The sequence below is a fragment of the Martes martes genome (genome assembly GCF_963455335.1).
Source record: "Martes martes genome assembly, chromosome: 14".
NCBI lineage: Eukaryota > Metazoa > Chordata > Mammalia > Carnivora > Mustelidae > Martes > Martes martes.
This window is the reverse complement of record NC_137902.1, coordinates 34,506,997-34,716,804: the sequence shown is the minus strand read 5'-3', so window position 1 is coordinate 34,716,804 and position 209,808 is coordinate 34,506,997. Positions and strand designations below refer to the sequence as shown.

The following is a 209,808-nucleotide window of genomic DNA, read 5'->3' as shown; positions in this document are numbered from 1 at the left end:
ATAAATACACATATCTATATGCACAGACATACCTATCCTGCATCCTGAAAGGTGCTTGGTATTGGCACTAAAATCATGTAGTTATACTGGGCAGCAATAATAATTGGGCATGAAGCTGATTAGTGTTAGAAAAGTGAGCTCAGGGGCGCCTGGGTGGCTCAGTGGTTTAAGCCGCTGCCTTCGGCTCGGGTCATGATCTCGGGGTCCTGGGATCGAGTCCCGCATCGGGCTCTCTGCTCGGCAGGAGCCTGCTTCCCTCTCTCATTCTCTCTGCCTGCCTCTCTGCCTACTTGTGATCGCTCTCTCTCTGTCAAATAAATAAAATCTTTAAAAAAAAAAAAAAAAAAAAAAAAAAAAAAAAAAAAAAAAAAGAAAAGTGAGCTCATTGGTGAGGGTGGGTATATGTATATAGATATGCATGTATGTGTATGTATATAATTTTATAAATTTCACACATAAATTAATATGTGCCTGTGTGCATATATATGTATGGGATATATTTGTATATACATGTACAGGTAATAAACATCCCCAGGGTTTGTGGCTGGCCATACACATAGGCATCGGTTTAAAAACCATCAGACCTCAGCTGTAAAGTAACAACTTTTTTGTTTAAAATCATTAAAGTTATACTGTTCTGCAGCATTTAGACATGGACATTTGTCACATTTCAGTAGCTTTGACAACCATACTGTAACATTAAACCTAGCATTCCACAGAGAATAAAAAGTAAGATTGAAACTGTAAAACATACGCAACTGTGTGTTATTTGTAGGAAATACCGCTAGAAAAAGCAAAAGCCTAAAATTATTGTTCAGATATAAGGGTTCTAAAAAAGCTTAACACCTTTTTTTCTTACTAAGTAGTTATTTCTTCACCGTTTAGTATTTATATTCAGATTGTAGAAGACCAAAAGGAAACTCTTATCTAGAATATCCATCGTAATATCACTGGGTAGTTGAACGGGTATACCTGAGTTAAATCTTTATTTGCCATTTACATAAGCCAGCTAATTAACATAGCTCATAATAACTGATGTTTTCTAAGAATATGTAGGTGACAATATATAATAAAATAGGAAGGGGAGAAGAATTCACAAAAGTTAAAGGTCTTTTTCCAATTTGAAAGGTCAGATATTTAGGTAGTTTAAATTCTCAGAGAGTAAAATATTTCTAGTAGCAAGCATAGACAGGAAAATGGTTGCCTCTCAATGGAAAAAGACGGGTTGGAGGTCAGGGGAAGACTTAGTGTGACTATAACATTAAAAAAATAACCTTTTGAATTGTATAAAATTAAATCACTCATTCCAGCTTTCCAAATTAAACAGGTAAGAACTAAGTGTTCTCAGTTAATTGACCCATTTAGAGTCACAGCAGTATAGCTTAGGAATAAAGGATACATGGGGAAAACTGAACTGAGCAGTATATGATATAGTTAATTCTATGGATGTGATAAGGATATGGTAGTTAACTTGTTTAAAAAGCGTCATGTGGGATACAAAACAAGCATCAGAAAATGTTGATAATATTTTTAGCTGAGTAATGGGTTCATGGATAGTACTACATGTACTAGTTCCCTTGTAGGTGTTTATTTTTTACTTTTTGAAATTTTGAAATTTTCCAAAATAATCAGTCATCAGTAGTATTTCCTTCCTATAGGAAAATCTTAAATTTTTTAGCATTGAAGAAACATTAAAATTTAGGGTTCTGGGTATAATTTTTGTTACATATATATCCACAAACATGTCTCCAAAACGTATTCTAGTCTCAACAAGAGATTATTATAACGGTAACAAGGGTAAAAGTCTCTGATGTGGGGACCAATTGAACAAGTATGGTATAGCCTTATTCCTTCTGGGTGGTTATATAAGCTTATTCAAAAGTAAACACTTTTAATAACACTTTATCAACTATATAAAATAGAGGCAAAAGTGGGGTAACTGTAAGAGTGTAATAGAAATTAGAAATATTTAATCCCAATACAATCTTGTACCTCCTGATTAAAGGTAGATCTCAGTTTCTCAGAATACATACTGGCTCTGGTGGAATCTAAAGTGAAATTGATTGCAGAAACATCTATTATCAAATATCAGAGTACTCGTGAATCTATAAAGCAAAAACTTGAGTTTTGCCACTTAACAGAAAATGTTTGCTGTTCACACAAATCAGTGTCAGTCATCTCTAAGGTGACAAAAATTGCCTCCTACTTCAAGACAGAATTCCTGCCAGTGTGTGGTAGATTGCCTCAAACGAGTGAAGTTCTATTGAAGAATGTAGGGGCTGAGATCCTATGTAGGGACAAGAAACTTGATTTCAGGCTTTAGCAGAAAATGGAGCTATAACTTGATTCCCTTTATAAAGCCTCATAGAGCTCATGTATTCAAATGGGACTTGCATAAATTGTCCATCAGCCCGGAAACAGTCTATGAGAAATCAGAGTTGTAGGCTTGTACCACGGGTGAATTTATGGGTTTATGCTAAGTGTTTACTGTAGGAACCACAAATCAAGAAAACAATTCTGGGACCCTAGCAGAAGCAAATACAAAATTGCCCATAGGGACAGTTTCAGATTAAGGTCCTGTTAGACTACTATGGGGGCAAAGATTCTAAGATTAAGCTTACACAGACAGTCTAAGAAAAGTCAGTAGATGCAAATAGGAGATTTAGTTAACTACAAATAGAATAATCTGAACAACCATAAAGTAATATGATCAAGATAATTATTAAAAAAGGCAAATTTCAGAAAGATCCATAAATGAATACTAGAATTGAAAATTTGGTAATTATCAATACAGATTTGACACAACAGGAGAAACTTTGAATTGCAAGATTGATCTTATAACATCACCTACAATGGGATATAGAGATGAATTAATAGAAACTATGAAAGAGCTGGCAAAAATCCTGGAAGATGGAATGAAAGCCTATTATACTAAATAGGGTCCAGAAGGAAAGGGAGATTATGGGACAACAGACAAGAAGTCACCTTTGACCTACATCGGTGTCTTGCACATCCCTGCATCCAGCCCATCAGCCGGTTGTACCATCTCTAGATCTACGATAAATTTTAAAATCTGTTCACCTTTCTCCATTACTGCTTCTAAGATTCCCATCATCTCAACTCTCTTGAACTGCTCTTTCCTAGCTAGTCTTCCCTGCTTGCCAAATCCTCCAGTAGCTTCCTCTAACACTCACACTGAATGTGAACTCCTTATCACGGTCTACAGGGCTTACAGGTTCTGGCCCCTGCCTCTCTGATTTTCTCTAAATCATATGCCTCCATATTTACCCCACTCAAGTCAATCTGTCCTCCTGCCTGTACCTCAACATAAACCAGATGTGTTTCCATATTGGTTGGGTTCTTGCACAACAGTTGTGTGATGGGAAGATATAGAAGACTAAAAAGGGAGGAAATCTGGGAGAGAAGAAGGATTAGGAAATCAGGAATTGTCTTTTGGTTATTAAATTTGGGATTTCTGTTACATACAAGGTAGAAATGATGAGCAGTCTAGATTATAGCAGGTTATAGGAATTTAGAGCTCAAAAGGTCAAGACTAGAAATGAATTTGGAAGATAATATTTGAAGGTGTGGGACTGAAAAAGATCCGGGGAGTTATTTACATAATGAAATACTATACAGCAGGGAAAAATCAATGTGTAAGAAAACGTGGATAAATTTCTAAAATGAGGGTGAATGATAAAATGTATAGTTTGCATCCATTTATATAAAGACAAAGAACAGGTAAAAATGAAACACTGGGAAAATACAAAACACCTATAAGGTTACCTCACATTTGAAAAATAGAAAATTAAATGGCAGTCATCTGCATATCATTTTTTCATCATTTTCTACTCTGTGCCAAACAATGGGAGAAGCTCAAAGACCACTGAGCAGGGAGGATACAAAGGTCAACAGGTGGTACAGTACATTAATTTCAAAAATAGTACCCTTCAAGGCAAATGGTATTACTTGTAATAAAAGAGTATCTCATACTGATGTGATCCAGTTAACCTGTTAAAACAACTCCAGATTGATACACACCTCAAAATCCAAGGTGCAGAAATGGACAAAACTACAAAAAAGAAATGGACAACTCAAAGATCACGGTGAGAGATCTTAACACACCTCCTTCAGTAGAACAAGCAGACCAGGGGGAAAAAAACAGCAGGATATAGATTATTTTAATATAATTAACAAACGTGACTTAATGGACATATGTAAAGAGAGATACCCAACAACTACAGAATACATTCTTTGGAAGCTTCTGTGGAATATTTGCCAAACTGACCATACGCAGAACCATAATGCAAGTCCTGGCAAATTTCAGGAAATAATTATGTTGTGTCTGCTTCTTCCAAGAGAGTGTAGTATTGGCATAAGGATAGATCAAAGATATACTTAAGGTCCTACCCAGTGCAGTAAGGCTATAAAAAAAAAAAAGTGATCATTATATATAGATTATATAAAATTCCAGAGAATCTACCAAAAAAAAAACCCCACTAGAAGTAAAGGAGTTTAGCAAGTTCGCAGGATACAAGATCAATATACGAAAAGCTGTATGTTTATATACTAGCAATAAAAAATTGGAAATTGAAAATTTTAAACACATTTTATATAATAGCACCAAATCCCATGAAATAGGTATAAGTCTTATAAAGTCTGTTAAAAAAAAAAAAAAAAGCTGCTGAAAACTACAAAGTGCTGATGAAAGAAACCAAAAAGACCTCGAAAAATGCAATGGCTTGAAAACTCAGTATTAAGTTTTCAGTTTTTCTCCCAGACTAAACTATAGACACAAAGCAGTTCCAATCAAAATTCCATCAGGGTATTTTGTAGAAGTCAATAAACAGATTCTTTTTTTTTTTTTTCCCTTAAAGATTTATTTGACAGAGAGAGGGTGCACAAGCAGGGGGAGTGGGAGAGGGAGAGGCAGGCTCCCTATTGAGCAGGGAGCCCAGTGTGGGACTCGATCCCAGGACCCTGAGATCATGACCCGAGCCGAAGGCAGATGCTTAACCAACTGAGCCACCCAGGTGCCCCAATAAACAGATTCTAAAATTCATATGGAAAGGCAAAAGAACCAGAGTAATAAAAAAACAACTAAGAAAAGCAATAGTTGGAAGACTCATATATATATAATAGTTGTTAGATTTTAAAGTGTATAAACAGGATAGTAATCAAGAATGTAGTATTGGCATCAAAGATAGATCGATGGGACAGAATTGATTACCTACAAATATACTCACACTTTATATAGTCAATTGATTTTTCTATAAATGTGCCAGGGCAATAATAAAATAGAGAAAGGATAATCTTTTCAAAATGTGGGTATTCATGCTTAAAAAAAGAAACCTCAACAACCCCAGACATACCTTATACCTCATGCAAGATTTAATTCAGAATTAATCATGGATGTGCATGATAAAGCTGAGTTTTGGAAGAAACAATTTCTGTAATGTTGCATTGGGCAAAAGATTTCTTAGGCTACCAAAAACATCCATAGAGAAAAAAATATGTCATGCTTTTTAAGAAAAATAAAGCTTCCACTATCTGAAAGATACTTTAGAAAGAATGAAGAGCCAGGGAGAAAATACTTCCAAATCACATCTGATAAAAGGCTTGTATCCTGAATATATCAAGAATATTATAATGAACTCCCAAACCTCAGTAAGTAAACAACCCAAGGTTTTTGTTGTTGTTTTTAAGTAACCTCTGAACCCAGCATGGGGCTCAAACTCACAATCCCAGGATCAAGAGTTGCATGCTCTTCTGACTGAGCCAGCCAGGTGCTCCTTAAACAACCCAGTTTAAAAACAAAGATTTGAACAGGCACATCACCAAAGAAGATCTCGGGAAGCCAAATAAGCAGGTGAAAAGATGTGCCAGTGTAGTGGTATATCACCACCATTACATACCTATGAGAATAATTCAAAAATGTAAAAACTGACAATATAAACTGTTAACAAAGATGCAGAGCAGCTGGAACTCTCATACACTGCTATGTGGTGTGCAAAATGATACAGCCACTTTGTAACAGTCTGGCAGTTTCTTATCAAGTTCAACATACACTTGGCAGATGTACCACCAATCCCATTCTTCGGAATTTACCCAAGTGTAATAAAAACATATGTTCATATAAAAACTTGTACACAGATGTTTATAACAACATTACTTATAAAAGATGTAAAGAATACAAAAAACCCAAATACTCATTAACTGACAGATAAACAGAATATGGTATATTCTTACAATGGAGTATTTGGCCACAAAAATTAATAACGTACCAATTCATGCTACAACATTGATGAACCTTGAAAACATGCTAAGTGAAAGAAGTCACGGAAGACCACATATTTCACGATTCCATTCAGATGAAACATCCATAACAGAAATCTATAGAGATGAAAACTAATGATTGCTTAAGGCTGGGAGTGTGGTATAGGGTGGTATAGGGTATAAGTGGGTGATAGGTGATTTGAGGTGATGAAAATGGTCTAAAATTGGCTGTAGTGATGGTTGCATATGTCTGAAGACATAGAACCCAGTGAATTACACACTTGAACATGGGTGAATTGTATAGTATGTGACTTATATCTCAGTAATTGTCATTTAAAAAGTTTCTAGGGAAACCCAAAGGCAAGACGAAGACAAAAACAAGACATAGATGAACTTGAAGCCTGCAACATCCACAATTACAGCAAACATTAAGCAGAACCTAACGCAGATAAAGTCTTACACTAAAGGCCCACTGACCATTCATGTCCAACTTCCAACAAAAATTTACAAAACATGCTAAGGCAAGAAAGACACGAAATGAAGAGACAAAGCAAGCAACACTACTAGACACCTATAGCAAAGATTTTGGAATTACCAGAAATTCAGAATAACTGAGTAACATGCAATGAGCTTTAATGGAACATGCAAACAACATGCAAGAATAGATGAGTAATGACCAAGAAACTGAAACCTGAGACAGAATTAAAAGTAAATGCTAAAAATCAAAGCACTGTAACAAATGAAAATACCTAAATACCTTTGATGGGCTCATCAACAGACTTGACACTGAGTCAGGTGAACTTGAAGATACGTCAAAAGAAACTTCACAAACTGAAATGCAGAAAGGGGAAAAAAAGAATGAAAAAGATGGGACGTCTGGGTGGCTCAGTTGGTTAAGCATCTGCCTTTGGCTCGGGTCATGATCCCAGGGTTCTGGGACACAGTTCCACATTAGGCTCCCCGCTCACTGTGGAACCTGCTTCTCCCTCTATCTGCTGTTACCCCCTGCTTATGCTCTCTCTCTCTGACAAATAAAAATAAAATCTTTTTTTTTTAATTGTGTTATGTTAGTCACCATAGAGTACATCATTAGTTTTTGAGGTAGTGTTACATGCTTCACTGGATATAACACCCAGTGCTCCATGCAATCCGTGTCCTCCTTAATATCCATCACCAGGCTCACCCATTCTCCCACCCCCTCCCTTCTAAAACTCTCCTGTTTGTTTCCCAGAGTCCACAGTCTCTCATGGTTTGTCTTTCACTCCGCTCTTTTCCCCCCTTCATTTTTCCCTTCTAATGTCCTCCATGCTATTCCTTATGTCTTTAAAAAAGAAAAAGACAATATCCAAGAACCGAGGGACAATTACAAACAGTGTACCATATGCATAATGGAATATCAAAAGAGAAGCAAAAGAAATATTTTAGAGTAATAATGACTGAGAGGGTTTTTAAATTAGTGTCAGGAAGCTCAGAGAACAGCAAGCAGAATAAATACCCAAATATACACCTAGGCATATCATATTTAAAGCAAAAAGTCAAAGACAACAAATTTTGAAAGAAGTCAGAGGAGGAAAACTCCTTACCTATAAAGGAGCGATGATAAAGATTTACCAGACTTTTCTTCACAAACCAGGCAAACAAGAAAAGAGTGGAGTGCAATCTTCAGTGGTGAAAGTAAAAACCCCACCAACCTACAAGTCTGTGTAGAGCAAATTATCCTTTAAAAATAAAGGAGAGAGGGGGCGCCTGGGTGGCTCAGTGGGTTGAAGCCTCTGCCTTCAGCTTGGGTCATGATCCCGGCATCCCAGGATCAAGCCCCGCATCGGGCTCTCTGCTCAGCGGAGAGAGCCTGCTTCCTCCTCTCTGCCTACCTGCCTCTTTGCCTACTTGTGATCTCTGTCAAATAAATAAAATCTTAAAAAAAAAAAAAAAAAGAAGGAGGGGGGGGCCCCTGGGTGGCTCAGTGGGTTAAAGCCTCTGCCTTCAGCTCGGGTCATGATCCCAGGGTCCTGGGATTGAGTCCCACATGGGGCTCTCTGCTCAGCAGGGAGCCTGCTTCCCCTCCTCTCTCTCTGCCTACTTGTGATCTCTGTCAAATAAATAAATAAAATCTAAAAAAAAAATAAAAATAAAAAAATAAAAATGAAGGAGAGGGACGCCTGGGTAGCTCAGTCGGTTAAGCCTCCACCTTCGGCTCAGGTCAGGATCCCAGTGTTCTGGGATTGAGTCCTGCATCAGGCTCCTTGCTCAGCAGGGAGCCTCTTCTCCCTCTGACTGCTCTGCCTGCCACTCCCCTGCTTGTGCTCTGACAAAATCTTAAAAAAAAAAAAAATGGAGAAATAAAGATCTTCTCAGACAAAAACAGGGAACTTGTCACCAGCAGACCTGCCTTGGAGTGTTGAAAGAAATTCTTCAGGGAGAAGGAAAATGGTAAAAGTCAGAAACTCTGATCTACATAAAGGGAAAACATGAAAGGGAATAAATGAAGATAAAATAACACCTTAACTTTTTTTGTGGTTAACTGATCTAATAGAAAACTGTTCAAAATAATACTAATAATACAAAAACCAATTCAAAGGGCTATATGTTCCCCCATGTTTACTGCGGCATTATTTACAACAGCCAAACTATAGAAGCAGCCCAAGTGTCCATCAACAGATGAATGGATAAAGAAGATGTGGTACAGACCAATAATGAAATATTACCTTTAAAAAGGAAGGAAATTCTGACATAGGTTACAACATGGATGAATCTTTGAGGATATTATGCTAACTGAAATAAGCTAGCCATAAAAAGACAAATACACTTTATGATTCCATTTAAATGAAGTATCTAGAGTAGTTAGAGTAAGTAAATTCATAGAAACAAAAAGAATGATAGTTGCCAGGGCCTGAGGAGGAGGAAGTAGGGAGTTGTTTTTTAATGGGTATAGAGTTTCAGTTTTGCAGGATTGAAAGAAGTTGTGGAGATGCATTGCACAACAATACATATACTTAACACTATTGAACTGTATACTTAGAAATGGTTAAGATCGTAAATTTTGTGTTATGTGGCTTTAACAATTAAAAATTCAAAATTTTTTAAAGTAAAAAGATGAAGGGATGTCTACGTGGTTCAGTTGGTTGAGCGTCCAACTCTTGGTTTCAGTTCAGGTCATGATCTCATGGGTCATGAGATCCCCACATTGGGGCTCCACGCTCAAGGGGGAGTCTGCTTGAAGACTCTCTCCCCCTGCCCTCACCCCACTTGTACTCTTTTTCTCTAAAATAATATTTTTTAAAAAGTAAGAGATGAAGATATACCATGCTAACGTAGATCAAAAGAAAGCTGCAGGGTAGTGAGAGGTGGGGCTGGAGCAGGGATGCAGAGGTGGGAAGGCTGGACTCCTGGGTCTGAGGAAGGAAGGGACAGGGAAACAGGACTCCTGGGCTGAATGAGGAGCAAATTTGGAATTCACTCTCAGGCTTAGATGGTATAAGACCTGGAGACTTGGGTTCTTGACAGGGAGTAAGGAGCATCTTTCAACTGACATGATTGTAAACATTTTTTTCAAGGATAAAGAATGAAGTTTCTAGGGTACCTGAGTGGCTCACATGGTTAAGCGTCTGCTTTTAGCTCCAATCATGATCTCAGGGTCCTGGGATCCGGCCCCGCATCCAGCTCCCTGCTCAGCTTCTCCCTCTCCCTCTGCCTTTCCTCACCACTCACCACTCCTGCTCTCTGACAAATGAATCAATAAAATCTTAAAAAAAAAAAAAAAAGACACTTCTCTACTCCAAAGCCACTCACCAGAATCACCACTGTCAACAACAACAAAAGAAAGCTGCATAATTATATTAATTTTAGACAAAGCAGATCTAACAAGGAAAATTATCAGAGATAAAAAGGGGCATTACATAATGATAAAAGGATCAGTTCTCCAAGAAGACATAACAGTTCCTAAGATGTATATGCCTAACAACATAGCATCCAAGTATGCGAGGCAAAAACTGATGGAACTGCAGGAGAAACAGACAAATCCACTATCATACTTGGAGGCATCAGTATATCTTTAGTGGTAACTGACAGATCCAGCCCGCAAAAAGGATATAGTGGTGGGGCGTCTGGCTGGTTCAGTCAGTAGAGCGTGTGATTCTTGATCTTGGGTTTTCCAATGTTGGGTGTAGAGATTACTTAAAAATAAAATCTTTAAAGAAAAAAAAAAAAAGGATACAGAAGAACAGAACAGGAATGCCTGCCTGGGTGGCTCAGTCGTTAAGCATCTGCCCTCGGCTCAGGTCATCCCGGGGTCCTGAGATTGAGCCCCACATCAGGCTCTTTCTGCTCAATGGGAAGCCTGCTTCTCCCTCTGCCCCTCCCTGTGCTTGAGTTCCCGCTCTCACTGTGCCTCTGTCAAATAAATAAAATCTTTAAAAAAAAAAAAATAGAAGAACAGAATACCCAACAGCAGAATATACATAATTCTCAAGCTGACATGGAACACTGACCAAGATAGGCCACATCTGGGCCATCAATCACTCCTCAATAAACTCAAAAGAACAGAAATCATTCAAAGTATGCTCTCAGACCACAGATTAAACTGGAAATTAAATATGCATTAAAATGCTGAAAAATCCCAAAATATTTGGAGATTAACAACACATTGACTGATGGAAAGGGAGGGAGAGGGGCAGAGGAAGAGGAAAAGAGAATCCGAAGCAGGCTACATGCCCAGCACAGAGCCTGATGTGGGGCTGGATCCTACAAGCTGGGATCATGATCTGAGCCAAAATCGAGTCAGATGCTCAATTGACTGAGCCACCCAGGTGCCCTGAGATGTTTGTTTAAGTAATTTCTATACCAAATGGGACTCAAATTCATGACCCCGAGATTCAGGGTCACATGCTGTACTTGACAGAGCCAGCAAGGCACCCCAAAGAACACAATTTTAAATAACGTGGGTCAAAGAAGAAATCCCAAGAAAAATTAAAATAATATTTTGAATTAAATGAAAATATAACATCAATTTGTGGGATAAAATGAAAATCACATAGAGGGGAAATATATAGCATTGAATGTGTACATCACAAATGAAGAAAGATTTCAAATCAAAACCTAAGCTTCCACTTCAGTGAACTATAGAAAAAAAGAGTAATATTAAAAAAAGAAAGAAGAGGGGCGCCTGGGTGGCTCAGTGGGTTAAGCCTCTGCCTTCGGCTCAGGTCATGATCCCAGGGTCCTGGGATCGAGCCCCGCATCGGGCTTTCTGCTCAGCGGGGAGCCTGCTTTCTCCTCTCTCTCTGCCTGCTTCTCTGCCTACTTGTAGTCTCTGTCTGTCAAATAAATAAATAAATAAATCTTTAAAAAAGAAAAAGAATAAGAATAAGAATAAGAATATAAACCTAATGCAAGCAGAAAAATAAAAGTTTGAGTAAAAAAATCAATGACATTGGAAACAGGAAACTGATAGAGAAAAAAAAAATCAATGAAACCAAAAATGTTGGTCTTCAAAAAGATCAATAAAATTGTTAAACCTCTGTCTAGCTAGAAAAAAAAGAAAAAATAGAAAATAATTATACTATTAGAACTGAAGGGGAAACAGTAGAGGCCACCACTACTGAGCCCATGGACATTAAAAGGATAATAAAGGATTGTGTACAACTCTTTCCCCACAGATTTGATAATTTACATGAAACAGATCAATTCTTTGAAAAGTATAATCCACCAAAACTCACACAAGGAGAAATACATACTCTAAATAGCCACATACATATTAAAGAAATTGAATCAATCATTAATAATTTTCCAAAATAGAAAGCACCAGACCCAGATGGTTTCACTCATGAATTCTACCAAGCACTGAAGAAAAAAATAATACTGATTCTCTACAATGTCTTTTAGAAAATAAAAGCAGAATGAACACATCCCAACTCATTCTATACGGAGAGCATTATGCTCATAGCAGACCAGATGAAGATATTACAAGAAAGGAGGGGTACCTGGGTGGCTCAGTTAAGCCTCCAACTTTTTTTTTTTTTTTAAGATTTTATTTATTTGACAGAGATCACAAGCAGGCAGAGAGGCAGGCAGAGAGAGAGGAAGGGAAGCAGGCTCCCCGCTGAGCAGAAAGCCCAACGCGGGGGCTTGATCCCAGGACCCCGAGATCATGACCCGAGATCATGACCCGAGCCGAAGGCAGAGGCCTCAACCCACTGAGCCACCCAGGCGCCCCAAGCCTCCAACTCTTGATTTTGGCTTCATGATCTCAGGGTCATGAGATCGAGTCCCAAGATAAAGGCCCACATGGGGCTCAGCCCAGAGTCTGCTTATTCCTCTCTCTCTGCTCCTTCCCCGCCCCCACCCCATCTCTCTCTAATAAAATCTTTAAAAAAGATATTACAAGAAAGGAAAACTACAGATCAATATCTCTCATGAACACAGATGCAAAAATCCTCAAAATATTAGCAAATTGAATCTATCAATGTGTGTGTGTGTGTGTGTATATATATATATATATATATATATATATATATAAAATTATACACTATGACCAAGTTTATTGCAGGCATAAAAGGCTGATTCAGCATTCAAAAATCAATTAATATAATCCATTATGTCAATAAGCAAAAAAAGAAAAATCATATGACTAATAGATGTACACAAACATCTGACAAATCCCAACACCCATTCATTATAAAAACTAGCAAACTAGGAATAGAGGGGGAATTTCAACTTGATAAAGAACAGCTACAAAAACCCTACAGCTAACATCATACTTAACACTAATGAACTAGATGTTTTTCCCCTAAAACTGGAAACAAAGCAAGGATATCTCGTCTCTCACCACTCTTTCCTATTCAGTGTTATACTGGAAGTCTAGCTAATACAGTAAGAAAAGCACATAAAGACCCATGGATTAGGAAGGAAGATAAATGGTCTTCATTAGCGGATGACATAGGGTTGTCTGTAGACACTCCCAAAGACTCAGACAAAAAACTCTCCTGGAGATGATTATAGCAGGGTTGTATATACCAGCAGTAGCACCCCCAAAATGAAATGCTTAGGGATACATCTAAACAGTAGGTGTAGGGGCACCTGGGTGGCTCAGTCAGTTGGGCGTCTGCCTTCAGCACTGGTCACGATCTCAGGGTTGTACGGCTGAGCCCCTTGTTGGGCTCCATGCTCAGTGCAGAGCCGGCTTGGGATTGTTTCTCTTCCCCCTGCCCTTGCACACATGTGTGCACGCACATGCACTTCTCTGTAAAATAAATCTTTTAAAAATATAGGCATCTGATAAAAAGTCTAATGAGAAAATGGGCAAAAAGATTTCACTGAAGAGAAAATGGAGATGACAAATATGCATGTGCACATGAAGAGATAGATGTTCAACATTGTTAGCCACTAGGGAAATGCAAATTAAAACCACAGTGGTTTTACTGCACACCTAACAGAATGGCTGAACTAAAAAGTAGTGATAAAACCAAATGCTAGAGAAGATGCAGATTAACTGGATCACTTACACATGTTGGTCGATACGTAAAAAAGTACACCCCTCTAAAAAACAGTTTGGTAGTTTCCTTAAAAACTAAACATGAGGGGTGCCTGGGTGGCTCAGTCGGTTAAGCATCTGCCTTCAGCTTGGGTCATGACCTTGGGGTCCTGGGATGGAGCCCCACATCAGGCTCTCTGCTCAGTGGGGAGCCTGCTTCTCCCTCTGCCTCTCCCCTAATGCTATCAAATAAATAAAATTATAAAAAAAAGATACGAAAGGTCCTTCCTTTAAAAAAATAAATTAAAAAAAAAACACTAAACACAAAACTGCCATATTACCTTGTAATTGTACTCCTGGATTATCCCAGAGAAGCTGAACACATGTTCACATAAAAACCTGTACACGAGGGGCACCTGGGTGGCTCAGTGGGTTAAAGCCTCTGCCTTCAGCTCAGGTCATGATCCCAGGGTCTTGGGATCGAGCCTCACATCGGGCTCTCCGCTCAGCCGGGAGCCTGCTTCTCCCTCTGCCTGCCTCTCTGCCTACTTGTGATCTCTGTCAAATAAATAAAATAAAATCTTTAAAAAAAAACCCACAAAGAAACCCCTGTACACGAATGTTAGTAGCCTCTTCATTTGTAATAGCCCCCAAAGCTAGAGACAATCCAGATGTTCAACAAGTAAATGGTTAGGCAAGTTATAGTACATCCATACCATGCAATAGTACTTGGCAATCAAAAGGAACCAACTATTGATACATACAACAACCAAGATGAATCTGTAGAGAATCATGCTGATTGAAAAAAGCCAACAAGGTTATGTATTGTATGTTTCCATTTACATACCATTCCTGAAATACAGCCCTAGAGCTAGAGAACAGGTTAGTCATTGCCAGGGATTAAGGGGGAGTGGGAAAAGTGGGTGCCACATGAGTGCTATTCCTTGCGGTAATGGAAATGTTCTTTGTAGCAATGTCAAGATTCTGGTTGTGATATTTAATGTAGTTTTGCGAGACGTTAGGGGGAAACTGGGCAAAGGGTACACGGGATCTCTGCCATTTCTTCACTCTTAGAATCTGTATCTGAAGCTACAAGTATTTCAAAATAAGGTTTGAAGGTTAAAAAAAAAAATCAGTCAAACTGGAAAAAAAAATCAACTATTTGGAAGTAGGGCCAATAGATCTTGGACGTTAAGGCTTTTTATAAGGCAGCTAGCACATGCACTGTGAAAGTAACCGGCTTTCAATGTTTCATGCTCAACCATCAAGTACAGAGATTCATGGATGGGTGTTTGTTTTTTTATACTTCTCTACATCTCCCCACAAACTGACTGAATCAAATCAAATCAAACTCTCCCAGATGTTGGTAGGTTTAAGGAAGGGCAGAAAAGAGCCTGGAGAGGAGAAGGGGGAGACTGGGAGCAGGGAAATTGAGGTTGGGGGATTGGGAAAGCAGGCCAGTCCAGAGGGGCAGCTGGTAGAAATGATCAGTGGAAATCATATCTAGTTATTCAGGAGTATCAAAGTGGATTATAGGGAGGTTGCCTGCAAAGAATTCCATGTTGTCCACACATCAGCTTTTACCTTTCACAGTCTTTTTTTTTTTTTTTTAAAGACTTTATTTGACAGAGAGTGAGAGACACAAGCAGGCAGAACAGCAGAGGGAGAGGGAGAAGCAGGCTCCCTACTGAGCAGGGAGCCCGATGTGGGGCTCAATCCCAGGACCCTGGGATCATGACCTGAGCCGAAGGCAATCGCTTAACTAACTGAGCCACCCAGGCGTCCCCACAGAGCCATTTTTTTAAAAAAACATTCCACTGAACACAAAAGTGCACAGCTTGCAACATACAGCTCCGTGTATTCAACACCCAGATGAAGAAAGTCAACAGCACCCCAAAAGTCGCCATCATGCCCCCCTTTCAGTAACTCCTGCACCCATTTATATGGATGGAGTCCTGTGTTACGTACCTCTTTGTGTCTGGCTTACTTGGATCAACGTTAAGTTTGTGAGATCCTTCTGTAATGTTGCACACACTTGTGGGTCTTCCTTCTCCCACGGTCATACAGGATTCCATTTGTGGATCTACCGTAACTTCCATTCTAATGTTGCAGGACATGTGGACAGCTTCCAGTCTGCGGCTGAGTAATGCTATGATCATTTTTGTACATGTCTTTGGGAGCATGCCACATAGTTCTGTTGGGTGTATGAATGAAAAAACCCGAATCATAGGATATTTACACATTGAGCCCTTGTGAAACAGGTTTCTAGAATGGCTGTGCCACTGTCCATTTCTACCAGGATTTATCTAGAGCCTTCCTAACACTTGGTATTTTCATTTTTATTCATTCTTATGGGTATGGATTGGAATTATGTTTTGTTTTTTAAAAGACTTATTTCAAGGTGGGGGAAGGGCAGATGGAGAGGGAGAGAGCATCTTAAGCAGACTCCCTGCTGAGCAAGGATCCTGACTCCAGGCTCCATCTCCTAACCCTGAAATCACAACCTGAGCTGAAACCAAGAGTCAGACCCTTAATGGACTGTACCCCCAGGTGCCCCAGTTGTGTTTTGGTTTTAATGATGAGTAATGAAACTGAGCAACAGGGTTCCGTCTTTGAAAGGGGAGGCCACGCACCCAAGACAGCTTCTCATACAGGGACCAAACCCCAAGAGCTTGTCCTCCATTTACCAGTCTCATGGGTTTGGGCGGCACTGAAGGTGACAAGCTGGAAGGTTTCCAATATACTTAACAATTCAGCTCAAGCCATCTTCTTATTATTATTGAGGTATAAGTGACATACTGTACTGGTTTCAGGTGTGCAACACAGCGATTCAACGTTGGTCTGTATTGTCACAGGGTCACCATAGTGAGTCTCTTTACCCTCTGTCCCCTTAGGAAGTCAAGGCAATATTCCTGACTACATTCCCCGGGCTGTATGTGACTTCCTCACGACTTATTTCATAGCTGCAAGTTTGTCCTTTTTTTTTTTTTAAAGATTTTATTTATTTATTTGACAGAGATCACAAGTAGGCAGAGAGGCAGGCAGAGAGGCAGGCAGAGAGACAGGAGGGGAAGCAGGCTCGCCGCCGAGCAGAGAGCCCGACGCGGGGCTCGATCTCAGGACCCTGTGATCATGACCCGAGCCGAAAGCAGAGGCTTCAACCCACTGAGCCACCCAGGCGCCCCCAAGTTTGTCCTTTTTAATCCCCTTCAGCCATTTCGTGTAACCCCCGCCCCCACTTCCGTCCAGTAACCACCAATCGGTCCTCCCTATCCGGGAGTCTGGGTTTTGTTTTGCTCCGTTTTTTAGATTCCACATGTAAGTGAAATTACAGTTCACACCAACTAAACCAAAGATTTGACCAGTAACAACGAAGAAGAAAATGACAAGCCTTGGGCTGCCCCTTGCGGGGCCAGAAGGAAATGCTGAGGTTGAGTGGGGGCGCCCGCGGGCACAAGCCGAGTCCTCTTTCCGGAACCCAACAAAGCCCAAAGGCAGACCATGTACCACTAGATCGCGGCACGGATAAAGGCTAACTTTCAGTTATCGATGCTAGTGAGAGCTTCGTTCCAGCCGTTCATCTGTGGGGACCCCCTTGGGCTCCCCTGAGTTGATGGGGAGAGGATTTCCAACTGAAGGCGCTGGAGATTCAGGAGATGCCGAAAGCAGCTCGGTCGGAGCCTCCCTTCTGCGACTGAGGCAGAAACTCCCGGAGCAGGGCTGCGGGCTCCGGCCGCGGGGAGCGCACTCGCACCCGCATAAACCAACTTCACCAACCTGTTCACGTCTTCTCCTGAAAACCCACTGTCTCTCCTAAAGAAACCATTTGAAGCTCTGTTCTCCCCCCTCACTTTCTCCCATGAGGTTGGGTACTAAACCCCACCCTGAACTCACGCACAGGGATTATCTGGTGCACGGAATTCTCATCCACACGCAGGAGACTAAGCTCTGCCTCCCCTCCTACTAATCTGTCTTTTGCCCGTTAATTCGAAGGCTCCTCATCACTGCACCTGAAAGGGTGGAAGAAAGGGTTTTCTCAGCAGCCCCGCGAACAGCAGTGGGACCCATCAGCCGGGCACCCTCCCCCACCTCCCCGCGCACGAACCTGTTGCGCACAGCCGGTCCACTTAAACTGGGATGTTGAAAGGGCCGGAGGGACCCATGTCTGTGACGAGGGTCTGGCGAGAAGGCTCCCGAGCCCCATTTCAAAGCCTAGTGTTCGTCCGCGTTTGCGGGTGAGGAGTCCCCGGCCTCGGCGGCGGTCAGGCCTGTCCCCTGTACCGCACATCTGCTCCGCGGGGTTCCTATGGAGCAAGGGGGCTGCTTGGGGCGCCCGCAGACCGCGGCGCGCACCAGGCCGGGCCTCTCGACCTCTGCCCCTGGAGGGGGCAGGCTCCTGCTCCCAGAGGCGCCAATCACTCCCCCACGCCCCCTCCACGCCCACAGTTAGGACAGCACAACGCTTTTTGCCAGGGACAAACGGGGGTCCAAGTCAGCCCAGCATTCTGAAAGTAGGATTCCATTTGGGGCTTAGCGATCTATTTTTAGATAAAGCCGAAGTAAAAGGAACTTGAACCTGAATATCCCTCCGCGCATTTTGGAGGGGGCTGCACGAGGGGTCCAGAGCTCCAAACATCACGCGCCGCCCGACGCCTGGGCTCCGACTCCGGCCTCTCGCATAGGCGCCGGGCTCTGCGGCGGCGCAGCCCGGCCACCCGAGCCGCCCCTCCCAACGCAGGGGGTGCGGCGTTCCCGCCGGGGTCAGCTTACCTGCGGGCTGGGCGAGGGGCGAACGGGGGCCACCTCGGGGGCGGGGCGGCCGTGAGTCCCGGATCCGGGCACGGGCTGCAGGTCGGGGTCCGGGGCAGAAGCTCGGGGGTGGGAGCAGGCCTGCGGGAGCCCGCGACGACGGAGCGTGTGCGCAACCGGGCGCCCCTAGGCCGCGGCCGGAGCGGGGCCCCAGGGAGCCTGTGGCCGCCCCTGGTCGCCCCCATCCCCTCCCGGAGCCGAGCACCCTGTACCGCTCTGTCTGCCCCCGCGAGGGTGGGGCGGCGGGCGGGTCGCGGCTGGGCTCCCCGAGGGCCCGAGCGCTGCGCCGCCGCGGGTCCCCACCAGTCCCCGACGCCCACGCAAGGCCCTGGCACTTGGTGGGCGGCCCGGGAGCTTAAAAACACCCGCGCGTGACCCCACCCAAACCCGTGAAACCATTCTCGGGCGTGGGCCGCCCGCACCTGTAGTTCATAAAAGCTCTCCATGGGATTCTTTAGTGCAGCGACCAGTGATCCATTTTCTAAAAGGATTAAACTCAGTGCCCACGAGAGAGCATCTAGCGCGTCCAAAGTCCATACGGGATTTTTAAGACCCATTTTCTGAAATGATCAGAGAGAGTCTAGGGTAAAAAGTAAAACGAAAGGGGCATACTTACATTTTCATTGACTTTCTTGGTTTTGATTTGGAAAATTGGTTTCAAGTGCTGGCATAAAAACCTAACTGCCCCACTAAAAACCTTGCATTGAATACATGTGCATTGTGTCAACAAATGCCTTCCTTTTTCAAATATACCTGTGCTTCTTTGTTTTTAAAGTTTGTATTTATGTATTTAAGAGCGAGAGACAAAGATAGCGAGAGAGAGGAGAGGGAGAAGCAGACTCCCCGCTGAGTAAGGAACCCCATGCGGGACTTGATCATACGACTCTTGAGATCAGGACCCCAGCTGAAAACAGACTGGTAATCAGCTGAGCCACCCAGGCATCCCTATACTTGTGCTTTAAAAAAAAAAAAAAAAGTGTCAGAGAAAAGGTGAATTTTGCTGTATTTAATCTGCCGTCATGTGTCCCCCCGACCCTCCAAAAAGGCGAATCAAGCAAATCTGAACGTGCAAATGTTCCCAGATGCAATCCATATACTCCGAGCTATTCCTTAGCAAATGCAAAGGATGACAAGTGTCAGTACTTCATACAACTATATTTAATAAGTTGTTATTACAGAAAAAAAGGAAGTCCAAACTACAAAGTTTAAGCAGTTGTAAGCAATAGCTGCATTGAGCTCCATGGGTAGTCACAGTACTGCAGTTCCATACAAGCAATATTAGTCCAAGCCCCAGAGGCGGAAGCTGAGTCAGGGTTACTAGCAAAAACAATCTAAGAGAACAGGTAATAAAAGATACAATACATTTAAAATTAGTTGTTAGTTGAAAAACAAATACAGAGATCTTAGCTGTGAACACTCTAAAAGTTATGTCCATTATTTTGACAGCAAAAATACAAATACCTAATACTTTATACCCCAACAGAACTATATCCAGAAAAGAAAGAGAGAAGTTTTCCTGTATTAGCACCCGAGTTTTCTACTTGTTGCCATTAACTTGCGTCATACAAATTTAAACATCCCCAAATCCCATATCCACTTCTTGACCCATTTTGGGGTATAAAGTCAACAGCGTTAATTATAAAATACTCTGTGGTAAAATGGAACACTATTGCAGCTGAGATAGAGAAGTTTGGTTATTATTAAAAAAAAAACAGAAAATGTTAGCTGACATACCATACAAACTGGTGAAAAAGCAACAATCCATACAAATAAGCCAGTTTTAACAAAAAGATACTTTTTTTTCACTAATCTGTGACTAATCTTTCACTCAAACCTTGCAAGTAGAGATGTCACAATACTCAAATATTTAGGTAGGAGCTTTACCCAGTTAAATGCCATTTTGTTGCTAATATAATAGATAAAATGAAAACTAGCAGTTACTTGCTAATTGCATAAATGCAGTACACTCTGCATTAGCCCATGCCTCACTAACAAGCTATAAAACACAAGAAATAGGCAGAAATCTAAGCATAATCTTTATACCACTAAGCAAGAATTTTCCAATTTCTTTTCTTCTGTTCCTAATCACTTATTTGTAGTTAATGTAAAATTCCAACCAGTAGTACCCAATTTGAGTTAAAATTTTACATCACGACTTGATCTAATCTATATATTATTTACAAAACTGAATACATAGAGCATACCCAAGAGCCAACTCTGGACACATGTTTCTCCACGTTACTGATAACCTCGCCTCCGCGACCACGGAGCTGGAAGGGGGCCATCAAGGACGAGGAGAAACACACTATCCATCTAGAGCAAGTCATTGAATGTTCTGTTTACGCAACACCAGTTCTGCAGTCCTAGGTACTTTGTTTTCATTTTAGGTGCCATTACAGGGACGCGCTGCCCTAACGGCACAGCTTCAAGGTGAGGTGGGTGTTGGAAAAGAAGCAGGAGGGAGGACAGATCATGCTCGGAATGGCCAGATGTTGCCACAAGGAGGGACAAACAAGGGGCACCATAACGGGGGTGGAGGAAGACGAAGTCTGAGACTGTCCATATACAGTGGTGACGTCTGAGCGTGCTTCCTCGGCCGCCACCCACGCCGGACGGGAGGAAAGACAGGAGGGACACTGCAATCCAAGTAACTACACAGAAGGTGGCGCCCCCTGGCAGCGTCCTTCTGCTCTCGGCCGTCACCACTGTAAATGCTTGGGGAAGATGTGGCCTGGGCGAAAGACACCGTCTCACACATGGACAGCAGTTGGTGGCAGATTCTCTCTCTCTCTCTCTCTCTCTCTCTCTCTCGCGCACGCACGCACACACGCACATAATGACAAGTTAGAGGGGGAAAAACAATGAATCATTCTGTTGACCTAGCCGGGTTTTCCACCTGGTGGTATTTCGGTGGGGATGACTCCATTATCAGGGCCCCAGATTTGGCTGCACCTGGTGTTGTATAAATCCACTGTGACATCCCTAGAGAACTGTACTGTGACATCCCTAGTCTTACACTAAACCACTGTAATAAAGGAAAAGGCTTGTCAAAATCTCACATGTTCTGCTCATTCTGTCATTTTATTACCCAATTATCCATTACATTTTCCAATCACTTTACATAACCAACCATGTTCATCGTTGTCACACTATTGTAAACCACATCAGCAAGTTAATACATAAAGCTTTGCATTTCAAAAAACTAGACACTTTAGTAACAATATTACAAAGGTTTTAGCTTCAAAAATAACTGAAAATGAAAAAAATAAACTTTTAAAGAATTAGCATCATAAAATTAATTTATTCCAAGTAAAAATACAAAATAATATTATGACATTGACCAGATATGAAAGTCCCTCCCAGAAACAACTCTATTAATGATTGAGAAAGCACTCCTTAAAGAAAATACGAAATAAAATGAAAAATATGTAAATATGTTTAATTTTTTTTCTTAGCAAAAAATCTTTCTAAAAATAACAATGAAAATTTGTCTCAGTACAAAGGCTACATTACTATTGAAAAAATACCAGCATGAAGAAAAGGTACATATTTGACAGTAGAAAAATGATTTCAGTGAATCACAATGTCTAAAGTTTGCAATGAAAATAAATCTGCAATAAAGATTTATGCCTTTTTTCTTTTCTTTTTTTTTCTATTTTTTATACAAACAGTACAAACAGTATTGCACATAACAACAAATAGTCGAGGTTAGGTTTTAGCCTTCAAAAAATCGACTAGTTCAAGTGTCACATCAAGGAAAGGCCACAACAGGACCTGTGATACCCAGGGGCTTCCCAGTCAAGTTGCAGGTCAGAACACCTCTTGTGTTTTAAAAAATAATTTTTTTTGAAGGACCCTCTCTTTTAATATAACATTAACAACTTGGGGGCACATTTATTTACAAAACAAAAGGGAACATGTTATAATTTAATAAACTAAAAAAGTTCTCTTTAAAAAAATACAAACAGAAGAACTCTTTCACAATCCTGGTCAGTCGTGCACAATCAACACTTGATTATAAATATACAAATGAAGGGAAAGTAGTTTCCACCATCTATCCACAACTTTCAGCACCAAAGGGAGTTTATTCTTTATTCTTTGTAACCTATTCTTCGCGACCATGGTTTTCACCTCCACATCAGCTTCCCGCTGTACAAGCTTCCAGCTTTTTTTTTTTTTTTAAATCTCAGTGTTGTTTTAGTACATGAAAGAGGGGTGCTTCTTCAAAAAGTTTTGCTTCTTTCACATAATTAGGTAGATTTCTGTAGGTTAGATATGATCTTTAATATTATAGTTATAAAGCTCTAACTTCTTCATTTTCAAAAAACACAAATAAGCATGAAAAAAATAAAGTTACCCATCTGTTAAATCATTTTTTCTTGCAGAATTAAATTAATATATATTTTTCTGAATAAACTTACTTAGAAAATATCATTTTCTTTCCTATATTTCAAAATTGAGGTATTGCAAAAGATCATGTCAGTCAGAAAGCATGCCTTTTTCCTTAAAAACAAACAAACAAAAAAATCTTCAGCCAACTTTTGAAAACTGTCTAGAATACAAAAAGTAGTAGTGCATAACAAAATTTCTTGTACAGATGAAAAAAACCACAAACATAGAAAAAAAAAACAAACAGAAAACCACAGCTGGGCTGGAAAAAAGCAATTATTACCAAAAAGCCCAGAGGTAACCTCAAAGGGGGGGATTCTAATAAGCATTTTTAATCCAGTAAAAAACTATGTTGTTTTTTCCTTTTTGAAAAAAAAAAACTATAGTTTGAGAGCTGGCAATTGCAACTAAACACTGGAGAAACAAAACAAAACAAAACAAAAACAAGCAGTCTTATTAACTTAAGAGACAGGACAAGGACATCACAGCACATAAAACACAGCGACTTAAATCTATTCTGCAGTGTCATATCCAGTCAGATTGTCCCCAGAATTCCACAACATAGGAAGAAGATTAAAAAAAAAAAAAAGATTTACATAGTCTCACAATCATTGTGTGTGTTTATATATTACTATCTGCAGCCCAAGAGTGAATGCTAAAAAAATGTCCACGGTAGTTCTAGCAGGTCTTAGTTCTATTCAAGCTTTACAGGATAAATCCAGGGAATTAAGTAGTTAAATTTCTCACCCAGACAACCAGCCCTGCCCAGGCCATCTTGTTTTGGATAGACATTTCTTTAGCATCACCGCCACGCAACTTTCTTAAAATGTGCCTAGTTTGTCAATCTGACAACTTATCTCTATATACTGTATATATTCCTAGTGTTTGTAAGCTAAGATGAGCTCTTTGGTTTTCTGGACAAGGTCTGAAGCTATGTAAAATGGTGCAAGCACTAGGAGATTGTAGCTAAGAGCTCATGTGTTAGTTAATAATATACCAGTTATGAACTGTCAAGTTCGTTAATGTCTGACACAGAGGCTTTAAACAGTTAAGTTTGATCACAGTTAGACATAATCACTTTACTATATAAAATAAATTGCACAATATATAACAGAGCACCGCAAAGTACTTCATCTACCATCCACAAATTTGCTTTAAGAATATCCTACACCTAGGTTTTATATTGGTTGTAATATAGGTCATTCTGTTAGGGGCTCTTCCTAATGTCAGAAGCATTCCATTTATTGAGGCATGCCTTCCTCCAGTCAATTACCAATTCTTTGAGTGAAAAAAACTCTTTTAAAAAAATCAGTATTTTATAGCTTATATAGATTCTTAATTTGTGCATTGTGGGAAGGTTTTATACTAGACATTGGATATAAAATTTATTGCATGCAGCAACCTGATTAAGTAAACATGCAGTCAGAAATAGTGACCTTCCGTTGAAGCTTTCTGTAGTCTATTCTGATCTCCTTTCGGCAGCTGATTCTATCCCTAAATCACAAACGTGTGTTGTTGGGTTTCTTTAAATTGATACCTTAGCCTGAAGAGAGTATTATGGTATTAATAATACCATCTTAATAGCAGCAAAAGCTATTGCAGCATAAATTTACATAACACTAAAAGATCTAACCAAAATCCTCAGCAAAACAAAAATCAAACATGAAGGGAAAATAAAGATTCAGCTTATGAGGTATCCTTACATGTCAAAATAGAAAACTAAAGGCCTATTTTCATTAAGGGTTACCCTTACTCTAAATGACCCCAACTAATGATTGCTGAACTGTTGTGAAGTTTTTGCTACATCTGCCACCTACTCACGAGTATTACCTTTGGTAAGTCTTCTCCTAGGGGCAACTCTCTAAGTTTCTGAAAATAAGTGCATGCTCCAGTTCAAAAACAATCGGAACAACAACAACAACAACAACACAACAACAACAACAAACAAAAAAAATCACAGACATCAACCTGATGGCCGCTGATGAGAATGGCAGTCTACAAGTGACAAATCAGGTGTAAGAAATTAAGGTACCAAGCAGACGAAGGTGTGAATCAAAGTGCAAATCAGTACCGTTATACACTCTGCAATTTTGCATTATACTGGACACTGAGTTCAGTAATATGACTGTAAATAATAGTAATAATAAAAAGACCCATTTCTTCTTTAAAAATCGAGAACGAATGCACAGATTTCCAGAACACTGTAAGCCCTGAGGCAGTGCCCTCTCTTTTTCCCTCCTTGTTATCTACTCCAGTACTTGTGGCTGGGTCTGCCCTGGGCTCAGCTCCAGCGGAACGGGACGTGCCGAGGGCGGTCGCCTCCCTCCTTCACCAGCGGTTTGTGGAACTCCCGCCCGGCGCGGGAATGTATGCTCGCCCAGCAGTATTCACAGTAATACTGCAGACACGTGACGTTGGCACAGAAGAACGGGGCAAACTTCCCACCACAGCGCGTGCCCTGGCACTCATCACACATCTGATCGTCCAGCACGTATGGCTTCACTTCCACCTGGACCCAGAGAGGAAAGACAGGAAAACATGTTTAGCAAAGCTTCCTCACGTTTCTTCCCTTGAGGCCTTACAGTAGAGTTTAAGGACGGCTGTCGGGCAGAGAGAAGAGTGAGTCAAAGCGCCGATCAGGGCTTTGGAACCGCTCCATTTACAGGTGGTGCGATCACAGGCAAATTCTTAACCTCCCTCTGTGCTTCTGTTCCCTCTGTGGGTCTGTAAAGTGCGTATAATTTACACACAGACATGCACACATATTTGCCTATCTGTAAAATGGGTACAACAACGTCCAGCTCCAAGGCTGCTGGGGAGGATTAAGAGAGGCAGTGCGTGTAGAAGGACCTGAGCGGAATCCCGAAGGCCAGGCAGCCCCTGGCCGGGTGGGGTGAGAGAGCGTGGGTCAGGGAGAGGAGGCAGCTGGGACAAAGCCCGCAAGCAGGCAAAAGCAGGGTGTGTAGGTGGGGAATGGTGTGGCGCGAGCCAGGCCCGAGGGGAAGAGTCACGCTGGCTGGCCAGACAGGCTGAGATGTGACACCACGGTGAGGCTCTGGGCCTCCGAGTTTCAGTGACAAGGCTTCCAAAAGTCTATTATCCAAAAGTCTATTATCTATTATTCCAAAAGTCTATATTAAAAGTATATTATTACTGGGATAATAATAATAATAATAACTGGGATAATAATAATAAATGCTTAGCTACTAATAATAATTGAGACTTTATTTTTTGGACTTTATTGCCTTAATCTCCCCCTATAACTGGAAGCTTCACAGAGGAGAGCTTTTCCTCACAGCCCTTCAGGGGGGGGATTTCATAACTGAAACAAAGCAAAGCTGTGCATGTGGAAACCAAAAGCAAGGAAGAACAGAATTACCAGAGTTTTCCCCTTGTCCCCTTCCTAGAACTCAGAAAAGGGACATTATTCATGTTTTCATCTTGAATGTTGGAAATTAGCGAGATGGTGGCAAGTCTGTGATCGGGTCCCTTCCCATGCAGCCCTCCAGAGCCATTCTGGGGAAAAGCAACCATTGTGGCTAGAGAGACAAGGACCCGGGGCTTTCTGATAGGCCCTAACTCCTGGCGATTCAGGCTGCTTCTGGGTGCAGCCAGGAGGGTCTAGCCGGGCATGAGGCAGGGTACAGGAGAGGGGCAGCAGGGTGGACAGCTCATGGGGAGCAGGAAAGGGGGTCTACCTAGGATCAGACACTCAACTTTTCCTGGCTCTCCTCTCCTTTGGAAGGCCCCCCTGCTGGCCTCCTCCGGAGTTCTGTCTCTAGCCATGACTCCAATCTATAGGACCATCGGCTAGCTGGGTACTCTGACTTGGAAGACCCGCCCGAGAAGACCTGCATCAGCTCTTGGTTACCCCGGGGGTAAAGGTCTTCACTCTGGCTCTAGTTCCCTTCTTCCAATTTCCTCCTCCTCAACCTGCGGCTTCAAAAAAAAAAAAAATCTCTTGCATCGATCTCTGCATCATAACTAGAACTGTTGTGGCTCTGGGGTCACCTGCCTGGGTTGAGATCTAGGCCATGTTAGGAGCCGTGCAACCTTAGGCAAGTTTCTCTCAGGCAAGGCCACTCTGAGCCTGTGTCCTCATCTGTGCACTAGGGGAGAAAAGAATTCACACTTGACAGGATTCCTAGGAGGATTAAATGAGTTAAAGAACAGAAAGCCTTGGAACAGGCTTGGCACAGCCTAAGCACGAAGCATGATTCAGATTCCGGCCGCGTCCCCTCCAGTCCAGACCGTCCCAGCTCGACCCGGGTGTGTTCAACACCGACAGCCTCCGCGCTGGCTACCAAGCTCCAAGACTTCCCCGGCTCATTCTCCCATGAACATGCTGACATTTCAACTCATCTACTTCTATGGTGTTCCTGGTCACAAGCCATTCCGATACTCCGCAAGCCCAGCTGCCCCAGTGACAGGGTGCTCCCCGTCTCCCGTGACTCCGACACCAGCCACAGGCTGCACCATCCGCCCCAGGCTGCCCGGAGGGGCCCCCGTTCACACTACACGGCCCCCACCTTTGCTTACACTTTCTTCCCACTTCCAATGCTCAGCCCACTCCGTTTTATGTACTCAATGAGGCCAGGTCTTTCCTTTCTTTTTAACATAAAATTAACAATTTTAAAGTGACCATTCAGTGCCATTTAATACATTCACTGCGCTAGACAGCCACGACCTCTATCTGGTCCCTGAACATTTTCATCCCCCAAAGGAGGCCCTGTGCCTACTAAGCAATTATCCCCCCTTCCCAACCCCTGTTAATGGCCAGCCCGCCTTCTCTCCCTCCGGATTTAGCTGTTCTAGATATTCCATATGAATGCCATCACATAGTATGTGACCTTTTGTGTCTGATTTCTTTCACTTATCATCATCATATGCTGTTCAATCCATGCTGTGGCCTGCAGCAGTATTTCATTCTTTTTCATGACTGAATAATATTCTTGTGTGTGTGTGTGTGTGAGAGAGAGAGAGAGAGAGACAGAGAGACAGAGAGAAACAGACAGACAGACACACACATTTTATCTATCCACTGATTCACTGATGGATACTGGGTGGTTTCCACCTTTCAGCCACTGTGAATGATGCTGTTATGAACATGTATGTACATATATTTGTTTGAATACCAGTTTTCAATTCTTTTGAGTATATACCTAGGAGAAAAACTTCTGGGCATATGGCAATTCTGTGTTTAACTTTTTGAGGAACTGCCAAATTATTTTCCATAGAGGCTGTATACCATTTTACACTCTCACCAGCAAATTGGCAGAGTTCCAATGTCCCTACACACTCATCAAAACTTGTTGTTTTCTATTTTGTGACCTGCCATCCTAGCAGGTGTGAAGAGGTATTTCACTGTGGCTTGATTTGCATTTCTCTACGGACTAATGACACTGAGCATTTTTCATGGGCTTGCTGGCCACATGTAGATCTTCTTTGGAAAAAGGTCTATTCAGTATGAATGTATTAAGTGCTCTGGATTGTTCACTTTAAAATCGTTAATTTTTTTTTTAAAGATTTTATTTATTTATTTGACAGACAGATCACAAGTAGGCAGAGAGGCAGGCAGAGAGAGATGGGAGGAAGCAGGCTCCCTGTTGAGCAGAGAGCCGGATGTGGGGCTCGATCCCAGGACGCTGGGATCATGACCTGAGCCAAAGGCAGAGGCTTTAACCCACTGAGCCACCCAGGCGCCCCCTAAAATGGTTAATTTTTTATGACTTTAACTTCAATTAAAAAAATTTAAGCTCTTAAAAAAACTAGAAGGGGGGAAAACTCACATAACCATATTCTATGATAGTATCATTTTTTATACCTAAACGTAAGTAATTTTCTTAAAAAAATACCAAAAAGTCGCTCTGTGCTAAACTTGAATCTCCTTCATTGCTCTTTTCATATTTGTATTATTTTAAAAATGGTTATTGCCGTTCTTGAAGTGAGCAATCCCCTGCCCATCTTTAAATTGTCTTTTTGTTGTTGACTTGTAAAAGTTCTTTATATATGCTAGATACTAGACTTCCATCAGACATATGATTTGCAAATATTTTCTAAACTGTTTTATTTTGTTGACAAGGTCTTTTGATGTACCAAAGTTTCATTCTGACGAAGTCCAAATTATCTATTTATTCTTTTGTTGCTCCTTTTGATGTCATATCTAAGAATCCACTACCAACCCAAGATCATAAAGATTTACCAGTTTTCTTCTAAGAGTTTTCTGGTTTTAGCTCCTGTATTTAGGTTGATTTTTAATTAGTGTTGTATATAGTGTGAGGCAGGGGTCCAATGTCATTCTTTTGCACGTGGATACTGAGTTACCCCAGTACCATTTATTGAAGAGAACTCTTCTTTACCCATTAAATGGCAGCCTTGTAAAAAATCAGTAACAGGCCTAGCCTTCCTTAACTATTTCAGTCTCACAGGGATCTCTTCCATCCTCCTTTGAGCTTAATACTCCATGGTGCTCCTCTGGCATTTCCTCTCTATAGTCCTTCCTTGTCAGCATCTCTCCTGAGCGTCAAGTGACTTGATGATATCCTGGTCCAGAGAAGAAGGTGGTCTTCAGAGACTGTGGCTCCTGGGGAAATGGAGCTACTGGCTTATGAGAATGTATCAACTTGGCCTGACCTCCTTGCATCCGAAGCCAAGAAAGTCAAAATGGCGGGATGACCCCCCTCTGCCCTGAAGTTGAAGGAGCGCTGGCAGACCCAGGGCCTTCAGGGAACAGTTTTCCCACCCCCAGTCCGCCGAAGACCACTTTGATTCTGCCACCAGGCAGATGCCTACACTCAGGGGACTCCAGCAACCAGATCAGAGCCTCAATGAGCCTAGATCAGAGAGGTAACTGGTCTGAACAACCAGAATTCACATTCAGTGAAAGAAAGCTGCTGGAGGAGAAAGACAAGAGCCATTTATCATACATACAAATATCAAAAGAGCATGTAAGGAAATTCAAGTCTAGCACAAAGAAGACACTCTGGTAATATAATTTTTAAAAAGGTTACTTTTGTTCAGGTATAAAAAAAGGTATTGTGGTTATATGGGTTTTTCTTTCCTCTTTTTTTTTAAATTTAAAAAAATTAATTTTTTAAAAAAGATTTTATTTATTTATTTGAGAGAATGCTGGCAGGAACAGGGGAAGGGGGTGCAGAAGCAGACTCCCTGCTGAGCAGGGAGCCCAATGTGGTGCTTGATCCCAGGACCCTGGGATCAAGACCTGAGCCAAAGGCAGATGCTTAACTGACTGAGCCACCCAGGCGTCCCTTAGATTAATTTTTTTAATTGAGGTTAAGTCATAAAAAATTAACCATTTTATTTACTTTTATAAAGATTTGAGAGGTAGAGACAGAGAGAGACAGAGGGGAGGGGCAGAGGGAGAGAAATCCTCAAGCAGACTTCCTGCCAAGTACAGGGCCCAACAGGGGGCTCGACCTCACAACACTGAGATCATAACCTGAGCCAAAATCAAGAGTCAGACGCCTAACCAACGGAGCCATCCAGGCACCCCTGAGATGTTGTACTTGACTATCCAGGTTAATTCTGTTTTTCCCAATACACAGACATGCAGCTATTAAAATAAAATGGACTTCTCTGTTATCAATAAACTACAACGCACAGAGACACTAATTTACGGGGATCATATTACCGATCTCCACTTCCATTATTAAAGTCAAAATAGAACAGAGTGCTATGCAAAGCCAGTCATATCATAGAACAGACATTCTGTTTTAAAGAAATTTGCAGGTACAGGAGATGAAGACTTTCCAGAGAGACACCTGGATTCATCCCACACACCTAAAAGCGATGACCATGCCCAAGGCTGCTGTCAAACACGTGGAACTTACTGATGAACTGTGATAACCATTAAGGATAAGGAGGACTGATGTGGATAAGCAGCTGTAAGCTGGATAAAGGGAATGATATATTTAGAATGATATAAACAAAGAGAAAGCCATACCTAAACTGTTCTCAATGCTGACACTGTTTTGCATCTAACAAGCTAGAGAGAATATTCTGTCTTCAGTTTTTTTGATATCAGTCAACAAAATGACCTTCCAGTGTAAAAAAGCAATGACCGAAGAGCTCTTGGTGGCAGAGGGGAGATACCTAGGGAGAACATGAACCATTCCCAGATCCAGGATTCCCTCTCCTTAGGCCTGAAAGGTTGTAGAAAAGAGGAGGGGCGCATTCGTCAAGGTTAAAGCTCAGTTTGAATGATGTGCTAACTGTCCTCTTAAGGACAGCTAAAGAATGGGCCCTGCTGCAGTCTGCCCCATGGTGACAGGAACCACTGAATGAAGTCTGCCAGATACCCAGCCACCCCAAGCAGGTAAGGCATGCTCACAGGGGACTGGAAGTTGAGTAGAAGCAAAGATTTTAGATAATGGAGTCAGAGCGGACAAACTGGAGAAAGAGGCCAGGAGGTAATAATTTAATAGGGATAAACGAAGAGGCTTGCTCAGAAGCCAGGTAGGCCATTTCTTATCATCTGCAACAACACGCTTCCTGGAAAAAACATTTTATTTGGTGCACTAAAGCTTTTAAACATGATGTGCTCCTAATCTCCTTGGCATGTGTCACAGAGAACATCTATCCATGCCTAAAAACCACAGCAATCTCATTAGCATTCCCACTGAACACGGTGTCTTTACAGTTGCTAAAGCAGGCTCTCTACCAGCAGGAAATACAAAGATTGTTTAGACATAAATTTTTAGTTTTTCAATGGACCATGAACTGGAATCCTGCTGTTTAGAAAGCAGATGACAGATGCCTAAGGCAATTAAAGCAGCGATGCGAAAATGGCTTTTCCTTAGCAACAAAGTTATCCACAACCTTCCAGATATAGCAAATTCACAGTTATTTAATTTTAGAAGCAATCTGGGGGTAGATTAAAAAAAATACAGGAAATGGTTTGAATTTTCTTTTTACCTTTCAAAGGATGGGGCTTACTATTTTTCATATTCTCGAGTGTGAGGGCAAGAAAGGTTTTAAAGTTGTCCTTGTGCCTTTCCCACAGTTCAGAGCGTGCTTGTGTGTGCTTATGTTGACACCTTTGCCATATGTTTCTGGAGTGTGGAGAGAGCTGTGAGCGCTCTGCTGCGTGAAACAAAGAAGGGCCAGCTGACAGTAGCCCACGCGATCCATGGATTCACCCCTAGTCTAGTTTTCTTCCACGCTGCTTGGCAATGGGGCGGGGGATGAGGATCTGAACCAGCTCCAAACCACGTTCTAGCAGAAGAGTGTACCGTGTGGAGAACGAAGGGTAAGAAAATCATTACCAATCTGTAAACGCACGACTGCCATGGCGTCACCACCCTCCCAGAACGCAGAAGGGCAGAGCACCCTGGCTCTGTCTGCTCACTGGCTGTCGCGGTCTTGCAGGCCTCAGTTTTCCCTACCCCATGAGAGGTGTGCACCAGCTCTTCCAAGTGAGAATCGGCACTCACCAACAAACCGCTAACTGACTAGTACTCTCGGACTTCTGGGGTTAAAGAACTTGAATGTCCTACTGAGATAACTACTTAGGGAAATGGGAGCGAGCCTTTTCCCATTAGTATTCTCAAACAAACAGCCTCTATGCTCAAATACAAGCAGGAAAGAACAACATTTAATTATTCTAAAGAGTCTTCATATTAAGAATTATCCCAATTCCAAGAGAAGGACATAAAAAGAGATAACGGACAGGAGAGAGAGATCAAGGGTCAAGACTAGGAAGGAGAGACAAGACAAAAAGGTTCCACCCTCTTCAGAGAAGAGGGACAGCTTTCTTTAGATGACCCAACTCCATTTAAAAAACTATTTCTAGCCAAAGGCTCTGAGATCCCCAGAGCTTCAAAATAAGCCCAGGAAGGATTCGTTCTGACGACATCTGAACTCACTTCTAGGTGCTGCTTCCTCTCAAAGGGTCCAATCAAACATAGCTCTGACTACAGCTGGGAAGTTTTCAAGCCATATCCAGCAGGGCCAAGAGCAGCAGCAGAAGAAAGGCTGGGCTGTTGGAGCCCTGGGCTAAGGCTGGCGGCAGAACTAGGCTGAGAACAGCCCATCAGGACCTGCACATCACTTGCTATTGAGTCATCATATATATTCCAGCTGGGGCTGAGGACAAAGCGTAGTATCATTAGCATTTCTGTTCATATGGTTACTGGGTCATATTAATCTCTAAGCAGGCTAAAAATATAAAGCCTTTGATAGTCTGTAGCTAAAATTCAGGCCCAACATGTTTCTAGGGAAGAGAGAAAAAAAGATTAAATATGCGAAGTACTTGAAGTGCTTGCAAAGAAAGGTGCAATGGATAACATCTCATTAAATAAAAAATGGGTTATTCTGAAGTATGCTATTCAAAGCAAATATTATGCGCTACAGCTTAGCTTTCACAATGTTCCTTAAATAAAAGTATCAGAAAGCCCCACATTAGCTAACTGAAAGGCAGTCTCTCTGGTCCTCTGTGTTCAGCTAAAACAAAACAGTCAAGGGAACGTTATTTGTCAATGGTATATTGATATCAAAAGTACCGATTTCCCCTCTTATATAGAGACTTGTATGTTAAGAGAGACACTAGATAATCTCAAGTAATCAAAAGACAAAGGACTCTAATTGCTAAAGGGAATTCTTGAGCACACCTTCAGTGTCCCACCACCAGCACAGCCGTGCCGTTGTTCTTCCCCTGCCTCACCCCAGTTCTCTGGAGACAGAAAATAGATGCCCAGCAACCCCACTTCTGGCTATTTATTCAAAACAACTGCAATCAGGACCATGTCCACTGTAGCGTTATTCACAACAGCCAAGATGTGGCAGCAACCTGAGTGTCCACAGACCAATGAACGATAAAGAAAATGGGCTCTATCAGGGCACCTGGGTGGCTCAGTGAAGCTGAAGTCTCTGCCTTCAGCTCGGGTCATGACCTCAAAGTCCTGGGATCGAGCCCTGCATTGGGATCTCTGCTCAGCGGGGAGCCTGCTTCTCCTTCTCTCTCTGCCTGCCTCTCTGCCTACTTGTGATCTCTCTCTCTCTCTCAAATAAATAAATAAATCTTAAAAAAAAAGAAAAAAAGAAAAAGAAAATGGCTCTATCAACATACAATGGGATATCATTCAGTCTTAGGAAAGGAGGTCCTGACATGCGTAACAACATGGATGAACCTTCAGGACATTATGCAAAATGCAGTAAGTCAAACGCAGAAGGACGAATGCTGCAGGAATCCATTTGTGTTTCTAGGTAGTTGTGACATAAGCATCTTCGCCCCAAGGATTTTTGCTAAAAAGTTTTTTATTGAGTAACTAATTGGCCATGAGGTAATTTCATTGTAAAAAATAAAATCATGAGACACTAAAGAGGAACATTCATTAAGAAGGACATAAGGAAACATGAAAGTGGTAACAAAATTAAAATGACTTTATTATGAAATACAAAATATTTGAATACATTCAAAATGTATAGTGTAAATATGGGGCAATACTGCATAAGTAACTGATTTTATTTTGTGGATTATACCTAAGCACTTGTCTTCAAAGACTTTTGCTCAGAGTATTAAATCTTTTTTTCTTTTTGCTTGTTAACTCATCTCATTTGGCATCATGCTTTTTCTTTTTTTCCACTGAAATTCTTTCCTTCATTAGGAAAGGCTATCAGTTTCCAAATATTAGGATGCATATTTGTGAGTGAGCATCGCATTGCTTTGTGAAAGCCTGGCATATTGTCACATGTCCACTGACAAACGTCCCAAAGTTCTATGGGAAATGTGAGTTCAAAACTGTGTCACTGTGCAGACCATTAGGAGGGCTAAGATCTATATAACATAAAAACGGGAGTACTTCCTCAATGGAGAAGTGAAACCCAACGTTCAACCAACTGATGAAACCAAACTGTCAAACCGAACTGCCAACCAGCTATTTTTTTTTATCTTTTAGGGCAAAATTGCCTTATGGCCAATTAGTTATGTGGTGAAAATGCTTGTGGCAAAAATAACTACGGCAAAGATGCTTATAGAGGAAAAACTGGACATGTCCATTTATATGACAGATCTAAAGTAGTAAATGCATAGAAAGCAGGAAGTTGAATGTTGGTTGCCAGGGCTGGGAACAGGGGAAAGTAGGGAGCTGCTGTTCAAAGGGTATCAGCTTTCAGTTATGCAAGATGAAAACCTTTCAGAGATTTGCTGTAGAACATTGTGCTTATAGTTAACAATGCTCTACTGTACACTTAGAAACTATTAAGAGGGTGGATCTCACGTGCCTTTTCACCACAATAAGAAAAAAAAAAAGAAAATATATGATGGGTAGGACACACTTGGGGAAAGGGGATTAAGGAAAGGAAAAACAATCACTACTTATTAAAAAGAGAACTACCCATAAGCCAGTAATTACATACTAGGTATTTACCCGGGGGATACAAAAATACAGATTCAAAGGGGTAAATGTACCCCGATGATTATAGCAGCACCAAACTACGGAATGAGCCCAAATGTCCACCAACTGATGAATGGATAAAGAAAATGTGACATATATACACAAAGGAGTATTATTCGGCCATCAAAAAGAATGAAATCTTGCCATTTGCAGTGATGTTGATGGAACTACAGGGTATTACACTAAGTGAAATAAGTCAGTCAGAGAAAGGCAAATACCATATGACTTGACTCATATGTGGAATTTAAGAAACAAAACAGACGAATATATGGGAAGGGGGAAAAGAAAAAAAGGAGAGAAGGAAACAAGCCATAAGAGACTCTAAACAACAGGGGACAAACTGAGAGTTGCTGGAGGGGAGGATGGGAGATGGGCTTAATTGGTGATGGGGATTAAGGAGGGCACTTGTGATAAGCACCGGGTGTTGTATCTAAGTGATGAATCACTAAATTCTACTCCTGAAACCACTATTGCACTAATGTTAACTAACTAGAATTTAAGTAAAAATTTGAAACAACAAAACCCCAAACCACCACTACACACCTATTAAATTTCTGAATTTGAGCATGAAGAAGCAGCTGAAAACATAGTATCTTTCTCAAGTGGGTTCCCTAAAACATTATTCCCAAGAGATAATAAATTTCAGAAGAGTTCCATGATCAAAAAATTTGTGAAAAACTGCATATTGTTTCCTTCTTGCATTTTCACAATGAAGATTGGTACATAAAAGATTCTAAGAAGTCCTAGAAGAAACTTACCTATTTAACATTCTTCAAGATAGCATTTCCAAACTCACTTGACTTAGAAAAAGACTTTAAAAAAATAAAATAGATATTAAAATCAAAAGGGGCTCATATTTTACAGAGAACCATTTAGGAAATCGTGATTTAGGGGAACTAATTTTAGGGACAGATTTTGAGGCAGGCCAGACTACTGAGAGCTCCTTCTCCTGTTTCAAAAACTGAGATAACCAACCAATGTTACTCCTGTCTTGCCTGACATATTTAACCCCTTTTATCATGTGAAATTCTTTTTTAAAAAAATATTTTATTTATTCATTTGACAGAGAGAAATCACAAGTAGGCAGAGAGGCAGGCAGAGAGAGAGTGGGAAGCAGGCTCCCCGCTGAGCAGAGAGCCTGATGTGGGGCTTGATCCCAGGACCCTGAGATCATGACCCAAGCCAAAGGCAGAGGCTCAACCTACTGAGCCACCCAGGCACCCCTATCATGTGAAATTCTAATTAGATTGTCTAATGAATATCTTCCAGAAGAGTTCAAATATTAGTCAAGCTTTCATATAAATCAAGTATCTCAGTATCACTGTATACTAACAGAGCACTTTAAGTTTTTAAAATTGCTTTCATTAACACACACACACACACACACACACACACATACCCCTATCCTTCCTTCAAGTTATACACTAAGTGGTTTAGTGAGGACTAAACTCCAGATTGGCTTATTCTAGCCTATTATCCTTTCTAGTAGTAAAAAGGTCTCTGTGGGCTGAGTTGGCAGACTTTAACCAATGTCTTTTGCATGATTCATTTCAAGTTACAAACACCTAACTTAACCAATTTCAAGGAAGGGACACCAGGTGGCTCAGCTGGTCAAGTGGCCAACTCTTAATTTCAGCTTAGGTCATGATCGGGGCAGAGCCCCACACTGGGCTCCACACTCAGCATAGAGTCAGCTTGAGATTCTCTCTCTCTTTCCTCTCCCTCTGCCTCTCACTCATGCTCTCTCACTACAATAAATTAATAAATCTTCAAAAAAAAATTTCTAGGAGACAACATGGCCAAGTCGTGCTAAACAATAGCTGTGTGTGGTGGGAGCCCCTCAGATTTTTATTTTTATGTTATTTATTTGTTTATTTTTATTTATTTTTAAAAAGATTTTATTTATTTTTCTGATAGAGAGAGGGAGAGCGCACAAGTAGGCAGAGCAGCAGGCAAAGGGAGAGGGGGAAGCAGGATCTCTGCTGAGCAGGGAGCCCCAGGCAGGGCTCCATCCCAGAATCCTGGGATCATGACCTGAGCCAAAGGTAGATGCTTAGCAGACTGAGCCACCCAGGCACCTGCCCCTCAGATTTTTATAAAGAAATTGTTCCTGTTAATCAAATATGCTTTTGTTAGACTAAAGGAGATTCAACTGATTCTACCCTTATAAATATTCTCTGGGCCACACAGAGTAGACAAAAAGGTAGAAAACGGCCATGTAAAAAGATTACCTCTTTTCTAATGATCTCATTTTTCACACTACAAAAATCTTTCATATGTGAGTGATCTAGCCTTGAGTTATAAAGAAATTTATATTTGAAAGCTCTGAATTTAGCAGAGCTTTCACGTCCTAAGTGTTCATTTGGCATCACTTCTAAAAATACCATTAAAACAGACAGAATGAGTACAGGTGCCCTCTTTTGCCCTTATTGTACTTAAATACTTTAAACTGTTCCAGTTTTTCACAGAAATGCTGTTCATGGATTATAAGCAAAATTTAATCCTAACCTATTCAACTTTAGGTTCAAAATCTTTTCATTATTAGAGAAAAGATAATGCTAAAAATACTTCTTTCTGGACAGGACTTTTTCTTTCTTCAATCCTTTGCCTGGAAAATGCATTTAGGTGTTTACCTCCATAAAAGGGACTTGCCTCTATGTATGTCTTGACTAACATCCAACCAGCATGTTGGCAGATTAGCAGCTGTGTTAACTCTGTGTGTGTGTGTGTGTGTGTGTGTGTGTATGTGTGTGTGAACTTCAACTATTCCATTGTCTCTGTATTAAAGATCCTTGGTGGGGGACGCCTGGGTGGCTCAGTGGGTTAAAGTCTCTGCCTTCAGCTCAAGTCATGATCTCAGGGTCCTGGGATCAAGCCCCGCATGGGGCTCTCTGCTCAGCAGGGAGCCTGCTTCCCCTTCTCTCTCTCTGCCTGCCTCTCTGCCTACTTGTGATCTCTGTCAAATAAATAAATAAAATCTTTAAAAAAAAAATTCCTTAGTGGAACTAAGTAGGTGCTTTAAAAGAAAAAAAAAAAAAGAAGAGAGAGAGTCAACAATTAGCCTTGAATACATTATTAGGCAACCACACACTTTAAATCAGCCAGGCTCAGCAGTAAAGCAAATCAACATCAGCACAGCCAAAGTGCTTCTCCATCTGTCATTGTTTATCAGCACCATAAACTGTAAGACAGCCTGGTCTTCTTACTACTATTGGAAAATAAAATCAATGAAATCAAGCCTCTAAAAGGTGGTAAATTGTCCAAAGTCACATTACTGGGAGAAGAGCTAGGAGTGTTGACTCAGGTCTCGAACAGAACACTTTTTCACTATCACCATGTTCTCCGCATGGTAAGTACAGGAGTGGGCCTGGAGTGTACCCCTTCTAAGATACTGATGGCCATACTCCAGAAATGCCCCACTCTATTAGTGTTCTAGGGAACCTGTTAACCAGGAAAGTGAATCACATGCTCATGTGTGCCAAAGGCAGAAGATCAATGGGGAAACTCACTCATTTATTCATCTAAACACAAATAATTAATGTGTGTCCACTGTGTGTCAAGTATTAAGTGTACAGTAGCTAATGAGAAAGACGCCAAGAACTGCTGTGCTGGGCATCACACAACCTTAATATTGTCAACACAGGGACAAATTACCAACTGGCTAATAACTGGTGAATATTAACCATAACATATGCATAATGTAACCTTTAAAGTATTTATTTTAAGATGCTAATAATGTTTCCTTGGAAGCAAAAACAAGCATAAATTATATTTGCGTCATTTAAAACATTTTTAATTTTTTTTATTTTCCCCACCCCTTGTGTCATTTGTAATAATAATGTTCCATAACAAGAGTCATTATAGCAACTTAAAATGCCAGACTTTTCAATCAAATGCTATAATCCAGTGGCATTGCACTGGTTCACACTCACTTGTAAAAGGTTTCATATGAAGACAACATGAAAGTGAAAATCAAAAGCAAAACAACTGCAGAAGGGCACAGAAAATTTTCCAGTTCATTTTGCTAATGTTAAAAATGACCTATAAACATATCAGAAACTCCTGATAACAAATCCCAGATGTGCTCTGCTCTGTGCAGAATATGTTCACCTGGGAAGTTATGTGAACTACTGAAACATGTATAAAACCCAAAAAAGGACCTATAATCTAACTCAAGACGTTCTGAATCCAAGGTCTGTGGAAAAAGGACTTCATGGAAGAAGTGGGCTAAAGAGACATTCGTCCCTGGGTGAGCCCAAGGTTCTGGGAAGGAGTCCTGTGAGCAGAGGCAACTCTGCCCTTAACTGACAGGTTTCTTCACAGTCTCCAAAGCTCTGCTAGATTCTCATTTGCTACAAAATAAAGGAGGTTGGACGACTTCCTGTCTAAGGTTAGTAAATCCAGCTTCAATGTCAAAAATACTCTAAATTTCTTTATTACATCAGTGTTTTGTTTTGTTTTTTTAAAGATTTACTTATTTGAGAGAGTGAGAGAGAGCGTGCACATGTGTGCGAGTGAGCGAGCAGGGGGATGGGCAGAAGAAGAGGATCTCAAGCAGACTCCCCCACTGAGCGTGGAGCCCATTCCCATGACCCTGAGGTCATGACCTGAGCCCACATCAGGGAGCCGCCCAGGGGCCCCACACAAGTGAGTGTTCTTAATGAAGTAGAAAAGGAAAGCTGTGCAAAGTTTTGGCGGGCAGCTGGATTGGCCAAAGGTTGCTATCTAAGGGGTTCCATCTGAGCTACCTCTCAGTGAACACTCATTCAATAACTCACTCATTTATTCATCTGAAAACAAATAATTACTGTGTCCACTACGTGTCAAGTATTAAGTATACAGCAGCTAACATGAAAGACAGTCATTGCTCTCATAGATTGTATAGTCTAACAGAGTAGATGGACATTAAATGAAGCAATATTTCATTACAGAGGTATCTAAAGCCACAAAGGAATGGTAGATGGTATTATGACAATGATTTATGATGGAGATGTAAGCTCCATGAAGAAAGGATTCCTAAAAATACTATAATTAAGCTGAGACCCAAAGGAAAAGTAGGTATTAGGCAGGCAGAAGAAACAGTATGTATAATGACCCTGAAAAAGAGAGAAAAAGGCCAGTTATGATTGGCTCAAGAGGAAGAAGAGAGAACTAAGGCAAAAGACGTGTGCAGTGTAGTGAAGGGGAATGGAGGTAGTATTAATTAAGGATTCTGACCTTTATCCTAATGGCAGTGGAAGATAACCGAAAGGTTTAAAGGAGGACATTATGATTTTAAAAGGTCACTCCGGTTTTATGTAAAGAATGTACTGGAGATTGGCTAAGCTGAACTGGGGAGACCAGTGGGGAGCCTCCTCTAGATATGCAAGTGAGAGATGAGAGTGACTCACTCCAGTATCCCCGAGAGCCTTCTGTGGTCGCTTCTGGTCCTTGTTCTCCCATACATCATCCTGATCTATTCCGCACATTTACTGAGCACCCCCTGTGAGCCAAGCAGTCCCATTCAGACCTCTGGGCACATGCGGCGGAGTCAAGATCCTGGCAGTTCTGTAAGGAAGTACCATCAGAAGCCGGTTCCACCTCTGGGAGTCCTGCGGTTGCTAGCCAGACCGCGGCAAGAAGTTTGAGGTGTGGATTCATCAGACGACTCCAACAAGTCACATAGTCTTGGCGGACTCTAATTACACATAGAGCATGGGTCAGAAGATTTACATTCATAAAGCCAAAAAGTCTCTGAGGTGGTGAGACAAAATCAAACCCACAAAGGTTGTATTTTCTCTGTAGACCACTCCATCTAAAAACTTAGCCGAAGAGCAGCAAGAACAACATAATAAATACAGAAACATTTAAGTTCGCAAAAGAGAGGTCTTTTTTGAGAAAAGCTGGTTGGATACAAAAGATGTGAAGGAAATACACCAGTTAAATTCTTCTTCATGCACCCCCCCCCACCCAGTTTACCTAGGAAAGCTGCAACCTGAGAGCACAGCCTGCAAACAGTCCGAGAACTTCCAGGGTTCCTGGCATTGCTGCTGTGCCAGGGACCCTCTCCCACTCTCCATATGGAGCAAAAATGAAAGGGCTAAAGGGCTAAGAGCAAGCAAGTGGCCCGTAAAATGCTATCTGTAGCGTCTGTCTTGTTTTAGTTCACTGATTGCACTGTATCTGTATTCATAATGATGCAGACAACAAAGGAAGTTCCTCTGACTGGAAAGGTAAGAAAGGTTGATGCTATTTAAAATAGTCAAGGTTTAAAGGCAACTGTAGGCTAACATAAGAAAGAGAATATGACCGTAGCATCTTGGAATTTGCAATAGTAAGGGAAAGGGATTATGGGCATAGGAAGGTATCTGCTCCTGACTTTTAGGACAGCAAGTTCCAAAACCTTAGCTATGAGACTATTGCTAAAAACTTAAAGGGGTTATTCAGGAAAGAAGGTTGTGCCTCATGAGAAATTCTCTGTAGACAATCAAGAACAGAGCGCCCAAGAGATAGAGCATTACCTATGGAAATACTGATGTGCTTCTATATAATGGGGGCTCTCTGGAAAGCTCAAACTTAACGTTTTAGGAGAAAGAGAAATAAAAACAGAACTGGGGATGAACTTTAAAAAGCATCTAAGAAGGGTTCAGTTAACAGAGGCTCAAAATGCCAGAGTCAAAAAAATCAAGTATTGTTGGCTACATTCAAATTAAGAAAAAAAGCAAGAGGACAGAGTAACAATTTGGGGAAAGGGAGGGTAATGTTCACAGAGGAACAGTGAAAGGGGAGCCTACCTCAGGATGGAAGCTGGCTTGTATCTCTCATAATGAAGAAAATGGTCTCCATATTAGGCAGGGCAAACAAAGAGCATGGGAGGCAGAGGACAGGAGGGGCTGTGCCACTTTGAATGATTTCTAATTCTCTCCCTTAGACGATTCTCAACTCTGGCCACTGCAGAATGGACAGGTCCCTTCTAGACACCAGGCGGATGGAGGTGGCCTTCTTGTGACTGTGGCAACAGTCCCACTATACATACGTACAGTGTGTTATGTTGTATATATTGCTTCCTCTTCCGGGTTTCCCACTGGGCTATTACTACTGCCTTCATTATACACTGAAGCTCAGCATTTAAGTGACCTACCCAAAGTCACACACCCCACAGGGGACAGGACCAGATGTAGATCCAGGTATGTGACCCCGTGCTCTTTTCACTAACCAGGTTGTCTGTTCACTACATCTTCAGAGAGCAATTGATAAAATTCAAGCTATGTAATATTAACAACATCAGTATTAACTGTGTTTGTAGCAAAATGAATACTGTTAACCATCAAGTGTTAGGTACTAAACATCTATCCAAAGGTCATACAGTTCTGGCTGTTCAATGCTCAAATCTCATTTATTCTTCAGACCATCCCCCGGAGGGAGTTACTGATGAGGACCTGAGGCTCCTGGCATTAATTAACTTACTTGGGGTCACCAGTGACTAGTGCAGCAGAGATTTAAAAGTACTGAAATCTATTCTAGCTCGAAACTCCATACTCTTTCCACTACAACTGGCTGCTACTCTAAATGTTTATCAAGGACTTCTCTACAAGAGGGAAGGTACAGTTAACCCAAATGCAGTAGGCAGAAATAGTCACTGGCTTTCTTGAGTCCTCAGAAGTCTGATGTTCCAAATACATTTTCATAAGCATGGCCTATGATCGTGCTCACTACCTCTCTCTATTCTACCCAGGTCCAAGTCTTGTGGGAAGAAACACTAAGGGCCTGAGTATAGCAGGGGAAGGTGCAGGGGTGGGCAACAAAACAAATAGCATCTGAATTTATTGTGATTTTAAAAGGTGCTCAAAGATTGCCATATTCCCTGGGGCAAATGTACTTCCCTCCATTAAGGAATAAGCCAGGAGGTTGTTAGCCTGTGGGCAAAGGAAAGACAGAAGCATGGGGAAATGGAGCTTTCTCTATAGTCCCTAGTACGACCCCATCCAATCACTAGTTCTGGCTGCAGAGAGGAACAAAGAAGGCACACAGAAGAGAATCCAAGGCTCTACAGGTTAAGGTTATGACTCACCATGACCAGTGGTGAGTGCCATAGCCGTCTAAATGTTTGGTGTCTAAAAATCTGGTGTCTTAGCCTCACAAAAGTGCATGCACAAGGAAGTCCACCCAGCATCAGCAGCAGTAAAGAAAATCCTCCAAGTATAATCATTTGCCAATTCAACAAGGGTTAATTGAGCACCTACTACTCCAGCTACACATCAAGCAATGGGTAAGCAAGCACTGGGAATGAAGCAGAGAATGAGACAGACACCGTGCCTGTCTCTGCGGAGTTTACAGTCTGTGGGGGGGCGGGTGGTTTACTGCTACGAAAGGGGAAGGTCAGGACACTGTGGGTACTTGAAAACTAGGAATGGAGCTGAATCTTTATCATACCTCTCCATTAATTCAAAGAGTATTTCAAAATTCTGAAAAAGAATTGTTGTTCATTTTGATTAAAAAACAAACAAACCACCACTACTTATTTTTAAAGAGCCCAGTAATGTAGCAACTGTTTATTTTAGGCACTGGCTTTTGAAATTTGATCAGATTTATGTCTTAATAAAAATATAACTTGCTGAATATTTAAAAATCTACCAACTGAAACTTTCACCTTCTAAGTGTTGAGATCAGTGGGCTCCAGGAATTCAGGAGGAACAAGAAAAATGACCCCCCCACCCAACCCCGCCTTTCCTTAACCCTTGACTCTCCCGCCAAAAGGATGTATGCCCAGGTCATGTCTCCATAGGTAACCCGATACCTATGCAGGAAACAGATAAAAGACCCCCAACTCCCTCCCAGTGTGACTTCCCCCACTCCCCTTTCCAGAGTCGAGGAACCTTACCTGAGGGTGCCCACCTCCTCCCGGAGCAACTTTCCTGGCTCCCCTTCTCCGGAGCCCTGAAACTTCACTGGAGAGTGCCTTTAATAAATCTTGCCTTGCACCTACCTTGCCTGGTCTTGTGTTTACCTCGCCTGCGAAACTTTACACTAAGAAGCTTGAGTCAGCTACCCAAAATTAGTCAAAGTTGACCACAGAGAGTAGAGATTAAATGTCATAATAGAACATATTTGGGGTGCCTGGCCAGTTAAGCATCCCACTCTTCGTTTTGGCTCAGATTGTGATCTCAGGGTCCTGAGACCGAGCCCTGTGTCAGGCTCTGCACTCAGCGCAGAGCCTGCTTAAGACTCTCTCTCCCTCACTCTCTCTCTTAAATAAATCTTAAAAAAAAAAAAAAAACACAATAACATATTCCTTACTTTATTTATTCTAGTCTAACATATGCCCCAAGAACATCCTTTGCTGGAAGTGTTAACAGCCACTGTACGACTGCAAAGGGAGGTGTTCAATACCTGATCTGTTCTCCTACTTGTTCTATTAATCCATTAACATAGGTCTCAGATTATTTCCTCCTACCACCTTCTATTTCCCCAAACTTCCAAAGAGTGGCAGAGCTGGGATTTCAGGGATTTAGACCTATGTCTGTTCACAAAACCAACTGAGCACACCAGCTCCCTACATTCTGCCATGTGTCCCCACTTTAGATCAGAAGGAGCAAATCAGGATACCTCTAGTGGCCCGGCAGGTAAGACCGTGAAGCAGGAGTGCAGGTAAGGCATATGCGTATGTGTTATGAACAGGATTACAGGGACCTGGAGGACTATAGGGAATTGGAGGGGACTGAAAGAGATAGCAGTTATCTGGCTCCAATGTGTGATCTTGCAATTTTAAGAGAAATCAGAATTTCAAAATTTTATGTATACTCCCTGAACATTAACATTTAGTGTGAGTCCAAAGTGAACTTGTTTTAAGAGCACCACATGGGTCAAACAGGTCACTAGCTGGCAACCTTTGTTAATGCACTGTTGGCATCACCCTTTAAACAGCACCAGTTGGGTATGCTAAATTCTGCACGGTTATTTTCATAAGTGTAACATCACCCTGGGGATGGGTGAGGCAGAAGGTTCGTTAACGCCTGGCATACTGTGGGTACTCTCTTTTTCAGGCAGCCTAGAGGGACTCATGGACTGATACCATGTAAGGTAAAGCTGCTCACTTATGATCACGAGGTGCTTTTCTCCCCAGGGGCCCAGAAAATAAACTTCGTTTCTTTCCCACAGCAGTTATGCCCCGAGCGGTCGCTTACCCGTTTGTCAATGTCATTGTGTTGGAGCTGCACAAAGCGTGCGCTGATGGCTGCGATGTAGCTCTGCTGATTGGAGAACGCCACACGGCCAGCACCTTTGGGGTACTTCAGCTCCGGGTCCGTGTCGATGCCGGCATAGCAGACACCACCATACAGACGGTCCATGATCATTGCCAGTTCAACTGCAAGAAAATAAACACAATTTGGTATAAATGTTTAGAAGGTACTTTTGCCCAGGAGAAGGAAGAACTATTTAAAGATCATGCAGTATAATTAAGAAAAGAAAAACCCATGTTAGGTATCATGAGGGATGTCCACATCCGTCTTACAACTCAAGGAAGGAAGCGCCTCATATTTTAAAATAAAATGAAAAAAAATTAAGAATTTACATAAGACACACACAAATTTACATAATCAGAACTTCAACAACAGTATAAAAGGAATGATCTATCGGCAATCCTACTGTTCTAATTTCTGTTTAGTCCACTGGAGTGGGCCCTGGGTAGGCAAAGCATTTCAAACAATGCACTAACAATTATAAACAGCCCTATTTACTGACCTCTAAGACTGAAAGCAATTATTAAAGTCATACTGCTATATTAAGATTAAGCTATAGAAAGAATTAATTGCTCATTTTAACTGGAGGCAACAAATTTATAACCTTAAGATAAATCTCTACAATGAAAAAAAAATACTATACTTATTTTTTAGTATATTCTATTCCAACTGAGAAATCTCCACACTAGCCTCTCACACTGAATTCTAAATAATAATAATAATAATAATGATGATGATGATAATAGTAGCAATGAACATTTATTGAGCACTTAAAACAATGTACCAGGAAGTATGAAGGCAGTAAAAATACACCCATCCTGTACTCTGCTAAAAATCCAGAGGTCTGGTCTAAACTCCTTGCCACATTTTTTCTAAATAAACCTTTATATTGGTATATTTACAAAACACCTATACAGAAGGCATTTGGAAATTGGACCATTCCAAAGGTCTGATATCCTAGAATTATCCTCACCAATGGTGTCAAGGAGAGACAGGTAGCAATTACTTACCTGGATCCAAACTGCCTGAAGGTAATTGTTTACTTGATACTGGATGTCACTTCCTCCACGTATGACCATTTCTTTCAGGCTACTCATATGACTTAAGTCCAGAAGACTTAGCCTTAGCCCTGGGGAATGACCCAAGAACCTACTTCCCTCAAACACCTACATGTGATATTTAGAAAGGAGAAGACAGGGTAGGTGGATGATGACCTGGGTTGTAGCCAGTGTGCAAAGACTGTCACATCACACAACAGACCTCCAAGGGAATCAGTATTTGGGGAGAAGGAAAGCAGCCCAAGCTGGTGGGGTAGGGGAGGAACTTTGTACCAGACACAGAGTTGAAGGGCTGAATGGTAAAAGAACCCCACCAGATTTCTTTCTTTCTTTCTTTTTTAAGATTTTATTCATTTACTTGACAGAGATCACAAGTAGGCAGAGAGGCAGGCAGAGAGAGACAGAGAAGAGGAAGCAGGCTCCCTGCTGAGCAGAGAGACCGATGTGGGGCTTGATCCCAGGATCCTGAGATCATGACCTGAGCCGAAGGCAGAACCTTTAACCCACTGTGCCACCCAGGCACACCCCCCTCCACCAGATTTCTATGAACAGAACGAAAGCCAAGCATTACTGGTTTCTGTAGTATGAAGCTGCTGAGCCGGTAAGAAAAGCTTTGTTGCTAACAGAAAGGATGTCTTTCTACTTAACTTCTCCAAAATTTCTCTCCATACCAGACTGCCTAATATTGGTGATTATTTTCTAAGTGCCTGTTTTTAAGAAGATTGATCTGCAACCAACAGGTTCTGGAATTTTCAGAAAATAATAAGTTAGCAATATCTAGGCCCTAGAATAGGTACTACTGAAGACAGAACAGCAGAAAGCCATCCCAATTATTCCATTATGATCAGAATTTCCGAGTCATATCAACCAAAGAGCATTGCTGATTACAGCCCAAGTGGACTCTGACTGCAGTCTTAGGGCAGGATCCAGGAATCACATTCATTCAAATTATGCAATAAGAATCATGCACATACTCTGGGTATCAGAGTTCAGTGGGTCCTCATACTTTAGCCCAACAACCTCTGATGGCTTGAGGACTTCTTCACATGGCTAATAGTATTCCAGTGACAGAGACCAAGACATTGAAAGTAGAAATAATTAAATTCAGTCATTAATGAATTCCTGTTGTTGGTCAATGGACTTATTAAAACAAGCAACCTCAGGAACTGGAAATTAAACCCCAATTTTCCAAAGACCAAGCTTCTCATGGAATGGCATAAGAGAGTAAACACTCCATCAGCCTGGTGAACAGCCAGGAGAAGAATGCTGGCAAGGGGCTAACTGGCACTTGTCTTCCACCCTTAGAAAGGACTCAGGAATGCATCCGATTTAGAAAGAACATTTACCACCTGTAAGCTTGAAGCTCCAGCTAAGGAAAGTTACTATAACCACAGGTTCTTCTACAGCATAGTGGTCTCCAAAGGAATTTTAGGGATCCTGGGCTGTCAGAGAAGGTGCCCTCCAGAGCACAAACATTCTATTACTTCATGAATCTAGCTGCTAGAAAATCATCTTCACATGCCAAAGATGAGGTCATGACTGATGTTGCTGGCAGTTAAGTACTTTCGATAGGAAGCAAACCCTCACTCACATAAGCTAATTATAAACAAATCATTTCCACTTATAACCTTATATACCATCATTTTCTTGGCCACCAAAAAGTCTGCAGACATTTGAGTGAATGAAATCTCACTCATGTGAAGAGCAATTTGTTGGGAAGCTAGAAGAAACTGAGGTGACTGAAGAGTTGTTTTGGGAAAGAGTATGAAGATTTCCCATCTCTCTTTCTACCCTAATCCATGTTTTAACTACAGAGGGTCTAACACTATGATCACCCTTGAAGAAAAGTAAATAACAGTCAAACAACTGCTGCTTATATTTGGTCCTTTACTCAATCAGCAAATCTTCACTAAAAGCACACTTCCTGCAGGCTAACCTCATGCTGGGCTCTAACACCAGAGTGGTGTTATTTAAGTACTAAACAGAGTTTCTAATTATTGAGAAAAGTTGCCATGCTTGGTAAAAACAGCCTTAAAAAGAGAGAGAGAGAGACTAATTTAATTCATCCACAACATGGGTGACTAACAGAAACACAGAACAAGCCTTCCTTAAATCCTAAAAATTTCTAATCTGGAACACTTTTGTATATAGAACATAAAAATTCACCTCTAGATGTCAAAATGTACAACTAGTTTTAGAGACTAGGTTTTAAAGGATTCTTTAAAGTGAATATCACCACTTAATACAGTAGATACCCATATGGATACCCTTCCTCTGACGTGGGTGAAGCTAAGCCATGAGTAGGGCTTACCCACTTTGACTATCTGGGAGGAGAAGAGAAAAACAGAAGAAAGGCAGTAAGGATCTGGCAAAAATCAACTAAAACCTTCATGGATTTATCTAAATCTTGTGATCTCAACCTTCCTCATGAAATGTGAGCCTTTGATCAAGGACATGTCTTATTCAGAAAATATAGTCAAACTGCCTACCAAGCCTCTGACAGTGAATCCTCATTCTAAACCATCCTCTGAAGAAGGAGGGACAGCATAGCTCCCAGGAGCAGGGCATATGGGTGGAGGCTGGGATTCAGACAGATGGAAGTGACAGTAGGCATAGCCAGCGTCCATGTGGAGGCTAGGAATTTTCAGACTACTTTTTATTTTTTCCTTACTATTCGGACAGTATTCTGGTCACCACAGGGGTGGGAATGAGCAGGTCTGGTAGCCATATCCAGTGGCATTTTATACTCTGGATGAGATGCTCTGTGCTCTTCAGACAACTCAAGTCTTCTCATGAAAGGTAACAGCAACACTACTATGACTCTAACCTACATATTGGCCCTTGTGATGAGCTTTACTGTGCCACAGCTGGAGAGGGAAACAGAACACTGCAGTTGTGTGTAGCATCTAGAAATCTATAAATTCCTCTGGGTTGTGGGGACTATGCCTCTGAAATTGAATCTAAACCCCAATTATGGTTCCTTGGATTTGCTTCTGAATCTTCACAGAGAACTGAAAGGGACTTTAGTTCACTAGAGAGAAAATCATGATGACGCTTATATCCTACCCTACACCGGGATCCTGTTCCTATCATTTAATTATATTTCAAAGCCAGCCACAGGCAGCGTCTAAGTCTGAGACACTATGAGAACCAAATGGGGTACAGGAGGAATGAGAAGTCTCCAGGGAAATATCAACACATTCAGGTTTCCAGATTCTAAACTATGAATCTAGAAACCACATTTTCTTCCCTTTGGAGATAAGAACAAAGCAGACGGGAAAGAGGTATAAGGCACCTCAGGTGGATGAAGAGGTCTGGACTTCAGAAAGAAAGGACAATTCAACTACAAGCTAGACTGTCTAGGTTTTCCACAATTGCTGCATTGGTTCACAGGGCAGTTCAGACATCTTAAGTGGAGGAAATGTGCTCATAAGCTTCCACTCTGCCTCAAATGTCGGGAAGTTAAGAATACTTTCAAATAAGTTGTATGAAAAACCAACTACATCAGAGAGATTGAGTGTTGAACTTGATTAAATCAGACTGGTACCAAGTTGACTGTTAAAAATGTTACTGAGACAACATTTCAGATCTCAGCTTGATGAAGAAGCTTTGCTCTGTGCAAAGAACATCCATACTTGAAGTCTGGAAATCGGAGTTTAAATCTTGGCATTTTTACTTATTGTGGCCTTGGCTAATCAGCCCCTTGGAACTCTGCTTCCTTATCACTAAAGTGAAAAGTCTACCACTTACAAACTCACAAGGTTATCAGGGCAGTTAAACATACATGAGAGCTCTGAACACAAAGCTCAGCAGAGACTGGTACTCAAATGTTTAGTTTTGCCCAGGGGGTGCTTTTCTCGCTACTCATAAATCTTTGCTTAATATTAACTTGGCCTGGTTTCTGCTCCATAAGCACCAATTTGTCCCAGTCTTACTTCAACTTTATGCTAATGTTACTCAACCTGCCAAGGACATGGCAAAGTTTGACATCAGTTGTGGGTGAGCATTAGCTTTTCAGGGGGAGAAAGAACACAAGCATGTACTAGCATTAGAAAATCCTTAACCATGGGGCGCCTGGGTGGCTCACTGGGTTAAGCCTCTGCCTTCCGCCCAGGTCATGATCTCAGGGTCCTGGGATGGAGCCCCGCTCTGCTCAGCAGGGAGCCTGCCTTCCCCTCTCTCTCTGCCAGCTGCTCTGCCTACTTGTGATCTCTCTCTCTGTCAAATAAATAAATAAAATCTTAAAAAAAAAAGAAAAGAAAATCCTTAACCCTAAAGGAAATCCAGTCAATCAAGTCAGTGTTCCAATTCTGGAGTTTATCTGGGACAACTTATACTGAACTTGGACTTGGTGAAAGAAAAAACTTCTACTACTGGGAAACCTGGTATGATTTCTGCCTGCTACTGCTTCACAGAACAACAGAAAAAAGGATATGGTTACAATATTCCTATTTCCTAAATCACAAATCGGGATGTGGTTCCTAATACATATGAACTACCAGAATGTTTATACAGAATGTCTGAAATAAGTGCCCTTAGAAAAATTTAGAATGTTCTCTAAATGTATGCATACATCACTAAGTATTTACCTCAAAAGCATTTTTTAAAAGATTTTTATTTATTTATTTGACAGACAGAGATCACAAGTAGGCAGAGAGGCAGGCAGAGAGAGAGAGAGAGGGGGAAGCAGGCTCCCCGCTGAGCAGAGAGCCCGATGTGGGGCTCAATCCCAGGACCCCAGGATCATGATCTGAGCCGAAGGCAGAGGCTTTAACCCACTGAGCCACCCAGGCGCCCCATACCTCAAAAGTTTTTTTTATTGTTTTGTTTTCCTCCCAGAAAAGCCATCCTCATAATAGTCAGTGGGGGGGAGGCAGAGAAGGAAATTTCAGTATTCATCGCAGAATATTAGTAGGAGAAAAACAGACAGGAAAGACTTATCAGAGCAATGGGAAAGGCAGGAGACCCAAAGATGATGAGCAAATGTAGGCTCCAGGGACTCAGCTGAGCAATCTCTCAAGATTGATCTGTTCTGCAGGACCTGGTTAGATAAACTGTCAGAAGAAAGTCATGAAGTGGAAGAACAGCTCACATGTCCCTAATGAGAAAGGAAGTCTGAGGGTTTCCCAGGCATGATTAAAGTTGGAAGTAGATGGGTTCCAAAGCTTGATCACTGAGGCAGTCTTCAGATTAGATATCTAAGCCTCTTGGGGTTAGAGTCTAAGCTGGGGTCAGAACACTCATGTTTATAAACTATAATCATCAAGCCTGGCACTCGTTTCCTCTCAGAGCAAAGAGATGCATTTTAGAGAGGTCCTTATGCCACAGGGAAATACACTAGGGCTATTCCTGTATTGAGATTCAGAAGACGTTGTTTGCATTATTGAATGAAGGGTGGCGACATGCTGTTGTACTTTCAGGTGGTAGTAAGTAGAGAACCAGGCAAACTACCCCTTTCCTGGTACTGACTCTGAAGAACACATAAACTTTAGCCACATGATGGCATGGTGAGTCTACCTATAGCCTTTTCTAGGATGGGGGTGGGAAGAGGTGAGGAGTGGAAGGAGAACAAGACCTGAAAAACACAGACAGACTCAAGGCAAACCACCCATGACTTGTCAGTGTCACTGAGGAGCAATGGAAGGGAGGGGACAAGAGACGATAGGAATGTGTATTTAACCTAGAGCAACCAACAATCAGGCAATCTAACGTTGGACAAACATCTAAATTTTCCATTGATATTTTCCCATTTTCAAGTTAATTTTTTTAGGCCTATGATTTTTTTTTTTTCCCAACCTGTATTTTAAAAAGGCAGGCTTGTCAAAAAGACTGGAAGGACCAACTTAAATTTAGTCAGGGCAATACTGCTTAAAACAGCTTGCCTTGTTTCTTTAGAATGGTTTGTGTGTTTCTGTTTGGTAAGGACTATATTTAGAATAATTTATTAGTGATAACAGTTCCTATCTAACAATGGGAAGATATCAAAGAGAAAAAGCCTCACAAGATTCAAAGGAATAATTCTTGAGTGATAACATTTTAAGTCACTGTAACATGTTAAAGGATAATTTTTGGCCTATGGTGAGGTGAAAATCAATCTGGACACCTAAAAGTCTCACCTGTTGAGTACTATTCAACCATGTCTAGTCTAGGGTCACCCTACATACAGTGCCTGAGATAGTTTTAAGACTTTTCAGAATTCCACGACCACAATACCATCCAGAATTAATAAAAAATGCCCTCAAGTATTTAAAAACCAAATCTGAGAATCACTGTGTTGAAGAATATAATTTAGTATCCAATTACTTCTGAGTTAGCAGTCTATTAATACATTTCTGGTTCTCTTCTGAAACCTCTGATTCTGTAGATGATGACCTGTTCAACGCGACAGTGTGATGTTCATTCAGTTTGGCATGGACATATACTGGCTCCGTGCCAGTAACAAGGGGATGCTCAATAAATGTTTATTGTTCAGGTCAACTGCATTGTATTCAACTCAAGACTGCCTAGCAGAGTCAAAATGAATTCTTTTAAAAATAGTCTTCTATTCCAAGGCACACATCAGTCCACAAAGTTCAGTGTGTTGCAAAGAAACCCAGTTCTGTGCACATGGATAAAAGCTGCAGACGTTAATTCTTTTTGTTTAGATTACATGGATTCCAATCTGGAAGGCTTGGAGAGGGAGTAAAATGCTGAGATGCTAATATAGATTGCTTAGCCATCTAGAAACTAGCTACACTTATGGGAGGTGTTGGCATGGGGGAACACTCTCACTAGACCAAGGGAATATAGATTACAACCCACACAAGTGTAAAACAAAACCATTTTAAAACAAAAAGCTTTAGTTTAACTTTAAAAAAAAAAAAAAAGGAGAGAGAGAGAGAACTTTGAGACTTATAAAAGGTATACTATCTAGGTAGGGAACACAAAATCCCATTTCTGACTAGACAACTAAATTTAATTCTTGCCTAACCCTAGGATTTGGAGCATCTTGTGAAGAATAGTAAAAAGGGTGAATAATAAAAAAGGGAATTTAGTTTCTAAACTTTTGTGTCTGTGACTTAAAAACAGACATAAAAAGTTAAAGCCAGTTCTGTTATTTTTATAACTGTGGGACTTTTTCTTTCAGAATTTTTTTTTCAGATCCCCAACTAGAAAAAATGGAGAGGGACCAGAATATGAAAACTAATTTGTACTTGTAGTTCACTGCAAAAAAAGAATAACTAGAATGCAGCAATAAATGTCCATTCTTTTAGAATACATATGTAATTAAAAGACTATCAAAGGGGATTCTTCTCCCTCTCTCCTCCAAAACGTAACACCAGTTAGAAAAAGACAGAATATTCCATGCCCCCACCCACATTTTTTTTTTCCAAACACAAGCAGTTTAGAAACAAAGGGCTACATTTGCCCTCATCTCATGATGCTGTTCACGTTTGTGTTAGCCCTTCCTAGACTCTATTCTGACAGCAGATAAAAGGGAGGCATCTCTGCCGCTTGGTTTTCTTCCTCTGGGCACAGTTCTCCATTAGAGTGAGAACAAGACCTAAAGATATTTGACTTTCTGAAAAACTGTAAAATTACAAACTTCATAATCACAATTAATATGTTTTAAAGTCCTTCAAAATGGAAACATGAATATAACTTTAGATAGGCCTACAGTTATCTTTCAGGAGTGTGCTTAAGTTGAGATCTGAATAAATACATTAGAAAAGCTGATGAACATTCAGAACTAGAAGTCATCAAAGTCAAAGACAAATAGCTGTAATTCTTTTTTTATAATTCTTGTATAATTCTTTTTTTCACTACTTCATCTTAATGGTCTCTGCTTTTTCTTTTCTTTTCTTTTTTAGTTAGAACGAAGTCGGCCTGCTTACGAATAACAGAGAAAACATTTCACTTTTGCAACTACAGGGCAATAGTGACCTTATTTTTTCATCTTACTTTTGAAAAATAAACTCAATTATTTTAAGCACTTTAAAAACTTCATTCTTACAAATAATTTTATTCTATTCTCCTGGTAGAACACTGTTCCGCAACTGATTAGATTTATATTTGGATTTAAATATTGAAGTCATCGGCTCAGCATCACTTCAAATGCCCCAGTCAGTTAGGATTCTGCCCAGTTTCAGCCCACAATTATTTTGTCATTTAAGCAACTTAAAAAAGAAAACAAACAAACAAACCAGGGAAGCTTTTAGAAAGTCGTAATAAAGATGCTCGAACATAAGTCATTTTTCAAAGTGCATTAAAAAAGGGGGGGATCTGTTTCACTTGGGAAGAGTTCAGTTTGCTTCCCAGCAACACAATTCCTAAGCAGTGGTTTGGCTTGTCACTGAGGGGTACACAGCTGCGCTGGACAGCTTTCTGATGGGGTGACTTCTTTCTCTGTCACACATAACAATGCTGACTAGCATGAAAATGCACACTGCCAAATGTATTGTTATTATTTTTAAAATATGTGGTTGAGAACACTAAATAGAATTCATCCTTTCAAAATAACAGTTTAATGAAATTGACTATCATACCATAGGAAAATAAAGCATTTGGGGAGAAAACGTTTAATCCTGAAAGAGTTAGCTCAGTGAAACTTCTTTTTGGACATTGTGTATAGCTGAGCAGAAACCTAGAAAATATTAAAGACTAAATACAAAGGGGATTTTGTTGTTGGTGGTTTTGTTTGTTGTGGTGTTACTATTTCCACTCACCAGCTCGAAGGGGTCGTGGAACTCCCCCAACAAAGATAGTTTTTCTGGGGTCCAAAGGCTGAGAACCATCCATTACAAAGTCACTGTCACTTAGGTTCCATGGTCGAATTTGCACCTGAAAAAAAGTCGTTTACTTGGTCCTTACTTCATTTCCATCAACCCCAAATGAGAATAAGGTGACTAAAGACAAACCCGCTGATTTGTGCATTTTACACATACATAACCCAAACAAAATCCAGTTATTAATTTATGTTATCTGCATTAGGTGCCTTTCACCAGAACTCAGGGGATCTACTTATAGGTACTCTACTCAGCACTCTAACACATATACCATGAAACCTTCAGAAACCACCTGTGGTTTTGAAAAAAGGCAGACTTTTAGAGACAGACTTGGGGTTTTGAATCGGATCCATTTTAACACATGATAGACTGTTTATAACCTGTCATAGTTCAGCACTTAGCTTTTTAAGAGCTCACCTAAAGAAAGGGAACAGGAATATGAGGAATATGTTCTAAAAATTATCTGTAGGTCTGGCTTTTAATTTTTTATCAACCCCTAAAATTGAAACATTCATCTTTCAGAAATATGGTTTAACACAGATCAACACTCATCGGGTTAGCATGGAATTACCAGCAATATCAAATACTGAAGCACACAGCGTTATCTATTTTTGATTTATCTGATTTTCTTAAACCAGTTTGGTTAAATAAAGGTGAGCCTAGAAATTGAAGTTATTTTTCAAAGAGTAGAAAAAGAAATCTAATGGACATACTTCTTTCTACTTGGTACTATCTCTTCACTGGTACTCTGACTTCCTGCCTACAAAAAACAAGGTATTTCATCAGAATTGTAACCTTAAAACATATTCCTTCCACTCCTTAACTCAATCATCAAAGAATAACTTAAAACAAAACCACACACACAAAAAAACCCTCCCATAACAAAAGGAGAGCTTCAGTACTGCCTGAGAATCAACCAGTTACTCAGCCAGAGAAGTGCTCGAGAAATGAGCTAGGTAGAAGCAGAGAACCAATGTCTATCTTTAGGGAACACACCTCTCCTTTCCCAGTCTCTCTGATAGGATAGGAAACATAACAGCTGAGTTTTCATTTCCTTAGTATCAACACAATTTTTCATTTTCCCCATGGCTCAACTGTCAACACTTAATGCAAAAAAACACATAAGATGATTTCTTATGTGGCTTGACTTGTATCTAGAAGTACTCTCATTTGAAAGGTAGTACATCTGTCAATTACAGTTTCAAACCACCTTGAATCAACTCGAGAACTGGCATTGCTCAGTTAGAAACAGTCCACAGATTCCTTATGATTGCTAAGTTCACCCCCTCCCCAACTTTTTGCCATTTATGACACTGTTGCCTTCACTAGTTTGTGAGAAGCAGTAAAATCTCCATTTCTTCCGTAGACCCTGAAAACATGGACCTGTTTTCAGTTCTGCTAACGTTTAAGCATTTGCTTCACCTTTATCATGTGGAAAAAAAAATAATCCTTGTTCTTCTCTTGAAACATTTCATCTATTTGACCAAATTACTGTTCCCTTGACATGTATCACACAGGCAGATTCACGAATACCATAAAGCACCACTTTTAAATTCCTTCATGAGGGCCCACTACTAATTTTTAATTAAAAACATAATTTCTTCATAATGTAAGAACAAAGATTCTAATGTCCCCACTAACAAAAACGTAGGACATATCTTCTTCTACACAGAGCCCTCTCTTCTTCCAGCCTCATCCTTGATAAATTTAAGGCAGTTTCAGGACCTGATAAGACAATTCCAATCATTTAGTGATGACTGAATTTAATTGTGGGTCACTTTGTTTCACAAATGAAAACAATTCCCTTGTAGTATCCATGGCGTTCTGGTTTCATTTAATCAGAAGTACAGAAAATGCAGCCTTCTAGAATAGCTGTAGGTTACTGCTGCTCAGAAAAACTCCCCAGAAGATCGCAAACCTTCCCACTGAGAGCTTTCATTACTGCCTCTTCTCCCGCCCACCCTTGCTTCGTTACATCACACACAACCCATTCCCTTAGCTATTCTTGTATTATAGATTAGGTAAAAATACAGGAAGAAGACTCAAGAGACAGTAATGATTAAACCCTATTCACAGAACCTGCATTTCCCAGCTGCCACAAGAAAAATAGCTCCCCAAAGCTCCCACCACCACAGAATCAGAGAAATGTCAACATAGGCCAACATCAGCACATTCTACATGCTAAGCAAAAAGTAATATTGTGGTACTGTTTGCACTGGGAAGTTCCATTCACACTCTGTTTTCCCTCTGAAATATAAGCTTGCTCTCACATAAGGCATGTTCTCCACCTTCTAAGTTTATTCTCAGCCCTCAGGGCCTGATACCCATATTTTATCTTTCTGACTTACACTTTGAATATATTTTCTGGTCCTCACTTATATATGTAGGTATTTCTCTACCTTTTAAATACCATGCTTTCTAAACTGACTCAAATAGACTGTAGAAAGGGGCAGAATACAAATAAAAGAACAGCTTTTTGATTATCTTCATTTATTTAATAATTATTTTTGAGACTGGATGAAATTAGAGCTCTGTTCTAATTCAATATAAACTTCCCCCAGCAAAACAGCCTTTACATATATAGGCATCACTGAGTGTACGTGTGAAACAAGCTTCCAGTACGTTGTCAAATAAGCTATACTCTGGGCGGTAGAGCCTCAACATCCTGAGGCCTGGGAGTTTAGGACTTCATCAGACAGGGTGGAAATTCCCTTACATGAGCCTGACAGTGATTCCAACACTCCTTCCTGGAGAAACCTGACCACATTTGCTTAAAAAGGTCACTCTAGAAAGAGGCATGGCCCATTGGCCTTCAGCCATGCCATGTCCTCATAGTATGGGTTACGCAAAACCAAATGTCCACAGCGATGGACAGGTAGCACAAACTTAACAGCCACCAGAACAGTTAGTCGTTAGGCCGGCAAAGACACCCGGGAGTAAAACGTTCCTTTTAAAGGAAGCACACTTCTCAGCTCCAGCAAGTAATTATTGTTTGGGAATGTGTTGCCAGATTTTTCCATTTTTGAAAAGTAGCTAGAAATTCAGATTTTTATGTGGAACTTCAAGGTTTTAATTTTATGCTGAGAAAGAATTCAAATGTTAAAGCCACTGTTCAGCTAAACCAAACTAACTGCAGACCAGATCTATCTTGTGGGCCTCAGACTTGTGATCTCTGACTGAAAGGTTTACTTTCTAGTAAACCTCACAGCTCCCAATGGAATGTTGTCTTCCATAAGCACTCATGAGAGAAAAAACAAAAATGGTTTTTCCTTGGTTTCTTTTTTAAGCGTGTATTCCTACGGAAGCTGTGGTGAGGATCATGAAACCTACTCTTTGGCTGGATTACTTGCTTCTTAATTCTTAAGAATAATCTGAATTAATATCTGAATTAATAATCTTCCTTGCATAATTGCTTATCTCCAAAGGCAAATCTTTTTAAGGATAAAGACAAAATCCAAACGTAAAGGTGGTGCTATTAATATATCAATTTATGCCATAGAATGTCTCTAACAGACTTCAAGAAGCCTAAAAGAATGTAACATTAATCATATCAACAGTTAGTACTGAAAGCACTCATTTTCCTATTCCAGGATTCCCAATGTATGTTCTGTGAACAGCAGGGCTGTAGGGTTGTTCTGCCAGACATGCAGTGTTTAGGAAAAGTTACAGGTTCTCTTCCTTCTTGGAGTTTCATGGCACCTATTGGTGTATATTAATCAAAGGCCCTTGGTGGGGTTATGGACATTGGGGAGGGTATGTGCTATGGTGAGTGCTGTGAAGTGCATAAACCCGGCGATTCACAAACCTGTACCCCTGGGGCTAATAATACATTGTATGTTTATAAAAAAAATTAAAAAATTTAAAAAAGAAAAAGAAACACATGTCAGAATAAAAAAAAAAAAAGGCCCTAAGAAGTTCTACAGGAAAGAAATCTGTTCAAATATTTTTTAATCCAGCATTTCCAAAATTTTTCTCATAACAACTACTAATATCCATATTTTGGTAATACTGCCCTATTATATCTTACTCTTAGTATGTAACAAAATATGGCATAACAAGGCTGAACCAACTAAACAAAATGTAGAAACTTCACTCCAATCACAGCTTTTTCTCACCTATTTCCTGCTATTGCTCTAAAAGGGTTGTTCTTCTAGAAATTTACTTTAAGTGGTTAAGAGCATAGTAAATATAAATAATAGTTCAAAAAATTGAAAGCTTTCTGACTAAACTGCACAAAAGAGATGTTTGGCTATTTTGATACCAATAAAGAATAAAATATTTAATTACAGTCCCATGTAAAAACCGAAGCATCAGTCTATGTAAAACTAAAAGTCATTCATAGGGATAAGAGCAGGCCAAGTATTAGGAAAAAAAAAATTTAAGAAATAGAGTGTGGGTCACTTGTTTTGACAAGAAGCTATAAGATCATTTTTTAGAAATTAATTTCATCAAAAATTTGCAAAAGCCTCTAAGTAAAAATTCAATATAAAATACATTTTTATTGTATCTTTAATAACTGGGTAAGAGAAAACACATAGCTTTAGTAAGAACAGTTTTTTAACATAAACCTTAGGGGTTTAAGTCTTCACACATGACCAAGCCACCCTACGGCCCTAGAATTCTCTGTTTAGACCACTATTTAGAATTTAGACATTTATCTACAAGTAAATAACAGTATCTTGAGCTCATTTTGAACATCTCACCTATATTTCATCCTTGTCTGATCATCTCTTTAGGTTACAAACATCCAACACAGGAACGTCCTACTGCTTAGCGCACTCCTTTTCATCTCTTCATCTCAAGACCACACCACAAAGCAACCAAACTGTTCAGAGTCAACAGTGCAATCTGGTGGCCAGCACAGGAAACTACCTGATCAAAACCCCTTTCCTGCTGTTTTCTTTCCCTTGAATTTCCCATAAAGTATATGGTGTAGCCTCCCTACCCTCTATTTCCTCTTTCTTTTTTCAATACCCTTCAAACTCCTACTCAGGAGGAGGTCTCCATTTTTCTCTCCCTAGTCATACAATCCTTTCAATCTACATGAATCATAAAAGCAATACTGCAGAAACACCAGGACTGCTCTCCCGAGCAACCAGCAGCATCGCCGCTCTTCTGATGGCCAGGATGAGTCAGCTAAACTTAGGTCCCCTGACATACAGCTGCAACAGCTCGGCTGCACGGGTAATGAACTCAGGCCCACCCCAGCTGTCAGCAATTCTATTTTAAGCATCATAGACCTCACAGAATGACTGGAGTGCCCCACAGTATCACGAATAAACAAGTTTGTGGTTTGTGAGGCATCTTTATCTCTTCCATGCTGAAAGAGGTTGTTTTATTATTATTAACCACCAAAACTAACACCATAACAGCAATAATTATGGTCTGGATTCTCCAAAGAACATTCATATTTGGTATCTCATTTCGACCCAATTTCTTTTTTAAAAGATTTTATTTATTTATTTGTCAGAGAACGAGAGAGAGCAGCGGGAGAGAAGCAGGCTCCCTGCTCAGCAAGGAGCTGGTTGCGGAACTCGATCCCAGGACTTTGGGATCATGACCTGAGCTGAAGGCAGATGCTTAACCAACTGAGCCACCCAGGCGCCCCTCAACCTAATTTCTACCACATAGCTCCCTAACAAAAAGGTGAGTCAGTTTCCAGGAGTTTAGATGCTGCTTATTATTTTCAAGTGCTGCTCTCCACCCTATGGAGAGGAGGAGATACCCTCCCTGTATCTTCCGGGGGAAGTGGCCAGAGAGCAACCTAATAGCTCATCGGTTTCACTGCTCTTGATAAGAGTTCTCTACACTGGGCTGCTCTGGGGCCTCCAGTCAGAATCCCACTGGGCATCTAAGCAGAAAACTAGCTCTCAGACTCAAACTATTTCTCCCACTCTGTACATAGAAACAGATTAACAGGCCCCAGAGAGCTTCATCAAAATAGGCAGGATTCTTCCTAGACAGGGAGCTAAAAGTAACCCTGGGAAATTCTCTCATGCCCTCCCAGAATGCCCCAGGTCCACCATCAGGGTCAGGAAACGGTCTAGGTACAAAAAAGAACGCCCTGCCACCTGTACCAAGCTGCACAGCCTGCCCGATGTAGGGAAACCGCAGGCTTTCAGCCCTTCAGCTACTTTTGAACAATTCAAATAGCACTCTGCATACTGTTTTCCTAAGGGCACCCAGTACCCAAACAGAGCATGGATAAACTGCCCTGAAGAGGGTGATCTACATCTTTGCTCCGTGCTTGACTTAGTAAAGCAAATACCAATTAAATGTAGTGATCAATACCCATACTTGTAACTGGAAGATTCGATGGAAATCTTCTCTCTAAAGGCTTTCCTGACTCCTTCAGGAATATCTGACCACTTTGCCTTTGAGCCCCCACCCTACGGCCACCCCTTATAAAACTTTTCTCATAGCACCTTGGACTCCTTACTTCACTTAGTATTTGCATGCTTGTTTCCTTCCCCCGGGCTCTAGGGTCCTCTAAGGGGGAGACCATATCTCTCTGTGGGTCCCAATTGCCTGGCAAAGCACCCAACAGAGTGAGCGCTCTGTGCTCATCAGCGTTCTGGTGAATTAACAAAGGTTTTCCTGTGGGGCAGACGTTGATGCCACAAGATGTCCAGCCACTGCCCTTCTACAGCTCCCAGACCACTCTCCTCACTCCACTGAAAGCCACCTGCCTGGGATAGGGAAATACAGTGTGTCTGATCACCAGTGGAAGCCCTGAGGCCTCGCCTAATCAGCGCAAATTTCTGATGTCCCCCCACTCCTGTGATCTACTCAGTGATCAGAACTGCCCAGTGCTCATCATCGCTGCTGATACTCCTACATCATTTAGAAAATACAAGCACGGTAGATGATGTCCTTTTTTTTTTTTTTTTTTTTTTTTATGATTTCCTTTTGAAAGAAAGAAGAAACTAGCACTTTTGAAGACATACACTACACCACCATGCTAGGCATTTGAACACACTGTCACACTTAAACTCACCATAACTTAAACTCATCATAACTTGATGCTGTAAACATTACCCCTACTTCAGAGATAAGGAAACAAGGGCTAAGAAGAGTAAAGTCAAGTCAGAACTGAAACCCAGGTTTATCTGACCCAGAGTCTATATAGATACTCTTTCCAATGCAATGATGTCCTGTGCCTGCAAGAGTCCTTGTCCTTCAGGCTACTTGGCCACCAGCCACGCTTCCTGAGAGTCACCTGAACAAGCCAAAATGCATTTTTATTTGTGAATGATTAATTTCTCTCTTCTTTCTAAGTTCATTCTGCTCCTTTTCGATTAAGAAATGACTGGTAGATTCTTCTTAAACCTACTAACAAAATGAGCAGTTAGAAAAGCTGAAGAAAATGATTTAGCAATGAACTGGCACTGTATTCAACTACTTTAACTTCCAGGTTCATAGCCTCAAGCAATTGTGCTCTTGCAGCCAGACAATTTTGTCCAATGTCTACACAAATGTGTATTTCCAGCTCCATGGTACTAGGACAAGGATGTTGTTACTGGCATGCTGATCACTAAAACTCTTGAGAGTAATATACACATAAAAGTTCAAGTTACCTAAGTTTTTCCTGGGAAGAAGCCTATTCTTTGAATGAGCTTCATGGAATACTAATTCCACCAAAACCTTCACATGTATAATCCCCAAATAGGTATATCGAATGCTGGATTAAAAAATATTACACAAATTTATTTACTGCAAGATTTCTCAGAACCTTAATATATCAACTTTTCCCAAATGTTCTTGCCTATGGGACGCTTAATTGAAGGAGAAAATGGATATAAAATGCATAAAATTCTCAACAAATGACATCTATTATTGTTATGAGCAAACCTTTTGGCAATGATGCTCTCAAGAGACAAGTGTCTGATGGGCCAGGTGTTCTTCAGAACACCCTCTGGAAAATACTAATATGGTCCCTTAAGGGGACCACTAGAAACTATTTTAGTGTATCAAAACTGCAGCATCTTTTAGACCTCCCTAAAAAGGAATATTAGGTCCAAAGATTCAAACACTAAGAAACTCTGGACTCAAATGCAAATTCAGAGAGTGGGGAGAGGAGAAGGCTTTATTATGAATAAGAGGTATTTCTCTCATTTTAGAGGAGAAATTTCACCTTTGGAGAAATTCTTATGATAGAAGTTGCTCAAACCATGAAATTTAGACCAAAAGGAACAAATAAATAAATAAAGAAGATTAGAAATGCTGACGATTTCCAAGGAGGGATATGACAAATCCGATTTGACTGAGCCAAGATAAAATTATACTTATTGTCTTAGGAGGTAGTAGGGGGAGAATGAAAGAGTTTAAGTAAATATACCACAAACCCAAGGGCTGAGGCCATCAATCAAGGAGCCCTGTAACTTAGCTCCTATTCATTTTCCCAATTTAATTTCCCTCTGCTCCCTTTCATACATTTGTGCTTCATCTAACCAACCTAAATGTTCTCCACTCATTCTACACAGTTTCTCATTTCTGTGTTTATACTTTTGCCTTTCTCTGCAATGTCCATTTCCCGCAATTCCATAGCTCCACCTCTCCCCTGGCTAATCTCCAAACCCTTTTCAACTTTCAAGGCCTAGTTCCAATGACACATCATCCAAGAAGCTTTCTTTCTCACTCCAGGTATGTATAAGCTCTCCAAAGCACTTAATCTTTATCTTCATTGTATTTGTTATTTTTCCTAATTTGACAAATATTTGAAAAACTTTTATGTGCCAGGCTCTATAGGTTCATATATTTATATATTTGTTTTATCTACCCATTATACTTTAACTTTCTGAACACAGGATTTTGTCCAATTCATAGTAACCAGCTCTAATGTCTTATCCATAGTTGATACTCAAACATGGTCTAAAAGAAGGAAGGCACATTACTTTGAAAAGATGGCTGTATGTGGGCTGGAGATAGCTATAATAGTAGGTGTGAGTCACTATAGATGGTGTAGTGATCAGAGAAGGCTTCAGGAAAGAGATGGCATTTGAGAGGCTTCTTAAAATAACTGTAGCAATTAGAAATTGAGACAGGAACAGAAATATTTCAGTCAACTGGAATATAGGGTTCAGAAGGAAAGCAGAAAAAAGGAAGGTTGGAAAAAACTTTAAGTCACACTGGGAAGGTTTTAGTCCCAGGCAAAAGGACCTGGACTGTCTGTGTGCCTAAAGAGGAGGGACTAAAAGTGCTAGCTCATATATTAACAGGAGTAGTAAAGACCAGAATTATAGAGAGATTGGACAGAATTAAAAATTAAAGAACTGAGCCAGCCTCCAACTGGTTTCCAGCTTCCTTTGCGCTCAACATTTTTTTTTCAATTTTTGTTTTTCAAATTTTGAGTGGATGACCATGTTACCCGAGCAATAACCAAAATTCAGTTTTAAATATACAGTTGACCCGTGAACAACACAGGTTTGAAATGTGCAAGTCCACTTATATGCATACTTTTTTCGATAAAGGCAGTATGGTACACTTTTCCTCTTCCTTATGATTTTTTTAAAAGATCTTTATTTATTTATTTGAGAGAGAGAGAGAGAGAACTGAGAGAGAGAGAGAGAGAGAGCATGAGAAGGGGGAGGGTCAGAGGGAGAAGCAGACTCCCTGCCGAGCAGGGAGCCCAATGCAGGACTTGAGCCCAGGACTCCAGGATCATGACCTGAGCCGAAGGCAGTCACTTAACCAACTGAGACACCCAGGTGCCCTTTTATGATTTTCTTAGTAACATTCTCTTTTCTCTAGCTTACTTTATTGTAAGAATAAGGTATAACAGTATATATAATATACAATATGTTTAATCAAGTATATATGTTATTGTTAAGGCTTGTGGCAATAGTAAATATTGGTGGTCAAGTTCCCGGGAAGTCAAAAGTTATATATGGATTTTTCAACTACATGGGGGTCAGTACGCCTAATACTCCCACCCCACCCCATTGTCCAAGGGTCAACAGTATAGCAAAATCAATCTGTCATATTTCAGGATATTTATAAATTGTGATTATGCTATAAATTGTAAGGAGGGAGAAGCAGGAAACTTCTAGGATACTCCTTCCAAAGTGTCTACTATGCCACATCTCTGGCCAAAGTGTTTTAGCAAGTAAGAACCATAAACATCTCCTTCCACACCCTGTCTTCAAGGTTACTGTTTTTCAGTCCTTATCTCTGTTAGTCTCTGGCAAGTTTCCTGCTCTATCCATTTGCTATTTTGAACCTTCAGGTTCAGCCTTTTTATATGTTCAAAAAGTGGAGTCACTCTGATGAGAGAAACCACTGTCACAGTGTCTGTCCAATTCACTGGAAGCCTGGGCAAAAACACAGCTATCCTTTGGGATGCTAGAATATCTGAGCAATGGAACTTCTCTTGCTGGAGGACAGAAAAAAATGACACAGCTAGGAGCTCTGCAGTAACTCCTGCTCTTGACAATTTATTTACCCTTCTTTGGGAATGAGAAGTCAATCGAACAAGCTATCAATACAGTGTCTTCTGCCATCTTTCAGGATCAGACCTATACATAGGGTAGGCTGAGTGGTCATAAATGAAAGGTAATCACTGACCAAAAGTATCTTCCTAATACTATCTGAAACCCACTGATTAGGGATTTGTTTGAGTTAAAAAACAAACATAATCTTAGAGAGGTGAGAGGGGACCTTGCTATCAGGCTCTGTATTAGGAAAACAATCTGATTAACCTAATCCACAAAAGGGAATGTGGGTTTGACTGGGGGGAAGGGATAAGGGAGAAGGTCAAAGGATAGAAAATCTGTGAGATTTTCTGGAACACTGTATATTTCCAAAGAGAAATCCAGGGAGGACCAGAGAGAACTAAACAACAGAATGGGGGCACTAGGATCCTGAGAGGTAGCCAAGATAAGAAGTAGAAAAATCAAGAAAGAGCCATAGCTCAGAAGATTTGGTGAATGAGTTCCAAAGGCTGACTTTACCTTGAGTTATTGCCAAGGTCCTCATTTACTCCCAATAGTTTAACCCAGCTCTCACTTTCTGTGGGAGCATCCAAAATGAGGTGGAATGTACCGAAACTTGGGTGGGGAAGTGTGGCCAAATGAGTTTGGGAGTGATAGATATGAACTGAAGCCAAGAAAGAGAAGGTTTCAAAAATGGAGCCAAAAGAGCTGGAACCCAAAATGGGATCCAGTTCATTAGAATTACAGGTATTTGGGGACTTTTCTGTTTCCCATCCTATGTTATATTCAAATTGTTTTTGCTGGAAATTCTGAGTATGCCTGGGTTAAAGAAATACGTGATCAGCAGCCACCATTCAAAATTCACCAAGCTCCAATAAAACCTCTTCACTTGAGTTCAGAAAATGAAAACTGCAATAAGGCAGAAATTTGTAGAAACACAGTAAAAGTTAGTTTGCCCATAAACATTTCCAAAACAGATAATTACACTAATTATTTTCAAAGTCCTTCAAGCCCAGGGTAATACACGTATTTGGAGGGAAAACAATCAACATACCACAGCCATCTGCAACTGCCACTGCTCATTCCCTTCTCAAAAGATGTCCAGTCCTGGCGAAGGCTTGCCCTGACAAGGCATAATACCCTCCTTCTCCCACAGAGCCAGGGACATGACCCTTCCAAGGTACACAAGCCCATGTGCTCATCTCCATTCTCCTCTCCTCAATTCAACAGCTTCTTCTTCTTCTTCTTTTTTAAAAATTAACATATAATGTATTATTTGCTTCAGGGGTACAGGTCTTTGAATCATCAGTCTTATACAACTCACAGCACTCACCATAGCACATACCCTCCCCAATGTCCATAACCCAGCCACCCCATCCTTCCCCACCTCACCCCACTCCAGCAACCCTCAGTTTGTTTCCTGAGATTTAGAGTCTCTTACGGTTTTTCTTCCTCCCTGGTCCCATCTTGTTTCATTTTTTCCCTCCCTCCTCACCCCCACCCCCCACCCTGCCTCTCAAATTCCTCATATCAGAGAGATCATGTGATAATTGTCTTTCTCTGATAATTCAACAGCTTCTTAATCTACTTTGGGCGTAACTATCTCTATGCAGACCTCTACCCCTCTGCCTTTTTTATGTATAAATATATTTCAAATCCTCTCCTACAGTGACAGAGGCTCTCTGGAGGTTGACCATTTACCTTTCAAACATCTGACCCCACCATATTGGGATTAGTCTCTCTAATCACACACTATTCCAAAGAGATTTAGAGAAGTTACCTCAGCGTTCTCATTATTTATTCAGATAAAGCACTGCATACTCGCATACTCCCATCCTAGCCACAAAGCACAGACTCTCCACATTGTTTAAATTCAGACTAAAGTTGACAAAGGTTCCTTACTCTTTTTCCTGACCTTATCCATGTTGGCTAGCTGCTATAAAAATTTGGTTATGGCCCCAGAATTTGAAAAATACAGGGGCACGGTCACACTTGCTAAAATCCTGCTTCTTCTGCATCGATTATTCTATGACTCAATATCCCCATTCTTTAGTGACTCCTTCTGCTTTCCATGCTGCAGGCTCCCCCTTATAAGTGGACAAGTCCCAGTATCATTCTTTTGCAACCAACTGTAAACCCTGTTCTAGAGGTCACCATTCCTTCCAGCAGACCTTACCATGTACATAAACTCTAAACTTGCTCTCCTAACTATAGCACTATTTGGCACTAATAGCATCATCCAATTATACTTGTACAAGTCCCAAATACTTTCACATTCATTTTTCTCTTACCTGAGCTGCTCAACATCCCAGAGAGATATCATATTCCTGCCATTTTATAGATAATGAAACCAAGATTCTACAAGTATTAGTTGACTTATTCTGAGCCAAGCAGATAATTTAAATGAGCTGGAGTCAAGATTTCTACTTCTGACCCCAACTCTTTCCCCATGCACATTTCTGAGAATTAATCTAACTGCTAAGCAAGCCACACATGGCTGGTATCAGTCTGACAGGATGTGCTGCAGGCCCTGTGAGAGATACCTGCTTTGGTCCCCTAGTCTGTATCACTATTTTTAACCCTATTTCCCACCCCTAGCACCAGTTCTTGATACACAAATTCACTCCCTCCCAATTTCCCTCCGTCCTACTTCTACCATGTTAACCAATTACTTTTTTTGTTGTTATTCTGAACATAGTCTTGCCCCTTCTCCACTGATAACCCCTCTGTCAGGAGAAAGGAAGCAGTCTTCTCTTACCCTATGACTTACTCATACTCTTTGGTTCAGAAACCACAAACTCTCTATACACATACATTTATTTATGGTTTTGGGTCCATGTTCTCTGTCCTTGCCTTCTCCTGCCCTGTTCGAAGCTATCCATTTGCGAGTGTAAGGTCCTAGCCCAGAAGGCTCTAGCTAGTCCATTGTGGGTACCATCCAGTACAATGCCTTGCATTCACAGGATCATAAACACTGCCGATTACGATCTTTTTAAAAATAATAATAATAAATTATTCCTGTCCTTGATCTGAAATAATGACAGAAACCAGTTGCCAAAACCACTAAGAGCATTGTTTACTTCAATTCAGAGTTACTGAATAGGAATTAGCTTAAAAGAGCTGTAAAGTGAAAGACAAGGACATATTTGTTTACACGCAGTCCCAAAGGGATAAAACAAAATACTGAGTAATTTGTTATTAGTTTCCCATTCACAAGAGTCCAGCTCTACTGCATAGCAAGGTCACCCCGGGTAAGAGGATCCTAGTTACCAGCATTCCCATTACAGAGAGGATGTGATCAGCTATTCCAAATGCATACGTGCTCTAACAAAGCATCCGCTGGCTGCGTATCACTTACTGGTTTATCCTTGATGGTGGGGCTGGACACGCACAGGTACAGCTTCCCGTCTTCTTCCAGGCAGGCATCTATCAACGCTTGCACTGAGCTCTCCTCCTGGAACAGCAGAAAGGCATAGCCTTGGGAGAACAAAAACAAAAGGATAGAGAGAGAAATCAGTACGTTTAACTCAAAGTACCAAATAAAAATTTACCTGCTATTTCACTTTGGCAACTTCTTACTAAAATCCAAGAACTTGAAATGGGACACAAGGAAGTAATAGTCACTGAGACTTTCTTATGCCAAGCATTGGGTTAGGTACTTGTAGACATTATCTTGCTTAATTCTCATAAGTACTCAGGGGAGCAAGTTCAAATTCCTCATAAGTACTCAGAGGAGCAAGTTCAAATTCCTCTATGGAATTTCCACGAAATACAAACACACCTCATTTTATTGTCCTTCATGTTATTATGCTTTGCAGATACTGCATTTTTTTTTTTTTTTTTAACAAATTGAAAGCCTGTGGCAACCCTACATCAGGTAAATCTTTTGGAACCATTTTTCCAATAGCATTTTCTTACTGTGCGTCACTCTGTCACATTTTGGCAATTCTCACAGTATTTCAAACTTTTTCATCATGATTATTATATTAGTCATGGTGATTTGTGATCAGGGCTCTTTGAGATTACTATTGTGATTGTTCTGGGGAGCCATGAACCGGGCCCACATAAGAAAGTGAACTTCATAGTTACTGTGTGTGTTCTGACTGTTCCAGTGACCAGCCATTCCACTGTCTCTCTCCCTCTCCATGGCCTCCCTATTTCCTGAGACACACCATATTGAAAATAGGCCAATTAATAACCCGACAATGGCCTCTAACTGTTCAAGGAACAGTCACGTTTCTCACTTGAAATCAACAGCTAGAAACGATCAAGCATAGTGCAGAAGACATGTTGAAAGCTGAGAGAGGCTGAAGGCAAGGCCTCTTGAGCCAGTTACTCAAGTTGCAAATGTAAAAGAAAAGTTCTTGAAGGAAATTAAAAGTGCTACTCCAGTGAACACATGAGTGATAAGAAAGCAAAACAGCTTTATGGCTGATATGAAAAAAGTTCTAGTGGTCTAGATAGCTCAAACCAGCCACAAAATTCCCTTCAACCAAAGCCTAACCCAGAGCAAGGCCTTGACTCTGCAATTCTATGAAGGATGAAGAGAGGTGAGGAGGCTGAAGAAGAAAAGCTGGGAGCTAGCAGAAGCTGATTCATGAAATTTAAGGAAAGAAGCCATCTCTGCGACATAAAAGTGCAAAGTAAAGCAGCAAGTGCTGATGTAAAAGCTGTAGCAGGATATCCAGAAGATCTTGTTAAGGTAATTAATGAAGGTGCTTGCAGTAAACAGCAGGTTTTTCAATGTAGATGAAACAGCTTTCTATTGGAAGAAGATGCCATCTAGGACTTTAACAGCTAAAGAGGAGAAGTCAATGCCAACCTTCAAAGCTTCCAAGGGCAGGCTCACTCTCTTATTAGGCATTAATACAGCTGGCGACTTTATGTTGAAGCCAATGCTCATTGACCATTCTGAAAATCCTATAGCCCTTAAGAATTATGATAGATTTACTTTGTGCACTATAAATGGAACAATAAAGCCTGGATGATAGCACATCTGTTTACAAGATAGTTTATTGATGATTTTAGGCCCACTATCGACCTACTGCTCAGGAAAATAGATTCCTTTCAAAATATTATTGCTCATTACAATGTACTAGGTCACACAAAAGCACTGATGGAGACGTACAATGAAATGAATGTTGTTTTCATGCCTGCTAACACAATGTCCATTCTGCAGCCCATGGATCAAGGAGCCATTTCAACCTTCAAGTTTTACTATTATTTTTTTAAGTTTATTTACTTATTTTAGGAGAGATCTCACACCCCAAGATCAAGAGTCGCATGTACCTCTAACTGAAACAACTAGGCGCCCCAGTCTTACTATTTAAGAAATACATTTAATAAGACTATAGCTACCAGAGATTCCTCTGGTGGATCTGGGCAAAGTAAACTGAAAACCTTTTGAAAAAGATCTACCATTCTAGATGTCATTAAGAACAATCATGATCATGGGAAGAGGTCAAAATATTACCGTGACAGGAGTTTGGAAGAAGTTGATTCCAACTTAAGGATGACTTTGAGGGGTTCAAGACTTAAGTGCAAATGTGGTAGAAATAGCAAGGGAACTAGAATAAGTACATTTAAAATGAAGATGTAACTGAATGGCTGCAATCTCAGCCAGTTTTAATGACAAAACTTTAACAGATGAGGCGTTGTTTCTCACAGATGAGCAAAGAAATGGTTTCTTGAGAGGCAATCTATTTCCAATGAAGATGCTATGAAGATTGTTGAAATAACAAAAGATTTAGAATATTACATAAACTTAGCTGATAAAAGCAGAGGCAGAGTTTGAAAGGATTGACCCCAATTTTGAAAGAAGTTCTACTGTGGGTAAAATGCTATCAAACTGCATCGTATGGTACAGGGAAATCATTTGTGAAAGGAGTCAATCAATGTGGCAAAGTTAATTGTCTTACTTTAAGAAATTACCACATCCATCCCAAACTTTAGCAATCCCCACCCTGATCTGTCAGCAGCCATGAACACTGAGACAAGATTCTCCACCAACAAAAAGATTACAACTCACCAAAAGCTCAGATAATGGTTAGTGTATTTTAGCAATAAAGTAATTTTTTAATTAAGGTATGTACAGTTTTTTAGATATAATTGCACACTTAATAGACTACAGTATGGTGTAAACATAACTTTTTAAAAAGATTTTATTTATTTATTTGAGAGAGAGAGAGAGAGAGAGAGATATCACGAGTAGGCAGAGCGGCAGGCAGAGACAGAGGGGGAAGCAGGCTCCCTGTTGATTAGAGAACCCGATGCGGGGCTTGATCCCAGGACCCTGAGATCATGACCTGAGCCAAAGGCAGAGGCTTAACCCACTAAGCCACCCAGGTGCCCCAGTAAACATAACTTTTATATGCACTGGGAAACTAAAAAATTGGTTTGATTCACTTTATTGAAATATTTGCTTTATTTGGATGGTCTAGAACTGAACCCACAATATCTCCATGGCATGCCTATAAATCTGGTCATCATGAGAGCAGGCAGATTCATCATTGGCCTGAGCCACAACCACCAGCCAAAAAAACCAGCATCATCTGCCCCCCAAAATCTATCAAGCTTTAGGCTTGACACATGCTACAACTTGGATGCAAATACAACTTGGATGAAAATACAATGCTAAGTGAAAGAAGCCAGGCACAAATATTGTATGATTCCATTTATATAAAATGCCAAGAACAGGCAAATCTAACAGCAAAACTAGAAAAAATATTTCTTCCTATCTTCTTTCTACTGGAAACAGTATCAAACAATCACCAAGCCCCAAGGAATCTATTAAAAATTCAGTGTTTTCATTTAATGTGAGAACATTAATTCCACTTGCCAAAGTGAATATTAGAGATGAGTGAGTTAAAACATGCAAATCATAAAGAGGAGGTCTCAGCACGTCCTCTCAAACCTCCTGCCTCACCATGTTAAACCCTGGTACAGATGGCTCACAAATGTCCTAGAGGCACACTGGATATCTTGTTCTTGAAGAGGACCCCATCTGTGTACATTATGCACAGATGCATCAAAAAAGCCTGGGATGGGAAGTCTGGGTTGCTCAGTCGGTTGAGCATCCAACTCGATCTGGGCTTGTGTCTTGATCTCAGGGTCATGAGTTCAGGCCCTGGGCTGAGCTCCATGCTGGCCATGGAGCCTACTTAAAAAACAAACAAACAAACAAACAAAACTGCCTGGGAATGAGGCATGCTCACTGAGCTGGGGATTTCTCCAGCTCCTTGCCACTAGAAGGCCACCAGGCTGACTACATTTTTCTGGCACATTGTTGCCTACCCTCTGAAATCTTCCACATCAATTCCTGCACTGAGCTCAACTTGTGCATCAGAAGAGGAGAGTATCTCCCCACAGCAGCTGAGTAGCTACCACAAAGACATGTAGATCTCCAATCAGGCCCCTCTCACTGCCATAAATGTTAACATGAGCAGTATACAGAGTAAAAACAATGGGGAGTCAGGAGTAAAAGCTTGCTACCAATACTATTATCAAGAAAAATATCCATAAACAACTTCTTCTCCTTTCCCAAGGAATGGCTCATAATACCTTACCAATTCCTTCAGGATAACTCTTTTACAACAAATAATCTTTTTTTTTTTTATTTCTTTTCAGCGTAACAGTATTCATTGTTTTTGCACCACACCCAGTGCTCCATGCAATACGTGCCCTCACCTACAACAAATAATCTTTTATAATAAATAATTTCTACTCCCTGACCAGCAAGCTGCCACTCTCAGTAATGACAATATTCTCCTAGCATTACAGATAAGGGGTGTGACTCCATTTCAACAATTTCCTTCAACCCTACTTCATACCTCAGGCCTTCCAACCAAAACAAAATTCACCAGAGACACCCAAAATCATCATGAATGGAACAACTTTATGGTACCTTCACCTACTAAAAACACCTTCTGATGCCTCAAGATCAACCAAACCCAGATGACAACAGAAAGAGTACTTAAAAACAAATCAGGAAGGAAGAATCCTTCAAATATATTTCCCTTTTGATCTTCAGAAATTTAAGGTCAAATTAAAGTAGAAAAAGAGTCCTTCTAGAATAACAAGGTCAATGTGAGATGATAATTTAAATGTGGAATTTGCCTTTTAGTAAATAATTAATATTTGAAGGATTCTGGGGGAAGCTACAGGAACTCTTAACACTATCATCATCATGACTCTGGGCTGGGCAGAATGGATGGCAGGAAATTGCTTTCCCACTGGTGCCACATAGGTTGGGGGAGGAAGGAAAAAACAGTGAAGGATTTTAGACAAGACTGGACTGACCATACTTCTCTGGGGTAAAGAGGAACAGGAAGGTGTGGGGTTGGGGGGACTTAATTGGGATAATTCCATTTTATTTGGCCAGGTTTTTACAGGGTAAATTTAATTAAAATTTTTTTTCCTCTTAATACCTGAGAACACATTAAATATAACAACCTCCAAAATGTTCTTGGCTACCTGTCAAAAACAACGCTTCCTGAGCTTTTAAATATATAATTTTTCATGTTAGAATTTTTTTATACTTGATCCCTAGTACAAATAACCATCACCACCAACTTCACCACCACAAACACCAGTTACAAAGTGCTTACGGTGTGCCAAGCACTTTGCTAATAATAAACACTTTACATCTGCAATCTCTTTTCATCCTCACAGTAATTCTATGAGGCAAATACAGTTGTTATTCCCATTTTACAGATGAGGAAACTGAAACTCCAAGGGGTTAAGGGACACCTCAGATTAAAACCCAGGTCTGCTTACAGAGCCCTCATTCTTCATCCATTCACTTATACTGTCTTGCCTAAAAATGATGAGGCAAGAATATCATTATCATTAGCAAATGAGGACTGGCTTGTTTATTATTTATGGTTACTTTTGTGACTGTGATCATTTCACAGTGTTTTAAGTAGCAGAAAGTGGTTGCCTATGCTTTAGTACTACAATTTAAGGTCTATGCAGATATATTTGCTCTAAAGTCCATAGACATATATTAAGAAGAACTGAAATTACGAATTTCAAAATCATCAGGAGAAGTTTAGGTTTAGTTTTATCTAGTCAATCAAAATGTTATATTTAGTAAAGATGCTTACTGGCTTTCAATGTATTTCTAAGTTATGTATTTATGTATTTATTTTTTAAAGACTGTATTTATTTGTTACTTGAGAGAGAAAGTGAGAGGAGGGAAAGCGAGAAAATCTGAAACAGACATGGGGCTCAATCCCCTTGAGCCTAAACCAAGAATCGGACACTCAACCAACTGAGCCACCTAGGCGCCCCATAAGTTATCTATTTAGAAAAAGGCCCTTGAGGGAGCGAAAAAGTAGGTCTCTCACTAAATTAAGCAAGATTTTAATAAAATGAATATCATCATCACAGTAATAATTGACTTAAGCAAGAGTCACCAATGGATTCTAAAACCATTGGGTGAATTTGGGAAGGGGATACAAGATATTTAATATACTTTTATTAAAGTATCACTTCACAGATTAGTCAGTATTTAAAAAGGGAGAAAGAGCCATTTTTAAAATGGAGAAATCTGGATGACAACAGTTTAACTAAATGATCACACTTAACATCACCAACAATGGGGCAAATTGACTTAATGTGCCTCCTGTACTATGTCCTTCACAGTGCAACAGATCATCAGCATACTATTCCTGCTAACAGTGTTTTACCTGAATCTCACTATGAGGAAATAATTAGATAATTCCAAATTAAGTGATATTCTATAAAGCCTCTAAAATACACCTATAAAATGATACAAAAGATAAAAAGCCTAGGAAACTATCTAAATTAAAGGACAGTAGAGAGATATGATAACTAAGTGTAAGACTATATTGGGATGGGGGCACCTGGGTGGCTCAGTGGGTTAAGCCTCTGCCTTTGGCTTGGGTCATGATCCCAGGGTCCTGGGATCAAGCCCCACACTGGGCTCTCTGCTCAGCAGGGGGCCTCCTTCACCCTCTCTCTCTCTGCCTGCTTCTCTACTTGTGATCTCTCTCTCTCTCTGTCAAATAAATAAATAAAATCTTTAAAAAAAAAAAGACTATATTGGGATGTTAAGGCTACCTGTTTAGATCTTGGATTAAAAAAAAAACAGCTCTAAAGGACATTACTAGAACAATCTGGATATTTCTTTTTCATAGGAGACATCCAGAAGCACTTAGGAGTGAAGGGTCCTGAGGTCTACAACTTACTTGCAAATGATAATCACAGACACACACACACACACACACACACACACACACACAGGAAAAAAAAAAGAGAAAAGCAAATGTGGCAAAATGCTGACAACTGGTGAATCTAGAAAAAGGCTATATAGGTGTTTGTTGCATTTATTCTTAATAGATTTTTTGTAGGTTTGAATTGTTTGTTTCAATTTTTGTTTAAATCCCAGTCAACGTGTAGTGTAATATAGGTTTCAGGAGTAGAATTGAGTGATTCATCACTTACATATAACACTCAGTGCTCATCAAACAAGTGTGCTCCTTAATCCCCATCAGCCATTAAGCCCATCCCTCCATCCTCCTCCCCTCCATCAACCCTCAGTTTTTTCTCTACTGTTTAAGTGCCTTTTATGGTCTGCTTCCCTCTTTTTTTTTTTCCTTCCCATATGTTTGTCTGTTTTGTTGGTTATATTCCTCATATGAGTGAAGTCATATGGCATTTCCCTTTGTCTGACTGACTTATTTTGCTTAGCATAATGTACTCTAGCTCCAACCATGTTGTCACAAGTGGCAAGAGTTCATTCTTTTTTATGGCTGAGTAACATTCCATTGGTACATCTGTCACATCTTTATCCATTCATTAGTCGATGGACATTTGGGCTCTTTCCATAGTTTGGCTATTGTTGATAATGCTACTATAAACACTGGGGTGCATGTACCCTTTCAAATTTGGATTTTTTTATCCTTTGGGTAAATACCTAACAGTGCAACTACTGGGTCATAGGGTAGCTCTCTTTTTAACTTTTTGAGGAACCTCCATACTGTTTCCCAGAGTAGCCTTATCAGCTTGCATTCCCATCAATAGTGTAAGAGGGTTCCCCTTTCTCTGCATCCTCACCAACACCTGTTGTTTCCTGTGTTGTTAATTTTAGCCATTCGGACAGGTGTGAGGTAGTATTTCATCATGATTTTGATATGTATTTCTGTAGATTTTAAATATTTGAAAATAAAAATTTGTTGGGAAAAAAACCCACAAGGTCTTTCTGGGGAATTGAGTAATATATTCTCCCATTCTCTCAAGGACTGTTTGGTATTTTTTTTAAAAGCTTTATTTATTTATTTGACAGACAGAGACACAGTGAGAGAGGGAACACAAGCAGGGGGAGTGGGAGAGAGAGAAGCAGGCTCTCTCTCAGCACCCACTAAGCAGGGAGCCCGATGTGAGGCTTGATCCCAGGACCCTGGGATCATAATCTGAGCCAAAGGCAGATGCTTAATGACTAAGCCACCCAGGGGCCCCCTGTTTGGTATTTTTTAAAGACCCAATAGTTCTTAAAATCAACTAATGCTCTTAGTGATTTAGATGTTTCAAGTATCAACTACAATGGGAAAATAATTTCGGCTTGTACGGCTATGCCCCAAACCACTGTTACATGCATAGACCAGTAGCTGGCCAAGGGATAGCCAGTTTCTGATTCAGTGAGATCAGCCCCAGAAGGAAAAATCCATGGTCTGGACACACAGAGAGAGAGAGGGAGAGAGAGAGAGACAGAGAGACAGAGAGAGAGCACGCTCTCCTTGCACAGAATCCAGCCTCCCTGATTTCCTGTGACCTTCCTAGACAGAACTGAAGGGCGCCTCCCCAGCCAGAGCCGCCTGAGTTCAAACACTTTTTGGCACAGAGGCTGTTCCAAACATTCTCGCTAACCTTGGCTCTTGGGTCAGAAGACCTACCTGGTTTGCCTCAGGACTCTTTGTCTTTGGATTCAATTCAATAGAACCAAAAATATTTATGAGGGACAGAGCATGAAGCTAAGCAATGAAGCTACAAAGAAGCAGCAGCCAAGTCCCAGAAAAATCTAACCTATAAATAAATGACTAAGGGACACGATGAAAAGTGTTGTGTTGGGGGTGTGTCCTACAGAACACTGGTGAACGACAAAGAGCAAAGGTGTCCAAACATCTGCAAAAGCCATAGAACAAAGGCCATATATGAGCAGGGCAATAATTAGTCTTCCAGGAAGGAAGGGGATTCCAAGTTCAGGAAAGAGGGCAGGCCCAGGCACAGAAGGTCAGTCAAAGGTTTGGCTCACTTGGAAAACAGAGACTAGAGTTCATTAATTAGAGTATAGGATTGGGGCAGTGGGTGGGAAGAGGTGAAGCACCTCATCAATTTCCTGCCTCCTGCCTGGAGAACACTGTAGTTCTCTGAACCGGATTCCCTATTCATTCCCTATTCATTCATGAAAATAAGTGATTTCCAAAATTTACTGAACACTTACTATGTGCTCTAGGCACTGCAGAAGAATACTAACATAAGCAAGACTTTATTCTTAAGGAACTGGTAAGCTAGCGCAAGAAAGTAATGAAGAGTAAGTACATAGAGAACCGTAATCTAGGAAGAACACATTAAGTATCCCAATTAGTATTTTTTTTTAAGTATTTGTAGAAACTGGACTTCACAGAAAGAAGACAGATCTTTCAGTGAAGAAGGCGTGGATAGAGAAATCAGGAAGTCTTTCTGTAGGTGACAGCAGATCTTAATGGCATGACAGAGTGAAAAAAAATGGAGGCCATTCCAAGTGAAGGAATTAGCCTAAGATAATATGTAGAAATGGCTCTGCAGATACTGCCCAAATCCACGGATTCCTGAACGTTTCCTGTGGGTTCACAACTAAACATATTTCTTTGACTATATTCACTACATAGGGCTGAGGCTCAAACATTTTGGGCTAGCCTGTTTTGTGTTTTTTTACTGCACTAGTAACTGTTTCTTTGTGGACTTCTGGCTTGGCAGGCGGGGGTGGAGGAAGGTAGGAATGGACAAGAAAACAAATCTGATGGGTAGAACCACCTCAGAGCTGAAAACTGGCAATCTACTTCCTGTGTTCTTAGTAAAGTCCTGTAATCCAGGGCAGTGACCTGGGGCATTTGGGCTTAAAACTTGCTCTGTTTATGTAACCTCACATTTCCTACATAAAGAGGTCCTTGTGAAATCGGCCAGTCTGTCAGTTCTAGTCACAGTCAGTTCTAACAAGCACCTGACCATGAAAACTGAGCTCAGACTGGGGGTGTGGGAGGAAACTGGTCAAACTAGTCGGGCAGTTTTATTATTACTGAGCATTACATTTCCATGGGGGGGCACTAATATTACTTAACACCTATTAAGCCTAAGTACTGTGTTGGTTTGAATGTGCCCTGTTTCCCATAATCCATTTAATAACCCAATGAGTAGTAGTAACACAGATGAGTAAACTGATGTTCAGAGATTAAATGACTTGCTCAGTGTCACACACTAACTACTGCCCACGTCTGAGTCCACAAACACCCAGCTCTTGCCCTACTGGTTGTTATCTCCCTCATTCAGCATCACACAACTTTTAACCTAACAGGTACTTTCATGCAGATGAAGCTTTGGTCCAAACTGCTTGTACAGTGCTTGAACTTTGACAATCTAGTTTCTCCTCCTTCCTGCACTTTAATACTCCTCTGATGAATTCCTGATGCTGCTGCCAATAGGTTTTCTCTGTGCCACCATTTCTTCTTCATAAAACGAAAGCCTTGACTAAAGCTATCCATCCTATTTTGAAAGACAACCCAAGTCTTTGTTCTCAGCTTTCAAAATAGTTCACCAGATCCTCTCATTTTCCCATTCCAAACCTTTTCAACTGATATATCCTCTCTTGGTCTCACTTGCTCATCCAATTCCTGTCAGCAAGTCCTGTCCCAATCTACACTCTCTGTGAAAACATTCACCCTGCCTCAGCCTGTCAAATTTGCACCTTCCATTTCAGTTCCTGAGAGCTACTTTCTTCCAAAGAACATTCTCATCAGGGGTGGTTTTGATTTCTCTACACTATACAAGCATCTCCCCCACTCCCAGCACTTCTGTCTGGACATAGCATCAGGTACTGCTCTGACAGAGTACCGGGTGTCCCCATTATGTCTGTGGCTGCTCAGGCTCTGTCCTGTCGCTGGTACCTTCTTCTGCCTACTCCTTTCTATATAGTCCCTCAAACTACACACGCTCTGAAATCAAAGACTCGTTCTTACAGTTCAACTTCAATACAATGCAGAAGAGGTAGGTGTTTAATAAAACAGTTTAAACCGAGGGTGTGCTAAGCTTTTGAAAGCAATAATAGCTCAAAAAAGGACAAAACAAAACAAAAAGACCACTCTTGCTACCCTGCAGTACAGTTTTTGTAAGAAAATCCTTCTGAGAAAGAAAACTTCAATCAATTAAAACACAGAATTCACTAAAGGGCATGAGTATTATAAGCCAGGATCTGCTTAAAAAAAAAAAAAAAGGCAAAGTACTACTCAAAAGCTTATAAACTGCAAAAGGTTAGGTACAGGCTAAAACCCTTGAGTTTCCCAACTTGGATCAGTTTATGTAACTCAGAAAGTAGAAAAGCTTGGAATCTGGGCCTAAAACAACAGACTTATTTCCATTCAAGTTATACTACAAGGGAAAAAAATGTGAAATTTGAAAACTTTCCTTTCCAGAGCCAGATTTAGATAAACTGAAGGAAAAAGAAACAGATGCCACGAATCCAGCCGATGCAGCTTCACAATGACCTATTTTTGTCCATTTAGAGTCCTCTTTCCTGTTCTTCAAATAGGATCTCTGTAGCTGGCTGCCTCAAAGTGAATCTGAAAGCCATGTGGCCTGGCTTGTGCCAGGTTCACAAACCACGCTGGTATTACATACCCTTCCACAATGGCATGACCTTGGTCCCAAGGACCAGCAGCCAAGCCAGCCCGTCCAGCGCAGAAGAAATACAAAATCACCTGAACAAACAGCCACTGAGAAGTACACCCTTCACCCAAGGTGGGTGGGAATCATCAGATCGAAAGGCATGAGTTATTCTTGCATAAATCTGCATGCCTGTTACTATTCCTGTTCACCCGGCTGTGCACCTGAATCCTGTCCTCCCCCTCCCCCCGGAACGGCCAGAACTGAAACTGGCTGCTCAAGTGGGCTGAGACGACCTCCTCCACTCCACTGCCAGCATCACCAACTTCTGAATAAGGTTTCAGAGCCACGTGGTCAATCTCCTGTCCAACATCTGCAGCTGGCCGCTCTCCTTACCTCTGTCCCACAAGTCTCTGCCAACAGCAGTACTGCAGCTGTACGGACTACCCAGGAGATGCCAGTTCTTTTCCTGGCCCCCGCCCCACCACAAGAGCTGAGACTACTGGCAGTATCAAGAGCAGCTGCTTAGTATAGAATGAGGGGAAGGCGGCTCAGGGTGGGCAGAGATTTTTCTGTAGCTCTAGTGATAGCAACTTTGGACACAGGCTAGTCTTCCAAGAAGGAGGTTATGATAAATATACTTATCCTCATAAAAGCTTGTCACGCCCACCTTGTCCTCCTAGTAATCATATTCACAGCCCCACATTCAAGGAAGCAGAACTAAGCTGTTTCTTTACTAAGGAGTCAAAGATTCTCCGGCCACTGTCTTTAGGATGGCCCTATGTCACAGCTAGGTATTAAAAAATGAACAGGGCCAATCAGATTCCCTCTTTCTGGAATTTGAGTAGAAATATGAAAACAATTTTCCCACTGGAAGCACAGTCAGAGACGAGCACATGTGCATAGAAGAGCTGAGTCACAATAATGGTGGAATATTACGATGAAAAATTCACAGTTCCCACTGCTTGAATCCCTGCAGCCCACCACTCCCTAGCATGATAGCTCCATGATACCTGGTTCTACCACAGCTCCTACTTTTGGGGCTTTCCTTGTCACTTTTTACCACATCCCCAACTTGAGGTAGTACAAGAGAACCTCTGATCCTTGTAGTCAAAGAACTCAATTACAAAGCAGTGCACTCATGTCCAGAAATGGTGTGACATCACCCAAAAGCTATATGGGATGTAATCCCATGCTCATAGCTACAGCTAAAGGGCAGCTCAGACCCACAGCCTCATCCTAAACCAGCTCTTGGAAATATCCCCGTTATGTCAGCGTGACTAACAGAACAGAAGAATTCAGGAAAAAGCCAAGGACCACTTCTGTTTCGAAGCTGTGAAAATGTCCCATGGGTGACACAACTTAAGTTGTTAATTTTTATATAAAATCCAGTCTTGTAAATAACAGCATAATCTATCAGATTTTATAGTTTAAACCAATATTCCTTTCCCACAAATGATACAGACTAGTCAAACAAATAAAAATGACTTCCTTTATAATTAATTCACCAGATAAAACAGCATAAACTCTTGGTCAGTCAGGTCTAAGCCTGTCTGATAACAACTCTATGATCTTAGGAAAAAACAATTCACCTCTTCGAATCTCAGTTTAAAATAAAGATTATATTAAAATGAGATGATCTTTATGGAACTTTCCAGCTTTAAAATATGATAGACTTCTACTCTCTGAGCAAGTAGTGAACTCATCATTTGCAAAGATAAAATCTATTCATTTAACAAATATCTGAGGGCCAGCCACTGAGTCAGGTATGCAAGGTACAAGGCATAGAACAGTGAACAAAACATAAAAACACTCTACTCTTATAAAACTTACATTCCAATCTAGAAAACAGAGAAACATGTCAGTTTTTCAGGTCATAGGCACTTTGAAGAAAAAATGAGAGTGAAAAAGAAATAAAATGAGGGTAAGAGGGACAAAGAGCAAGAGAATAGAGGGACCGCCATTTTAGATAAGGAGATTAGGAAAGAGCTCTCTGTTAAGGTGACAGTTGAGGAGAGGTCTGTCTAAGGGAAGAGATGAGCCGTCCACTCAGAAATCTGGGAAAAGAGGGTTTGAGACAGAAGGAAGTACTAAGGCCCTGAAGGGCCTGAGGGGACCTCAAGGAATAGCAAAGAAGTCAGTGTGGCCAGAGTGGGTAAGGGAGAGAATGACAGGAGATGATGTCAATGAACACCAAAGATTCAACAGATGTGACCCAAGAGGAAAGGGTTAAATGCTTCAAGTAGAAGACTCATACCAATGTGGTTTCTGGCTTTTGCGGGGGTCCATTACATTTCAGATCCGCAGGCAAAAGGTAAGTCCACACTGCAACGTACCATCTATCTAACTTGGAACTAAGCAAAAATGGTGCTGCAGATGTCCAAATTAGCATAAACATCATAGAGAAAATTGCTTTGGGAAGCCATGTGATATCAAATCTGGACTCATCAAGATTTTCATTTCTTTTTACTCTAGTTAAGCTCCTGCCAATTTATTCTAAAGAGAATCCTATGAAAGAAAAAAGAAAACCACATACAAGGATATATTAACAGGAAGGAACATCATTTATAATAGCTTAAATAACCAACAAGCCAGTAAATTAAGGTGTAACAACAGGTTGGGCAGACTCTTGAAAAATATGAAAAGTATATAGTAACATGGCAGGGAAGAAGGAGGATAGAAAACTGTATTTCTGCTATAATTACACTCCCCACAAAAAAGGATATATATGAATAGAGACTGGAAGGAAAAAAAATGATGATGGTTAGTCTGCTGGGGAGGCAGGATTATTCTTATTTATAAAATAACACTCATTCAGTGCAAACTTGATTTCTTTGTTCTGGTTTTCCTACTTCATTACAATACTAACACCGAGAATTAAGATAAAATAGAAATTCCTGTGATCATGTAGTTGACAAGAAGCCCACACTCATTTCCATTCCATGACGCTCTTTTTTTTTTTTAACATCTTATTTATTTTTTAAATAATTTTTTTTTCTTAAGTAATCTCCACACCCAACATGGGGCTTGAATTCATGACCCTGAGATGAAGAGTCACACACTCTACTGGCTGAGCCAGCCAGACACCCCTCCATGGAGACCTTCTCAGTAACGCTACAATATCTGATGGTCCTGATACACTTTCTTGAAGCTTCTTTCCTTAGCCTCTAAGGCCACAAATATGCTCCTAGTCCTTCACTCACCCACATCTCTACTGACATGTTCTCTTCTTCCTTTTAGGTCCTAACACTTACTATTTATCATTTTCTTCTCTCTCTTCTCTATAAAGATGACTCTCAAGAGATGTGGGACTCCAGCCCCAGTCTCTCCTTTCAAACTACCTAACCACAATCTCAATGCCTATTAGTAATTTCCTCTCAGATCAGATATGAGGACACACCAAACTCTACATGTCTTTAATCAAACTGTCACATCATCACACTGGTTTTCTCTAAATTGATTCCCCTACATTCAACAGTACCATGATTCTCCCATTCAGTGGAAGTAATTTTAGCACAACCCTATCATCAAAGTCTACTGATCTACTCGTTTAGAACCACCGTTCTATTACTGCCTCTGGTCTAGTAACATCTCAATGCTAATATCTTCGGTCTTTATGGTCCTTATTACTGCTTATGAACTGGATTACAGAAAATTCCTAAATAGTTTTCCTGACTCTGCATAGAACAACAAAATCAAGTAAAAAACCTCAACCACCTCTCCCTTGCTTAAAAAAAAAAAAAAAAAAAAAAGGCTACAGGGATGCCTGGGTGGCTCAGCTGGTTAAGCGGCTGCTTTGGCTCAGATCGTGATCCCAGCGTCCTGGGATTGAGTCCCACATCAGGCTCCTTGCTCGGCAGGGAGCCTGCTTCTCCCTCTGCCTCTGCCTGCCACTCCGTCTGCTTGTGCTCACTCTCAATCCTCTCTCTCTCTCTCTCTGACAAATAAATAAATAAATAAATAAATCTTTAAAAAAAAAAGGCTACAATGATATCTAGGTACTATGAAAGTATTCTCTATACATTTTCTTATATAATCCTCATAACAAACCAGAATTAGACACTATTATTGTTTCCATTTTGTAGATTAAAAAATAGAGATTTGGGAAAATAATCAGCTCAGGGATACAGATATGGCAAGTAGTGGAACAGGAATCCAACCCAGACAGCTTGCTCCAGAGTCTTTATTCTTTTTTTTTTTTTTAAGATTTTATTTATTTATTTGACAGACAGAGATCACAGGTAGGCAGAGAGGCAAGCAGAGAGAGAGGAGGAAGCAGGCTCCCTGCTGAGCAGAGAGCCCGATGCGGGGCTCGATCCCAGGACCCTGGGATCATGACCTGAGCCGAAGGCAGAGGCTTTTACCCACTGAGCCACCCAGGCGCCCCAAGAGCCTTTATTCTTGATCACTGTTTACTCGGCCTAGGTCCTAGGCTTGGCCATCAGGCTACCACATAATCCTGCCTTAATTAAGCCTGCTGCCTACCTCTGGGCCATCCTTATTTCAAAATGAGAATAGTAGAGTGCAATATTTAAGAGCCTTGGGCTCTGAGGCCAGCCTATTCAGGCTCAAATCCCAGATCTACCATTTAATACATGACCATGGACAAATTGCCCTCTTCTAAATCTGTTTCTTCTTCTATATAAAAATGGGAATACTAAAGGTGTCTACCTTGTGCAGTTGAGAAGAATAAATATGATTTAGAGAACAGTAACCCAATGCCTGGCAAGCCCTCAGTAAAGGTTAGCCATCTTAATTATCATAATTCTAACCCCCTGCAATTTCTGCCTATTCTTTTCCTGCCCAGGTTTGAAGATCAAGGTCTTGCACAGCCCACAGCAATCTGTTCCTCTTCTGCCTGCACAGAATATTTTTTGCTTACTTGTCATTAAGCATAAGTTTATCTGTATTTTAATAAAAATAACAGTATCATTCAGAATATCTACTGTATGCAGGGACTGCTTTAATCACCCCACATGAACTTACGTACTTGTTTTAATCCTCATCATGACCTTCTGAAGTAGGTACTATCATGATCCTTCTTTTGCAGATGATGAAACTAAGGCACAGTAAGGTTAAAGAACAAGCCTAAGGTCGTACAATAGGTGGAGGAGCTCAGCAAGTCTAGTTCCAGAACCCATGCTCTTTACCATTATTTAGCATTTCACATCTGTTATTTCCAGGTCTCCTCCAAGAAACTGCAACCTTCTCAAAAACAAGAATGGTAGCTTCTCTAGATCCCCCATAAGGCCAAAAATGGACTCTTCCACAGATGGACAAGGAACAAACATTGGATGGATTGATATTCCCAATGCTGCATCATCACTTGCATCAGGACCTCAGCCCTCTGCATTTTATTCTGTTCTCTCACCACCCCTTTTCAATAACTATCTTAAATTACCTGCACCCAAGATATTTTTAAAAATTTATTTATTTATTTATTTGACAGAGAGAGAGAGAGAGTGAGCACAAGCACGGTGAGTGCAAGCAGAGGGGAAAGAAGAAGCAGGTTCCCCACTGAGCAGGGAGCCCGATGTGGGGCTGCATCCCAGGACACCAGGATCATGACCTGAGCCGAAGGCAGAAGCTTAACTGACTGAGCCACCCAGGCACCCCCTGAACCCAAGCTATTATAAACACAAGTGACATTGATTACTATTCTGTGTGAATGTGGGTTTGGGCTCATGACCTAAGACTTGGAAGAACCTCTTTCTAGACCTCACAATTTCAACTCTGCTATTCCAGAACTAAGAAGTATGCAAAGATGATCTTGGAAAACTTTTCCTCAATAGTTTGGCTAGAGTTGGATTTCTTTTCATCATCAAGAACTAAATGCAGGAAACGCAAAGCAAGACTTTGCTTCAGTTTTATCAATAGCTATTTGAAAGTATTTTAAACTGATATTTCTATTTGACCCAACTCTACTCTTCCACCACCCCAAAGACAAATACCACACAAATGCCTTCATGTCCACTCTCTCTGGGGGATGAAATCAATTTAGGGAAGAAAAATAAATCCTATTGTTTCAAGTCTCATTCTTTTGCATCATTTTCTCCTAACATTCCAACCACACTTCATTTATTCAAAGGTACTAAAGCCCTTTCATACTCAGTCGTTCCCATATGGTACTCCTCTGCTTGGAACCTGCTTCCTTAACTTTCTAGCTAACTCCTCAATTTTCAGGTCTGCTTAACTGCCATCTTCTTAGAGAAGCTTTCTCCATATCCCCACTCTAAAATGATGGCCCCTTTTCAGAGTCACTGCCTCTCTACTTGCCCTTTACAGAAATATCACAGTTTGTAATTGTGTTTATTTTTTGACTGGTTGACTAATTTCTTACTTCCTCCACAGGACTATAAGTTATGAGGTCTGAGATCAAATTATGAAAACACACATTCCGACTTCCATGCCTTCCTCCACCTTTCCTTGTTCTCAGTGTTGCTCTGGAGAACAACGAGCAATGAGCAATCGCCTGCTTGTGGCCTGCAGATAAACTGATCCACGGGACTTTGCATATCTTTGAATGCCTGACCAAATACCTAAGTGGTCTTTGTGCTGGAGAGTGCCCCAGATTCCATTACCTCCCATTGTGTTGGCCCAACCAACAACACTTAGAGGGAAACTGATGTGCCTGCCTGGTCACTGTTTCTCTACATAGAGTTTAAGCTCTCCACAGTCCGTGAAATGGTCATGGTTTTACAAACCCTACCCTATATTTGTACAGGTAAATCTGCCAGATGAATGAATGTGTATTTCATTAGGCATATACTTTCTGAGAAAAAGGCCAAAGGGCTCAATAGGGAGTGGTTCCTTTCTATTTACACATAAACCAACATGGACAGCCAAACAAACTATAGGTAATAGCCATCCTAAGGTAACCTAAAGAAAAGTACACTCAGTATAAAGGGCATTTCCAAGAAGACATGCACCTGTATTAAAACCTAAGGAATTTAAGGAAAAGTAGAAATAGAGCAAGGGGGCATTATTAAGAAGGCACAGAACAGTTGCAGTGAACTCCTTAGATGGTCCCAACATTCAGAGCAATGGGCATGGATTCTGAAAGTTACTTCACTCTTGGAGTAACACCAAATCTCTTTAGGTACTCCCCAATCAGGTCAGCCTTCAGACTAGCTGAAAGCCAAAACACAAAAGGAGCCAACAGTATAATCATTATTTCTCTTCCTAACCCCTAATCACAGGGAAGGCAATCCACTCTGCAAGGATGCAAGCCTGTGGACCAGAATTGGGACACCCAGATTCTCCTCTTGGCCTTGCTGTCACTGACCCCTCTCAACACTTAACCTCAGGTATAAAATAAAGGCACCATGTTCTATAGTTTATATTATTATGCTGTTATATAGGAATGGCACCAAAAACCATGGAGTTAACAGAACTGCTAAAATTTGTACTGCTCATATCAAACCAAATGTTTCCTTTTCAATTCTTAGTAACAAATTTAAGTAGGATATTGTAAACATGACATATACACAGAAAAGGAAAACAAAAAAAATGGTGATATGGAAACCATTAGACATAAGGTACTTCTGAGAGAAGTGAAAATATCTATCTTTGAAAAGAGAAGATATAAAAAGAAATGAATAGTCTTTTAAAGTACCAAGAGACATATGTCACAATGGTAATTTATTCTATTTTACTTTATAGGACATAATTTATCAATAGGGTAAAGGTTGCAGGGAAGCATTTGACTCCATTGAAAAGCAAACTTGAGAATTAGCTACGTCTAGCAAACATATAGACTTCCTCTAAAATAAACTGCCTCCTTTGTCACTGGATGTCTTAGAAGCTACATGAGTAGCTCAAAAGACTATTTTAAAGCAGGAGGCAACAAACTTTCTGCAAAGGGATTTGAGGGCCACATATAGTTTCTGCTACCTATTCTTCTTGCATGTGTATTTTTACAACCTTTAAAAATATAAAAACCATCCTTAGCTTACAGGCTGTATAAAAACAGGTAGTTTGCAGATTCTAATTCTTGAAGTGCTTTCCAATAGAAAGATGAGTCACATGTGTATCTTAAAATTTTCAGAAACAAAAAAAACACAAAAAAAGACAAAATTTTTCTAATATCTACATCTTAAAGATTAAAACAGGTGAAGTTCATTTTAATGCATTTTAATTCAATATACCACAAAATTACCATTCTAACATGAAAACAAAAGTACTAGTGAGATATTTTTCTAAAACTATGTCTTCAAAATCCAGTGTATAATTTATACTTACAGCATATCTCAATTTAAATTAGTCACATTTCAAGTGCTCATTAGCTACATGTGGCTAGTAGCTATCATTCTGGATAGAGCTGTTTCAGAGAAACTTGTGCACTCCACTGAGAAACAGAAGAGATAACCTTCCAACCAACACTTCTTTTTCTTTCTTATACTTATTTCTAATGATCCAAATTGATGAAGAAAAACTGTATTAGTCAATAAATGACTATTGAGATGACTGGCATGCTACTTGGAAAAAGAAAACTGGATCTCTTTTTGTGCATTACTCCAATATGAAGTCAGACAGAAATGAAAAGTCAATCTAAAAAAGTAAACTACATTCAAAGGCCAGTAAAGAGAAAAGAATGCCAAAAAAAGGAAAAGGGGATGTTATTTAAACCATCAGACTGGCAAAGATTGAAAAGGAGTCATTTCCTCAGACTCAATAAGACTGGTTTACAAATCAGATATTATTGGTGGGAACATAAATGTAAATGACCTTTCTTAAGGGAAGCTTTGCAATCTGTATAAATATGTACCTCACTTCTGGAAATTCACCCTAAGAGGTCATGATAAAGGACAAAAAGATGAAGGCACAAGGATATTCACTGAAGCATTACCCATGAGAGGCAACAGCTAGAAGCAACTTAAGTATCCATCAGTAGGACAGATTAAATAAAATAAGGTCATTAAAATTATGTAGGTCTCGCCTTTTTTTTTTTTTTTTTTTAATTTGACAGACAGTGATCACAAGTAGGCAGAGAGGCAGGCAGAGAGAGAGAGGAGGAAGCAGGCTCCCCGAGAGCAGAGAGCCCGATGCGGGGCTCAATCCCAGGACCCTGGGATCATGATCTGAGCCGAAGGCAGAGGCTTTTACCCACTGAGCCACCCAGGCGCCCCAAAATTATGTAGGTCTCTTATAGCAAGATGTTGACATGGCGGAGGGGGAAATGCAGGTTATCGAACAACACATACAGTGTGATCCCATTTATGTAAAATGCAAAATTTCATTTAAATGTTCATATTCATAAAGAGAACATCAGAAGGAAATTTAATAAAATGTATACAGTGATTATGTCTGATAGAGGTAGATTTGGAATAATTTTCTTTGGACACAACTATATATGTTTATCTTCATTTTTTATGATCACCTGACACCTTTTATCCCACAGTTGTTTTTATAACCTTCTCAGTATGATTTTTTTTTTCACTACCACTCTTAGAAATATCTTTTATGTATGTAACTTTTATGTAACTTTACAGTGGGCTACATGCACCACAGTATGGTGAACACATTCTTTCACTGAGATAACATGTACCTGCAACTCCTACTTTTTACACATGTGACTTTACAGAGCATGGGACCTATAGCACCTGTGGTGAACTCTTTCACTCACTGAAATAATTCTACTTCGACTCAGGGAATTATTAGCTCTCTTAGAAACACAGTTTAAACATGTGTCTTTACATAGTGTCACACATGTACTATGAAGTGGTGAACACATTCCTTCAGTGGAATAATCAACAAGGTGGTTTTTATCTTTTCTGATTAATATAAAACTTATTTTTTTAACTTTAAAAATTCTTGGAGAAGATCAAAAAGGAAATGTTAAAAGTAAACAAACATCCTGTATTTAGTGAGTAACTTCTTTTCATAGGTTATAGAGAGACTGGGGAGAAATACAGGTGGCAAAGAAACCTAATAATCAGACATATGAGGAAGCCACCTGCCTTTCCCAAGTTAAGCCATAAATTCATTCCTGTACAAAGCACAGGAGGGTAAGTATGTTAACTCCACCTTCTTGTGGTGAGCAATGTTATATGATAATACATAACAAAAAACCAATTCTTTAGAGATGAAAGATATCCCTGAAACATATCTACAGAATATAACACATGAAGAAAGTTTCCTTTTTATTTTGTTATTTTTTATTTTATTTCATTTTTTTAAAGATTTTATTTATTTATTTGACAGACAGAGATCACAAGTAGGCAGAGAGGCAGGCAGAGAGAGAGAGAGAGAGGAGGAAGCAGGCTCCCTGCCAAGCAGAGAGCCCAACATGGGGCTCGATCCCAGGACCCTGGGATCATGACCTGAGCCGAAGGCAGATGCTTATTAATCCACTGAGTACCCCAGGTGCCCCAGAAAGCTTCCTTTTTAAAAGCCAAAACCTCATCTATATAATTCTAGAAACTTACCCAGAGTGAACATCACTAGAAAAGTTCCCTGAATTCTGCAGTAATGACAAACGATGACAAAGTAATATATTTTCATGTCTTTGTCAATTACCAAAATAGCCTACCAAACATAACGGATAAGTTCACGTGAAGAGTTCTTTGCTAGTTTGCCCTCCACCCCTCAACAAGCTAAGTCACTTAAAATACAGACGTGAATAGAGGTAATTTCATACAATGTCACTTTTCAGCCACTAGGTTTTCCAAGTTTGGAGTTTATAAGAACTATAAAACCACAAGATTATGGGATACAAATAAGATTTGACACAAATAAGATTTGATGCAAAATAATCTTTTCCTCTCAAATCACTGACATTCTTCAAATCCCTAGATTTTTTTCTCTCAAATGATGAAAATTTAGCACAAGGCTCATTCACAAGGGACTCACAGGATCTCACTGTGAGTACAATGGATGCCTGAAACCATCAGTGTTCTCCTGGGGGAAGAGTCTTCGAAAGAAAACAGTATGACACAAAAAGATGATCAGCATTAAAATATTTTCTTAATTAGGGGAAAAACGCCAACTGCTATTTCAAGAATTAAAAGGCTGTCTTTTATTGAACTGTCATGCTAGCTCTCCAACAGGCAAGCAGTGGAGACATTTTAAATGCATTACCTTTAGGAGGAAAATATGACTTGCTTTCAGCTTTGTGAGGCCAGTCTACAACGAGAGGTCCAAACCTGCGAAAGCTGGCAGTGATCTCATCTACAAAATAAAGAAGTAATCTTAGCAAGAGAAAAAAAAATATTGCAAACAGAGTAGCATAAAGCATGTCTTTTTATTTAAAAAATACTTTGAGAACTATTTCTAAAGCATTTTTATAGAAGTCAAACCTACTAAGTGAAATACAATTGTCTATTGGGTCCATTTGGTTAGTCACTTTCAACCACGCAGAATGTGTTTCTAACTATAATTCATTGCTCTTCACTGCTAACAAATTTGATATAAGAATTTGGAAGAAAAAAATCTGACATAACCAAGGTGACCTCTCTGTCAGGCAAAAAATAAAAAAAAGATTCTAAAAATGGAAATGTTCTCTGCTTTTAGAAAAAAGGCAAAAGTATACAAAATATCTAAAATACGCTTTCATTTATGAAAAATAACCTCTAAAATATCTAAGATCATTAATATTAGGTTTTGATTATTAGTAATCTAAGATTATCTATAAGATTATTTTAGAAATAGATAAAATTCTTTTGGTGAGGAGTAGGAGCAATAAGTAGGTAATTCTATTTGATGATAAAAAGTTAAAACCAATGATCTCTTTCTTTCATACTTACCTACTACATATTCTATAAAGAAAATGTTTCCAAAGTTATAGCTCCATAAATTTACCTTTTCCTTCTGACTTCTGACTCAAAGCAGAAGGTTATAACTTAGCTCCCACTCAGATTTAAGCTACTACCCTCTCAGACATGATATAAACTTTGTATTAAAAAAAAATCCCATTGATAGATGAGATTAACACTAGTATGAGAATAGTTCGGAGGAAAATGAGTCTCCAGCTCTGTACAACTTTAAAGCAATAAGTCTTAAATAAAACTACTTTTGACTATTCCTTTCTCATCATGAAAAAAGAAAATCATGATAAGTTGGAGAAATGTCACAACTAGAACAATGCTGACAAAACAATTGTTTTAACAATATTTTTATAGAAGATCCAAAGCCTACTAGAATTAGAATTGTTGTTTTTTCCCCTTCAGTTAACTGTCACAATTTTATTCCATTTGTCTGTTCAACAAATATTTATTGACAACCTACTATGTGCTGATTGGGTTTGGGCATTATTGAAAACTCACTTTTGGATTGACAGTATCTCAAGAACATTATTAAGAAAAATTCTAATTAGTCTTTATTCTTTTAAAGGCAAGGGGGGACTTTTAATTAATAGATATCTATATTAAAATATGAGATGGGATAGTGATGAACATGACCAAAAGCACTGGAATTGGACTAATTTTCAATGCCAGCTGCACCATTAGCTACATAACCTTGGACAAACTCTCTGCCTCTGATCCTCAGTTTCCTTATCTATAAAATGGAGTTGGTAGGATTTGCCTTAAAGGATAGCTACAAGGGTTAAATGAGATAATATAATGTGAAGCACTTAGCACAATTTTGGGCATATAGAGAGTTTCACAAATACTAACTTTCATTATTATTTTACAGTTTATCCCCAAATTAATGACTGGGAAACACGAAGCTGTTGGGAGACTGCCCTGTATGAACACATTTGAAGAGCAGACCTGAAATGCACCATCTATTACTTCCTCATCTTTTGAATAAATCCTCCAAACACAAAAACAGGAATGTCCCAAACTGCTTGGAGAGGAGAGGCAGGGTCAAATCACACAAACAACAAACCTGGCCTTTATAAAGTCCTTAATGAATGCACCGTACCTTCATCAATATCAGGAGGAAGGCCTCCAACAAACACCTTTCTAGAGTAACGTTCTACTCGTTCTCCGTTTTGACAGCGAGTGGGAGAACTTAAGCCAGATGACAAGGATTGATCGCCATGACTGTCGTCCAGGAAGGCATCTTCAAAGGGAAAGAGAGAAGACCGACCTGAAACAAACGTGGAAGTTTCTACAGTTAAAATTATTTTCTTGGACAACAAATGCTTTATTAGGAACCAAAGTGTAGAATGAATCATACAAAAAAAGATGCATCCTGAACTGTGACTTTTACAATAGGGTAAGCGACTGCAGATTGCTGAGCCTAGACAATACCATCATTTTTATGTAAAGGTATGCATAGCACAGAAATAAATGGACTGATCGTCAGGAAGAAGCATCCAAAATTACAGCTGCTTCCGCAGTTAAAAATCACCACCTTTTACGCAGAGAGTTCCTATCACTGCCACTAAGAGTATTCACCAGCTATTTTTCCTTTCCCCAGACATTTCTTAAAATAAATGGAAAAGTAATCTTTATTTACAGATTTTTATTTGCTCAAAGGTCCAGGCTGGCTGGCCCTGACAGCAGAGGGAATATTACACTGATAAAAAAGGCTGATCGCCTCTCTGATAAAGGACGAAAGATGATCAATTTTGCCCTGCCACTCCGAACTAATCCAATTTGGGAATAAACACCTGCAGTAATAAGAGGTGGCACAAGTAAATGAGAAGACATAAATTAAGGTGTGGGAGTACAGATGCAGATGTGGTTATGACATTTTTACCCTACTAATCTAGGCAGTATTTTATATCACTCAAAAAATTATTTTCATTGTTAACTCTATAGCCAAATAGAGTTTATACAGCAAAAGCATCTACCCATTCCACATGACTGTAAGAAAGATGCCAGCAGTTAGAGTCTGTTAATAAACATAACACAATAATGCCATCCGGCATTACAAAATAAAATCTAAGTTTAAAACAAATATATTTCCTGTTTGAGTCAGTGAGTTCCTGGTAAAACTTTCCATTAGGTTACACTCTAAAAATGAACCATCTTGAATACTCTAACTTTTGAAAAAAAGAATAATTCCCCTCTAAAATAAATTCATATACTCTTCAAAAAAAGAACAGTGTCTTCCCCATTTAGTCTATCCTGTCTGTATTTCCCTGAAACCTAGTTTCTGCGTCACTACAGCCAACTCTCTAAAACAGAATATAAATAGCCTTATAAAAATACTGAACATTTATTTCTTTTACCAAAAAATGGCTACTAATATAACTCTGTTTATTTTATGAACAACCCAGGTGGTTTAAGAAAGGCGCTATTTTGATGTTGGGAGTTAACAAATAAAAGGACCTAAGAATTTATTGTTCAGCTCTTCCTAGATTAGCTACAAAGAAACAGAATAAAATTTGTCACCTCATGTCACCTAGCTTTCTTAGCCTGGGGGGGACAAACGATAGGCAGTAAATTCTCATCCTGTGAAGTCTGTTCTGATCACTGGGGGTAAAACAAATAGAGTTGCGGCAACTATAGGCAAAATGATTTTCCCAAAGACATCCAGAGATGTACTTGCACAACTGTCAGATTTGCTTCCCACGGAGTCCACACTCAGTGAGTTATGTGCTTACTCCGGGACATGCACATACCCAAATCAGCATTTCCCACAGAAAACTCCTATCCCTATCTCTTACCCTCAAACTAGTAACAAGAGATGCTCAGAAAACAAAGGCCGCTAGGGGCAGGGAGTGGGGAGACAACTAAATAATACTGGAAAATACTGCACACCGTATACCCTTCCTAGACATTCACAATCCTTATCAGAATATAAATGGCTGGGAAAAGTTCTGCAGTAAAATAAATTGACCCAGCAATACCCGGATTTAAGATTGAAAAAAAAAAAGTTAACATATGCAACTCAGTGGAAAACACTTGGAGAAATATTTATCTATATTCTAGAATCACCAAACTAATATGAATTATTTGAAAGTTCTTGACAAAGAAATCAAGTCTGGTAAGAGATAGGCAAGTGCATAAGTATAAGACAGAGAAATTAAGTACTAAGTGAAGATGATACCAAGAGCACTATTACTGCCCTATGGGAGATGGGGTGGGTGGAGACCTTTGGAGTGATTTCACACAAACGCAACCTTGAACAGAATCTTGTGGGGTTGGGGTTTCTAAGGTAAAGAACAACAATCCACAGAGACAGAAGTTTCAAAACAGCTTTGACCTTTCCTTCCAAACCAGGTCCTCTAGCATTCCCTTCAATCTCAACAGAAATGACTATCCATACCCAATTCAACCCAGAAATCCAGGACTCCCCCTTGACATCTCTTACTCCTTTCTTACTTACTTTCTTTCTTTCTTTATTACTCCACATCTAATCTCTCTCTCACTAGCTTCTATCAATTCAAACTATGAAGTAATTCTTCAATCCATTCACTTCTCCCATCTCCAGTCCTAATATCGTGGGGTCCATATCGTCATCATCTCTGCCCTGAACTAATGGGTTCCAACAAGTCTATATGACAGCCTAATATTTAGTATACTGGTTTCTTTTTTTTTTTTTTTTTTTTTTTTTTAAAGATTTTATTTTATTTGGCAGACAGAGATCACAAGTAGGCAGAGAGGCAGAGAGAGAGAGGAGGAAGCAGACACCCTGTGGAGCAGAGAGCCCGATGTGGGGCTCGATCCCAGGACCCTGGGATCATGACCTGAGCCGAAGGCAGAGGCTTTAACCCACTGAGCCACCCAGGCACCCCAGTATACTGGTTTCTATCTTGAACCCCATAATGCTTTCTCCACACAACAGCCCAAGTCATCATTTTCAAATATTAATCTGAACACATAACCACATTCCCCACCTTCATCCTTAGAACCCTTCAATAATGTCAAACTGTTTTTCAATAAAGTACAAAAACATCACTCTATAAGGCTTATGCAGTCTCCTACATCATAGTTGTTGCCTCTCTCCTTCTGTCTGGTTCACTAACTTCCAATCACTCAGACCTCCTTTGAATTTCCTGATGATTCCTCCTTGCCTCAGGTACCAAGAACAAGGTGTTTCCCCGTTCTCCCAAATAAATACTCTCCTCCCAACTCCCCAGTTTTCTAATTAATTCCCACCAATTCTTCAGGTCTCAACTGAAGAGTCATTTCCTCAGGTGGAACTTTCCTGAACTTCTAGATTAGGTTAGGTTCCCTTTTCTATCCACTGATAGCACTTCCCCTGATAATTTTCCCAATTACCATTATACTATCATGTGGGTTTTTATTTGGTATTTCACTCCCCAGCTCCATTAAATTGTAAGCTCTATTAGGACAGGGACCAATTTAATCTTATTCACCACTGTATCCTCACATCCTAATGAGGGCCAGAAAAGGTATTCAATAAATATTAAAAGTGAGGCAACATCCAGAAAAGGATAACAGCACATGCAAAGACACACTGTTGCAAGTATATGCTGGAATACAGCACGCAGGTGTGAGAATGGCAAAAGAAGGAACCATGTCCTAGGAAATTGAGACCTTTTCTATTGCTTCTATGTATCAAACATTATATTCTATACTTTATATTACAAAAGCAATAGGGAATTTCCCCATTTTCCAAGTCAATATTTCCTTCTAATACTAGCTCTAAAAAAAAAAAAACAAAAACCCTCACTTTCTGGAGACGGACACTCCCATCTAATTCATCTTCCATCCTGTCAGAATGACTTTTCTGAGATGCCTATGACCATGTGATTCCCTCTACCTCACATCCTACAATAGCTACCATCACTTTCACCAGCAATTTTCACCCAGGGAAAGAGGAGATAGGGTGAGTGTCTGCAGAAATTTGGGACCGTCCAGACAAGAGATGAGGAAATCTTGAACAAGAGCCGTGAAGGAGGAGGAGAAGTAGATATTCAAGATGTTCCAGAACAAAGAGAACTTTCTTTGTGCATGACCAATATAACCACAGCTTCCCAGAATATTTTTGGCAAAGAAAATAAAAGCTAGAGTTATATGTAAAAATTTGGACAGTTTTAAAAATTGGTTATGGGTACTTAAGAAACTTGCCAAGGTTTTAAAACCAAACCTCTTATTATTAGTGTTTAGAGTACCATAGACTTTAGTAATAAAGTTGCCCTAGGAAATGAAACTGCAAAGAATCCACACATACATGATGTTTTCTCCGTGGATAAGAACTAAGACTATGCGGTGGGGGGAGGTACCTGGGTGGCTCAGTCCATTAGGCATCTACCTTTGGCTTGGGTCATGATTCCGGGGTCCTGAGATCAAGCCCCATGTCAGGCTCCCTACTTGTTGGGGAGCCTGCTTCTCCCTCTCCCTCTGCCACTCCCCCTACCTGTGCTCTTTCTGTCAAATTAGTAAATAAAATCTTTAAAAAAAAAAAAAAGGCAGTAAGACAGGCATTCTTTTTTTTTTATTTATTTAAAAGATTTTATTTATTCGACAGAGATCACAAGTAGGCAGAGAGGCAGGAGGGTGGGGGGGTGGGGAGAAGCAGGCTCCCTGCTGAGCAGAGAGCCCGATGTGGGACTCAATCCCAGGACCCTGGGATCATGACCTGAGCCGAAGGCAGCGGCTTAACCGACTGAGCCACCCAGGCGCCCCAAGACAGGCATTCTTGAGTCAAAACCTCTTTGAGATCGTAGGCAACATAAAAAAAGACAAACCGAACAAACAAACAAAGATTATGTCTCAGAGTCTAATCCCCAGATCTACTTAATCTGAATGCATAGGGTTCAAATTTGAAAATCTGCACTTTTAATAAATTTCCCCAGTGATCCCTATGCTCAAGTTTAAGAGCAACTAAAATGGAGATTAACTGTCTATAGCAGGCATCCACTGAAAGTGATATTATGTGAAGTATATGGAGCCTTGGGAAACATCCAAGTTCAGTCAAGTCAAAGAACAGAATGTAAAATCTATAATCTAGTCAACCATACTGTAATAAGACTGCCTTAAGTGCTGATGGAACAAAAAGTTAGTCTGTAGGAAGCATTTAAAAGACAGAAGTGTAGACCAAAAGAAGTTAAGAGAATTTTATCATACTGGTAAGATTACTCCTCTGTGGACAGAATGGTTCATTTGATGTTTCCATAGCCTGAAAACCACCTATTTCCTTATGCTTTAATTATAAGCTCCTGAAGGATTGTTCTAGTAATTAATTTAGTACCTTTCCACCGTGAAGAGGTACTACTGTGACTCCTTAACTAGTAGACAAATAATCAGCCACTAAAACTGTCTTCTGTTACTTTCATCTGCATAAATTAAAACACTGGTATTCTGATTTGTCCAGGGTTCCTCGTGAGGTTAGTATCTGTGCATTCATTTGGTTGGTATAAATCCATTCCCCCCCGGACAAATCATCCCTGGGAAGACTAGTAAAATTTTAGTTCCCACATATGTGTTACTAGAAACTGACACTTGAAGAGGCTATACCCATGGTGTGCCCATAGGCACTCTACTTCACTAGCCAGCATCTCTCTGACATACTACTTTTCTTTAATAAAAAATCACCCAGGACCAAAACATTTTAAGTAAGCCATGTTACTTCCCCCAAATTATATTCTTATATACCTCGCATATTAGTATGCTTTAGAATCTGATACTTTCATGTAAAATATTCATATTGAGTATTTCAAGAGAAGCAGGAGAATACTTCCCAACAGCTGCAATTTGGCCATTTGGCTTTCCCTTCCACCAATGGTCTGGTTTATGATATCTATTTTCAATTAATAACCAGAATGTAGTTTTTTTGTCCAGTAATTGAAAAAATAATCTCTGAATGTAGAGGTAACTTAAAGCTATGTTGAATGCTTTGTAAGAGATAGGAGCTTTGTAAAGTACAAAATAAGAAACCCACAAAGCATGAGCTTAGCACAAAGTCTTGTCCAAAACTCTTGCTTATTTAGGAGGCTCCCTTTCCTGCAGCTTATGATGGGGAAACAAAAGCCCACTGGCCACGACAGGGTGCCAAAGTGGCTCAGGCCTCACCTCTAAGCTCCCACCAAAGACTCTGTAGTCAATCCAGCAGTTCCAGCATGCTTCTGGCCCAGTACCTCCATTCCAAGCCTGACCAAATTCATCTCAGTTTTTGCAAGTAGCTCAGAAATTAGTTGCTTCAGGAGTTTCGGAGTTTTTGTTTGTTTGTTTGTTTGTTTTTTTAATGGTTTATGAGGCATAACTTCCCTAAGGAAAAAAAATTGCCTGAAAATCAGGACAGTCAGGTCCCAGCTTTACTCTGTAACCTTGGACGAAACATCTCACACATCTGAGTCTCATTTACGTAATGAGAGATTTGAACTAGATGAATGGTTTTCAAATCTCTGGGAGCAGAATTCCTTTTATTACACAAAAATCTTTCATTAAACCTTAATATACAAATATTAAAGCGCATCTTACGTGGCATTACTATGTGGGTATCTCTTAGGCATCACAAACTTAATGTGGTTTTAAATGAACTCTTGACATCCACCTTGAACATATTCTCTCCCAGTCCCATTTCAATACGTGGCATCACAATTCACCCAGTTGCTCAAGCTAGAAGCTGAACATCATTTTTGAGTCTTCTTCTTATCTACTTCTCACATTCAATTCTTCAGTTTAATGTCATTAAAAAAGGTTCATTCTATCCTCTAGAATATATTTTCCATTTGTTCATTTCTTTCCAACTCTATTGCTATCACTCTATGCTAAAACACCATCATCTCTTGCCTAGACTACTGCTACCTTCTTTCTGAGGTAGACAGCCCACTTCTCTTCTCACTTCACTTTAAACAGTGGTAGCCAGAGTCCTCTTTTAAAAACATAAATCTGATCATTTGACTCTACTTTAAAACATTCATAGATTTCCTTAGATTCCATAGATTTCCTTCCATAGATTTTCCTATTTTCTTCTGTCCTTCAGCTTCATCTTAATACACCCTCCTCTTTCTCCTACCAAGCTCAGTCATTCTGGTCTCTATTTCCTCAAATACACAAAGCCCTTTCGGGCCTCACCTATCCCCCAATTTTTAAATAAAAGCTTTATGAAGACTTAATTCACTTATCATACAACTCATCCATTTAAACCATTAGCTGCCACTCTCCATTTCTCCGTTTTCCTTCAACTCTCTCAGGCCTAGGCAAACTAGTCTACTTTCTGTGTCAACAGAAAGGACATTTCATAAAAGTGGACTCATACAATACACAATCTTGTCTTCTTTCACTTAGTATAATGTTTTCAAAGTTTATCAATGTTGCAGCACCTATCAATACTTTGCCTCAAGCCTCTTAAAATAGCTGTCTTTTAATGTCTGCAATTCCCTTTAAAACATTCTAAGGCGGGGGGCGGGGGCGGGCACCTGGGTGGCTCAGTTCGTTAGGCGGACTGCCTTTGGCTCAGGTCATGATCCTGGAGTCCCGAGATCAAGTCTGCCAACAGGCTCCTGCTTGGCAGGGAGTCTGCTTCTCCCTCCCACCCTCCCTCTTCTTAATCTCTCTCTCTCTTTCTCTCAAATAAATAAATAAAATCTTAAAAAAAAAACACACTAAGGGAGAAAAAAAAGGGAACATATGAAACAAGATTGGCAAAAATGAAGGTAACTGATGGGTAGATAGCTCAATAAACTATTCTATTTTTGTGTATGTTTGAAAATTTGCACAATAAAAATTCTCCTTTAAAGATACCTGTCTTTCCATCCTTTGGGTTTCAGTTTAAATATCTTTTCAGAGAAAACCACCATAGGTTACAGGGAACCTCCCATTTTTCTTGCCTAGTACTTTTCACAATTATTGAATATGGAAAATGTTTGTTTCACTTATTGTCTCTCTCCTACTAGAATGAACACTGTATAGGGAGACAGAACACACCTAGAGTCCAGTACAGCATCTGACCTGATTATAAGCACACAAATTCTTAATAAATGAAATTAGGGTGGACAGCCCAGAACCCCTCCATCATTGTTTAAGACCCTCTAGGCCAACTTCTTGCAAAAACAAAAAAGTGTCAGGGCGCCTGGGTGGCTCAGTGGGTTGGGCCTCTGCCTTCGGCTCGGGTCGTGATCCTAGGGTCCTGGGATCGGGCCCCACGTCGGGCTCTCTGCTCAGCAGGGAGCCTGCTTCCCTTCTTCTCTCTCTGCCTGCCTCTCTCCCTACTTGTGATCTCTGTCTGTCAAGTGAATAAATGAAATCTTTAAAAAAAAAAAAAAAGTGTGATCTTATTCTCCCACCATTTCCTATGCTCAAATTTCCATATTACTATAAGGAGTAACATTTCAGATAATATAGCCATGAACAGTCAGAAATTTCCTCAGCTGTTCATGTTTCATTGAGGGACCAACCATTCCTTTAGACAAGAAAACTCATGTAACTGGGTTTGAATTAGCAGAATGACACATCTGTATCACAGACTCACTGATATGTGTGATCCCTTCACCCTTAGGAAGGCTTTTGGCATAAGGATCCAACTTCAACTCGGCACATAAGTTTGTTTCATTGGATTTTTTGAATCATTGTTATTAAACTAAGATTAATACCTCATATCATGTCAATAGATTTTTATGGATTAAATATACACAGAAGTATATGTTTTATGATAGTAACTCTAACCCAACAGTAACTCCAATAGTAAAGTAACTGATCATTCGTTGTATTTCCTCATTTACATTGTTTAAAAAGATCTTTTCTATTTTCCTTGCTTTTAAAGCAATTCTACTAAACATCAAGAGCACTGGAACAGCCAACATGCCTACTTATGAACGGAAGTCTCCCAGACACCTTAAGAGCTCATGTGAAATGAAAAACACAACATACATATTAATCAGGTGTAAAATGTGCAGGCAAAGTTCTTTTATGACACTACCTGATAGACTAGTTTCTAATAGGGTCTGCAGTTATACAGGAAGGCACATATCAAAGCTTGTGAAAGTCAAAATACTCCAGAAAGAAAATGTTAAAATTATTTGGAGTTATTTCGATTTCATGAGGGTATATGGGAAGAGAAATCAACATTTCTCTAAAGGAACATATCTTTAAATTAAAAGTGGGTATAATAGGAAATATACTTGGACGTTTAAATACTTTATATACAATCACTCATTTTCAAGTTCAATTCTTACACATCTAATTTTGCTTCCCTACTACTGTTTCTTTCTTTTTTTAAATTTTAATTAATTAATTAATATTAACATATAATGTATTATTTGCCCCAGGGGTACAGGTCTGTGAATCATCAGGCTTACACATTTCACAGTACTCACCATAGCACATACCCTCCCCAATGTCTGAAACCCAGCCACCCTATCCCTCCCAACCCCCAGCAACCCTCAGTTTGTTTCATGAAATTAAGAGTCTGTTATGGTTTGTCTCCCTACTACTGTTTCAACTGTACTAGTAGAAGTACTTGGTTTGCCAAGGTCTACTCTTCAATACTTGTATCTCCAGCTAAGCCTCTAGCTGATGTCCAGGTTCTTTCCTGTTTTTGCCACTTGATCATGAAACCCTCTTTCGAAAGCCTGATCTATCTCTGTCTAGGAGTCTTCCCTTTTGTTTAAAAAGGTTCATTAGGGCAGCTCAGACCATTTTCATTGCAAATTTCTCCTCTTCAGTTGGCTCCCAATGCATATACTCAGGGACATATGCAACAAGCATCTATCTGGTCATGCCAATCTCACCTTGAAGCTTTTTTTTTTTTTTTTGAAGCTTTTTTTTTAAAAAAAACATTTTAATTTTTTTTTTAGATTTTATTTATTTATTTGACAGAGAGAGAGATCACAAGTAGGCAGAGAGGCAGGCAGAGAGAGAGGGGAAAGCAGGCTCCCTGCTGAGCAGAGAGCCTGATGTGGGGCTCAATCCCAGAACCCTGAGATTATGACCTGAGCTGAAGGCAGAAGCTTAACCCACTGAGCCACTGGGGCACCCCAAAGCTTTCTTTTTAAAGGTGAATCATATACCTGGTGAGGTCTCCTTCCCACTCCTCTTCCATTACCCAAATAGTTCCTGAAATTCTATCTGTTCCAGGGAGCTTTTCCATGTTTATCAGGAGAAGTGAAAGAGTTCACTAGCCTAATCCTTGCTGACAGATCTCAAAACTGTCATAGGTAAGTCCCTTTGGTTTCTATTCCTAAAATATTTACCAACATGTGTATGTGATGTATAGAATATGAGTTACAGGTAATTCTTAATAATAAAATAACATACATCAGCAAGTTCAGTTTTTAAATTTTTTATTTAAATTCCAGCCAAGTTCATTTTTTATGTTTTGGGAAAGTCTAAGCTTTGTTTGGAGGAAAGAAGTCAAGCAATAATATAACCCCTGATTATACAAATAAATGAGCATGAGGAAATCTGCCAATTCATCAAGTGTATACTATGCAGTGGCCCAAATGAGTATGCTTTAGGAAATGAGAGAAGATATAAGGTACACCTGCCCCATCTCACATGCTATGTCACCATATTTAAGGAAGATGATTTCTTTTTCACCTTTGGGAATAGAAGACTAAATAAAGGCATGGAACAAAAATCTTCTATCTGTTCTTTTCTCATTACAAAAAGTCAACCTTCAGTCTTTTAATGTTCTAGCTTGTGCTCTCTCTCTCACACACACACACACACACACACATACACTCTCTCGCTCTCTCATCATTATCTTCTTCATCTGCAGATTTACAGACTGCAGACTTACAGAGAGGAGGGACCAAGTCATTTTAGGCTGTGTTTAGCCTAACACTTGATGCAAAGATGACCATGCTTGTGAAAACAATTAAGTTAAACTTTACATATAAATAGGGGGAAGGTAACACGGAAACAGGAAGAATAATTTTTTTAGGCACTTAGAAATTATAGGTGATCTTAATATTCCTGGTGTCTGGTACTTAATATACTATAATTTGTAAAAATAAAATAATTTTTAAAAATATGATGCCTCTGAAAAACAATCTGAGGGTTTTGAAGGGGCGGGGGATGGGAAGTTGGGTGAGCCTGGTGGTGGGTATTATGGAGGGCACGTTATTGCATGGAGCACTGGGTGTGGTGCATAAACAATAAATTCTGGTACACTGAAAAGAAATTTAAAAAATTTTTAAAAATCCCATTGAAGAAAAAAAAAATATGATGCCAAGGCACCTGGGTGGCTTAGTTGGTTAGGCATCTGCTTTCAGCTCAGGTCATGATCCCAGGGTCCTGGGATTGATTCCTCCATCAGGCTCCTTGCTCAGTGGGGAGCCTGCTTCTCCCTCTGTGTCTGCCTGCCACTCTGCCTGCTTGTGCTCTCTCTCTTTCTCTGACAAATAAATAAATAAATTCTTTAAAAAAATATATATGACGCCAAACTCTGGTCTGCATAGATATAGGATTTTACTTCAAAAACAATCCTCATCAATAAACATTTAATAAGAGCTAATTATATGTAGGCACAAGATACAACTGTCTTCAATGAACTTATCTCCAGTTGAAGAATCAGAGCATACAGGAAAAACAAGAAGAATGTAAAGGCAGTAGAAGCAGAGGAAAACACTGCCTACAAAGCCACTGAACAAGGCTTCATGGGAGAGATAAGGCTTTTTCGCTTAAATGTACAAACCAAGGATAGGCGTCAGGTAAGTAAATGAAAGGAAGGGAGGCCAGTACATGCGTGCAATGGCCAGACTGTGGGAAAGTACAGAGACTAGTTAGGGGAAGGTGAGGTGGGGAAAATGGAGATGATGAGGCCGGTGAAACAGGGAGAAGGCAGATGATGGAGATCCTTAATGGAGGATGACGACATGGACTAAATGATGTTTCAGAAAGAAAAAAACAAAAGTGAAAAAGAACAGAAATGAAAAGGGAAGGATGAGGCCCGAGACACTAAAGGAAAAAATCTCGACAAGATGTGGTAACTGATCAGTGTGTAAGAAGAGGAAAGGCTAGTCCCTGCTATCTATCATCCAGATGGTGTCTATTTTCTGTGTAAATTTGTCCATTCCTTACTCCTTCCCAAGAGTAACCAATTTTCTAGCAACATGAAAAATTATATGCATAGTACAAAATGATTTTTAGTAGTATTATTGTCTATACTTTCAATTAAAAAACAGTAAGGTTTAAAATATTAAATGCTATTTATTTTCATAGCTTAAAAATAACCAACTACACAAATATTTTTCTTCACCATGATTTGAAAACAAAACTGACTATATGATTCCACCATGAAAGAAGTTTTGAGTAGTAATTTGAATACATACCAGATTCTGCCAATTTTCATCCACCCAACAAATATTTATGGTAGAATAAATAAGAAAATACTATGAACTTGGGGTACCTGGGTGGCTCAGTTGGTTAAGAGTCCAACTCTTGGTTTTGGCTCAGGTCATGGTCTCAGGATTGTCACACTGAGCCCCACATTAGGCTGTGCACTCAGCACAGAGTCTGCTTATCCCTCTCCCCCCACCCCTCCCCCACTCTCTCTCAAATAAATAAAAATTAAATCTTTTTAAAAAAAGAAACGAAAGTGAGTACTTTCAAAGCAACTTACATTTGTGGAATGCTTTTAGTGTACATGAATAGGTTTTTCTCTCCCATTTTTTACACTATAATTTCACTAACAATCTTAAAGTTAGACAAGATTGGTTTTACTACTTCATGATTTACACATGATGATACCAGACAGAAGTAATAAAGCAGTGATTACAACGTGGGTCTTTGACCCTAAACCTCATATTCCTTTGAAACACTACATTAGGTTTAGCCTACTACTTGAAAAAGTTATTTGAATGAACTACAGATACCGAAATGAACAGCATTACACAAATAAAAGCAGCATTGTTTTGTTCGGGTATGATCAGGAGAGGATGCAAGTTTTATGGGGCTTAGAGCCTATACAAGTTGGGATCCACATCAAGAAAAAGAACACAAAGATAAGGTTAAGAGCTTGGAGGGGGCCCCCTTGAAACTTAGGCTTCTTTAGCTTCAAGGTAAATCTGCCTCTGGATATAACACAGAAGAATTCACCAGGCAACCTACTAAGATCAAGAATTGCCCTCTAAGATCTAACTTTTGCCTTCTACGTAGTATGAAAAGAACACTGCAGATAAAGGACAAAAATATATGTATGTTTGGCCTTTATTCTCTCAAGATCATTCATAATACACCATGTAACAAAAATTTCCAGGTAGAAATAGTCTTTGTTATGTCTTTATTAGGATTAAAAGAACAAACTACCAACTAACAACAAAAAATAACTATAATAAAAGTGATGAGAATTATTTTGCTAAAATAAGCTAGATCATACCATACAATAATTATTGTTTTACACACACACGATATAAACACACACACACTCATATTTACTCACAATTTGGCAAGCAAAAGATCTCATTAAAAAAAATTTACCTCGTCTCCGCCCATAGCTCCTGGCTGCATGTAAACACAGAAGAAAACCATGGGTATCTGTATCAAAATGGTGAATTTAGAAATAAAAAAAAATATTCACATAAACCTAAGTATTTTCAGTATTAATTAATCTGGAGATACTGTTCAACTTGATGGCAGAGATATTATATTTTAAAAAAACCTTTATGAAGCACAAGTTAAAACACAATCTTTAAAGAGAAATTCACCTGGATATGGCAGCCACTGGAAAAGATACAATGGGTGCTTAAGTTATACAGTTTTATAAGGATTTATATCATGGTCCATTATCTATATCAGATATAGATAAATAGAGTTCTTTTAAATTTTTTTTTCTGCTTTATAAATCTTCATTTGTGCTATATATTATCATTAAACATCACTTTAAAGAAAATCCATTCATTCTAAATTCAAAACTGTAGCACATGGTAGTGATTCTCAATTTCTTCACGCATGCGTGCACACACACCTACACACACACACACCCCATACGTAGAGTCGCCTGAAAAACCACATAGAAATTTTATACACAATTAACTCTGGTTTTACAAAATATGTTTGTGTGAAAATTTCACTGAAGCTTCTCATGATCTCCCAATTTACTTTCCATACAGTAACACGGGGAGAAAACAACATCTTTTCACCTAAGAAGTGAACTGAAAAAGTAGGAAGAGATTAAGGTACTAGACACCCAGGTCAGGATGAAAAATAGAGTGCTTTGAAGATTTTCTTCCCTTTCAAAACTAAGGGCCCACAGAACACATTATTACAACATTTAACAGAGCTAGGCTATGGTATCAGACATAAATTGCTAGGAGATCCAGTCATCTAAAATAACTTTCAAAGTAGAAAGTTTTTCAAATTTGAAAACTCAAGGTCTATCAAATAAATGAGAACTTGATTTAATTCATTTTTTAAAGCATGACATGTTATAATATTAGCTTAACACAAACCAAAACAAAACAAAAAAATAAATTTGTGATGACATATGCATTATAAGGTAGTACTGAAGAAAAATATTTCTCTCCTAGAAAGAGAATTCTGACTTTTCAGTTAGAAAGTTGAAATACCAGTTGGCCAATCTCATCTTCTGCTAGTTCCCTCTTTTCTTCAGAGAGCATACCCTCACCTACACACATTTGGCCTCTTCACTTTCCCATTACCTAAATAATAAAAAGGACTTTCCAGTTCGAGCCCTACTTTCTCCTTAACTCCTTCCATCACTATAATTCTCAATTTAAAAAAACATAATCCCTTCTGAATTTACATAGCAGTACTGTTTACATCACTTACAAAAGGAACATATTACAAAAAAAATTAAGGAGCTTTTATACTTTTCATTATGTAGAACCTGGAATTCATCTCCCCACAGAATGTATAATAAATGGTAGTTAGTTTCCCAGTTTGGCCCCCCAAAAGCTTACTACATTTATAATAATATGAGTGAGTTAATACTAATAGACAACACTTAAAAAGAGATTAAGTATGGGGGTGCCTGGGTGGCTCAGTCAGTCGAGCATCCGACTCTTGATTTCAGCTCAGGTATCGACCCCTATGTTGGGCTCTGTGCTCAGTACTGAGTCTGCTTGGATTCTCCCCCTCTGCTCCTACCCCTGCTTGAACTTTCTCTCTCTTTCTCTCAAATAAATACATAAATAAATAAAATCCTTAAAAGGAAAGATTAAGTATGTTGTGATATCATACCATTATTTCTTTGTCCCTTCTCCCATTCCCATGCCCAATGATGTCATGCTGCCCAACACCCCCACTGCAAACTTTTTTTTAAGAGAGGAAATAAAACATTCTGTATTTCAAAATTACTCATTTCTCTCCCAAACAACAAATTCCCATTCTTTCATTATATCTGATTTCTGGCCAGATGCTCAATGAAAAAGAATCTGATTACAATTCTAAGGTACAAATGACTCATAAGACCTTAACACCCCTAAAAGATAAATGAGAATGCTGTTCACTAGAGTGTTCAACTGCCAAACTTTCAGGTAATAGAGAACATGAAGTGAATAGATCCAATCTCAGAGGTGAGAAGGAGCATCCTGAATTGGGGAAGTAAGACTCACAAAAGACATACTTGGGAGTTTTAGTCAAAGCTTCCTTAAATAGTTCATGATTTTGATTTTTTTTTCTTTTTCCATTTCTAATTAAATACAGTAAATTGGCTCACATCATCCTGGTGACTGATATGGGGGCAAGATAACATATGGAATAGGTAGCCAATTTAAAGTGGTGACATGAGATGCTTCAGTTTGCTTTTATCATTCATTGTGGAATTTAATTATGTGCTACCTTGGTTCTAATTTCAGTATTTTATCTATGATCCCTATGGTGATTATTATTATAGCAGCTACCACTTAATGAGTACGTGCTATGTACCAGAGCAGTTCAAATGCTTTACATGTATTAATGCCATTTAATACACCTGATAACTATGGCATAAGAATTCTTATTAGCCTCTTCTTAATAGTTGAAGAAAATGGGACACAGAACTAAGTAACTTGCCTAAAATCTTACAGCGAGGAAGTGGTACATTGGAATATGAATCTAAGCACTCTGGCCCCAGAGTTCACACTTGGAACCACCTCACTGTACTGTTAAATTCCTAAAGGGCAAGGTCAATATCTTGTATTCCTTTTAATAACTTGTCATGCACCTGGTAGAATGCTCTGTACCAACCCGGTATTCAACAAATAGAGGTTGTTAGCTGAGTATGTAATCAAGGGAAGGAGTAATACATGCCTTTAGAATGTATGACATCTCTGTTGGTGATTAAAAGTTTGCTCATATGAAGGCCACTTGCAAACAGACTAATTAGAGTCAAACTCCTCCCTAAGGGAAAGGTAATTAAATGAACACCATGGAGAGAAATTTGGGAGCACAAAGTGCTTTCCCTTGAGAACAAATATAACCTTTTTTTTAAAGATTTTTTTTTAATCTATTTGACAGATCACAAGTAGGCAGAGAGGCAGGCAGAGGGGGAGGGGGAAGCAGGCTCCCCGCTGAGCAGAGAGCCCGACAAGGGGCTTGATCCCAGGACCCTGGGATCATGACCTGAGCCGAAGGCAGAGGCTTTAACCCACTGAGCCATCCAGGTGCCCCAAGAACAAATATAACTTTTAAACAGGAATACTGGACACATAAACTTATATGAGTCGGCACAAAATGATTTCTCATAAAAAAGGGGGAAGTAAATCTGGCTAATTCCATCCGCATAATACATCCTATGCTAGTATAGATTTATACCAGATATAAGATATGATATATTTTCAAAGTCCTAAATAGTTCCTCCAAGAACTCTAATTCTTATTTTTCAACCATCATCATCATTACAGATAAAATTCATTTTGCCATTTCATATGTATTACTTTCAGAACTCAAAAAATTACATTTAATTTTTACTAGTCATGGTAATGGTTACCCTTGGCTAGGGGTATTAACCAGAATAACCCTGAGTGGGGGTTCTGGGGTGTTGCTAATGTTTTGCTCTTGATCTAGGTACAGGTTATATGGGTGTGTTCAACTTGTAAGAATACATCAAGTTACATATTTATAATTTGTTCATTGTTTGAAATGTATGTTATAGTTTAATAAAAAACAAAATATCACAAACCTTTTAGATCATTTAGCTAAGACAAAAGGTTATAAAATTAATGTATAAAATTCATAATGCTAATATTTATAGTCTTTAAATCATAAATCTGAATAATTTAAAATTGAAAACATTAAAGATTTTTTCATCCATCACAATAAATATAAAAAGGTATATGTACCAACTATGGAAAGAACAAAGCCCTTCAACATATGAATGGATAAGGAAGATGTGGTCCATATACATCAGAAAGGATGAATACCCAACTTTTGTATCAACATGGATGGGACTGGAAGAGATTATGCTGAGTGAAGTAAGTCAAGCAGAGAGAGTCAATTATCATATGGTTTCACTTATTTGTGGAGCATAAGAAATAACACAGAGGACATGGGGAGATGGAGAGGAGAAGGGAGTTGAGGGAAATTGGAGGGGGAGATGAACCATGAGAGACTATGGACTCTGAAAAACAATCTGAGGGTTTTGAAGGGGCTAGATTTCTTACTGTGACAGAAAGAAGTTACAAGGCGGGGGGTGGGAAGTTGGGTGAGCCTGATGGTGGGTACTATGGAGGGCACATATCGCATGGAGAACTGGGTGTGGTGCATAAACGATGAATTCTGGTACACTGAAAAGAAATTTAAAAAATTAAAAAATTTTTAAAAAGGTATATGTAGTTTACAGTGCAATATGTCAGAGGTATTCTAAAAATAAGTTTATGTGATCAATGACTAGTACATTGTGAATGATACTTTCACATAAATGTTATGGTTTATTAGGCATATGAGGCAACAAAATAAAATGGATCATCTGTTACTCTTTATGGCTTGGCCTACACTGGGTATTAAGTGGCTGTACTCAATACATGTGATTCCTTAAGAGCATGTTATGATCTGATTTTAAAATCTAAACTAATTCTTCAGCTACATGGATTCACCCAGATTTCCTGAAGTTTCTCTAAGCAAAGTAACAACAAAAACAGATTCCACCAGAGGCTCGAAAATGACAGAGAGAGACAGAGAGAGGGGAGAGAGGGAAAGGGAAGAGGGACAGAGAAAGATCTCTATTCTACTGTGTAAAAGTAGCTTGCAACATTTCAGAAACTTAAGCAGAGTCCCTGGGATGCTGTATGGATGTAAAACAAGTGAACAAGATATAAAGACCTTAGTACAACATTTTACTAACTGGCTTGGAAACATCTGCCAAGACTGTTAAAAGTTAACTGGGGGAACAAATTGTTAACTACTTTTCTTGTAATAAAATAAGTTTCTTAAAAACACCTTGTAAACTTGGGGCACTTGGGTGGCATAGTCAGTTAAGTGTCTGACTCTTGATTTCGACTCAGGTCATGATCTCAGGGTTGCAGGATCAAGCCCCGCATCAGGCTCCACATGGGGCATGGAACCTGCTTAAGATTCTCTCTCCCTCTGCCCTTCCCCCCACCTCTTAAAAACAAAAACAAAAACAAAAACAAACCCTTGTAAACTTATGTTTTTGAATACCATTTCAGGATACAAAATTAAATTCTATTCAAACCTCTAATGGTCCCTTTCAGTTTCCATCTAAGTATTAGTCATGCAAAAAATTCCACCTAAGGGGCACCTGAGCGGCTTAGTCAGTTAAGCATCTGACTCTTGGTTTCAGCTCAGGTCATGATCTCAGGGTCATGAGATCAAGCCCTGAGTTGGGCCTGCACTCAGCACAGACTCTGCTTAAGATTCTCTCTCCCTCTCCCTCTGCCCCTCCTCCTGCCTTTCTCTAAAAGAAAGGAAGGAAAGAAGGAACAATGAAAGGAAGGAAGGGGAGGGAGGAAGGGAGAGAGTGAAGGAAGTAGGTCTTAAAAGAAATTCCACCTAAGATGGGTTAAGATCTTAAAATTAGTGCAAAAATACCCCCATTCCCTAATTAGATTAACTTCCAAAGAGCAGGAGTGATGGAGTTTGTCCCATAAATGCTCCTCCTCTATCTTTGTCTTTATAATGGCGGGGAAGATACTTTTAGCCCAGTAATTATATAGATTTTAATATTGCAATCTCACAAACAAAACAGGAATTCCTTCTTTAACCAACACAAAGGTGTTCTACCTAGTTCAACTAGAATACCTTAAAATCAAGAGTTAAAAGACTAAGGAGACTCACTTCAGCCTCTTCCAGTCTTTTTTTTTTTTTTTAATGCAGAACTCTCTCTCCTCCAAAAGCTGAACCCCAACAGATGTGAGATATTTGTTCCCCAAAGCATTACAAGGACCCAGGGCCCAACCTGTCACGTATCTTTCCCCCACAGTGGCTTTTAAATCTTTTTTTTTTTTTTAAGATTTACTTATTTATTTATTTGAGAGTGAGAGAGTGAGAGAGAGCATGAGAAGGGAGAAGGTCAGAGGGAGAAGCAAGCTTCCCATGGAGCTGGGAGCCCGATGTGGGACTCGATCCCGGGACTCTGGGATCATGACCCGAGCCGAAGGCAGTCGCTTAACCAACTGAGCCACCCAGGCGCCCCTCCCCCACAGTGGCTTTTAAAGTACCTCCTCGGATGTTGGGTTTCCACAGAACATGATTAGAAAACTAAAGATCTACACTCTATGGTAGGACCATTCTTACTAGGTAGAAAGTTCTTTCTAAAATGTACCTCTCTACTATCCTTAACCACAGATCCCAGCCTAATCCCACTTTTATTTGAGGGTCATTGCTTTATCTTCTTTTGGTTTTCTCTTTTCTATAAAGAAAATATATTTAGCTACTCTCCATAAGAAATTGTTTTCCATAACTATATCATCTTGAACATTCTCCCTTGGATAAACTGAATTTTCCAATAAGACAACACTTGTCTTTCCCAAGCTTCTCATGGGGACATCCAAGAACCTTCACCATCTGACCCCTAACTACTTTTCAGATCCTCATTCCGATTTTTTTTAAATATTTTATTTATTTATTTGACACAGAGAGAGAGATCACAAGTAGGCAGAGAAGCAGGCAGAGAGAGGAGGAAGCAGGCTCCCCGCTGAGCAGCGAGCCCAATGTGGGGCTCAATCCCAGGACCCTGGGATCATGACTTGAGCCGAAGGCAGAGGCTTTAACCCACTGAGCCACCCAGGCACCCCCCTCATTCCGATTTTTTTTAATAAACCTTTTATTTTTTTAAATTTTTAATTGTTTTCCATTTTATTTCTTTTCAGTGTTCCAAAATTCATTGTTTATGCACCATACCCAGTGCTCCATGCAATACGTGCCTTCCATAATACCCATCACCAGGTTCACCCATTCCCCCACCCACCTCCTCTCCAAAACCCTCAGTTTGTTTCTCAGAGTCCACAGTCTCTCATGGTTTGTCTCCCCCTCCAATTTCCCCCATCTTACTTCTCCTCTCCATCTCCCAATGTCCAAATTCTCATTCCTATTATTCTACAAATCAGACCTATATATTCCAGTCCCACCAATTCAACCCACTCTTCCCGTAGTATCAATATAATGTAAGGACTTATCTGTTCAGCATAAGAATTTAGATATCCATGTCTTGACATGTATTCTTCTCTGATCCTAAGAAACCCCTAACCCCCTTGTCCATTTCCACCCACTATTATTTTTCTCCCATCTTGTTCAAAATATAAATTTAAGTCTTCTCTATACCATCTCGCAAGATCCATGCATACTGAGTATTAAGTTAGTTTCCAAAGTACATTTACCATATAGGTTACTTATAGAATCTCAAATGTGATGTGTTATCAAAGTAATCACTTTAGAATTTCTAAGCCCATTTCCTAAATTCCTCATGAAAACAGGAAAAAATAAATCAAAATCTGTATGTCTAACAAGACTTCTCTGGAAATAAACCTAAAGAATCTCTGCATTATACTGCTATCCCTACTTGGAGAGAGTGGGCATCCACATCTACTCACATCAGGTGATGTCTATGCACCTTCACATCTGTAGCCTAATAGCATTCCACTGAGAGTAACTACCACCTCACTTTCAGTAGAACTTTACTCAATGATAGAATAAATGCCACCCCCAACCAAAAAAGGGAAGAAATCAAGAAAAGTCCTGAGAATTCTAATCACATGACACAGTATTTTGTATTTTACACAGATCAATCTGTCCAAATCAGGTCAGGCCTACTATAGAAGTATGCACCCAAATATTTGGCATATGTTCTCAAAATCCATTGTCTCTTGAACCACTATGTCAAAATCTGATGAGGTCTCTTCAAACTTTATAGAAAAACTCAATTTCTAGACTGTTCAGGATAAGTAATACTTGTTAATCCTACATTTTTGAACTTCAAAATAATGTAGGGAACTAAAGAGAAAGAAGGAAGTGTGAATAAAATGGGTACTAATGTGCCCAGGAGCCTAAGCAGAACCAAAGGCCCAGCCCATTGGTCACTATTCCTTGTGTTCTCCTTATGAACAAGGCTTTTCTCATGTGGGAAGGAGGGTTCCTTCATGGAAGAAAATTATGGAAAGGAAATAACTTGAGAATTTGGGAAGAGCTCCAGCAACATGGAATGCTGCTCAATCAACTCACCCCTGCCTTGACCTTTGCAAAACAGCTTCCTTTTCTGACCTGGACTTGGGAAAACCTCAGTGAACAATAAAGGCAGAGCATGCTCCAAGAGGGAAGAAAGAATAGAAGGGAATGCATAGCATAGTCCTTATGCTACTTGATTCCTTCATGGTCAGATAAAGACAGACGTTGGCAAGGAGGATTGGCACTGAATGTCCCAGGAGGTATTTTTTTTTTTAAAGATTTTATTTATTTATTTGACAGACAGAGATCACAAGTAGGCAGAGAGGCAGGCAGAGAGAGAGGAAGGGAAGCAAGCTCCCCGCTGAGCAGAGAGCCCGAGGTGGGCTCTCTGGACCCAGGACCCTGGAATCATGACCTGAGCTGAAGGCAGAGGCTTTCACCCACTGAGCCACCCAGGCGGCCCCCAAAAGGTAATTTTTTTTTTTTTTTTTGGTAAGTACACAGACTTTTTTTTTTTCTACGTTAACAGGACAATTTGGTGATAACATTTTTTTTTCTTTTCAGTGCAACAGTATTCATTGTTTTTGCACCATACCCAGTGCTCCATGCAATACGTGCCCTCCCCAATACCCACCACCTGGTTTCCCCAACCTCCCACCCCCTGCCCCTTTAAAACCCTCAGGTTGTTTTTCAGTGTCCATAGTCTCTCATGGTTCTCCTCCCCTTCCAATTTCCCTCAACAGGTAATTTTTAATTGTTCTTTTCCGTCCACCCCTTGCTCACTGCTCACAGCCAAGTTTCATCCCAAATCAATTAAGTTACAGTCTCTGGTGTGGTATCAGAGGTATTTTCTATTTTTATTCCCATTTTGACTGTATAGCTGGGATTAAGAATTACTATTAATTTTTAAATTTCACATGACTGAAATCATACGGTATTTGTCTTTCTCTGACTGACTTGTTTCACTTAGCATGTCCTCTATTTCTAGCCATGTCATTGCAAATGTAAGATTTCATTCTTTTTGATGGCTGAGTAATATTCCATTGTGCACATACATGTACTTGTATATGTATATGTATATGTATATGTATATGTATATGTATATATATCTCCCACATCTTCTTTATCCATTCATCTGTCAATGGACATCTGGGCTCTCTCCATATTTTGGCTACTGTGGACATTGCTGCTATAAACACTGGGGTACATGTGCCCCTTCAAATCACTATGTTTATATCCTTTGGATAAATACCCAGTAGTAAAACAGATGAACATAGAGGAAGGGAAGGAAAAATAAAATAAGATGAAAATTGAGAGGGAGGAAAACTGTAAGAGACTCTTAAGTCTAGGAAACAAACTGAGGATTACTGGAGGGGAGGTGGGTGGCGGGATGGGGCAACTGGGTGATGGACATTAAGGAGGGCACATGATGTAATGATCACTGGGTGTTATATGCAACTGATGAATCACTAAATTCTACCTTTGAAACTAATTAAAAAAGAAAAAGAATTACTGCTAACTCAAAAAGGAAAAAAGGGAAACTGGGGGAAAAGAGCGAAAAAGCAGAGCCTAACATTTGTTAGGTGTGTACTTCTTGCCAGATCTGGAAACAGAAGCATTGCACCCTTGACCTTACTATTTTTTTTTAAATTTATTTATTTGTTAGAGAGAGAGCGAGCGAGCACAGGCAGACAGAGTGGTAGGCAGAGGCAGAGGGAGAAGCAGGCTCCCCGCCGAGCAAGGAGCCCGATGTGGGACTCGATCCCAGGACGCCGGGATCATGACCTGAGCAGAAGGCAGCCGCTTAACCAACTGAGCCACCCAGGCATCCCCTTGACCTTACTATTTGTAAAGAAGGAGTTAATAACTCCATTTAAAATAAAAAACACAGGCAACTTGTCTAAGGTCACAGAGCAAGTAAGTGATAGATCTAGGATTTACATTCAGATTGTTTGCCCCCCCACCCCCCCACAAACTTCATTATTTCCACTTACATTAGGGAGAAAAACCCCTTTGGTTATATATCAAAGGTGTAAGTATGCAGAGGATAACAGAGAAGGCAAAGTTTCACCTACTTAACTTTACCCAGGGGTTACCTGTATACTAAGTTTTTGTTCAAGTCTCAGACTCCCTGTCGGCACATACTAAAAGTCTGATTGGAAGGGTGGTTAAAATTCCTGCCCTTGACAAGGGAGACTATGTTCTGAAAGTAAAACTGATCACTCTTGGAAATGCACTCATTCTCCACAATCAATAAAATACTATTTAGCTAATGTTACTAAAGAAGCTAAATGAAACCTAAGCGATCTTTTTTGGAAAATCCAAAAGAGTAGAAGTCACACTAGAGTAAGGGGCTGGGTGGCAGAATAATCTTTATGTCTAAGCCATAGACATATGATTGGTTGGAGGATATCAGCAAGTTCCTTCACCTTTTTCAGAAAATGAAGATAACTGCCATGTTTTAAACAGGCTGCAATAAAGATGAAATGAATGACCGTGATTCTCAACTTTTCTATCAAAGTGCCCCCAAAGCAGAGGGAAATAAATCAGAGAGCATTCTTAAATCTCATTAAGATCTCAGGATACCCTTTGAAGTTGTCAGCTTTATCTTAAAAATTGTCTATCAATTTCATATATCACTCTATCACATAACCCATGTTTCGTTTGGATAAGAGAAGAATCCTGGGTAAAACTGGTGTTTGGGAAAGTAGATTTTGACCATGTCCTGGCAACTCATTACATGCATTACAAAAGCACAGAGGTCTAAGAAAGCACTTTGTAAACTGTAAATCTTTATAAAGGAACTAAGATAGACGGGATATCCTCTAAGCCTGTTAAACTGTGCTTTTCACAGTTTCTCTGATCTATCTTTCCCTGTCTTCTGGTCTCCAATACTGAGTACCTACTGAATAGGTTTGGCACTGCACTTGAAGCCAGTGAGGAGCTGTGAATAGAAGCTAGTCTCAGCTCTCTTGAAGCACACATATTAAAGACCAACATTAAATTGTACAACGTGGTGAGTGCCATAAATGGGAAGTCCAGGTTCTATGGTCTACAAAGTGGAGAAGCAAACACGGAGGTCTGCAGGGAAAAGTAGGTAACTTCTTAGTTTCCTGTACATTATTGGGTTGGAAGCACCCAATTCTAGCACTTTAGACATATTCACACACACAAGGAACTTCTTCCAAAATCCAATTAATAAGTCAAGAATATTTCAGACTACACTTATTTACAACGTTCAATGTCAGACCATGTAGACCAGGTTTATCACTCTATTTTTTCAGGAAAAGAGGCTTTATTAAGCATTCAGAGCATAAACAAGGTGACAAGTAACATTAGAAAAACAATCTTCCCTAAGACAATGAGTTTGTGTGTTTGTGATAAACTAGTATAAAAATAATACAACCACTCTCAACAATTAAGTATTTAAAGCAAAGGTAATCACCCTCACCCTGGAGGCAAAAAGTTCTGCTTCTGCCTCACTCGTCACCCTACCCAATTCGCATGGTCTTTGGAACCTCAGCTTCCCCATCTGTAAATGAGAAGGTCAAAACAGAAACAGCAATGCCCTTGGGTCCCCTATCATTTTCCTATATAGCATCCACTTAATATAGTTTGAAACTTCAGTACTTAAAAGTTATAGAACATTACATATCCCTATAATTACTATTTTTCATTTTTAAATTAGCCATCTTTTACAATATATTCATACCACAGCTGTATACTAATTTTACTCCTAAGTCTGTTCATATGGAAACAATAGCACTAGATCTTGTCTCGAAAAGTTCAAAATACTCAGAGATGAATATAAAAATAATTCCTTCAGTATCTCATTACTCTGTTAAAAAATTGTTTACTTATATCCACTTATGGTGAGCAGAAATACAATGTACTCTTCAAATTTTGGAAAATTCCACTGGAATTCTAGCAAACCTGGCTCTCTTCCCATTTTGGCATAAAAGCATCATGTGTTCTGCTCCCTCTCTGCCACTTCCTCTCAGCTGAGCCTTTCCCCAAGGAGCTCACTCCCAGAAGAAAGAAAGGGGGGAGGAAGAGGAAGCTCTGGAGTCTCTCCCCAACTTGAAAGTTCAGAGAAAAACCTTTTCACATTTCCTCTTTTGACTCAACAAATGCTCTAGCAGCCCACAGTTCAACAAAAATATAGGCAAAATCTTCCAAAATATTTTCAAGAGGAAAAAAGTAGAAGATGCCATAAAGTAAAGCTTCAAGTTTCCTGGTGCATCAGCTATGCATAAGTTATTTAACAACCAATGACCTCAGAGTTTCTCAAGCAGGTGAATGTCCTTGTGCTTTTTAAAAGATATTAAAAATTTAAGTATTCACCTCTTGTAACTTAGAATAGACTCTAGTTACAAACTGAAAGATATCAGAAAACAAATGCCAAGAGAGCTTTTAATTTAAATAAAATTGAAACACTGTTACATTACAAAACTATTGTCTAAAAAAAAAGTCATTCTCTGGCATATCTTCTCTGAATAAGGCTATGCCCCCTACTTTTCTTTTTTTTTTTTTTTGCCCCCTACTTTTCAAATGTAGCAATATTGATACCTTATTTGTACATGTATGTAACCTCATCCAAATCTCACAAAATGGGGGCGCCTGGGTGGCTCAGTCATTAAGCATCTGCCTTGGTCTCAGGTCATGATCCCAGGGTCCTGGGATCAAGCCCTCATTGGGCTCCTTGCTCAGCAGGCAGTTTGCTTCTCCCTCTCCCTCTGCCCCTCCCTGTGCTTGAGTTCCCTCACTTGCTGTGTCTCTCTCTGTCAAAAAAATAAAATCTTTTAAAATCACTCAATCTCACAAAACAATGAGGTAGCTATCCTAACTGTCCTTTGACAGGCTTTTAAACAAGGACAGACTTAATGAGATGAAGAGACTTGCTCAGCTAGTTGCCACCCTTATCACATGACTCCTCCAAGCTCTAAGCCCTTATATTTGTCCTCCGAAAAAAGGGAGACAATATTGCTCCAAAATATCCTTGAAGCTGTCATATTTTTGTCACTCTATATTAGTTGACATTTCCCAGAATTTTATATTAATGGAATCATCTAGTACATACTCTTTGTCCAGTTTTTCAACTCAGCATAATTATTTTGAGTCATTCGTGTTGTTACATGTTTCAATAGTTCACTTCCTTTTATTGCTGAAAGTATTTCATTGTTTCAATGTACCACAATTTGTTTATCCATTCTCCAGTTGAGAAGCATCTGGGTTATTTACAATTTTGGAAATCATGGATAATGCTGCTCTGAACATGTGCATACAATCTTTACATGGACACACACTGTCATTTTTGCTCTTAAGTAAACTCCTAGGAACAGAACTGCTGCATCATATGGTAGGTGTATGTTTAACTTTGTGCGTGTGTATGTTTAACTTTTTAAGAAATTGCCAAAATGTTGTCCGAAATGACTATACCATTTTACATTACAAATGTTACAGAATGGCACCTTTAAAGGTGCCAAACATCACCGGAGATGGAGCAACTCTAGGCCCCAAAGAAGACGCATGTCCCAAATTTAGGGGACAGAGGCAGAAGGCATTTCATACAGAAAAAAAGATTCATAAAAAAAAGTGACATTGTACCCTAGTATAGTCATTGCAGCTTATAAGCCACTCGTAGGTCTGCTGCCTTAAATCACATAAGGAAAACACCTATTTTTTTAAAGATTTTATTTATTTAAAAAAAAAAAAGATTTTATTTATTCACTTGACAGTCAGAGATCATAAGTAGGCAGAGAAGCAGGCAGAGAGAGAGGAGGAAGCAGGCGCCCCGCAGAGCAGAGAGCCCGATGCAGGGCTCGATCCCAGGAAAACACCTATTCTAAAGCAACCAATATAATATAGACTCAAGTTTGGAAAGTCACGTGCAAGGGAAAAAAAAATCTTTAAAAGGCAGCAATAAAGCTGATGCAAGCAATCACAATAGCAGCTCACCAGAGCCTTATCTCCTAGTCAGGCACTATGCTAAACTTCATGAGATTTATATAAGGCCACTTCAGTGGTCACTATCTCCACTTTCCAGGGAAGAAACCAGAGGCAGAGGAGTTAAGAATGTGGCCCTAAGGTCATACGGCTCATAAGGCACAGAAGGAGAACTGCCGGGCTCTAGACCATACTTTCCGTGGCTATGCTGATTTACTGCTCTAGACAATGCTTTCCGTGGCTATGCTGATTTACTGCTCTAGACAAGGCTTTCTGTGGCTATGCTGATTTACTGCTCCATCCTTGGGTTCTGCACTCCTTCCAGCCTGCTGGAGGATGCCTCCTTGAAACTGAATGATCCTACCCCTTCAGCAACACTTCTCCCTGTTTCCAATTTCATACTCATCAAGCAACTTTCCGATATTAAACTGGTTTTCCAAGCCCAATCTCTACTTGGAAAAAGAAGAGCTGACCAGTCAAGAAACAATGTGGATACACTTGGCAGTGTTTATCTCTTAGAGTAAATTACCAGACCAGGCATTTTGGTTTTGAATATTAATTTGACCATAAATTTGGTTCACCTGACTAATCATGGAGGTACTAAACATCCTTTTCAGAAGATCATCATAATAGAGGAAATATCATCAAAGTCAGGTATCAATGCTATACAGGCCCACAACTGCTACTAAGCTCAACTCAATACCTAAGAGTTTAACAAAACAATAACAAAACCAAAGGCTACTGCTGGTATTAGAAAAAATCTGGCCGAGAGATACTACATATATAGCTGGAAGCATTCTCAATAGCCTCCTTCTTCCTCCAGCAGGAAAAATAAAAATACATTATGCAAACTTTTAGTGTTTTTGGTATAAATGTGAAGAGATGAAAGGACAGAATTATTACAAAGTTAAGAAAAAATATATTCCCAGTTTAAATGGAAGGGACTTACCGTTTCAAAACTGGTTTTATTTTGGAAATACCAGACAAGTGGCAGGTCTTACTGATGGATCAGAATTTCTTTACCCAATCTTCCCTTCCATACTCTATAATGCTTGAGGACCTCATATTTTGGGGAAAAGTAAAAATTTAGATGTGGCCTTAATTTCCTCCCCGAAGGCTGGCCTGCTAATTCTCACTAGATTCATGGTCTTGAATAGGAAAAATCAATAGATTCTTTGGTTTCACACAAAGCTTATTGTTCTTCCATACCCTATATATCTATAGGGTTACTGTTTTCCAAAGTTAGAATCCTATCTTCCACACCCATTTTCTGTCTTCTAGATGACATCAGTGGCAGTGATTCTCAGAGGAAAGTATAACTGGAAGGCAAGCTCTAAGAACACTAAAACATGGGAAACTGGCCCATTCAAAGCTGGCAAGTCGTACTGAAAAGTGAGAATGCTCAGCATGGCACCTCTGTTATCCCCCTCAAGTCAGGAGAGGTTAGAACATGGTGTCTTCAGAAGAGATTTCGGTTTGGTAAGGTCAAGGAAATAAAATAAGGATGAAAGTTTTTTGAAGACATAATGAATGGCAGCATTATGCACAGAATTAGGAAGCATGGATTTTATAAAGCAAAAAAGGGTAACAAAGAAGGAACTATAATTGACATTTAAAAAAATTTTTTTTAGCTTGATTCAATTCTCTTTAATTTTCTTAGCCAGTCCCTTGTTGTCTGAAAATACAATTCAACCCAGTCGCTTTCAATAAGCAACAATAAAGTTTCAGTGATTTCAGCTATGTCTATAATGAAGGCTGAGGGGAAGGAAGGACAGGTAAGTCACAGGACAATAACCATGGGGCTGACAAATGGTAGATAAAAGAGGAAAGACAATACATAGATGTGCTTGTGCATGTGTCACATATATAAGTCACTGGATGAGTTAGGTTCAATCACACAGAAGGGAAGAAAAGCTTTATCACACCAAGTCTGTCAAAATCTGTAGGTCTCACAAGTATCTTTCAAGGAGGATATTTCATTTATTCTGATCATTTCAAGTTGGAGTCAACTTTGAAAGAAAACTGACAGTAAGGCAAATGTCAAATTCTGGTTGTTTTTATGGTTTACTTTGAGGGGCCTGCCGGGCAGTACCCGGAGTCATTTGAACATAGATGTACTCTCATATCTGCCATAATGTAGCAAATATGCATCATTCATCAACATTTGATATAGATACTGCCAAACTGACCCTTTGGTACTTTAAGAAAATATCATATGGCGTGCCTGGCTGGCTCAGTTGGTAGGGCATGTGACTCTTGATCTCAGGGTCGTGAGTTCAAGCCCCATGCTGGGTGGGTGTAGAGCTTACTTTTTAAAAAAAATAGTAAAAATAGGAAGTAAAAATAAGAAAATCAAAAAATATTACAGACTCACAGAATCTTCATTCTGAAACAATCATTAAAGATGACCTATTTCAGTCCCCTTCTCTTACAGATGAGGAAATTTAGATGCTAAAAGGGGGATTTAAGCATCATGCACAAACTGGAAAGAACATAAACAAAATCATTTGTAAAAGCAGAGAATTAAAGAGAACCAAATCAAAGAGAACCCAAATCTTTTAAAAAGAAAAGTGTCTTCTGGCTTCATTTTGTACACAGAACAATGGTAAATTATATCCTCTCCCTCTTGCAGAAGAGGACTCACACCATAGCAAATCAGGTCTTTTCTAAAATACGTACTCATACCTTCAGGCAGACACACTACTGTACTGTTTTTTCCATTAACATTCAATTCTAGATCCCAGCACCTAACTGAAGTGTTTCCACAAAGTTTCACAAAATTGCTGAAGCTCAGCAAGTTAAGCATGTTTATTAATCCTCACCCCAAAGTACTTGCTTCGGGGTGGGGGGGGAAGAGTTACCTTAAACTAAAGGTAAAGTGACCTTTCTTTTCAAAATTAGAAAATAGAGGTGGATAGTCTGGAATTTTTATGGTTTCCAAGACCCTCCAAAAGAGGGGATACCAGCTATTTAGAACAAAATACACATGCAGTGGATTAGGACCTGCATCACCAAGTTCTGCCAGTGGTTCTCAGCAGTGGCCACTGTGAAGTAGACAACATGTCAGAACCAAAAGAAATGCGGAATATGTATTTTAGAGATAACTTAGGTAAAATCTACCTTAAGGAACTACAATGGTAGGAAGGAAAGGATTAATACTGTACCCAGCCCTAGATTTACCCAGTATGTCTCCTATGGGTATCCATAGTCAGGTTGTATATCTGAGAGGATGACAGGGAACAATTTGATGTCACCCATTTAACAGAGGAAAAAACCCAAGTCCTGAGAGATTCAATGACTTTTATGGTCGTGACAACTGACAATTTCTATTTAGAGACTGTTTTGCAAGCTATTTGGTCCACAGACACTAGGAAGGAGAACTGATGCCAGCCAGACATTTTTCCCAGAATTAACTAATACAATGACTTTCTGGTTAATTAGGTTTTGATGCTCCAGAACTCAACCGAACAATTAAACCGATAAAACCATTTATAACCTGCAAAGCTGCTGACCAGACCACCTATACCACACAAATTCCACTAATGGGAGATCCCTGATGTCCAGTTTGAAGCACCTGTTGGCTATCTACCAAAATGAGAGAAGTCTGAGTTATATATAAATAAATTGATCTATTCATTCACATTCACTATCCTACTCCCTCTCTCTCTCTTCACCTGCCTCCTTTCTTCCTCTCCTCCTTCCTTCTCCCACCCCAATGGTATGTAGCAGGGGTCAAAGGGCCAGACAGTAAATAGTTCAGGCTTTTTGGGCTCCACCACCGTGGCACAAAATAGCTAGAGATAATCCATAAATGAATGGGTGTAGCTGTGTTTCAATAAAACTATACAACCAGACAATGGGCCAGAGTTGGCTCAAAGGGCTGTAGTCTGTCAACCCCTAGTATAGAGAAGCAGGTCTCAATTTTTAGCCTGCAACAGAATCACTTATAATTTGTTAATACCCAGATTTCTCAGCCCCAGCCTTAAAGTTTCTGATGCAGGAGTCTTTAGTGGGGCCTGAGATCTTGCATTTTTACTAAGTTCCCAAATGATGCTGATGCTGCTGGTCCAGGGACCACACTTCGAGAACCACAGGAATAGAATAATGGTCTATCCCACACTAAGTGGAAGACTGAAATGTAATGAACAATTAAGAAAGTGGAAATCACATGCTGTAACCTTGACTGCTAATTTTACAGAATATTTCATATGAAAACTTACTGTTAAGTGCCATAATATTATCTGTTCCTGGATGATGGAAATTTATTCCCATGCGTCCTAAAAAAAAAAAATTTATTTTAAGCACAAAGAAAAGAATGCTTAATATAATTTCAAATACATTGTAAAAGATAAACATTACAAAAAGCTAAAACAGATTAATCTATAACAATGCTATAATCTATAACAAGGCCATAGCAGTTACAACAGTTTTTAAATCAAGTCATAAAACATACAAATGAAAAAAAATCTTAAAAACAAAGCCAAAATCTCATTAACAACAAATAAATAAAATAAAACAAAATGAAAAAGAAGCTTCCCTTATAATATATTGAAATTTTAAAGCATCTCTCGCATTCCGATTTCAACATGCCAACTGGACTAAGCATTTTATTTAAATAACCATTCATACTGCCCTTCAAATTCAAGCCACAAAATAATGAATTCAAAGAAGTATAAAAACTTAAAGTTTAGAGGGAATAAAAGATAAATGTTTCATAGTGGCTCAAAAATGCAACATAATTATCAGAACGGCTACCAGAAGAAAGATGGTAAAATTTATACAACAGGTATAGTGGGGAAGAAAGACTGGCCTAAAAATCTAGGGTTCTTATGCTTTCCCTACCACTAACTAGTTATATGACCTTGGGGATAATGCTTATCTCCACACCTTCATCCTTATAGTAACAGGTTTCAAATGTCTGCCCACACTGACTGGCTGCCTGTTTTTGTATACCTGTGAGCTAAGAATCATTTTTACATTTTTAAAGGGTTGTAAAAATAAAAACTAAAAAACAAAGAATAATATGTGACAGAGACCATATGAACCACAGGCCTAAAATATTTCCTCTCTGGCCCTTTACAGACAAAAGTTTGCCAACCTCTGGTCTATAAGATGTAAGTCTGAAACAGATGTTTTAATGGATAGCCTCCAGGGTTAAGAGTGGAAGATGTTGACAATTGGTATGTTTTTCATGAATTATTTGGGAAAAGAAGGTGGATATATTAAAAGAATAATGAAACAGAGAGTCTTATATAGAAAAAAATGTATTTAAGTTTTCTTGACCAAGCTTTTCAACAAAATAATTATTGATACAGCGCTTTTGTGTAAAGCTATTATACATATGACCTTGGTTCTGCAAAGGTCTTTGTGTCCAGTTAGGTCAAAGGTTATTGTGAAATTCTCAGAAAAATGTCAATTTTATGTCATTACTACTGTTAAATAAATGTCAACAGTATACAGGGGTGGTACAGAGAATGCTGGAGATATGGAAGTGATGACTTTTACAACAAATACAGTGTTATAAATAATTGCAAAAGGTCAGTCATCATTTGGTATTAATCTCCGTTGTGGAGTACTGAAGGCAAACAGCATTTTCGAGCTCTTCTGACCCAAAAGAGAAGAATCACAGTGGACAAAACAGAGCATTTGCTTCAAATAAAAAGGCGGAATAATGAATTTCCAGCCAAATCAATTTTTTGCCTAGACAAGGCCAACCTTGTCTCTTAAAAAACCCTCAGGTGATAGTAATTATTGAAAGGTCATTTGTATTAAAGGATAAGGAAAAAATAAAACTCTCATAAGTGTAATGTTGCTTGTACTGCTGGATGCATGTGTGTATGTGTGTAAGAGAAAGAAAGTGTGTGTGTAAGAGAAAGAAAGTAATTAAGAATGTAAAATCATCAATAATTGATGGATTCTAAGGAGATTATTCTAATTTTACCATGAAGTGTTATAGGACTTTTACTAAAAATTATTTTTAGTTTTTACCATTTAAACTTATTGGGAGGAAGATATTACATATATCTATCTCTAATTTTATGGAAATATTTTGCTAGCATTTATATTACAGTATAATCATTTTTTAGAATATATTTTAATGTTTTCTAGAGAAAAATCACCCTATTAGTAAAGAACCATTTTTTAAATAATAAAATTACCTGTTTTATTTTGTATTGATTCCATAGATCTTTTCATATTTACTAGAAGCTAATTGTGAGGAGTTTCAGAAACTAACCACTGTTTAAAGACATATTTAACAAATCTATGTATGTAATTACTCTGTGTCTTATGTTTCTCCAGCTCCTAAGTCATCTTAGAATCTCTAAACTTATTGTCTACCCCATACGCAATGAGTGCTACCTCCTACCACCACCTGATCAGAGCCTATAATAGGAAAATTTGTCATGAGAATAAGGCTTGCGGCTCAGCAGGGAGAATTTACATTCTGGTTTTAGTTAGCTGTTATCAATATTCTATAATTTTCAGATAATCAAGACTTTATTTGGATTCATTACCACCGAATACTAACATCTATAATAACTAGATGTGATTTACTCATTGTATTCTGACATATCCAAACTTAACAGTAAATATACAGTCACTGGAAAGTATGCCTAAAAACCAAAGAAGAGTTCAAAATCACTGCAGAACCTAAGGAAATAGTATATAGAGATGGTCTCCCCAATCTCTGACCAAGGAACATTCAGACATGGGTGTGGTTCCTAAAAAGCCAGGGGTATTCCCTAAAATAATAAGGGGTTATCAAGAAAACTAAGCAAGTCTTGGGGCACGTGGGTGGCTCAATGGGCTGGGCATCCAACTCTTGATTTCGGCTCAGGTCATGATCTCAGGGTCGAGAGATCAAGTCCCACATCTGGCTCTGTGCTCAGCATGGAGCCTGCTTGGAGTTCTCTCTCTCCCTCTCCCTCTGCCCTTCCCACCCCCTCTAAAACAAAAACAAAACCCAAGCAAGCCCAAATTTAATTGATCCTCATTAGACTTCTTATATTTCCTGTGCTACAATCGTTTATGGTAAGAACTATGTGGTCTTAAAATTGCTACATCAAATAATAGTTTTTATATGTTTCTGGAACCATTGCTGTTCCCACACTTAAGGGTGCTCTCTCTGTTGTCCTCCAGAAGCTGGATCCTTTTGGGGCTCTTTCCAGATCTTAGGACTTTTCAGCTTGAAAAGATGAAACTGAAAGGAAGCTCGGTAATTTTCTGATTTTCATCCCCTAGCCCACACTGATGACTTCCAATTTAATCTTTCTAAAGATGCAGGGGGGAAAAAAAGCCTTAGGCAATGTTTTGTAGCTGAAGGCATCAGGATTTGCTGAAAAGCAAAGAACTTTTTGCCTTTCTTGGTATCCTCCCTGATTCTGTTGGTCCTCGGACTTCAGCAGATCTCTGGATCAACATCATCCACAAAAGGTTTTATAAGAAACTCTGTGTCATGCCAGACCCAACAGAACCAATTATTTAAATATAATCTAACTGTTTCCCAACTAAATGCAAACTCTTTCTAGTAAAACCACTTACGGCTTCTTTAAGCTACTTTCTTTACCTCTACAAAAATTAGTATTTAGATTACAAAATGCAATATCTTTTCATTGGAGAAAAATGAGATGATACAAAAAAATGCAAAAAATAAGGTCACCAATTAAGACAAGCTCTGTTAACATTTTGATTTATAGTCTTCCAGTTGAAGGATTGTTTATGTGTAAAGATTCTTTTCTAAAAGGAGAATTATTTTATGTTTTTTCTTAATATATTTTGCATCTTAAATTTTATAGTTATTATGAGATTTTAAAGGAGAAAATATATAACAGCAAAAGAAAAACTGATTCCAAATACAGATGAGGCCATTTCTTTTTTCTTCCTTTTAACCAACAAATACTGCTGTTTAATCAGCTGTGAAAATAGAACCAAGTGTGTGACATCTGGTGATTTTTGTTAATTCAGTCTGGTGCTGCCAGTGTGACATTTTGTCACCTGTCCATGGGATGCTATTTTTAAATTGTTCTTGTCAGCCAGCTATCTTTTAAGTATAGTGTAAAATATAAGGTTTCGAAAACTGAAAGGCATACTTGGTTTTACGGAGTTAAATGATGCTGTGGAAATCTGAGACTGTCCCACTTTCCCCACTGCACAGGGCTTGATAAATGGGGGGGTAAGGGGAATGGAGGGAGAGGTTGGAGAATAGGGTTACATATGTTTATCCAGACTCTGAAAATCACAGTCTCATAAGCTCAAGTCACATTCATATTTAAAAGGCTAGTTATAAAAAATGACCTCTACTGTTATTCAAAGTTTCAGAGTCCAACCAACCCATTTTTTATATGTCCAAGATAAAACTTGGAATTTTCATGAATTCATAATTATGAAAGTCACCTCTTCACTTCTGCAATATGTTACGAGATAGGGAATAACTATCTTCCTCTAATCATCCCTATTTGCTCTAAAAAGTCAAGTCTTTCAAAGACCTTCACATAATAGAATTTAAATGCTGTATTTTAGGAAAGGTTATAAGAAAAATGCATATTCTGCTTGGTTGTATTTTCTACCAATTTTCTCTATAAAATTGAAAATACATTCCTTCAGAAAAAGTATCCACAAGATGAAATAATATATTATGTAAGAATATAATAAAATGGTGTTTTAAAGTCCTTTTAAGGAAAAATGATAAAATTCTGGCACTAAAGTATTCTAAATCTGTTCCAAAGAACCAAGAAGCAAAAGCTATGAGTTTAGACTTGAGGTCAAATTCTAGTTTCTTTTCATAGCAGCAGTGCATAATTTTTGGCATGCTATCAATTCCTTTGTTCCTATGTTTCCTCATTTCAGGCTATACTCTAAAATACTTAAATCATTCTTTTAAAACTCTCAGATAGGGGCACTTGGGTGGCTCAGTGGGTTAAGCATCCAATTCTTGATTTTGGCTCTGGTCATGATCTCAGGGTCCTGGGATGGCAAGTGTGTTGGGCTCCGCACTCAGCAGGGGGTCTGCTTGAGGGATTCTCTCTCCCTCTCCCTCTGCCCCTCCCCCTGCTTACACTCTCTCTAAAATGAAAAAATCTTAAAAAAAATAAAATAAAACTCCCAGGTGACTACACTACTATATAGAAAGGACCGCTGGAAAAATAAATGGGAGATATTTATTTTAAAAAAATCATTCAACTTGTATTTATCGTCCCCCTCTTGTATAGAAACGAAACAGTCACTTCTTGCTTACTCAGAAACTATGCCACAAACAATTTGTAAACTCTGCTAACTTTTATGCAAGACAAACTTCTATGGGCCAAAGGTAGGTAGCACAAAAATAGAACTGGAGCAACAATGCAAGTAAGTAAAGAGACAGCATATTTTTCTGGAACAAACTAAATGTAATGAAAATGCACTTTTTCTGAATCAAGGGAACCTCGATATTCCACAAAAGGGGTCAATTTTGTGAAAGGCTATACAATACTAAATTTAAATTATGATGAATAAAGAAAATTGCTTCCATAACACCCAAAGGGTGGAATTTATTTCTTCCAAGTTTCTCTCAATTTAAATATTTTAAAGCACTATTATCAGAAGACAGCTTCCCCCCCCCCCAGATTCAGTACACATTTGAAAAGCAAACCCTTAAAAAAAAAAAAAAAGAAAGAAAGAAAAGCAAACCCTTCAATATCAGTTCTCAACTGACACCTGCTCTTTTCATTTTTCAAATTTCAGTTCCATGAATAGTGAGGAAAGAGATAATTCAAATACATAGAAATGTTTCATCAGGTACTACACCCAAGTAGTCAGCCAGCTCTATTCTTCTGTTGTAAGAGGGAGACTACATGGGATGACAGAAAGGGGACTCTTTGCCAAGATTATTTGCTATACTGTGCTACCCAATCAGGGGATGGACCTTGCTTCACAATGTCACCTACACTGCCCAACACTCTGTGGTTGGTATTTCCCTATTATTCCTCCTGTCATCACTTTGTACTCTTTGAATGTTAATCCTAAGGGAGGCTGGGATTAACCAAACCTAATGACCCTGGGTTTTCACTGGGGTTCCCCTGTGGCTAGGTAAACTTTCATCATTAGTAGCAAGCTGGGCAACACCTATAAGAAGAGTACAGAGATGAATCTTTTTCCCTATTTTACAGAAAACAAAAATTTTTTTTTACAGCAAACGATTTTTTAAAAAGATTCTATTTGTTGGGGTGCGTGGGTAGCTTTTTCTTTTAAAAATTTTTATTTATTTATTTATTTGAGAGAGCATGAGTGGGGAGAAGGGGCAGAGGGAGAGGGAAAAGTAGATTCCCTGCTGAGCAGGGAGCCTGATACCAGGCTGATCCCAGGACACTGAGATTATGACCTGAGCTGAAGGCAGATGCTTAACTGACAGCCACCCAGGTGCCTACTTTCCCTATCTTTAATCCCACCTCTCCCAATGCCAGAAATCCCTTTAACCCTCATAGTTATAAGGAAAGTTGTGGATTTCCTTCCCTTCAGCCCACCTGAAAAGAGGGCAGAGAACAATTCTTCTCTCTTAGGTGTTACTCACATCTCTACCAACCCAAGGATTTCTGCACTTAGAAAAGAAATAAGGGACAGTGTTCATTAGTTAATCATCCTTCTCAAAACCACCCTTCTCATTTCTTGGAGGCATTCTCTAAAAGAAATATAAGGAAAAGTCATACATAATATGGTAAGAGACAACTGATAATTATAGTATGTTATTCTGTTATAACCAAGTAGTTTGATATCTTTAAGAAGCCAACAAAATTAGTCTAATTTTTATTTAAATAAGGGTGCTGTGATCTGATCAGCACTACTAAACACATTCCTCAGGTGCTGTGAAGAAAGCTCAATTCAACCTTTCCTCTACATTACTTGACATTTTTATCATGGGGGAGGAGGTAGAGACCTTTTAATATTGCCTACAAACATCTTCAAGTCTGGCTTGGTTTTACTGAGTATAAGTATAAATGTGACTGAAAAACTTAAAATTCTTTACTCGGGGGCCCCTGGGTGGCCCAGTTGGTTAAGCCACTGCCTTGGGCTCAGGTCTTGATCTAGTGGGCTCCCTCCCTCTGCTCCTCCCACCTGCTTATTCTCTTGCTCTCTCTCAAATAAACAAATAAAAGCTTTAAAAAAATACAAAGTTCTTTACTAAAACAGAAGTCTTATTACTTTCTGAACTTCCTATTCTGTCATTTCTCCCACTAACCCTTTTTTCCCCTTTAATCAAGAGAACAGTTGAATAAAAGGATTTCTCATTGCATGGATTTTTTTTAGATTTTACTTATTTGTTTGAGAGAGAGAGTGAGTGGGAGGGAGAGGGAGATAGAAACTGAAGCGGACTCCATGCTAGCTCAGAGCCAGATGTGAGGCTCGATCTCACATTATGAGATCATAACCTGAGTTGAAACCAAGAGTTGGACCCTTAACCAACTGAGCCGCCCAGGTGCCCCTCATTGCATACATCTCTAAGATGAAATATTGCTGAGAACATATTTCATCACGTTCACTTTAAATTCATCATGAAGTACTTTATCCCATCATGAATGGGATATCCTATGATATTTTCTTTCTTTTTTACATTATTTAGATACATAATTTTGGAAAGCCAATGTAACTTGAGGATTATTTTCCTTTCTCCTTCAGGTGATTTTTTTTTTAAAGATTTTATTTACTTGACCGAGAGAGAGATCACAAGCAGGTAGAGAGGCAGGCAGAGAGAGAGAAGGGGAAGCAGGCTCCCTGCTGAGCAGAGAGCCCAAGGTGGCGCTCGATCCCAGGACCCTGAGACCATGATCTGAGCCAAAGGCAGAGGCTTAACCCACTGAGCCACCCAGGTGCTCCTTAAGGTGATTTTTTATGAAGACAAAGTGTTTATCCTTCAATAATCACTACTTATCTATGACAAATACAAAATTTTTACAACTTGCATTTGAAAGCTTTTAATATTTAGCTACAGTCTAGCTAGAAGGAAGTAAATATTGTAGCAATATAAGGTTTAATTTATTACCAGGCCAGGCAGTAAGCAGCACAGCACTACCACCGCCAGCCAAAAAAAAAAAAAAAAAGGTTAACATCTGAGCAGTTTCTAGTCTCAGGAACTTTGTCTGACCTTTGCAGCCAGTCCATGAAGTGGGTACTTTATTTCAATGATGAGGAAACTAAGGCTTTGAATTCAAAGAGGTTAACTGATTTATCTGGATCAACAGCCAACTAGAGGCAGAGCCAGGATTCAAACCCAAGTTTGAATGACTGGAAAGTCAGAATGGCTGATCTGAAATTTAGTCTCCAGTAAGAGAATATAAAATGCCTGGAAAAATGTTAATAAAAATAATAATCTTTACTATCTCTAGATAGTAAGTCTCAGATTATTTTTTCACTTTTCTTTTTGTTTTTTTAATGTGTTATTTGAAATTCCTACACTGAGTAAGAAAGTTTTTTTTTTTTTTCCCCAAAGAAAGTCAAGCTTCAGGAAAAAAACAAAACAAGCATACAAAAAACCCATGATTCTATAACTTGAGTTTTGAGACACTCAAAAAAGTGTTCCCATGGTCAAGTGGGAGACGAAGATATTAAAGGTAGGAGGAAAAACAGGATGGAGTAGAAGAAGTGTTTTTAGACAGGGAAGCCACATGGTAAGTCCCCTAGCCTACCACCTTTCTCTTAAAGCTCTGTTCACCTAGATGTCTACATCTTTGGACCCAGAGATCTTCTCTATGAATTTACCTTAAGGAAAAGCTATGTGCAAGAACTCATCCATGGCAGCATCACCTATTATGGAGAAAAAGCTGGAAACAATCTAAGAGTCCAAAGTTAAGGCCTAGTAATAAATTATAAAGATCAGATAAAAATGTGGATAACATTTATTATATAAGGTATATAAAAATAGGGGAGACTGGGTGGCTCAGACGGTTAAGCGTCTGCCTTCAGCTCAGGTCATGATCCCAGAGTCCTAGGATCGTGCCCCGCATCAGGCTCCCTGCTCAGTGGAGAGCCTGCTTCTACCTCTCCCTCTGCCTGACGCTCTGCCTACCTGTACTCTATCTCTCTGTCAAACAAAAAAATAAAATCTTAAAATATATATATATATATATATATATGGATATACTATTCACATTTATTTTTTAGTTATATTTTTGTTATAATTTTCTCCATTTTTAAAGTAAAAAATTACTTAAATTTTTTCCTTTAAAATGCCAGCATCATAATTACATTATTAGAAGTAATAAGGATCATGTACATGGTGCCATAAACCAGATCTAAAAGTCTCCCAGCTGGAAAAGGAAGCAGGAAGCTCGAACACTCTACCCAAAGGACAATGACACGGTGATGTAATTGACCATGGGAAGTAGTCCATTCATAGGACATCAAGGTGGGCGGTATGATGAACAGAGAAGTTGCAAGCATATTAAGGCTGTAAAAATGTACATGTTACGTGCTTTCCGACTTATTAAGATATATTATAAGTACAATGCAAAAGACTCTTACTGATGAAACCTCACATTTGCAAGTGTGGTAGAGAAATATATGCAGAGGTGGTTGGACATGCATTAAAAAAGGGGCCACTAAAAATGGAGTAAGGTATTTACATTACCCATGGTGAATTTCCCTCTTTATACTTTGCCACTACTACTCTCAACAGGGCACAATAGCTCCTGTGTAAACAACAGTCACAAAGCTGTGGGAAATTATTTATAGACTATAGTGTAAGAGCTTTTCATAATATTTTATTGCTAGAAGAAAAGAATACAGACCCAAATAAAACAGGTATGCATAAAGAACAAGGGCTGAGGGGTGCCTGGGTGGCTCAGTGGGTTAAAGCCTCTGCCTTCGGCTCAGGTCCTGGTCCCAGGGTCCTGGGATCGAGCCCCGTGTCGGGCTCTCTGCTCTGCAGGGAGCCTGCTTCCCCCTTTCTCTCTGCCTGCCTCTCTGCCTACTTGTGATCTGTCTGTCAAATAAATAAATAAAATCTTAAAAAAAATAAGCTTTAAGAACAAGGGCTGAATATTTTAGGATAATTAGGAGAGGCTTATAGCTGTTTGTGGTAGAGAAGGAAGACAAATGCACCCTTAGAAGATACTAAAAACACAAACAGTTTGTGAATATCAGTTTCTTTTTTTTTTAACACCATTCTCACTTCTAAGTGAAATATGCTCTAAATTACCATATACCTAATCTTTCAACTGAGCAAAGTCGTGGTAATGGTGACTAAATATAACAATGAATAAATGAGAGATCTTTTTTCCTACTTCTGAAGGCCTTAAAATATAGCTTTTCTCAAATCCCTTATTTTCTTCATAGCCTGTTATCTACTTTCTTTTCACTGGAAATTGAGGAAAGCAGCAGAAAATCATGAGTATGGCAAGAAAATGATGAAATGGATTTCTGGGGTGGCTTGAGGAAATGCATATCAGGTGTTCATAGTCAGTCACACCCTATATAAAAGCCTGGAGAGAACCAGAGGGGATCAAATTTCTCACAGCTCTGGAGAACATAAGAATTCAAACGAAATGGGCATCCTTGTGGCCAACTCTTCACACTTTTCAGATATTTAGGCTCTAAACCCAAGTGGATATTTCCACAGGAAATTTCCATTACGGTATTTTAAAATATCACAGGGCCCCTATAAAGTCCTATAACACATAAAAAGAACTATCTGTAATTAGAAATGTAACATCAACCACTAACCTGAATTTACATTGGCTCTAAAAATAGGAAGTCCTAATACTGCTGACCTTGGGACTTTCTGCCTTCTATTTAATCCAAAACGTTTGCACACTTTAAGACATTTTCTTTCTGTTCTAGCCTTAGAGAATGCGAAGAATCACTGGCTGCTCTTAAGGCTGTGTAGTGATACTTCCTATGCAACGAAAGTGATTATATTTTAATAAAATGGAATTCTTTTCTACGAAGTTTTCTGAAGCAGTCTTTGGAGACTGGTTTACTAAATCTCCTATTTCCTTGCAGAATACTTTGACTTAAATGAATTACCCAGGTTCAGCTGAGGATTCCAAATGCACCAACCCCAGAAAACTTGACTTCTGGTTTCATGCTACCCAACACATGCTTCTGCCAAACATTATGATTAAAGCAATCAACCTTGATTATTGTAGGTAGCTGAACCCAGGTTAAAAAAAGAAAATCAATTTTAAATACATTCCACAATGCTTTACAGAAGCAAACAAAAACGGGAAAAAAAAACCAAACCAAAACAGAAATGAAAAAAAAATCACAATTATTAAAAAGCTGATTTTTGTTTAAAACACCAAGCAAGGAATGGACATATGAATATTCCTAACCTGCAAAATGATTCCTCCACATTATATCAGCGAAACTCATTGGTGGGCCACTGGGAGGGTAGTGTTTACCTTTCAGAGGCTCATGATCAGTCCTTATCATATCCATTAAGGAGTTCTCCAACGAGTGCAAGTTAAAAGTGTCATAGGGCCTACTCCGGTCCTAAAAATAAAAACACAGAATAAGACAATACATAAAATTACTTCATAAAACTAATACTATATCATTTGTTTCTTGCCATGGATTGATGACATGAATCAAAGTTCCAGATTGTTCTAATAACACATATTCATTTCATTAAGAATAATGATTTGGCAACATTAAGCTTAATACAAGTTTCTATAATTAATTGCATCCTTTTCCCCAATATTCTTTAATGTATATGTCCCACTACTTCAGACTTTCTCTCAAAAGAACTTAAGAAAGTAAATTCAAAGGGAAGAGTCAAGTCAACTGACTTTGCCCTCAGTCCTTCACCCCAGCCTCCAATGTCAAATAAACATTCTATTCAAATGAACAGGGAATTTTTTATCTAGAGGAAGTCCATAATTGAGAATTCTCAGTCTACAAACAGAATCACTTTTCTGAAAAAGCAAAAGGTGACTGTAGTTTCAATCTAATTTTATCGGGCATCTTTAATATTTATTACTGATAAGTTCTATACATTAGAAATACTCTGTAAAACTTAAAATGTGTCCAAAGTTTTATGAAAATTAACTTTTGAAAACCACTCAAATGAAAAAACTTTAACCCAAGATAGTGTTTTCATGATGCTAGAGGCAAAAACATTTTGAAAATAGAGAGCTGACACAAACTAAGTGAAGAAAATCATCGTTCTACTACATTTCACTCAAGCCCATGAGAGACTATCATGTACAAATTATTTTTACTAGCCTGAGCTAAAGGGAAGCACAACTCATGGCTTAACTTAACATTAGAGAATACATTACATTACAGACTTAGTTTGCTTTTGTTTAAGAAAAGCAAAACAGAGGCGCCTGGGTGGCTTTGGTTGTATCTGACTCTCGATTTCGGCTCAGGTCGTGATCTCAAGGTCTTGAAATTGAGCTCTGCGTGGGGCTCTGGGCTCAGTGCAGGGTCAGCTTGAGATTCACTCTCCCTCTCCCAAGACCCCCGCACACTCACATGGGAGCTCTCACTCTCTCTCTCTCAAATAAATAAATCTTTAAAAAAGAAAAGCAAAACACACATCTCAACAACCACACCAAATCAAACAATAGCAATGAGAGATTATTTTCAGGGTCCTGAACAGTTTCCCCAGACCTGCAAATAATCACTTAGCGTCTCCGATGAACAACAGTTAAGTAATTGTCTGGATGGCAAAAAAGGGATACAATAGGTTAAAAACCTCAACTTCAGTGACTATCTTCTAGCTTAAGTCTTAACTCTTGGGAAGCTGTTTTTCTTCTGGTTTCTGGAAAGCATGGCTGTACATCTATTCAGGGAGCCAGAAAGGAAAGTGGCATTTCTGCAGCACTGAGCATAAAGGAAGAATCAGAGGGTTACTGACTGAATGAAAGCAGTATGTATACATGCAGATCCTAAGAAGAACCCTCAACTGAGCACCAAGAGGCAAGAGTGCTAGAATAACTACTATCAATTGGGGCCTTTGGGGTACATCATGATCTACCTCTCCAGTCAGTGCCTGAAATTCCTCCCTTTATACAAACGAGAGGACTGAGCTAGAGTATTTCTAATATCCCTTACAATTCTATCCTTTTTTTTTTTTTTTTTTAACTCAGAGATGAGGAGTAGCAGTGGAGGGTGCAGATATTTTCAAATGCCAGAGACAGAAATTCCATTTTTACAAACTTTTAATGCACAGGTCAAGGGTCAACTCCTATACTAGGCCCTGGTGATAGAGATGAATGTTGCAACCCAGTCCCTATGTATAAAGTAACCAGTAAAAGAAGAGAGACATAACCAATTAAAATAAGAGAATAACAGGTGTTTTGACAGGGAACTGTGTAGAGTACAATAGAAATTAGGACATCTGTTTCTTAAAGAATGTGTATGTATTATAATTTTTGAAAAAATCACATTCTGAAAAGTCCCAGGTCTCCTCAGTCTGGACCTGCCATCTGACCAGGTATGAGGCTTGTCTTAGTTATTCTCAATGGTCTTCAGTATTCTCATTGGTAAAACGGGATCTAACCTGTGAAAATTAAGTTGAAACTACTTAAGTATTTATTTTACTCACATTGTGTTTGCCAAAGAGCAAGCATTCAACATTTCTTAGTTCACTGCCACTGCCTCCTCTCACTTGCTATCTCCACCCCATTTCTTTCTTTCTTTTTTTTTTTAAAGATTTTATTTATTTATTTGAGAGACAGCATGGGTGGGAGGGGGAAAGAATCCCCAACAGACTCCACGCTGGGCTTAGAGCCTAATGAGGGGCTCAATCTCATGACCCTGAGAGATCATGACCTGAGCCAAAATCAAGAGTTGGACACTTAATGGACTGAGCCATCCAGGCGCCCCTCCCCATTTTTTTCTTAACACTCATCAATTGTCTGTCTACTGTTGGATAAGAAAGAGACGTGGAGTATTTTCTTTGGTTCTCCATTTTGGTCTCTATATAATTGAAGAAGGACTTTTCTTTCACCTTTAAGGTCTTCCTTCAGATCATTTGTTTTGTGCTGGGTTCAAGTTATCAGTGGAAACTCCAATTATTTAAGGAGCAAAACTGAATTTTCAGAAATGTAGGTTTCTCTGTTTCTGTAAGAGGTATCATATTCTTTGTCCAGAGGAAAAGCCACGGGTGGAAAAAAAAAAAGGAGTGTACGGATGAGAAGTCAAAATGACAACTTATTTCTGACACTGACAATTCTGGAATGGATGTCTAGGAGCCTTCTAATATATATATATATATTAGAATTCTATATCTATATCTATGTATACATAGATATAGATATTTATATATATAAATATATTAAATTCTAGATCTGTATCTATATAGACATTTATATATCTATATATCTATATCGATATAGATATATATCTATATCGATATACCTATATCGATATAGATATATATCTATATCGATATACCTATATCGATATAGATATATATCTATATCGATATACCTATATCGATATAGATATATAGATATATAAATGTCTATATAGATACAGATCTAGAATTCTAATATATTTATATATATAAATATCTATATCGATATACCTATATCGATATAGATATATAGATATATAAATGTCTATATATAGATACAGATATAGAATTCTAATATATTTATTATATATATAGAATTCTATATCGATATACCTATATCGATATAGATATATAGATATATAAATGTCTATATATAGATACAGATATAGAATTCTAATATATTTATTATATTAGAATTCTAATATATATATATTAGAAGGCTCCTAGACATCCATTCCAGATATATAGATATAGATATAGATATAGATACATATCTCCACACTTCTAACTAGAGCCCTGCAGGCGTGGGACTGTTTCAAAAAAGGCTGATAAGGTGAAGGGACTATAAGAAATGCTTGTTTGAAGGCATTCATGAATCCTCCCAGTCAGGACAGTTTATTTTTTTCATTTAGTTCTTGATATAATCCTTCAATGTAGATAACAACACACTCATTTCACACATGGGGAAGATGAGGTTCAGAGAAGTTTCCAGCCTGGATCTAACCTCAAAGCCAATATCTAAGGATTACAGACACAAAGCCTGAAGGAACTGATCTGGTCCATACAAGCCAGTAAATGAAAGCTCTATAGAAGCACAGCATTGCATCTAATTACCAATGAAATAACCTTCACGGCAAGATGACAGTCGCCATCAGAAGACAATACTGGATTATTAGATGACTACCTGTCAGGAAAATGGAGGGGCTATTTGGGTGGGGACTAATGCATCTGAAGTGGTACTCAAACCTGTCAGATTGTCACTTGTAGAATGGTTAAAATACAGGTTCCTGGGCTCCAGTGAAAACCAACTTAGTCAAAATTTTGAAAGAAATAAGTGTCCCAGGTGACTCTTTTGACTAGCTAGATTTGAGAGCCACTAGACTGGACGATTCTTCAAGCTAAGACTTTACACCTGTATCTGATCAGTAAAATGGGATGGTAAAGTGAGGAAGGGAATAGAAAGATAGCAGCAGGAAAGAAACAATTCTGGCCACTTTGCCAAGGGTCAGCTTTGCAGTCTTCTGTTGATTGTGGCTTAGGAAAGCAGTTGGTGGTCTGGCATGTAAAAGTACACATTCTAGGGCGCCTGGGTGGCTCAGTGGGTTAAAGCCTCTGTCTTCGGCACAGGTCATGATCCCGGGGTCCTGGGATCAAGCTCCACATCGGGCTCTCTGCTCAGCATGGAGCCTGTTTCCCTCTCTCTCTACTTGTGATCTCTGTCTGTCAAATAAATAAATAAAATCCTTTAAAAAAGTTTTTTTAAAGTACACACTCTGAAACCAGTCATCTGATTTTCAAATTCTGGCTCTGCCAGTTGCTGGCATGTCACTCTGAACAAGTTTCTACACCTTGGTTCACCTATAAAATTATAATTTTCCCTATGGTTATTTCCAGTACTAAATGACAGAATGTAGAACAAGGCATCTGTACAGTGGTGGCTACTGGAATATCAGGGAGAACAAAAAGAAACTTTTATGATGCCACCTTAGAGTACTGGGACATATATTTAAAAACCCAGAGGTTCACTCGTGCTCAACAGATGAAAAGATGACAGATGAAATGCAGGACAAAGTTTGCACAGCCTTCTTAATTGAACGAATTTCAATGCAGAGGCTTATTTTCTCATTAAAATTTATTGATCTATGCCTCACTAATAAACATTTGAAGCATATTATTCATCCTTTTTGTTTTGTAAGTAGTAAACATTGCTAAAAGCAACTGATTAACCAGGAAGCCTGCAAGAAACAACAAAAAGGACAGAAAAAGTACAAAATTTGCAGTGAAATTCAAGCAGAAATCATACATAGATAAAACCAGACCACAATTTATCATTCAACAACAAAAGTCAGAAGTGGCAACTAACCTTTTAAGTTTCTTTTTAAATAAGTTTTGGTTCTCAATATAGGGAAAATATAGGAAAAGATCTTTTTTTTCATTTGTTTTTAATAAGCAAACACAACAGGAAGTATTAGAACATTTATAAATAATGCATCCCATTATTGACTCTTTCTCTGAAGATAACCAATGACAAATGCTATCAGTTAGCTGTATTTAGAGGGAGCCCACTCCGATTGTACAGTTCACTAGCCCTGCTTATTTTCTTCCCTCAGCTTGACTTAATATTAGTAAATTTATCAGGTATTGAAAATATGCCTGCCACTATTCTAAGCATGCTAAATGCATCCCCTCACAACTCTATTTTATAAACTAAGCAATTAAATCTTGGACAGATTAAGTAACTGGCCCAATATTCACAGGGCAGTAAGCAACAGAGCCAAGGCTCCAATCTACTCAAATCCAGACTGTGTTCTTAAGGAGTCTCACTCTACTGCCTCCCTGACTTCCTCCTACTCCCTCTACCTTAAATCCTTTTCACAAACATTCCCTCAACCTAATCCTAACACATTCAGAGAGGGGCTTCTTTGACCACCACCCTACCACATAGGCAACCTAATTAATCCTCACTTGCCCTTAGTCATTTACTCTTATTCAAATGACAGTTAAACTCAAGAAGTAGCTTGATGTACCCTCTAGCATTGCCACAGGCCCACCTCCACCAGCCCTATCCTATTCACCTGCCTTTTTCTAGGGAGAGAAATCTAGGACCCTTTTCTATCCTTTCTGACTTATTCCCATATTGTCTCCTAGAGATACAAGCTAGAAGGCTGCAAGGGTCCAACAACATCTGAGAAAAAAAGCAGCTCCAGAACCAAAGATAAAATTAATCATGGTGTTTTGCATGATAGGAACTGGGCTAAATGCTTTATAGACATGATCTCCATCCTTATCACGACCCTACAGGGTCAGCATTATCTCTATCTCACAGAAGAGAAAAATGAGGCTCACAAAGCTTATATATATAACTGCACAAAGTCACAAAGCTAGGCAGATATCAGGATGTGAACCCCCATCTATGACTTTCAAGTCTATGTCAGTAATGTTCCAAAACTTCTACACTGATCAGTTGCTTTGTGTCCCATAGACAATGGGACTTGGCTAGCAAAAACAGAAGCACAGACAGGATCAAAAATCAAAGGGTAGGTAGATGTTTGAAAAGGCTAGGAAAGGATAACTGGGGTTGTCAAATAATACAGAAAACAGGAGGATTTTTTTTTTTTTTTGAGATTTATTTATTTATTTGACAGAGAGAGAGAGAGAGAGATCACAAGCAGGCAGAGAGAAGAGAGAGAGGAGGAAGCAGGCTCTCGGCTGAGGAGAGCCCGACACGGGGCTCAATCCCAGGACCCTGAGATCATGACCTGAGCCAAAGGCAGACGCTTAACCCACTGAGCCACCCAGGCGCCCCAACAGGAGGAATTCTTAAAGGAAGGTTTTTACATTTATCATATGATTACAACATAGGTATGGATAAAACATTTCAAAGTTAAATGCACAGAACACATAAGGGAGGATTAACTCACAAAACAAGCCATTTCCAAATTTCTGCTCTACTGCTCTTATTTTCTAAAAATTTTTTATTGGGGAGGGAGGGGCAGAGGGAGAGAGAGAATCTCAATCAGGCTCCACATCCAGCACAGGGCCCAACACGGGGCTCAATCCCATGACCCCAAGATCACGACCTGAGCCCAAAACAAGAGTTGGACACTTAACAGACTGAGCCACCCAGGTGCCCCTACCATTCTTATTTTCTAATGAGTTAACATTATTTGAAACTATCTCAGCTCCCTATCTATACTATAAATACTGTTTAGTGGTAATTAATATGCTTTACTTATTTTAAATGAATATTGAACCACACAACTAACACATAAATCCATTCTTCCCAAACACACACAAACAGAAGATTATGACAGAAAAAGCAAAGGCTCCAATCCTGCCTTCTTACATTCTTCAGACCGCTACACACATTTGGCATGTATTCTTTCAGATGTTTAAAAAAAAAAAATATATATATATATATATATATATATACATGCCCACAGAAAAATGTTTTATGTTATTTCTTCCCCTAAACAAAGAAGTATGCATACTGTTCTGCAATTTGTTTTCTTTGACCAATCTTGTGCTTCTGAGATGGGTCCCTTTGAATAGGTATGTTCTTGCCTCTCCCCAACCCAACCATATACATCTCTCTCCTACAAAGTAAATGCATAATGACTATATTAAAAGAATTAAGTAATCACTTCCATATACATTCTATAAAATAACTTCTGATTTTGAGATTTCTTTCTCATCCTCTAGTTTTCACAAAATTTCTGTTCTGACCCTTTAACTCCATCTCTTCCATGCTTGGTCTACTTTAGCACAATGATTTTTTGATCCCTAGTTTCTATGAAAGACTCTACTAATAATGAAACATAAGAACTGACAGAACTTACAGTCCTGAGTAAAAACCAAAGCTCTAATGCATCCAAAAGTTCAACATGTAGTGATTTCAAGCACAGAATCTGCTTAAGAATACAATAAAGAATAGACAGGATATCTAATAATGAATACTTGATAGGGGCAGCAAACAATTAGAGAAGTAGTACCATCAAAGTCCTATGTATGACAAAATAGAAGTCTAGGAATTTATAGTTCTAAACCAATTATTGTTACTATTTGTCAGAACCTGTCAAAAACTGAGGTTCCCATATCAAATTGAACTTTACTATAGTACTGAGCTGCTTGACATACATTTTCCCTAAGATTAAAACCTTTCCGGGACGCCTGGGTGGCTCAGTTGGTTAAGCGGCTGCCTTCGGCTCAGGTCATGATCCCAGCGTCCTGGGATCAAGTCCCACATCGGGCTCCTTGCTCAGCAGGGAGCCTGCTTCTCCCTCTGCCTCTGCCTGCCTCTCTGTCTGCCTGTGCTCACTCTCTCTGACAAGTAAATAAATAAAATCTTTAAAAAAAAAAAAGATTAAAACCTTTCCTAAATAAAGGAAAACCTGTCACTCATGTGACAGAAAGGGAAAAAAAACCTTTTCAAATGAAGATTTTCATCCCATCTTCAGTAAATATCAAGTCCTTCAGTCTGTGGTCAATTTTAACCATCCCAAATGAGACTATTAGATTTGTAGCCCTCTGGAAAACATGATTATAGATTCTCCTTGTCACTCAACAACAAGCAGATAATGCTCCTTATATTTAACCTAAAGTCCTTATTAAGTTGAAATCTTTCTATAGTCTAAGAAAAGAAATAACTGGTCAGCACCTGCTGTGAATTTTAATATTCTTTAAGATTATTGTTCAACCCAGTCTTCCATACAAGACATTCTCAAGAAACTTCAATACAGCCTGGGATAAATTAGGGCATACAAAGAAATTACAACTTCCTCATCTTTTTCTTCTTGAGGTTGACTAGTCCCAGTTATTTTAACCTTTTTTTTTCTAATCAGATTATATTTTTTCTTGCTGTTAACAGCAAACCAAACTAAACAAGGTTCTTGACAAGTCTAAAAAAAAAAAAAAAAAAAAGAAAAGAAAAAGCAAGAGGATAGTTTCATTTGACAATCAGATGAGCATGACAACCAGCAATTTTCACCTAGCCTCTTCCAGCTCCCAGCCAACCCCAACCTTCCTTCACAGCTCTTCTCACTGGTTTGCTACCCAGACCAGATAAGAAGCCCTATTTATCAGACATTGAGAAACATGGCTTTTGGAATCACCTTATTCACTTGGAATAACTTACATATTAAGGCCAAATCTAGCTGGGCAAAGGGTAAGAGGTGAACTGGACAAAAAGTACAAATGCCTATTGCTACCACTTCTGACTATGGTAAACAGTTCAGAGCTAAGTAATATGCACTTTAAAAAGGAGCAGGAGTACAGTTTAGCAGTGTGTTATGTAAAAGGCAGAAAGCCAGACCTAGGAAGGATAAAAAAAAGGGAGAAAACTAAATACAATGGTCAAAAGAGCGGGCTTCAAGAAACTACAAAAATCAGAGTTACCTCCTTCCTTGATTATTGGGCATATGTGACTAACTGGTGTTGCCCCAAATCACTAGGCGGTTAGCAAGCCGGATATCATCCCAAGCAGCTTATTAAGCATTGGTTTATTAGGCATGATAATGCAGGGGGAGGCTTGACCTTTGCAACCAAAATCTACCGTAGAACATTAGGCAAAAGAACATGTAGCTCTTCATATTGTTATCTTTTTACTGATCACAAATGTCAAAATCCATCCACAAAACTGACTAATTCTAGGTATAGTTGTGACTCTCCCTCCCCACCCCAATATTTTCGCTCCAAGTAATTAGCATTAACTCGTTATATTGTTATTACTTCCTTACATGTCTACCATTATCAATAAATTGCAAAGTCTGTGGGAGCAGAGATGTGTCTTACTCATATTCCCATCACCTAGCAGAGGGCCTAGCACATCATAGGCATTCAGTAAATGCTTTTTTTGGACTTAAATCATCCTTCAGATGGTTTCATAGCACACGATTTTCATGTAAAACGAACGAAGAACTGCATACCTATTAGAATGAATAAGAAACAAAGAAAACCCCTGACAATTCCAAATGTTGATTAGGATACAGAACAACTAGAACTCTCATCAATTACTGGTGGGGATGCAAAATGGTACAGCCACTTTGGAAAAATGATTTGTGAGTTGCTTAAAAAGTTAAACATACCCTAAACTGTACAACCTAGCAACCCTATCTCCAAAGTATTTACTCAAGATAAATAAAAACATATGTCCATATGAAAACCTGTAAACAAATGTTTATAACAACTTTATTCATAATTTCCCCAAACCAGAAACTACCCAAATGCCCATCAACTGGTAAATGTATAAACAAATTGTGGTACCTCAACATAATGGAATATTATTCAGCAATAAAAATTAAATGAAGTGTTGATATGTGCTATAACACAGATAAGCTTTGAAAACACTATGAGAAGCCAGTCACAAAGGATCACATGTTGTATAATTCCAATTACATGAAATACCCACAATAGGTAAATTAGCCAAAGAGACAGAAAGTAGACTGGTCATTGCCTAGGGCTAGGATAGTCAAGAGGGAAACTGAAATTAACTGCTGGTGGTTATGGGGTTTCTTTTTGGGGGTGACAAAAATGTTTTATAATTAGATGGTGATTATTGACACACAATTTCATAAATATACTAAAAACCACAGCATTTAAATAAAATTTTAAAAGGCGAATGAACTCCATGGTATGTTAATTATATCTTAACAAAGGTATTATTATTTTTTAAGTTTTTCTAATGTTTTATTTTATTTTATTTTTTTAAAGATTTTATTCATTTATTTGACAGACAGAAATCAGAAGTAGGCAGAGAGGCAGGCAGAGAAAGAGAGGAGGCTTGATCCCAGGACCCTGGGATCATGACCTGAGCCAAAAGCAGAGGCTTTAACCCACTTGAGCCACCCAGGTGCCCCAAGTTTTTCTAATGTTTTAACAGGAACCATGATATTACCTGCAATCTGTCTATTTTAGGTATAGGACACGAGAATTGATAAGTTTCTTCAGCTATGACTGAAGAAAGGTAAAGTCTAGACTGTAGCTGTTCCATTCAAGAGCCACAACAGGACTCAGGTAATAAAACCTTAACCAGACAATAGAAAGCTCAAAAGGCAAATATATTGCCAGTCAAATAACTAAGCCATCCATTGTCGCAATGTTTCATTGACATTTCTAAGGATGTCTGCAACAAGACCTACTAGCAGTTATTGACCATATTACCCACAAACAGCACCTTCTCATGTCTCCCATCGTTTCTAAGTTTTTTTTTATTCCCGAGATTCCAGTCTTAGAATGATGTGCTGTGTCCTTCAGAGACCTAGCTCATTCCGTATGTAACCAGGGCACATTTTAAAAATGATATGCTCCAACTTCTATCTAGAACTATTACTAGACCACAAAAGATAACCATATCCATAAACACCAAAGTCAGCCCTGCTCCTGTTCATTTCAATTGTTGTTTGACTTGAATGGATAAATGAGGAGTTACACAGCAGAATTCGCAGATTCACCAGAATCTGACAGGGGCCGCGACGTGAACGCTTCTGCTGTGGCCCCCTGTTATCCTCTGATTCTTGTATTTAAAAACTGAGCAGCAAAACACAGCTGCTTTTATGCAAGTAGTCCTGGGGCACCTGGGTGGTTCAGTTGGTTAAGTGTCAGACTCTTAATTGTGGCTCATGATCTCAGGGTCAGGAAATCAACCCCTTCATTGGGCTCCATGCTCGGCATGGAGCCTGCTTAAGATTCTCTTTCCCTTTCCCTCTCTCCTTCCCCTCTTCTTCTCTTAAAAAAAAATTGTCCTGTGACAATGAAAGCAATCAAGCAAAACTGTTCCAATTTGACCTAGCATCTAAGGATCTTTTTTTTCTTTTCAGCTTTTTATTTAAGTTCTAGTTAGTTGGGCAATCCTCTCAGGTCTCCTCCCTCTTTGAAAGCATTGTTTTCTATCACTCAATAAACTTTACTATTGCTCAAAAAAAAATTCTAGTTAGTTAACATACAGTGTAATATTTGTTTCAGGAGTAGAACTCAGTGGTTCATCACTTACATACAACACCTACTGCTCAACATAACAAGTGCCCTCCTTAATACCCATTATCCATCTAAAAACCTCCCTTCAACTCAAGGTTTGTTCTCTACTGCTAAAAAGTCTCTTATGGTTTGGGGAGCCTGGGTGGCTTAGTTGGTTAAGTGTCTGACTCTTGACCTCAGCTCAAGTCTTGATATCAGGGTCATGAGTTCAAGCCCCACACTGAGCTCTACATTAGGCATGGAGTCTACTTAAAAAAAGTCTCTTATGGTTTGTTTCCCTCTCTTTCTTTCTGCTGCCATATGTTCATCTGTTTTGTGTCTTAAGTTCCACATATGAGTGAAATCCTATGGTATTTGTCTTTTTCTGAATGACTTACTTCACTTGGCATAATATAGTCTAGCTCCATCGAAGCTGTTGCAAATGGCAAGATTTAATTCTTTTTGAAGGTTGAGTAATATTCCACTGTATTATTATTATTATTTTTTTTTTTTACACACACACACATCTTCTTTATCTATTCATCAGTCAATAGACATTTGGGCGCTCTCTACAGTATGGCTATCGTTGATAATGCTGCTATAAACATTGGAGTGCATGTACCCCTTCAAACCTGTATTTTTGTACCCTTTGGGTAATTACCCAGTAGTGCAATTGCTGGATTATAGGGTAGTTCTACTTTTAACTTTTTGAGGAACTTCCATACTGTTTTCCACAGTGGCTGCACCAGCCTGCATTCCCATCAACATTTTTGTCAGAGGGTTCCCCTTTCTCCACATCCTCACCAATACCTGTTGTTTTCTTGTGTTGTTGATTTTAGCTATTCTGACTGGTGTGAGGTGTTATCTCATCATGGTTCTGATCTGTATTTCCCTGATAGTAAGTGATATTGAGCAACTTTTCATGTGCGTGTTATAGTAGCTGTAGCAGCTAAGGTTCTTCCCCCTTTCAGAAACTAAGGTGATGCCATGCCCAGTGTACACACAGATTAAGAGCTATGGACTAGAGTTCTTCACTGTCACTCTCCTGCCATCAGTGAAGAGGTCACCAATGTACATGAGTGCTTATTTTTAAGCAGGGAACCTGGTAAGTACCCAAAAAATTCACTCCGAGCTGATGGACTGAGACCAGAAGAAGAGAAGCCCATTAATTTTTCTGTGTTTGAACCATTCTCTTCTAATAGAAGGAAAAAGGAAAACAAACAAAAAGCCCACATCTCAAGTTTATTATACAATTCTGATTCCAGATGAGACCAGTAATAAAAATAAATTAAGTAACAAAACAAATATAATAGGATAGTTTGGTCAAAAGTGCTGTCTTAACCATTTTTAAAGCTTCATTATTTCTGAATTTGAGCAGGGCTTACTCCCTAGCCCCCTTTATGCCCAACCCATCTCTGATATAAGATAATGCAGGTTTATAAAAACATCAATCTGCCTCTATCTATCTGCCTCTGGGGAGAGAGAAATGGATATGTATACTGCTTTTCATAACAAGCCTTCTAGAATTTATTGTCATAGTTACCATATAAGGATTAATACATCCCAGAACCTGTGCTGAGTACTTTACTTAGATTAATTTATTTAATCTTTACATCTTTAATATTTACAACTATGCTATAGGATAGATATTACAATCTCTGTTTTACAGATGAGGAAACTAAATATTAAATTCAGTTCTTAATATAGATCGGGTGCCCTTGAAGGCAGCTATCCTCACACAAATTATTTGTTATATAAGCATTCCAGGAAGAAAAGAACATTTATAAACCCTTAAGCCAATCTTCAATTTAAATATTATCACATTTTTTTAAAGGTTTATTTATTTGACAGACAGAGATCACAAGTAGGCAGAGAGAGAGAGAGAGAGAGAGAGAGAGGAGGAAGCAGGCTCCCTGGTAAGCAGAGAGCCCAATGCGGGGCTCGATCCCAGGACCCTGGGATCATGACCTGAGCCGAAGGCAGAGGCTTTAACCCACTGAGCCACCTAGGCGCCCTAAATATTACCACATTTAAGATGAACATACTACAGGGGCACCTGGGTGGCTCAGTCAGTTAAGCATTGGCTCTTGGTTTTAGTTCAGGTCATGATCTCATGGGTCAGAGTATCTAGCCCCTACTGGGCTCTGTGCTCAGTGGGGAGTCTGCTTTAGGATTCTCTCCCTCTGCTCCTCCCCAACTTGCACACATGCACACATACACATGCTCTCGTTCACACACTCACTCTCTCTCGAAAAAAAAAATGGATCTTAAGAAAAAAAGAAGTATATCAACCATTCCAATTTTAGGAAAAAAAGATAAACATATTAAAGCATCTAAAATGCAAAGGATCTATACTTATTAAAATATTTGGCATGTGGAAGACTTAAAAAATTTACTTTAAAATAAAGCCCGTATAATTCTAGTAATGCTACTTTAAGGTACTTTAGAGATCATTACATAAAATGAAGTAATTTAATTAAGGGAAATTCAGTCAGAATTTCCAAAATGTCCACATCACCAAATATTTTTTAGAAGAACAGTTTTCTCGGGGTGCATGGTTGGCTCAGTTGGTGGAATATGTGACTCTTGAGGTCGGGGTTGTGAGTTCACGCCCCCATGTTGGGTGGAGAGTACTTAAAAAATAAAGTCTTAAAAAAAGAAAAATAACAGCTTTAAAGACTTATTCATTTGAGAGGGAGAGAGAGAGAGAGAACACATGCATGGGCGCGTGCACGCGCACACACACACACACACCAGCACACATCAGTGTGGGGAAGAGCAGAGGGAGAGGGAGAAGCAGACTCCCCACTGAGCAGGGAGCCCAAAGCAGGGCTCAATTCCAAGACCTAGTGATCATAACCTGAGCTGAAGGCAGATGCTTAACCACCTGAGCCACTCAGGCACTCTGAAGAACAGCTTTCTTTATTTCAAATGATAGTGCTAACAAATTTGTCCTGGGTGCTGAGGGCTGTTTTACTCTTTCTTCATTTATTCCACTTAGATTTGTTGGGAATTTTAATACGCCCGGCATTAAAGATTAAGAAGTTAAGAGAGGCACAGTCTCCATCCAAAGAAGCCAGCTGTCTAGTTTATAGATAATTACTACATAATGAGGTAAATGCAGTGACAGAGCTATGTGCTTGGAATTATGGGAGCACAAATGATGGAAAGATCCTTCCAGAAAAGGAAAGCCAGAGGCAGAGTTACATGCACAGACATCTGGGCCCAATTTCCTCAAGAAATTTGGAAGAACCCAAGAAGAGAGTCTCCAAAGGAGATATAAGGTAGATATAGGCTACAAATAGATAATACGTTTTTGTGAATACAGTAACATTAAGGTTGTAGTTTAGCAAATCCTTTCTACAGGACAGTATAAGTTAACTTATATATAAATAAGCACAATTTCAGAATAATATTCTACCACAAAAGAGTCCAACTTTATTTTAAAGACTTTTGTGTGTATATGAGGCCTTAAATCTTCTTCCTGGTATTCAACTCTGGGGACCTAGAGGGGAACACTACCATTATCTATTGAGCTAGATATGCGAACATTCACTCTACAGCATACTAAGGCCAAAAATCTAATTTCTTCCTATTACTTTTTTTTTTAGATTTTATTTATTTATTTGAGAGAGAGAAAGAGAACAAGCAGAAGTAACTGCAGAGAAAGGGAGAAGCAGGCTCCCTGCTGAGCAGACAGCCTGATGTGGGGCTGGATTTCAGGACTCTGGGATCATGACCTGAACCGAAGGCAGACACAACTGACTGAGCCACCCAGGTGCCCCTCTTCCTACTACTTTTTATTTATAGAGTATTTTACATCTCATAAAGCATTTTCACACACACCCTTGCTCATATGAATCTCATTAAGGTGCTCTTTTGAGCCTTATTTAGCATGCTCTATCCCACTCTGACATATCCCAGAATCTTCCTCCTATTAAACCAACAACAGAGCTATCAAAAACTCCTGGAATTAAATAATAGCAGAACTGATCCATATTGGCTATGTGCCTGGTACTGTTCTAAGCACTTTACAGGTTTTATCTCATTTCCTCCTCACAAAAGTCTATGGAAGTAAATACTATTATCATTCCATTTTAACAAATGAGAAAACTGAGGCACAAAGTTATCACACAGAAAGTATGTGAGACAGGAGTCAAACCCAGGCAATTCAGAGCCATAAAACCGTTGTGCTCTTCTGCCTCTAGGTTGAGAATCATCCCTAGTTAATAATTCTCATTTCTGTTATTGTCTAACCTTTATTTTTCCATTCATCCTGGTGTTGTGGGGGGCTGGGGTATGAAAGAGAAATGTATCTTCTTATATATTATTGCTTATTCATTAAGCTGAATTGCAGATCTATTAAAGAACTGAAAAAGACTTACTGTTTTACTTAAATTTGTGTGTCAAACTCTATTTGGGGGAAATAATTTAGTGAAAAACATGAAGTAATAATTTGCTTCTGAAAAGTGATTAAAGGGGTGCCTAGGTGGCTCATTCAGTTAAGTGTCGGACTTTTGGTTTCAGCTCAGGTCATGATCTCAGGGTCGTGGGATGGAGCCCCATGGTAGGCTCATGCTCAGTGCAGAGTCTGCTTAAGATTCTCTCTCCTTGGGGCGCCTGGGTGGCTCCATCGTTAAGGGTCTGCCTTCGGCTCAGGTCATGACCCTAGGGTCCTGGGATAGAGCTCAGCGTGGGGCTCCCCGCTCAGTGGAAGCCTCCTTCTCCCTCTCCCACTCCTTCTGCTTGTGTTCCCTCTCTCGTTGTCTCTGTCAAACAAATAAAATCTTTTAAGGAAAAAAAAAAGCTTCTTTCTCCATCTCACTCCCTCTGCCTCACCCCCGTGCAGTCTCTTTCTCAAATAAATAAATCAATCTTAAAAAAACAAAAAGGAAAGTAATTAAAGCAGGATCTCCTTTTAAGGTATAGCTATTTAGAGATTTTTAAAACTGATTCAATTTACAAATTTAATTTTATTCCCAAAATGTTGTGGAAACATTTACTCCCTAAAAAGTGAGATGCCAATGTAAAAAAAAATTTACGATTTTATTTATTTGACAGAGCGAGAGGGAGAACAAGCAGGGGGAGAGGCAGGCAGAAGGAGAGAGAGAAGCAGGTCTCCCACCAAGCAGGGAGCCTGACATGGGGCTCAATCCCAGGACTCTGGGATCATGACCTAAGCTGAAGGCAGACACTTAACTGAATGAGCCACCCAGATGCCCCCCAATGTAAAAAATTTTATATATAAACATAAATACATGTTTATGTATAAATTCACATACACTACTCTTACCATGGACTCTATCATTGCTGGAATATATTATGCCTTCTGGAGGCAGAGGGAAAAACAAACAAGTTGACTGGCAGTGTTAAGATTACTCTCATTCGATGAAACTATAGGGTATATACAACATTCTAAAGATTTATTTACTTAAGAGAGAAAGAGACAGAACATGCATGTGTGCACATGGGGGATGGGGCAGAGGGAGAGAGAGAATCTCAAGGAGATCCCCGCTGGCCTGACAGAGGGCTGGATCCTATCACCTGAGTCAAAACCAAGAGTTTGATGCTAAACCAACTGAGCCACCCAGGTGCCCCTCCCGCTTTTTTTTTTTTTTTAAGATTTATTTATTATTTTAGAGAGAGAGAGAGGGATATATATGATATTCCAAAAGCAAAGACTAAAAAGAGGAATTTCAAGGAAAGGAAATTTGAGGAAGAAAAAAGGAGAGGAAATCTATGAAAATATAAAAAGGAAAAAGCAGACAGAACTCACTATTTGCACAACTGTATACACAAGACAATCAGTCTCTTCACTGGGATGACCAGTGGTAGCCAGAATTATAATGCTCTGTTGCTCTGCATTAAGTAAAAGATGGTAAATCACAGCACAGCACAGGCACTCAAATTTCAATAGAAGTGGACAAGTTACTCAATCTCCCTGTGAATCAATTTCCTCATATGTGAATAACAATAACAATAAAAATGTGGATAACAATAATACCTACTTCACATGGATGTTATGGCAACACTATTTGTAAAGCACTTAGTACACTATGTAGCATAAAGCAAGCACCAAATAAGTGTTAAGTAAAATAAGCAAATTAATACCAATCTTCTCTATCATTGGGCAGGAAAGTAGTAAGGTGGTTATATACCACGGCATGGGAGTCCAGAATGAACCTTAATTCTGTTTTCATGAAATAATGATGAACCAACATAAAAGCCAGGCTTGACTTACAGGCTGAAAACTATGGAACTCTGAAAGACACAAGTGGCAAATAAATTACATTCGACTACACACATTCAATGGAACTGAATATACAGAAGGCGTAAGAAAAATCCACAGCCATTATTTTGAAATAATGGAAGATGGGAAAGTTGTGAAGACCAAAAAAAGGAAGGAAAATATTATACACACATACACATTAAGGAGTGATATCTAAATTACTGAACAATCTGTAGCCACTTAGAAAAACTGTAGGTATGAACAAAGCTTCAGTGGATATACAGTGCTTTTTAAAATGCTTTTTGCTTGAAAAATTTTATGATTTTGTTGACAACAATTTCATTTAAAATGTAAACATAAAAACTCAAAGTTAGGGGCACCTGGCTCAGTTGTTAAGCATCTGCCTTAGGCTCAGGTCATAATCCCAGGGTCCTGGGATCAAGCCCCATGTTGGGGCTCAGTGGGAAGCCTGCTTGTCCCTCTCCCACTCCCCCTGCTTGTGTTCCCTCTCTCACTCAAATAAATTAAAAAAAAAAAAAACTCAAAGATAGTAAACTAAACTAGGGATACCTTTAGTGATAAACAACGAAAACACCCTTAAACTGTAAAGAAAGCAGTACGTAAAATTAATAGAAACAGTAGCAGTATATTATATGTATTTACTCATTTCTGGGTAATAGTTGTTGTTCCAAAAACTCAATAGCTTTAGAAAATGTGAACTGGAGAGTGAAATGAGAATGTTTAGAAACATTCTGCCTACTAGCAGCAAAGTCTTAATCTAACAGATAGTCTATCAAGTATACAAGAAAACTCTTACATTTTCCTTGTATATTACATATTATATCTCTCTATATAACATGTTTCATTAATGTCATGCTAATGGAAGTCCACAGATCTATGCATTAAAGTATAAAATGAAACAGAAACCATAAATTATAAAACTATATTATGACTTCCAGTACAGATAAACTGTGCTAAATCATGACATGGAACATAAACTATCAAAGATCAAATTGCTTTACTATCAGCTCATTCAAACCCATTTGTTCCAAAACATCTTCACTGTCCAATATAGCAGCTACTACCGACGTGTGGCTATTGAGTAACTGAAATATCGCTAGAACAAACTGAGATGTATTGTAGGTATCAAATACACCCTGGATTTCAAAGACTCAGTAGGAAAAAAAAATAAAAATATCTAATTAATAATTTTTATATTGATCACATGTTGAAATGATATTTGGATATAGTAGGTTAAACACAATATATTGTGTTTACCTATTTCTTTTTACTTTTTAAATGTGCTACTAGAAAATTTAAAATTATCCTATGTGCCTTGCAGTCTATTTCTATTGGGCTACAGATAGGTTTAACAGAAACTGAGCTTGAATTCTTATATTCCCAAGTTAAGACCACTGACTATCCCACCAACTAGACCAGTTTACAGATTTAACCAATAATCTCTGCCCAAATTTCATTTATTAATTTCTGCCCTAAAGGCACCCAGTTACTAATCTCAGCCTCCAAAACTTTATTTAAGTACCTTAATTCTCCCCTCTCCCTCTTGCAAGACACTCTTGAGCCAATGTAAAGGTGGTGCTTGTTCAGCAGGTTTAGGAAAACCAGCTTTGTATGATCAACAGGTTTCCCTGGTGGTCTTTGCACAGGGCTTTGCCAAAAAGTTAATAAATAAGGCTTGTAAAATGCAGTAAGTTGTGTTGAGGATGCATAATGAAGTTAGAAAACAGAAAAAAAAAAACAGAAGTTAGATGTTAGAAGAAAACAGGAAAAGGTAATTACAGTTGACCCTTGAACAGCATAGGTTTGAACTGCATGGGTCCACTTATATGTGAACTTTTTTTCAATCAATACAGTACAGTATTGTAAATGTATTTTCTCTTCCTCATTTCTTTTATTTTAAAGATTTGTTTATTTATTTAATAGAGAAAGAGAGAGAGAGAATGAGTCAGGGGAGAGGCAGAGAGAGAGAATCCTAAGCAGATTCCCCACTGAGTACAGAACCCAGTGTGGGGCTCAATTCCACAATCCATGAGATCATGACCTCAGCTGAAACCAAGATAGGACATCTAACCAAATGAGCCATCCAGGTGCCCCCCTTTTATGATTTTCTTAATAACATTTTCTTTTCTCTAGCTTACTTTATTGTAAGAATATAGTATATAAAACATACAACATGGAAAACGTGTTAATCAGCTGTAGTATCAGTAAGGCTTCTGGTCAATGGTAGGCTATTAAGTTTTCAGGGAATCAAAAGTTTTATGTGGATTTCTGAATGTGCAGAGTTGGGGGGGGGGTCGGTCAGTGACCTTAAGCCTTGTATTGTTCAAAGGTCAAATGTATGCATAAGTTGTCCTAAGGGATTTAAATTACCTAAATTAAAATCCACACTTGTAGCACTACCTTATTTTGGAAGGGTGAAAGAACAAATCACGTGGGCCCTTAAGGTTCCTGCCCGTATTAGGCTCCCAGTTCCATGGGTAGTCTGCTTCTCCCTCTGACCTTCTCCCCTCTCATGCTCTCTCACACTCTCTCTCAAATAAATAGAATCTTAAAAAAAAAAAAAAAAGGAAGAAGACGACCCTCTTGTGAATTCTATGGAGGAAGAGCAGAAGTTGTTCTAAGGAACACTATAGCATAAAAAGATGCTCTCATAACACTCCCAGGGCCTGAGCTTATATCCGTCCTACTTCCCCACTTTGAATTGCATGCATGCTGCTCATTCTCATTTGAATACCCCTCAGTGCCATAACTCTCAACCTATTATGGAGACAGAGATTCAAGAAGTGGAAATATCCTTATACATAGTTTAAGAATGAGAATTAGAAACTGCAGTTTTGACTTCCTGAACTTCAAATGATAAAACTGAGAAAGCAACAGTTTGATGTTCTGGAAGTACCAAAAAAAGAAAGGGGGGGGGACCCATATTCTTCTCTTCTTCCTCAAACCTTTTAATGGATAGGGACCTCTACAAAGACTGGTGTGAGCAACATAGTGTCACGAAGTTTTAGCTGGGGCAAAACTGTGTAAGGAAAGAGAAAGATTAAAAAAAAAAACAAACCTAAAAGTAGATACGATTTAAGTATAACAGCTCAGAATGATCTTGTTCTCCTTCATATCCTCTACTCCATCAGCCAGCACTTGTGATATACTTTCCTTTGAAAGGTTTCTCAGTTTTACCTTCCTAGACTTGTGCTAAACCCAAGATAACTATCATGCCTTCTCTCTGACCCCGGGCTGTACTGTGGCAGGCACACACATTTCTCCAATCTACCTGCTTGGTCTTTCTAAATATATGTTTTTATTGTCCCAGTGCCCTGATCTCAGTTCTTCAGGGTTCCCGTTGTCCGTAGCAGAATCCACATCTCTAAACCAGATACTGAAGACTGTCACTATCATGATAAGCATTATCAGTATTAGTCTAATTCTGGACTCCATTTTGCATTCCCTACTCTTACTTCACTTTTATCTCATCTTTCTCATCTACTTCTAATCTATGTTCTCTTGCAGTGTAGTATATACAAACACATCTTAAATGCTTTTTTAAACCAAGTATAATCTGGCAAATAAAAATGTATTGGTTTTTTTTTTTAATTAAAAAAATTTCAATCCAAAATAAAATAAAATAAAATAATTAAAAAAAAATTTCAATCCATTCTCACCTCCCAGTAAGATCTAAAAGTCCCCCACTCTAGTCAGGAAGTTCTGCTCAATAACCCCACTTATTGCTCACTTTTCTTTCCTTATTTTGGATTCCTATTCTCTGTAGCCAAATCCTATCTATCCTACAAAGTGGAGCTACAAGGACCTTCTCCATCACTTTTTTTTTTTTTAACCATTCTAGGACAAATTCTTGCCCCTCCTTGACTGTTCATGACAACTAACACATCACACCATCTGGTACTTGCTTTCATATAATGCTCTGCTGCATAGATGTTAGTTCCTAAGGACAGGATTCAGATAATTTGCGTCATCCACAATACCTAACACCAGTCCAAGAACATAGTACATAACTTGTAAATCCTGAAATCAAACTCCAGTTAACAGCAATGACATATGTAATGCATGTGAATTTCTGTGGATTTAAAATAAAGAGATAATATGTAAAAGACTATATAAGAATTTTGCATAGCATGATGGTTTATATAGCTATCTCTATGGAACATAAATCTACAGAATATTTCTTTTCTTTTTTTTTGGGAGTTTAAAATTAATTTAATAAAAGTTTAAAATAGAATATTTCTTTTCTACATAGGTTGTCTTTTTACAGTAACTGAGTACTGTAAGAAGTCATCAGACTCGATCATTAAACAATATATACAATGCAAATTATGCTGAACACATGGTCTTTGATGGTTTAGAACAAACATGAAGTGTCTTAGAGGCATCATAAATATTATGATCATGCCATATGAGATTAAAAGATTGGGTTTTGAACTTGCTTATGACATTCCCTAGAAGAAACTTCTTAATATAAATCCCTGATGTCAGCGTACTTGCCTATGGCTTGCTTGCATAAAACTAGAATATCAAATGAGCGATTGCTTAACTTCCTGGACAGTATAAAATGGCTGCCTTTTTTGAATATTTAATTACTGTAACAAAAGCTGAAGCATCCTTTTACCTAGCTTTGTCCTCTTTGTTGAAATCCTCTTCATGTCTTTCAATGTTCTCTGACGTCTCAGCATTCAATACACTCTCTATTATTTATGTCCCTCTAACAGAATGTGTCACTCCAACTCCCTTGTCTGCTTCAGCCCTCCATTATGTCCCTCAGTGTGAAGCAATATATTCACTATCAAAAGATTTTTCTTCCTTTCCTCCTCACTCAGGTCTTACATTTTTTATATTAAGCTATAATTTTCCTTAAGTCTCTGTGTTTCACATTTAACAAAATCTAGGCCTAAATTAGAATATCAAATATCGCATTGTATTTTAAAATGAAAATCACGTGTTACACTTGCATGATTCACCAACTTTAATTCTGCTCAATAACTTTAAAATAGCTACAATGGAATAACATCTCATGTGCTAGATCACACCAGTTGATAAGTCAAATAGGATCATCTATATGGGCAAATAAGTAGAAAGTACGCAGTAAGCTCTAAAATGTGAAAAAATTTTGTTGCCTTCAGATGAGCTCATATCTTTGGAATGTTGAGGAATTCAAGGTCAAAATATGATAAAATCAATCTTCCCACCCAACTCAGATCTTCTAAAATGCTAAACTCATAGGGCCTTTGAAAGTCGGAGTTTAAAATTTTCCATTCATCGAAGTTTTACTGTGCAATAGCTGAAGCATTAACACATTTCATCTGCTTTTATTCTACTTAAAATCAATACAAAGTTTAATCTGACTAACATTGCCAAATAAAGTTTCATCAGCATTATAAAATGGTTCAAAGAATTTAGATTGTGTTTTTGCAGCTTAAGGACCAACTATTTTTAACCAGATTTGACTATTGTGATGCTGTCATTACATAGATTTAAATAATAAAGTCTTTTTCTTTCTCTAGAAAAAAAAATTTTTTTAAAGATTTTATTTATTTATTTGATAGACAGAGATCACAAGTAGGCAGAGAAGCAGGCAAAGAGAGAGGGAGGAAGCAGGCTCCCTGCTGAGCAGAGAGCCCGATGCGGGGCTCGATCCCAGGAGCCTGGGATCACGACCTGAGCCGAAGGCAGAGGCCTAACCCACTGAGCCACCCAGGCTCCCCTCTCTAGAAAATTTTTGAGCATGATGGCAATGAAGAGCCTGGTAAAGCTTTAACTTAAACTACCAATTAAAAACAGCAACTACCTCCAGTAAACAAAAATAGGGTCTCTTTTAATCTAGGTATATGCAAAACATGATGCTGGAAAATGTTAAGAACTGGCAAAAGTCTGGCCAGTTGTTCTTACTGGAACTTGACTATCACATATCTTAACCTGTATTCCAAAATGCTCTGTTGTTAAAATGCTCTTTACCAATAGAAATCAGGAAATACATGACGGACAGGTTTCCACACTAGCTTATAAGTAGTTAATTGGCTACAAAGCTAAACAAAAAAAACCTCAATCAGCAGTCAACATCGTTTCCATGTGAAACTTCAAGGTCTAATGCACTTCTCTTCAGTGAGTTACAGGTCAATCACAGACATCTAGGCTGACTGCCCCCACAGCACAAATCCCCAACTTCTACCCCCTCCCCAAATTTTACTCTCTACTCTCTTCATTAAGTTACAGTTATAGGAGTGGGTCTTCTAAGATCATAGCAATGACAAAGAAGCCAATGGGAGAGTGCAAATGTTCCTCTGAGATCCTTTGTATATTAGCAATTTCTTAAAGTCAGTATTTCTAAGCTGTACTTCCTACACCAAAATTAAACAACATTCCTCTCTTGAGTCAAAACTTGCTGGCCCATTTATTTATTAAAATACAGAAGCATCTATATTTGAAACTTTGCTTAATTGATTTTCCAGATTAAGCCATGAGTTCTATCTTCCTTATATAAAATGCCCATAGCATACTCAACACCTGTAATGGGAATTAACCCATTAATTTCTGTCCTGTCAGATAAGCCACAAGCTTACCTAGAGGTAGTGGGTTTGTCCCCAAGCCTTTTTAATGCTTGTGTTACCGTAATTACATGATTTAATTTACTATACATAAATCAATGAACTGAATGTCAAAAAACTATTTGTATAATGGAAAGTATTTTTTAATGTTCTAGAAAAAACTAGATTAAAAAAAGGAGTTGGGACCATTTTATTTAGAAAGTTCTCAAATTAAAGTTAGGCAGAATCTCTCTGTGGAAATACGAAGAGGGAGAAAAATTTATGAGACAACTAAGTTTTTCAAAATTTTTTTTTTTTTTTTAAAGATTTTATTTATTTATGTGACAGAGAGAGATCACAAGTAGGCAGAGAGGCAGGCAGAGAGAGGAAGGGAAGCAGGCTCCCACTGAGCAGAGAGCCCGACGCGGGGCTCGACCCCATGACCCTGGGATCATGACCTGAGCTGAAGGCAGAGGCTTTAACCCACTGAGCCACCCAGGCGCCCCAGTTTTTCAAAATTTTTTAAAGATTTATTGGGTGCCACATAGCAGTGCTTTTACTCTAAATCTAGGATTCTTGACCATTTTTGAGTTATGGGCCCTTTTGGAAACTTAATGAATGGTACAGCCCACCCTTCTCTCTAGAAATACAAATGAATAAACAACATATAATTCTGGTGGGTCCTACACCCTGGCCCCATTTCCTTTCCCCTCCACCCTGCAGCCTCCCCCAAAACACATCTCCTTGTGGCTCTGTGGATCCTAAGCTTCTAAACATTTTACCATGCTTATACCCCTTAAAAAACTAAGCACCATATTAGTGTAGCCAACTAAATTCCATAAGGTTGAATCTTAACTTTGTTAAGACCTTAATGATATTTCAGATGGGTAATATTATCCATTACCTCTCAAGTGAGTTTATTCAACTTAAAAATAACAGATTCCTGGTTTCATTTCTCTCATTGCCTGTGATCCTCCCTTATGATTGATTGGTTAGCAATTCCTTGTAGTTCTTTGCAATGCCAGGCTATAACTCATAAACAAGATGACTAATCAGCCAGCATACACTCTAATTCTCAGGGTACAATAAAAAAAAATCAGGCTAGAATCAAAAAAAGCTCTTGTCTTAGAACGGTAGTTATTTCTTCTCTCAGATTTACTGTTCTAATAAGTAGTCCACGAAGTAATCTATCTTAATAAGGTTTTCCTTCCCACACATTAAGAGTCACACAAAAGCATGGGTGGATAAGAGATGTCAAATCACTTGTTCAAATATTCCCAACACATAGCTTTGCCTTCTGAAGTTCCTCCACTCTAAACCCACCTGGCTTATGAGTCATGAAAATTCTAATCTGCCACTATTGAGCATTTTCACCTCTAGATCATTTTCCCCAGCTGCCTTAACCAAAACCTAGGAGTCATTCTAAATTCCTCCTACTCCTCTCTTCCCCACATCCAAGCAATCACCAGTCCTTCCAGTCAGCCTCCTAATTTATTTCTCAAGTCTGTCTTTTCCTCTCGATAGCTTTAAGTCCTTACATGTTAACTGGCTTCCCTGCCTGTGTTTGGTCCCTGACAATCTATAGCCCAGAATAATCTTTCCAAAACAAAGATGTGATCACCTCACTCACCAATTTCAAAGCCTTAAAATGGCTATCTTTCTCAGCTTAAAAATCCTTCAATGTCCCCATTGGACAAAGTTGAAGGCAAAGAATATTGGAATGTCCTTGTGATCTGGCCCCTTCTGCTTCTTCAGCCTCATTGCTCACTTGCCTCACCCCAATCTTGAATCATCTGCTCTCTCAGCACACCTTGTTGTTCTTACCTGTGTACCTGCTGTTCTCTCTGCTTAAAACAAATCTTTTTGCTCAAACTCCTACCTCGTCCCCTGGTCTGCCTATGGAACCCTGCCATTCGGCTCTAAATAAAGCATTAAAAGGCTCAAAGATCTCTGAGACAGTATTAATAGTTAAAAATTGGAGGCATCTAGATAGCACAATTTGTTAAGCAACCGGCTCTTCATTTCAGCTCAGGTGGTGATCCCAGGGTCGTGGGATCAAGCCCCAGGCTGGGCTCAGCACTAAGCCAGCTTTATATTCTCTTTCACTCTAACTGTGCCCCTCCAGCTTGTATGTACATGCTTCTCTCCCTCTCTCTCAAATAAATAAATCTTCAAAAAAAAAAAAAGTTAAAAACTAAAAACAGGGGTGCCTGGGTGCTCAGTTTGTTAAGCCTCTGCCTCTGGCTCAGGTCACGATCCCAGGTTACTGGGATTGAGTCCCACATGGGGCTCCTTGCTCAGCGGGGAACCTTCTTCTCCTTCTACCTGCTCTGCCTGCCACTCACCCTGTTTGTGCTCTCTCTCTGACAAATAAATAAATAAAATCTTTAAAGAATAAATGAAAACAACTTAAATCCTCCAAACATAAAAATGATTTGTTAAATTACAATGGATTCCCATGATGGAATATTACACAGTAATAAAAAAGGTTTATAAATTTAATGATATGAAAAGCTAAAAAATATGGCTATAAAATTGTTCACACAGAATCATCTCAACCGTATAAGGTACATTATACATTCACATAAAAAAGAGATAACTGCCAGAAATGCACCAAAACAACAGTACTTATCTCTGGGTAATAGGGTTATAAGCGATTTTTTTCCCCTCCAGTTTTAAATGGTAAACATGTATTACTTCCAAAATCAGAAAAACTGAAAATATTTTAAACTGTGAAGACTTTCCCGGAGACTTCTCAACCCACAAACACACACACATACACAAAAATTTAATCATTCCCTCTGATTCAAGTACACACTCTTTGTTGTGTATATCACACACGATTTCAAAACAAGCAAGCAGGAAGAGTAGAATAGAACTGGACATGGAGTCAAAAGACCTAAGTTTCCATTACTGCTTTGTCACCTACTAGTCAGGTAATTTTCTGAGTCTCAATACTTCTAAATTAGAAATAATAATCCCTAATTTACAAAAATATATAAGGATTAAATAAGATAATTTACATCAAAAGGGTAAGGCCAGTACTTGGCATTCAGGGCTCCCTGTGTGTTTTTAGCTGTATCTATTTGGAGAAGGACATCAAAAATAATACAACACCCAAAACCTGGAGTACATGGATTATGACTGTGAGCAAATATGTCAAAAGAAACTCAACAATGTGAATCTCATCCTTTTGATCAGAGAATTCCATAACAGATTTGTAGTTCATAAAAATACTGCATATGCTATCCTTCTTAGCTATATTCTACTATTAATTACAATTGCTTTAAACAACAATGTGACAAAGAGTTGAATAATCTACCCACAAAATCAAATGCAAATACATAAAAACAGATTCATATCTAAAAATTTTCTTTCAGCCTTTCCCCACAATCTCATAAACATTACTGATGTTCACCATTTTTAATCTCCTACAAATCTCAGTTATATTTCTCTGGTCCAAAAGAGGAAAGGAAATTTTCCACAGCAGATTGCAAAAGAGAGGTGCTGGGCACATTTACTTCTTGTCCTTTTTAACTGCTGTGTATCTGAACCCAAGAGCCGGGTATCCTGGACTTGGAGTAAGAGGTTAAATTGTCAGATCATGAAAAGGTTTCCTCTGAAGTATTTCAATCCCTAATTAGTCCCCAAACTCTACCATATATTTAAGATAGAAAGCCTTTTGCCTTTCACCTCTCTGCTTTCCAATCTCACATTCTTCAAATGACTGACTGACTGAAATGGGCTACCACAACCTACTCTTTGTCAACCTCTTAGAACAAAGAATTCTCTTCTTTTTTTTTTTCCCCAAAGAATTCTCTTCTTAATATTTTTAAGTGCTATCGTCAGAATTATTCAGACCTTCGTTCTGGTCAGTTCTAGTATTAATAACTTGATTTGAGATGTCAGGAACAAAACAGATTACCATGACAGGATAAATTAACTCCACAAGAATGAGTTGATTAATAGTGAGTAGGTAAAGAAAAATTTAAGTTGTTAGATGCAAGCTAGTGTTCCCATCTACTGGCTGCCAAAATCTTTTATGTCAAAACAAGAACTCTGCTTGCTTTTTGGCATACCAAACCTGCAAACAGAACCATAGCCCAGAAACTATCGGATGTCCACTAAGTCTGGGAACACAGGTAATATTTTCTATTTTTACAAATTGAAGATACCCTTTACGACATTACATACATTCACGTTTCCACATTCTATGGACATTTTATAGAAAGATGGTACAATGGCAAATCTGTCTCAAAAATATTAAATATACTATATTGTAGAATAAACAAAACTATAGCACCTTGTGTTTAAATGTTTATTCAGTCATTTAATGAGCAGCTACTGAGTTCCAGCTGTTTGTGAATTTCTAGACACTGGTTCATTTGTTGTCACTGATCATTTAATTAATTGCATTGAGTTACTAAGGAGAGGGTGTTATTTTTTTCCTCTTGTACTTGATCCTGACTTTGAAATAAGTCTGAATGCTTAAGAAATGAAGATATTTGGCTGTATAAGTCTTACCCACACAAAATTAGTACACAATGTTTCCTTCCCTTCATGTGTATTAATTCTATGATCATCTCAAATGATATAAAGGCTGTTTGGTGCCCATTTCTTTTTCTCTCCTCTTAAGTATCCTTACAAGAGTTCATATCATATATTCATTATTTTTGAGGCTTATGTAATAAAACTTCTGGGGAAAGAAAAGTAGGCTTGATTCCAAGATAATAATTTATGGTATTATTTTCATTTAGTAGTACCTTTCTATTTCAAATTAAGTCAAAAGGCAAATATTAGAATGGTTTCACATTAAGAAATTTACAAGGCCAGCATCTGTAAAGAACACTAAAGGATGGGAAAACTAAATGTAATAGAACCAAAACATAAAAGAAACCGCATACCAGCCATTTACAAGGAGTAAGGACAAGCTGTGGAAAATTCCTTGTTAGGCTGGATACTACTGCAAATCTCTCCAGAAAAGCCCCCTTGGAAGTGGTGGCTATATTCCCCAACTCTCGATATTCAAACTTGTGACTCTATACAGAATTCTGTCTCCGACAACCACACTGGCCCCTACAGAGAGCCAGGCATCATCTTCCGGAAAGTGGTGATAAGGAGCTTCAAATTAGAGCCTTTGTAGCTCCAGAACTACCAAAATCAACACTGGTAACAGTTGGGAAATTAAAAGTTTAAGCATTTCTCCCATCACCAATCAAATGTTCACAGAGCAAGGAAAACGCTTATACTCACATTGATGAGTCAACTCTAATCAGAAGCAGGTAGTTACAGAAAGCAGGTAGTTACTGCTTTTCTAGGTCAGGTAGCCACAAAGAACCTTTCATTGCTCTTCCATCCCTGCTGGACACATCTTTACAGCCCCTCTTCATTTCCAGATGCCATCAACTAGTGTTTAACTCTGGACTATTGATTAATACAATACTCCCTCTATTAAACTCGGACTATAATTAGAGGTAGTTAGACAGGCATCTAAGAACCATAACAGTATCTAATTATCTGAACACTTTGTATACATTCTCTCAAAAGCAAACGCAGAAGATGGGTGCTCTCTCTCCATTTTTGTAGACTGGGAAAAAGAATCATTTGATAAATGACGTGACCCAATCACCAGTGACAGAGCTGTGGCTTTGACCATGTCTTTCTCATTACAAGTTTCATGGGCTATCCACTATTCCATGCTCCTTTCCATCTCTCTCCTCAGTAAAATCCACACGACTTAATCAAATTTTCATATTGTAGAAAACAAAGCCATAATCTTCTGACACTTGTGAATCAAAACACTGTAAAACTCACCTGAGCAATGACAAGTTCCAAATGGACAAGTATTGTGCCTTATGTAGCCCTTGAAAAACAGCAAAATAGACCAACCAATGGAGAAAATTATTTAAGTAGAAAATTGTGTATTACAGAATATCTAAAAACATTACATTTGGGGCACGTGGGTGGCTCGGTGGGTTAGGCCTCTGCCTTCGGCTCAGGTCATGATCTCAGGGTCCTGGGATTGAGCCCTGCATCCGGCTCTCTGCTCAGCAGGGAGCCTGCTTCCCCCTCTCTCTCTGCCTGCCTCTCTGTCTACTTGTGATATATCTCTCTCTCTCTGTCAAATAAATAAATAGATAAATTTAAAAACATTACATTTATGAGGGTGTACTTTTGTATCCACTCACTGCAAGGTCATGAAAATTTTAAAGTTAACTACTTTTCAGTATGCAATTTTTAAGTATACAGGCTATAGGCTATATTATTAGTTTTTAGTAGCATAGAAAACCTTCTAAAATTTTCTAACCAATCTGTCTTTTAAAGAGAATATAGATAATGTGGTTTCGTTGGCATTCACAGTAACCATGCCATAATAGGCTCTGAAACAGTTTGTGGGGTTGGGTGGACCTTAAGTGGTTTTGCATTAGAGCAGTAGTTAAGAAACCAACTACAGAAGAGTCTCCAGTTTTAAATCTAGATCATACTATCCTTGGTCAAAAGGAAGCATAAACTAGACAATTTATACTATTTCCTAAAAAGATGGATTACATACACACACACACACACACACACACACACACACACACAGAGGAGCATAGACTGGATGAAGATTTTACTGGTTCCTCAAAATTTATTATGAACAGGTGTATTTATTTTTTTAAAATAATCTGTATTCCTGGGGTGCTTTGGTAGCTCAGTAGGTTAAACGTCTGACTCTTAATTTTGGCTCAGGTCATGAGCTCAGGGTCCTGAGATCCAGCCCCATGTCGGGCTCCAAGATGAACATAAAGTCTGCTTAAAGATTCTCTCTCCCTCTACTTTTGCCTTTCCCCATTCTCCTTTCCCCATGTTCTCTATCTAAATATATATATATATTATATAAGATATTATATTTAATATTATTATATATTATTACATATGTATATATAATAATATTATATATAATAATCTATATTGCCATTAATTCATGTAAAGAATTTGGTCCTCTGTTATAGATAATCCCCTAGCAAAATTAACACTAAATTACAATTAACTAGACTTAGACCAGAAAATATAAAATCTATATAATTACTCTCAATTTGGGGTGAGGGAAGAGGAGAGGGATAAAGGCAGAGATGCAGAAAGAAAGCAAAACATAATTTGAATTTTTTTCCAAAAATACAATATTCAAAAATACATAAATTTCAGTAAATAAATAAATTGGAGGATATATTAACTATTGTTGCAAATAAGTGGTAGTCAATGTTTGGGCACTATATTTTTCTTTCTCCATTTCCAACAACACAAAATTTTTAAAAGCACTATTTCTAGGGTATATCATAAGGTCAAGTGTAGATTCAGCCCAGTCTCCTGCTTCTACACTACAATGTTAACTGATGTCCTAGAGTTATTACATTCAAGGTATTATAGTGGAGACTTGGCTCTGGAGGCAGACTGCCTGGGTTTAAATCCCAACTCTGCCAGTTACCGGCTGTGTGATCTTGAACAAATAAAGTAAATGTATTAACTCTCAATTTCTCTGTCAGTATAATGAGGGTCATAATAGTCCTGAACCTCAAAGGAGTTCCAATGAGAAATTATAACAAAGTGTTTAGCACAGGGCCTGGCCCATAAGTAAATTGTGGGTCATCAAATTGTTACAGTAACCAAAGGATACCTTCACACAGGGGAAAAAAAAAAAAGAAGAAGACCAAATAACATTATACAAAAGTGTACAGTTATTCAGACTGCACTGTATGAAAAATCAGTAATCCATACTATAAAATCATGCAGAACCTCCAGTCGCCATTACAGCAATAATAATTATAGCCCAGCATTTATGTAGTACTTTACTATGGACCAAGCACTGTGCTAATATGCAATTCCTCACTTGAACACATACGAAGCAAGGAATTATTATTACTCCCATTTTACAGATGAGAGTCAAGATGTATACATAATTTGCTCAAGATTACAAAGCAAGTAACTGGCAGAGTTGAGATGTGAACCTAGACAATCTGCCTCCAAAGCCTGCTTCTGACAGAAACTACCCACCCAAACTTGGACAAAGACTTTCATATATTGGGATTTCAATTTCCTTCTTTAGAAATGAATAGAGTGGGGACGTCTGGGTGGCTCAGTTGGTTAAGCATCTGCCCTCAGCTCAGGTCATGATCCCAGAGTCCTGGGATCGAGTCCCACATCGGGCTCCCTGCTCAGCAGCGAGTCTGCTTCCCCTTATGCCTGCTGTTTCCCCTGCTTGTGCGTTCTCTCTCTCTCTCTCTCTCTGACAAATAAATAAATAAAATCTTAAAAGAAAGAAAGAAAAAGAAAATGGTGGAACAGGTATTCTTACAAGTCTTCTAAACTCCTCTGGACAAAAATGCTATTTAAACCCAAATTCACTACATATAGAAAATATGCTCGGTCCTTTTACATACCTAGGCTTCCCTGTCTTATATAAATACAGAATATTTATAATTCCCCCAATGCAGTGTCTCACTGTTCCTGAGCCCATTAATGGAAGGTCCATCACCTCCCACTGAAAGTGCTCTTTCTCCATCTTTGTAGACTGGGAAAAAGAATCATTTGATAAATGACATGACCCAATCACCAGTGACAAAGCTTGTGCTTCTGTCAGCCAGAGAACCTCACTAGATAGTTCTATAACTAAGTCCCTTTGATTGGAGCCTAAAGAGAACCTGACTTAAAATGAATCCTATCTGACACCACTAGTGCTATAGGGAAATTAAGGACACACATCAACAAACTAGCCAAACCCCTAGGACTGGAGTTATGTCCCTCTACCTTAGGACCTCAGTTTCCTTGTTTACAGATAAGAAGCGGTGTTTAGATACAAGTAAACCTGAAGGAAGCAGCCAACCCAACTCAGGGAAGCCAATCAACTTTGTTAAGAATTGAGAGAAAGGGGTAAGGATATGTACAGTTTGGAAAACCACATTCAAATACGGTTATCGCTTTTACAATATAAACCACAGAAGTAAAAGCTCCAAAATGATCTACCATGTTGGGTGGCAAAAGAGAGTGAAACAACACTGAGTGGATATGGATTTTACAAATACATATTAAGATACATTAGAGTAGATCACTGTTGCAAGCCCTGTTTAACTCAGAGTCTGAAAATAGTCTCCAGGACGACTTAAGATATTTCCTCCCTTTCATAGAAAAATGATTTAAATAAATGCACAAACATGTAAAATTCTAAACACAAGACTCAAGGTATTTTATTTTTGTTTCCTAACAAATGTGGTATACTTAACATAAAGTCTTAAAATATTCTAACCCCAAACTAAAACACAACCAAGTTACTTCTAATCTGGTTCTAATACTGCTTCAAAACCCTGAAGCTCCATTTTTAAGTGAGACAAAGAAGTGAGACATAAGGTCCATGTAATTTTTCCTGAGGCCAAATATATAAAGCTCAATTTTAAATAAAATCTATCCTTGCACAAGTCTTTTGGCCATCTTTGCCTACTTAATAGCACCACCAGGGGATGAAAAGACAAGAAACCAAACTCAACCCCTTCTGTCTGGCTCTCATTAGCATTGCTGGTAAATGGTTTGCTGAGAAACAATGGGCAATCCACTACTACTTGTCAATATCAGTTTGGGGGAAGTTTTATGGATTCAATCTCTCCTCAGCCCTCACTTCCAGAGACAATTAATTGAAAGCTAGCTGTATTCAGATTTAGTGCCTAGAAAAAGATAACTGATGTCTACACCATCAGCTCTCACCCTAAAACTCCTACTCAGATTTTGGGTTATCTTTTAAGACTGGACTTGGGTAAGGAGCACCAGAATAAGAGGAACCGTTGGAAAAAGAAGGCCTCTTCTACCAAATGCAGCCTCACTATTCTATCCCCTCACCACAAAAATAAGCACATGGAGAAATTTCAGAAAGCAGATTCCTCTTATTCCCTACCAAACTAATCCCATCCTGCAGTGCCTCTTCATTTCATCAAGACAAACTTAAGAATGGAAAGAAATACACATTAATATTAAAATCTCCCATTCCTAAAGGACCCCTGTGAAAATTTGTTAAGATCCTCTCTCATGGGGGCGCCTGGGTGGCTCAGTGGGTTGAGCCGCTGCCTTCGGCTCGGGTCGTGATCTCAGGGTCCTGGGATCGAGTCCCATATCGGGCTCTCTGCTCGGCGGGGAGCCTGCTTCCCTCTCTCTCTCTCTTTGCCTGCCTATCTGCCTACTTGTGATCTCTCTCTGTCAAATAAATAAATAAATAAATAAATCTTTAAAAAAAAAAAAAAAAAAAAAAGATCCTCTCTCATGAAAAACTCTCATACACACAATTTACAAGTTTCATGGACACCCCCCCCCCCCCGCCAAGCCCCAAACTGTCAAGGTTAAAAATCCTTGCTGTAGTCTAGAGAATCATGTGCTTCTCTATAACCCTATCTCCTTCTTCATGGGTGGGAGCCATCCCAAACATCACATCTGAAATGTAAAGAACAACAAAATGAAGGTTCCAAATTGCACCTGATACTTTAAACTAACTCTGTCAAATTTCGGTACTGCCATTTTTCAGCAATGCTCAAAAGATTTATTTCATTTCCTTGACCACCCCAACTGGGTCTTATCCAAAGCCCTCCTCTCTCCTTCCTTTCTTCTCTTCTTTTTTAACTGAGCCTAGAAGCTTATAGCCAAATCAAATTGTAAGTGAAGGAAAACTGTTTGCCTGAGAACAAAAGCCCCCAGTGAACACTCACCCTCACCACCCCTTTCCAACTCAAGATGTTCAGGACACTGCCAACCGATGTGGCCCTGGGCTGGATCAGAAAATAAGAACAGAATAAGGACACTCCATTCAACCTTTTTGTCTGGGGCACTTCCTGGGTTTTTCACTGGTATTTAACACCAAGACACAAGGCTCATTTTTCATTAAAGTTGCAAGACTTTCACTTTGCCCAGTTTCAAATGGTGTAATTGATCTGCATTGTCTTCTTAAATAACCCATCTGAAGGACACTGCAGCTTTAAATATTTCAGTGCTAGCTAGCAAATAGACTCCATTGCAATATGGCTCTGAAGGTCGCGTCCTATTGTCTCTTTGCTCTAGAAAAAAAACAATGTCTTAGTCCTTCTTTTAGGTAACATAGGAAGGGTTACCCCTAGAATTTCCACTCTTTCAATTCGTTCCCTGTAGGAGCTTGGGAGTTTATTGGAATCTCACACTCATAATTTTCCCAGCAGGGGCAATATGCTGATTGCTATTAATGATGCCAGCACCTTAGCGAGACATAAACACATGTGTTCACATTAGTTTAATTGAGCATATGCAACTGTCTGAAATAGCACCACTCAAGGGCTGTTAACCTCTTTAAGAGTAGGCCCAGGGTAGTTTGGGAGTGGATGGCTTTCAGGAGGCACTCTGAACCCAGGATTGCATAACCTGAAACGTGTAACTACTTAAAATGACAGGAATCTCAGCCTACTCATCCTGGGACCAACCCAGCACCTTGCCATACATTTGCACCTTTACTTGTCAAAGAAGGTCAAAACAAGAGGCACACACACGGTGAAAGAAAAATATACCAAAAGAAAAAGGCCCTTTTCTGTCTTATCAGGGTGCTTAAATACGATTCTTCAAACAGTCACAGTGTTCCCCCAACCTTGTCCTGGGTACTGGCGCAGCACCGGTGAAATGGAGGCTTTTGAAGAGGACAGGGGGACTGGACATCGCTGCCTTTCTTAACAAAAATCAGTGGACAATTAAATGGCAGGGAAGAAGGGGCAAAGGGAGCGGGGTAGAAGGAAGGTGTGTGCAGGTGCACTGGAGCATTACCTGAAATGGCAACAGATTGTTACCATTATCCGTCCGGAAAGCGTTATCCTCCATCCAGGACTTGGAGGTGAGCGGGGCCGCACGGGGGAACTTGGGCGGCGCGATCACATTGCTGGAGAAGGGCTTTTTGAGCGGCGAGATGGGGTTGAGTGGTGAGGGCACCCCGACACCTACGCCCACACCCACGCCGACAGCCCGGCGAGGGTCCCGGCCCGCCGGCAGGCCGCCCCACGGGTTGGACGGCGCGCTCCAGGCGGCGTTCACACTCTGGTGCGTGTTCCAGCTGGACGAGGCGGACGAAGCGGCAGCTGCGGCCGCGGCGGCTACTGCAGCCGAGGAGGAGGACGGCTTGCTGGTCATGATGGGCTGGTGGCCGTACGCCGCGGCGGCACTCCTCTGCGCGTAGGGCGCCTGGCTGGGACTGGCGGGCGAGCGGCGCTGCTGCGGGGGCTGCGCCTGCGGGGGCTGAGCGGGCTGCGCGGGCTGCGGCGCGGGCGGCGGCGGCTGCTGGTGGTGCTGGGTCTGCGCCAGGCCGAGCTGCGGAGAGAAGGTGCCTCCGAAGACTGGGTTGACGTGGTGCGGGAAGTTCTGGAAGAGCATGGTCCCGTTGACTGGGGTGATCCCCTGGAAGAAACTGTCCTCCACCGCATTCGTGGTGCCTGTGGACCAGGTGCTGCCGAAGGACGGCGACAGCGACGCGCCCGGGGCCGCGGGCTCCTGCGGCGGCGGCGGCTGCTGAGGGGGCTGGTGGAAACTCAAGCCCGGCAGGAGCGGCGATTCCATCTGCATCTTGTCGGGGCCGTTGGGGGCCGGCGGGGCCGCGGCGGGGCTGAGGGCCGGCACTGCGCTGCTGTCCTCCGGCTTGGGGGTCTCTGAAGAGAGGGGCGTGGACGGGGCTTCGGCTGCGCTGGGTTCGGGCTGGGGCTGCTGCTGCTGCTGCTGCCGCTGCTGCTGGGGCTGGGGCTGGGTTTTGCTTTTGTCCATCAGTAAATCATCCTGCATGGTTTGCGCAGCTGAAACGGGAAAAAAGAGAGACGCGTTATTGTCAATGTGATCGTTAATGCCCCCCGCTAAAGCGGGCGGGTGTTTTACTTGAGAAAATCCAGTGCCAGCGCTACTAGCCAATTGCAATGCAAATCCATAATCTCCCATTTAGAAGAGCAGGTCGGGCTGGGGATGTGGGGGGGGGGGGTGCTCGTGCAAGGTCTCTAAAAATACTGTGAGAGCGTCTTCACCCTTTCTGATGTCTTGGTTCCTTTTCTGTTTTAAGGAGAGATGTGCTTATAAGACAGAAAGACAGCAATTTCGCCACGTCTCTTTTCCCTTCACCGGAACTCAGAGCGTTCACCCTGCAATGAGAAACTGATTCTGGTTCCTGTTTTTTCCCAAGCACCACCCTCCCCCAGTTATTTGCATACGTCAATAAATACTGCTGCGTCCTTCAGCAAGGTTAAAAAGACACCGCACACGACCCTTTCTTCCCCCTTCCCTGCTCGGCACTTTAAAGAAACAGCAGTCTTATCCCTCTTGATTAGCAAACTGCCTTCTTGCGTTGATAATTGTTTCATTTAGCAGCGGCGAACCACGAGGGAGGAAATCCTTGGCATTTGTTAGGAGGAGGACTCAGCTGCACAATCATTCTCTGGCCTCCCAGAAGCTGCAGCTACTCCATTTTGTTAGGAGACATTTAAAAAAAAAAACAAAAAACCCACACCGTTTTTAAAGAGGTAAAAATCTACTGAAACGTTTGTAACCGCTTGCTTCTTGTTACACTCTTAAGGATTAGGGCTTTTCTGCTTATTCTCCAGTCTTCTTGTCTCCAATTCTGCCATACAAGAAATGTCTTGGCTTCTCAGCGGTTCAGGTCTCAACAGGAGCCTGAGAATTTCTCTGCAGCGTGGAGAAATGTTCTGGTTGGATTTGAGGTCAGAGAGAACCAAAGACAGAGAAAGGCTGACTGTGAGATGGGGTGGGGGCGGAGCTTTAAAAAAAAAAAATCCCCCTGAGATTTAAGTAGAAAGTCAAGATACTTTTGGGGTTGCCAGATTTTCATTTTTGAATCCTCCTGATGCTGCCTTGGTCACAAGACTTTGGCAAATTTAGAATCCATTCTCTTATCACTGGTATTAGCAATGAAAGATTATGGTTGGAAGACCCTGAATTACCATATGCTAGCAAAAGTGTTAAAAATAGCATAGTACAAAGTCCCAAATTCTCATACATTGTAATTATAGTGCATTGCCATCACTGCTTCATTTAGCCATATAAGGAGCGTATGGTATTTTCCATCTCTCATAGAAGGGCTATATTCACCTCTGCCATACAGCCTGTTTTCTCATTCAAGGATGAAAATAGTAATCACTCAAAATCGGGAGATTTCCATACACATAGTTATCACTGAGTTAGTTTGTCCTTTAGAACATGTTAATTGTTTTAAATATATGAATATTACAGTGCTGAGACCCTAAAAACAAATATTTTGAGATGTTAAAGGAGCATATGACCAAACATATAATTATTTTTAGGTGATGATTCAGTATAATTGCAACAAAGTTATTAATATATTTAATGCAGTTACTTAATTAACTCAGATACTTGGAGAAGCATCTTTCCCAGAACACTTGCAAAAGGACATTCAGAATCACACAGAAGCTCTGCCTTTGGACATCCTCATGATAACTGTTATAAAATAAATGTATTGGAAAATGGAGATGCCACCACTCTTAACTACTAAGCAAAATATGTCAGATCAAGAAATGGGATTAAATAGTATTGTTTTATTAAAGACAATCTTTAAAATGGTTAATCTTTAATTTTAAAGTTTCATACACAAAACAGTGGGCTCAAGCAAATGCTTCATAGCCACCTCGCTCTCTTCTCTTCCCTCCCCTTTTACCCGCCCCAAAACCCAGCCCAATATACCTCACAAATTGCCAGCTATTACCAATAAAACCTACATAAGATTGATTTTAGGTTCCTCAGTTCCCTTGGTCTAAAACAATGGCTTTGATCAGTATTGAAAATATGACACAAAGAGGCAAGCAAAGCTTGAATTCACAACAGCACAAAGTTCTACCGCTGCCAAAGGAAATGGTCACTGAAAGAGACATTTTCATAGTTGGTTTAAGCAGTGCTGCAGTAAACCATTATAATCTGGGATCTGAGTTGCTTCCAGTGGGCTAGAATTATCTTTACAATAGCCATATCATCATGGCTGAAATATGTATCTGATTATAATTTTAATATCACTCAGCTTTCCCAATGCTTGTATCAATGCTTTTTGTTAATGCCTTCAGTTTAAACTACATGCTCTTGATGGAAAAATTAATGCTATACTATGGCAAAAAAGCTAAAAAGTAAGCTGGACTCAATTTTTTATGAAGGCTATAATTAGTATATTTACTGAATTTAAAAAATTTTATCATACCAGGAACACCCATTTCTCTTCTCAACACTGCTTAAAGATATAAATTTCACTTTCTGCATAAATTCACTCTGTCAAGGTCAAGCCCATCTTTTAATAAATAAGACCCTTTTAAACAAAAGGAAAGCAAAAGATTAAGATAACATTTACAATGTTAAAATGCAATGTCTCTCGGTAACTGCTTGTATAGTTTGTTTGGGTGTGTTTCTTTTTTTTCCTTTTTCTTTTTTCTTATTTACAGCAAAGTCCGAGAAATAGATACCTCCTTCCCCTCCCCCCACCACACACACAATAGATCTCCCTTTACATGCAATCACCCAATCTCAAGTAACAAATTCTTAGTAGCAGTTACCTTTGAGTGTCCAGTTTTTAAGGATCGATAAAATTAAAAACTGTACAGTATTTTATTTTCTTCTTTCAGGTTGATTATGTGACCGCTCTGGCAAAAGCACTTTGACAACTGTAAGAAGAGAGGGCATGCGCACACAGGGAACTGTGGGGGCTGAAGTCCTTCACTAGGTACTCTGCCTGACTTAAGCACGTTCAGCCAAGGAAAGGAGGAAGCCTCGCAAATACTGATTCCAAGGGGAAGACGTTGTGCCCGGATTACATTATATTTTCCTACCAATCTGAATCACGAATTTTTGAAATGAAAAGGGAGAAAAATAAACAGGTTTATCGGCTTGATTTAGGAATCCAGGTTAAAAGAGAGACTGGATTGAAGGACTCAAAATAAATAAACCCAGCAGAGCTACCTTAAATGGTATTAGAATGGTAATGACCGGGTAGCCAGCAATAGGAACCCTACGGGAGCAAAAAGAGATTGGGGTGGGGAGGGATTAGAAAAGGAGGGAGAACTACAAGGAAAAGATAAATACTTAAAATCTGACATGCCCTAAAAGAAACATTTTTAGTATTACAGAATGAAAAATACTTTAATATTAAATGTGATATTAACCGTGGAGATCAGGTAAAAACAGGCTTCAGTCACAAATTTCTGACATCTTATCCACCAAGATTTCTTTGTATTTGAGTTTTCAATGAAGGCACAAATCACTTAAGATTCTACTTGCTTTGCTCTGAATCAACTCACCTCATTTTACTTGTCAAAATGAAAGTTTACTTTGCATTATTCATACAATGATCAATCAAATAAAATTCAACTCTTTTAAGCTAAAATAATATTTGGTGAAATATTAAAAAATAATTTGACATTTAGTTTTCATTGCATAGGACAGTGACTTCTTTATTCAACACAAAAAGTAAATACAGTTTCTATTTTTCAAAAACAATTTTTTTGTTGTATATTTTTCCTATCTTAACCTCATGACTCAAAGCTGGAATCTCACAACATATTAGCATCAACTCTTACTATCCATAGCTTCTGAGAGCAATAGTTCAACTACCAGTTTGCTCACATAGGTAGAAGATATTGTTTCTTGTGGGATTTGGTTCAATGCCATTCACCCAAGGGGGTCAGAGTAAATGTCAGTTGATGACTATGCTGATTGAACTTGGAAGCAAAAATGTCAAGCATCATTTAAAACTGTCTTAATTCTCTATTTCCTTTTTTCGCCAATTAGAATTAAAGTATTACAGAGACTACCAATTTGCATTGTTAGTGGTCTTTGTTTCTAGTTATTCCTAAGGAAAAAAAAAATTTTTATGAGGAAAAAAAAATTGTGAATCAACCTGTGAAACACTCTTTTTAAAAGACCTAAAATCACCTTCTTATTCCTACTGTGAACTTATTTTATATTCCCCATTTTTTTCTCTTCGTCTGCTCTCCTAAAGAAAGCTTCATTTCTGCCAGTGGGCTGCACTTATCATTTGCATTCCAGAGTCTGTCAGGATCACTCAAGGTTAATGTTGTTCCTGAAGACTTCCCTAGCCTACCAAACTTCTACATTTTCAAATATATCAATTAGGTTTAAAAAAAAAAAAGTGCCCTCATAAAATCCTTACAAAGACTTGGCTATCTATCTATCTATCTATCTATTTATTTATTAGAGAGAGTGAGAGCGAGGGGACTCAGCACTGAGCAGGGAGCCCAATGTGGGACTTGATCCCAGGACCTAGAGATCATGACCTGAGCTGAAGGCAAAGCTTAACTGACTGAGCCACCCAGGCACCCTCAAAGACTTGTTTTTAAAAAATAGATTTTTAAAATTGTTTATAATTAACATGTCAAGGTTTTACTGGTAGAAATTATCAAGGTATTTAGGTGTGCTTGAAAATGGTTTACTTGGGCACTTCTTTATCCACCTGACCCCAAGTGCAGGTCTAATAATAATTCGCACAATAAAGAAAAATAAACTTTGGCCCCGATCCACGATAAATGGCAATCAGTAATTAGCACTGCCCATATTTAATTTTATTGTGTTGGAAAATGAAGTAATTTTTCCTCTTTCTTTTCTAAAATGAGCATTCAAATCTAAAAAGAAAATGACTCAGGGCACCCGGGTGGCTCAATCGGTTAAGTGTCTGCCTTTGGCTCAGGTCATGATCCCAGGGTTCTGGGATGGAGTCCTGAGTTGGGCACTGAGCCCTGCTCAATGGTGAGTCTGCTTCTCCCTCTCCTCTGTTCCTCCCCCACCTCATGCTTTCTCTCTCTCAAGTAAATAAAATCTTTTTAAAAAGTAAAAAAGGATAACAGGATGACTCAAACATAAATACCAAGGTGTAAATAAACACCAAGCAAACAATAAATTATAGGATGACCAACAACAAGGATAAAGACCTCTACTTAAATCCTGTTTTTTATTTAACCAGAAAGGAAGAACTTTCTAAAATTTTGTCTTCAGGTCACAGAGCTTAACCATATATCCCTTTGAATAGTCATGGAAAGCTGTAAAAACAGAGACTGCAGAGTTAACTCATTGGGATACACATGGGTCAAATACATCTTTCTAGGCTTCCTTCCATTCCTTCCCTAATTATATCTCTAGCACAGTGTTTATGACTCCTGGGTAACTAGTGGTTGCTCCATAGATGTTTGCTGAATGAGTGAATAGATGCATGAATAAATGAATGGATGGGTGGATGGATGAAATATAGTTTTGGATTATCTAAAACAGCCAAGTTTTGAATAAGTTAAAATTATTTGCCATTTAGGGGCACCTGGGTGGCTCAATGGGTTAAAGCCTCTACCTTCGGCTCAGGTCATGATCCAAGTCCTGGGATCGGGCCCCGCATCGGGCTCTCTGCTCGGCGGGGAGCCTGCTTCCCCCTCTTTCTCTCTCTGCCTGCCTCTCTGCCTCTTTGCGATCTCTCTCTGTCAAGTAAATAAATAAAATCTTTTAAAAAAAATTATTCTCCATTTAGAAGAATAATTACTTTTTCATCAGCTTCATGAATGGATATGAAAGGGAGTGGTATAAAACAGAAAGACATTTTTGGTTTTGACCCTTATCATGGGAAACACTATATAGATCATTTGATTATCATCATGAAATAATAGAAACTCAGCACTAATTGAGCAGGGAACTTTGTTCCCATCTAAGAGATTACAGTCTCATAAAGACACCCACACCCCCAAAACTGCTTAAGTTCACAACAGCACCTAGAGCTAAATCCAGTGGATGTTTTGTCAGTCTTTATCTTGCTTGATCTTGCAGCAACACTGACATAAGTGACCACACCTTCTAGATATACTTTCCCTTTGCTTCTTTCATGCTGTCCTTTCTTGTTGTTGTTGTTTTTCACATTTGGGTTTATGTGCCCTCTGGCATGCTGGTGCTCTCTCCTTAGCTTTTAGTCTTCTATGCTGACTTTAAGTATTGAACTCCTCAGGGCTCTATCCCAGGCTATTTTCTCACCTCAATCTATGTAAGTGACTTTTCCAACTCTAAGGAAAGGAGGCCTATCATATTGATAGCTATATTCCCAACATCTATCACTGCCTAGCACATAAGAACTAGGTATTCAGTAATATTTTGATGGATCAAAGTTACATTTATGTGCAAAGGGCCAAGAATGCCAAGGCAATCTAGATGGCAAAAAATAATAAACTTGGAGGACTTACACTACTAGATATCAAGACCTATTATAAAGCTATAGTAATTAGGCTGTGGTTATTGGCACAATGATAAGCAAATATACACATGGAACAAAATAAAAAGTCCATAAACAGATCCAAATATGTATGGCCACCAGATTTATGAAAATAGTAATACTACAGTAGCAAAAGATTTTTTTAAAATAAAGGATATTGAAGTCAACTGAATATCTACATGACAAAAAAGACTTTCACCTTTGCCACGTCATACACAAAAATCAATTCCAGATGGATTGTAGGTCTAAATGTAAAAGGTAAAGAATAAAGCCTTTAAAAAAACATAAAAGAATATTTTCATGACATTGGCCAAGGCAACAATTTCAACAGGTCACAAAACCTGTTAACAGTAAAAAAAAAAAATTTAATAAACGAAACAAATTAAATTAAGAACATCTGTTTACCAAAAGGACAGAATTAGAAGTGAAAACTCATAGAACGAGAGAAATATATGCAATATGTACATTTTTCAACGACAGACTTGTAATAAGAATAGATAAAGGACCCTTACAAATTAATAGTAAATATCCCAAAGAAAAAGACAAGTGACTTCAACTAAAGATAATCAAATGCTCAAAAACATATGGGGAAAAAAGCATATGATCACCTCACTAATCATCAAAGAAATACAAAATAAAACCAAAAATGCTAAATTGGAAAAAGCAGGTAATACATATATTAGCAAAGATGTGGGAGCACCTCATTCTCAAATACTGCTGATGGAAGAATAATACAACTATACAAGCACATTACAAAACTATTTAGTAGGATCTATTAAAGCAAACATTCAGGGGCATCTGGGTGGTGCAGTCAGTTGAGCACCCCACTCTTGGTTTGGGCTCCAGTGTGCCTCAGGTTGTGATCTTGATGTGGTGGCATCAAGCCCCATGGTGTGCTCTCGCTTATACTCTTTCTCCCTCTCCTCCGGCCCCTCCCTGCTCCCGCTTGTGCAGGCACACGCGTGCATGCACACACTCTCTCTCTCTCTCTCTCAAATAAATATGTATTTATTGTTTTTTAAAATTTTTTATTTTTTTATTAACATATAATGTATTATTAGCCCTAGGGGTACAGGTCTGTACCCCTAGTGCTGGGTTTACACACTTTCACAGCACTCACCGTAGCACATATCTTCCCCAATGTTCAAATAAATATATATTTTTAAAGATTTTATTTATTTATTTGACAGATAGAGGTCACAAGTAGGCAGAGAGGTAGGCAGAGAGGGGGAGGAAGCAGGCTCCCTGCTGAGCAAAGAGCCTGATGCGGGGCTCCATCCCAGGACCCTGGGACCATGACCTGAGCCGAAGGCAGAGGCTTTAACCCACTGAGCCACCTGGGCACCCCCAAATAAATATTTTCTTAAAAAGCAACATTCAGGGGTGCCTGGGTGGCTCAGTGGGTTAAAGCCTCTCTGCCTTTGGCTCAGGTCATGATCCCAGGGTCCTGGATTGAGCTCCACATTGGGCTCTATGCTCAACAGACAGCCTTCTTCCTCCTCTCTCTCTCTCTCTCTGCCTGCCTGTCTGCCTACTTGTGATCTCTGTCTGTCAAATAAATGAATAAAATCTAAAAAAAAAAAAAAAAAGCAACATTCATAATCCGGATGACCCAGCAATTCTGCATCTAGATATATACCCATCAGAAATGCAAACATGTTCACCAAAAGACATATTCAAAGCAGCATTAATCAGAAATAGCCCACACCTGGAAACAATCCAAATATCTACCCGCAATCAAATGGTTAAGTAAATTTCTGATAGATTCATATAATGGAATATCATAAAGCAAAGAGAGTCAAGAGATTCTTACTCTATAGAACAACATAGATGAACTGCATGAATACAATGGTGAGTGAAGCCCAACAGAGCAGAGGACATACTATATAATTCGATTTATATAATGTTCTAATAAAACTAATTTATGGGTTAGAATTCACCACAGTGATTAGCTCTGCAGAGAAATAATGATTGGCAGGGGACTTATAAAAGGGGACTACAGGGATGCTGTTGATATACTCTATTTCTTAAACTGGATGCTGTTACACAGGTGTATTTACTTTGAAATTTCAGAATACTGAACACTTAATTTATGTACTTTTCTGTATTTTTGAAATATTTACATTAAATTTCTAAAACTTACATATGTATTTACTTACTTTATATATACATATACATACACACTTATGTATTACATACATAAAACTTACAAGATTGACTATCTTCTGTAAGATAAAGAGAAAAAATAGTACAATCTGGCCAAGTAAAAAGAGGAGCCCTGTCTAGGTCATGAAGCTAGAGAAATAAATGGGGGGTTTCCTAAATGTCAAGCCTTGTGACATGCAAAGATGAAAAAAGCCAAAGTTCCTTGACCTCAAATACCTTGCAACCTAAGGAAGTAAAAATAATTGTGGTCAACTATGGTAAATTAGATATCCCCTAGGTAACCTAGAAAGCTTTTAAGATTGTTAAAGCCTAAGGCAATTTACAACTAGGAAATCCGCATCCTCTAAGTGAGGATCTATTAAGTAATTCTAGATCAGACTAAGTTTGAGAACATAACAAGAGAAAAGGGAGCAAAAAGGGAACCAGATGAGTCAAACGTGGTTTGGTGGGCAATCTGGAGAACACCCGGAGTTCTTCACATTTCTTGCCTCTCCATAAGCTTTGAGTTCATTCATTCATTCAACAATTTTATGAAAGGCCTCCTAGCCACAAAGCAGCAATTCTAAAACTTCACCTGTTTTTTTATTGACCTTGCCTCTAACCTATTAAGAGAAAACTGAGGCTATTAGACAGAAATGCCCTCAATTTTTCAGCTGCCTATCAGCAAGTCCCCCCTTACAAACTTATCTGTAATCCCCACAATACTTCTTTCCCTTATATCTCAGAGGAAGTTGAGTTCCCCTACAGGTCCATAATTAATCACTCTATCTATAGTCTATAGCTCATACCTTCTAGTTTCCTGGAGACCTAGTTCATCAGTTGTTCCTAGCATTCTCCTTCTCATTCCAGACAGGAAGTTTGAAAGAAACCTCTAGGTCCTAGTTCTATTTTCATTTCCAGTTGACTCCCAAACTTAACTGCATGTGGTTTCTGCCCCACCATCCTTGCTAAAAGTGCTGATGTTACTAAAGTCATCAATGACCAACTAACGTTCTCAATTCTTATTTTGCCATTTATCCTTCATAAAACACTTACAGTAAGCAGAATTCTAAGATCGTCCTCCAAGATTCCAGGCTAAACGGACAACAGGAACCTTAGTCCTATAACCGCAATTCTGCCAACAAGACTGAGCCTGAAAGCAAATTTGACAATCTAAACAGAGAACCCAGTCATGCTGCATCAGACTTCTGATCCCCAAAACTGTTAAGTCATAAATGGGTGTTGTTTTAAGACATTAAGCTTGGGATAATTTGTTACACAGCAGTAGCAAACTAACACAACGCTATTCTATTTTCTTTGAAGACACTGCTTTCTTGGTTCTTTTAAAGTTTCCTTGGTCTCCTGGCTCCTAAACAGGGCTTTTCCCCAGTGTTCTCCCAATTCCACACTCTCCCTGAACAATGTTATATTCATGACCTGGGAAACTGAGTTCACTACCATCTAGGTTTCCAGATTAAATGTTTTTGCTAAGCTCTAAACCACTGTTAAGCTAACAACTTCTCTGTCTGAGGATCCTATAGCACCTCTTCCCCCACATGTGCTTCTGCCTTTATTTCTGGTCTACTTATCTCTATCCTATGTAATGGGACTATCATCCATCTAGTCACTCAAGGTAGGAATCAGGAAATGGTTTTGTCTTCTCCCTTCTCTCTCATCTTGAGGGACAAGTCCAATTGGTCACTCAAACTTAATTCAGCCTCCTAAATTTCTGCCTGATATCCCCTCCTCTTCATTTGCAGCCAGTTTTACACTTTACCTGGACTGTGGCAGTAACACCCTAATGTCTCTCATCTAGTACAATTTCAAATGTGGCCTCCACACTAAAGCCCAAGTAATCATTCAAATACAGTTTTACTATGGTACGCCCCTTCCTAAAACTTTTATTTTTCCCCTGCCAAGAGGATAAAATACAAATTTAACTCTTCTTCTACTCTTCTTCCCAGCCATATCTAACTACTACAGGCCCCTGGATGGGCCATGTGCATACTGCACATACCGACCATGTACAGTATGCCTCTGCACATACTACTTCTCCCTGAAATACCTTTCTACCTCCTAATAACCTACTCTTACACACCCAATAAAACCCAGTCCAAATCACCTCTTTGAAGCTTTCCCTGGCTATGTAAGCAGAATTGTCCATTCCCTCCTTTACATCCCCTGGTAATACAAACATACCTCTATTACAATATTCTTCATACTTTAGTGTAATGATCTGTTTATACACCTCTCTTTCCTAGAAAAGCTCCAGGATCAGGACTGTATTCATCTTTGTAACCTGGGCACTGGGCCTGAAATTTAGAGATAAAATAAAAGTTTGCTGACCAAATCAAAGAACAAAGGTTTTAACCTCAAATTATAGAGGCTGAGAGCACTTCTTTAACGTTAGGTGAAGAGAAATTCTCTTTGCCATCAAAGACATTATGTTTACTGATGCTGTGGTTAATGTTTATGGATTTTTTTTTAAAGATTTCATTTATTTATTTGACAGAGATCACAAGTAGGAGAGACAGGCAGAGAGAGAGGAGGAAGCGGGCTCCCTGCTGAGCAGAGAGCCCGATGCCGGGCTCGATCCCAGGACCCTGGGATCATGACCTGAGCTGAAGGCAGAGGCTTTAACCCACTGAGCCACCCAGGTGCCCCTGTAGTTAATGTTTAATGTTTAATGAAGATATTCCATACTAAAATTTGGTGGAATTAATCCTATCACAGGACATTAATCTCCTATCACAGGACATTTAATTTGTTTACACATTTTCACACATTTTCCAAACTGAATTTTCTTTAAGTCCTATTTTAAAGAAAAAGTTACTTGGTTGAAAGGCATAACTTTAAGGCCTTAGATACATATTAATACAAATTAGATACAAATTATTTTTAAAAGATTACAGCAAGGGCACCTGAGTGGCTCAGTTGGTTAAGCCTTCTGCAGTTGGCTCAGGTCATGATCCCAGGGTCCTGGGATGGGGATCAAATCCAGTATCAGGCTCCTTGCTCAGTGGGGAGTCTGCTTCTCCCTCTCCCTCTGCCCTGTCCCTGCACACAAGTATGCATGTGTTCTCTCTCTCTCTCTCTCTCTCAAATAAATTAATTATTTTAAAAATAAATAAAAGGTTGCAGTTTATAGTTACTGCAGAAATTAACTTTTAATATGAAAATGATGCATGATTAGTGTATATAACAAAGAATAATATAGTTACTGTTCTGATAACAACCTAATGTAAAAAAGTCTCTATTGTTTTGATATGCCAAATAAAATTAAGTCTCCTTCAGCATCCTAATACATTCAGTACTTTTGTCACTCTTCATCTTACCTTCATGTGATAAGGAGATACTACAGATAAGTTTGTATACTTACAGGCTAAGTTCATTAAATGGAGATTCCATTTCAAATGACACGCCAATGTGTATATGTGTGTATTCCATTAGAAAAAAAATATGAACACACTTATCTATGTTTTCTATGTTTCTAGACTTCAATTGTAATTAATCTTATTTTTTTAATTTTTTATTTTTTTAAAGATTTTATTTATTTGACAGACGAAGAGAGCAGAAGCAGGAGGAGCTATAGGCAGAGGGAGAAGGGGAAGCAGGCTCCCCGCTGAGCAAGGAGCCCAATGGGGGGCTCAATACCAGGACACTGGGAACATGACCTGAGACAAAGGCAGGTGCTTAACCAACTGAGCTACCAAAGCACCCCAGTAATTAATTTTAAAAACCAAATATTCATGAAGGTACAAATTTCCAGTTATAAAATAAGTCCTGGGGCTGTAATGTACAACATGGTGACTATAGTTAATAATACTGTATCGCATATTTGAAAGTTGCTAAGAGAGTAGACATTAAAAGTTTTTACCACAAGAAAAAAAAATTGTAGGGGCGCCTGGGTGGCTCAGTGGGTTAAGCCTCTGCCTTCAGCTCCGGTCATGATCTCAGGGTCCTGGGATGGAGCCGCATCAGGCTCTCTGCTCAGCAGGGAGCCTGCTTCCCTCCCTCTCTCTCTGTCTGCCTCTCTGCCTACTTGTGATCTCTCTCTCTCTGCCAAATAAATAAATAAAAATCTTTTTAAAAAATTATAACTATGTATGGTAATAGATGTTAACTTATTGTGGTGATCATTTTGCAATATACACAAATATTGATCATATTGTACACCTGAAACTAATATAAACATCTATGTCAATTATACCTCAATTTTAAAATATCCATATATATTTTATGTATCTGTATTCATCTTGGACCTAAATAATGCACAGATATTTTTATATAAAAAGTTTTAAACATCAAAATTTTGTTAACTTGAGGTGCTTGGCTGGCTCAGTCGGGAAAGCATGTGACCCTTGATCTTGGGGTTGTAAGTTCAAGCCCCATGTTGGATGTAGAGATTACTTAAAAATAAAATCTTTTTTTTTTTTTTAATAAAATCTTTAAGGGGCGCCTGGGTGGCTCAGTGGGTTAAAGTCTCTGCCTTCGGCTCAGGTCATGGTCCCAGGGTCCCAGGGTCCTGGGATCGAGCCCCACATCGGGCTCTCTGCTCAGTGGGGAGCCTGCTTCCTCCTCTCTCTCTGCCTGCCTCTCTTCCTACTTGTGATCTCTCTCTCTCTCTCTGTCAAATAAATAAATAAAATCTTTAAAATAAAAATTTGTGAACTTATAGAGTACCTAAATTTGTACTCTTAAAAAAAGTGTCCTGAGGTGTCTGGGTGGTTCAGTTAGCTAAGTCTGCCTTTGGCTCGGGTCATGACCTCAGGGTCCTGGGATGGAGCCATGTTGGGCTCCCTGCTAAGCTGAGAGCCTGCTTCTCCCTCTCCCTCTAGCCCCTGCTTGTGCTCTCTCCCTTGTTCACTCTCTCTCTCAAGTAATTAAAATCTTTAAAAATAAATAAACTTGCTGATTTGATAAAGCATACCTCCCTTTACTAGATCTTATTATTTTCCTACTCTCATCATGGTAACTCAGTCATAAGAACCTTCTGAAGAATGGAAAAATCGCAGAATAATTTCAGAAAATATAGTTAAGCTTAAATGCGTCATTTTTCTTCCCCTATACTAATTCCGCTTTATATTTTAAATTTCCATTAAAAATTATTGAGAGACCATATGTTTTTTCAGAAGACTTCAGAGAAACAAACTCTACCCAGTTAACATTTTAAGATGTCTTCAAATCTCCTGACAGTTTTACCATCTCACTTGAAATGCTATTCAAAAGCCGCCCTCACTAAATTGGAATCAACAGGCTCCACTCAGGGAGCTGGCCTGAAAGGTATCACCAGCTTCCACAGTTTCAACTTCTATTCCCAAAGTTTTAGCTGTGGCTATGAGCATTTTCCTAAGAGCTTTCCAACTACCTGCTAGACATTTCCATACACAAGGCTCATTGTGTCATTTATCATTACCTACAGACAAGGGTCAACCACTTACCCTAATATTTAAGGCTCTACCCTTCTAATCCTAACCCATGTTCCCAGATAATATTATCCCTACTTCTCCAGGCAAGTTGGTGTACTCAGGGTCTGAAGCTTGCCAATGTTACTGATCCCATATGGAATGCCCTCTTCATCCTTTCTACTTATCCTAACCTCACCTTTCTTCAGAGCCTCCTTTAAACATCAGTTCCTAACAATAGCATCTATCTGTATCATGCATTTATTGCTTTGCATTTCTATTTATCTTTTCTATAAGCTTCTTGGGAAGGCACAACAAAGTCTGGCAGAGTATTTTGCAGAGAGCTCACTAATCAAAGCTAACATTTCTGGAACACATACTGTGCGCTAGACAAAATGCCAAGTGCTTTCCACATATTAGTTCATTTAATCCATGTAAAAAACCCATGAGATAAATACTGTTACCGTCCCTAATTCCAGATGACAAAATGGAAACTTAGAAAGATGATTACCTGTCCAAGTTACAAAACTAGTAAATGCCAGATCTAGGACCCAATTTCAGGTTTGTCTAATTCTAAAGCTAGCTGTCTTTTCACTTGTGACTCATACAAACAGATCCTCTTGTCCTACTTGATCCATACAGCCTACGACACAGCTTGGGCTTCAAAGGTATGAAAAGAGGGAAAACTGTGGCTCAGCAACTTTTCTTTCCTCCGTTGATACAAAGCTTTTATACAATGACCTTTGCCTGAAAACCAGAGATAAGCTCTAACCAAAGGATTCCAAATTCCACCCATGGGCAAGACCCAATCCCACTCCAGAGTGTTATAAAAACAACATGTCTTCAAGAGAATGAATCATCAAAAGAACTGAGTTTAGTCTTTAAGGATCTTAAGAGCAAGACTGGTCCAGGCCTGAAAGTGATGGAGAGAACCTTTCTTTGCCATAATCTGCTTTAACAGCCAGTAATATATAGGTGCTATACAAGTTAGGTATCAGAGGAATCATCAGAACAAAAGGAAGGGCAACGGTCAGTATGTCTACCCAGGTAGCCCTTGGGTCCTAGTATTTGAAATCAAATGGTGTTTGTGTAATATCAGGGCCTTACATTCACAGAGATTAGCCTTTACCAAACTCTTTCACTTTTATGATCTCACTTGATATCTCACTTTCACTTTTATTATCTCACAAGATCAAGTGAGCTTGCACATCAAGTGAGCTTGCACATCAAGCCCTGTGCAGTGGATAGACAGCATAGGGCCCTCACATTCACTTAAGCAGATTGTGCAATGCACCAGAAGGCTAGCCCCTAAGGCTAGTGGAGAATGAAATCTAACACATGTTCTGCTCATCAAGCTCATGAACCTTAATGTAGAGCTGTATCTATTTGGGAAAAAAAAGGCACCTTTTCCCAATTTCCACAAAGGGACTATATAGACAGGTAACAGTCACAAGGATAACTGCTGGGATCCCCACTTTAAAGATGTGGATGTCAATTATGCCTAAATAAAGCTAAAAAAATAAAAAATAAAGATGTGGAAACCCAGGTTCAAGGATGTTTGAAAATATAGTTAATAAATAGTAGATTTAAGATCAGAATTCAGGTCTTCCAACTCACTAGGTAACACACTTTTTCAACTACCCCACAAGTCTCCCATTGGTTCAGTTTAATGCAGGCTATCTCTGTCTTCTCATGTGGCAGACCAGTATTTTCAGCACTTTGCTACAAACAGCTGAACCAAATCCAGAGCTTTTTGGTGTAGCTCTGTCCTGAGGCCATAACTGTTCTCTTATTGAGGAAACTGAGATATGTGTGCCAACTGTACCAAGAGGAATACTTTAGATGGATATCTTATCACTTTGGGAAAAACAAATTGGGTCACCTGCCCTAATGTTAACGGATCATACATCATCACAGTGGCAGGGAATCAACATTATTAATATTATGGGAGGTGGTGTGTGGAAAGGACATTGGATATGAAATGCAATTATCTGAATTTAGATACAAGCATTACCACTTATTAGGTGCCTGGCCCTGGGAGATAACAAAAACAAATATTTATTAAGTACATACTATTTGCTTTGTCATGCACTTTATTTACATGATGAATAACTGCACACAACCCTGAGAGGTTATGTACCTTCATTATCCCCATTTCACAGATGAAAATATTGAGGCTCTGAGAAGTCCAGGTAACTTACTCTACATCACACTGTTGGTAAGTGGAGAAGCCAGGATTTAAACCCTCCAATATGATTCTAAAACCATGTTCTCAATTTCTCAGTCTTTGTTTCCTCTAGAATAAAATAGAGATTATAATAACAGCTGCCCTACCTACATCAGAATTATATTAGCGTGTATGAGGGTATCTTTAATAAACTATAAAGCAGTAAAGGTCAATGTATGAAATCCAAAGCTAATACTGACAGGCAGATATATTTATCTGGAAGGTCTACATTCAAGTATAGATTTCCTTGTCTCCTTTCCACTTAACATTGGGAGTCACATGACCTATATTAAGCCCATGCTTCTTAGAGCAACATGATCTTGCTATCCAGACATTTTTTATCCCACCTCTTTCTATATCCTGTGTTCCCTACTATGGTAGCACAGTACAGTGGGACATACCCTTAGAGTGCCACAGGATATAGATTTTATTATTAGTTTCAAAATTAGTGGATTGAGAGAATTTCTTCATCATCTGCTAATGATAATGATATTCATACTAACTGATCACTTAGTCTATGTAGGCATCTAGTTAAGCTTTTTATATGCCTTATCAGTTAATCTTCATAATAACTCTAAAAAGACAGAAGCTATCATTCTTCTCATTTTTCACTAAGGAAACCAGGGCTCAGAAATGCTAAATCATTTGCCCAAGGTGATGTAACTTGTGAGTGAATAAGCTCAGGTCTATTTTGACTCCAAAACTCAAGCTCTAAAGCCTAACTCTCAAGCACAACCCAGAGGACTTACAACAGTGCCCACATTTTCTTCCTTACCATTAGGCTTCTGCCTCCCACTCTTTCTTACTTTAGTGACCATATATTTTCCAAACAAAAGTAAAAATATGTGGTCTGACAATCTTTAATAAGCTCCAGAAAAATCTAGGACCTGTGGTTGTTTATCTTTCTCCTCTATACCTGATCACTGAGAACAAGCCCCATTCAGAGCATTCTTGGTTTTTCTTTAGTCCAGGCCTGGCTCATCTTAGTGTTAAACCATCTTCTTTAGTTTTAAACCCATCTTCACCAAAAAGCCTGAGAGTTTCTTAGAGAATGAGAGCTCAATTAGTGTTATTATTCTGAAAAACTCCTCTCTCAAAAGAAAAATATGAAAGGAAGAAAGGTTTTTCCCTCTTTTTTTTTTTTTTAATAAGTTCTTGAGACATCCCTTTGAAACATCTCACTCTTCTAGAAATGGTTTCTCCCAGGGAGAGGAGAGAAGGGGAAAAGAGAAGTTTATCTGCTCTCCTAAGAGCAGATAAATAAAATAAAATAAACTTTTTAAAGTTTATTTATTTCTGTAATCTCTATACCCGATGTGGGCTTGAACTCAGATGCCAAGATCAAGAGTCACATGCCCTTCCAACTGAGCCAGCCAGGTGCCCCTGCCTCTCCTTTATAAAGTGGCTCTTCATTGCTATTTGCATGGTAGGTCCTCCCTACAAAAGAGAGAACAAAAAAAGAAAGCACAAACCCTAAATTTCATTTACTGAAATAATCTGCAAATTCCTTCTTTCAACATTTATTGAGCACCTACTATGCAACAGGCTCCCAACATTCACTATTGCTCTCTTCCACCCAAATTCAAGATCAAGAACACTCAAAAGTAGTAAACAAGAAAAAAAAGTTCTTCCTACGTGGGGGGAGGGAGGAATGGTTGTTGGAAAAATAAAAATAATAAGAAAGTACCAGATAAATATAAGTGCTACAAAGAACAAAAGAGTGATATGACTGAGAGAATCTGGTAGGGTAGATTAGGTGATCATTAAAGATCTAATGACACCTGAATTAAGCTCACTCCTGAATTAAAGGATCCATCCATGCAAAGACTGGTGTGCAGGATGCAAAGGGAACAGCTAATGAACAGATCCTAACAGACGAAGAATAAGCCTTTAGAGCAGAAGTTGGCACACTTTTTCTGTAAAAGAGTCACATAGTCAATATTATAGGCTTTGCAAGTCACATAAGTTCTCCCGAATATAACTGTTTTTGTTCTTGTTGTTGTAGTTGTTTTACAATCCTATAGAAACGTAAAAATCACTCTTAGTCCTCTGGCAGTATAAAAATAGGCTTCTGGCAAAATTTGGTCCCGCCTTAGTTTTCTGACCCATTTTAGAGGAACACTTAATCTATTGTAGCTAGAGAGCAAGTAAACAATGAGGAAATTGGTACAAGATGAGATCTGGAAGGTAGGCAGGAACCAGATCATGTAGAGCCTTTTAGGCTAAGTTAAGATTTTGGATTTTTTTCTGTGTGATGGGAATCCCCTGGAGAGCCTTAAGCAAAACAGTGTGACACGGTCTGCTTTAAGCTTTCAAAAGACCACTGTGGTTCTCTGTGGAGAACAGACTGTAGTTGGGGTAAGAGTGGAAGCAGAGTTGACTAGAAGGCCAGCTATTGCATCATCCAGGCCAGAAAAGATGAAGGGGGTGGTGGTAGAGACAGAAAGTGAACTGAACACCCTCAGTGAAAAGCTATGTTTATCAGTGATGAACAAAATTATGGATGGATTCTTGAAATTCTACCTTAAAATCAAAACAGTAGGATAAAGAGCTTAGGCTGAGCTATAAATGGTATTAAGTTTGATTCACAGGAAAATCTTGGTTACTCAAATTTTTAGCAATATTTTGACATTTTTGATTTATAGATATTTGACTTTCGGGAAGATCTTTTTCTTTCTCTTCCTAGTGAAATGATTCACAGTATCTCTGCTGGTTCCTCATCACATTATTTTCCCCTTTTCACCTCAATTTTTTTTTTTTTAAGAATCTATTTGTTTATTTGACAGAGAGAGATCACAAGTAGGCAGAGAGAGAGGAGGAAGCAGGCTCCCTGCCGAGCAGAGAGCCCGATGCGGGACTCGATCCCAGGACCCCGAGATCATGACCCGAGCCGAAGGCAGAGGCTCAACCCACCGAGCCACCCAGGCGCCCTCACCTCAATTTTTATAGACTTAGAATGCTCCTCTCGTTTCAGAGTGCACCACGGTCAACCAAAAGATAACTACTCTTTTAAAATCTGAGAAACTGGGGCGCCTGGGTGGCTCAGTGGGTTAAAGCCTCTGCCTTCAGCTCAGGTCATGATCCCAAGGTCCTGGGATCAGCCCCGCATCCGCTCTCTGCTCAGCAGGGAGCCTGCTTCCTCCTCTCTCTCTGCCTGCCTCTCTGCCTACTTGTGATCTCTGTCAAATAAATAAATAAAATCTTTAAAAAAAATAAAAATAAAATAAAATCTGAGAAACTTCCAACTTCCCTTGACCATACACCCCTCTCTCTGAAAATTTCCACCATGAGGAAGTTGTAAATATAAGTGGTTCTCACATTATCCAAAATCATTTCCTTGTTCTCTTTCACAAAAGTACTGCAGAGGGGCACCAGGATGTCTCAGTCAGTTAAAAGTCTGCCTTCAGCTCAGATCATGATCTCAGGGTCCTGGGATCCAGCCCCGGGTCAGGCTCCCTGCTTGGTGGGAGGCCTGCTTCTTCCTCTCCTTCTGCCCCAGACCCCGCACCCCGTGGTGCATGCACTCTCCCTCTCCGTCTCAAGTAAATAAATAAAATCTTTAAAAAAACTACTGCCAAGTTTTGAAAATTCATCAGGTTGTACATTTACTTTGGGCACTTTTTTTGTATATATCTTACTACTTTTTTAAAGTTGTTTGTTGGTTTGGAATACACAGACAGACAGAAAGACACACACACACACACACACACACACACACACACACACACACACAGAGATTCCAATGATCACAGCCTTTAGAGGGTAGTCAGATTAGACCGTGTCATACGTTGAGTTCCTTGGAGGCAGTTTCTGAGACCAAGTTTTGCATGCAAATGTTTTATTGCAGATAGGACACTACTGGCAACTACATTTACAATGAAATGAAGAAGGCAGGAAGAGTCAAGAGAGATATATTGACCCCCCCAGGTGGTTACAACCAAGTACTCACCTGATCTTGTGATAAGCTCTGGAGCTGAAATGGCCCTCAGGCTTGCCTCAAATAAGGCAAGGAAGCTAAATCTTTGCATCTTAAATCAGCCAGTCACTGACTATAGGCTCCCGGGAACATAACCTGAAGAGGCAGTCCCCTGCATCCTAAAGCAATGCCCAGTAAAAACAAAGCTTCACATTCCATGATCAGGAGCCAGTATCTCAGCTATGGGATGAGCACTTCAGCGAGAAGAGAGGATCCAGTTGAAGCATCATGGCAGCCACTACAGAGGGGTATTCAGGTGTTCTCATAGAGTCAGTTTTACCGTTTAAGATTCATTATGGTGCATTTTATTTTACCATGGGTATACAGCATTTTAATTAAAATACTCTAGTAAAGTTTATAAAATATACTAACTAGTATGCTAATTAGTATTTTCACTAAAACACGAAGTTTTACTATATAACATAGTATCTTACTATAAGCACACTGCATTTTATTAAAAATAAACACACTTCATGTTCAAATATTTAGGAACACACTTTAAAAAAAATACTGCTGGAAAAATGACTCAAGTGCCATTTCAACTGTGCACCTTTATGCAGCTGATTAAACCTGAGCCATTTTTTACTCTTCCTTCTCTTCTCTCAAATCATATGGCCCCTTCTGGGATAAGACTCCTCTATCCTCTTCTGTCATTGCCACCAATTCGGGTCTGTACCTTCATCTCCTCAAACCTAAAATGTCTCCTATGTTCAATGTCACCCAAGTTTTTTGTTTGTTTGTTTTCTTTTTAATCTGTCAGAGAGAGAGAGAGCACAAGCAGGGAGTGCAGCAGGAAGAGGGAGCCTGATGTGGGACTCGATCCCAAGACCCTGGGATCATGACCTGGGCCAAAGGCAGACATTGAACCAAGGGAGCCACCCAGGCATCCCTCACCCAAGTTGTTACAGAGATTAGAGGAATGCTCCACTGCATGCCTTGCATTAATTCCTCAAATAGTCATTGAAAGCCTGTATAAGGCTTTGGGGAAATAACTTCGGGCAAGAAGACACAATCCCTCCAACTCTTATAAACACTAATTTCCAGTGAGTGAAGTCTTAGTCAATATCATGATAAATAATTTCATAGAAGTTGTGATAAAAATGCTTGAAGAAGTACCAGATGTACGAAACCATATGATGTCAGGATCTGGATTAAGAGGTCAGAATGTTTTCTAAAGTAAGCAAGATGAGCCTTAAAGAACAAAAGGATAAAATTCAAAGGAAGAATTTTCTATGCAAAGAGAATAGCATACTTCTGGCCACCTTAAGGCTCTGGAGAGGAGGTAGCACAGTGTGCCCAGGGAACTAAAGAAGAAAGCCAGTAACCACATTCTGGAGCTTGTAAGTAAGGAAACTGGTAAGCAAGCAAGGGCATTATAAAGCCATTAGAAGTAGGATTTTATTTTGCTTTTTAAAAAATCTTTTCATTTGGAGATAAGTTCAGAATTGCAAAATTATAAAAAAGAATCTCCTTATACTTTTCAACCACATTCTCCAAATGTTAACAACTTAAATGATCACAGTAGGGTCATCAAAATCAATTGATTCAATACTTATTACCTAATTTACAGATCTTATTTTACCAACTGCTCCACTACTATCCCTTTTAAGATTCCAATTCAGAATCACACATTGCTTTCATTGTCATGTCTCCTTAGTTTCCTTTAATATGGGATAGTCCTCAGTGTTTATCTTTCATGGCCTTGACTCTTTTGAAAAGCACTGGCCAGTTATTAGGTAAAATGTACCTCAATTATGGTTTGTTTAATGTTTTCTCATGATCAAATTCAGGTTATATATTTTTGGCAATAATACCACAAAAGTGATGTTGTGTCCTTCTCGGTGCATCATTTCAGAGTGAACATGATAGTGTCTGTCAGATTTCTTCACTGTAAAACTATTCACTTTTTACTTAACTATCTTTGGGAATTTTTTTTTTTTTTTGGTAAGATTTACTTCTTCAAGAGAGAGAGTCAGGGGAGGGACAGAGGAAGACAATCTTCAAGCAGACTCCCCACTGAGCTAAGAGCCTGTTGTAGGGCTTGACTCACGATCCGTGAGATCATGACGGGTAAGATCACAACCCATGAGATCACTACATGAGCTGAAATCAAGAGTTGGACATTTAACCAACTGAGCCATCCAAGGACCCCATCTTTGGGAAGATATTTTCTATTGAATATTCTGTTTCTCAAGATACTTTATCCAATAATTTTCACATCCATTAATGATTCTTGCCTGCATCAATTATTTCTGTGGTATTTGCAAATGGTGATCTGCTCTTTTCATCAACTCGTCTACGTCAGCTGTAATGCTGCTCTAAGGAAGATATTTTTCCTTTTCCCTTGATTTATTCATTTATTTTTTATCAGCAATAACTCATGGATTCATATTTTATGCCAGGAGTTGTAATTCATTACTATTATTATTTTGTTACTCAAAATGTCTCCTGTCTCATTGGAATCCCTTCAGGTTGACTGCCAGGTCTTTTTTTTTTGAGCCATCCCTACTTTCTGGCACTGCAGATGTTCCAGCTCATATACTTTTCCTGTCCCAATTTGGAATTAGCAAAGAGATAATTTCTCTAGAAAGAGCCTGGTTTGAAATACCACTTGATATATTCACTGGGGTGTCATCGTCTTAGGTTCTCTCAACAGAGCTAAAAAGCATATTTATGCATACATCTGTGTTTATATCTATAGAATCATGAGTTTGTATCAATGCCTCCAATTCCAATAAAATATTACAGGGTTCATTATAGCCTTAGAAGTGTCCTTTATTTTTTTGAGAGAGAGTGCATGCATGTGCACACCCACCCCCTGTGAGTGGGGGGGGGGGTGGGAGACAGGGAGAGAGATGGGAGAGAGAATCTTGAGCAGACTCCACACTGAGTGCAGAGTCCAACATGAGGTTCCATCTCATGATCCTGAGATCCTGACCTGAGCTGAAGCCAAGAGTCGTACATTTAACCCACTGAGCCACCCAGGCACCCCAGAAGGGTTTTTAAAATTTTTTTTTTACTTCAATAAATATTTACTGAACACCTGCCATTGGCCAGCCTCTGTGCTAGATACTGAGGATATAGTATTGAACAAAACCAGTATGGTTTCTTGGTCCCTGTCCCTGCCCTTACAAAGTTTAGATTCTGGAGGTACAGTTTATTAACTATTCCCCTTTTCTCCAAAATGGCTAAATTTAAATTTATGCTTTTTACTGGCTCTTTCTCAACAAGATTTAAGTGGGCCACAGAAGGATTTTAAGCAGATAACATAATCAGTTCTACATTTCTTTTTCTTTTTATTTCTACATTTCTTAAAAGGTCAATCTACTGGAGAATCAAAGGAAGAAAAGAGCAGACTGGAAAGCCAATTTTCAAATCAGTTGGGGGGGGTGAAAGCAAACGTGGGGAGACCAATTTGAGGCTGTTAAGTAGTTCAAGGAAGAGATGACAGTCAACAGGACTGAGGTGAAGGCAAGAAGAAAGGAAACAACTGTATTTGAGAAATACTTAGGAGATAAATGGACCATTTTGGTGACTGACTGAAAGTTAGGAGGATGAGGTAAGGAAGAAACATTACTCAAGGAAGACTCCTAGGTTTCTCAGAGTAGATACAAAAAGACTGGTTCACATTTCCATATATTATAAATACAACTACATGTCTCTTGCATTAAATTGTAAGCAACCTGATGACCAGAACAGTGTAACCGTGTATGGTTCATATCTTTGTATCCCCAGTATCTCCTACAGTGTCTGGTACAAAGTTGGAGCTCAAGAAATGTTGAACAAATGACTGAATGGATGACCTTCCTCAGAATTACCAAGCTGAGATTTCAGCTGTAGAGAATCAAATTAGATAAAACACCCTCATAAAGGTTTCAAACTCCCTAAGCAGAGGAAAAGTACATATGCTGAATATCTATTCTCCCAGAAGGGTATATCCTGGTTTATTAGTTTATTATGTATACTTTCTCTTGTATAATTAATTTAACCTACCCAAGACAGAAGCTATAAAATAGAGGTAAGTGTTTGGCTATAACAATGAATTTCACTTTGCACCTAATAGATTGCCAAATACTATGCCTGTTATTCGCCTGGCCCTGGCAGGGGGTGGAGGTAAGGAGAGGTCTCTGTTTTCCCAACTCTCAAATGAGGCTATGTGATTTAGGTGAGAAGTTTCCAGACTCAAGCAGGCATTCCATAAAAGCTGACACTCTCTGTCTTCATGTATCTATATACTCCTTCAAGACACAATACACAAGACACAAAACCACTTCCCCAACTAGGAAGCCTGCCCAGACCAGCAGTATGCAGCAATCTCTTTTTCCTTCTCTGAGCTCCTGGAATACTTATCTAATAAAATTCTTCAAAAAGTAATCAAGGCTAGTCCTGTGACTGCTCTTGTAATAAATTGTTTTCTTTTTTACTTGTTATTTAACTACTCACATACTCATACACTGTTCTCCAGTGAAGTCAGATACGTCTTCATACGTGAATGTGAAGTCAGCTATGCCACTTATCTGCTATGACTTCATCTTCCCAGTTTTCAGTGTTCTCATCTGTAAAACGGGAGACATAGATACCTCTCTGGTAAGGTTGTTGTTAGGATTTGAAGTAATGAGTGTAGAGGGTTCAGCGCATGCCGCATATCCGGTATTCAACAAATAGATGCCAACAAGCGCCAGTGAGGGCAGTTGTCAGATCTGTTCCAAATTTCAATCCTGTCCCAGATACAGCACTTCACAGAGTACCTCACACATGGCTGCTGCTTGATATTTAGTTTATTTTTACTCCATCTTTTCCAAAAAAGATTTAAGGCAGCTAGGTGTTCAACAAATATTTGCTAAATGATGACAGGCCATACTTTCCAGTCAGATGTTCTTTCTTCCTTTCAGCTCTTTCCATAATAAGCAAAACACCCCAATATTGTGATTTTTTAAACGTTTTTAATCATCCTTCACTTGCATCAAGAATTTCTTCTGTTACTTTTTAATCTAATAAATGAAAAAAATTTTAACTATAAAACATATGCTCATGGTGAAAATGAAAACATTATGAGGTAATCAAATGAAAAGTATGCTCTTCTCCCCATTTTCAGTCTTACCATCCAGAGGTAATTTTTTTTTTTAAAGATTTTATTTATTTATTCGAAGACAGAGATCACAAGTAGGCAGAGAGGCAGGCAGAGAGAGAGGAGGGGGAAAGCAGGCTCCCTGCTCAGCAGAGAGCCCGACGCAGGGCTTGATCCCAGGACCCTGAGATCATGACCTGAGCTGAAGGCAGAGACTTAACCCACTGAGCCACCCAGGCACCCCTGGAGGTAATATTTTTAAAAAAACAATTTCCTATATATCCTTCTACAAATCTTTGTACATCTACATCCTGAAGTTAAAATAAAATGAAATAAAATAAAATAAGTAAATGGGATTATATATACATATGTGTGTGTGTGTATGTGTGCGTGTGTGTGTATACACACAAACATACTATCAACTACCTGCCTTTTTCACTTCATATGTACTTAGTATTTATTGGTTTTGGTGTTTGGCAACTATCTTACCTTCTTTAGTTATTAATTAAAGATTTGCCATGATTTAGTATCTTATAATATAGGTTCCAAAAGGGTCTTTTCATCTCTTTTGCTGTACTCTATCCCCAGCACCTAAATAAAACCTGAAACATAAACATATAGTCAATAAATACTTGCTAATGAACATACTTTCTTCTGAGGAACTGCCTTCATTCATTCAAGGTATACTGCCCACTCTTAGCTAAGTGACAGGAAAGACTGATAAGATGCCTCATCCTTAAATTTTGAACTGTGAGTAGAATAAAAACAATGCTGAATTCCAGTGCTGAACCCATTTAAGCATGAGGAATGTCCCTGCTAACAATATTCTCTGGGGTGGCTGCTACTTCACGGTTCTAGCCTGGTTCTCCTGCCGTACCTCCAATTTTGTGAAATAACCCATATCTTCCCAATGAATTGCCCTTTGGTTGTTCAGCATTTCTCAACCTCAGCACTACTGATAAATTTTTTTAAGGCTTTCTTTTTTTAAGTAAGCTCTACACCCCATGTGGGGCTCAAACTCACAACCCCGAGATTAAGAGTCCTAGACTCCACCAACCGAGCCAGTCAGGTGCCCCAGCACTACTGACATTTTGAGCTACATAATTCTTTGTTCTGAGGGGCTATTCTGTGCATTGCAGAATTTTTAGCAGCACTGCTGGTTTCTACCCACCAGATGCCAGTAGCTTTCCCTACATAACAATCAAAAATGTCTCCAGACATTAACAAATGTCCCCTAAAGGGGTTTAATTAGCTAGTTGATTTCTATGGAACAACAACAACAAAAATCCTAACTGATGGCTACTATATTTTTGGCAACTTTTCCTTACGGCCTGTATAGAAATATCTCATTCGTTTAAATAGCTCAGTTATATCATATTATATGGGTGTGTCATACATTATTAAAACAGTCTACTAATAATGGATTTCAAGGTCTTCTTGAAAATAATAAATAAAGATTTTATTTTTAAGGAATCTGTACACCCAACATGGGCTTGAATTCACAACCCCAAGATCAAGATTAACTTGTTCCAACAACTGAACCAGCTAGGTGCCTTACCTGGTATATTTTAAATAGCAGCTTTATAGAGATATAATTCAAAACACCATATAATTCATCCATTGAAAGTCTACAATTCAATGGCTCTTAGTACACTCAGAGTTGCAATCCTCACTGTAATCAACTTTAGAACAATTTCATCTCCTCAAAAAGAAACTTCTGTACACCTTAATTGTCACCACCCCCAAAGCCCTGTCTGCCACAGCCCTAGGCAACCATTAATCTATTTTCTATCTCTGCACACTTACCTATTCTTAATATTTCATGAAATGGAATCCTAGAACATGTGCTCTTTGGAATTATTTCACTTAAGTGTAATGCTTTCAAGGTTCATCCATGTTGTAGCATGTATCAGTACTTCATTCTTTTTTGTTGTTGAACAATATTCCATTGCATGGACATACCACATTTCATCTCCCCATTCAACATTTGATGGACATTGGGTTGCTCCACTTTTTGTCTATTATGAATAATGCTTCTATGACTATTCATCTACAGTTTTTATGTAGATATGTTTTCACTTCTCTTGGGTATAGACCTGGAGGTAGAACTGCTAGGTCATTTGGAAACTTTATGTTTTACCTTCTGAGGAGCTACCTGTTTTCTAAAGTGGCCGCACCATTTTATCTTCTCAACAGCAGTGTACTAGAGTTCCAATTTCTTCACATTCTTACCAACATTTGTCCTTTTTTGATTTGCATCTCCCTGATAGTAATGTTGGTGAGTATCTCTTCATGTACTTACTGGCCATTTGTGTCATTGGAGAAATGTCTACTCAGATCCTTTGCCCATTTTTTAAAAATTTTTTTATTTTAATAAACATATAATGTATTTTTATCCCCAGGGGTACAGGTCTGTGAATCGCTAGGTTTACACATTTCACAGCACTCATCATAGCCCATACCCTCCCCAATGTCCATTTCCCCCCACCACCCTCTCCCATCCCCCCTCCCCCCCACAACCCTCAGTCTGTTTCTTGAGATTGAGTCTTTTATGGTTTGTCTCCCTCCCAATCCCATCTTTTCATTTTTTCTTTTCCTACCTCCCCCCCAACCCCCCCCGCCTTGCATCTCCACTTCCTCATATCAAAGAGATCATATGATAGTTGTCTTTCTCCGATTGACTTATTTCGCTAAGCATGATACCCTCTAGTTCCATCCACGTCGTCGCAAATGGCAAGATTTCATGTCTTTTGATGGCTGCATAGTATTCCATTGTTTATATATACCACATCTTCTTTATCCATTCATCTGTTGATGGACATCTAGGCTCTTTCCACAGTTTGGCTATTGTGGACATTGCTGCTATAAACATTCGGGTGCACGTGCCCCTTCGGAGCACCACATTTGTATCTTTAGGATATATACCCAGGAGTGCAATTGCTGGGTCGTAGGGTAGCTCTATTTTCAGTTTTTTGAGGAACCTCCACACTGTTTTCCAGAGTGGTTGCACCAGCTTGCATTCCCACCAGCAGTGTAGGAGGGTTCCCCTCTCTCCGCATCCTCGCCAGCATCTGTCATTTCTTGACTTGTTAATTTTAGCCATTCTGACTGGTGTGAGGTGGTATCTCATTGTGGTTTTGATTTGTATTTCCCTGATACCGAGTGATGTGGAGCATTTTTTCATGCGTCTGTTGGCCATCTGGATGTCTTCTTTGCAGAAATGTCTGTTCATGTCCTCTGCCCATTTCTTGACTGGATTATTTGTTCTTTGGGTATTGAGTTTGATAAGCTCTTTATAGATTTTGGATACTAGCCCTTTATCTGATATGTCGTTTGCAAATATCTTCTCCCATTCTGTCAGTTGTCTTTTGGTTTTGTTCACTGTTTCCTTTGCTGTGCAAAAGCTTTTGATCTTGATGAAATCCCAATAGTTCATTTTTGCCCTTGCTTCTGTTGCCTTTGGCGATGTTCCTAGGAAGAAGTTGCTGCGGTTGAGGTCAAAGAGGTTGCTGCCTGCATTCTCCTCAAGGATTTTGATAGATTCCTTTCTCACATTGAGGTCCTTCATCCATTTTGAGTGTGGTGTAAGGAAATGGTCCAATTTCATTTTTCTGCATGTGGCTGTCCAATTTTCCCAGCACCATTTGTTGAAGAGGCTGTCTTTTTTCCATTGGATATTCTTTCCTGCTTTGTCGAAGATTAGTTGACCATAGAGTTGAGGGTCTATTTCTGGGCTCTCTATTCTGTTCCATTGGTCTATATGTCTGTTTTTGTGCCAGTACCATACTGTCTTGATGATGACAGCTTTGTAATAGAGCTTGAAGTCTGGAATTGTGATGCCACCGACTCTGGCTTTCTTTTTCAATATTCCTTTGGCTATTCGAGGTCTTTTCTGGTTCCCCTTTGCCCATTTTTTAATTGGGTTATTTGCCTTCCTACTATAGAGTTGTAATAAATCTTCATATATTCTAGATACAAATCCCCTTTCAGACACATGATTTCCAAAAACTTTTTCCCACTCTGTGGGATGTCCTTTCACTTTCTCAACAGTATCCTTTACAGCACAAAAATTAAAATTTTTTGGCAATCTTTCAGGTAAAAGTAGTGTGCCATGAGCAGCCAGTTGTTTGCACCTAAATCATGTGTGTGTGTTTCTCTGAGACAACTGTCATATTTGGATGCAAATGTGTACACGTTTCCCATTTCACCACACTGAATATTAAAAATGTGTGTATGTAAGGGTCAAGATTTAATGAAGTATTTTTTTACTGCTCACTCAAGAACAATCTTTTTTTTTTTTTTTTTTTTTGAGAGAGAGAGAGAGAGAAAGAACACAAGCATGCTCAAGGGGTGGAGAGGGGCAGAGAAAGAATCTTAGGCAGGCTCCATACCCAGCGTGGAGCCCAACATGGGGCTTGATCTCACAATCCTGAGATCATGACCTGAGCCCCAAATCAAGAGTTGGATGCTTAACAACTGAGCCACCCAGGCACCCAAATCAAGAACATTCTTAAGTGAACCTCTGTTTTGCTTTTACTGCATATGCATGGTGGTGAAAAGTATATAACATTAGTACAGTTTAGTGCCAATGCCTTTAATAGTGCAAAGGTACTAGAATTTTCACCCATCATTGCTTGTGCCATCAATGTAAATGCCAATGTAGTGAAAAGGGCAAATAATATTTAAGTTTTGTGAAAATAATCTTGACCTGACATACTCCTGGAAATGTTCTCAAGGAGCCCTAGGGGTCTGCTAGATCACATTCTGAGAACTGCTACTGTATGATATTCATGTTTATTTGAAAAGGAAAAAAAATTCCTTATATGTACATTTTCTAATAAACTGATGCTCCAGGAACAAGATACAAGAGGGAATATGTGACATGTTGTCTTCTGATTTTTGCCTACCTTTGACATACCATTGCATATCCAGGGACACATAACCCAGAGAAAGGAATTTAAGCAAGGATAATGAAACATAATGGGTCTTCTACCATATTTATGAGGAGGAGGAGAAGGCAAGTTAGTGGATAATGATATTATATAAAATTGTTATTATATTTTTTAAAGATTTTACTTATTTATTTGACAGAGAGAGACACAGCGAGAGAGGCAACACAAGCAGGAGTGTGAGAGAGGGAGAAGCAGGCTTCCCGCCAAGCAGGGAGCCCCATGCAGGGCTCTCCCCCAGGACATGACCTGAGCCGAAGGCAACAACTGAGCCACCCAGGAACCCCCCACCTTTTTTTTAAGTATGTAAAATTACTTACCCTCTGTAAATATCTACTGCATTAGAGTGGATATAAGCTGTTAGGTCTATTCTCCAAGTAGCAAATAAAGACAGACAGGTCTTAGACTGTCCTCTATAAGGCCAGTGAAGCCTCTGTCCAGAATTAAGCAAAGTCAATTCAAAGTAATCCTACAGATCCTAAGCCAGTAAAATGTACTCTGGAGACCAAACTCTCCCCATAAAAGTTCTTTAGAGATGAGGAGCCTATCTACTTAAGAACTACTTAGCCTATCTAAGGATCTTCAAGCATTAATAGCTGTGTTTAAGCAAACTTGAAAATAGTTACAGATCATGGCCAAGTTACTGAGATCTAACTTATCTTTATTTCTAATCCATCCTGCATACCACTTCAGAGTTAATCCCTCTAAATCACTCTCACCTTTATTCGAGAACTTTCAGTAATAATTAGAAGCTAACACTAATGGAGCTCTAAACCATGTGTCCAGGACTACAATGAACAATTTAAATGAATTTTCTAATTTAATCCTCCCAGTAATCCAATGAGGTAAACTCTATAGTTCTTTCCCTGAAGATGAGGAAACTTGGCTTAAATGGATTCAATAACCTGCCCAAAGTTGCTGAGCTTCTGAGTGGCAATACTAAGACTCAAACCCAAGCTCTTGACTACTGCGGTATTTCTGCAGAGATGCAAATGGTCTAATAATCACTTAGGGAACTTGTTTAAAAAAACAAACAAACAGCTAATTGGGCACAGTGACAAGGCACACACATCAGAATTTCCAGGGTGAGTCTCTGACTCACACCAGGTTTAGGAACCACAAGTTAACTTCCCATTTCCTACAGAATGGAATGTATTTCCTATGTCTAAACTACTTCTCACAGCAGGATTCTAGGATAAGGGCAAAATTCCTTAAATTGGCCTACAAAGTTCTTCATTTTCTGTCACTTGATTGACCTTTTGGGGTCCAGTCTTGCCCCAAGTTCCCTTTTTGTTTCAGTCTCCCCTATTCATCACAGGGCTTTCCTTCATGGGATATTTCCACATGCCATATCCTTCATGGGATATTTGCACATGTTCATTCCTGCTCCCCTTGTCTAGTTAACTCTTGCTCTTCTTCAGGCTTCAGCATAATGGACACTTCCTGAGAGAAACTTTCCTGACTTCCCTCTCTAGGTTGAATCCCTAGTTATAATCTCTCATAACACTATGGACCACATTTACAACTTTAAAAAAATTTATGTGATAATCTCTCATTATAAACTATAAAAAGGTAGGTAATATACTTGTTTTTGCTCATTATTGTATTCCCAGTGCCTAGCTTAGTGCCTGTTGCATAAATACTGCCTGTTCAATAAATATTTGTTGAAGGAATAGATTCAAGGCCTTTTAAACTATTCCTTATTTAACCAACCAAATGTATTTTTCACTCTTACTCAACAAAGACCTATAGTTCTAAGTAACAGATTAACTCTTCTCTGTACATCTTTTCATCCTTATCCTGACCCAAGATCTTTCTCCACCTCCTCACCTATATAAACTTACAATTCACCTATTCACTTACAATTCCTCCTACGTCCTAAATTTCCTTTGTTTCACAAAGTTCTCTTTAATACATCAGCCCCTAACAAATGCCTCTAAACTTCTAAATCACTTTGTATTTCCATGCCATTCATTTGGTACTTCATATGCTGTATTGGGTAATATTTCATATGTAATTACCTTGTTTTATTTTTTTGATGATTTATTTATCTTTTAGAGTGCATGAGCCCAGAAGCAGGGGGAGGGGCACTGGAAGAGGAAGAGAGAAAATCCTCAGGCAGACTCCCCACTGAGTATAAAACCTGATGCGGGGCTTGATCCCACAAATCTGAGATCATGACCTGAGCTACAATCAAGAGCTGGACACCTAACCAACTGAACCACCCAGGTGCCCCTGTTATTTGTTTTTGGTTTTTTTTTTTAATATAACCACTGTTAGGGAGTTTGTATGTTCTTTCTGATAACTTTTTTTTTTTTTTTTTAGATTTTTTATTTCTTTATGTAACAGAGAGAGAGATCACAAGTAGGCAGAGAGGCAGGCAGAGAGAGGGGGGGAAGCGGGCTCCCTGCTGTGCAGAGAGCCTGATGTGGGGCTCGATTCCAGGACCCTGAGATCATGACCTGAGCCGAAGGCAGAGGCTTAACCCACTGAGCCACCCAGGCGCCCCAGGGAGTTTGTATGTTCTTAAACAGTAGTTTAATTTGCTACTGGAGTACCCAGGCATGTCATAAGTCCGCTATAAACATTTGTGGAATGAATTAATGAAGAACTTTCTGCAACCTGGAATTTGTCAGCCTGCAGTTATCAACAAGTTTAGCAAATGACAATTCTCTTTGTAGGGCACCTGTTTATTTTATACTATGTAATACTTCCAGGGGTCGTTTTGGCAGACAGTTCAAAACAAACATGATGGAAGAATATTAAAGATGCTATTTTAAATTTAAATTTCCTGACATATTAGAGTGGTTCTGTACTCAGGGATTTCTAAATCCATTACAAAATTATTAATATATTTCACAAATCTCTAGGATTCCATAACTCTCTTGGCCAAATGAATATCATTCACGACAAACCTTTAACCCTATTGTAAAATGCAGTACATTTCAAATTATTTCCCCCTTTGGTGAGACTAAGATCTAAGTAATTAAGACTTTGTTTCTTTGAAGATCAGAAAGTAAATTATAATTCCAATTATCTTATTTATTTGAGAGAGAGTACATGTGCAGGGGAGAGGGGCAGAGGGAAAGGGGAGAGAGTCACAAGCCAAGCCGACTCCATGCTGAGCTCCAAGCCTGATACAGGAGTTGATCTCAAAACCCTGAGATCACCACCTGAGTCTAAACCAAGAATTGGATGCTCAATCAGCTAGGCCACACAGTGCCCTATGTCTTATTTTTATTTTTATTATTTTTTTAAAAAGGTTTTATTTATTTATTTGACAAAAAAAAAAAAAGAGAGTACAAGCAGGAGGAACAGCAGAGGGAGAGGGAGAAGCAGGCTCCCAATGAGCAGGGAGACGGATGCAGGTGCTTTATTCGCGGACCCTGGGATCATGACCTGAGGTGAAGGCAGTAGCTTAATGGAATGAGCCACCCAGGTGCCCCCTGAGTTTTATTTTTAAATGAAAGAGCTGAGGACAACAAAGGCGACAGATAATATTAAAATTCAGGGGACGCCTGGGTGGCTCAGTTGGTTGGGCCGCTGCCTTCGGCTCAGGTCATGATCCCAGCGTCCTGGGATCGAGTCCCACATCGGGCTCCTTGCTCGGCAGGGAGCCTGCTTCTCTCGCTGCCTCTGCCTGCCTCTCTGCCTGCTTGTGTGTACTCTCTCTCTCTCTCTCTGGCAAATAAATAAAATCTTAAAAAAAAAATTAAAATTCAGGCTATATTTTACCTATTTTAAATGCAAGGAATTAATTTATTTCATGAGTTTTATCAGTCATGATTTTTGCCCAAACTAATTAAAATATTTAAAAATTAAAGTTTGATAATAAAGAATTATGAGTTATCTATTTATCCATTTCTCTTTGGATGTCCTTATGAACATTTTATATGGAGCTAATTAATTACTCTTTTACCAGCTTTATTGAGATATAATTTACATACCATAAAATTCACTCATACTAAGTGTACAATTCAATTGTTTTAGTATATTTAAAGAGCTGTGCCACCACTAGATTCTAATTTGGTTTTACAGTATTTTTTTAATTGTGATATAATGCACAACATTGTATAACTATTACCGCTCTAATTCTGGAACATTTTCTTCACCCCGAAAAGAAACCTTGTACTCATTAGCAATCTCTCCCCTTTTCTCTCTTACCCCTCCACCCCTAGGCAATCACTAATCTACTTTGTGCCTACGAATTTTTTCTTAATATTTAATGTAAATGGAATCATACAACAAATATGTGGTTTTTGTGACTGGCTCCTCTCACTTAGCATATTTTGAAGACTTACCAATGTTGCTGCATGTATCAGAACTTCATTCCCTGTCATCTAATAATATTCTATTGTATAGATGTACCACATCTGATTTATCCTTTCATGAGTTGATGGACATTTAGGTTGTTTCCACTTTCTGGGCTATTAGGGATAATGCTGTTATGAACATTTGTATACAAGTTTTGTCTAGACATGTTTTATTTCTCTCGGGTAAAAAACAAGGAGTGGAATTGCAAGATCAGGTGCTAATCACTGTTACGATGAATAACATATTTTTTTTTCTATTTCAAAAGATTTTTGACACAGCCAGGAAACAGACTTTTCATGAAAATCTAATATAAAATCCTTTAAAAAAAAAGGTTATCTGTACACAGCTTCTCTATTAATAAAACTGCATATTACTTTCCAATTTGGGGTTCAAACAGGAATTATAAAATGAGGTGAGAACTTTTAGTATAAGTCATAAAACTAGATGCAGTTTGCACTAGCCTACTTAATCAATATGCTGGGATCAAATTGTATTTTTTGAGCAGGATGTATACATTCATCTCCTTAAGTGGACAACTACTTAAGAGATAAATACACAGTAAGGGAAGGCTTACCCCGTAGAAGGAGAAATAAATAGGAATTTAAAATATCAAACACCCTGAGTAAACTAAATTCTTATTTCCCTCCACTAGCGGGGGCCTGTTTTACATTTTCTGAAAAGAAAGGTGAATCGTTACTTATAATTAGTCATGTAAATTCCCAAAGCCTTTCATAAAAGCATCTTGCAGAAATTGGAGCCCAAATAAACTTCTGTTCACATGTTTTCTTTGTTTTTGTTTTTGTTTTCTGGCAATGTACACTCTAGTTCAAATATACTCAGGAAGCAAACTTTAAACAGAGAATTAGGAGCTGATTGTAAAATTCCACATTAAAAAAGAGCAAAAAGACACATTTTAGTTTTAATTTTAAAGAAAAATCAAACACCTTGCAGCAGAAATGAGGCATAATCAAGGGAAAACTACCAGACGTCCTACCAATTACAGCACTGGAGAACGCCACAGGTCGTCCAAAAGACGCATTCGTTTTAGCCACCAGCTCTTTCCTCCCGCCAAAGCTGTCCCTAGAGCGTCAAAGAATAACCCAACGAGTGATCGATGATTTTTCCCTTTTGATTCCCCTCCGCCCCTCCTCCTCCACACACATCCACCTGCTTGGAGGTGTCAAAGCGACAGGAAATGGTTAACAGGGACCAGCAGCAGAGAGAGAGACAAACACCCCTGACAACCCACAGCTGAGTAAGCAAGAGCTGTTTATTCACGAACATGTTCCATTTGGAGACTGTCGGCGAGCCCTTGAAAGACCAGGCACATTTTAGAAGGCTCCTAGAGAGGGAGAGAATAATCTTTTCTCCCCCGCCACTCCCCCAAAACACACACTGAGAAGCTCCGGTGGGAACCATCTGGTCTAAGGCAGCCTCCCCCACCCTCCCCGACCCTGTAGGAATAACCTCCCGCACCAGTGCGTCCGACCCCTTGCGCGGGTTGTGTAACTCCCCAAAATGAGCTCAGACGCGGCAGAGGCTGGCCCCAGCCCGAGGGCTTCTGAAGGCGCTTCTGCCACCTCCACCCCCGCCACGGCCCGCCCCGACGCCACGACCGGGGCTGGGGACGCTGATGAGAAATGGCCCTTCAGCTCCCTTCCCTCACCTGGCTCGGTCCCACCTGAGGGCAAAAACTGAGAAAAGAAACAGGCAGGAAGGGCTGACCTTGTTGCTACTGACAGTGGAGCGGCACATCCTGCAGC

At 39.2% G+C, this 209,808-nt stretch overlaps 1 protein-coding gene and 1 long non-coding RNA gene across 4 annotated transcripts; both read right to left on the bottom strand.

The window, feature by feature from the left end:
- Positions 1 to 16,734: 16,734 nt before the first annotated feature.
- On the bottom strand, positions 16,735 to 18,428 carry LOC308355467. The gene is made up of 3 exons (XR_013967968.1): positions 18,321 to 18,428; positions 17,850 to 18,048; positions 16,735 to 17,754 (listed from the first exon to the last, which is right to left on the bottom strand). It is a non-coding gene; the product is annotated as an uncharacterized lncRNA (long non-coding RNA).
- A 3,195-nt stretch (positions 18,429 to 21,623) lies between these two features.
- On the bottom strand, positions 21,624 to 173,497 carry CPEB3 (cytoplasmic polyadenylation element binding protein 3; the record flags this gene model as incomplete). Of its 3 annotated transcripts, XM_080823314.1 has the most annotated exons (10): positions 21,624 to 25,451; positions 45,519 to 45,700; positions 55,339 to 55,453; positions 69,187 to 69,305; positions 91,785 to 91,874; positions 93,570 to 93,737; positions 106,931 to 106,954; positions 125,179 to 125,235; positions 136,261 to 136,420; positions 172,485 to 173,497. In XM_080823314.1, the coding sequence occupies 10 exons, from the start codon at positions 173,484 to 173,486 to the stop codon at positions 25,224 to 25,226; spliced, it is 2,145 nt and encodes a 714-aa protein (XP_080679440.1). In that variant the 3' UTR covers positions 21,624 to 25,223. The 3 variants fall into 3 exon arrangements, with proteins under 3 accessions (XP_080679440.1, XP_080679441.1, XP_080679442.1); XM_080823315.1 differs by lacking the exon at positions 106,931 to 106,954 and having other exon boundaries at positions 172,485 to 173,486; XM_080823316.1 differs by lacking the exon at positions 106,931 to 106,954 and having other exon boundaries at positions 136,330 to 136,420; positions 172,485 to 173,486.
- Positions 173,498 to 209,808: the final 36,311 nt, after the last annotated feature.